A 250584-nucleotide genomic window follows, 5' to 3' on the forward strand; every position below is an offset into this window, starting at 1 on the left:
ATACATTGATTGTAGGAAATTTAGAAAAAAAGAGATGCATGTAAAAGAAAATTAAAAACCATCCACAATTCAACACTTAACCACACTGTTAATATTTTCGTGTCATTTTATATTTTTCTATGTGCATGTATATAAATAAATCATTACAAGTATATATTAACATATTTAATTCATAGTATATATAAATATATAAATCATAGTATATATATTATACTATATACTGCTTTATAACTTATTTTTTTCTTAATAATGTTATGTTGTTATTCCATGTCAATGGACATCGTTCATTTTTACTGCTCCATAGAACAGCAGGCTGGGCTAGGTCCTTCTGTTAGAACGTCCCTCATGCCCTTATACCTCTCCCGACAGCTGTGATTGGATGATTTTATTAAATTCAGTTTTCTCCACAGACTATAAATTCCATGAGATAAAACAATGTGCCTATTTTGCTCAAGTGTATCATCTCCAGAGTTGAATCCAAAGAGGGTGTCCAAGAAATATAATGAATGAATAAATGAATTTAACCAAACCTCTTTTTTCAGCCATTTAGGTTGTTTCCTATTTTATTATTTCTAACGGAGGTCTCTAGCACACAGGAGATTTTCAATAAGTGTTTGCTGAGGACAAAAATCAATAAGCAGTATTTTCAAGAATGGTGAAGGATAGTCATTCAGTAAAGAGTAATTTGATTTAAGTCATGGGGAGGAAGAGAAATAAGTCCTAGTCACATAAACATGAAGAAAATGATCCTCAAAGCAAACTTTTTAGCAAATTATATCTGTACTTTTCTAGTTCTTTTTCTTTTCAAACAGGGACAAATATGCAGTCAACAAGATGTGCTAATTTTAAAAGGTCTTCAAAAGAAGTGTGTTTTACACATTAACTAAAGACAAATGTTCTTCCTAAAACAGATGGTGAAAGGGTGTGGTATGGGCCCAAAAAGCTTGGCAAAGTTCTCATAAGTAATTTAAAAAGTGAACACATTCTCCATATTGGTGTAATATCACAACTAACCCTCTTAATAAGCCTTTTTAAAAGTTAATAAGTAATTAGCAATCACTGGGTAGACTGAACCAGACCTACAGACTAAACCTACAGAGCTCTGAGCTTCAGGGAAGGTAATCAGTGCCACTGAAGTCCTACTTTGTATCCATGTAGAGATAAGGAAAAATAGGGTTTCCTTAAAATAAGACTATTGTCTATTAAACAATCAATTATCTTACTAAAAATTAACATTAACAGTTTAAGCCACATGTTTTCCAGTAAATACTTAAAATATACAAATGGTAAAAATATCCAAATGTGAAACGAGAATTATACCTTTCATCATTAAAATTCATATTCTTTATCTGACAGAGAAAGAAGCAAAGACTGCCTTCAAATTATTTTAAAGCCTTCATAGGTTATATAAGTGCTTTGGCTCAAAACTTCTTTTGTTATAACTTTATTAATTTATATAACCTGCCCCTTCTTCTCTGCATGTGCTACCAAAAACTTCTTTCATCTTGAAATGTTGGGAAGGAGAGGCCCCAACAGTGAAAAAGGTTGGATACTAGATCACGGAGTAGCTTACCAGAGACAGTGCAGTATATAGCGTATCCCCAAAAATAAGACCTAGCCGGACAATCAACTCTAATGTGTCTTTTGGAGCAAAAATTAATATAAGACCCGGTATTATATTATTACATTACATTACATTATTATATTATATTATATTATATTATATTATATTATATTATATTATATTATATTATATTATATTATATTATAAATTAAGACGGGGTCTTATTAATTTTTGCTCCAAAAGGCGCATTAGAACTGATTGTCCAGCTAGGTCTTATTTTTGAAGATACACGGTAATGCAAAGATCACTATACTGAGCGTGGAAAGTAGAGAGCTAGTCCTGATATATGAGTATACTGTCTTCATCATGTCACCCATGTGTCCTAGACCCCAGTTTCTTCACCTGTAAAATGAAAGGACTCAATGATCTCAAAGGCCCTTCAAGCACAAACATTCTAAGCTGTGGATTTCTGGGGAATGAGAAAGTTAAAGAAGTAAAACTTACACTCTTATTTTTACCAGATCCTCTGCTAAAGGGAATAAAGAAAACTGAAAAAAGTCTCAAATAGAATATTCCCTATAGACAATAGTCATGTATGCCATCAACCTCCTCAGACCTCTACTTCCTGTACATCTTGTTAACACTGATTATCCGAAATCTGAGAGGCATTTTAGGACCACAGAGATTTTATCAGTAATTGGGACTTTAACTGGGTTCCTTAGAGAGAAGACAAAAAGATAAAGAAGAAAGTTACATTTGCACAAAAAATATATCTTGAGAACCTTTATGGAAAAATCAATATTCATAGGTGAGATACAAAGGGGAAAATTTTTTAAAGTATCAAAGAAAGTGGACACTAAGCTCTGTGTTAGGATTGTTTGTTGAATGGAGAACAGAGTTCTAATAATTATATAATGCCTTTATCAAAAAAATAAAAAATAAAAGCAGTTCTCTACTTACCCTCACCAGGCTTTACAATAACCTGTGTATCCCAATAGCCACTGCCACCTTGCCATAGCCTTTCCCATCCCAGGCACCCAGGACAAGGGTATGTCCATAGTACAAACACAATACCTTCTCTCCTCTAATCATCTCCCCAAGGGCCAGAAGAGCTAGAAACTTCACCCCAGCATCGTCCCATGTCTACTAATACAGGAATCTTAGAATTAAAAGCACCCCTGCTTTGTCCAAATTGATAGGAATGTTGGGGACTTCCTCTCTGAGAACGAGTTATCATCATTGTCATCATCCTCATCCTCATCCTCATCTGTCTAAAAATTGACCCAGACACTCTAAGGCTGGCTTTATGGTTTGGAAAATTGTAGGCAATCTAGAATGTGGCAGAAGAGATATGTTTTTGGAACTGTCAATCAGAGTTCAAAATATATTATTACCACCCCACTTCCTAGCACCAAAAAAATTGGCTGTAAGTCATACCCATGTCATATGTACCATTACCGCCATCCACCATAGTCAGCTACAAAACTGAGCTATGAAAAGTCATTTTCTTCTCCGGGCCTTAACTGAAACTCACAAAAATTTGATGGGAGGCATTAAGGAGGCTACAAGCTAGGTAATCTTAGAAAGCCCTTTCATCTCTGGCACTTTAAGATTCTAAGTAAGATTAATGAGCTTTTCTAAACTGACCCAGCCTCAGAGCCTTAGTCACAGCATTGTTCCCATGCAGAAAAGATTCATACATCTCAAACAACCAACTTAAAGATCAACTTTGGGAACATAATCGATTTGAAGTTGGGGCCTTCCTATTTCTCATACAATACTGTCTGCCATTGTCCTATACAACCTTATTGCTATAGTAAATATGTGATCAGGTCAAAAATACTATTTGGAGAAAAAGAACACATTAGAATTAGAATTGGAAGAAAATAAAATATTGCCTTTTCTTTACTACTAATAGAATCATTATAGTCATCTTGGCATTTTATTTTCTGGTTATAAGAGGTTAAAAGCATTTCCTTTCCTATTTCTTCTCTGACGTTCCTCCTTCCTACTTTATCATAATTAATAAGCCCTTATGAAGTAACTCAAACCTGAGAAAAAACATGGTGCTCCAGGGACACAGAGCTGGACAGTACGGCAGACAGATTCTAAAATGGCACAATCATCCCTACCTCCTCAAATTCACACCCTTGTTTAACACCCTTTGTTTGCCACCCTTGAGTTTTGGTAGGAACTGAGACTTGCTTCTGAGCAGTAGACTATGGCAAAGGTGACAGGATATCATTTTCATAAATACATTATAGAAGACTGGAACTTCCGTCTTGCTAGCAGACTCTCTACTGATGCTCTCCGCTGCTGGTTTGACGTAAGCTGCCATATGGAGAGGTCCACATAGCATGCACTGAGGGAGTCCTCCAGCTGACAGCCAGTAAAGAGCTAAGGCTCTCAGTCCAGCATCCTCAAGGACTGTATGCTGCCAATAACCACATGAACTTGGAAGGGGAACTTCCAGAGTAGAGCCCAGCCCTGACTAACACCTTGACTGCAGCCTGTGAGAGACTCTGACGCAGGAGACCCAACTAAGCATATCTAGATTCCTTCCTGGCCCACAGAAACTGAGAGATAGTAAATATGTCGGTGTGTTGTTTTAAGCCACTCAGTTTATGGTAACATTGTTATCTAGCAACTGATAATGAATACAGGCAGATGAGAAACGGAATATAATTAGAGAACAACTTAGAGGCAATAGAAAAACCAGTGTGAGATAGGAAAGTTCAGGTAATAAAGGAAAGATCACTATGGGACTAAGAGGTTAGTTATGAGACCCACCTTAAGTCTTTTAAGAATTCAGATTGGCAGAGAGGTAGAGGGAATAGCATGGAGGTAGAATCAACCGAGTATCATGGACACTACGAATACAACAGTGAGAGAATACTGAACAGGTACAGTGGGTCTAAATCACAAAAAGCCTCGGAATGGCAGGGGCTAAGTGGGCTCACCCTCAACACTAAAGGAAACAACACTAAAAGAAAGGCAGGGACATGACAATAAAAAGTGTTTTAAAGAACGTAATCTTATCACAGTAAAACAGACGGAGAAGATCAAGAATAGATATGCTAGCACAATAGTCTTCATAAGAGGCTCACTGAACATGGGGGAGAAAAGGTTCACGTTCATGAATAATCAAAGAAACGCAAATTAAAACTATAAAATACCATTTTTTGGTCGATAAATTAGTAAAAAAATAGAAACCAGTAATACTAGCAAAGATAAAGCAATCTCAGACACTGTTGGTGGGAATGTAAATGGAACCACCTTTACGGAAAGCCATTCAGCAATATGCATTATTAATCTTAAAATACATTAGATGCTCAGGCTCAGTAATTCACTTCTTAGAACATATCATAAGGAAATAAATTTATTTACCATTCAACAAACATTTAATTGAGTGCCTATTGTGTTCTAGGTACTGAGGATATAGCAGTGAACAAAACAGACGTCACCTCTGCTCTTGTAGAACTTAGAAGAGCCAAATATTTAACAAATAATCACAAAATAAATATATAATTACACAAATTATAGGACACAATGAGAGAGTGTTTTTAAATACCTGATTTAAATTGTGAGATCAAAAAAGACCTTCCTTGGAAGTAACATTTATACTGAAAACTGAAGGATGAATAGAATTTGGCCATGTGAAGAATGAGAAAAAAATTTTTTCCCGACAGAGGAAATAATACTCATGAAGGCAAGAAAGCATTAATTGTATTCAGGATTTTACAGGATTCATTCATTAATTTATTCAACAAATATGTACGAAGGGCTTAGTAAGTACCAGGTAATAGGGGCTGAGGATGAGGGACGGCAGAAGGTGATCAAAGTCAAGCTGAGGAAACGGCAGACAACACAGGTATAAAATAATTCCATAGCTACGGAAGGGCCAAGTGTTGATAATAAAGCCCAAGATATACGAGGAAATGAGTGGAAAAGGAGGAAAGCAATGTACTTGGCAGAAAGAAAGAAGAGGATATAGTACAAGTAACAAACACAAAGATTTTCTGCCTCCTTTCAAATCCAAACAGACTTACCTGAGAAAGGAATGTTCAAAAATGTACCATTCATTTTTTTAAGTTACCATTTATAGATAGAAATACTTAGATAGGTGAGCACTAAAATGCTCATATGCAAAGAAGAAGCAAGTAGAGATAAAAAATAAATTTTAAACATGAGTTAGGGCATCACTATACTTAGGAAACTTGCCCCTACAGCTATCCACCTATGCCTCCAACTATGCTAAGCAATCAGGGAAAAGTTAACTCCTGTTTTGGAATAATAAGTAGGCTCTCTTTGCAAGATATCAAAATGTACACTACGTAATCCACTGATTTGAAATTAAAAATTGACCAAATGAACCTCCATGAGGTTAAGTGTGAAGAGTGACATTTACAGAAACCTTATGATGAGAATATGTTTGCAGTCATCAGCGAGTTATAAAGGGAGCCATAAAAATGATTACAGCCTCATTTGAGAAGTAGACCTGAGTGAGTGGAGCCCTTTTCCTCCTAGCTCCTCAAGTATCTAAATGGTAATATTTTATGTTTCACACATGTCAACAGCATTAAAGAGTTAAACAATATTTGACAGCATGAACACTACCTACAAAGGAAAAAGAAAGGTATGTGGAAGTCTGCACTATTTTTGCAACTTCTCTTTGAGTGTAAAATTATTTCAAAATAATGAGTAAAAAAAGGAAATAAAAATATATGGGTAGTCTTGCTACAAGAAATAACACAGGGCTAAAAATTTGTGTTAATTTCATGAGGCAATCAAAAAGGAGAAATGAAACAATCCTCCAAATTACTCTCTAAGAGTTCAACGTTCACTTCTCCTGTCAAGGGATGCAGGTACATACAAGAGAAAAGCTCATGGTCCACACTGGATATTCCACTGCCTGCCAGACTTTTGGGAAAGTCATTTCAGTCTCTCTCATCTGCTACACTCACCTCACAGTGTGGCCTCATATGCTCGTTGACAATGGTGTGATATACAGATATACATTGTTTTTACTTAAGTTTTTATTTATTTGAACTTCATTACTCCTTCATTAAATGGAGGAATATCTCTGTGATATGATTAGCTATTTGGATTTCTTCACGTTTGTGAAATTATCAAATTAATGTTATACTTTCCAGTAGGAACCCAGATTTAACCAAGAGATTTATCTAACAGTAGAGTTACTACATCCTGAGAAATGCTTAATAATAGAAATATAGCCTAAAATTCTTTTTAATGTGCTATGCATTTTCCTATAAAGTTCATTAATTGAACTGGTTAACCTGTTACCTTAAAATTACTTTGGTTAATTCTGAAGACCTACCTTTATTTATTAAACCTGTCTAATAAAGTTTGATGAGGGCATAAATATACAGTGTAAACAAATATACAAACATAAAATATGTCTGATGAAATACATTTTCCCCAGAGATGTTAAAAATGAAATAATAGCTCTTCGGAAGGAAAAAAAGGCAATTAAGTCAGGAATTTCATGAAATCCAAAAGATGAACCTTAGGAATTCAAAACAAAGTTTAAAGTCTGACAAAGGAAATACACCTTCTATAGTTGAATTGATGTGTATTTATAAATGATGCATTACGAAGTGTTTCATTATAACTTTAATGTTTCAAAATCCATTATCATCCCTCTGTCTCCCATCAAGTATAATCTTGGAAGAAAAATATCATGTTATTTTCTGGGTTAAAACTTAGTGTACAACCTAAAAGCTAATGAAAAAACAACAGTAACCCTCTCAAATTAAGCCTTTACCCATTACCATCTCAAAGTAGCCCATTTTTAACAGGGTTGCTAATTTTGTTTCCTGGAAAAAGTATATATAGACCAGGAATGATTCAAGCGGATAGTTAAAGGAAAAAAAAACAACAAAAAACACCAACAGGAGTCATGTAAAAATAACATTCAGTAAGATATTATCTTTGTAACAGTAAGAAAAGCAGGATTTTCTCCCCCCACTTCAAACTTTCCATAGTGTCCATCATTCAGCAACAGTCTACTCACTTCCGATGGGTGTGGTCCATGCCACTGTTTGGTATTGCTTCCAACTTTGCATTTTTCTGCCCACAGATATTTCCATAGCTGTCGTATCCTGACACTAGTCTCGCTGCTGCACCTGTTGCTACTGAAAAGCCACAAATAAATCCCTAGGGAAAAAAAAAAACAGAAAAAACATACAAATAAACCATTTCAATAGCAACAGTCACTACTTGATACGATAATGACCTTCTTTTGTCTGTTGAAGGGAACAAAGAGCTATCTTTCCTTGCTGCAAACACTATTCCACTGTTTTCCTTGGGTTTCACATAAGCAGCACAAATATGTCCACAGGAAACACTATTTACTGCCATAACAAAACACATCTCTAAGCTTTTACATCATAAGATCCTCTTTGCATTCGATAGTAATAAAAGCAGCTTCTCTGTATTGAACATCTGCTCTAAGCCAGGCTCTGTATTGGGTGCTTACCATACATTATCGCTAATCCTCATGATGAAGAAACTGAGGCCCAGGGAGGTTAAAATACGTTTTCCGAGGCCATAGAAGCTAATAAAGATCAGCGCATAGAATCCAGCCCAGCTTTCTTCATTTTTTAGTTCTATTTGATTGTAAAGGAGTCCTATTAAATGAATCACAACGATGGACAAAAGAAAAAAAAAATTCAAAGAACAATAGGTATGTGGGTTTTAAATTATTACCACTTCAGCGCACACAACACTTCTGTTTGCTTCCTGCAGTAAAGCTGTATCCAAGCCAAAGAATTACACCATGAAGCACCACCATGCTCTTAATACTGAAGACTCAGGGAGAGTAAGGCACTGGTTGTAGGGGCTGCGAAGGTCATGTTATTTCATGGGAATATGTTTCCTCACAGCGCCAAAGGCAAGTGGTCGATGCTTCAAACGCGTATCATGCTTGTTGAGTCAAGTACAACCAAAACACAGCAACAAAAGCCTATACTCAAGGCAGGAGAATGGGAAGCCACATGAATCACTACTGATCAGCTGACGAAAATGGCAGAAAAGACTGGGGTTAGGAAATATTCTTGCCGCTTGGTCACTAATAGGTTGAGTATGTGTTATCTTTATTAAAATGGCTCATGCAGGCAGAAGTTATCACTGTTTCACTCATCATATCCAAGTATTATGAGTAGTACTTACCTAAGCAGCCCTGTTACATCTCAGGCCTACAGTGGTGAATACTGTACTCACACGCAATTCCTCAGAGAAAAGTATTTCCCCCTTAAATATACTTTCTTAAAAAGGCAAACAAACTCTTTTCTTTTTTCAAAATAACTCCTCTATTTTTATCATGCAGGTAAGGAAGAGTAGAGAGTGCAGCTCTAGCTAGAAGAAACTTCTTGAAATTACACTCTGTAAGGAAGTAGATTTTGAGTAGAGACTATCCCTGATTTGCTACTCTCTTGCTCTCTGATCCTTGCCAAGTTACTTTAGCTCTCTGTGCCTCAATTTACTCACCTGTGAAATGGAAATAATGGCAGCTCATAAAGTTGCCATAAGGATTAAACAAAATAATCCAGTAAAGTGGTAGGAATCCTGCTTGGCACATAGTAAGAACTCAATAAGTATTAGCTATTATTGTTGGTAAAAATGAGAACAGGCTCTACGGGAAAGACCATGGGCTTTGGGGTCAGATAAACTTGCGTTGCTCAGTGGAACACTGATGACTCCATTTTCTACTTGTGTGATCTTGGACAAACTTGCTTACTTCCCTGTGCCTCAATTTACCCATAAAATGGGGTTGAAACCACTTACCATAAAGGCTGCTGCAAGAAGTCACATGAGATAATAAATGTGAAGTGTCTGTCTCAATAACTTTTAGTACCCTTCTGCCTCAAAACAGCAGCTAATGGCTAGATCTAGGATTAAGCACACGGTGGTCAGGACTCACTCATTCCCTCTCACCCTCTCACCCCTCCCCTTCTCTCCTGACTTCTCCAAGGATACTGCAGGGCAGTTAGTCCATCTCAGAACTTCAAGCCAATACTAACACGTGAGAAAAAAATATTTAATCCCCTACATACATACACATGTGCAAATCAGCATGCCGTTTTGCAAGCATATTTTTGAACCTCAAAAGAGGAATTCCTACAACTGAGCAAAAACTAGACGTGGAGGTCAACATTAGGAGGTTTAATGGCTAACAGTTCCAATACAGTTCTTTAACAAAAAGCATAGAGTAACAGAAAGAGAATCCAGAAAGACCTGGATTCAAACCCTCACTTTACCACTTACTACCTGTGTGACTGACCCATTACTTACTTAGACTGTTTCCTCCTCATCCCTAACAGAGTACTGAGGTTTTGTTTCCCATGGTTTCAGTTACCTGTAGTCACCTGTGGTCTGAAAATATTAAATGGAGAATTCCAGAAAGAAACAATTCGTAAGTTTTAAATTGCATGCCGTTCTGAATGGCATGATGAAATTGCGCTCCACACCCCACCCATCCTTCCTGGGACGTGAATCATCCCTTTGTCCAGCGTATCCATTCCACATATGCTACGTGCCGTTACTCACTTAGTAGCCTACTTGGTTATCAGACCGACAGTGCTTGTGCTCCAGTCATCCTTATTTTGCTTAATAATGGCCCCAAAGCGCAAGAGTAGTGATGCTGGCAATTTGAGTATGCCAAAGAGAAGCCATAAAGTACTTCCTTTAAGTGCACAGTTATGTGTATATAGGAAAAAGCATAGTACATTTGGGTTTGGTACTCTCCACAATTGCAGGTATCCACTGGGGGTCTTGGAAGGTATCCCCTGTGAATAAGGGGGACTAGTGTAATATCATCTACTTCACAGCCTAATGAAGAGGACTAAATGAGATAATGCGTATCTAGCCCCCAGCTGTTCCAATACATGGCAAGTAATCAATATACCGGGGGTGCCAAAAAAATGTACACACATGACTTGTATTCATCTTTTGTTAAGGGTATATATTGAGTATTACAATTTTAACACATTGTTTTCCTTTCTTAAAATGTGTATACATTTTTTTGGTATCCTCTGTCTAGTAGTTATTCACGGTAAATTTGAAAGACAAAGACTAAAGAGGTTGACAACCATAATTGGGGCCTAACCAAAAACCCCTGCAATTCTCTATTTTAGAACAAAAATTTATTGGGGGATAAAAGTGAGAGATATTGTCAGTAATTCTGTTACTACACAGAAACATTGAGACCACAATTATAATCTTCTTTCACTACTAGTCTAAAATAGCAAAGCCCTTATATAATTAAAAAGGTTATGTTCTTCTTTCACTTTTTATAGGAATTTGCTTCTGATGCTTGATTAGTACTTTGTGTTACCAATTCCTTTAAACGGTTTCTGATTTCCCTATTTTTAACAGTACTGTTGGACATGTGGGATTTTTGTGTTTCTTTTTAAGTATAAGCTACTTCCCATCCCTCCGGGATGTAGGCAAAGGATAAATGACAAACATCACAGGTAAGACGGGACATATTTTCATAATAGGCCATGTAAACTTCTTAGTAGCTTCCAAAAGCATTAGAGTAGAGAGGGTGAAAAGCTGCAGGGGAGAAAAGAAGGAGAATAATAAGATAATAAGATAGGAAGAAACCATGACTGTTATCCCAGGGACTTCCCATATGGTAAAAGCACTGACAATGAAGAACTAGGCCAAATATAATTAAAAACACAATTTCCTTAAAAAAAAAATAAAAAAATTCTGAAATCCAAATGCAAGAAGCAATATACCTAGTTTCAGATGAGAAAACATGTGGTCCACGAAATTAAAATAGGATGAGAGAAACTGTACAGAATACACTCAGTAATTTAATGGCTCCATAGAGGGTAGGGGTGGGGTGGGGGGAGGCATTCAACAGAAGGAAATCACATTAATGAAGCAAATGATAAGGGGTATGAGGAGAGCTTTTACAAGCCTAGAGTAGGGAGCAATCACTAGAGAGAAAGGAAGCCTATTAGTAATGAAGAGAACCATGGCTAAAATCTTAAAATGACTGAGCCACTGAAGTGCCTTCAAAACTGCTATTTTAAGAGAGGAGGAGTAGACAAATTGAATCACAAGGAGGCAGTGACTCAAAGCAGATGAAGGCACACGGGGATGGAGGCTCACAGGCAAGATCTGGCGATTAGTCAGTGCCTACTGCCTAAGCGAGGGAAAGACAATTTGCTAATTAATGAACTGTGCTCATTTTGCCTTCACATCACAAAGTTTAGTTTGACTTAATTAAGAGCTTTTGTCAGTTTCATTCACTATTGGTCAAATAGGAGGATAGGATTTTATTTCACAAGCATGTTTGAATTTCACACCTGGAGCCTTACTGAGCAAGGTAGAAAGCCTTACTTTAGTTTTGAGAAAAAAAATAAAAGTCAACAAAACACGAGTGGGAGGAGGAGTATGGAGTATGAATACAGCAAAATGTTTTGAAATAAAAATGTGGGGGAAAAAGTCTTAAGCTTACAGCCCCTCGCCCAGGAATTAATGAAATTATATCCAGATTCTACTTTTTCCTCAAATCCTACTTCCTTTAGCTTTATAAATCTCTCATCTCAATCAATGCTTAGTGTGTCAATCTCTTAATAACCAATTTGTCAAACCTTAGCGTAACATTTGGCTTGTTCCTCCTCTTTGGAGAACCCTGAGACAAGCAAGACTATTAGTCCCAGCTGACAGGGTAGGATGAGAATGCCAGATGCAGAACTATTACTTACGCAAACAACCTGAAAAAATTAAAAAATTCAGCCAATCTGCTAGATTTTTGGATTTCTTTAAAGTTTAACATTTAACAGGATGCATTACTCAAGAAAGAGGAGAAAGGAAGACAGTAATGATTGGAAGTCTAGGAAATATCCACTCAATAAGCATTTATTGATAATATACAAATGCAAAATGCCATGCAAGGTACAAAAGGGTTATAACACATAAAGTTTACCCTAGAAGAACTGAAATATCTCAAAAGAGAAGAAAACAATGCGGCGTGAGGGAGTAAAATCGTGAGGCTCAGTATCACGAGCAGCTTAAGAAATGGAAAAACAACAACAAAAATAACAGACATGGAATACAGGGAATTGAACCCAGCTCTGTCCCAAATGCTCCTTATGACCCTGGGCAAGTCACTTTAAATTCTCTGCTCCTCAGTTTCCTTACCTGTAACAAGGATAAAACTAGACTAATCTCTCTCTAGATTAAGCTCTTTTGGCTTCCAAAATGTTATGATTCTAAGGGATAGTAGATACAACGTAAATTTTTCAGGGTATACTTGCAGAGGGACTATAAACCCATTTGGTCCACTACAGTGACCCAGGGGGAAAAAAACAAAAAAACAAGAGTAAAAGCAAAATGGATTTAACTAAACTGTATTTTGAAAAACAGTTAAAATGGTTCATTTTATGTTACGTATACATGACCACAATTAAAAGTAAAAACAGGATTGAACGGAAAGTAGGGAGTCATTTGGGTCAGGTAACCTTAAGGTAATCTTTGGCATGCTGTTCTTCCTACTTTATGATCCTCGCAAAGCACAGACCCTCACAGAGGTGACAAAATACTGCAGTGAGTCGCTGAGTCTCTCACTTTGTGCTGCTATCAACAATAGTTAATGAGGTAGAAACACTATGTTCTGGGAACTGGGCTAATGTTATAAAATAAAAAAGGTCCTTGAAAGCAGTCTGAAGGGACAAACTATACAATGATGTCTCCTAAATCCAGCTCTAGTCCCTAGCATTCTCCAAATTTCCAACTCTGCATTTCCAATTGCTTACCCTTACCCATACATTCCACATGTCAAAAAGTCATCTCCTCATTTCACACTTTGCCAAATCATTTCCCTTTCCTGAATAGACCCTATGTCCATTTGTAGCATCATTATCTACTAGACTGCACAGATAAGATACAGAGTGAGAGGAAGCTTCAGTCTCCTCTCTCTATGCGTTGGGCCATCACCCCAGCTTCGTAACACTGCACTAGAGAAAGTGGTGATGCTCTGGGATTTGCTCCGAGTCTGAAATATTGACTAGACCACATTTTACTGGCCGGTAAGATTACCGTGTCCTACAGGTCCATGTTCTGAACTTTTTCTTTTATTCCCAGTTCCAGGCAACAAAAAAGGGACTGTTTCTTCAGTCTCAGAGATATAGAGGAAAAACTGAGGGTTGCTAGATGGGAGGGGGGTAGGGATAAGGGAGAAGGTGAGGGGATTAGAAAGCACAATCAGTAACCACAGATTGCTACGAGGATACAAAATACAGTTTGGGGAATATAATCAATAATGTTGTAAAGATTTTATAGGGTATCAGATGGACATTTGTCTTATTAGGGAGACCACTTCATAGATGGTATAGGTACCTGACCACTGCAGTGTATACCTGAAGCTGAAGCTGAATAATAATGAATGTCAACTATAATTTTATATAGATAGATAGATAGATAGATAGATAGATAGATAGATAGATAGATAGATAGAGAAAGAGAGAGAGAGTCACAGGATGTGGAGTACAGCATAAGGAATAGAGTCAATGGAATTGTAACAACTATATACAATGTCTGAAGGGTAGTAGATTGAGGAAAGGGGGTTATCACTTTGTGAGGGGTATAAATGTCTAACTAGTACTTTGTTTTGTACACCTGAAACTAATTAAAAAGAAAAAAAAGGGGGGGGGGACTGTTTCTTGAAGCCTCACCTTCTTCCTCTTCTCTCCTAGGTTCAATGTTGCCACTGTATAATCTAGACAAGTTATTAAACATATATCTATGCCTCAGTTTCCTTATCTGTAAAATGGGAATGCTGATAATGTTTACTTCCTTGAGCAGTTGGGAAAATTAAATGAGTCTCTGTGTCAAATGCAGAGAATAGTACCTAGTACATACGAATAGTAAGCAGCAATAATTATCAGGGGTAAGTTGCAGGGAGTCTCTAGCTTCTATTTTCCATGGTAAACACTCCTGTTAGGGCCATCCAGCCTCCTCTCTTTCTTGCCTTTTTGTGGCAAGCTGATCTGAGCTGATTTGGTCCAGGTGGACCACCTTTCTCTTGCCACCTCCCTTTCCCTCCCCTCCTCATATATTCCTCTCCCTGAGACAGAATGAAGTCAGACCTTACAACACGGGAAGAAACTTGAGCCCACATGGCCCAAGCTTTATTCCACAAGTCATTTTTACAATGGAGTACTCTATTGGGCATAAGCAGGTAACTGTTCAGCTACGAATAAAATGATACTATTTACCCATCCCATTTTTATTCTCTTATGTGTACAGAGGCATGGTTTGGATCCTATGAGGAGATAATGTAGGATGTGAGCTGAAAAACCCTTCCCTGCACCACTAACACAAGAACCTCTTAGTCATCCTTAATCTGTCTCTCACTCGCCAGCAATATTGATGATACCAAATCCTACTTTTAAAGTCTTTCTCCTCCTCCCCTTGTTTCAGGTTTTTCATCTCTTATCTGGACTTACCTGGACGATTGCATCAGCCTCCAAAGTGGTCTGCCTGCATCTCCTCCTCATTTACAGCAGCTTTAACAGCCATCTTGAACACAGACCACCAGGGCTATCCTACTAAACCCAGTCTTATCATTTTTTCTCAAAACTCTAGTGGTTTATCAGTATCCACAAAAGTGGGTCTCAACCCTGCATGAGCGTTAGAATCACAGAGATTGAATCAGAATCACTGAGCGGGGGCCTCGAAATGAATCTTTTATTTAAAGATCCCAGTTGATTCTAATATGCAGCTAGGGTTGCAAACCACATTTTTATTACTTTAATGGAAAATAGAAATTTAGAAGTCCAATGTTACATGTACTTTTTTACAGCAGGGTAAGCATATGTCCGATAATTTCAAAGTATTCATGTAAGTTCATGTGGAAGATGACAGCTCTCAAGAAGGCTGATAGCAATTCACTTTGAAAAATACCCTAAGTTCTAGACAATTCAAGCATGGAAAAACCTTGAAAGTAAGGGAAGAAATAAAAGAGAAATTTAAATATTTATGAAGAGACGAATATGTATAAATAAAAATATTTAATGGTGAAGATGAGTGAAAGATGAAAAGGTCTTAAAATATTTCAGAGCTGGAGCATAGTTATCAAGGAATGAGCAAAGAACGACAAGTAAAGATAGTGAATAAAGATATGGTTTAGGACGCAAGATGACTGAGAAAGAAGACTATAAAAGAAGCAGCCACTGGGCCACAAGAGGCAGCAAGTTCCAGTTCCTAGTCTATCTTTGCCACTTATAGTATCTTCTTAGATAAGCTAATATTTAATCTCGCTATACCTTGTCTATAAAGTGGGGATAAAAACCTATCTCACAGGGTAATGGGGAGAATTCAATGAGATAAATACATACATGAAAGCCTCAAGCATAAGTTAATGTTCAACACATATATGTTGAATGTTTCTCTTTAAAGTACTAACAGAATGAAATCCAAAGGGGGAGAAAAGAACTTTAGAAAACCATATAAAATAAATACCCAGAAGACAAACTTTGAACTACTGTTGTGCCAGTAGGGTGGGCAACAGAACTGTGAGAGCTCTCCAGTTTCCACATTGCAAAAGTTCATGTTAGTTCAACTCCATGAAGGCATTCCAAAACAAATAAAGTTATGCCTGAATTTAAAAGTACACACAGTGGGTCTTAATTATCTGTGCACTAAAATCAACATTATATTAATTACCATTGCATTAAAACATTTCAGAAAACAAATAGCTCCTTACTCTCAAGTCACTCCCAAGTCAGCCTATTAACATTAATGATTGCACTTTCCTGAGCTATTTTAGCACAGAATATCATAAGTGCCTCAGGTGGCAGGGACATGTTTTTATAAATATAATTTTGAAAGGTCAGCTGGTATTCCTCCCAGGATTAAATTCAGGGGGTGGGGAGAGGTTGTGGACGAATTCTGTTAGCAAAGACTCTTTTCCACACTCTCCCTGTATATTAGTGTATGCTGCATTTCAGTTGCCACTCTAATAAACTAAGTGGATTTTTAAACATGATCTTAGAAGTCCTAAGTTAGGAAATGTACCCATTTTGACTTTTCTAATATCATAAGTTTGCTGAAACTGAGCTGTCTATTATCTTTAAAATTAATACTCCTTATTTTACTGGATGTGTTGTATCTCATTAAAATGTACTGCTTTCTTTTCCTTGGTTCAGGGGAAGAAGTGATACCTACAGTTATACCTATTAGCCACGATTAGGGTTGCTCTGTGATTCTCAAATGGCATTTGCAGGTCGGCAGTTGCCTAGAGACCCAGAATAAGATTTTCCTAAAGAACCTCTATAAAAGGCATGGGAAAAGGGGAATTAAAAATACTGACACATAAGTGAAAAAAATGGCTGCTGAGGTAGCATAATTGTGTTTTGAGTTGTAAAGACTATGAAAGAGAGAGTAATACTGTCTGCACAGGCCCTTTGAGAAAGAAGAAACAAAGTGGCAGAAAGAGCCCTGGCCTAGAAGTTACGAGACAGGGGCTCCGTTTCCAGCTCTGCCATTAATTAGGAGTGTGGCCTTGGGAATTGATCTCTGGGTCTGAGGTTTTTAATCTATAAAATGAGGGTGATGGACCAGAAGAGGAGTTGCAAGTCTTTCCTAGCTCTAAACATCAGCTAGTTTGAAAACCGCTGTTTTCATTTTTCCCAGCGCTGCACACAGGCAGTCATTCTGAAGTCCCTGAGATCGGTGTCAGAAACTCCTGCAGGGCAGAGTGGTTACACAGATTGGATGAGGACAGCCCCAACACCTAGCGCCAGGGACTTTGCTCCTCCAACCTCTGTACCCACTGGGAAATCACCAGGTCCCCTGATCTCAACTGAGAGATGCCACTTATACAGTAAACACAATAGGCAGCAGGGGCGCAGTGTGGGTAGAGGAAGAAGCAGTGAGCAACCAGCCTCTTCTCTAAAAAGAACCCCAAAATGTCAATACTGGGAGCATTGTAGGCATCATGTGGCACAACCTCTAATTTTATACAAAGGAACACCAGCCCCTGAGAGGAAACTGACTGATGCAAAAATAACCATTAGGTCTATGTAACCGGATTGGATAAATATTCAGGACTCTTGACTCCATGGCCAACGCCCTCTCTGCTCACCACCCCATAAAGATCAGAGTTCACAGAAATGTATGTCAAATCATCTGGCTTTCTGAAATGATCTAGTCAAAGAGATAGGGTTCCAACTGCTCCGTAAATTTTGATCTATTTTCATGTACAAAAAAAAAAAAATCAAGGGGTACCAAATAGTACCAGTGAATTATATGGTAGAAAAACAACGTGCTTCAGTGGTATCCTATGACCTCCATTTATAAGCAATTCAGGAGGACTTAAAAATAAATTTAAAAATAACAAGCTCCCTCTTTAAGCCAGTTCCCCATCATTCCCGTGGATCATGAGTTCAAGTTCTGATCATCTGGGAGAGTTTCCTTACCATCCCAATGCAGAAGAGGATAAAAAGCAGCAGCCATGGTAAGTCTGTGCAGCTACGTTCCTCCAGTGGCTTCCATTCTCGTTTGGAGCTCTAACAGGAAATATAAAATAAAAGGGTAGTAAATGTTAAATTTAGTTAAAATCCGGAAAGCACAAACATACCATTTATACCTAGATCCCTTCTTTGCTTGACAAGTTTCTATTGAACCTTTAAGATGCAACTTCAATAATTACCACCTTCCTGTGAAGTTTATCCCAACTCCCACCCTACTTCCTGGCCAGGCAGAGTACTGATTCCAGTGCTTTTCTGGTACCACTAGTAGAGCACTTAGCATGTTGAACTGTTATTTGTTGAGCTGTGTCCCCAGTAGATCATGTGCTTTGCAAAGGAAGAGACCACTTCTCTTTTCCCAGCATCTAACATGATGCCTGAGGGCTCATGATAGGTACTCATTATGAACTTTTACAAATGAATAAACAAATGAACAAATTCTTCCAGTTGCAATTTTGGTGCTAGCTTTTTATTGTGTGTCCAGATGCCAGATTTAAAAATTTAGAATCTGCTTTCTATATGTTCTCTTCTAGGAAGGAAGCCCATTAAAATAAATTTCTATTCAGGGGTAGATTTTTCTAAGTCTTATAAAGTTCAGGAAGGAAAAACTAAATTAAGACACTGTTGCAGACAGATCTGGGCAACTCCTACACCACCATCCATAAATTTTCATTCTGTTTCTGGAAGGTGTAAAGAGTTTCTATATCAAACACAGAGTTTCCTGACTAAAGAACAAGAGGCATTCTAAAAGTTAATTTGCAAAGTATTAGGTTAGAATGTAATTACATTTTTTTCTTAAGAGTAACAGTCTTAGGTTCTCAAGTCAGCTCACAAATTCCTTTTAACCAGAATGTAATTGAAACAACACTTCTTAGCTTTCTGATGAACAGAAATCCCTGAGTCTCACACCCTCACCTGGAAAGTAAGAGGGGGGGGGGGGAGAAAGAAGGGAGCCTTGGAAAATCTATGGGAAATGTTTGTTCAAAAAAGAAGGTTGGGGCATCCAGTGGCTTCCATGACAAGGTCCAGGAAGCCATCTTGAGAAGACTTGTTAGTAGGAAGGGCACAAGCAGAAGGGGCTGCGGATAAGGAAGCCCTCTAGTATAGTTAGTAGTTAGAGTGTCAGAGTGGGGAGCTCGTTCTCAATCAAGTTTGCTTAGCTTTCCCTTCCTTTAAAAACAGTAGCTTTTAATTGTGTACCCTTTGATAACTTGATGAAAGCTACAGATTCTTTTCTTAGGAGGTCAGCATATAATTGCATAATTTTCATAAAAGTTTCAGGAATTCAGAGCCCAGGTTAAGAAACTGAACCTTAGAATACCTGCCTATCAACACTGAAGGCAGAAAATTTGAGCTTCAACCACTTCTTCCTGACCCCTTAAATGCTAACTAGATAAATGCATTTTCTGTGTTTAGTGCCTTACTCGGTTCAGTTGTTCACCACCAACAAAAAAACACCACCACCCTTGATCGCTTGCTCCCAGACACCCACACAAGAAAACAAGAACACTAGTTAGTCATGGAAAAAACCTTACCCCAAGATTCTAGCATTAAAAATGAAGAGTGAGGAGGCAGTTTTTTCCAGAGGAATGTAATACTATGGCAAATGGATAAAGGACTCTGCTTTCTCCCTCACTCTGTCATTAGTCAGCTGTATGACTGAAGGTAAATTGCTTCATCTCCCTGGGTGGTAGGAAGAAATTAGACTAGATCTCCTAGGTTCCTTCCAACTCTTAAAAAATTTATTATCAGGAATGCAATTTTGTAAAAATTTTTGTTATGACAAGAAAAAAAACTGCAAAAATAATTTGACATATTCCCTGTGTTATTCAAATAAGAATGCCTGTATTGTGGTCTGTAGTTTGGAAGACAGTTGCTCACAGTATGAATAAAGAATGTTTCTTTGTATTAAATAACTTTAATCTTCAATAATACCCATTACAGTAAAATTACTTAGAAACACAGAATTTGAACAACTCTTTGAAATGCATTATGTTTATTTACTCAAAGGTAATATCCAGATCAACAGCTACTTTAATATACTATATTTGTTTATCTTAACAAACTGTATTGGAGGGTGGGGAAGGACTCTGATTGATTAAGCATTTTATCTACAACTATTTTCTTAGTATTTTTGTCTCAGACCAACATTCAGTTTTCAATGCTTTAATTCTCATCTACAAAGAAAGTGGGATTTCAGTCTTGACCAGAAAAAAAACCAAAGATTCAACATCGCAGCAATTCAATTCAACTCACTGTGGGCCATTTCTGGGCCAAACACATAGAAAACCTTTCAGTGGGGATGAGAAGTGGGAAGCGGATAGGTATTACATACAAAAAATAGGGACAGAGTACAAAGTAGAATGCAAGAACACAAAGAAGGGGTGGTCACCATCACCCAGATACAGAAAGGCTTCTCAGCGGAGAGGCAGCTTCCTTCATAGGTGTTCTGAGGATTAAATGTGAGCATCTGCCACATAGTAGGCACTACTACTTCATCAACACTCAGTTTTCAGTTAACCCTGTCCCTATTGTTAAAATATCCCTTTAGGGGCCCGCCCCGGTGGCTCAGGCGGTTAGAGCTCCATGCTCCTAACTCCGAAGGCTGCCGGTTCAATTCCCACGTGGGCCAGTAGGCTCTCAACCACAAAGTTGCCGGTTCAATTCCTCGAGTCCCGCAAGGGATGGAGGGCTCCGCCCCCTGCAATTAACATTGAACCCAGCACCTTGAGCTGAGCTGCCTCCCAGATGGCTCAGTTGGTTGGAGCGCAGGCTCTCAACCACAAGGTTGCCAGTTTGATTCCTCGACTCCCGCAAGGGATGGTAGGCTGCGCCCCCCCACAACCAGCAACTGGACCTGGAGCTGAGCTGCACCCTCCACAACTAAGACTGAAAGGACAACAACTTGAAGCTGAACGACACCCTCCACAACTAAGATTGAAAGGACAACAACTTGACTTGGAAAAAAGGCCTGGAAGTATACACTGTTCCCCAATAAAGTCCTGTTCCCTCCCCCCCCCACCCCCCGCAAAAAAAATCCCTTTACCAGGTGGACCTTTCCATTGAAAGGAGTAAAAAGAATATTAAACTTGCTTTTCCCCTTCTATTTACTACAAATTTGACTTAGTGTGGCAAAATTCATTTTGGCTACTATTTTAATGCCACCAGTTATTCGTTACTATTAACTAGACAGTATACCCAAAGCTTCACATACATTGTCTTCTATGTTCAAAACAGCTCTCTGATGTAGGCATGATCCCTATTTCACAGATAAGGAAACTCAGGATCAAAAGTTAAACAAGCAGCCCAAGGTTTCATAGCAGTGCAATCAAGATTTGAACACGAGACTGTGACTGCAAAGCCAAATCTGATGAGAATATCATTCATTTGTACTAATCAGTGAAGAGCAAAAACCTCCATTAGTTTTTTCTTACATGCAAAATTTGGGAGTCAACCCAATAATTTAAAATCCTACAGGCACAGAAAAAGAGAGTGAGATGTTTTATGAGCCATGAAATTTCTCAAGTGAGTCAGGAAACCCAATGGTTGAAAATTTTTAATGATTCTCTAACAGATTTAACCAAGTGGTAACTGGATTTAATGCTGCCCATTTCTTCCAATTAAAATCCACATAGACCCGGCAAAAAGTAAAGTGTTTTGCAAAAGCACTTTTTAAATGTGACTTTTGTCTCTTTCTCAAATTCTACATGAGATTAATACAGGCTGTCAATAAATGTTAGGTCCCTTCCCCTTCACAGAATCTTACAATTTAGGAACTAAATAGGACCAAAGTAATCACACAGTCCAAACCTTTCAATGAGAATGATTGAGACCCAGGGAAAAGGAAGAAGGAACTTGCCCAGACGAACTTCTTTGATCCTCAAAACAAATCTGTTGGTTATTATTATATACTGTGTTTCCCTGAAAATAAGACCTAGCCGGATAATCAGCTTTAATGCATCTTTTGAAGCAAAAATTAATATAAGACCCAGTCTTATTTTACTATAAGACCAGGTATAATATAATATAATATAATATAATATAATATAATATAATATAATATAATATAATATAACATAATACCTGGTCGTATATTAATTTTTGCTCCAAAAGACACATTAGAGTTGATAGTCTGGCTAGATCTTATTTTCAGGGAAACAGGGTATTCCCAATTTTCCTACTTTGTAAAAGAGGAAACACAGCTCCAGAGAAAATAGTGGAAAATCTATTTCTGAAACTTGAGTCTTCAAATTCTGAGGACTCTGTAAGAAAGAGTGAAGGAAATGCTGAAAGTAAAAACATAACAGAGATGAAGAATGACTGATCAGGATTATCAGCAGACTAAACACACCCAAGGAAAGAATCAATTCACTCAAGGATAAGTCAGTAGAAATTACCCAAAGTGAAACACAAAGAAAAAGAAAAGTGAAAATTAAAAACCCAGAACATAGCATTCAAGGACTATAGGAAAATGTCGAATGGGCTAACATATGTGTAATTGGAATCCCAGAAGGAGAAGATAGAATGGGGCAGAGGGACTATTAGAAGAAATAATGACTGAGAATTTTCCAAAAACAACAAAACAAATCAAAGCACAGATCCAAGAAGCTCAGAGAATCCTAAACAGGATTAATACAACACACACACGCGTGTATGCATGCATACACATATACCCTCTACACATATTATATTCAAACTGTCAAGATAAAGAGATCATCTTGATGGCAGCAAAAGACAGGAAAAGACACATTACATACAGAAAAACAAAGATTAAGCAAACTTGTCAGAAACTATGCAAAGCAAAAAACCATGAATGACATCTTTAAATTATTGAAAGAAGTTTTAAAAACCAGTATTAACCCAGAATTCTATACCCAGAGAAAATGTCTCTCAGAAATGAAGACTTTTTCAGGCAAAAAGAAAAAAACTAAGAGAATTTATTAGCAGCAAACTGGAATTACAAAAAATGTTAAAGAAAGTTTTACAGACAGGAAGAATATGGTACCAGACAAACTTGGATGTACACAAAGAAATAAAAATTTCCAAAAGTGGGTAAAATGAAGGTTTGAAATTTTCCATAATAAAAAGCTTTTTTAAGAAAATTTAAAAAACAAAGGTGTGAATGTATGTATATATAAACATTCTCATTATATAGTCTTCTTGCATTTTTACAAGGTTAATAATGTAGAAGGCAGAATTAATTTTTAAACTAGTAATAGACCATTAATAAATAATTCTAAGTCAGAACACAGCTGATATCTACTTCATGTTTGTCTTATATTCATATCCTTAAAGTTAAGGAAGAACAATGTTTAATATATTCACATTCCTTCCTACATTTTGTATATTACAGATGAAAAATAAAAAAGCTTCTATAATATCTCTTACAGTAGCCATACTACAGGCAACTATGTCCCGGACTCCACATTCACTATGAGCCTTGATAGCTAAACCCAAGGCCTTCCAGTGAATTTGATACGCTCTACTAGGGGTGTGTATTTTTCAGGAAATAAACCTGTAAAAAGTTTTATCCTGAATTTTCATGTTACTTCTAATGAAGATATAGTTGTTGAGTAAATGTATTTGTAGATAATAATAACACACAAAGGTTCTGACAAGTAATATGTAATAACCATTTGGTCAAATCAGATATCACTGGATGGCATCAGAAGTAACAGGGCGGGAAGGGTGCAAAGGCAGGGGACTAATCGAGTAGGAAAAAGTCTGGCAGATGTGAATCTAGTTTACAGAAGTAGGCAGCCCAGGAAGGATTAGGAAGATTGGAAGTAAGTAGGGTTCAAAATCCAGGAAGTCAGAAGGCACCTAGGTGATATCTAAAGGCAAAGACTTTACTCGGAGCTTTTTCACTGCCCTCTTTTTATACTTACTGTCCATAGTGTATGACTTTCTCCTAATTACGATAGAGGTACAAAGCTTCCCAAAAGATTCTTACAGTAATCTAATAACAGTATTACCTAATGCTATGAATCTTTCCTTGATACACCAGATTTTTTTGTAGACAAGGTTTGAAAATAATGGCAAATGTGCTACAACATGGTTACAGTCAATTAAACTAAGTAGTTACCATACTTTCAGACAATATTCTTCATAAAGAACCAATGGTTTTTCAAATACATACTGAGAACCACACAAAGATTCAAAGCCAGGTAAGAGGAGCCCCTGTGCTTACTGAGCTCTAGTTCAGCAAAAGAGGCAAGCTAAGTACTATGATATCATGAGAAATGCCAAAATAGAGATGTGTAAAAAGTACTGCTGGAATACAGATGGGGAACCATTAAGCAAATATTTGTGAAATCAGTTGAAATTATTTCCTAAATTTCTGAAACAAACACTGAAAAATGACCCTTTGATGTCTAAAATAAAATGTGTTTTATGCCCAAAACATACTAAAAATTCTTACTAGCTATGATGGGGAAATATTGACTGCCAAGTAAGAATTATCCCACTCAGAAATGCTTAGTAGTAAACAAACAGAACATGAAATTGGCTTAAAAAAACAAGTATCATCCATTTCTCACTTTGTATCCATTAAGATTCCTTTATCCTAAAGATGGTATGGTTGTTCCAGTTAGGAAAGGGCCTTCCAGTCTTGGAGAACAGGAAAAATATCTTTCATTTTCTGACACAATTAGCACAGGGCTCTATTTACTAAGCTACTAGAATAACATTTTCATGTTGATGTCACTGGTGAGATTCCTACTACCACTGAGTTAAATACTATCTGGTCACATACAAGGCATGACCAAACAATATGGTGAATGTTTAAATTAAAAAAAAAAAATTATTTCATTAAAAGACACATTGCCATTAATGCCCCTCAAAATACTCCTCCTCGCTTCAACACACTTATCCCATTGTTCTTGCCACTTTCTGAAGCAGTTCTGGATGTCCTCTTTCATGTCTTTCTTTAGTTGCGCTGTCGTGGCTGCCTCTATGTGCTGAATCATTTTGACTTTGGGGAAGAGCCAGAAGTTGTATGGTGCCAGATCTGGTGAATAAGGTAGATGAGGACACACTGTAATGTTTTTATTTGACAGAAACTGTAGTATACTAGAAGCTATGTGTGACACAGTGTTGTCATGATGGACGATGATTTATGGTACACTTTAAAACACCTTCAACTGTAGTTCACACCTGACTGACTGTACTGAACAAGTTGAAATTTGTCACACACTGTTACTAAGGTTCGACACGTTGCTTCCCATATTGAAGACCCCTGCCTTTCCACTGGATGGCACTTGGCAGCAGCATTCACCGTATTTTGTGATCACAACGGAAAGACTCCATGTCACACATTGCTTCTGGTATATGGCAATTTCTGTCCCATAAAACCACTGCAGGGTGTCCTTATCCACCTTATTCACCAGGTCTGGCACTGTGCGACTTCTGGCGCTTCCCCAAAGTCAAAATGACCACGAAAGGTAAACATTTTGAATCGACTCAGGACATTGAGGCAGCCACGATAGGGCAACTAAAGACACTCACAAAAGAGGACTTCCAGAACTGCTTCAGAAAGTGGCGATAATGAGGGGATAAGTGTATTTGAAGTGAGAGGGAGTACTTTGAGGGGGGATTAATGACAAGGTGTCTTTTACTGTAATACATTTTCCCCCCTTTCTTCCGCCTCCCCACACCCCCACCCCCTCCCACCCCAACTCCAGGTCAAGCCGTTGTTTCTCAATCTAATTGTGTAGGACACAGCTCCCTGGCCCATGCTGGTGTTATGAGCCTTGCGCTCCCTCCCGGCTGAGGTAGTCAGTCTATCACCAGTCGTTGGTCGACTGCTCACAGCAACTCGCAGCAGTTCTCACTGGCTGCCAGCCACTCACGCTGGCCACTGCTGCTCATGGTGGCAAACGATAGCCCACAGCAGCCCACAGGCAGCTCACGCCAACCTCTGGCTGCTCATGGCACCCCAGCTCCAGCTGGTTTTCACTATCTTAGATGACCCATGTGGGAATCGAACCAGCGACCTTGGTGTTAGAGGAGCACAGCGCTCCAACCACCTGAGCCACCGGGCCGGCCCTGTAATACATTTTTTGAACTTAAACATTTACCATATTTGTTGATCACACCTTGTACATCTAGAGTTGCTGCGATTTGGAATTTCTGATGGGATAAACGACTACAGGCTCCTTTGTCATTCCCCCAGAGTAAGCCAGAGAATTGCATTCTCCTACATTCAGAGCAACAGTAAGTGGCAACCTGGGAGGCTGGTCCAAAGGAAGAGAACTGATGTAAAGATAGTGTTAACCCTGCAAGAAAAGGACAAACCAGAATTGATTCCAATATCATGTGGGCCAGCAAGTCACAATTACAGCACTGCCCATGCTTCTGTGTTTTTATCAGTTTACTAGTATTCATAACTATCAATTAAGTATTAAAGCTTAGAAATTTAAGCAGAATCAAGATTATCCTCCACACATGCTTACACTTCTATAGGACAGAAATAAAGGAGAGTTAAACTGGTAGGCTAGGAATTGCAGTAACCTGAAACTTACAGCTCACAACAAGCATACAGGTGCCATCCTTCATGTAGATCTCTGCAGCAGATTCATCCTTTCCATCCACGCTGCCTCTCCCAGATTCCAATGCAATACCAACTCTGTGTGAAGGCCAAAGCAAGCTAAGATGTGGCCTCTCACCCAGCACAGGTTCCCAGAATATATCCTTGGGAAATGCTCATTCATTTGTTGAATAAGCAAATCCCTCCCGCCCTAATATTTTTCTTGACCATCGAAGTCTACTTCTTGGGTCAACAGACAACCTCCAAAAGAATGTCAGAGTTCCAGGGGTTCTGCAGTAGTTTTCATTGTCCCAACTATTCCCTGGCACATCCAAAAAGCCTCCTACGTAGTCACTGAATGCATCTCTAAGGTCACTGCTTATATAGACATTTGTGTGATTTAAGTACGTATGTGACAAACACTAACCTATCTGTGAGGACTTTATTTTGGTCGTGTCCATTTGTTTTACACAAAAACCTCAGGTATCAAAGGCAAATACACTCCAAATCTCCAAAGCTCCCTCCAAGGACATACTGCTTCATTAAATTCCCCAATATGCTTTTATTTGTGCAGAGTAGTAACAAAAGAATAAAAGAGCTGATGTGTATCATTTTTGCCACAATTTTCAGTAGAGTGAGCAGACCTGATGAAGTTGGGTAGCAATAAAACATGGAGGCTTTCAGCCTTCTGTTCATAAGCACCTGCAAATAAAATCTTGTAATAGGATTTTGAAAGACATTGCCTGTCCTTTGGGAAAGCTCTGTAAGGATCTGGAGTGCAAAACTACTTACAGTTACTACAAGTAATCCGTTTCATTTGCTAAGCCTGGTGATGGCAATTCATATTTGAAAGGTAAAAATAAAAGCATGATTTTAACAGGAAGTTAAAGGTAATAAGACACATTGAGTGGAAAGATACAGGCATCTGTGTGCAACTGCTTTTCTTAGTTCATGAACTTTATGCTAAATCACAAACATTCATCTGTTTAAGGATAAATGGGGAAATGGCAACTGCGTAGAGCTGTATTATAAGTTATGTATTCATATAGTAATAGAAAGATCACAAGGAAATATTCAGCCAGTGTCTTCGCTCTTCCTCCAACTGCCCCCCAAATAATAATAATGTGGGCCTGTTACAAAGAAGTCCTTACATCAGACTTCTCAGGGACTATCTTCCTTGTACATGAGCACATGATAATTACTGGGCAGAGGTCAAGTTCGTCGTGTTCTGCAACAGAACTAATAGCACCTTTTACCTCCATCATCAATGAAACATGATTAAAATTATACAGACTTGTCTGCAATTCTCAAACAGTATTTCTAAATGTCTTTCTTCTGAATCAGTGAGGAGCAATTTTTAATTTAAATTTATTATTTAATTTTTAAAAATTTTCGTTTTTGTGGGCTTCATTTTCCCTTCCCCCATTACAGCCTACAAATGTCAGAAACTCCAGTACTTGACGATACCAAGGACAGACTGATGGGACAAAAGCTCTACTTTGTACCTCCTACTGCTACAGTCCAGCCATTTTCAGAAAGCTAACAGGTTTACTGACTGTTCTTGCTATACCATAACCATTTTTTAAAAGTAGGAATTGATGGGTACTCAATACAGGATTCTTATTCCAATCTTTCTTCTTTTGAACAGGTAAAAACTGACTTATGAAGACTATAGTGACTTATGGAGGAAGAACATGAATATTACACTGATCATAACATAGCTAATGGATCAATGGAATTCAATAAATTTATGTTTTAAATCAAAATTAGATATTGTCTTTGCCAGTGAAGATGTTTTAGTCCACAGCAATCCTACCCACAAGCAAATGTATGTTCAGTTCTGTGGTGGTACCTAAGAAATCTTAAGTCACCAAATCCCTATTATACCGTGTTTCCCCAAAAATAAGACCTAGCAGGACCATCAGTTCTAACGCATCATTTGGAGGAAAAATTAATATAAGACCAGGTCTTATTTTACTGTAGTTAAAAAAATAATTTAGGGACACCCCAAGTATGGAGTAGAGTCCCTTCTTTTGTGTTCCTAGAGAACAGTATGTATATACCACCATCTCGGTAATTACCATTTTGTGGTCACACGGCAGCCTAGCCGTCTGTCCCCCCAACCTTTCCCTAAGGAAAGAAGAAGTTGTGGGACTGTGCCTCTCTGGGATTGAGTTTATAATATCCTGAGTCTCTCCATCTGGTCTTCAAGAGAAGGGTCTGCAGTCAAAGACGAGTAAGATTCCTCATGGGTGGAACAACTCAAGCCAGACGGGACCCCGTTGAGACCCCAATGAGCTGTAATAAGAAATAATAAAAAGCAGCCTTGCCCCTCCTTCTTGTTCTTGTGGGAAGCTGCTGCTTGCCTCTGCTACTCCCTCTCACCTTATTGTGAGAAAGGCCCATTAGAGCGTTAAGATCAAGCTCTTTCTGCTCAGCTCATGGGACAGTTTCACCCTGAGAGACTCTCTCCCCCAGGGTGGTGCATACTGCACCTTAGTCATCCTGGGACGACATGCTTCGGCTGCTTTGGGACAAATAATTGGGTATGGAAATCATTTTTTTGAATTGGTGTAGGATTTTCACAGGCCCTGCCTCTAATCATGTGATGTTCATTGTTTGTAATCAATAAATACTGTCAGTGACCTGATTCGGGGCTCCAGTCTCTTGAGGCTGCGAGTCCCTTGGTCCTCTGTGATTTAACTGTATATGAGTCTCTGTCTCTTTATTACAGTTTAACCCTCCCTCGCCTCCCTCACCTTCCCACGGCTTGTGTTGTGCAGGTCGCAACACCATTTCACATCATAATTATTTGCTTCCGGAGTAGATTATGAACTTCTTGAGAGTAAGGATAATGTGTCTATGTTTTGCTTAAATCAGGGATCAGCACTGTTTAGAGTAGGCATTTAAAAGTCTTCAAGAGGAAGCCTATTCTACGCAAAACAATGTGTACAGAACCTTCCTCCTATATGGTTGAACATTTGTATGTCCATTCCTTCCACCTTACTACCTACTTGGGGGCAGGGACTTGTTGATTTTATCCACTGCTATACCCCAGTATATGAACAGTGTCTGACACATAGTAGGCTCTCAGTAAATTCATTTAATGAGTGAATGAGCATGGCTAGGTCTCTTACCAGTGGAGTGGCATAATGTGAGAGCAAACATCCTGACTGCCTCTCCTGTACGAGATCATTTCCCTAAAAAGCATCCTATTGTATCATAAGCTAGCTACTTTCCCTACAAGTATTATATAGCATGGCATTTCCCAAAGATGTTTGTTAAGAGGTTCTACAAGGAAAATAAATTCCAGATTTAAGTAAGTTTTAGAAATGCCGATTAACAAAGTCTAATCTTTAGCGCAGGACTTCTCTGAGACCTATTGCGAGACTCTCCAAACTTATTTGGCCATACACCCCTTGGGAGACAAATCTATAGAGACAGAAAGTAGATTGGCACTTGCCAAGGGGTGGATGTGAGTTCAGGGCGAGTGGGGAATAACTGTTAGTAGAAATGGGGCTTCTTTTGGGGATGACGAAAATGTTTTCAAATTGATTGAGGTGATGGTTACGCAACTGTGGGAATATACTAAAAACCACTGAAGAGTACACCCTGTAGATGTGTAAACAGTATGGTATGTGAATTGTATCTCAATAAATTTTATATATAAAAGAAATCACACAAAACACTTAAAAGGGGGCCACACTGTCCACTACACATATGCAGTTCTGCTCATTTCATGAGAGTATATAGTTCTGACTCCATATGAGCCCTTTTAATATAGCCACATTAGGTGTACAACAAAATAAAAGCAGAATAGTTTTAACTAAAGAGCTGGGTAATAATGAAATGTAATCAAAGAAAGCATTTTTCTGAGAAATCAGAAGTTATAAGAATTACTAGATAAAGTGCCGATTTTCATGGAACAGTTTAATTCCTGTATTGAACTGTATAGGCAATAAGAGAAATAAGGTTGCAGAGAACCAAAATAAAAGATCCAATAGATCAAAGTAGAGCTAGAAAATTCAAGAGACCATAGGACACACATGCCGAGGCAAAACTAGACTGTGGTATAAACACAGCTACCGAAAAAATGTACTTGTCAGAAAAAAGGGACTGGAAAGGGCAGTGCACGCATAGTTACTATTTATTTAGCACCTATTAGGTGCCAAGATCTGTACTTGGCCAGTTATACTGAAAAACAACAGTCTGTGAGAGAAAGGTTAATACTGCCCTTTCAAACTGTCTTGGGAAGGGGTGCCAGGGTAGTAGACTCCAGATTGCTGAATAGACAATTCACGATGCTGCTGCTACCGTGGGTCACCTGCCTACTCCCCTTCATCTGATTTCATGTCATTAGGCAACCTTCTGACTGTCCTCTGGCCTCCCACAAGTTAACAAGCAATGCGCATGACATCACTAGAGAGCGACCGAACGGGAAAGCAATAGAGCAAAAGAGGTTATTGCATGTGCAAACAGTCCGGGTGAATACATACAGACTAAGCTCTTGACAATTGTTACCTCATGAGGTGGGACCAGAAAGGACTTTCTACTTCCGCATTTCCATTTTTGAACTGGATTTTTAAAAAATTTAATCATAGTACTGTTGTATTAGAAGTAAATAATTCTTAAATAATAATTTGGCTTTACCTCAATATTAGCTAATCTGACAAAAATGATCTGGCATGTCAGTTTAATACATTAGCCTCCTGAGTTGACATGTGTGTCTTATGACCTTGATTTACATGAATACTATTAATGGAAGGATGCACTTTAAATGTACTAGCAAAATTAAGTTTCTGAGCCTCCAAAGGAAGAGGGCTTGGTGACTTCTAAGATACGTGACACTTGGTAAAGCCCCCTCGCAATCAGCAGCTGGGCTTCCTCAGTTAAACCTGAACCACACCAAGTATTCTGCATTCAAATTCTATAAGCAGAAAATATTAAAGAGCTATAATTTAGAACCCTTCCAGAGAACATTTCCCGGCATTTCAGCATAATTTACAAACAGGCAGCTCCTGGACATACAGACTGGCCTTAGCCAACTAGCTTTGGAAGCAAAGAGGTTGGTTCTACACCATTACCAACCAACCCCCTCTCCCTGCCTGTGACTAGATCAGAACCAGGGAGGAAGCACCAGGAATATGCAAGTCCTGTGTTTAGCTTGGCTCTAGAACCTAGGTCTTAAGTTCAGTTATACTCCCACCCCCCACCCCCGCCCAGCGTTTAAAGTTAGGTGTCAGAGTACCCTGTAGAAGGGGCCACTGAATGGTGTAAACATTCAGCATCAGAGCACCAGCTGGCCCTCACCCACCCCAAAGTATGACCAATTGGTTACCTCCAAATGACTGCTGGGTCTAAGAATGCTATATTATCACGAAGCCCCCGAATTCTACTGCTTGGTAAATCCAGCTACTAAAAATCAAGACATCAATTATTTAAGTATGAAATAGAAAAGAATAATACAGGGGATTTGAGCATCAAATTGACAGTTGGATTAGAAAACTATTACAGCCCCTTCCAACCCTGAGATACAATGGTTCCACAATCAGCAAAGGTTTTCAAGAGAAGCTAAATTAATGAAACCAGCTAAAGATCTAAAGTGATTAGCAAAGACTCACACAAAAAGACAAGAAACACCCAAATAAGTGAGAAGGAACAATGAATCATCAAATTAATAGCCCTGTATATGTATTTGCTCTTAAAAAAAAAAAAGTCAACCAAGAGAAATGAATGTTAATGGACCAACCTTGAATAAATGCTCTGAAAACATGAGCACCTGTAAACCTCCACACCCAATGAATCATTCAAACAGCTCACTCATTAGAAATAATTTCTGTCCCTCTTCAAAGCCAAGTCTCAAGTTCAGACAGACATCGTTTACATCTTGACTGGTCTCTATCCAATTCTGGCAACCTATTTTTCCACTTTGTGTCTGTTAAAGCTACTTTTCTCATATCATAAGATTAGTCTTCATTAACCCCTTAAAAGTACTGTTTTTTTCCTCTCTCCACACCCCCATACAATTGGTTCTTTCTGTATCACCAAAAGTACTGATTCTCAATCACAGGCTTCCAACAACTACACAACTTCCAACAACATCGCTCCCATATTCAGAAAAAGTCTCCATTTCTCTGAAAGCCAATTAAATCCTGCTTCTCTGCACAAAGTTGACCTTATCATAAACCCATCTTGTATTAGAACTACAGCAAAGAAACAACCCATTCTAAGGTGATATGCGTAAGACTGGCTTACCAAATAACCAGCTAGTACCTAGTCCATTGTTAAATAAAAAGTACAAGCCCCTGATGGAATCCCTGTGTTCAACAAACATTGAGATAGGACCCCAATTCTCCACGCTTTGAAGCTTCCCTTCCCAACAATATCGTAAGACATCTCATCCCTGGCCAAGATGAGACATATCTTTGGCCTCCTGGTCTACAAAATATCATTTGGGTCACTTTGTCACTGTCTACACACAAGTGTTCATGCTTTCACACGTCACCATTGCCCCCATGACTGATCTTTCTGGTGACCACACTTATAAAAACGATTGTAGAGAGTAATTTAACAGTAGCAAAAGGAGAAATACAGATATAAGAATATAAATATGCAGACAGAGGAAAATAGCAAAACACATGCACCCCTGCCAAGAGTACCATGGGCTCCAGAAGAAGAAACCAAGGGAGAAACACCCACTGCTCTGGTCTACCTGTTCTGCTAAGCATTTGCCTAGCAACACCTCTCTTCTTAGTCCTCAGCCATTGTATGATTTGGCCCCAAACAGGCTGCTCCCAGGGTAGGCTCCAGACACCCCCTAGGGTTCCTCCATCCTTGAGCCGGTGGACATCCAGTTCAAGGTTCCCTCCATGATACAGCACAGTAGATATTTATTCTCAATTACCTCTATCTTACAAAGTCAGACAATGAAGTTTGCAAACTCATCCTAATAAAAGTGCTACATACCTCATTGCTGAATGTCACTATGGTCACCTTTGAAGTGCTCCCCTTGGGAAGCTATGCACCAACACCAGCGCCGAGCCCACCCTTCAAAGCAATTTTGGAACTCTTTTTCTGGAATGACCATCAGAGCTGTCGTCGCATTACCCCTGATGTCCTGAATGTCATCAAAATGTCTACCTTTCAATATTTTCTTTACCTTTTGGTAAAGAAAAAAGTCACTGGGGGCCAGATCAAGTGAGCAGGGAGGGTGTTCCAATATAGTTATGTGTTTACTGGCTAAAAACTCCCTCACAGACAGTGCCGTGTGAGCTGCTACATTGTCCTGATGCAAGAGCTATGAAAAGTTCAGGTCATCTAACTTTTTCATGGATCCTTTTCAGCAGCTCCAAATAGTAAACTTGGTTAACTGTTTGTCCAGTTGGTACAAATACTCAATGAATAATCCCTCTGGTGTCAAAAAGGGTTAGCAAAATCATTGCAACAAGTTCGTGAACTTGGGGAAGGCAGCTTCAAGCAGGTATGTGCTCTAGCCTCGGGTGATCTTTAGGCGGTTTCTCAGCATGCTCTGCCATGTCTGTGCAGGTGGTGAGCTGCAGTCAGTGATGCACGTCTCTTTCCAACTCTTGCTCGCTTCACCTTGGAAGCCTGAAGTATTATTATCATGAAAATCTGCAAATATGACAAACCTGGGAATTTTCTTTCTTCCCTTGCAGAGCTGGTTGTTGAATATTTACAAATACACCATTACTTGTTCCTCAATTTGTCATTCAATTAGTTTTTCTTTCATACAGAAACAAATTTTTGTATAGCCAAACCAATTTGACTTTGGACCTTTTCTCACTGCTTTTAAAAGCTCTTCAACTACTTGGTAAATATTTTTTTCCTACTTGTTTATGGTTTCATGGAATTTATGTTGATGTATAGTAAGAGTTACCCAAAATTTTTTAAACTAAATATCTAATGAATTCTGTTGCTTTAAAATGGCTCCTTTAATAAACAATACATTCTTACCTATAGTATGGTCTTACGTTCACACTATTCTCTTTCATTGACTTATTTTACTTTTGTGTCAACAACAAAACAATAGTAACCAACATTTTTTGAGTACTTCCCATGTACCAGTAATTTGCTCAGCTCTTTATTTACATTATTTACATTACACAAAACCTCATGCTTTACAGGTGAATAAACTTCGACTTGGGGGGATTAAGTAACAGGATCATGCTCACATCACTGCTACGTGGCAGGCCTGGAATCCAAGAACTCTTACCTTCAGAACCTAAACTCATGACCCCTGTGCTAAACTGCTACACACTGCTACAGCTTTTAAGTTTTATTAGCTGGTATTAGTCTCTCCTTTATGTTTATTGCTTAGAACCATTTTGTCAAGTCTATCGAAAAACATATGTCATTTTTACTAAGACCATGTTAAATTTATAAATTGAAAAACATGGTATCTCAATAGTCCAGTTTTTATACCCAGGAACAAGGTATGTACCTCTGGTTCATTCGTTTAATTTTATAAATCTCAATAAAAGTTTTATAGTATTTTTCATTTCAATCGCACATATTTCTTATAAGGATTACCTCTAGGTATTTTGTGTTTGTTGTTACTATGGTGAATGGGATGTTTTTCCCATGCATGTTTCTAACTTGTTATTGCTGATACTTGGGAAAGTTACTGATTTTTGTATACTTACCATATACAGCCCTCTTTAATAATTTTTTGTTGATGTTGTTGGGTTTTGTATTTTATCTCCTTTTCAATCATTCTACTTAGTTTTGTTTTATGGTTTACTGCATTAGTCAGAACTTCTAGAACAATGTTAATGGCGAAAGAAGCCTTGCTTATATGTTCCCGAAATAAAAAGAAATCCTCTAGTGTGACATTGTCAAGTACGATATTGCCTGCTGGTCAAGACAGTGGATCTTGTTCAAGATATAGTTTTCAGTTCCTAATTCTTAAAATAGCTTTTTAAAGGAATAGACGTTGAATTGTTTTCAAACATTTTTTTTGAAAATCCTACTGAGATCATTTTAGGATTTTCCTTACTAAATACCCATTTTAAACAGAAAACTTTGGACTGTCCAATACAGAGGCAGATCTGAGTTTGGTCCTGGGGTACGTCAGCTGTAAGGAGTCCTAGGTCAGCCTTACAGTCTGGTGTGCCACAATGTGTTCCTTTGAAAGGCATTACCTCATACACAACTGGTGACTAGAGGAACGATGTCAGTATAACGGAGAAGTCACACTGACTCACAGGCGATTTTTCCCAGCATGTTAATGTTTCCAAGTAATCAGACTCAAGTTTCCTCATGATTATTAAAGAGAAAACCTTAGCAATATAAGAACTGAAGGGGGTGGGGAGGCTGAAAAATCTACAGAACTGACGGACTTAAAGGGGGTGACTGATTCAGTGACTTCAAAAACCACTACACTTCCCTTCTTTTAAACTATCTGGGAAAGCTGCAGACATATTGAAACAATGGGTTAACAAGGCTATGTCCTGGATCAGAATTTTAATGTTGATGAAAGGTCTCTATTCGAAGACTGACTTCTCAAAGAGAGCATGAGCTCCAGGGTTTAAAGCTACAAAGAATTTTCTCATTATGACAGCAGGTACAAACACCAGTAAACTGTGCTAGTTTTTTTCTTAGTACTTCTATTAGCATTAGACTTGGTTACAAAGTACCTTAGTTTTTAGTGTTCTGTTCCAACTCTATATTTCCCATCAGCCTGTTATTTTCCATGCCTGATTTTGCACAACATGAGGTTGTTTATTTTTAGATGGTTGTCCAGGTTTTAGTCTTGCTGTTTCTGTTTACTTATATTTTCCAACTTCACTTATATGGGGTGGCAGCAGAAACATCTGTATTCCTCATAGAACCACTGGGTCTAATGAAACCTGTTTATCACAATGTAGCCCACTTGAGATTTGAGATTTTTTTTAACCCAGTCAGCTAATAGGCATGAAGGACCTGCCATCTAGAATTTTAAGATAACTGATTTAAACATTGAGAAGTTGAAATCATTTATCATAGATGGAGTACCTTCAGTGAAGACAGGGGGTGTGCCAATTTCTGAAGTATATTCACACAATGAGGCTGGCCATACCCAGGCCCCACTGTCTTGTTCACAATGCAAGTCTGTCACCAAACTCCTGGTGTTTTGGTCACCAAACACCAAATATGCTCCACCAACAGCCTTCCCCATCTCTGTAAACAGTGATTCCACTTTCTCAGGTGTTCAGACTGAAAACATTATGGCCTCTCTTTCTCACACCATATATCTCAATTATCAAGAAATGCTGGGCCGGCCCGGTGGCTCAGGTGGTTGGAGCACCGTACTCCTAAAGTGGAGGTCACCGGTTCGATTCCCACATGGGCCAGTGAGCTGTGCCCTCCACAGTTAAGACTGTGAACAACAGCTCTCCCTGGAGCTGGGCTGCTGTGGCCGGCAGCCATCGTGATCAGCCAGCAGCCGACTAGAGCTGCCGTGAGCAGCCGACGAATGATTAGCGACCAACTGGAGCGCAAGGCTCCTAACACCAGCATGGGCCAAGGTGCTGTGTCCTACACAACTAGACTGAGAAACAACAGCTTGAACCGGAGTGGGGAGGGGAGGGGGCGGAAGAAAGGGAAAAAAAAAAAGAAACGCTGATATCTCTATCTTCCAAACATGTCCAGAATCTGACCACTTCTCATCACATGTCCACTGCAACCTTCCTGGTTCAAGCCACCATTATCTCTCACCTGAATACTGCAGTACCCTTCTATCTACTTTAATCCTTTCCCCCTTAACATTAGTTTTAATAAAACGAGACCCTTTGCATCGGTAAGCCAGATCACGTTACTTCTCTTTGCAAAAACCCACAATGTCTTCCAAACTCAGGGCAAAAGCCAAAGGTTTTATGATGGCTTACAACACCCTAGGTGCTCTGGCTCCGGCCCTGTTTGCTCTCTTCCCTCCACACACTCCTTTAACCACTCTGGCCTGCTGTCCCTTCACCCTGTCAGCCTTGCTTCCATCTCCCGACTTTTGCACTTTCTGGTCCCTCTGCCTAGAATATACTCCTCTCCTAGCTAATCAAATTGGCATGCCGCCTCACTTCTTTAGGTTTTTGCTCAAATGTCATCATCTCAGTGAGGCTTTTCTTGACCACCACATTGTAAACTTCAATCAATGTCTCTCTCTCTTTTCCCCTCCCCTAACTCACTTTTCTCCATAACAGCATGTTATTTTACTTATTTATGTAGCTGCCTTGTCTAATAGAGAAGAAGATGGGTGCTCTCTGTGGTATCTCCAACACCTACAATAGTTCCTGGAACATAGAAATAAGAGAAATGCTCAACAGCTACTTACAGAATGAATGAATCAGGTTCACTGCAGTATGTGATGAAGGAAGTAACGAATGATGACTCTTGAGGTTATGGCCTTCATCATTTCAAATTCCAGGAATACTTAGAAGAAGGTGAAGCAGTGCACAGAAGTTTATTTTTATGCAGTCATAAGACTAGGTTGTGAAAACTTACTCAAGAGATTTACTGAGCTGCTTCCACAGATCAAGGACACTTGGAATTAAAGGGCTTTGAGTGGCTCATCTTGTCAGCCCCCTGGCGACTCACGAGATTGTTCTTCCATGATGTGACAAGACATCTGAACACACTAAAACTGAAATTGCGGTGGGGGTCGGGGGAGCACTGCTGATGTGACCAAGGAAATACAAGCGTTCTGAATCAAACTGGACATGTGAATCAAGCAACTGGAGACTGCATTCATTTTCCACAACTGACCAGCCTCCACACTCAGTGGAATCACTGAATTACAAAATCAGAGAATTTTATAAATCATTTCCAAAAGAAATTCACAGATGTTTGAAAGAAAGAATCGCACTTTCAGTGTGGTTGCCTTTGAAGTGCATCCCTCTGGGACGGGCCTCAACTGGCATGGTTCACATTTTCATGAACAAAATGCACAGGAGATGAAAGCAAAATTTGAGCAACAAAAAGTCAATATTCATGATACTCTAAAGATGAATTTTAAAAGGTTAAAGCAATCCTAAAACATATGCTCAACTCTGGAACATGTTTACTATCCCTGATGCTGTGAAAACATTCTTTTCTAGGAAAGGGCTGAAATAACACTGGAGCTACCATCTATGACGTAAGCCAAGAGTCATGAGAACTGAAATATGCCTAATATACACTATAGTTGTAGATAGAGTATGGGTATTTCTTAAATGCCACTTTCCTGTCATTACATCAAGAATGCTTATGACTAGCTCCAGGCCTATAACTTTGCACTTTTGGGGTTAAAATGTTTATTATTTTCAAACTGATTTTTGAATCTTAAAACTGTAATATTATAGATCTGTTTATACCACTATTGTTAAGAATTTAAATTTCACATTGGCCCACACATATATAGATTTCAAATTATATAATTCATTTCTTTAAAAGCACAGGTGCTTACTTTTCAATAGGAGCAAGGTAATGAAATACAAGGAATTCCTGAGAAACCATCACAGATTGGAGGAGCTAGCTAAGGAGACATGATGCTAAATGCAATGTGGGATCCTGCACTGGATCCTGGGTTAGAAAAGGGATGATAGTGTAAAAACTGGGAAAACCTGAATAAAGGCTGTAGTGTAGTTGATGGTATTATGCCAGTGTTAATTTCTTAGTTTTGATAAATGGACCATGGACGTGTAAGATGCTAATATTAGGAGAAGCTGGATCAAGGGAATATAGGAACACTCTGTACTCTGCAACTCTTCAGTAAGTTTAAAATTATTTCCAAGTAAAAATTTAAAAGAGGGTGCTAATTCTAGAAACACACAAAAAACTTGAGCCATTTTAGGATGATCGATAAAAAAGCCAATCCCACAAAATTGGTTTTACTTAGTTTACTGATATAGAATAATGAAGCGCTACAAAAACCTAGAAATTCAGTTTGCTTTTCTCAATATGCAAATTGTCAAAAATAGATACCCCGAACCAAAAATAAAATCTGCTGTTAATCTATCACAACAAAATATAAATACCCAAAAACCAACAAAGGAAAACCACCTCAAGGTAATAACAATGTTCACATTTACATAGACTTGAAGTTACGTGAAGATTAGAATAAATTATTCCAACCAATACTGGGTCTGAAGGACATTCTAAATTTGGAAGGGACTTAAAGCAAACAGCAGTTGTTTCTATGTGCTAGAATCATACATGATGACTTTATTCTTTAAACTTTTCTCTACAATGAGCACAAAGATTTTATAATCTGAACAACAAGCAAAATACATATTGGTATTAGTGCCTGTGATCTTGTGCTAAAATAAGAGGTTACTTCTGCTCTCGCGAGCTCTTACACACGCTCTTGCTCCCCTCTTTGTCCCCACCAACCTGCACTGGTTTAGACTCTGATCAATTCCCCCCTAGTCTGTTGTATCATCAGCCAGTCCCCCCCAGACCCCTTCACTCATCTTCAGTTTACTTTTCCCATTCTTATAACTTATTTTCCTAAAATTCAGGTAATAACACGTCACTTAGGTGTTAAAACAGAAACAACAAAACCTCTAATGGCTATGGTTCTACTTATTGTCTAAAGAAGAGGAAATAATATTCTAAGGGTGACATGATTCACCAAGGCCATAATTTCCAACCTACCTTACAAGGCCCCCACGATGTCCCATCAGATTTAGTCCCAAAGAAGCTAAACCGTTTTACAACACCCAGCATGGAGCTTCCTCCAAACCTTTGATCATACCCTTCTCAATAATAAAATTACTTACTTTGGCTACCATTTGCTGAGTGCTTATTATGTGCTAGTAGGTAAAAAGCTGAGATTTACATGTAATTTTTTTCCTGTAGTCTTCTCACCAATCTCCAAGGATAAGTGCTACTAAATGAGAAAAAGCCAGAGCTACTAGCTAATGTTCCCAAGGTTATCTGGCACTAGTGAGTGATGGAGTAAGAACATGAAAACCCCAAGTTCCAAAGTCTAAACTCTGAATATACAATCTTCTTTCCAACTTCCATCCTCCCATCAAGACCGAGAACAAATGCTAACTTCTGGTACCGTCCCTAATTCCTCTAGTTGGAAATGTTAATCTCCATGGACCCAAATGACTACTTCATGCCCTTTTATAGATCTGATTTCATCCTGCCTTTTATGTAGGTAACAACACATATGTCTACATTACCCATTAGACTCAAGACCTTTGAGGATGGGAACAGCTAAATTATGATCCTTCATAGCCTGGACCCAGGATAATGCCATGGGGGCAGCAGTACTAAATAAGTGTCTGTCAAAGAAGAAAACCACGTTCAGAGAGACTAAGACTTCTATTTAATTCTTTCAGTTGTTCACACACACAAATGTTTAAATCAGAGGTACAAAGCATTTTGCATAGTACAAAGAACACAGGTTTTGAAGCCTGGTAAGCCTGTTTACAAATCCTGGCTCTACTACAAAGAAGTTATCTGATCTTGGGGCAACTCACTTAACCAATGTGTCCCTAATTGCTCATCTGTAACACTGTGAGATTAATGATGATATGTGTAGAATACATAGCACTACATATAGCAAACTGAACACTTGATCGTTAGGTGTTATTATTATTAAATTCTGGCCGTGAGAACTTGTTTCATACCCAGAATGACAGAGCCTCATCTGTATGCTTTCAAAAGGTCAATATTTCTATAGGTAAATAACATGAAACACTTAGATAACAATACCCGGGCTGGTATATTATTAAAAGGTAAGTGTTCAGAGAAGGGGCTGATCAGTGTGGACTAAAGAGAAAGGCTCCTTCAAAGGAAGAAGTATGCGCTGGCTCATCAGGACAGGAGTTGGACAGAAGGGAAAAAAAATTGCAAACAAGGAGAAAGAACATCTTAAGTAAAAGCAGTGAGGCAAGAGTAAAGATGCATGTTCACAGACTATGCCTCTACTACAATTCTTGCTCAGTGGGCAAAGGCCAGATGAATAAACTGAGGGCAGAGTCCAGAGGGAACTTTGAATCTAATGCTGACATAAAAGATATACTGCTAAATAGAATAAAAATGGAAAAGGAGAAGCTTCATACTGCTTATAGGAAAACATCCAGTAAAATGAGAATTAGTGGTTTATCTAATAAAGACCTGAATAAGAGTTTACAATAATGAGCATAAGCAAACTCCTTCTGATTTTGTCTTTTATTAGCTTTATTCACCATTTTTATCTCTACATCACAGTCAGTATTCCTACCCTTCCCTGTCCTTTAGCACTGGGAAACATAATTGTATACACAGAGAAATAATAACTTACAGAATGATCACATTCATTCACATGTGACGATGGATGTGGCTAAAACACAGAAGAAGGCAGGGCTGAGGGTTTCTTACAACTTAAAAATGCTGTTTGATCTCTCAAGATCATGGGAGCCAGGAAAAGTCATTCATTATTAATATTACTAAGGACAGAAAAATGAGGCACATTCTGTTGAGGAAAAAAACAAAAACAGCAATTTTAGGGCAAGACAAAACTAGTTAATGAACTATGATATTGAGATGTACAATGGTACAAACTATCACTGTTCTGTGACTGCAGGTAAAGAATCAGGGAACATACACAGAACAGAACAATTTTTAGCAATGGACTCAAATTTTCAAGACTCCTTCCTGTTACCTGAATGAAATTCATTCAGTTGCAATTTTACACAAATCATCCACCATGAAATGGTAGAAGAGCCCAGCATCTTGAGTTTACATATGGAGTTTTCAAATCAATGGGCACCTGTTCAACCAGAACTAGGAAAACAAAAAAGGAAAAACCTGGCTGACAAGTATTAATGAAAGCAAAATGTAGTCCATTCATGCCCATAGTCCCTATTAACTTTGTTGACAATAAGGAATAACACTCCCACCTCTAATTTATCAACACTGTATGTCCTAGAAGTCAATTTTGGTTAACTCTTACTCTAATTAAAATTATCAATCAACAGCAACAGTTTATGCCAAATGGAGAAAGGGCCTTTTGAGAATCACATCATTGTTGAAAATATAAAGAAAATTAAAAATTAAACATATTGAATAAAATTATTTTATCTTAACATACTATTTAATGTGGTATAAAGTAATGTTCATTTCTCTTTTTGTTATCTTTTTCATGCATGTGTCCCATGCATAAATTTGAATTTGCCTATACCACTTAGCAGATGGGGAAAGCTCACTTTCAGCATGTGTTCTAGCCAAGGCTGCACAAATTGCATTTTTTCCATTGGGCCAGTAGGCCATTCATCAGCCTTAAGAGGAATTTGGGATAGCTGAAAAATACAGGGAATAAAATAACGTGAGATCTGTGTTCCAATTCCGGCTTCCTTGCTGACCAGCTAAATAATCTTAGACCCTTAACCTCTACGAATTGGTTTTCCCATCTGTACACAGGATAGTTATATCTAATACATAAGGTTGTTCTCAATGGGGCCTCTGGATTTCCTTCTTTGAGGGACACAGAGGTGGTTTTCTGATTGGAAGGAAGTGTGTGAAGATGCCTCTGCACAGCACTGCACTGGCGATTATGAAAATCTTAACTGTCCTATCAAAGAATGGGGACTCGATGGAGATACTGAGGAAGCTAAGTATCCTCCAGGCCCATCTCCCTGATGCCAGCACTGCCGTTGTGGTGATCACATATTATAAATGAGAAAAGTGATGTGGGAGTTACAAAGAAAACAGAAAATGAATAGCCATAGTGCAAACTCATATAAAGTATGCAATTTAAAAACTTATATACGTCAGGGCAACCAGTTGGCTCAGTGGTTGGAGCACAGTGCTCATAACACCAAGGTCACTGGTTCAATTCCCACATGGTCCAGTGGGAGGCAAGGGCCTGAGCTTGGAGCTTGAGCCTCCGGTGGGTGGCCGGTTGGCTAAGTGGTTAGAGCACAGTGCTCATAACACCAAGGTCGCCGGTTCGAGTCCCACACGTACCAGTGAGCTGCGCCCTCTACAACTAGAATGAAAACAACGATTTGACTTGGAGCTCAGCTGTACCCCCGACAACTAGGTTGAAAAAACTTGACATCCTAGAAAAACACACTGTTCCCCAATATTACCCAATAATAAAAAAAAACAACAACAGAAAAACCCAACTTATATATGTCCTTTCTAAGACTAATTCAATAGGATTTTAAATAAAAAAAGTCTGGCTTTCTAGATTCTTGGGAAAATTAAATCCTCTTATCAGAATTCAACTTAACACTGAACACCTGTTATGCGCAAGGTACTATATTGGGTACTGTTAATGATGGTGAAAAAAATTAAAAGTCCCTCACCTTCAGCTAACAAATATATGAAAAGAACAAAACCATTCTTATACTAGAAATACAAAAATATTATGAGACCAAAATGCAGAACCTCCATCATTCTGAGGCTAACATTTAAGGCTACAATCTGCCTTTTCAGCCAGATCTCGCACTCCAGATAAACACATACTGTAGTTATCCCAAACCACGCTGCCAAACATACGGTGCATTTTACACTTCCGTGCTTTTGCTCATGCCATTCTTGTAGGCTCAAGTTCCTTTACGTATATCCCACTGAAATTAGTATTCACCTGTCAAGACTTAATTCCATTCCTTTTCCTTCACAAAGCATTTCCCATGACCAGTTGGAACAAAGGAAGGTTATTTAAAAAAAAATAATGATACCAGGGAATATAGAGAAAGAAGGATGAAAAATCTGTACCAGAGGAACTATAAGATAAATATGAAACAAAGGATTTTTCAGAACCTTTTAGAAAACCATCAGCTCATGCTACATAGAAAATTAACAAGTCTAACAAGGTCCAACAGGAGGAACCCAAGAGGTGAGAAAAAGCCTGTCAAAATTATGGAACAACAACAATAACAACAACAACAACAAACCACCAGCAGAAATCTGAGAAATGTAACCAGGAATTATGAAACTATAGAACTTAGAGCCACAGTTGGTCTTTTCATCTATTATTCCAACAGGACTAAGAAGCATATGGAAAGTTAATCACCAGTCACAGACAGCATCAAAGAATAGAATGTAGTTTTTTACAGTTTAAGACTCTGCAATGATGAAGCACTTAACTCTACCACAGGGCACTTTATTAAGTCTGGAAAAAGGCCTTTGCCCAGAAACTGGTCTATCTCAACAGATGGGCTTTGAATTAAAAAGGGAGAGGTGGAAGAAATGATGTAAACTGTGCCCATGGAGCTTATGAAGGGAGAAAGCCAATAAACATACATAAACGATTACAGGCGGTGACCAGCTTAAAGAAAAATACAGCCAAGTGAAAAAACAGAAAATGACAGGGTTGGAGCAGCAGGGCTGTTTCAGAACTAAGGGAGCAAGTCTGACAGATCTGAGCGTAGAGCTAGGCAGAGAGAGCAAGGCTCTGACAAGGAAGAATCTTGACATGTTTGAAAACAGTGAACTCAGCCAGAACATAGTGAATGAAAACAATGGTGGGAAGGGAGGAGAAGAGGTAAATACAGCCAGATTAAGGTGGAGAGAAAGTCTAGATGTCATATTTAAGTGTGATGAAAGTTACCGGGAGGCTAGGGCTCTAACCTCAAAGGAGATGGGATCTAATTTAGATTTTTGGTCACTCAGGCTGCTGTGTGAAGAAAAGACACCTAAGCACAAGACAACAGTCACTTTGACTAGGGTGGTGGCATTAAAATTGGTATGTGTCGAGTACGATATGCAAAAAAAGACTAAAGGCGGTCCTAGGAGAAAATTTTTGGAAAAAGGGGAAATATCACATAGACGAGCTTCAATGTCAATACAGCGTGTGCACAGGATGGGTCACACCCAAAACAACACTGTTAGCACTTCTCTAGCCCTCTCCTCCCACTGGTTGGTGAATTCCAAGAGAGCAGGCGCTGTCTTATTCCTTGCTATTATCTCCAAAGCCCAGCGTAATGCTTGGAACAGCAACAGGTATTTTTAAAAGACTTTTTCAATAAGTCTTGACATTTCTACATGTCAGACCAGTGCAGAATGCTGAGACCCCAGACGAAAGTCACTGACTGCCTCTCCCGCCTCCCAAGGAGGAGTTTACACCCTGGTGGTCCCCACAAGTTACATGCCTGAGCACCAAGATGACTTCCACGACCTGCTGAGCAGGTGTCAGTACCTTTGAGTAATACTGTATTTCCCCGAAAATAAGACCGGGTCTTATATCAATTTTTGCTCTAAATGATGCAGTAGGGCGTATTTTCAGGGGATGTCTTATTTTTTCATGTGCAACAATCTACATTTATTCAAATACAATCATGTCATCTTCTGGAACATCGTCATAACATACTAAATGCGTCCGTCTGGCTGATGATCTTAACTGGGGCTTATTTTCGGGGTAGGTCCTATTTTCGGGGAAACACGGTAGCAAAGGACACGAGGAATGCAACAGAGAAAGGACCATATTAGGACCCCCATTTTTAGAAAGGGGAACAAAGTGAATGCCATCAACTTTACAATTGAACATAATTTCAACCCGGAGTAAAATTCTAGAACAGATTATCAAAGGAGAATTTGCGGGCACTTAGAAAAGGAAAAGGTGAAACGTAAGAGCCAGCACTTGTACCTTAGTAAGTGGTCCATACCTGGCAAATGTCATGTTCATCATGTTTGACAGTTAGGAGCATGGAAATTGGAAATATATGATACAGCCGAATTTTACTAAAATTTGTTGATCCCACCTCTAAAACTATCTCTGGAGATAAGATGGGGGAAAACAGATTAAAATAAGGGTCAAGTGTCTTTGGGACTGCTCGAATAGTCTTGAGAAAAGAGCAGACCAACTAAACAGACGTCCTGAAAAGAAATTTAAAAACATATTTTTAACAATAAAGTAAAATGATAAATAATATTAAAGACGAAAGATAATAACACTGGGGGGATTCCAAAGGAAAATGGGCCAGCCAGACCATGCTACAGTGAACCCCCGAATCAACAAGCCCTTCCCCAAACTAATATGAAGACATATTATCAAATAAAAACTTGAGAAAGAAATAGCAAATATACTGGATAATAAAACCAGAATTCCAAAAGCTCACGGCAGTCTACAAAACTGAGGGGGAAAAAAAAAATCAATGGCTTTAAATTTCTGAGAGAAATTCAAGTTTCATACTTCTGTTTTAATGCTACATTATAAGAACATCAGAACAGGAAAAAAAGAGGACTTAGGGCATTTGATGGACTGCAAGCTAATTTAAGTGAAGTTGAAAAGGCTAATTCCACCTTAGGCAACATTCAGAACCCAGAAAAAAAAGGCCTAACTACATTTAGTTTAGTGAGTTCCTTTCTGTGCACCCCACTTTTAAAAAAACTGTTAAACTAGAACTCATACAGATGAAAGAGACTTAGAAAGTACCTCATGAAATACTAACTCAATGAATGCATTTAACTCTGCTATTATAAAATGACAGTAAAGGGATTTAAAATACTTGAAACTAAGAAGCAGGTGGAAGATGGAAAGCTGACCTAGCAGACTCCAAAAAGGTAAATTCTGAGTCAACAGTGGAAAAGGTCAGAAAGCAAACCAATTTACACCACAAAACTCCCCCAAACCCCAGGAATTAATGGTAAAAGCTATCTCTGGAACTGGAGGTGACAGTGGGGCTAAAAGTGGGAGGATTCAGTGAAAGGCTTCTTAAGAGCAGTTAGACCCTGTGCAGTTGGGCAGCTAACTGCTCCTCATCTTCCCAGAAGAGTGTGGGCAGGGGTATCACATGGAAAACAAAAGTGGAAGTTTACAATACTTAGACCAACTCCCACTCCAACCTTCTTTCCCTGCTTGGGTTCCAGAACACTTGCAGCCAGATTAACACCCCACAAGAGACTAGAACAGACTTCTTTAAGAAAATCTGACCAGTCCAAGAGAAAAGACCAAAAGATACTGACAGTAGGCATTTCCCAAGGAAACAGGCCAGCCAGACCACCCTACAGTAAACCCCAGTCAACAATTCCCTTCCCAAATAAATACAATACTTTCAAACAACCTTTTAGAGCTGTACTTAAATAATAAGCAGACAGCTAAGGACTGCCAAAGTTTAAGGAAACCTTTAACATGAATGCAAAGACAGAAGAAAATTGGAAGAAACAGATGATGGAGCTACAGAGAGAAGTGAACTTAAAACATACACACAGAGATCAGAACAGATGATGCAAAAACAAAAAGAGAAATGAAATGCCCTAGAAAATTAAGAACTCATAGCAGAGATAAAATGCAATAGAAACGCTGAAAGGTAAATTGAACAAATCTATGAGAATATGGAGAAGACAAGAAGTTCAGAAATGAAAGATAAGAAAATTAAGGAACAGGGGAAACAGATAAGAAGGAATCAAAGAATCCAGGAAAAATTTTCCCAACTGCAAAACACAAATTTCCAGACTGAAAGATCCCGACAGTGTCCAGTGTAATAGATGAAAACAGATTCACAGAAGTCACATCACTGAAAAATGTCAGCACAGGGGTTACAAGGAAGATTCTAAAAGGTTCCAGAGTACAAAAAAATCAAGAACCAGAATGGCATCAGACTTCAACAGCCACCCTAGAAGCAAGAAGACAAAAGAACAACACATTTGAAATTCTGAGAGAACATAATTTCCAATCTAAAATTCTACATCCAGGCAAATGTTAAATATGTAGGAGATAAGAATACAAACATAAAAAAATTACCTTATGTATCCTTTCTCAAGAAGTTATTAAAGGCAGTATTTTACCAAATCAAGAAAAAAAACAAACACCAGGATAGGAACACTGAAGAAAGATCAAAAGCTTAGAGGACAATCAAGATGGCGCAGCAGGTAAACGCTGTGTTCACCTTCTCTCACAACCACATCAAAATTACAACTATTTACAAAACAACCATTATTAAGACTCACCTAAAATCAAGCTGAAAGGAACCCTTTCAACTAAGGACGTGCAGAAGAAATCACCTCCAGACTGGTAGGAAGGGCAGAGAAGCACAGTGGGCTGATTCCACACCCGTGTGTGACCACTAAAGATCAGAAGGGCCACTTTGGCTGTAGGGATCACTTCCCATTCTCTAGAAGGGCAAGAGATCCCAGCCCCACCCTAGCCCAGGGTTCCAGTGCTGGGGAGAGAAATCTCCATAATTTTTAGTTGTAAGAACCAGCGGAGATTGTGACTGAATGCAGCTGCACTCACAGGCGCTCCTCTTAAGGGGATTGTGTGTGGACTTACCCACCAGTGGAATCACTGGCTCTGAGCTCCAGCGCTGGGGCAGAAGCTGGAAAGGTGGCAGAGTCATATGGGGGGAGAACTGAGTTGTCTGGTTTGGGACGGGGGCTGGAGAGGCAGCTTTCTCCTGGACGGAGGAGCTGGCGAAGGGAATTGTTTCTAGGTTGAGCACTCCCCCTTCCGGGCGTGGGAACACAGGTGGTCACCATTTCTGAGTCTCCACCATTCCTTCACCACACCCTGGTGATTCGAGACCTGGCCCCGCCCAACATTTGACCAAGGCTGCTTCCAGTGGCTTTTTCATGCAGACCACCTGCTTTGGCTCAAGCTGCAGACTTTCCAAGGGTCTCTCAAAGATTCGCAGGACTCAGACAAGCAACATCTGGCTTGAGCATGTCCTGTGCCTCTGGCTGAGCAGCCCTAAGCCAGCACTAGTGGCAGCCAGCTTTGGTTCGTGGTTTGGCCTCTCAAGGTGTTTCCAAGCGCAGCACAGGCAGCAGCCATCTGCGGATTTCTTTCTGGCTCTTATGTGTGGCCTCGGGTAGGGGATGGGCTGTGGCTGAACTTGACATACAGTGGATCCCCTCAAAGGTGGTCCTGGGGCTAGCACCCTAGTGGCCAGCTTCAAAACAAGCTGGAGCATAACCCAGCCACCTCAAAGAACAAATCACCCAAGGGGCGAATTGGGCAGGCACCAGAGTCCCGCTGAGGCAGATCCTGCACCGTAGGATCAGCCCCCGCACAACAACTCTTCCACTGTAGTTAAGGCCAGTCCTCACAATCAGTGACCCCAAGGGTCAGTCCCTCACATTGATACGCAATTATCAACCAAGGCTCAACTACAAGAGGAGGGCACACACGACCCACACAGGGACACACCTGGAGGGCGTGACTCAGGTGACCAGAAAGACTCTGCCACTGAACCCCAGAGCACACCTACTACACAATGCCACTCTACTAAGACCAGAAGACATAGCAGCCCTGCCTAATACATAGAAACACATGGAAGCAGCCAAAATGGGGAGACAAAGAAACATGTCCCAAATGTAAGAACAGAACAAAGCTCCAGAAAAAGAACTAAGCGAATTGGAGATAAGGAATCTATCAGAAACAGAGTTCCAAATGCTGGTTATAAGAATGCTCAAAAGTTCTCAGGGACAACTTCAATAACGAGATAAGAAGCATAAAAATGGAGATGGAAACCGTAAAAAAGAACCAGTCAGAAATAAAGGACAATAATGGAAACAAATAATATATTACAGGGAATCAACAGTAGATTAGATAAAGCAGAGGATCCAGACAGCGATGTAGAAGATAAGGTAGGAAAAAACACCCAATTGGAACAGCAAAAAGAAAAAACAATCCAAAAAATTGAGAAAGAGTTTAAGGGGTCTCAGGGACAATATCAAGCATAACAAAATTCACATTATAGGGGTACCAGAAGGAGGAGGAGTAGAGCAAGGAATTAAAAAACGTTTTGAAGAAATAATGATAGAACACTTCCCTAAGCTAAAGGAAACAGACATACAAGCTCAGAAAACACAGACAGTCCCAAACAAGATAAACCCAAAGAGGCCAACACCAAGACACGTCATAATTAAAATGCCAAAGGTTAAATACAAAGAGAGAATCTTAAAAGCAGCAAGAGAAACGCAGTTAGTTACCTACACGGAAGCCCCCATAAGACTATCGGCTGATTTCTCAACAGAAACTTCGCAGGCAAGAAAGGAGTGGCAGGAAATACTCCAAGTGATGAAAAGCAATGATATACACCAAGATTGCTCTACCCAGCATTCTATCATTTAGAATTGAAGGACAGATAAGGAGCTTCCCAAACAACAAAAAGCTGAAGGAGCTCATCACCACCAAACCAGTATTACAAGGAAATCTTAGAGGGACTTAAGATGGGAGGGGGGTTAAGTATGGGTGAAAGGGGAAGGGATTAAGAAGAACAAATTGGTTGTTATACAGTAGTCATGGGGATGTAGGGTACAGCATGAGGAATATAGTCAGTAATACTGTAATAACTAGGTGTGGTGCCAGATAGGTACTAGATCTATCAGGGTGCTAGATGGGAATGCGGTTGGGGTCAGAGTGAAAAAGGTGAAGGTATTAAGAAATACAAATTGGTAGCTAATACAGTATGGGGAATATAATCAACAATGTTGTAAAGATCATGTAAGATGTGAGATGAGCACTGGCTTTATCAGGGGGATCACATCATAGACTGTGTAGATGCCTGACCAACGTGCTATACACCTGAAGAGCTGAAGTAGAATAATGTTGAATGTCAACTGTAACTAAATACATAGGTATATATAGTTATGGGATGTGGAGTACAATATAGGGAAGATAGTCGATGGTACTGTAACAGCTGTATAAGATGTCAGAGGGGTAGTAGCTTGGGGTGGGTTATCACTTTATGAAGTGTTTAAATGTCTAGTATGTTGCTTTATACACCTGAAATTAATTTTTAAAAAAGAAATAAATCAAAAGCTTAAATAAATGGAGAACTATACCACATTCACAGATTGGTAGACTCAATATTACTTGATAATTTTTCCCTAAATGATCTATAGTTTCAATGCAAGCCAAACCCAAATCCCAGCTGAACTTTTTTTGTAGATATTGACAAGCTGATTCTCTAATGTGTAAGGAAAGGCAAAGGAACTAGAAGAGCCAAAATAGTTTTTCAAAAGGAAGAAAAAAGTTAAAGAACTCACATTACCTGATTTCAATATATATTACAAAGCTACCATAATCAAGACTATGTGATATTAGTATTAAGACAATCAGATCAATGAAACCGAATAGAAAGTTCAGAAATAGATACATGTATATATGGTTGATATTTGAAAAAGGTACAAAGGCAACCCAATGGAAAAAGTATAGCGTTTCAACAAATTGTGCTGAAAAAAATTAGACATCCATATGCAACAAAAACAATGAAAATCCAACCTATACTTCAAAACTTATATAAAAGTGAATTCAAAATGTAACACAGACCTAAGTATAAAATGTAAAAATAACAAATTGTAGGGCAGTGTGTTATCTAAGCTACTTGGTTGGGGAAGTGATCTGAGGGTCTACCTACTGATACAGACCATTAACCAGTTCCGATGTTTTCAGCCTCTCTTCTCACCCACACCCTCAGATATCCCTGGGCCTTAGGTCTCTGGTGATCTGGATCTGTTTCTGCTATGCCAAGGAGTCTGGGGAGTATGTACTTGGGATCGAGGCAAAAAATAGTGTTGGAAGAGAGTTCCATCTTCATCTTCCATAATGCAGGCCAAAATTAATTCCAAACACTGAAGATTTAGGAGACAACAATATATGTATGTTAGAGCTACAAAGGGGAAAAGGCAAGAGATTTAGTCAAACATTTAAACATGATGGTCTTGGGGCAGCAGAAAATGGGGGAGAGGTTTAGAAATAAAAAAGAGAACAATCCTGCTAGAAATGTTTAACTCTTTAAAATATATGCAGGTTTAGCTCTGATAAAAATGAAAAATGACTAAATTTATAAATCAAAGCATAAGAGGTAAAAAAGGGGATTCAGAATAGTACAGGATCTGGAATTATGACATTTAGATATGGCTGTATTAATATAAACTAAGGGCTTTTAAGTTTAAAACACACACACACACACACACACACACACACACACACACACAATACTTGGCACACATTAAAGACTGATTTCAGTTGTTCTATCTCCAGGGGTTTGGTTATTCTATCTGGCTAATGGGTACAGGATAAGAACCAACAATAAAGTCACATAGAAAAAGCTCAGCTGTGCAAAGGAAAAGAGACTTCTATTAACTGCGTGGAAATAGAATGAACTGTCTCAGCAAGTGGTGAGTTCTCTGCTGATGGAGGTATTTGAGCAGAGCCTGGACAAAATACACTTAGTGGACTGTCCACTAAGTGATGTCTTGGTGGGCTGGATGACAGACCTCTTAAATCCCTGCCAGTTTGGAATTCTGTAAAAGGATTCCATGTAATAGTCTCCTTTGAATTAGTACCATTCTAAAGCAGGCCTTGAACACATAGGTAAGGAAGCTCAGGCACTTAGGACACGTGTGCTTCTTACTTCTACTCCATCTCTATTTCCTGTTAGCTTTTGATTTATCATTTCAAAACTCTTAAATATATTTACATTTGATTACAAATCACCTAAAATATTTTTGGAAGCAGATGAGGTATAAATACTTACAGAGCAGAAAAGAAAATGCATGTCTGAGTGGGAGAAGGCTGGAAGAGAAACAAGAAGATGGTCTGATGTGGTAAGAGATGAAGTAAAGAAAGACTCTGGACGCCGGGGGATCGGTGGCCGTAGGACATTACGCAGGCCACAGTACCCAGTTAGGTAGGACACGCTGAGACCATCACCAAAGTGCTTGGGCTTCCAGGCAGGGTGAAAGGGCAGAGATCAGTGACTTAGTGAACAGATGCAGATGACCAACAAGAGAGCCAACAGAGATTAGTGAACAAACAAAAGCACTTTGATTTGTTCCACTTTAAAGTTTCTAGAATTTTGCAGTACCAAAGAACAAAAATCACACCTTAGCTTAATCATTGGTCATTTCAACATGGAAATAAAAATATTAAACATATCTTTTCTGTGGGACTGCCTCAGAATCAATGTGACTTGTCTAAAGGCTCCTGAAGTTTTGTTATTTTCTACTCAAGGACAGTATTTTTTTGTTCACTCTGTGTCATAAAATACTGTCATGCCTCCAGATACAATAAATTTATCTTAAAGTGTGCTGAACTCCATCCTTACCAGTTAAGTACAGACACAGATCATACCTCAAAAATAATGTCTATGTTTCTTTAGGGCACTTTCGTATTTCTAGCTCTTGGTTTTAAAAATGAATTTAGGGACAACCAAGATGGCACAGTAGGTAAACACTGTGTTTACCTTCTCTCATAACCCCATCAAAATTACAACTAATCTACAAAACAACCATTATTGAGAATTGCCTAAAATCAAGCTGAACTGAAGTCTTTCAACTAAGGACGTGCAGAAGCAGCCACCTCCAGACTGGTAGGAAGGGCAGAGACGCGGAATGGGTTGGTTCCACTCCCACGTGTGACCACTGAAGATCAGGAGGACTCTTTCAGCTGTGGGGGACCCCCTCACCCCCTAAAGGCGTGAGGGATCCCAGTCCCATCTTAGCCCAGGGCTCCAATGCTAAGGAGAGAAGTCCTCATAATTTTTGGTTGTGAAAACCAGCAGAGACTGTCACTGAGTAATACTGAGTGCGGCTGCACTCACAGGCCCTTCTCTTAAAGGGATTGTGTGTGGATTTACCCACCAGTGGAATCACTGGCTCTGAGCTTCAGCGCTGGGGCAGAAGATGGAAAGGTGGCAGAGTCATATGGGAGAACTGAGTTGTCTAGCTTGGGATGGGGGCTGGAGAGGCAGCTTTCTCCTGGACGGGGAAGCTGATGGAAGCCATTGTTTCTTTGTTGAGTCCTCCCCCTTCCAAGCGAGCGAACACAGATGGTCATCATTTCTGAGTCTCCACCATTAGTTTGCCATGCCCTGGCGATTTGAGACCTGGCTCCGCCCAATTTTCGGGCACACCCAGGCCACATCCAGTGGCTTTTTTGTGCACAACATCTGCTTTGGCTCAAGCTGCAGACTTTTCTAGGGTCTCTCAAAGACTTGCAGAATCCAGACAAGCAGCATCTGCCTTGAGCGTGTCCTGTACCTCTGGCTGAGCAGCTCCAAACCAGGTGGCCTTGGTTTGCAACTTGGCCTCTCAAGGTGCTTCCAAGCACAGCATGTCGGCAGCCATCTGCATATTTCTTTGTGGCTCCTATGGGTAGCCTGGGTGGGGCATGGGTTGTGGCTGAAGTAGACCTACAGCAGATCCTCTCTGAGGGGGTCCTGGGGCTGGCACCCCTAGTGGCCAGCTTCAAAACGAGCTGGAGCATCAACGAGCAGCCTCCAAGTACAACACACCCAAGGGGCGAATTGGGCAGGCACCAGAGCCCTGCTGAGGCAGATCCTGCTCTGTAGGGTCAGCCCCTGCACAACAACTCTTCCACTGTAGTCACGGCCAGTCCTCACAACCAGTGACCCCAAGGGTCAGTCCCTCACATTGATGTGCACTTATCAACCAAGGCTCAACTACAAGAGGAGGCCACACGCAACCCACACAAGGGATATACCTGGAGCATGACACAGGTGACCAGGAAGACAGCGCCACTGAACCCCCACAGCACACCTACTACATAACGCCACTCTACTAAGATCAGAAGACATGACAGCCCTGCCTAATAAATAGAAACAAACACAGGGAGGAAGACAAAATGGGGAGACAAAGAAACATTTCCCAAATGAAAGAACAGAACAAAGCTCCAGAAAAAGAACTAAGTGCAATGGAGCTAAGCCATCTATCAGAAGCAGAGTTCCAAACACTGGTTTTAAGAATGCTCAGCGATCTCAGGGAGAACCTCTACAGAGCGACAGGGAGCATAAAAATGGAGATGGAAACCATAAAAAAGAACCAGTTAGAAATAAAGGATACAATAATGAAAACAAAGACTATATTACAGGGAATCAACAGTAGATTAGATGAAACAGAGGATCCAGCCAGCGATGTAGAAGGTAAGGTAGGAGAAAACACCCAATTGGAACAGCAAAAAGAAAAAAAACAATCCAAAAAATCAAGGAGAGTTTAAGGGGCCTCAGGGACAATATCAAGCGTACCAACATTTGCATTATAGGGGTACCAGAAAGAGAAGAGGGAGAGCAAGAAATTGAAAATCTATTTGAAGAAACAATGACAGAACACTTCCCTAACCTGGTGAAAGAAATGGACATACAAGCCCAGGAAGCACACAGAGTCCCAAACAAGATAAATCCAAAGAGGCCAACACCAAGACACGTGATAATTAAAATGCCAAAGGTTAAATACAGAGAGAAAATCTTGAAAGCAGCAAGAGAAACGCAGTTAGTTACCTACAACGGAGCCCCCATAGACTGTCAGCTGATCTCTCAACAGAAACTTCGCAGGCAAGAAGGGAGTGGCAGGAAATACTCCAAGTGATGAAAAGCAATGATATACACCAAGATTGCTCTACCCAGCATTCTATCATTTAGAATTGAAGGACAGATAAGGAGCTTCCCAAACAACAAAAAGCTGAAGGAGCTCATCACCACCAAACCAGTATTACAAGGAATCTTAGAGGGACTTTAAGATGGGAGGGGGGTTAAGTATGGGTGAAAGGGGAAGGGATTAAGAAGGACAAATTGGTTGTTACACGGTAGTCATGGGGATGTAGGGTACAGCATGAGGAATATAGTCAGTAATACTATAATAACTAGGTGTGGTGCCAGGTAGGTACTAGATCTATCAGGGTGACAGATGGGAATGGGGTTGGGGCAGGGTGAGAAAGGTGAAGGCATTAAGAAATACAAATTGGTAGCTAATACAGTATGAGGAATATAATCAACAATGTTGTAAAGATCATGTAAGATGTGAGATGAGCACTGGCTTTATCAGGGGGATCACATCATAGACTGTGTAGATGCCTGACCAACGTGCTATACACCTGAAGCTGAAGCAGAATAATATTGAATGTCAACTGTAACTAAATACATAGGTATATATAGTCACGGGATGTGGAGCACAGCATAGGGAAGATAGTCGATGGTACTGTAACAGCTATACACAATGTCAGAGGGGTAGTAGCTTGGGGTGTGTGTTATCACTTTATGAAGGGTTTAAATGTCTAGTATGTTGCTTTGCACACCTGAAAGTAATAAAAAAAATAAATTTAAAAAAATGAATTCAGCATCTACCAAGAAATTACCCATGCTTTATACATTGTAAACCAGTATAACTTTTGGCTATTTATGAAAGAGATCCGGGTATGCAGACAGTCTGTGGAGGGCCCCACATCCCCTGTACTGTCTCACCTAAGAGACTATGTAGACTTCTAGAGCAAAGTCTCATTCTTGGTTGAATCCAGTCCTTAGCAGCCAAAGCGGCACACTAGTCAATGAATGTTGAACTGAACCAAAACATGCGGCTGGCCAGGAATTTTGTTTATTTTACCAACATTCTTTATTTTTACCTTTTTCTTTACACTGCCTTCCCACTGCTCTCAGAGCTTCATCACTCCCACACCCCGGTCACAAGGAGGGGTCATTTTTTGCAGCGGGGCTCTCTACCCTTCAGTCATACTTTGAAAATATGTAGCATCGGTAGCTCTACCCACTCTGCTTCCAGGAAGGCACTGAGATGGTCTAGAAGAGCTTTCATGGTGGGCCAGTAAAAAAGTGGGGGGGAGTGGGTGGGAGGTGTAGCAGAAGGGAAGCCCTCATTCTTATAAATCCACCAGTGCTGATTACCTAGCATCCTTAGGTGTTGACAAGGCCCAGAGGTCTCTAGCTTACGATGTGCTCTTTTTCTTTTTCCTGGCTGGCTGTAGTAACATTTTCACCAATATGTCATTATCCTGTAGGAACACCTACTAATAAGGTCAGGTTCAAAACCACCAGAGTTAACTTAAAAAATTTCAAATAGTGGCTAATTTTAATTTTCGGGTTCACTCCTATTTCTCTCCATTGACAGATTCTATTTGTTTTAATAGTAATTTTGAAAAGTATCATTAACACCATAAGACAAAATATCAGTTCCTGAATAACCTGTCCCCCACCACATTTATTCAATAAACATTTACTGAGGATTTATTATTTGCTTAGCCCATGTAACATCATCTCTGTCCTCAATTCTTCCTCCAACAAAACACTGTCAGTATTCCATCTGCAGGTCCCATCTCGGGGTGGCCACTTGGAGTGCTGAGATAATACAACTGCCCCTAAGTGTCTCTCCCACACATCTGGAGGAAAGGAGAAGAAAACTCCCAACCACAGGTGGCTGGTTCCCTTTCTTGCTGTTGGCCCAGCTGGCCTCACAACAGTCCAGAGTCTGAAGTTTGAAACTTGAAGGATCCTTTTGTAAACCTGTTCCTCTTCCTTACCTTCTTGGAGATCTCAAACAACAATCTGAGAAACAATTCACATGAAAGGCTTTTAAATTATCATAATATACACAAGTGACTGGAAATTCATTTACATTATTTTGCCATAATTTTAACGAACACGTTGAAGTTCTCAGCTGCAGATACGCGGAGAGGGCTGCCTGTCTGCCTACAGGTTACTGATCCAACAACATTCTTGTTGCTGCTACTCTCACTTTTGTTCTCACTTAAGAGAATGGAACTGAGAGGGAATATTTCAAGCACCGTTTCTCAATAAGTGTCGTGCAGAATAGGGCAAGAAATAATGAAAAAAAATTGTGAAGGACAAATCAGTTCAATGAAGGGCTGTTAAGCAAAGTTAAATTGGTTTCCTGGAGGTAAGGATACGGAGCAAAGAGTCCTGAATATGCTACTACACACTGTGACTCTACAGATGGGGAGAGAAGGGGAGGTGAGTGCGAGGTGTTAGGAGGGTGGTATGGCAGAAGCAAGAACTTCTCAAAGTTTTCTAGACCTCAACCCTTTCTTGGAGGACATCCTTGTGTTTGGGGAGCACATACTTGGGGAAAGCCTGATTAAGGTATTCTTGCATGAGAACACTTGTATCCTTAAATGGGATGGCATACAGGGCACCACCCACTGAGTACAGAGCCTGGTAAGAAGCAGGTCACGGGGAAGTGCTCCTTCCTCCCCAGGAGGCTCCCTGCTCTGTTTGCTGCTCACTGCCTCAACAGAAACGGGGGTCCACTTGGTCTTGGCTGACTTTATAAACTTCTAAAACGTATCATCAAAGCTAGACGTGCACTCAATTTTAAAATCAAGAGCCTTATTAAAATATCATTTCCAAACCTTCATTACCGAAGTCTGCTTCAACCACCGGTGTCTATTCCAAAATGTTTTTTCTTGATGTAAAAGTGTGGCTGGTTTCAAAATATATTTAATATGCTATACTTTAAAACTTGATGTCTTCGGAATCATTTTACAACACCTGATGTTTTTAGAATCATGAAAATACAAAATCACATGCAAAAGAGATTTGAAAAAATTTCAGCCTTTGCCCTGGTGGTGCAAAATCCCTGCCTTTGTAATTTGATCCTAATGTGCACGTTAATCATTTGTGCTCGAGTCAACTTCACTGTGGCCATTTCTTCACCCTTTCCTTTCATAGCAGCGCTCCAGAGCTTTGTTGGCACTCAATATTAAATAACGTTAGCATCAATTATATTAACCCTTTCAGAGGCCATGGCTCTCCAAAGACTGACTAAATATATATATGTATATATACATATGTAATGTATATATATATACACACAATATATAATACATAACATATATAATATATATTATATATTATGTGTATATATTATATATATAACGTATATATGTATATTATATTCGTTATTTAAAACTATTCTCAAGAATCTGAGTTATAAGGAAACGACACAACTGTAATTACATGACGGACTTGTTCAGATTTAAGTTCTTACAAGAAAATGCAGAAGAGCCCCAGAGGAAATGAATAGTAGTAGTCAAGGATCCACAGAGTCTGAAGGTTATAACCACCACTTACACAGACTCTGCTCCAAATGGTCACACCTTGACCTCTAGTTTGAGTTGCACTGATTTAACCCCCCCTCCTTACACACACTCTTTAAATTGAGAGAAAATAGTACACACAATCTCTGAATTTCAGTAACAGAAAAAGTGATATCTAAGGTACCTTTAATATGCTACCTAAACGTATAACAGTGGTTCTCAGTACAGCAGAGGGAAGGAAACTGTAGTGCAGCAGGAAACGCACAGGCTTTTACTACTTCTGGCTTTACGCTACTTGGGTGCCCTTGTGCAAGCCACCTAAACTTTCTGAGCTTGTTTCCTAATCTACAAAATGGGGCTTACACTGGTACCCATCTGAGTTGCAAGAACAAAATGAAATTTACTATATGAGAACAACCAGGGAAACGAGCACTGGAAACCCTGTTAATGATTGGTCACCACCATTCCCTGCACTTATTCCCTAGTTGTCTGCTCTCGTATTTCATACCCTTCCTTTCCCCTCAGAGACACCCCATACCCCCCAAAAAACGCATCTCCTCTACGCGCGTGACTTACAGCATTCTCAGAAATCCTGTACTGGGTCTTCAGTTGCCTGTGGGAGATTGCTACATGGAGGTATTAATATCAACATCAACTCAGCCTCCGTCTGTATAAAACTTCATCTTCTCCCCACATACTGGTCTGCATCGCCACTCCCATGTCTATCAATCATAATGCCTTTCTCTAATTATATGGCACTCTAAACTGGTTTTATCCCTCTCCTTCATCCCACATATCCAGATTAAGTTAAGAAAGTCTGTCCTACTTCAACTCTATGTATTTCCTGTTTCCCATTTACACTCTGGGTCGAGTTAGTGAACAACTTCCTGGGTGGCTTCTGTTTCCCCTTCTGCCACTTCAGGCACAGACAATGCTGTCAGATGAATCTTCCTTAAATCATTCTGAAAAATCCTCCATGTCTGTCCACTTCCCTCCCCTTCATATATCATTGCCTTCCTTACATGCAACATCTCTTCTCTCTACTCTGGCCCGGTCTCCTTTTGAAACTGACATGCAGTATTTAAAGGTTTCCTTGCCTTTGCTCAACTCTTCCTTCTTCTGGAATGTCCTCTTGTCTCCTGGGCTTTCTACTAAAATCTGTCTATCTTCCTACTCTTTCTAAGCCCCATTCAAGGTCAGATCAATGGTCCTTGTCAAGAAGCCCACTCTCCAATTAGTCCTTCCTTCTTAGTCTCTCCATTCCCTGAACGCCTAACACCCAACTTAGTCCCATTTTTGCTTCTTATTTCACCCTTAGCACTCATCTTACTGACACAAAATTTTTGGAAGTCAGGATCCCTTTCCCAAATCCCAAACACAGGATATTTTATTTTTTTAAATTTTTTTTAGGGAAGGATTAATGGATATGAAGACACCGAAGAGAGTTAGTTTACATTCACATGGTAATGTCTGAGATATTTTCATGGGTTGTGCACTTTGCTACAAGCCATGAGGTAGGTTTTATTGTTGTTCCCATTTTACAACTAGGGAAATTGAGGCACCCAAGGTTAAAGGATTTGGCCCAAATAACCCAGCTGATGACAGAGCTAAGATTCAAACCCTTATCATCTGGCTACACAGCCCGTACTCCTGCTTGTACACGACGGTGTTCAATTCTCTGGATTCTAGGAGCCCATTAGAGCAGCAGTAGGGAAAGGACTTCTGATTACAGATAGCAGGTCACTCACCCATTAAGGGAGGATCACTTAGCTGGGGATGATGGCAACATGAGACACATCTAATAGACTAATTCAATTGAACATTATTTTAAGAAAAGAAATTTTACTCCAGAAACAATTATGTTTAAAATTAAAATCTTTTGCTATTATAAATAATACCACATGTAAAGATACTTGCACTATACTTTTGGATTACTAAACAAAGAGCGTCAACTTTTTTTATGGCTTTCAGTATATGTTGTCAAACAATGTCCCAACAGGGTCATTTCAATTTATTCAGCAAATCAATAAAATAAACTTGAGTCAAAACCACATGAGCAATTAATTATCATTCTGTTAACTTTTACCAAAGTTACAGATGTAACAGGGTGTCTCTGTGCTTTGAATTGAGTTAATTCGATTATCAGCAAGACTGAATATATTTATATATTAGTTTACTATTTCCCCTCTGTAAATTAGCTATGTGTTGCAGAGATGCAATTTTTATACTGTATTATGGCTCCTTAAATGTATCAGGTAGGGGTAGGAAGAAAAGGAAAAACAACATTTTAGGGGAAAAGAGGAAAAAAATAAGAGAAAAAATGAGCACCAATCAGACAAAGATAAATACACACAGAGGTGAGAAGTCAGAAGAGGTAAAAAAGGAAATTGAGGGAGCTAGAAGGAAAAGGTTACATGTAATAACCCCCCAGGTTCTCTTGGGGCCCAGTGCCTGTGGGAATACTAATTACTATAAATCAGTATTCCAACCTTAAATGTTCCTCTGTATCCTGAAGCTAGCCTTGCCTCAGAATGGAAAAGAGGCAGTAGGCATGGGGAAAAGAGAAAAGGGCTCAGCAGTGGCTGGAGCTGTATCACTATGGGAACAGGAAGATAACTGACTTTCAACTAAGAACTATGACAAGTTTTATAGTGGAACTATAAGCAAAATGTTAGGAAACACTACGGAAGTGTGAATAGGTAGCAGATACCACTGGCTGCCTACCCAGTCACCATTCTCCCTCTGCCTTGCTAGCAGGGTACTAATTTTGTTCCTGTGTTGTTCTGTCCTCCACATGGCTCAAAGGGAAATCCTGGTTAGTCTACGCCAATTTCTGGATCCTTTGTCTCCCCCTTGCTAGAGACTGTTTAAGAATGAGTATGCAGCCCTCCTTAACTCCTTTGAAAGGAAAGCCACTGGGGTTCATCAGCTCAGTAAGAGACAGGCAGGAAGTACTACATCTATCTTGGGACGGCGAGGGGAGCTAAGGGAGGAAAAGCTACCCTTCCTGAAAATGCCAAAGAGGAACAAGAAGAGAACTCAGGTCTTGTTGCCATCGTCAAGCCACTGAACTAACCAACCTGGAAGCCACCCTACCTCTCAACTTACATGAGATAACAAATTTTCCTTAAGGTTTTAGCTGTTTAGTTTAAGAGTTGTTTTGTTTGTTTGTTTTAATTTATTAACAGCGGAATTCATCCTAGGCAATTCATAATGAAAAAAAAAATCTTACAACATCGTTCTCATCATTACATTAGCAAAAATAAAGAGCAAACTTGAACACCAGCATTGCTACTGGAACATCTTAAAATAACTGTCTGTATTCAATTTTTCCGTCGTTTTGCTATTTTCCATTATACAAATGTATCCAGACATCAAACACTTATGTTTCACAATTTTCACAATATCTGTCTGGCAACCTTAAAAATTAGAAGAATAAAAATAACTTTCAAGACATAAATGTCTAAATATTTGGTTGTGGGATATTAAAGAGAGCATCAAAAAATAGTAATAATATGATTATTTTCACAAAAAATAAATTGCAACAGTTTATCAATCAAATGTTTTTTAAGTAAATCCTATTATACAACTGATATAAAATCAGAAAGAAGTCCACTTAGGGGAAAAAACTAACACCCCCTTTTTGAGTACATTAAAACATACTGAAAAATGCAAATCTCTTTCAAAAATCACCTCTTAAAAAGAGCACTAAATTTGATACAATGCATAAATTCAAAATCGGAACATTATGCTATGCTATATTCCAAACAAATGAGAAAACAAAACTACTAAAAGGGAAGAATTATTACTGTGCCAGAAACTTGAACCATTTTCAGAGTGAATTCCCACAGTACAGAGAACAATGCCTCTTTAATGACGGAAGTTTTTCACCAGCTCAAACACTTTTTCTTTATAACTCTACACATAAAGCACCAAGCATTTGCACCTGCTACAAAAACACCAGCACTATAAATCCAACTGGCCTGATATTGGAGTGGACCGATCTTTTTTTCCCCACCCACCTTAACCTGTTAACTGAAACCTCCACAAGCACACCTGCTTCACAAATGAGATGTACAGCTGTAACGGACAAGCCACTTACGATTGCTGCTGAAAATTCGGTTAAGAATCTTCTAAAATATTGATCCTTTAAAAAAGTGTTTGTATTGAATTTAAAAGCATCAGAATTGTTAAGGTAGGAGTTCATCCACATCCATCTGTGGATTTGTTAATTTGTTCATATGTACCAGGTATCAGCCAAGCACAGAAAATACAGCAATGAACAAAGCAGATGTGGAACCTGTCTTCATCAGCTCAGTCTAGACCAGGGGTCAGCAAACATTTTGTGTAAAGGGATACAGAGTAAATAGTTACACTTGGAGGCCATAAGGTCTCTGTCATAACTAACTACTCGACTCTGCCTTTGTAGCTTGAAAGCACCTATAGACAATATGTAAGAGTATAGTTGTGTCCCAATAAAACTTTTTCGGGGGGGGACTTATCTGTGGACAATGAAATACAAATTTCATATAATTTTTATGAAATAAATTTCTTGTTCAATGTTCCTTTGATTTTTTTTCAACTGTTAAAAAAATATAGGTAACATTTTTGGCATTCTTAGCTTGCAAGCCATGCAAAAACACGCAGCTGATCAGATTTGGCCCATGGGTTGTAGTTTTCCCAACTCCTGGTCTAGAAGTTAATACTAATTGTGCAATTACTTTATTGTTCTAAGTGGTCAAGGGGAAAGAAAATATATAAGGCTGTGAGGGGTTAACGAGGAGACGTGACCTGGTTTGAAGGATCAAGGAAGGCTTTCCAAAGAAGTGAGTTTTAGGCTGAAACTTAAGGGATGAGTGGTAGCCAGCCAAAGGCAGGGAGAAAAGCAAAGAGCCTTCTAAGACAAGTGAGCAGCACGTGCAAAAGCTCTAAAACAAGGCACATAATCAACAGAAACATCTGTGAGGATAAAGCACAAACAATAAGGAGAAGAGAGGCATAGGATGATGCTGGAAAGAGATAACAGGCCATGCGGGGTCTTGTCAGGGATTCTAGTCTTTGTCCTACAAGCAACTGGAAACCACTTAAGGGTTTCAAGTAGGAGAGGGACAAAATCAGCTTCCTACTTTTTAAAGATCACCAAGGCTGCAATAGGGAGAAAAATTAGAAGAAAGCATGAACGAATGCAGGGAGATCTGCGAGGAGGGTTCTGGCCAGAGATGACAGAGGCTTGGACTAGAACGCTGGCAGTGGTGTTGAGAAGGGTAAAGAGGTAAGATGTCATGACTAGATGCGAACTAATGAAAGGCAAGTTCCCTACATGATTCAGGTTTCCAGTTTCCACACCAGGATACTGGTATCATTCAGTGAACCAGAGATACTGAAAAAGGTGTGTGTTACACAAATTTTGAGTTCAGTTTTCGACATGCCAAGTTTGACTTGCCTACAAGATACTCTCGTGAAAGAGCTAAGCAATCAGTTGGGTATAAGGATCAGAGGGCGAGGGCAGTTTGTTTCAACTCAGTAATTCAGTTTGAGAATCGTTGGCATACAGACTGCAATTGAAACCACAGAAGATGATATTACCTACAGAAAGGGTATGGAACAGTGGTTTTCAACCTCTGCAACCCAGGAGAATCAACAGGGGAACTTAAAAAAATTTTGACACCCAGGCAGCACCCCTGAACAAACGAAATCAGAATCTCTGGGAGTGGGACCCCAGCATCAGTGTTTTCTAGAGTTCTTAAGTGTTTCCAATGTGCAGCCACGGTTGCAAAGGTAAGGAGATTTAAGACATTAAGAATTAACTGTAGTACAGAAAGATCAAGAGATTAAGAGACTAATTAGGTTTCTAGTCCTAGCTACCTCATAAGATATCTATCTCTCTGCCTCAGACCACTTCATATGTCTAAATTCTAGTTTGGCTCAATAGAAAAGTGAGATAGTAGGGCTAGTTTTTCTCTAATATCCCCCAGGGTCCCAAAAATCTTAGCAAAAGTTACAAAATTAAAATATTTCTTTCTTCTTGGGGGGGGGGAAGGGGGCCATAAAAAACAACTATTAATCAATTAATACAGAATATAGACTATATTTTTACAAATAATTATCTTCCCCAGCCAATAACATTTTTAATGATAGAATTAACACATCAAAGAGTATTTGACACTATTTGTTAAGACTGGGAACATTCTAACTGGATTAGTTTTGCTACATTATATATACTATGTTGCTCCCCAGCTAATAACTGTAGGAAGTCCAAAACGGTGGCATGAATTAACTTGGAAATTCCTTCATTCAAAATGTTATTGAGGGTCTGCCAGATGGCTCAGTTGGTTAGAGCGTGAATTCTGAAGAACAGGGTTGCCGGTTCAATTCCCACATGGGATGGTGGGCTGAGCCCCCTGCAATTAAAGATTGAAAACGGCCACTGGACTTGGAGCTGAGCTGTGCCCTCCACAACTAGATTGAAGCACAGTGACTTGGAGCTGATGGGCCCTGGAGAAACACACTGTTCCCCATATCTCCCAATTTGAAAAAAAAAAAAAAAATGTTATTAAGTGGAACTTTTCTAAAGTGATTTGCAATTTAAGATTGGGAAGCACACATGTTAGCACAGAAAGAGCAGTGTAGGACTCAGATTCGGAAGACCTGGGGTGTGGTTTGCTTCCTTTAGTAGCTCTGCGACTTTGGCCAACTTTCCCAATCTCCAAGTCTCCATTTCCTCAGCTATGAAATGGAAGTAATATCAACTTCAGACATAAAAATGTAGAAATAAAGACATGAAAATGGCTGCGAAACATAGCAATAAATTTGCACATTATTTCCAGCCAATTTTAATGCTATACAATTTTTGAGCAGTTGCTCTTCTTTGCTTATCAGCATAGTGTTCAGAAGAAGAAAACAAAACAAAACAAAACAAAAAAATCCTAAAAACTGTCTTAATGCCAGTTAGACACTTTTTTGTTAGTTAGAGCAAATCTATTTTGCTGGAAATATTTTAATGGAACAACCTAGTCTTTGTTGATAATTCGCACTATACTCTTCAAATTTCATGTTTATCCTGTGACTTCAAATGCCACAAAGCAAATGGAGACTACAGTATTATTAAAATTCTGTTAAGGAACAGTTAACATACTCAAAAGTTAACCAGTATTTGTGGACCACTTGATTGTTTTTCATCACTCCCAAGACAAGATATGAGAGCTAGAAAAAAATACAGTCAAATATGTAACTCTCCACTTGAAGACCATGGGACAAGACAGACGAGTACAATTTATCCCAAAGCCAGACAAAGGAGCAGTTTGTTCAATCAGAAAGACTGTCTGCCATCCCTCCCACAATTTCTAAGGTTAGAACTGAAGGAGAGAGAACTTCAGAGCACTTGGCAATCTCCTGGCCTCCAAAGCACTACTGTGAGAAATAATGATCTAACCATTAACGACAAAGACTTAGGGCAATTTGCTAAGTAATCTTTCAAAAGCCTCCTTCATTCAAACTGGTTTGTCAATGGGAAAGAACATTTAATAAATCTGAAGATTTACAAGTGGACTTTGAAGTTTAACATTATAAGAGTAGAAATTATGTCAGGTTGTAACAGAACAAACGAATTAGGGAGAGCTGGGAATAAATTTTAAGAGTCTTAGAGAGGATTAGTGTTATAAAAAAAAACTCAAGAAGACTATCTCACTTTTATGTTCCCTTCAAAGAGAGTTTTAGGCAAAGGCTATCATCATGTGTTGGCTTGTTTTGAGCAATTACTAATATTAAGATACAACTCGTAATGGTCACTAACAAAAAAACGAAACATAATTAAGAGTTCTGTAAGAGCCCTGGCTCATAAGACATGCTTCACATTCTTAGATGTACGTGCCTGATACAGGACAAATTATTTTGCCAATCATTTGCTCCTTCAGCAATGCAATACAAGTTAGTATAGAATGTGACACTTCTCTTTGATCTAAATCCTAAAACAAGATAATTGTTTTGGTGGCAAACTATGATACCCAGATACTGCCAAGAAAATGAAAATAATTCCAGGACAGACTACAAGAGATAAAACAGTTTAGAAGACCATGAACTCTCTTAGGAGAGTCTACAACATAGCAAGAGACTATAAGGTAAAATAAATTAGATTTTAAAAGTGAATCCCTACTAGAGAAAGAAACACACTTAATCTACATTGCTAAAACCTGCCAGGGCTTTAAAGTTGCTGACAAACCAGAGAAAAGCTAAGCTGAAATGCAGACTACCTCAAAGCACATTGTTTTGATGTGGCACGAAGGTTATCATTAGAGTTTGCAGACAAGCTTTTTTTTAAATATTATAACCACTGCTCTCACTGAAATATAAGCATTAAGCAAAGCGCCCAGAAGAAAAGGAAAAACCTGCTTCATTTTGTAAACTGACACTACCACTGACACAATAGGAAGGAATGTGGGAAAGGCGGGTGAAATTTAACTTCAACAGTTCAAATCTGAGTTTAGAAGAAGATGCCTTGGTAGAATTAGTCAACCAGCCCATGGAAGTGAAACAACACATGGGTCAGGGGTGGATTCATATTCAATGTCACTTGGGAGCCAGATGTTCAAATCTGTGTATATAATCTGTTCATTGACTATTGCTGAACAGCGATTATGTACAAGGTATAGTGAGGCACTGCAGTGGATACAAAGATGAGGAAAACAAAAGTAGTTCCTATACTCAAGAAGCTTACAATCCAGTAGAAGGGATGAAAGAAACATTCTACCTGAAAATATAGTTGAGGCCGTTAGGAGAGGCTCAAAGTGATATGGAGGTTCTTGACTGGACAAGATTTGGTCTTGCATCCCTATTTTGTTTCAACACAACACATACAGATACAGTAATATTTTAATGCTGGTGATGCTCCTAAATGGAATATTAAAATGTCAGCAGATTGGTAACATTTCACAAATGAAGAATGATGCCAAAATCTCAAACAAGGGAAAAAAAAAATGATGAGCTCTTCGGCACAAAATCTGCTCCTCAATGCTCCAGTGAGCACTACAAGTCCCTAAAGCTGAACTAAAAGGCATGTGACAGCTGCTGATTGGTTATAGGAATTCACAGGGAAAAAAAACGCACCCCTTGGGGTGCATGACATACATCTTGTCTGTAGAACATGGCATGAAGGAAACGGTGGCTCCAAGAGGAGGAAAAAGCAAAGAAAATAAAGGTATGTGACAGCATTCTGAAAAGTACTATAGGGAGCTAGAGAAATGCCAAGACTTACTAATACCTGTTATTAAAGCAGAGTTCTGGTGTAGCATCATCCCTCCCAAATTTAATTGTTCATGCACTGAACAAACCATCCATCAACTACCAGTACTTTCCTGACTTAAAAGCATTTCACCACCCAAAGAGGATGTAAAGTTACCCAGTTCTTTAAAAGAAAGGCAATATAAAAGATACCTTTTGGGTGAAAATAATATTTAAGTAAATATTAGATGAATAGCACTCAACTTGATCCCCCCTCCACTCCAAAATCCCCAACTAGTTGAAAGGTGTTGTGTAATTCTACATCTTTATTTGCTAATATGAAAACCCTGGTCTATGAACCTCTCCTTCACAACAGCACCACATAGTTTTTCTTTGCTATTCTAACTAAATAGAAAGGTTTAACTAAACCAACCAGTCTATGATACTAGTAGGGAAAAAAAGCACACAGGTAAGCAAACACTCAAAAAAAAAAAGAACTAGACAAAAAGGATGGATACTTGATAAAACATAAATGTCCTCCATTCATCTGCAATTCTAGTCATTTTTCTAACAGATCTCAGATTTTCAGAACAAGTATGCAGGTTATTTAAAACTGAGTTATATATAGTCATTTAACAGCAGCAAAACACTTCTGGTATTATCACAGATGCTAGATCTCTGGAGGATTTTTTTCTTTTTTCCAAACTAGCATGTTTCTTCACCAAGAGCCCACCAGCCTTTATTTCTAAAAACATGAGCCCTTGTCTTCCCCCCTCCCCAAACAAACAAATCAAAGACCACAGTTAAATTCTACCCTAATGAAACTGTGAGATTACATCCCAGGCGTTGTCAGAGCCTATTTTTCATACACCACCACCAGACAGTTTGATGCAGTATTCCTGATTGCTTCTTATCGTATTTGTAAATACACTCACTAATCCACTAAATTGGGTAATTTACAAACAGGTCCTCTCACTTATTAGTGGCCAGCAGTCAAGTCCTATTACATTTGATCCTTATACAGCTGTCTAAACATTTCCATCCAGGTTAAGGGCTCGGATCCGCAAGAGAGAGCGAGAAGGTTGGCGAAATTTGAATGGGGGCAGGGTAGCAGCTAGGAGAAATCTCTGCATCTCAGCCCTCAGCGACAACATTCAGCCAGTGCCCACAGAAAAACTAAATTCGGCACCTTTCCTCCTGTTACACTGGCAACAAAGAGGGAGTTTCCGTAGCGCTCCCGTCACCCACCAGGTGCCCAATCTCCTTTCCTGCCTAGTCCCCGCGCTCCCGCAGGGGCCTCGGTGTGAGAAGAGGCCGCGGTGCCCGGGGTCAAGGCACAAAAGGGGGATGGGGGGGGGGGGAGACGAGCGGGTGGGATCTGGGAAGTGGGCCGTGGAAGGGCTCCAGGACACACGTAAACACCTGAACCCGGACGGGGGGCGGCAGGCAGGAGAAAAGGGACAGATTGCTAATGGAGCAGAAACTGGAATAAGGTGGAAGACGGGTGAAGAGCCCAAGCTGGAGGGACTCCTCCTGGGAGCACAGAAAATAGTCGGTGATGGGGAGGGAAGAGAGGAGCAAGGCCAGACGACAAGGGAAGGGGGTGCCGCCTGGGGCAGAAAGGAGGCCCCTGTGTGGCCTCTACCTGCAAGCGAGCGGGACGGGCTGCTCAGGTGTGACTGGGAGGAGGAGGCCACGTCGCGAAGGGGCGGAAAAGAGCTGAGCGCCCTGGGGGCCGCGCAGAAGCGCCCGCGGGTCGGCAGCCGGGGAGCCAGCGCGAGGGCATCTGCGGGACAGGCGAGCAGGAGAGGCGGGGGCGGGGGTGGGGGGCTCTGGAGTGCACGGCGGGCTAAGCGGGGGGCGAGGGACGCGGGCAGCGAGAGGCATCGGGCGGCGGGCGCGGGGCACGGGGCGCGGGGAGTGGGGTGCAGGAGAGGCATCCAGGCGGGCGGCCGGGAGGCGGGAGACCCTCACCTGTGCGGCGGAGGAGGCGGAGCTGCAGCAGCCCATGGCGGGGCCGGGGGAGCCCGGAGGCGGCGCCGGGCGCGCAGCTACGCCCCGGAGCCCCTCGGCATGCGAGCCGGCGGGCGCCCGGGGAGGGCGCGGCCTGGCCCCGCACGGCTCGGCGGTGACGGCGGCGGCTCGGACGGCGGCGGGCACTCAGAAGGCGGCGCGGCTCGGGGCAAGCTCCGGCCACATCCCACGGCGGCGGCGGCGGCGGCGGCGGCGGCGGCTGCGCGGCTCCTGCTCGGCTCCTGCTGCTGCAGCTGCTCCCCAGCGGAAAGGGGCGGGCGGCGGCGGCGCCTCCCCCTGTCCCCCGCCTCCCGCCTCCCGCGCCCAGTCCCTCTCCCGCTCCCTCTCCCGGGCCGCCGCCTCCTCAGCGCCGCGCGCGTCTCCCATCAGACTCCCCGCCCCCAGTGCAGCGCCGCGCGGGCGGCGGGGCGGCGGTGGCCAAAACGAGGCCGGGCCCTTTGGCGCGCGTCGGAGCCTGCGCGGTGCCGAGCCCATTTAGCGGTGGCACCGAGGCAGAGCGCTGGCTCGGGGCGCGGGCGCCGGGGCTGAGGCTCCCGAGGGCTGGGCGGGCTCGCAGTCGTTATTGGGCCGGGTTGCTTCCGGACCGGGAGACACGGCCGAGGCGCCCGGAGTTGCTCGCTGTCCCCGCTGGGAGCGCAGCCCAGAGACCCTAATGGCTTCTTACTGCTCCGACGGCAGCTTTTTATCCAGAGGGAACGTACACAATAAACCTTCCCTGGAGAAGGGGTAAGTGATAGGAGACGAAGAGAAACAAGCGTCTGTTGCTACTGGCCTCATTTTGCTGATGTGGAAACAGCCTTGAAAGGGGGCTAAGAAAGTAATGAAACGCACCCAAGGTCAAAATTGTTATAAAGAGCCAAAATAGGGAAAAGGCAAAAAGTTCTCCAGGTCTCCCAACTCAGAGCCATATTGGAGCTGAACTAAACTTTCTTATCCAGACGGAAGACAGTCTAAGTTCCAGTAGCTTAAAGGCGCTGGGAATAAAGAGGTGAACAGAAGACACAAGTTTTTGTTTTCTTACAAGTCCCTGTTGCTCCTGTAGGGTAGCAACAAGTTAGACTAGGTGTTGTCACGACCTTCAAGGAATTTGCAGCCCCAAAAGAGTCGTTGGGAAATAGTGTGAGATGAGAACAGTTACAAGGTGGCAAGAATAAAACTAAAGATCGTGGTTAATGTTAAGAGAACCACGGTACTGGGCACTGTTATAAGCCTTTTATGTTTCATTTCATCCTGTCAAAGAATGTCTCAAAGACAGAATCAGTTAAAAAAAATTTTTGTTTTATTTGCAAAGATGCAAGGGAATGAGACTCGAGAAGGCCTGACCAAATAAAAGACAGCAAGTTTTAACGATTACCCAAAATCCAAGGGGGGGGGGGGGAAATAGCACAGAAGTAAGTAGACTTTAACGAGCTTTGGAAAGGGAATCTAAGCAAAGGAAAGTCAAGATGGGAACCTGGGGACAGCTAAAGAAAAGGCCAGAGAATTCCTAGTTGATGTGTTCCAGTATCATTTCCTAGATGTTACTGGACGAATCCCTTCTCTAAACCTCATTCTCCTCCTCTGTGAAATAATTGGGATGTCCACAGAAGGTTGTTGTCAAGATGAAATAACATGAAAACAGCTAGTAGGTCGGTCAACGCTCAACAAGTACTGCTTGAGATCATTAATTCTTCCTCTGCATTCGCCTCCCTGTGCTCTTCAATTTGATCAGATGATCCACCATACCTCTGGGCTGGTGAATCCTAAGTGTGTTACCAGTAACATTAGGCCATAAAATAGAAGTGAAAAAATAAAATTTAATGGCTGTAGTCCCAATTCTGGTTGTAAACTCCACAATTAGATTGTGAACTCCCTGAGAACAAGGGAGAGCATTTTCTTCTTTGTACCTCCCTCAGCAATCTCAAGTGTTTGTTGAATTATTCAATGCAACCAGGAATAAAAAGCCTTCCCTTGAGACTTTCCCTCACAGCCTCAAAGTACATCTTGTTTTTAACTGAGGGAGGAGGCTGAAAGTAAAATTACAGTCTTAAACAAGAAACCATCTGTCTTCCTTCTTTAGAATCAAGGAAAGGGGAGTTGTATCTCTTAGCAGAGTCAATATAGGAGCCTTTCTCTCAGATTATAAAACTCTTTTTGCCCAGTGTAGTTATTCCATGTAGCAGCTAGTGCTTATTTTGTAATTAGAACGGCAGAAGCAGATAAATACTCGTTTGTAACAGACTGGCAGTGCTTCAGAAAAAATGTATTTCACTTTTTTGGAGGTCTCCTTCCAAGACATGGATGATGAGTGAATATAATTGAAAGGGAGCACATTCCTTTTTGCTTGACTGATCTGAACTCATTTTCCCTTTAAGGGTTAATGGGACTATCAAGTTCTAAGGTTCTGCGAGGTGCTTGTAAATAAACTAATTATGTACATACGCACCACATATGCATATGAATGTGATGTTTTAAAATTATACCTCATCATTAGCATGAGAGAAACTAACAGCTCCTGAATTTATATTCTGTGACTTCTAAGGAGTCTCTTTCCCATCCCCCTCACAACCAAAGAAGCCTCATAAAAGGAGTGATTTAGAAGGGGCCAAATTACTGTTCCTTTACGTTCTTTCTCATAAACAAGCATGCACAGCATTCAATGAAATTAAACTACTGCAAATTCAGAGATCTCGAAAGAGAAGTTTTTTTTTTCTTAGCCCGTGATCGTGGTACTGATATCACCACCAAGAGGTGTCATCAAGGCAAGCCACTGGGAAGGGCTTAGGGGTTTTTGCTTTTGTTTTTTGTTTTGAGAAAAAGAGGATTTTAAAATAAAACTTATGTAAGAACAGCATCTGCCCTAACCAGGATAAAATTATAAGGTCTATCAATCTTGGTGCTGCAGGGTAAAAACAGATCACCAGCTGAGCCAGCCAGAAACGCTTCTCAGTGGTCTTAGTATCGTATAATTGGCCATGTGAATTCCAGGGTTTCCAGCTTCAGATGGAGGGCTTGGTGCTGGCCACTCACCGAGGGAAAACATTGCACTAATAGTCTTTCTGATGCTATAATAAAGCCTGACTCATTGTTCTCATGATTTCAGGGTTTTGCGTAACAGAAATATAAATGCATCTGTATATATCTATAACTGCTCAAAATAGTCCTCTAATTAAAAAATAAAAAAAGAGGCATTTGGTGCTTAGGCTGTGTTATTTACATTTTAGCACATACTGTGCATAGCCGCATCCCACAAGAGCACGTTTGCCTCAGCAGAACCCAAGCTTCCAGATCTGCCTCACAACTACCTCCTGCAAGCGTTCACGTCACCCCTGGGAAATGCTCCAAAAGCGAAAACTAATTGTAACCAAGGGCTGTAACTGTTCATTCATTTCCAGAGAGGAAAGAGCAAGTCTCTATTTCAGAAGATGGAAATGTATCTCAGCCTCCCGGTTAAAACCCTGAAGTTAGCACCCCTGAAAAGAGCTTCCCTGAACTCAGGCATGTGACAGAATAATACAACATTGTTTCCAGCAAGACTCTGGTGAGACTTATAAATCCTTAGCTCTGCAACTTTGTTTCTGTCCACACTTGTAAGTTGATGTTTCTCCAGTGTTAATTAATAACTCTGGCTTTTATTTATGGTTTCACTTGGATTTTTGTTGCAAGATCAGAAAACTTACAAGTTCTCTTAAAAATCGCTTACTGTGAATTGGTGTTTAGTAGAGGATAGCATTTCCCTATACTTTTCTGAATGACATTTTAAATCTGTAGTTCAATAATTTTTTTAATTGACTCCTTCTTAACAACTAAGCCTGTTTGATTAAGTATCACATATGCAAACATCAGTCTTTGGGGATTTGAGCTGTTTCCAACATAAAACTAGTGTTGGTTTTATTTTGGAGTGGTGAGCAAAGGGGGGAAGGGAGGCAGGATTATGAATATTCATTTGAGAAGGAAAGAGGCGATTTATAAAGTACAGAAATCTGTTTGTTTAACAATATAGTTCTTGAGTCATTATAATGAGCCAGATACTTAGCTAGATGCTAGGGATTCAAAGATGAATGAGGTACATTACTTGCCCTTAAGTTGTTTACATTTTAGTGAGGTGAAAAGACATTTAAACCATGAATTAGAGTATAGCTTAAATGTAATGAGAGGAATGAGTCCACATAGTATATAAACTCAGAGGGGGTCCACAGAGATTGATTGATTCATTTTGTTTATAAAAAATCTTAGCTACATTACATTTTTTGTTTGTTAACCATTATATTCTTACTTCCACTACGCAAGTTCCACTGTGTACCAAAAACCTAGAAACAAACTTGATATCCAAGAATGTGTCATAAATATTTTTTCAAAGAATAAATGAATTTTATCAATGAGTTCTTAGGAAATTAGATGTATAAATGCCCAAGAATATCTCAAAGAAAAGGTTATTTGAAATATTTAATGATTACCTTCTTAAAAATGTTTGGCTTTTTTTCTGTAAAACGTTTGGAATAACATTTAATTATATAATATTGGAAATACAGAACTTTTCTTTGGAAGACATTATAGCCTAATACCTTAGCAAAAACAAATTGGATTAACTAATTAAACCTTTTTAAACTAGATGCAAAAGGTACCATAAATAAACACAACCAACAAACAGGTAAGTAATACTTGCAAAGTGATATATAAAAGATTTACTGCAATGGTCTGAATGTATGTGTCACCAAAAATTCATATATTGAAATCCTGACCCCCCAAAGACGATAGTTTTAGGACTTGGGTTTTTGGGAGGTACTTGGGTCATGAGGATGGAGCCTTCATGAATGGGATTAGTGCCTTATAAAAGAGATTCCAGAGAGATCTCAAGCCCCTTTCACCATGTGAGGACACAGCAAGAAGTCGGCAGTCTGCAACCCAGAAAAGGCCCTTCACCAGAACCTGAGCATGCTGGCACCCTGACCTTGGACTTGTGGCCTCCAGAACTGTGAGAAATACATTTCTGGTGTTTATAAGCCACCCAGTCTATGACATTTTGTTAAAGCAACCTAAATAGACTAAGACATTTATTATCTACAGTACTCAAAAATCTATTAAAAACAAAAACTAAAAAACTCTCCATAGAAAAATGGGCAAAGGACATAGCAGACAAAATCCACAGTGAAAGAAATACAAGGACTCATAAAATGTGAAGTGCTGCTCAACCTCACTAACATTAAGACTGAAAAATCAGGCGCTTTCATTACTCACCTATCAAGTTGGCAAAGATTTAATAGCTTGATAGTATCCAGTGTCAGAAAAAGTCACAGTACTATCATATACTCGTGTACTATTGATGGGGATATTATTAACTCTTTCTGAAGAGGAATGTAAGAATTTATAGCAACATTTAAAAAATGCGCTTTTTTTACCTTGGCAATTCTTCTAGTAATGTATGCAACAGCAATACAGTTTGGTTTTCAAGAAGGAAAAAAAAAATGGGGGAAACCTAAATTTCTATAAATAGAATATTGGTTAAATAATAGGAAATACTAGACAGGTATTATAAAGTATAAGGTTGATTGGTATTAACTGATGTAGATAACTACAATGTACCCTTGACTAAAAAAGCACTTTACAAAACAGTATTGCAATGGAATCCTATTTATGTGAAGTGTGTGTGTGTGTGTGTGTGTGTGTGTGTGTGTGTGTGTGTGTGTAGAAGAGGTTGTGAAGAATAAATACCACTCTGTTAGACCAATCACCTTTGGAAAGGAGATGGGGGTAAATGGGGGTGAAATGGAGCAAGACAGATGGGAGACACTTTCTGAATTATAGACTTTGATATTGTTTATAGCATGTGTTGTCTTTAAACTGTATTAAAATACTTTTATTAAATGTCTGTAGAGGGGAAGGAGTCCTCCTAAATGACCTATTAATAGTCGAGAAAGTATGCAGTGTCCATAGTACAGAAAAATAACAGATCACTGTTAAATGTGATAGTCAGGAAAGGCTTCATAGAGGAAGCAGCATTGAGCTGGTTGTTGGACAGGTTGTTTTTTCGATAAGTGAATGGGGGGGAAAGAGTTTCAGGTGTAAAATGACTTAAGCAAAGGTGTAGGCTTAGAAATGAATAAAATCTGTTGGATGCTCCAGTTATCTATTGTATCACAAATCAAACTAAAACTTGGTGACTTGAAACAACGATTATATATTATCATCTCTCAGTTCTAGGGACTGAGTAGGCGCAGGTAGGCTGGCAGTTCTCGCTTGGGGCTCTCATGTGGTTTCATCAGACAGTGGATGAGGAAATAAAGTTTCCTCGCTCGTATGCCTGGTGGTTGATGCTGGCTGTTGGCTGTTAGCCAGAATCTTACAAGGAACCTGGCTGTGTAACCGGGGCTTTCTGGCAGCATGGTGTCTGGGTTCCAAGAGGACCAGGCTGACACCGCCTTACCTTTTATAACCCCGCCTCAGAAAGGAGATACCGTGTTTCCCCTGAAAATAAGACCTACCTAGACCATCAGCTCTAATGCATCTTTTGGAGCAAAAATTAATAAGAACCGGTTGCTGATGGTCCGGCTAGGTCTTATTTTCGGGGAAACACGGTAGCATGACTTTTGCTATAGTCACAGTCCCATTCAGATTCAAGGGACCATAGATGCCACCATCACCCACCTCCAATGGAAGAAATATCAATGTCACATTGCAAGAAGAGCATGTGGGATGGAGATCTTGCCATGAGTTCTCCACTTTGCCACAGTTCCCAACACTCTCTAAAGTCTTTTCTAATGGAAGCCAGCTTCTCCCATCTGCATTATCCCTGGCCTCCTTGGAGTTTGCACCTCATACGCACAAGAAGAACACAGCACTTAGAGCAAATAGGTAACAGAGGGAGATTTTGCTTTAAAACTATCACTATGATGATATCTTAAAAGGAAGTATAAAGGAAGGAGAGATTAAATAATAAAAACAGTAGGTGCTAAAGCTGTTGCCCCTGCTAGTGAACTCTGCTGCTCAATTTAGCAAAATGATGCCTAAGGATGATTGACAGAAGTCCTCCATATTCTGCCCAAAGCATTCAGTCTTCAGGATGCTCTCAATGGGCCTCAATTTGTGTAGGACCATGTGCTCCTATGTCTGGCAGGAAATCACTAGGCCATGGGAGGTAATTGAACTTGTTCAGAATACTAAGGTACCACTTCTGGGTTACTAACAATTTCTCCAAGTGAGCAAAGGACATAAATTTCCTGGGAATTGAGCCCAGACTTGACCGCCAACTTACTCACTTTCCAAGTGCTACTGTAAGTAGTCTGTCTCCTAGTGTGGTGCGGAACAAAATGAAGGCAGAGGTGGGGAGGCTGTGAGGTCTGGCTGGACAAGCAATTTGAAACTGAGCTACAGTCATTCCCTTAAGTCCTGTTAAGAGATTTGTGTCAGGCTATGAAAATTGTAGCATTGGCCTGGTTTTCAAAGTGTCCCCCCAGCTATTATTTTATTGGACAAACTGTCAAAATCCACCTGTTCTTTTTCTCAGAGCTCCTTTCTCATTGGCACTAGACAAAGTCATTTTCCATAATACTATGTAATTTAGAAGAGTCTGTGTCCATTGCATAAAGTATTTCTAATCTCCATAATTAAGATGCTGCTAGTCTGAGACCTTTGCTCTCTTACTCCCCCTCAGCCTATTGCAGGGATGTAGAAAGATATTTAAGATGAGTACTAAAGCAAAAATGACATGTTGTTCCCCTCCTGAAGGGCCATCTCATGGCTATCACCAGCCTTCCTAGACTCCCTCCTGGAGAGTTTCATTTATGGCTTCTTCAAAAGTAGGAAAGAGAAACTAAGCCAAGGTTCTCCAGACTATCCTCTCTCCATTCCCAGAAAATGGGCACCCTGTTTTCAGTTTGGATTTAGAGAAAGTCCAGATTGCTCCTTCTTATGAATTGCCTTTGAAGTCTGCTTCTAATACAGCGTTTGACACAGAAATAATCACCAATGAATTTGAGTCAGACAATTGAATAACCGAATTTAGAAGACAGAAAAATTTAGGGGTGAGAAGTAACAAAACATTGCCGTTAGTGGTGAGGAATCTTGTACATCATGTACTCCACTTTCCTTTACATTTGGGAAAAACAAACAGACAGTGATTCACAAAGATTGTCGTAATATTCAACTCGTTCCTCCTGCCTTATGCTAGTTTGACAATATATTCAGGTGTAGCCTATAGAAATCTCTTTATCCTCACGATGATAATTCTATGAAGTAAAAATTTTTATCACTATTTTAGAGATTAATAAAATGAGATGTAACAATAGTCTTGATAGACTGGATTATGTTGGTACAACAAATTTATCATAAATCTAAGTGGTTTAATACAACAAAGGCTTACTTCTCCTTTACAGTATGTATGACACAGCAGTTGGCCTGGTTGGGGAGAGGTGGGATGGTAGTGTCTGCTCCATATAATCATTCAGGTACCCAGGTTTAGGGAGGATCACAGATACTTTAGCTGTGTGCCGTGCAACGTGAAGTCTCTCAACTTCTTAGAGAGAAGAAATTGGTAATCACCCATGGATTTTTCACTGCTTCAGCACAGAAATGACACACATTCTTTTGGTTGTATTTCTTTTTTTTTTTTTTTTTTTCAATTTTTTAAAAAGATTTTAAATTAAAATATAGCTAACATACAATACTATATTACTTTCAGGTGTACACCATAGTTATTCAACATTTATATACCTAAAGAAGTGATCACCATGATAAGTCCAGCCACCATCTGACACTGTATCATAATATTATTAACTATATTACATATGCCATACATTACATCCCCATGGCTTATTTGTTTTATAACTGGAAATTTGGACCTCTTATTCCCTTTCACTTTTCCCCCCTTTTTAAATTTTTCAGATACAGTTGACATTCAATATTATTTTATATTAATTTCAGGTGTACAGTATAGTGGTTAGACATTTATATAACTTAAGAAATGATCCCTCTGACTATTCTAATACTCACCTGGCACTATACATAGTTATTACCATATTATTGACCCTATTCCCCATGCTTTACATCCCCATAACTATTTTGTAACTACCAGTTTGTACTTCTTAATCCCCTCACATTTTTCACTCTGCCCGCTAACCCCCTTCCATCTATCATCCCCCAAAAATCTAGTACCCATCTGATACCATACAAAGTTATTATATTATTGACTATATTCCTTATGCTGTACCATACATCCCCATGACTACTGTGTAAGAACCAATTTGTACTTCTTCATCCCTTCTGTTTTTTCACTCACTCCCAACCCCCCCTCCCATCTGGAAATGATCAATATGTTTTCTGTCTCTATGAGTTTGTTTCTGTTTTGTTTGTTTATTTTGTTCTTTATATTCCACATATAAGCAAAATCACATTGTGTCTGTCTTTCTCTCTCTTACACTTAACTCAGCATAATTCCCTCCAGGTCCATCCATGCCACTGTGGATGGCAAGAACCCATTCCCTTCCATGGCTGAGAAATATTCCATTGTATATATGTACCACCTCCTCTTTATCCATTCTTCCATCGACAACCACCTAGGCTGCCTCCATATCTTGGCCATTGTAAACAATGCTGCAATGAACATGTGGATGAACATGTCCCCTTGAAGTAGTGTTTAGGTTTCTTCAGATAAATACCCTGAAGTGGGATTACTGGGTCCTCCTTTGTCTCTTGTTATGGCCTTTGTTTTAAAGTCTATTTTGTCTGGTATAAGTATTACTACCCCAGCTTTTTGTTTGTTTCCATTTTCATGAAGTATCTTTTTCTATCCCTTTCAATCTGTGTGTGTCTTTCAAGCTGAAGTGATTTCTCTTATAGGCAACATATGTAAGGGTTTTGTTTTCTAATCCATTCAGTGCTCCTATGTATTTTGAGTGGAGCAATTAATCCACTTACATTGAAAGTTATTCTTGATAGATATGTAGCTATTGCCATTTTATTCATAATTTAGATTTTTTCCTTTTTTTTCTTTTTTTCTTTTTTTTCCCATCTTAAGTCCCTCTAACATTCCTTATAATGCTGGTTTGATGGTGATGAACTCCTTTAGCTTTTTCTTGCCTGGCAAGCTCTTTATCTGTACTTCAATTCTAAATTATAGCTTTGCTGGATAGAGTAATCTTGATTGTAGGTCCTTGGTTTTCAACACATTGAATATTTTGTACCAATCTCTTCTGGCCTGCAAAGTTTCTGATGAGAAATCAGCTGACAGTCTTATGTGAGCTCCCTTATAAGTTACTAGTTGCCTTTCTCTTGCTGCTTTTAGGATTCTCTCTTTGTCTTTAACCTTTGCCGTTCTAATTATAATGTGTCTTGGGTGGGTTTGTTTGGGTTCATCTTGTTTATAAACTTTCTGGACTTGTACGTTTATTTCCTTTACCAGATTAGGAAAGTTTTCAGTCATTATTGCTTCAAATAGATTCTCAGTCCTTGCTTCCTCTCTTCTCCTTCTGGTACGCCCTATGATGTGAATGTTGTTATGCTTGATGTTGTCCCAGATGTCTCTTAAACTATCCTCATTTTCCTTTTTATTCTTTTTTCTTTTCCCTGTTCCCATTGGGTATTTTCTGCTACCTTGTCTTCCAAATCATTGATTCGAACCTCTGCTTCATCTAGTTTGATGGTGATTCCTTCCAGTACATTTTTCATTTCAGTTCTTGCATTCTTCACTTCTGAGTAGTTCTTTCTTATGGTTTCTGTGTCCTTATTTATGCTTGCTGTCTCTCTAAGTTCTTACTAAGTTCCTTGAGCATCCTTATAACCATTGTTTTGAACTCTGTATCTGGTAGGTTGCTTGCCTCTATTTTGTTTAGTTCGTTTTCTGGAGTTTTCTCCTGTCCTTTCATTTGGGATGTATTTCTTTGTTTCCTCATTTTGGCTGCCTCTCTGTTTCTATGCATTAGGTAGATCTGCTCTGTCTCCCAGTCTTGGCTGGGTGGCCTCATGTAGTAGGTGCCCTGTGGGGCCCTGGCACAGTCTCCCTGGTCACCTGCTCTGGGTGCTCCAAGAGTGTCCCTTGTGTTTGTTATGTGCCCTCCTGTTATAGTTGAGCCTTAAATGCTATTGGCACATCAGTGAGTGGGATTGCCCCTCAGGCTGATTAGCTGTGGAGTTTGGCCACATCCACAGGTTACAGGTCACTGTGCAGGGGACTTACACCACTGAGTCGGATTTGCCCCAGCAGATTCTGGTGCCTATTAAGACCGCTTTTTGGGTGTGCCACTTGTGGGGCTAATTGGGTGGTGATTTCTGTGGACTGAAGCCAACCTCCAAGTATGTTGGTTCTGGAACCTCTTGTGAGGGGCTCTGGTGCAGGCCTGGGTCACCCACTGCCTGTGACAGGTCGGGAACTACCTGGTAGGAGCTACAGAGTGACCCGTAGTTGTTTGCTGCCTGTGCTAAACCTGGATATATGTAAGAGAGGCCACACTGCAACCTGAGGATGGCTGCCACCAATACCAGGCCTGGGACAGCTCCACAGAAGCCAGGACACTGCGAGGCCTGCTGCCCCCTGCCGGCTCCCTTAAGGATCAGATCCTGATGAAGCCTCGTGGTGCACATGAGTTGGGTGAGGCAGGGAGTCACTAGGTTTATGTACACTCTGGTTTGGTGCCCGTGCTGAGCCTGGAGCTACTCAGCAAACTTCTCAGAGCATACGAGGCCAGCTATTGTCTGCCTGGGTCCTGTGGACTCTGATAGTTTTTCAAGAAAGAGTGCAATGCAGGTGTGACTAGCTGCTTGCAGAGAAAGTGCCTCTGTTGGGGGAGTTTGGTGGGGCAGGGTCCCAGCAGAGCTCACCAGGCCAATCAGATTCAGATTTGTCCTGTGAGGGAGGGCTCAGCACAGGAAAGATGGCGTCCACCTGCCAACTGCCAGGGAGGAAGACCCCATACAGGGAAAATGCTGACTGTCCTCCAGCCCTCACTTCAAAGCTACACACCTAAGTCTGTCCCCTGCATGCCTCCGATGCCTCCCAAGTCACCATCCCTCCGCTGGAGCCCGAGGTGAGTGCCTGAGAATGAGTGAGTCTGTGCACGGGATATTTAAGAAGATGTCTGGGTTTCCTGCAGCCTTCTGTCCCACATGGATAGCTGAAATCCCCACAGTTTTTCACAGCCAGACATTATGAGGGTTCATTTTTCCAGCACCAGTATTCTGGGCTGGGGAGATCAGTGTGGGACTGGGGTGTCTCGCTACTCAGGGAGGTACCTCCATGACCAAGATATTTCTCCCAGTTCACAATCGCCACACGGAGGTTTGGGGCCAGGCGTTTGGCATCTCCGCCACTCCTACTGGTCTCAACATGGCTTCTTTATATCTTTAGTTATAAAACTTTTGTTGAGCCAGACTTCAGATAGTTCTCCAAGTTGATTGTTCTATAATTTAGTTGTAATTTTAATGTTCTCATGCAAGGAAGCAGGCACAGTATTTACTCTGCCATCTTGAATCTCCTCTCTTTTGGTTGCATTTCATCAGCTAGTACTCATCATATCCTCACATAACTAAGAAGAAGGAACTGTACAATAACTGTAATATATGGTCAGCATTTACTGTCACTGCTTTACAAGGTATAATTTGCCCACCATCATATAGCTATCAAGTGGCTCGATTAGCATCTAGACCCAATCTGCTGAACCCAGAGCCTGTGCTCTTAACCACTGTCTTTTCTTTTCATAACTTCATCATGCCATTTGACGGATAGAAGTGGCCATGTGTGGGAGGCAGTGGTAGCATAGTAGGAAGGTCCCTGAACGTGAGACAGATGTGTTTGCATACCTGTTTTGCCACTCACTAATGGTGAGGCCTTGGGCAAGTCCCAAAGCCTCTGCTAAGGACAAAAGCTTTCCCGTCTGTAAAATAGGGATGAATAAAACTCATTTAGATCATTGTGAAGACGAAAATATGAGAACCTACATAACATACAACACTCCCTTAATGAAGGTTTATGTGTGAATTCTTATCATTTCTTCTTCCTGCCCCTTTCTGTTACACAAGTGCCTTCCTAGGATGTAAATCCTTCCATAGGGAGACCTTTCACTGAAAGTTCTAGTTTAAATTTTGCCAGAGGAAAGCCTTCAGTAACCTGATCCCAAAACTTCCAGCATTAAAATTCTGATTCTATTACCAGTCCTTTACCTGATATCAGCAATTTTCTTCATATGCTGCTAAGCACAACTCATTCATGACTTCAGGTAAAAGGAAAGGAGAATGTCACAGTGGAATTAAAGTTGTGGCCTGAGAGCAGTCTTACATTTTAAAACACTGTAAATGTTGGAACCACTCTAGGAAGTAAATGTCAAGGCATGCTAATATGGAGTGAGCTCAGTACCTTCGGGTACCAACCTATTTGAGAAGGCCCATGTTGCTTACCATTGTAGCCTCTTCTAAACTCTGAAAAAATGGGCCCTCTATATTATTTTATTTTAATGTTATTTAGCAAAAAAGGTCTTATTTAGAAGCTTAATGGGCCTTTTTTTCTTCTGGGAAAGGAAAATAAACTGCTTCCTATGGGAAGGTGCATAAACTCTTTCAGAAGGCCCCTGGGTAATTGTTTAGGAGAGTATTGATAGAGATAATTTACAATCATAGGAGTCAAGGTTCATGGCAAAGGTAATGACCTTCTCTAAAGCAAGGCAAAAGGAGCATCACAACTTCTAGTTCTTACGTTGCCTTTCTCATTAGCATCTCAAACATCCTCACACACTGGGTACAATCTTGGGCTCTGGCATCAGACAAGTGTGTGTTTGATAATCTGCTCAGCAAACTACTAGTAGCTGTGGACCTTGTGCAAGTTACAGAAGCACCTGTGTCCTCATCTGTGATAACTAAATGAAGGGTAACAGTTTGCAAGGTTACAAATGGTGTGTTTGGCATGTTTGACACCTGGAACAGATCATTTTTAACTCATTTAAATGATAAAATTATTTTCATTAATAATCATTTTCTTAATTTATCTTTTAGTTTCAAATTTTTAAGAACTAAATGTATGTTTTGTATTGAAGGGAAGCAGAATTTGTTACCCCAAAATATGCCTCTTTGGCATATAGATTATTTTAAGCCAAATTATTTTTAAAGATATAACAGACACAGGAGAAAGCTCTGAAAACTAGGTAGAAGTTACCCTTGTGTCAGAGACATATGTATAAAGGAAATCTCCATTTGTAAGGGGGTCTTCCTTGCTGTACCAGAAAGAGGGGATGACTAAATTTCTAGAAACTCTTATCAATGAAGAAGGTACCAATAAATCTGCATAACAACCATACCCTTACTTGCTGTTCTTTCCTGGTAATCCCCAAAAGTTGCTCCCCAACCCCCCATCTTTCTTTTGCCTTTAGCTGCAGATGGTATTTAAGGTGGTGTCTTGGGCCATTTCAGAGTTACTCACTTTTCCTGGGAACCTCCCATGTATAGAGGAGGTATGCATGTTATCAAACTTGTTTGTTTTTCTTCTGTTAATCTGTCTTTTTATTACAAGGGTGTCTCAGCCAACAACCTAGAAGGGTAAAGGGAAAGTTATTCTTCTTCCCCCACAGTTTGAACTAAGATATACACTTACTAAACAATTATACCTTGCAGTTCACAGTTTTATCGTTTTAGGTTTTAAATTTTTATTAAAAAAATGTTACATGGAATGATTGAATTAAATTAATCCCATTTCTTCTTTAGAACTACTGTGCTGTAATTCTTTATTTGTATTTACTGTTTAAATTTTGGGATATGTCTTACCACAGGGGTTGGATAAACGAATAATGCCTTAAATGAACTTGAACAATTCCTAACTGTTATAAACTTATTCTTGAAGCAAACTCATGAAGCTGTGTCCACATATGTCAGGGTGGACTGTGTAACTAGGGGTTGTCTGGATTAACTTCCATTAAGAATATACCATATTTATTAAGCAATAAGTAATAAATATTTGCTAATTTGAAGTATTATGCAACAAGTATTACATATTCGTATTATGTAATAAACATATCTATAAGTGTATGTACACTTATTATATAACACAAATATACATTATTAATATTAAAATTCAACAATTTCAAAGGTAGACCAACCAAAGATATTTTCAGAAAGGGCATTTTATCACTGACATTATTTAAAATTGCAGGCAGATGGTAATAATAAAAAGCAGACAGACTGGGCTTGATTGTTTTGTAAAATTCTCTGCAGACAATGCACCTTCTATTGTTGAGCCAGAGCCAGCCACTCCTACCACCCTGCCCTTGGCATACCACTGCAAAGTTCCTGGCATATAGTAAGCACTCAACAGGAATCAATTGTTATTACTTTGCTACAAGTCCTTTAAAACCAGAGAGATTCCTAGGGTCTTACTTTTGTGTTGCAGAAAGAGAAGAAAACAAATCATGGAAATATGACTACTTCCCAATAAAGAAGTATCACTACCTTTTACAAAGAATAATGTTTTTCTGCAACAATAGCAATACGTAAATGCTTTCTAATTTATGAAAATATACAAAAGTATAAAAAAGTATACCTTTTTACTTTTACAAAAGTATACAAAAGACAAAAGTCTTAGTAATCATGTTATCCAAAGTCAACAATAATAATTGATCACTTCCTGTATGTATTCCAGGAACGGTACATTCATTCCATTATTTTAACTTTTAATATGAACCTATGAAGTATGTTAAGCTGAAGTAGGTTCTTTTTTTTTTTCTTACAGAGGAGATGACTGAGACGTAGAGAAGTTTTATAAGTAGGCCAGGGTTATAAGCATGAGCTCATTAGTGGCAAAGTTGGTGTTCAAATACAGCTCTGTTTGACTAAAAGCCCAATCTCTTATCAAATCTATTATTTTATACCTTTATAACCTCACTTCTAGGAATATAGTCAAAGGATATAACCAGAATTGCTTTCAAAAATTTATGAATGAGAATATTTATCACAGTGATAGTTGTAAAAACATATTTAGGTATATGGAAGAAAGATGAGGAAACAGTTGTACATTACCAATGGGTAACTCTTAGTTACTGAATTATTGATGACTTTTATTTTATTGTATATATTTTTTCAATATTTTCTGAAATTTCTATAATAAGAAAGTGAAATTTCTGATATGTGAAGTCTTCTAAAAATTTGAAAAACATTTTATTTAAAAAAATGTTGGTAAATTTTTTGGTTTCTTTAGCTCATCAGTCATTGAGTCCTGATTTTCCAAACACAGTTTGATTGAAATGTTTTGTACAGCTAACACTTTCCAACAACGTTTGGACTAGGCTGGAATTAAATGTCACTTTATTGTCTTCTCTCCTGTCTCCTTTAACCTTCAACTGTTAGTGGCTTTAATTCAACCAGTTCTTTGATTGCTCCGAACCTTCCCGGGCAGAAGGTATTCATTTACTTCTCTGACTGCTTTTTTACAAAGAACATCCAATTCCTTTATCTCATTAGGAAATTAAAGAAAGAAATATTTACACAGATCAACTCTCCAATCAGATGGAACATCTTTTAAATTTTTCTTCCTGTAACCAGCTCTCTTCAGAAATCTGGAACATGGTTAGCAGTTTTCATCACAACCATGAACTTCCTAGATATCAAAACAATGATGTGTTAGCTGTAGGGTCCTCAGCATATCTCTTTACATGGGACTCAGTTTTCTCATCTATAAATGCAGACAAAGAGTCATTGATGTCTGAAGCCCCTGCCTAGAACTAATCCTTCAGTAAAAACAGAAGAGCGAAAGCCTGGGTATTAGTTGTCCGGCCCCGCTGCTGAAGGAGTACATAAATAGATCAGCTCTCTGAATGATACCTGGGCAAGGGGCTTAGAGTATAGGGGCTTAATGTAGTATTAGGGAAAGATGCTGAATTCTGAACTAAATGATCCCAAAAGGAGGCTTGACTGTCATTCATAAGCTGCCTGGCCTTGAGCAAGTAAGGTAATCCCTCCATTGCTTTTCTGATTTTCTCTTTGTCTTGGTATGTTGTGGTTTCTGTAGAACGTATCTAGATGTAGATTTCTTTTTATCTTGCTTGGGAATGGTTGAAATTTTTGAATCTGTATGGATGGTAGCTTTCATTGGTTTGGGAAAATTCTCAGCCATTTGGTATTCAAATATTGCCTCTCAGGCAAAAAATGATATTAGCTCTGGGAATTGCTTTAAAATACACCAAAAAAGACATAAATAGAAAGAGAAAATGAAAAAATTGTGGCAAAATCTTGATATTATGGAATCTGGGTGACGGAGTTTATAGTACTGTATTCTCTCTTTCATGTGTGTTTATTTTTTATTATAAAATTGTTTAAAGAGATATAAGAGACATAACCATTCTTCTGGAGCTTCAATGGAATGTACATTCTCATTCTATCCTCTGTGTATTTTTAATGCTCATATTTTCCATATATTTACCTCTCATGTGACATTCTGGGTAATTTCTCCTGACCTAATTTTAGTTCATTTATTCTGTATTTAATTATATTTAATTTGTTACTGAGTGCTTAATTTTGGTTATTATAATTTTTATTTATAGACATTCTTTCTGTTTCTTTTTCAAATATGTTAGGTTACTTTCTCCAGGAATTTTTTTTTTTTAATACCCCTTCCCCACCTATTAAAACAACAACAGAGTAGGCATAATTGTTTTATAGCTTGGGTCTCATAATTCTGACATCAGATATGTGAAAGTCTGTTGATGTTATCTATTTGTTCTTTCATTTTAAAAGGTTCTTACTCATGGTACCTTGTATGTGTGCTTGATTGTTTTTGACTGTGCTCATATGAATATATTTTAAAAATTATACATGGGATCCTTGTGGTCTAGGATAAAGGTGTTTTGCCCCAGAGAGGATATACATTTCATTCTGCCAGGTGCTCAAAGGCACTGCCAACTTGTGGCCATTTTAAATAAATTCAGAAGTTGCAACTTTTTGGACCAATCAAATTCAATGGTATGAATATAGACTACAAATTTGAGTGTAACTTGCTACTTTTCAGTCTTTCTCTCCCAGACCTGGGACTCAGCAACAAGGTGATTTTCTTGCAGCCCCTGAAGCTGGGGAGAGATATAACCCTTTGATGTCCCAATTTCTTTGATAATGGGGTGATGAAGGGGTCTCTTCTTAGGGAATCAATTTTGGGCTTTTTTTTCCTCCTCCTTGCCTTGGGAGACCAACAACATGGTGGGGTGAGTGGGTGTTGGAGGTAAGCAGTCTTAATGCTTTTACTTTCCTGTAAAAATATGAGCAGTAATCTGAGGTCCAATTTCTTTATATGTAAGGGGATGCTAATATTGCTTCACCCAGAGTTATAAGTGTTAAACAAGACATTAAAATGCCCTTTGTAAATTATAAATCACAATATAAACTTACTCTGGAATTCTGGGCTCTTAAGCTTTAGGGAACCTCCTCAAATTGCATGTGTTAATTTGAGGATACGTGTATTTTGCTGTGTTGTGTTCCATACATAAGATTTTCAAAGGATCCATTGACTTCCAAAATTTGTTTAGTATACAATTGAAAATTGAAATTATTATTAGAAATCAAGCAAGTACAGGAAAAGGGCAGCAGATTTTGCTAGTGTTTTATTCATTTAAATGTTGCTGAGTTTTGAAAATCTCTGCCAGTGACCAAAATAATGATTATTTGTTCAACAAAACCTATTTTCCTTTTTCTAAAATATACTTCCATCTGTGAGAAGTTCAAGGGTAAGGGAGAAACAACATGTATTCCAAATAAATGCATTGGTCCTAGTTCAGGTTTAGCATCTGGTAGGAAGAGCATTTTGTTTCTTTCAAAATTTGTTCCCTGCAGATTTCCATTCATGGGTACACAGACTCTCTCTTAGAATGTTAGAGCTGGCCAGATCTGTACAGATCACATCACTCACCTCATTAATTTACATTTAAGGACACTGAGGAAAGGATGAAGATAAATTTATTAGGATTATCAATGCAGCCAATATTCCACAGGCTTTCTGCTAACTAAAATGTTTCTTTCCTCTAAAAAAAAAAAAGTAGTCAGCAGAGTCTGATATGCCCTGCCTCCCCTGCTTTCCTTTATAGCATTATTAGCATTATCCTTCAAGGGTCTGATCAAATGTTTTCTCTTCTGTAAAACTTTCTTGCCTCAGATGAAATGACCCATCTTAGTATACACAAAGGCTTCTTGATACACTAGAATTCCTACGTAACTTTTCATTCCTTTTCACAAAAGTTTTGCTATATTCTAGAATCAGAGAAAAAGAGACATCAATGATGGGAAGCTTGAAAATGTGTGAATTTAATTCCAAAGCTGAAACTTGACAGTTGTCAATCATTATTTAATTCAGCAAATATTTATTGAGTATCTACTAATGTGTTAGGTGCTGAGGTTGTAATAATGAACAAAAGATAAATGTGGTCCCATCCATTACACCATCTCCACACGACCACTTTAGTTACCATTATGTCTCATTTGGGCAACTCCATTTACCTCCTGATTACATTCTGTTCTCCCTTTGTTCCATTTTCCACACAATAGCCAGAAGAATCTTTTGATCATGTTTAAAAATCCCTCTTTAAAATCCTCAGGACTTCTACTTCTATAACAGTGATACGAAGAGTTCTACGGACTCTTCAAGAGTTCCTCAGAGAAACAGCCATAACTACATATATATGTCTCCCTGGGAAGATTCATTTGATATGAACCCTTGAGAAGGAATTTATCTGCTAAGATGGTCTCTTCATGGTCAACAGAGGATCCAAATTTTATAAATAATAAGAGTCTAGCAGCCATTTGCTGGCAATCTCACGTACTCTGTATACTGGGAAGAACCTCAGATTGAACTCTTGGCTTCCTGCACTATGAATGCTTATTGATGCCACCTTAGTCAACCATTGCAGGGAAGCCCTAATTTTGTCTTTCAACCAATGGACTGAAACCTGCCCCACCAATCAGAACTGCACAATATGTCCTCATTTCCATCAATACTGGCCAATCAGAACTGCTCCGTAATGACAAATGAGAACACATGATATTGACCAATCAGAACTGTATGAATTTTAAACCTCATTTGCATAAAATTGAACCAGTTGGGAACTTGGATGGGAACTTTCCCTATAAAAGGCAGCCTTCCCATTGTCTTGGTGGAGCACACTTTCAGTTTTGTGTTTTCCACGTTTGCAAACTCTTCACTTGAATAAAGTGAACATCTTTTTCTACATCTCTTTGGAAATTTTTGTCAACAATCCCAGCCATTAAAATCTGCAGAAATTGTCCTAAGGGCATATGGCAAATGAAGAAATCTTTATTAAAGAAAATCTGTTAGATCTTAATAAGAACAGTAAGTCTGTGACACAACCTGCTTTCTCATCACCTCCCATCTCAGCCTGATGACAGAAGCTCTGACCTGGAAACGCATTTCCAAGAAAATGGAGCTTTTTCTTCTCTCAGCTCCCAGTCAAGGGATATGGAGGAACAGGTATGGAGAAGAGGGAAAAATTCCCCTTTCCCTCTTCTGGTTCGTTTAGCTGGCCAAATAATCAAATCAACAAGAAAAGGATTGATAAGAGGAAATAAAATGTAATCTCCTGTGCATGGGTACCCCACATATTATACATCAGAGAGTCAGAGAACCCTCATACATGAGAGGTTCAGAGATAAAAAGCAGGGTTGAGGTATACTAGTATAAGACATTCAGAGTTAGGGATGAGGTAATGCACCTTGAGGGCTTCAAAGGGTCATTGCAGGATGGTAAGACAAGTAAATGTTTCGTGTAGAAGATGTTTAGCAAATAGAAGTTTGCCCTGCTCTGTAGGTGGGTCAAAAAGGGATTATTTCTGACAGTGTCTTATTATGGGTGTGGATGGAAAAGAGGCCACATGTTAAACCTGACAAACTCAGGAGACTGGAAGTAACCACATAGGATGGCCTGAACATAAAAATTCCTCACTAAGGTGGGCCAATGGCGGTAAGTCACAACCTTGGCCTGTAGCTACCTTGACAAAAGTCAGTCTTTACCTTAAGTGAGCCTGTCTGTCCTTTTTGCATCTAAGATAACATACCCTTGGAATGTCAGAGTAATCCCCTTTTCCAGAGCCCCCCAGGGGGCACAACCCACCACACCAGAGCAGGAAACTACAAAATTCCTCATTGTTATCTTGTTCCCCAAATACCATCTCTATGTGCTGTAAAATGCTATTAACTATCCTGTACCCACCAGTGTAAAAGAAGTGTGTGTCTCTCCATTTTACTTTTTATCCAATCCCAGAGAGTTCCCCACTTTAGTTTCTCTCACGCCCTTAATCTACAACCAATGGATTTCATGTAACCCTCCTCCTTTGATTCTAATGTATAAAATAAGTGGCAAAATGGCCATTTGCTGGAGCATTTTCTCAATCCATTGAGACTTTGCTTCCCTGCAATTGTCGTCAGTTTGGCTCAAATAAACTCTTATTAAGCTTTCTCTTAGGCTGGATATTTTTTCATTGACATGAGCAAGGCCCCTAATTCAAGCTCTAGGTAGTTAAAGGGAAGGGCAGAAGTTTCTCTTGAGCCTGAAGCTAAAATTGCCTTTAGCTCAGAATCATCTGCATACCACTGAAGCACATCTTGGGGTGGCTCATTCTGAACCCCCCATCTCACCCCTACACACACAGGTCACCAGCATTTCTCATCCTCCGGCTCTGATGACTGGCTGAGAGGTCAGGGGCTCCCTTACTCCACCAGGTCCTGTGTATACGTGGAGGCTCTACCCAAGACATGGCAGGCCGAGAACCCTGGGGACCACATAACTCTTGTTCCAGTTTGTTTGCAGGATGGTTTCATAGAGATTGTAGCTAAGGACTGGATACAGGATCCTGGAACTCAAGAGAACTTGAGAGTGCATATATGCAAAGCCAACCTGGGGAAAGTATAGATACCTCTGGAGAACCCCCTTCTTCACTCCCAGGCCTGAGGTTCCGGAGGAGCAAATGATTCCCACTGCTACTGTCAGTCTCCCAGCTTCCATTCTGCTTTGCCCCAGCCTATCAAAGGCCTGGAATGTTTTTCTCGCATACCCCCACTCCTCAGCTGGTAAATTCCAGCTCATTGTGGAAAACCCTTCTTTCTCTGAGCCCCCCTTCTCCTGCAGTAGGTGTGTGCCCCAGCTCCTGGGGATTCTTTTGTGATGAGCTGGTCCCATGGAGAAAACAATTTCTAAGAGTTAATGAAAAGCTCCTTTTATGTCTCCTACTTTAGTTTGATCCTCTCAGCTTGAATCCCAGAGGAGGTATGTGTGCTGAATTCTGAGGGTGAGGGAGTATTTTTTCTCTCTTAGTTCTCAAAGGTCAGGCTCAAGCTTTAGTCATGCTAATGGAGATCTAACCTTTCGTAAAATCAGAGAGTTTTTTTTAGCTCAAGGGATTTTTCGAAATCTTCCAAATAAGGCCTCTGTCTCCAAAGCACCATGATGATTACTGTCAAAGTCTGAACTTGAACTCAGGTCTTTTGACTAGAAGTCCAGTGCTTTTTCTACCCACACCACTCTCTTGTCATATCTGGTTCTCTTGGTGGCTCTTTCAGCACCAGCCACCACTCCTGGCACAAAGTCATAATTGTTGGATGTATAAACAAATAACAGCTACTCTACTGCCCGATTCTTTCTTCCCCCCACTCCCCCAGAATAATAGAGAGTAAAGAAAGCAAACTGGCAGAATGTGTTTTGGGTTTTAAGGCAGTATTAGCATGAATGAATGCCACTCAAGTGAAGTGGAAATGGAATCTCTGAAGAACTATTGTCCATTCTTAGCACCATACCTAAAGATTATAAAATCCTAAAACCCAGCTGGTAGAAAATACTAAATCTAATCTGTCATATAAGCAATATCATGTATGAAGGTGAAAGACCAGATACATTTCCAAAATAAGCCATTTCCAAAATAGCTACCACATGTATATGCTTAGAAACAGAAGGCTCCCAGGTAGTATTAGGGTGTGTTAGTTGAAATGTGTTGAATTCAGAGGAATTGGATTCACTGTGCTATGATTACTTAAGGTGTCAGAACTTCACTCTTTCAAAGTCCTGGAAGCAGGACTCCAGAGGACATCTGTTGTTTTCTACCACTGTACATGCGTCAATTCATCCTCCCCCTAGATGTACTCTGCTTTACCTCTGGGAAACTCCTCTCCCTCCCCTCCCCCACCCCATTCTCAGCCCCTGTGGCTTGGGCAAGGCTGAGGCAACCCCAGGCTCCAGAGGAGACCTGGCTTTAACACAAGGCTAGTTAGTTGCCCCAGAGACAATGAGCCATAATGAAGGATCTTTATAAGACACATGTGATGGAGATTCTCACTTTTTATCCTGAAGGTAGATTTGAGGGTTTGTAGGGACTCGGCCGGCTGTCAGCATAGTAGAATGCGGAGCCAAGAGATTGGGGGAACCAGATCCAGATGACTTCAACTGAAGCCGGAATCTACTTGGCTGAAGCCAGCATAGGTCTGAGGGTTAAGATAAAACTCATGGTCTCCCTTTTGCCTTAAGGCAGGTTTAGCTTGGGGGTCCTAATTTGTGTAAGAACATTTCCCATCTTGCTTCTTCCCCCCCCCTTCTTCCACCTCCCCCCACTCCACTCCAGTTCAAGCTGTTGTTTCTCAGTCTAGTTGTGTAGGACACAGCTCCCTGGCCCGTGCTGGTATGATGAGCCTCGAGCTGATAGGTGGTAAAGCCAAAACTATGGCCTGGGATTTGGGATTCAAATACTTTGCTGTCCGTTTATCACAGATTTGCTCATATTTGGAGCCACTGTCGACCTCCTTTTCTGGCTATAGCCATACACTTTAGAGCTGCATTGTACAATGTGGTAGCTGCTAGTCTCACGTAGTTACTTAAATTTAGATTAATTGAAATTAAATACAATTTAAAATCAGGTCCTCAGTCATTCTAGTCCCATTTTAACCTTTTCACTGCATTAATAGATTTCAAGTTTGTTCTTCAAAATGTGTGAAAAATCCACAAAAAATAATTACTGTATTTAGATTTGTAAGTAAATACAGTTAAGGTGCTACATTTTATTAAAGTAAATTATTACTTTAAAGTATAAAAAGTTCCTATTGTTATTCATTCCTGAAAACCACAAAAATATAGAAAAATGTACATCTGCTTTCCTAAACCTCCTTTCTGGAACACTGGGCTCGTGGGGTAAAGTCGAACGCTGCAGTCAGCAGCATGGAAATACCATTCGCCTACAGACGAACGTCCCAGCGAAAATGTTAAGTGCGCCCTAGCCACCTGTGGGTAGTGCCTGCCACATTGGACAGTGCAGATAGAGGACATTTCTGTCATTACAAGAAGTTCCAAAGGGCAGCACTGCTCTAGAGACAGATTTTCTTCTTTATCCAAAGTCACTAGGATCAAAAAACCTCATCGAATCTTTCCTCTCTTCAAATGGCGAGTGAAGCCAAAGGACAGATCATGGACTCTGAGCTATTCAGTCATCTATTCCATACTTTGTAAACACTTAGATGGGAGTGATAAGTCCTAGCTACTAGTCTCTGGGACGGGTGAATCTGAAACATGCTGTTTACTGAGGGACGATTAGTTGGTTGCTGTGTCAAGCATCTTGAAATTATTATATAAATAAATATAAATTAAAACATGCATCTCCCTACCCCGCTCTGCTCTAGTGTGTGAATATGTATTTCCTGGGGTTTTGAAGAACATGGTGTTTTATTCTCAGGCTGGTGATTCATTAAGAATACATTTCTCAATGACGTTTTCATAGATCATCATTCTCTAAGCAGGAACGATCTTCCTAGTCTAGGCCCATTTCCCTTTCAGAGTAAAACCCTCTGGGGTAAAAAAGATCTAATCATTTCAATTCAAACAGGAAGTAAAGCTCTCCAATTGAAAATCTGTAGCAGATATTGAAATTGGGAAATGATAACTATGGTGTAAAATAAAACTTTATTGGACAGACTATATACATGAAAGATTATATTGTCACCTGGATACCACAAGCGAGTTATTCTCCCCGGGGGAAAAAAATGCTAGCTTTGATTTGTTGTATGTCAAATGAAAAAAAACCACAAAAACAAAAACGAAAAACTGAATGGGTAACACACAGGACCCAGGGTGATCATTTCTTTTTGGTTTGACATCAAAAGTTTGTATTTGCAAACATTCCCCATTCACTTGAGTGAAATAATTAGGGGGGGAAAGCACAAAGTTTCCACAACATTGGAGAACGAGGGGGTCAGTTTTCAGCCCAAATGCTCCCTTGTTGGGTGGGTAATTTGGTATCAGAAGGTAGCCATGGCGACCATAAAAGTTACTCATGTGACTAATGATGCAACTAATGATGCCCATAATTACTTAATTGCAGGCATGCTTAACTGCGTTTGCCATTTTTTGGAGAGTGCTTATGGCTAATTGTGGCTGCAAGTGGGTAACTACAGGTGCAAACAGATGTGTTCCTCATTTTTACATTTGTGCCGCCAGCGGGAAAATAAACTGCCCCTTCTAAAAAGGGGAGTTATCAAAGGAGGGCTGAAATCACTTCTTTCAAGTCCAGAGAGGATGGAACAGCCTCCAACATGAAAAGAAACACAAATCATGTAATATGTCAGCAGAGGAAAGTTCGGCTTGTCAGCTGACCTTCAATCAGACTCTGCCTCATCTGTGCATCGTCCTCTTTCTCCCGAGCTTCTCCTACTTGGATTCCTCCTACTGCCCCTTCCAAAAGGGGCCTTTTCCTTTCTCCCTATAACCTTGCAACTCCTGTCCCATCAAGGAATAGATACTGTTTTTTAATGTCACGTTGTCTGCATAGTCATTTACTTTACCAATACTTTTTAAACATGGTGTAATATATATGTATAATATATACATACCCTGGGACAGAGTGGCTAGCTTTTAAAATTCTCTCATCAGGAATTAATACTCCAAAGATGGCTATATAACACTTCAAATATCCTTATCAAAATCTCACTTAAATGTTTTTAATTCGTATAAGGTATGTTAGAAATTTTTTCTTTTTTTAAAAGATTTTATTGGGGAAGGGGAACAGGACTTTATTGGGGAACAGTGTGTACTTCCAGGCCTTTTTTCCAAGTCAAGTTGTTGTCCTTTCAATCTTAGTTGTGGAGGGTGCCGTTCAGCTTCAAGTTGTTGTCCTTTCAGTCTTAATTATGGAGGGTGCAGCTCAGCTCCAGGTCCAGTTGCCGTTTTCTAATTGCAGGGGGCACAGCCCACCATCCCTTGTGGGAGTCGAACCGGCAACCTTGTGATTGAGAGGACACATTCCAACCAACTGAGCCATCTGGGAGCTCAGCAGCAGCTCAGCTCAAAGTGCCATGTTCAATCTTATTGCAGGGGGCACAGTCCACCATCCCTTGCGGGACTCGAGGAATTGAACTGGCAACCTTGTGGTTGAGAGCCCACTGGCCCATGTGGGAATCAAACTGGCAGCCTTCGGAGTTAGGAGCATGGAGGTCTAACCGCCTGAGCCACCGGGCCGGCCCATTTAGAAATAGTTTTGAATAGGTAAAATAAACGATGGCCCAAGACATATGGTTGCTTAGAAAGATAGAAGCCCCACTGCTTTTGCATGGATGAGTATAAGGCAGCAACAGCTCAGTGGTTAGACTTCTTGTATAGTGATTGGGCTCTAGTGTTCCCTTTGTCCTGTGTTTCTCTCCTTCATGAAGGCTGTGACTTGATCCTATAAAAGGCTGGCTGGTCTTCTCATCATCTTGTGTCCACCTGAGAACTGTTTTGTTTACGTTACTTGTAGTGCCTAAAGCAGAGAATGGGTCCCCAAAGCCTCAAGAACCCCTTGGAGGATAGTTCTTGTACCTGCTGGCTAGTAAACATTTGTAGCTTTGGCACATTTTGGTCTAAACCTCACTTGGTGTAGACGTTGTAGAGGATGTATGTCACTGCTCACCTATAAGTACAAAAGGTGACTGATGTCTACTCAAAGAGCCTGGCAGCTGTTGAGTGGCCAAATTAGGTTGGGTCATTTCAGAACATCTGGATTTCTCTTAAAATAGCTCCTACAGTCTTGTATTTTCAAAACAAATGAAATAAAAAACAAGGATATAAAGTAAATATATACCAGGGGTGCCAAAATAAAAGTATACAAGTGGACACTTTGGTCAACGTTGCTCAAGCAGTAGTTCGCCGTAATCAGAAGTGTCTGGACACTGATGGTAACCTTTTTGAGCACCTCTTGTGATTGCAGAAGTCAAACGTGACTTGTATTCATCTTTTGTTATTGGTATATATTATTACAATTTTAATAGTTTTCCTTTGCTAAAATGTGTATACATTTTTTTGGCACCTTCTGTATTATAGAAGGCACTAAATGCAGAGACATGGATACATTTTCTAGGTACAGAAAACCACCTTCCACCCAAGGGAGGAAGTGTCAATAATTCCCTTCACCCTATCTTGCTTGGCCTCTGCATCTCATAGGCCCTTCTAAGCCCTGTCTTTCTCTGTTGGTGTTGTGTATCGTCTTTTCCCTGCCTCATAAGAGATGCTGGTTAATCACTCAAGCTACTCTGTATTACACAAACAGTATCAAATAGCCATTGTGTGTGCCAGAGACTGTTCTGGGCGGTGTGGTGACTCAGTGGGATGAATTGACAGGCTCCTTAGCCAAGGGATGCTGTCCCGTGAGGAGGCTCTCTGTCCTATTAATTATCAACTCATCTGGTCTGGGCCTGAGGTACAGCTTTATCCACAGCCAAATAGCAGACCTGTGAGGACTGACAAGCAATGAGGTGAGAAAATGTTGGTCACCAGAACTCTCTTAGAGAGAGCTTTCTATTTGATTAGAAGGAATACTTTGAAATGACATTTGGAGTAGAAGGTGAAGTCTCAAGGGCCTTATCCATCAAGAAAAAATATCTGCTAAACTGCTTTGCATGAGACAAGGAGAGGAATGTTATTGCTCCTAAGAGATGGCAGAGAAGGAAGAGGGCAGGGAGGTGGAGGGAAGAGAGTAAGACCACCAGAGACATGTCTGCTGCACAATGGAACCCAAAGCCTCAAGAACCCCTTGCCTCAAGAACCCCTTGTGGAGAACTTTGTGGAGATGCACAAATATTTGGTACAATATATTAAATGAATGGGATGTTTAGTATGCATGATTGTCTTGTGGAGATTGGTGAAGAGGTTGAGTTTGGTACCTGGACTGAAGCTGAACACTACGTCCCTGTTTTTGGCTTAAGCTAGTCTGGTTTGTTGTCTTTCTCTCTCTCTCTCTCTCTCTCTCTCTCTCTCTCTCTCTCTCTCTCTCTCCCTCTCTCTCTCTCTCTCTCTCTCTCTCACACACACACACACACACACACACACACACACACACATTCACTGTCCTACCCCCTCTCTCCCCCCCCCCAACCCTTGTCATAGAGGAGCATTGGGTGGAGGCAGGGAAAAGGAGAATTATTGTATCACACTGTGACATTACAGGCTGAGGGTACCAGTGGGCTTGGAGAAATGGGCCTGGTGCAGAGGATGATTAGACCATGGAAATCAACAACTTATAATGTTGTTGAATGTACCTGTGATTTTACCCAAGCCAGTGTCCCTTCAGTGGTAGACAATTTAGCCTATTGGTAAAAAGGGTGAAAAATGTGGATTCTGGAATCAGACACTGGTTCCAGTGTTATGGGCTGGATTGTTAGGGGCCAGATGGCAGGAGGCTGGATCCCTAATACCAGGTGTCAATCTTGTTGCATTCTGCTCCCTCCACTCTGGACCTCACCTTGATCCTTCTTAGGGCTGGGAAACCAAAGCTTCCTCACGAACATGTCCTCAGATCCAACATACACCCCCTGCTGAAATAGACTTCATAAGCCTCTTGGTCATTCCTAAAGGTAGTACACTTGCCTAGTGGGTTTTGTTGTTATTTTGTTTTGTATTTTTACCTTTTTATTGTTGAGAATCTCAAATATACACAAAAATAGACAAAATAGCTTAAGAGCCCCAGGTGTCCATCAGCCTATGACCAAGCCTATTTATCTACCTTTATCTCCTTTATTCTTTTTAAAGAATATTCCAGAAAATATGTAATTTCACCACTAATATTTAATTATGTATCTTTAAAAGATAGACTCTTATCTTAAAATAAACATGACCCATGTAATTAACAATATCATAATATTATTCATAATATGATATTCAGTCAGTATTCAAATTTCCTTTCTCATAAACTCATAATTTTTGTTTGTTTGAATAAAGATCGAAATTATCTTTATTATTTAAATAAGATTCACACAATGCAATTAGTTAATATATCTTGTAAGTCTCTCTCTCTCTCTCTCTCTCTTTTTTTTTTTTTTTTTGGTAAGTCTCTTTGAATCTATGGGGTTTCTCTTTATTTGTTGAAGAAACCTGCTTGTTTATTCTATAGAGTTTCCCAGTCTGGATTTTTCATTCATCCCGTAGTGGCATTTAGCATGTTTCTCTGTCCTCTGCATATATTGCACATCGGTAGATAAAGCTAGAGCCTTGATCAAACTCAGGTTCAATTTTTCAGCCAGACTACTTCATAAGTTGTGTTGTGTTCTCCCATCAGGAGGCTATATAATGGTTGCCTCTCTCCTGCTTGTCTTTCCCTTCTTGACTTCCTTCCTGCTTTCTTTTCCGTAGCTCACCTTTCTGATTCCTGGCAGAGAGCTGGAGGTTGGGGGTTTTGGGGGGAGGCATTGCCAGCCTTTCTGCCTCCTCCTGGGACATTGCCCTGCCTTATCCCTTTCCTTCCTGTCTATACCATCAACATGGCTTTTTATTCCTTTGGGAACATCAGGTTTCTGCTAACGCTCTTCTCAGGGCTGGGTGAGGAACAGACATGCTGAGAATACTTTGGAGGATAACTGCTTTTGCTCTTCCATACTAAGGAGTGCTAAGTTTGAGCCCGCCTAACTTTTTTAGTGATGTAGATGGCAAGTAGCTGTCAGGCAGGGGAGGGACCACTAGACAGGGAAGTAGCTGAAGTAAGTACTCCTGCTTGTTTTTCCCTTCTTGACTTCCTTCTTTCCTTTCCGTAGCTCACCTTTCTGATTCCTGACAGGGAACTGGATGGAGGTTGGGTGCCCAGAGTTCAAATTTAATGCTTGAAGCCTGAAGTCCAGCTATAGTTGAATCCCATAAGAATATTCCAAATCCCCTGAATCATGGTCAAAAAGGGGCTGCCATATATAAAAGATTTGCTCAACCATTTATTGCCCACACTAATATAGAACCCTCGTCCAAGTTCCAGGCTATTTTGTTGATTGGAAATCTAGAAAAAAATGAAAAAAATGTTATGTCATCACAGCCAGCCGTTCTACAAAACAACCTTGTGTTAGATACAGCAACATTTACAGATTATCTACTCTTATTTGACTTCAGTTTCTTATCAACTAATTTTACCTTGTTGAATCTGAAGTGTAGCAGTTTCTGTTGATGCCCCACCCATATTCCTTTCGCCCACCTCCAAGTTCACATGCAGCTGGAGGAAGATAGTTCTTGGGCACACATAATTGCAGTTTCCTGCTTCTCTTCCTGAGTGTTTTCTTCTGTCTGCCCAGAAATTACCAGACTGCTAGGGGCACGGTGGAGATGCTGGTTATTTAAGGCTCCCAGGGGCAAGCCTTAACCACCTTGAGATGAGAGTCAATGGGTAAATACCTGAGCTTCCCCATCTCTCGGCAGAATGCTGAGATGTGGTCTACATGGTCCTTCAGAGGGTTCCCAGCAGGATTGATCCATAGTGGATTTTCCTGCTCATTGATGCAATTTTTATTGACTGTTCTCCCTTCCCAATCTTACTTTCTTCACTGTCTCAATTGAGCTTCCTGGTACTACCTTCCAAATAAGCCACCTGTACCCAATACCTTGTGTCAGGAGCTGCTTTGTCAGGAACAGAAACTAAGACAGGAAATAATTATGTAAGCTACCTCAAAACCTTTTGGAACAAGTGAGTATAAATAATTAATATATAAAATATTGAGTATTACGTGCAGAGTACGTTCATGTGTTCGTTATCTCTAATTCTATGAGTGAGCTATTGGTAGTCCCATTTTTCAGATTATAAAACAAGAATAAAAGACATTAAAAGAATTGTCCAAGATCATATAACTAGTAAGAACTGAGATGCAAGTCCATAACTGGCATCAACATTGTCTTGCCTCTTATTCTGCATTTTGGTTCAGGCGAAAGATTTTCTCTAACAGGCAGTAGATTTCTGTCTTTCTTTCTCTTTTGAATTGTTATGTTTGCCTATCTATAATATTTTGAATGGGAGAATTTCCTGCCAGTTGAACTTCAAGTTGTAAGTAAAAAGGCCCATCTTGATGTGATCTCCTAGCAACAATTTATGAAACACTTTAAAGCAATTATTCTTCTCAAGCATGGTTCCAAATGTTGAAGCTTGGTCATTCACTTCGATCATTAAAATCCCCAAGAACATTCATTGTGTAGCGCACAGTTCTGGTAATTATAAGCTTGTCAACAGGTTGCTTAGTGAGCTGAGAGAGAGGGCTGACCACATTCCCCTCACGGAGCTGAGCCCTTTGTTTCCAGCCTAGTGAGGCAGGGCAGACCCACTCCTCCAAAGAAGTCTTAATTGACTTGTGGAGTCAAGATAGGGGGCAGAATATTTAAACCCAAGATAGCCACCTGTAACATGTCAAGCCCATGGCAACACACACAGGTCTAGGGAGGACCTGAATACTGAGAGCTCAAGTCCCATATGCAGTGAGCCTTCTGTTCTGCCTCCTCCGGGTGCTCCCCTGAGCCCAGCCTAGACCTGGACAATCAAAGTCAGGCAGAAAACTCATCTCCTTCCTTAAACTGGTCACTTAAAAATGAAGCTCTGCTCTTCAATTTGTGCTTCTTTCCTTTGTTTTTTTCTAATCATTCTCTTTTCTTTTTATCCTATATCATTGCAGCACATAGTTTAGGTTGCAAAATCTGACCCACCCAGCAAGTTGAGGGAGACTGGTTCAAAGAAGCTGCCTATGTAAACTGTTCAATTCCCCCTGCCCAGGCAGGGTGGGGGAGGAATGGCCACCTAAATTGCCTGGATCCTGAGGTGAGGATGGGTCCAAAAATGAAAATTGTCTCCTCTCTGAGACTTTATGGTAAACTTCCGGATGGAGACTAACAGAATCATGGAAGAGGGTGGAGGCTAAAATCTTCCCTGAACTTGTTAAAAGAGCATAATAGGCCAGAAGTATCATTTACTGAGATGTAGAGACAGATGAGCCTTAAAGACATAGGGAAGGAGGAAAAGTAAGGAAGGGTGGACCAGAAGAAGTAGAGAACGGTGCTTTGGACAAATCTCAGGGACAGTGGTCTACTTGTTTGCCTGAGTTTGTGTGGATTTGTGTGGATGGGTGGGTCACTAAAGGAATTAGAGCTACAATAGTAGAACTCATTATTGTCAGGAATTACTGCACACATGCATGTGCGTGTGTGTGTGAGAGAGAGACAGAGAGAGAAAGAGATTCAAAAGTCAGGTAATATGGATTGGCAGTAGCTGTAATAATTTTCTTTTCCTTTAAAAGTTATTTTAACAAATTCTTACTTTAAGATTTTTTCTGGATTATCCAAGTTGTATATGTTCATTGTAGAAAGATCAGGGAGATAGAGAAAAGTATAAAAAAAGATAAGGTAAAAATCATCCACAATGCTATCACCTAGAAACAACACTATCACCCAGAAGCAACACTTAATATTTTGACTTTTTCTTGTATACATTTTATTCCTGAACTAGAGATCATATTCTCTCTGTAATTTTGTATTTAGTTTTCATACACATTTAACTAGGTCATTTAAAAATTTTAATAAGTATTATTTTAAAATATGGATATATATATATATTTTTTTCTCTTGTTATACATGATCATAAAAAAATTAAATACTCTAGAATTCTATTAAGAAGAAAGAAAAGTCCTCCCAACTATCATTCCTAAACTACTGTTGATATAGTTTATATTTTCCAGATATTTTTATGAAGATAATGCTTGTAAATAGATATTTTGAAATGTTCTGTAATTTATTTCTTAAATACCACTATCATGAACATTTTTCATTGTCAGTGAAAATTACCTCATCCTTTAAAAATATTTTTTTCTAATTACAAAAGTAATAAATCCTTTTTTAAAGTATCATTTTTATGGTTGTATAATATTTCACGATATAGACACCATCATTTATTTAATGGTTACCCTATTTCCACTATTTTGTTATTATGAACAATCCTGTGAGAATTACCTTGATAATCCTTCTCCCTCTGTATTTCTGCTTTTCTTTGGCGCAACCGTAAGAATTAGAATTTCCATGTGAGGCTTTAATAACTATATAATATGTATTTGCTATTGGCTTCCCTCCTCACAATTTCACACACTGTAAAAGCAGTAATAAGACTCATTCAATTAGTTTTTCTTAAAAACACTTATTTAATGAACAAACCACATTATAACCATAATGTAAATGTTAAAAATATGAATAAAAAATCATAATACTTCCACCATAATGAATCAACTTTGTTTTTCCATGTTTTCATTTAATCCTTTTTTACATACATATATTCTTTGAGACTAGGACTGGGCAAAATATTTTTTGGACTAGATAGTGATATTTTAGGATTTGCATGCCACACCGTCTCTGTTGAAACCACTTAACTGCTATTGTGGCATGAAAGCAGCCACAGACAATATATAAATGAATGAGCATGGCTGTGTTCCAATAAAACTTTATTTACAAAAAACAAGGGGCCACCCTATATTTGCTGATCACTCTTTTAGATGGTTTTTCTTATAATTTAGATGAAACTATTTGTTTGGGCATTCATGAACCAACTTTTAACTTTCTGAAGCTGTTTTGAATTTTTAATTATTTAATTTCACTTATTGTTATATTTCCCAGATCTTTTTAACCACTCTAGAATTGTGAAGCTGAGGTTTCCACAATGATTTGTTATTAGTAATACAATAAACTCAATGTATTTACTGATGATAAAAATAGAGTATTTCTTTTCGTTGGGCTTCAAGAATAGCTCTTAAAAGAAAAATATTCATCTGTAACTAAACACCAGAGCAAAAGAGTTATGATTTTTTTCCATCTTGATTTATGAGCTTACTTTATGAGACTATGTTAATGGAAAAGATAATACAGCAAGAGTAATTTTGAAAAAATAAATCACTAACCTAATAGATACATTTCTAGTTCATGTCCACCTGCAAATAGTGTTTTACATGGCTATAGTTATGTACATCTATCCTTTTAAAGTATTTTTTATATTTATTACAATGAACATATAGTCTAAGCTATGTAAGCTTGTCCATAGTTTTGATCTTCTAACGGAATTACAAAATGCTTTGACCTTATTCAGGGAAGCCCCCTCGCCATCATTCTGAGGCAGCTTAATCAAGTTTTTTATTTGTGTATGTTCACTTTACACCATGAAAAATTTATTTATTTATTTATTTATTTAGTTAGTTAGTTAGTTTCAGGTGTACAACCAATGTAATAGTTAGAAATTTATCATTTATATCCCTCACACAGTGATAACCCCCCTCCCCTCATCCACTACCCCTCTGACATCGCACACAGCCATTACATTTCCACTGTCTCTATTCCTAATCCTGTACTCCACTTCTTGTGACTATATATATATATATATATATATAGTGAAAAAAATATATATATATGTACAAAATTGTAGTTGACATTTATTATTGTTCAGCTTCAGCTTCAGGTGTACAGTGCAGTGATCAGGCATCTACATCATCCCTGAGGTGGTCTCCCTAATGAGACAAGTTTCCATCTGATACTCTGCAAAATCTTTACATTATTGATTACATTCCCCAAATTGACTTTCGTATCCCCGTGGCTATACTGTGAAAAATTTAAATGCACAGAAAAGTTAAAAGAATAGTGTAATAATACCTACATACTCACCACCTAGATTCAGCAATTGATAATATTTTACACCTATTTAATTTTTTTCTTAGTCATTTGAAATTAAAGGGCAGACATCATGATGCTTTACTCCTAAGTATTTCAGCACATATCTCCTAAGAATAAGTTTGTTTTCCTGCATAACCACAGTACCATTATCCTACTTAAGATAACTAATAATAATCTCTAAAATCATCTAACATCTAGCCCATATTCACATTTTGTCAATTGCTCCCAAAATTGGAATCAGGGTCCAAGGTTTATATATTGCATTTGTTAATTTGTCCTTTCAATCTCTTCTAATCTAGACGAGTACCCCAACATTTTTCACGATGACATTGGCTTTTCGAAGTGACTGGGATGATTGTCTTTATTCCATAGTCTGGGTTTGTCTGATTGTTTCCTCATGGTGTCATTTAGACTGTTTATCTCCTGTGCTTCCCATACACTACACACTAAATCTAAAAGTGAAACAGATTCAGGTTAAACCTAAAAAGATAAGAATATTTCACCATTTTCTCCTATCAACCTTGATTCATTGGACATTCTCTTATATATAAAAATATATTCCATGTGTTGTGGTAGACAAGATCTGCTTTGGAACCAGAGAGGTTTTACAGATGGAGACCTTGGGAACATTCATTTCTTTGATCCTTAGTGAAAAGGGGAGCGGAAGACACTCAGTAAATGTTTGCTCTCTTCACCTGTAGGTTCTGGATCTCACAAAGCACCACCAAGATAGATATCTCAAGCACATTTGAAGAGCTCACGTTTCCTAAGTAAGACAGCAGTAGCAAGACGGCAATCATTTCTGCGGAGACAGTATCATCATAATGCAATATTAGCTACTGTGATCTTTTATCATTTCCTTCCTGGAGAGTTATGACTGTGGCATTGAGGATTTAAGACCTACAGCCCGAACACTACTTACTACAAATCTCTCACAAAGCTACTGCCATAAATCTCAAAAGAGGAAATTCATTGCATAAAAAAATCCCCAACTCCAGGGAACTAGCCATTTATTTTCCTAGAAAGGAAGGGCTGAGCTGAAAGACATTCCGTGCTCCTTTAACTCCATGGAACAGAACCCAACAAAGAATTCATCATGGAAAACTGAGTGATGGGCCCAATGAGAGAAGCTGGGGAAGGAAGATGGAAAGAGGAGCACCTCCACCCAAGCCCTGCTCGGGGATTTCCTCTTAGCCTGCGAGGATTGGCTCTACATGAAGGTGTAGCTCCTGAAGACAAATTACCTTCGGAGAGATACAACGACAGTGGCCTAAACCTGGGCTCAATCTCCTCCACAGAATTGTTTTGTTTGCATAGTGTTTAACAATGTTTTCATTTAGCTCCCCACTTTTAAAAATGGAAAATTTCATGGAGAAAGATCAAATCCAGATATCTGGTGTCTCTCAACAAATTGGAATAGCTGATGTCAGCCCGTGAGATTCCTGGATTCCTGCCCCCTTTAGACAGTGTCTGCATGCTCCAGGTTGCCACAGTGCTTCCCCTTCTGCCTTACCTGCCCTGTAAGCAATGCAGTTTGCAATTCCCATACTAATTGATCACCCTGGGGTCCATTGTCTTACGCTTCCCTCCTACCTCTGTCCTTCCTTGTATCAGAAGTGTACTCATTGAATAGGAAATGCAACTGACTGATCCCTCTAAATCATGACGTCATATACAAGTGCATTTAGAAGAAAGTTTTAATATGGCAGGGAGGAAGCCTGGGGTAAAGCAGAGAGCATGGGCTTTGCTTAAGAGGCAGAACTCAGCTCAAATCCTATCTCTCCCTTATCCTGAGATCTTGTCCAGCTTGCTCAGCTCCTCTTGAAACTTTGCTCAAAATTTGCTCATCACACAAATGGCTAGAATGGGGTCACCCACTCTTGGTGAGGACTAAGTGTAGTAATATATGTAAAATGCCTGACACCTTGAACGTGTCATCTTCTCCCAGCTTCTAGGACCTCAAGCTCTCTTGGTTCACTCCTTTTCATGGCGTCTTTGCTTTGTCTTTTCTATCTCCTTTGAAGGCACTCCTTCCATGGATGTCAGTGCTCTTTAGGGTACTATTATTCACTTGACCTCCCCTCCACCCTTACTTTTCCCTCAGTCTAACAGTGGTACCCTGTTTCCCCGAAAATAAGACCTAGCCGGACAATCAGCTTTTTTTTTTTTTTTTTAATTTATTGGGGTGACAATTGTAGTAAAATTACATAGATTTCAGGGGTACAATTCTGTATTACATCATCTATAAATCCCATTGTGTGTTCACCACCCAGAGTCAGTTCTCCTTCCATCACCATATATTTGATCCCCCTTACCCTCATCTCCCACCCCCCGCCCCCCTTACCCTCTGGTAACCATTAAACTATTGTCTGTGTCTATGAGTTTTTGTTTCTCATTTGTTTATCTTGTTCTCTTGTTGTTTTTGGTTTATATACCACATATCAGTGAAATCATATGGTTCTCTGCTTTTTCTGTCTGACTTATTTCGCTTAGCATCATACTCTCAAGACGGACAATCAGCTTTAATGCATCTTTTTGAGCAAAAATTAATATAATACTTGGTCTTATAGTAAAACAAGAGCGAGTCTTATATTAATTTTTGCTCCAAAAGACGCATTAGAGCTGATTGTCCAGCTAGGTCTTATTTTCGGGGAAACACGGTACATACACATAAATTGATAAGTAGATTACAGCACAATATAGTTTTGTTTTGCTTTTTTTCACTATCATTCCATAAACTTTTCCTTTGCTGTGACACATTCTTCAAAGTAAACATTTGATGCCTGCACGTTGTATGAATAGATTATACTTTACCTAATCATTCCTCTAATATTGGACATTTAGGTTATTCTAATTTTGAAAGGCAAGACTGTTATCTTATACCTGGCATTCTTATGCTTTGGGATTATTTCTCAGCATAGTCTCACTTTTTTCTAGTATATTCTATCTCCCTTTTGGCCTTTTCTTCTCCCTTCTCTCCGCTCCTCAGGTCTCTCATGGGTCCAGAGGTTTAAAGTGTTTTCTCTGGTGTCAATCTGTAGAAGAGAAACTGTGGTATCAGTAAAGAAAATAGCCATATGCTTTGACAATTTGTTTGTCAGAAAGGCCCTAAATAAGCCCAATGTCCATTTGGAACCGAGGAGCACCAGCTTAATGTGTAACTATTCTTAATGCAGGTTTAGAAAAATGAATGCCTAGGATCTTTACAAGTATGTAACACCAGTTGGGGCAATGTCTTTGAAAGTGGGGATAGTTTATCTTCTTTACTCATATGGCCAGTCCTGGTACAGAGTCAGAGAAAACTGCATCTCAATTGGGGAAGGAAGCCATCCCATCCAGCTGAGAGAAAATGTTAATTTGGAAGTCAAGGAGGACATGTTGGATTCAGCTAATGAATTTTAAGTGCCTGCTATGTGCTAGGCATATTGACTAGACAGTGCCATTGGTCCAGGACAGCCTGGCTGCTGAATGGAAATGTGCTGATAAAAGTGAGAAACACAAAGTCAGCTTTGATAGGGGAGTAGGGTGCACCCTGAGCCGAGGGAAGGCTGCCAAAAAGGAAGCAGTGGGTGAGCGGATTTCTGTGACAATGTGGGCATTGGTGATTCCATGAGCGTGACTCGATGTCTGTGCTGGGACCCGACTTCTCCTTGTGGAGTGATGCCCCACCTGAAGTCACCCGGGTAAATTAATGAAGACACACACAATCTTACACAAAGTATTTTTGGAGGCTTTATGGTCCCTGTGAAGCCAGCTGGCAGAACAGACGTAGGCAATGAAGTGTCTCAAAGTCAACTCAAGTAACAAGCCGTTCCCCACAGAGTTTTCCCTCATTGTAGCATCTTCTGTACTGTCCACCAGATTTAGCATCCCCTTCCTGTTATAGATTAACAACCGTATCTTATTTGCAGGACTGTCAGGGAGAGAAGCAGAAGAAAGAGGAGCATTTGCTATTTTCTTTGAAGAGCCCATTCGCACACTCTTTCTCTTGTGACTGCTTGGCAGCTGGGATCCCAAGGAGTCTGTAGAGGTTTCCAGCATCTCCTCACATCTTGGAACCAAGTATACTACTTAAATGCACATGTTTCTTCACCATATTTGAACAGCAAAACCCTATGTATCTTAAATACCAAGTAAGAAGTAAGTGAAGATTCCTAATTGGTTAACAAAGTTTGTAAAGAAAAAAGAATGTCTCTAGTCAAGAGAGAACACAGACCTGTCTTCAACTGCTTCTATTCTCTAAAATGGAAAATGCAGCGTATTTGAGAAAATAAGAAAACACAGGCTTCAGTTTCTCTGTCTTATACGATGGGACAGTACAGCTAAACCCAGTTCTGCTTTGCGGTTCTCCATTTAGCGTAACATCGATGGGTCTATTGCAACAGCAACAAAAGTGGAGGGAGGATTTTGGTTGATTGTTCATTTTGAAGCCCTGAAAGGTTCATTTCCTCCCAGGGAAACTTGCAAAAGAGAACAGTTAAAGAGCAGCCTGAAGGGGGTCTAGACCTCAGAAGAAAAATTCTAGAGTCAGGAGGGGCTTTTAAATTTGTTTGAGAGTTAGAAAAATTTCAGTATTGTTGAATCGAATACCGTCCCAGCTCTCCTGTCACAGGAAATGAAACTTGGATCTGAAGTCCAATTTCAGGAACACCCAGGGAAGTTTGTAAACCTAGCAGAATCCCGTTTCAGTGGCTCTCGGGTGCTCTTCACAAACCCGGTGAATCCTGTCCTTTTCTTTTCCTGGACTAAAGTGGCTGTAGCCAGAGAAAGTTCACTAGCCAAGTTTATGGCTCAAATGTAAAAGACTTAAGTTTCCTGGATCACACCTCACCACCAGCCACACCTGTTGTTGCCTCCTATCTGTGATTGTGAAAGCAATTGACATCTGACCTACAGAGCTGTGAGCTAATACATGGGTGTTGTAAGCTTGTGGTAATTTGTTACACTAGCAATAGAAAATGAATATACCTCCCTTCCTCTTTCATTACTCAGGAAAACACCAGGAGAATACCCATTACTCAGCTGTACACTCTAGGAACAAAGGGCGTCTCCAAAACAGAGCACCCACACTGCCCTCTGGTGTAGCTCTCTGATAAAACAGGCATGTGCAAGTAGAACTCCCTTTCTTAGAAAGCATCTGGTGGTTTGAATCCTGATGAACAAAACCGTGAAAATGATGATGCCGACCTAACACAGGAGCCTTTTTAGAGGAAAGCAGATCCAATTGAACAGTTCACCACAGCCAAACTTCCTTAAAATGTGCAATGAGAAACCGATTGCACACACAAACACATTAACAATAACAGGATAAGAAAAAGGGACAGATTGTAAGGGACAGCTTATCAAAGTCCCACATCCTCCCAAGCCCAGTTCATGGTCCAGAGAGGCATGCCAGGGAGCACCCCAGCTCTGCCTAGCGGCCTGATCCCTGAGCTCCAGGCCCCATGTGGACTGTGTGACTACCCTATCCAAACAGAAGCTTCTAGGGGAGAAGCTTGGCTCCTCTCTTTAGCTAATCACCCTCCAAAGCCCCTCAGGCTTATTCTGAGGCCAGGCTCCCTTCCCCACATACCACACTCAAGCTTTGTTCTTCTTTGCAAGCCCAGACAAACTCAACCACATTTTCCACACCATCCTTCCTTCTTTGGAGACCAAGAACGCGAGACTGGGAGGGCATTGGAGATGTATTTTTGAAATTGCTGAGGTTACATTTATTTAGCTTTATGCTGGCTGGGCTCATTACCTGGCACTGCGAAAGAGTGTCTCAAGAAGATGCATTGGAGATTGGTTTCCAGGCAAATGAGAGTGCATTACCACCCCACACCTTCCAGGTTCATTCAAGTGCCTTTGAATAGCCCTAAAGTGAAGATGGAGAGAACCAGGTACTTTCGCTTGTCAGCCTTATTACAATCTTGTGAGGCAGGTAATATTATCATCATTTTATGGATGAGACTTAGAAAGGTTAAATGACTTATCGAAGGTTACAGTCAATAAGCTGTGGAATTGGGATTCAATTTGATTTTTTTTTTTTTAAATCTGTATGTGGTGTTATGAAACATCGTGAAACTAATACAGAGATTCTGTATACCCCACAGTTTCTCCTGTTATTAGTATTATCCATTAGTCTGGTACATTTGTCACAATTAAGAGATTTAAGGAGGGGGGAATTATGCTCCCCCCTCCTTAAGGGCAGAGGGTCTATATAAGTTATTTGGGATTTTTCTGCACAGGAGATTTTTCTCTTCTTCCCCACTTACTTATTTCTTCAATCATTTATTTATATCAGTATGAACTCATGGATATTTATTCCATATTTTGGGTTATTATCCAATACTAATTTATGCATTTTGTTGCACATAATTTGATTTTAAACTTCTGCTTTTTACAATATGTCACTTCTGGTCTTGATTCGAAGACATGGAGGGGTATTTGGCCAGAACCTAAGATCCCATACACTGAAATCTATTCTTGCCACAGCCACTCCCCTTTGAGGTTCCCAAGGGACATAAATGCCGGAGGACAAGGCCAGGGAAAGGAATTCTCCTTATCACTGATTGGTCTCCGGTCTCTGTCAAAGTATAAATTCTAATCTATATTTAAAAAGAAATGTCAGAATAAGATCACTGGGTTAGATACAAAGTTGCTTTAATGTCCCACAGGGCAACAAAACCAAAACCTTTGGGTTTATCTTATCTACTTATCAGAAATCATCTGCATCTCTACAAGTCATAAATCTATAAGTTAAAAGGCAATGTTATTGAGTCTGAGTCTTAATTAGTAGTAAATAGCATGTTCATAGAATGGTACCTTCTCATGACACATCAAATAATTCTTGGATAGGCCTGTTAAACAGCAGTTCAGTATGACATTGAAAGGACAGATTGTACTCTCTTGAATTGATCATGTTTTGGATAATTTCTCTTAACGCTCATGTCCTAATGTCATCTGCTATGGAACTGCAAGAAAGCCTTTTGCCAGCTTAGGGAGGCCTTGTGGTCTCCTCCTGGGCTCCACTCTGGTTCCACATCAGGAAACAAAGGTCCTTCCCAAGGAGGCGGTAGCCCCAGGTCTCTCTCACTCCTAGTCCAGGGAGAAAGAAGATTGCAAAGAGTCCAGAGAGAGCCCAGGGGCCTCAGCGCTCAGTCTCTTTGCTTTTATAACCAAAAACATCACTTCTTGGCACTGTGGTCCAAGGAATATTAAACCTGATCAATTCCCATCAACACCGTTTCCTTGATTGTGGGGATAGAATGGAGGCTTGGGGAAGTGGATGGAACCTTGATTTCTCTCTAGAAGCAAAATACCCTACCTGGCTTCCAATTGTTAATATCACGTAACAGTACTGATTTTTATATTTAATGCCCTTGAGACTGAGTGGTGAGGGCAGGGCTGTGCCTTGTATAGCTTTGCATTTTTCCCAGCATCTAGCAGGAGGCCTGGCATGTTGTAGGCATTCTGTGAGTGGCAGCTGTGTGAATAAGGTGTTATGATTTGGGGGTTTTGTTGAAAATGGGATCAAGAAGGAGAAAGGGTTTTGAGAAGGTTACACTAATGACTCGGTATTTGTGAGGCCATGCTGTGAGGGGATGTTTTGAGGACAAAATATTCCAGAAGAAGTAGCTTCCAGAAGCACAAGAAAGCCTTTAATTTTTAAAAATGTGACTCAGATGGCAATACCAAATAATAATTATGATGACACTTTTTTAAAAAAAAAAGACCAGGCCTGACAGCGCTTGGCTTTAGATTATAAATTGGCTCATTATCAGAAAAAAAATATTGAAAGACAGCAATGATCAATGGTTCAACATAAGCCTGTTGTAAAAATCAGGCAGTTATATGTACAGGTGGTATTTGGTGCATAGTCTCTCAATAGCGATAGTTTTGTACCCAGATGAACACGAGGGACAGGAAATCAGACTTTGGGGTCCTGGTCAGATCATCTGGAAAATAGGGCTAATTGGGATGCCTCCCATGGAGGTTTGCTTCATTAAGGTTTGGTCGAGAGCTCAGAAAGGTGGAATCAAAGACTCCTCAGCTCTATGCTCGGCCTTATTATTTAAATACGAAAACCTCAAACTGCTTTGGCTGTTTTACTTATTTTTTTAAGCCTGTTTTCTTTTGTTGTTGTTGTTGTTGTTCTTACATTAAGGCTTTCCAAGGAATTTGCCTAGATTCAGCTTGCCGCCCCTTCCTTCTTCAGAAGCATTTTAATTATTACTTAGCATAGAATATACTGAAAGACTCAGATACCTCCCAGGTCACAGATGATAAAAGAGACCAGCTGGAGCAATGCTTGCTACAATAGCAGCCTGGTGGAAAGGACACAGGCCTTAGTGTCAGGTGGCTCTGAGGTGGGATCAGGAGCCTAAAACATGCGAGGTGTGTGACCTTAGACACCTTTGTGTTATGGGACCGCAATGTCCTCATCAAGAAGAATGGGAATAATTCCTGCTTGGTAGTGTAGCTTTAAGAATTAGAAATCATATTTGTGTGGTTGTTGGAGCATTGCAGATACTAAATAAAGCATAGCAATTATTATCCTTTCCCAGACACCAAAGATGGGAAGCTCGGTGGGGCGAAGTGGAGGTTTAGGAATTCTTTCCTTGAGTGTGTCCTGAGCTGGGAACATGGATGATAGGGTCTCTAGTTATACCCATGATGAGAACATCCGTAAGCAGCTGTGAACGCCTCAGTTTCCTTGTGCTTTACCAGCGTCAGCTGTAAAATAAATATGCCAAACATGTTTAAAGCTATAAAGAAAACAGGCAATGGAATGAGTGAGAACTAGATGAATGAGACTGAAAGAAACAGCATTCATTTGCCTTCATCTACCTTGTTTCCCCGAAAATAAGACCTAACCGGAAAATAAGCCCTAGCATGCTTTTTTCAGGATGCTCGTAATATAAAATAAGCCCTAATGCGTGTTTTGGAGCAAAAATTAATATAAAACCCGGTCTTATTTTCGGGAAAATATGGTAGGGCTTATTTTATATTACGAGCATCCTGAAAAATCATGCTAGGGCTTATTTTCCAGCTAGGTCTTATTTTCGGGGAAACATGGTAGGGTACAGAATAAACCTCATAAACCAGGAATTGAGGTTCATTGAGGTAATACCAACTAGTGGTTAGGCGCTTAGACTCAAGCCAGACTCCTGACACACTCTAAATGTGCCTCAGTTCCCGTATCCGAAAATGAGTATTGTGAGTCAGGAGAGACTAGGTTATGCTGCAGTAACAAACAACTCTGAAAATCTCAATGACAGACGACAAATGTTTCCTTCTTGTTTACACTGCGTGTCCTTCATGAGTCGCTTTGGCTCTGCTCCATGTCGACTGCATCCTCAGACCCAGACTGACAGAGCAGCCACTAACTGGCACACTGCCAGTCATCCTGTCACCGTGAAAAGAAAACACGGTAAGACACACTGGCTTTTAAAGCTTCTTCCTGGAAATGACACGTGACACTTCTGCCCTTATTTTATTGGCTAAAGAAAAATCGCACAGTCACTCCGTAGTCCAACCAGGTGGGGATGTTCAAATCTGCTACAGGCAGGAACACTGCAGGGAGGGAAACCAAAATATTTGGTGAATAGTAATCTAGTTTACCACAGACAAAGATAATGATAATAAAAGTCCCTCCCTCATGGGTTGCCCTGACAACTAAATGAGTTAATTTTAAACACAAAGCATTTAGAAGAGTGAGTGACACACATTAAGCATATCTGATTGCTGAACATCATACGGTGTATTATTGACAGAGCTGAAATAGATCCCAGATGTTATCACTGAAAGGAAAAAATAATTGTGTGTGTGCTGAGATCTATGGATCCACAGACAACCAAGGATCAAAACACATGTAAAAACCAGTGGAAAGCAGGTGTTGTTTTCTTTTTGGCTTAAACAACAGATATTTATTTTCTCATAGTTCTGGAGGCTGGAAATCCAAGATCAAGTTGCTAGTAGGGTTGGTTGCTGGTGAGACTTTTCTTCCTGGCTTTCAGATGGCTGCCTTCCCCCTGGCCAATCCTCTGTGCACACACACTCCTGGTGTCTCTTACTCTTCTTACAAGGCCCCAGCCTATTGGTTTACGGAAGCAGGCTTTGGAGAGAGAGAGATGGAGGGAGGGAGAGAAGGAGAGAAGGAGAGAAGGAGAGAGAGAGAGAGAGAGAGAGAGAGAGAGAGGGAGAGAGAGAGCAGAAGGGATAGAAAGGAGTGAGAAAGCGGGAGAGACAAGGAGGAGAGAGACCCCAAAACTGAAAGCCCAAGGAGAGAAAGCTTCAGGGAGATAGGGAGACTCAACAACTGATGAAATGCCAAGCCATGGAGAGCGAACTGCCTTTGCTGAGCCCCTCCTTTTCCTGGGACTAAAGTTACTCCAGTAGGTTTGTTATGCCTTTCATGAAAATGCTGAGTTTCGTGCTCACTTCGGCAGCACATATACTACAATTGGAACCATACAGAAATTAGTGTGGCCCCTGCACAAGGATGACACGTAAATTCCTGAAGCGGTCCATATTTTTTTCCCACAAATGCTGAGTTCCTTCCGCTGCTAGCGCCTCTTTCACACTCCTTTAACTGTTCTCATCAACCTTGAGTCAGTGCTGGTTGGGTTGGTCAGAGCACTCACGAGAAAGGAAATGTCCGCTGGTTCCAGCCTTAGGTGATAGAGCAAGCCTGGCTCAGAGGTGCCCCATGCTAAGCTGAGATGAAGGTGAAGGCTAGGCTCAGAGAGAGGCTGGAACGCTCTGTCCCCAGGCTGCCGGACCTGTGACACAGGGTGAAGCTGCAGAAGGTAAGGACGCTGACTGGATCTTACTCTGGTAAATGCTCACATCCAGTAACTCATTATATTCACAACAACTCTATGCTCTTATTATCACCTCCATTTTACAGCTGGAGAAACCAAGGCACAGATTTAGTGACTTGCCCGGGCTCATGGCTTGAATAAGCCCCCAAACTGGGATTTGAATCCAGGCAGTTTGTTTCAGAGTCCATGCTCTTGCTGACTATAAATCTAACACCTGCTTTTCTAATGTGTGCTTGGGGCACCTTCAGTTTTTTTGTGGATGAATAAAGCAAGTGAGCCCTGATTTGGGGCTTTGGACATACAAAACCTAGAATTTAGTTTGAGGGGCTCATTTTATCCCCCCTCCCAATAGTAAGGATTCTTTGCTTATAAAATAATACATTTACTGTATTTAGAAAATTGCTGTGGATTGTTACTATTACATTGGCTCCATTCTACGTTAATTTGTCTCCAGAAACACAACCAGCGCAAATGTCAAGAGCTTCCTTCTAGTCTAGCAGGGGAGTGTTGGTCCGGCTCAGTAAAAGGTGCCCTTTTGGGAGGGGCTGCCCCGATAGAGCCTCTGGACTCAGAACCTTCTCTCTGGTCCCCTCAAGCATCATTCCCCCACTGATTGCCTGACCTGGGCTCCCCTTCACAATCATTAGCTGTCACAGCCTAATTTTATTGCTGAGTCAGACAATCAGTCTTAATTGCCTGTTTCCACCTCCAGCTGTGTCTCTTCCTTGCGGGAAGAAAAAAACCTCTCTTAGGGCTTGGTGTCTGCCCATCCCCCTGGCTCAGATGCCCACGTGGCAGTGCAGGCCGCTTAGAGACTCCTGCAACTTCTGTACCCGCAGGTTCCCCATTTTCCTGGCCTGTACTGGAGGAAGATGAGGATTTGTTCGCGTGCTGGGCCTCTTCACTTTGTTCTCTTCTAGTAGCTGGCCAGCGCTGGGCCCAGATCCTCGTTTTGTCCCTCCAGACTCACTGTCACTCTTCCCCACACTGCTACCTGCCCTGGGAGGTGGACCTGTTTGGACCCCATCAGAGGGCTCCTTGGCTTTCTGGCTTCCAGCTGGGTCCAGCAAGTGAGAAAACTGGGCAGGAGACCTGGGGAGGTCCAGACATTTGTTCCGCCGGCACCGCCCTGTGGGATCTCCTCAGGATCCCCGAGATGGAAGGTCCTCTCAAGGGGGTCCTTTTCGCAGGCCTCTTCCTGCGTGCTGCGAAGCACTCTCTCCCTGACCCTTGAGTGTGCGATTGAATTATTGGCTTCAATTCTTCACCCCTCCTGGTATCCATACTCTGCCTGGATGTGACTTTGTAGCTGCTCCTGTAAAAGTAGGGGTGTATTTCCCCTGCCCCTGGGCTTGGCTCTATGACTTGCTTTGGTCAATGGAATGTGGGTGGAACCAATTGTTTTTGCCTGTTTCAAGCCCAGGCCTTTGGAAGCATCCTGTGTTTCTGTGTGCCGTTTCTAGGCATCTGCCATCTCCATGAGAATAGCTCCCCCTGAGCACTGCTGCTTCTTCAGACTGGGCCCCAGGATGAAGCCATCTGCAATAGACCAGAACTTGATCTGCAGAGAGGAGCCCAGCCCAGCTGGACACCAGCTTGAAGCAAAGCCCCATGCTGAGCCAGGTACCTCTAGGCAAGCCACACACCCGCGAGACACACATGCTTACTTCTGCATTCCACCAAGACTGTGATAAAGGGGGGTAACACCCCACTGTTACTAGTACCAGAGTTAGTGAGGTGTTCCTGCGCTCTCCCTACACCCTGCTCTCACACCATAACTATTCCCTTTACTCAACCCTTGGGGAATCATCCTAATGTGAGAGTCATTTGTTTTCTGTAGAGACACTGAATGAATGATAGGGTCCTGTTCCTCCCCAACACGCTCTCACATCACCAGCAAAGTCCAAAACGTGGCATTCGATGCCAGCTGCCCTCTCTTCTTTGTTTCCCATTTGCTACTCCATAGTCATCTGAAACCCTAATCTTAGACGCCAATAATGGCTTTGGATTTTATTCTTTTTATGTAGTAATTTGGTTTTAATTTTTATTTGGAAAAAATTTTCAAACATATACAAGTAGAGACATTATAATAAACACCCTGTGCTCAGGGCTCAGTTTTAACAATGATCAACATTTTGCCAATATTATTTCATTTATTCCTTTCCTATTTTTTTTGTTTTGTTTTTCTTTTTTTCTTTTGTTTTTAGTTCTTCTAGATTTAATGAGCTTTCAATTTTCTGAGGTGATCCAGAGGTCCTGTTTTTGATTCCTGACCTGGCTTTTACATGTCAGTGTCCCTGAGGGCCTCATTTTCACTTGTTTTCCTTCTCTCTATGCTCTCTTCCTGGACAGTCTCATCGACTCGCATGGCTTCATCGATGAGCCTGTGACACATTCCTGGGCTGTGCTTTCTGTCTGCCCTCTACATATCTTCACTTGGATGTTGCATGTACTACACATTGAGCACATCCAGCCTAAACCAAACTCAATGACTTCTTGAATCTTCTCCTTCTCCACCTCTTCTTCTGGCTTTCCTGTCTCGGTTCAGAGCTTCCCTAGTGCCCAGTCACATAGTGAGATAGCTGTACCTCTCTTGAACCCAGACCTCACTATTCCACTTCCGAGTGTCCTTCCAATTCTTCCTGTTTCCATTTCCACCTCCTTGCTTCAGGCCCTCATATCTCTCACTTAGGACATTCTAACATTCCCTCTGACGAGTCTCCCAGTGCCGTTCCTCTCCCAAGTGCTAGTGTGCCTTAATCACGCTAACCTGAGCCCAAATTATACACCTTCTATGGGTCCATTCACAATCTATTCTAAACATCATTGGCTTGATGTTGAGGCCCCCTCACCGCCTTTCCTTCCAGTCTCGCTTCTTGTATCCTGTCCTGCAAGTGTATGGTCCCACTTGTGTCCCCCGTATACACCTTGGTTCATGATCATCACTGTTTTATTTTTCAAGATTAAAGGAAGCGAGGTCCTGGTTCTCAAACACTAGTTTCAAAGTGCCCCTTCCACAGCTCTGGAATCCCCTTTGCCTTTCTGAGATTCTTGCTGGCATTTGAATCTGTTGTTCCTGCCAAAGGAAATTAACATGGTATTTAATTTTTTGAGCAGACGCGTTAGAGTTTTCTTTTCAAAAGGGGCCCATTCAGTATGGCACTGAGTATTGTCTCCATAGAGATACTGGCAGTGTAAAGTTTCTGATTCTTCTGTAGGACTTTGAGTGCCCCCAAGGCAGGAAGAGTGTGTTACTCATCTTTTTATACATATCCCCAGTGCCTGGCATATAGGGAATACTCAGAAAGTGTTTGTTTGAATTGCATCTAAATTAGCACTGGGACCAGAAAGTAAGATCTGGAGAGGGCACAAATGTTGCCAGCCAATTGCAGAGAAAGCTGCCAAACATACAATCTATGAGCTGGGAGGCTGGGGTCACCCCATTCCCTGCAGCGAGGGCCTCCAAGCCTGTCAGATGTCAGTTGCATTTGCAAAGCTAGGAGTTCAGGTGGAAGGTTGGATTTTTCTTCATTAAGCTTGTCATTCCCCAAGGTGGGGCTCTGACAGGAACCCAGTGAGATGTCAAGCTGAGACAGCTGTTGCCAGACCTGGTGGAGGCTGTTCCGACAGCCAGAGATACAGCTGCTGCCTCAGACGTCATGTGCAACATCCTTCTCTTCTTTAAGGAGGTCAAAATGCTTACCGAAGAAATCGCAGTAGTGAAGCAGTCATGGTATGATTAGAGACAAAATGGGATGTGAGCCAGATCATGTGGATTTGAGTCTCTGCTCTGGTTCTGATGAGCTATGTGACTTTGAGCAAGTTATGTCACCTCTTGAGCTTCATTTTTCTCATTCATAATACTGGTTGCCGTGAGCACTGAATCAGATAATATTTACAGGAATATTTTATAAGCTGCAGGCTACTGTTCAAATATTAGATAAAATTAGGATATATTAAAATTATGTTTAGTCTTCATAACACATACACACACAGTTAAGTATATGCGTAGAATGGTCAAGTTGATACATGTTGGCTCACTGTCTATTGTATGTCCAGCTCTCTGCTCCCAACTGTGATAGATGTAGAAGTTTTTATGTCAGTCTTCTGACTTTAAGAAATGTACAATCTAGTTGGGAGACCAAACTAATTTATTCCTCACTCCCCAAGTTTCTATAGAGGGGAAGAAATGTCTCCTCCACAGCCAAGGTAGAACATTTCTCTGTTTCTTTTCTCATTCTTCCTAAGAAAGGAGGAGTTTTTTATATGAGTAGTGAGCTTGGGGAGAGGGACTGAGCAGGGTGGCTCAGCACCTTTTTTCTTCTCTCTTCCTGAATTTGTAGAACATTGGGAATGCATGCTTTCTCTACTCCTTGACACAAAGGAAGCTTTTGGATGGCCAGGGTTAGGGGGATGGCAGTGGTCCAGCTCTCTCAGTCATTTGCTGGGTAGGTTAAGTTCTGGGGGAGAGTTTTAGGAGGTACATTGTATCTCAGTGCCCAACAGTTCTTCCTGCCCTTGATCTCATCCTAATGTATGGGATCTTTAAAACTTCAACATCTAAATTTCCTCCCATGTTGGGGGAAGCACCTCCCATTTACTCACAGGGCTTGGACTTGCCTCAGGATCTAACTATTAATACCTTTCCAAGTTTAGGTTATTTAAATTAGACCAGTGCCTTAGGAATTCTGCAGTCTCTCCAGGTGGGCTTGCCACTCTGGGTCCTATAGAAGAGCTCAGATACACTCTAAATCTGATTCTCTACTATACATCCTACCAATGTGAGTTGATAAGGTGCTTCTTTTTCTTGGTTTTGAACTGTGTTAACTGTGATCTTCTTTTCGTGTATCCTACTTGGGGTTTGTTGACATTCTTGGATCTGTGGCTTAATGTTTTTCACCAAATTTGGGAAATTTTTGGCCTTTATTTTCCAGTATTTTTCCTGCCCTGTTTCAGGTCATTGTTCCACCAGAGGAACAGACCCATAGAATATATAGTAGGATATGTGTCTAGTAGGATATGTGTATGTATGTGTGTATGTAAAAAGATTTGTTGCAAGGAACTGGCTTATATGATCATAACGGTTGGCTAGGCAAGTCTGAAATCTGCAGAGGGAATACATTTTTCCTCACAGAAATCTCAGCTCTGTTCTTAAGGCCTTTCAACTGATTGGATAATACACTCAGATTATGCAGGATAATCTCCTTTATATAAAGTCAACTGATTATAGATATTAATCATATCTACAAAGTACCTTATAGCAATACTAAATTAGTGTTTGATTAACTGGGGACAATTTTTAATCATACAATATTAATACTAACCTTTAAAACTTTTAAAATCAGCATACATATAAAATACCAAATGCATGTGCAGGTTAGAGTGACAGTGGCACGCACCCTCATACACTATCCAGTTGAAGAAACAGATTGTTAGTAATTTGAAGATCTATGAGGCTTTTTCAGTTATATGTAAAGTTTAAAACATGAAAAACAATACCATAGATTGTTATGTAAAAGTATAAAAAAACATGCAAACAATGATAAACTCCAAACTGAAGACAGTGGTTACCTCTGGGAAGGAAGGGAATGGGATTGGATAGAGGTACCCAGTGGTTTCAAATATATTTGTAAGGATTTATTTTTAAAAAATCATGTGAAGCGAAGGGGACAAAATGTTAAGATCTGATTAGGTACTTGCTATATTGTACTCAGAGGGCATAAAGGCAAAATAGCGTAATGGCTTGAGTGCGAGCTTCTGGGGCCACACTGGTTTAAGTTTCAATTTTGGCTACAAGAATTACTAACTGTAGAAGCTGCACAAATTACTTAGCCTCTCTGTGGCTCAATTTTTCTTATCTGTAAAGTGTAGATCATAATGATACTTGATAGTATTGTTGTGAGAATTACATTAATTAGCTTATGGAAAGCACTGGAACAGTGTTTGGTATATAATAAGCACACAATAATTGTTAATTATTATTAAGTTTTACACATTTCATAAACTTTTCTTAAGAAACTGCAAACACCCACACACACCCACACACTCTGACCCAAATCCCGAAACTATAGAGTCACATCATTTGTTTGAAACTCTTGGGTCAGAGATGTTTCATAATTCAGAATTTTTTGTTGTTTGTTATGCAACAGTGCTAGTGGAGTCTGGGGCCACAGTTCCTAGTCAAACACATAATTATTTCTGCAATGAAAATTATGAATATTCACTACATGTGATAAATAAAGGCTCTAAAAAGATTCATGTAAGTTCAGGTCAAGTTTTACCACCAAATGAGTTTGCTGCAAACTTTCCAAAACCTTTCAGTTTTCAGGACGTTTTGGAATCTGGGATTGTGTATAAAGGATTGTGGACCTGTACGATAATGGATCCACCTTATGAGTAGAAGTTTGTCATTGAAAAGAATGAGGCAGAGCTGAACATATTGAAATGGAAAGTTAAGGCATATTGTTAACTAATAATACCATATGTGTTATAGTATTTGACTACTGGGCAAACAATACATATTATATGATTTCTGTTACTTTTATACAAAGAGACGTCCACATTTTTATACATACATGTATATATGATAAAAGTATTGAAAGGGGACTGGAAAGATACCTGCCAAACTGGTGAGAGTGGTCACCTCTGGGGAGGGGAATGGGGGAGGCTAGAAGGTCCCGGGGGGGCTGCCACATTTTTCTCTCTATACACTTCTGAATTTTTTAAGTCTTTTATAAAAAGTGTTCACTTACATTTGGGTAAACAAATGGAAATACTATGTGGAAAAGTAAATTGAAGCAGTATTGTGGAGGACCTGAGAAGTCTGTGTTTAAATCAGTGAAATGTAAGGAGTTATGGATGTTTATGAGCAGAGTAGTAACAGCAGGCCCAGGAGAGAAGTAAGTTAAAACTATAAGGTTTGGATTTAAGTGTGGAGAGAGATCCGAGTATCAGTCTGTGAAAATTTTCCACTTGAGTTCCAGTGTCAGGATCAGAAGAGTAATACTCTGGATTATTGTCTCCTGTGTTTGTAGTTAATGAAGAACCCAGGAGATGACCTGTGGCAACAACAGATATGAACCTAAAGGACTTCTTAGCCACGATCAGAGACCCATGATGTTTCTGTGTCATAGAACACAAGGGAAGAGAGAATTTCATTAAGAAACTGACCAACAGGGTCAAGTGTGCTTCTACTTTTGCTTCTATCCAATTTATTCTCCAAACAACAGCCAGAGCAATCTTTTCGCAACTTCAGTGGTTTTCCTAGGATTTGTCTAAGTAGAGCTGGTGAGGAAGAGCTCTCAGTTCCTTTCTGGTTGTGAGCCTGGAGCTCCCTGGGGTCATATTTCCTCTCTCTTCCCCTGCTTGGAGAAGCCAGCTTGGGAAAGAGATGCTGACAAAGCAGAGAGCAGCAGCGATGAAACACAGAGAGAAGGAGGACTAACAGCATTTAAGCTCCTAAATCCAGTCTCACTTTGAGGCCTCGTATGCCATAGCTCTTTTTGACTTTGGTTACAATATTTTTCCCTGTGCTAGTTTGAGTTGAATTTCTATCTCTTGGAGTCCAAAGAATCCTGTGTAATACACTTCCCTTCAGTGTTGGATTCCTTACAACATTGAAATGGGGCTCAAATTTTACCTTTTGGCAGCACATTTGAATTGTTCTTCTGGTAAGGTTTATGAGGATTTACAGCATCTAAAGTCTCTATGTCTGCCTTACACATACAAAGAATTCTATACAACTGAAAAGGGGAAGTAGTGGGAAGTAACTCGAGGAGTCCTTACGTTTATATCTTAAAAGATGTCCTGTCACTGTGGTAGTCATTAGGGCTGCTTAGCATTATTTCAGTTCCCTTTTCTGTCTGCACTCTCCTTGACATTGGATATAGCCATGTGCTTTGCTTCAACAAATGCAATGCAAGTGGAAGTGACATGTGATGGAATCTTCAAGAGGTTGTGTGCAATTTGCATGTTCCTTTCCTTCCTGCTACTCTGGAGATGGTGGAGGCACAAGTTGAGATGAAACCTCCATCATCCGAGTGATGATGATGGGCTAAAACCCCCTGCTAATTCACTTTGGTCATATGGTTGAGAAATAAATGTTTGTTAAGTGACTGAAATGTTGAGGTTGTTTCTCACCACCATAAAACCTATCCTATCCTGATGGATATAACCATTTTGTAAACATAAATATTATAAATTCTGGAAGACATTGAATTTGGACTTGAGTATTTATAATGAAAATAATTATGGAAACAGTGGAAGTAAAGATTTCAACTGATGTCTAGAAGCATCACTTCTCTCAGCTACTTCAGATCTTGTAGACCTTATGTTAAGTTACGTTTTTGGTAGGGTCTGCTAATTACTTCTCTCAAATCCATCTTGAAGCTCTAGATAATTATTTTATTTTGCTGTATTTTTTCAAAGTCTGTTATTTTTGGTGACTTCTGATTTTTATCACACATGTTTCATTATTAACTCCTCAAGTACAATTCAATTCGGGTACACTCAAAACCGAAGCCACTTAGTATTTTTTAAAGGTAAGCCTTCTAGCCCTTAAGATTACATTTTTATTTACAGTAGTTTGCTGAGTTTTCCTTCAATCTTTGCTCCAGCCTCATTCTTAAGAAACTGATTGTTTGGTTTGCCAGGACAGAAATTTATATGCAGAGCCAATGGGTTTAAGGCATATTTACTACATTATTTATTGGAGGTAAGCTATACAAGGTGATTTCTAGTGGATTTGGGGTGCATCGTATGCATCCAGCTTAAAGGGCAGAGGTCACAATCATATCCTAGCCTACAGTGTGCATGTATAGCTCTTAAATCCTATGTGTGTATATAAAATCACTCTATAAGCTCACTTAATGATAATTAGAATTTCTTTATTTTTTGCAGTTGTACTGTGTAATTCAAGTTGGGATTCTTCAATTTCCCTAAATTTGGTATATACATTGGGCTATATATCTTATTTATTGTTGCTTGCTATAGGAGAGGACAAACATATTTAAGTAATACATCGATGCCAAGGTGTTGGGTGTACCTAGAGCCACCTAGGTACTTTTTTGATGCTGTGAACTTGTGTTAACAATATATCACAAGATGCTAAGATCCTGCAAGAAGGTGAAATAATCAGCTGACACCCTCACAAAGTAGTAGTTACAGCTTGGTGGTAAAGTTCAACTTTGTAGTGGTTCTATGTGTGTGTGTGTGTGTGTGTGTGTGTGTGTGTGTGTGATCTTGAATTTAGAGATGGGTTTGATTGGTTACATTGTCAATCACATGATACCAGGAGCTATCACAAAGCTGATAACATTCTTATGATTCTACAAGCCATCTGCCTTTGGTCTCTTTAATAATCTAGAGAATCCAGGGAGGCCACAGCTAGGATGGGAAAGGAAATCCCAGAAGTGGTAACATTGATCACTGTATAGAATGATCTTGTGCAGAAATCTGGGCAGTATAATATAACTGTAGCCTCTATTGACCTTCCATTCGTCTGCCACACTAAGTACCGTGTGCTCAATACAAGCACTGGCTTATTGACAATTCTACAAAATCTACATTTTAATAACCCTCAAGAACTCGGGATCAATAGAAATAGCCTTATTCCTAAGGATCTGAAACTGCAGATAAAAATTGATGCCTGCCCTCCCAGAACAGGAGGGTAAGTGTCCTCTTGGGTGCTGAGGATATGGTTTTAATGTCATGGCCTAAGAGTGACCTCAATAATTGGTTTTGAGTAATTAACAATTCTTGGTGCTTTTGATACAACGAATTCCAGAGCTAATGTCATTATCATTGGCAGACATTTCCCCAAATTCAATTGATTTAAATAAATAATAAAACAAAACAAAAACACCAATCACAACAAAACAGAACCCAAATCCATATAACAAGTACAGCCATTCAGTTTTCTTGGGGCTAATTCATCCTGCCAAATCCACTGGGAAGCCATGTGATTTACTAATATATTATTGAGAGTTTTTAAATAACCATTGGAGGTGACTGTTAACATCTGCTTTGGATATTTTCTAGTTCAGAATAATCTCAACCATGCTTTGTGGAACATAATTTTGTGTGGAGTGATCCAAGCCATTTCCTGAAGAAAAAAAAACAAACACAAAAAACCAATTTTGCCAGTAGGTTCATCTCTGTGGAGAAGTGGTAACTTTTGATTCATGTGGAGATCCTGGCTAGGTACCTCAGCTTTTAAAATAGGGCACCAACATTCCTATCTGTGCAAGTATGATCTCGTGCAGTCGTATGTTGGCGATGGTTCTCTCTGGCTTGTGAGACTGAGACATCTTTTCTCACATCCATGGTCAGTGATGTCAAATTGATGATGGCAGGAGTATTTACCCCAGCAGTTCTCAATGAGGGTGATTTTGCCCCCTCGGGGACATCTGTCAATCTCTGGAGACATATTTTGTCACAACTGAGGGTTTACTACTGACATCTAGTGGGTAGAAGCCAGAGGTGCTGCTCAATATCCTACAGTGCAAAGGACAGCACCCTATAACAGAATTATCCAGCCCGGAATCCAGCTTAGGTTGAGAAACCCTGATTTATACCATGGATTTGGCGAGTATAACAAGTCGGGACTTTTTTTTTTTGAGTGCCAGTTTACCAACCACTAATCCCCAAAATGAATTCTTATACCTTCATCACTGTACAATCTCTAATTCCTATCAGAAGCCCACTGGGAGAAGTGATGTTCATGGAGACTGAAAGCCAGGCTTTCCCTGGGTAATTTGTATAGAGCATGGGTTGACAAATGTTTTCTGTAAAAGGGCAGGTATAAATATTTTAGCCTTTGCAGACCATATGGTATCTGTTGCAACCACTTATAGACAATTATAGAATGAAAGTCTGCCATTATAGAATGAAAGCATCCATAGACAATATGCAAATGAATGAGCAAGGCTGTGCTCAATAAAACTTTATTTGCAAAGCAGTAATTTGCTGACCCCTGATTTCTATGCCATTAGCTTAGCCCCATCTATTCTGACACTAAACGTCTAGCTTTTATTAAAGATATAAGAAATTTACCAAATTATGTTTGCTGCAACATTTGGTACAAAAAAAAAAAAGTCAGAACATTTCCACTGGGTCATTATGTAAGCTTCATTTTTAAGGTCCCACAAGAAAATTTATTAAAATGCTTGGCTTGCCACTGAGGAACTAATTCTGCTTATTTTTTTCTGATTTTACTTTGTATACTAGGAAGCCCCAAACTATATTTGATATTCACCTATAGTAATATTTCTTAAGTTGCTTAATAAGAATCAGCTGTGGATGCTTAAAAAAAATACAGGCTCCTGAATCTCAGTCTCCATGCGGGGATGGATAAATCGGGGAGGACTAAATCAGTGCTTCTCAAACTTTATGTACACAAGTCACCTGGGAATCTTGTTAAAAGGCAGATTCTGATTCAGTAGGTCTGGGTAGGGCTTGAAATCCTGCATTTCTGAAAAGCTCCCAGGTGATGTTGATGTTGGTCTTGAAACCACAATTTGAGTAAAAGATCCTAGAATATTAATATTTTGGTAAGAAATTCTCCCTGGATGATTCTTATCACTGAACTATATCTCAGCTCTGTTTTTCCGTATAACTATTATGTTTGTGTTCTGCATTTTCATGCTTTTGGTTTCTGCTTTAATTTATAATTCAAAATTTCACTATGTACGTTCTTTGTTTTTCAGTCCCTTTGTCATGCAGGGTGTCATGTGGGGTCTCTGGTCCTGCTCCCCACATAAGAACGCAGGATATGGTGAGGCCAAAAAGGAACACCCACAGAGCCACAGATCGGGAGTCATACCACTATAGTTTTGCTGGTGGCTGGGTTGGAGACACAGGGAACAGTAGCCACACTATCCACAACCTGCCGTCCACTTCTCTGCAATCCGCAACCCACACTCTGTCATGCTAACTGCAATCCATGCTTGCTAGCTCAGCCACCATCTTCTTGCTAGCCTCCATTTGCTGCTAGCGTAGCCATAGCAGTTATATTAGTAGCCAATGGCTCACTGGTTACAGCTGACAGCCAACTAGCCACAGCTGATGGCCATCCGATCACAGTTGATGGCCATTTACTACCTGAGTGAGCACCTTTCCACGTGAGGCCGAGAACCTGGAAACTGTACTCCTGTCCCCACACCCTTAAATCCTTTGCAGGGGGTGACATGAGAGAGAGAAATAAATCTAAGATGAATAACTATGAATATCTTTCCACTTTTTTTTACACTTGTGAAATATAAGTTTAGTCTGATGCTAATTAGTTGTACAAATAATCCAGGCATAACAGAAAAACCAGGTTAATTTTATTTCTTTAGAACTAGCTTTTTTCAGTGCTTTCAAGTTTGGGGTCCTCAAATTTGAAGTTACAGAATGTATTTATGTCTGGCTTAACGTACATCTGTTCAAGCTTAAAAACCTCCCACTCCAGCTCCTGATGATCCTCTGGGCCAATATAAAATGGTCCTCAAGATGCCAAGGGCTTAGATTTACACTCTTTAATCTTGTCCATGAAGAGTTTCTGTATAGGATCAAGTTTCTTCTGAAATGCCACTGTTGTAACACCAGTGGTCTGTAAATGAACGGAGGAGGCTGACAAAATGAAATGGGGGAACCTGAAGACCTCTGAGGAATCACACCGACTCTGGTACATACATAGAAACCTTATAATCTGGAGTGCGAGGGGGCCACAGTTCTCCCTCCAGCCCTGGCCCTGCCTCCACCGCCTGCAGCCTCCAATGCATTATGCGTCGCCCCTTTAGTCAGACGAAGCTCACTGGACAAGAAAGGCCTCAGAGTCCATGTGCAGTTGGTCCTGAGTGTACCTTTAAAACATACACTCCTTCAATTTATATTTGGAAATTAATAGGAGTTTTTGTGCCCCTCATATTGTGTGATCTCAAAGATTTGTGAGTCAAAGTTACCCCATTTCACTGAAGGAGATATTAGTATTTACTGTTCCTTCCCACAGTGGAACTTCAGGGTGAAAATGTCCAGCTTCCTCACACCTTTCAGTCTCGCTGTCTGTTTCCCCTTGAAGCCCTTAGCAGCGGACAGGAGATAGCAAAGGGGCCAGTGGGCTGTGTTGAGTGGCGGAAGGTGGACCTTCTGGCTCCAGGGGAAGTCTGTCCTTTGGCTGTTGACCACATTTACAGTGTCTCCCAGAGCTGTGAACAGAAGCAGAGAGAGGACATCGTGTGCCAAACTCTTGTGGGGTCAGGCTTGCCTCGGAGGGGTCAGGCTATATGCTTTGGTGTCCAGGTGGTGGAGGGCAGCCCTCTCTGCTCTTGGAGCCTGGCTAAGCAACGATGTTAAATTTCCTTTGTCACTAGGTGGCAGAATATAATTAAGATGTCAGAATTTTTTCCTAACGTCGGAAGGTGTTTCTAGTTCCTTCCTAATGACCTCTTTCATTACTTTGCAATATTTGCTAATGTCACTGAGGGCTGAGGCAATGAAATAAAATTACCTTCTGCAAACATTTCCTATACTTATCCAGGCTTTTGCTTCTTTTATTTAACTGGCTTGCCTTTTAGGGGGAAGCAGCCTCAACATAAAGTGCGTTCTCTTAGTAAGGGCTACTGTTTGGAAGATCCAAACTTCTTATTGTTACATATTATTTTTTTATTCTTTTGAAGCAAATCTTAGACATTGCCTCACTTCACTTAGACCTAGTCCAGTGTGTGTCTTATTTTATTGTTCTTTTTTCTTTTTTTAAATTTATCTTGCATTTTTAAAATGTGTGTGTGTGTGTGTGTGTGTGTGTGTGTGTGTGTGTGTTATTTTAAAATAAGGACTATTGAATCTGTGCAGTTTTGATGATTATTAACACAATCTAATACTGAAATATATTCTTGTGGATCATAGTATGAGGATATACACAATTATCCACAGAAGCCCAGTTTTACAGTAGGTGGGGTGGTGGTGGTGTGTGTGGTCAGACTGGAGTGAGCCAGTTCCCTTGCCTTTGGAATCTGACATTTATTCTGCCAGGGAAAATATATCCCTGACCCAATATAGATCTCCCTTCAGCCCTCAGATGACTGTATGCAGGGTTTAAATGAACAGAACGCAACAGATCAGGTGTGTTGGCATATACAAGTTGAGAGTTTCCTCCAGTATCAATCTTTCACATGCCCTCTGCCCCATATTCAGTCATCAGAGGGGTGCAGAGTTTTCAACTGAATCTCTGGTGGCTGGGAGTCCTCCCTTCTGGGTCTCAGTCTTGCTTCTGTGGTCTCAGTCTTATGTTCCATTTCTTGCTCTTCCAGGGTCAGTCTCAAGTCTCACCTCTTCTTCAGCTAGGGGTTCTGCTTCCTCATTAGCATGGGCTCACAGTGCCCTTCTTACCCCTTTGCCTGAGCTGTGTTGGGTACACCTTTTCTGCAAGGGGTGCTGTAGTTTCCTCTCTCCTTACTTCCTCTTCAAATTCCCATTGTTACACGAAGGCCCCAGTTGATTCCCCTTTCCACAGGGCTAGTACCACAAACGTGGCCGGTCTGCCCCACTTCTCTTTTCACAGTTCCACTTCCCCATATACTGGCTATTCACTACACATCAGGGACTGCACTATGTGTGGGGATACAAGAATGAAAGGAACAGAACCCTACCTTTAAAGAGCTCACAGTGTGGCGGGGGGAGAGGTGAGCAGGGGAGTGGAGGATAAATTAGGGCAGTGCGACATGATCTGTGCCAGAAAAAAATGTAGGCACTGGTGAGAAGGGAACTTGGAAGAAGCGTGGGCTTACTGTGCTTGGGGAGGAGGAAGGGGTCAGAAAAGGCTTGCCCAGGGTGAGTGTTTTCCTTCTGTCTCAACATTTAATTTTGGATCAGGTTATATATTTATATAGTTCAAATACATATGTATGTATATGTTTTAAGATCAATTTATAAATACATTTCCCCCATTACTTATAGATATGTTCCCCAAGCCCCTTTACTCTTCTGCCCATCCTCATGCTCTCCAAAGGTAACTGCTGCTCTTAGTTTCTTATGAGTCCTTCTAGAACTTCTGTAGGCATAGATGGGCAAACATAAATAAGTATTTTTCTTTTCTCTTTTTACCCCACAGGTAGTGTATTATACTTATTGGTCTGCACTTTGCTTTTTTTTTTTTTAACTCAATATTAACATTTAGCGGTTAATAAAAAGGACTCTGGAATCAGAAGGCCTGCATTCTAATCCCAGTTGTATAATTTACTAGCTGGGTGAGTTTGCCAAGTTACTTAACTTCTCATTGCTTTAGTTTCTACATCTGTAGCTGAGGTTTTCAAAATCTTGCAACTTTATCAGAAACTTTATGCATATACAGATGTGACTTTATCATACACTAAAATTTCTTATGGGCATTCTATTCTGTTCAATTGGTCTGTCTATTCATGTACCATTTCCACACTGTTTTAGTGTTTGAGGTTTTATATTATGTTTATTATCGGGTAGGGCTAGTCCCCAGATGGGGACTTGAAGGATGAATGGACTTTTCCAGGCAGAGATGGTGACAGCAGCAGTGACGACTAACGTTATTAATATAAACTATTATCACCACCACCGGCATTTTGTATTATGTCTACTGTGTGTGAGATGCTCTAATTCACTCCTTGTTTATTTTTTATTATGCTTGTTTTCCCTTTGCTCTGAAATTTTTACCTCTTCATTTTAAATTTATTTACTTCACTGTAGGTAACTTTTTAAACCACTTTAAATCCCTTTGGAAATAAGGAGAGGCACAAATAGAAAAAGAACCAGGAACTGTATTAGTTGCTTTACATAATAAATCCTTAATCCTCATAACAACTCTCCAAAGTACATTTTATTGTCTTCTTTTTTTTTTTTTAAGATTTTATTGGGGGAGGGGAACAGGACTTTATTGGGGAACAGTGTGTACTTCCAGGCCTTTTTCCAAGTCAAGTTGTTGTCCTTTCAGTCTTAGTTGTGGAGGGCACAGCTCATCTCCAGGTCCAGTTCCCGTTTCTAGTTGCAGGGGGCACAGCCCACCATCCCTTGTGGGAGTCGAGGAATCGAACTAGCAACCTTGTGGTTGAGAGGACGCGCTCCAACCAACTGAGCCATCTGGGAGCTCAGCGGCAGCTCAGCTCAAGGTGCCTTGTTCAATCTTAGTTGCAGGGGGCGGAGCCCACCATCCCTTGCAGGACTCGAGGAGTTGAACTGGCAACCTTGTGGTTGAGAGCCGACTGGCCTATGTGGGAACCGAACTGGCAGCCTTCGGAGCTGGAAGCATGGAGCTCTAACTGCCTGAGCCACCGGGCCAGCCCCAACTGTCTTCTTTTTAACTGAAGACACTGAAGACCAGAGAGATCAAGCAGTTTTCTCCAAGTTATATAACAAATAAGTATAGATTCTGAATTCAAACCAAGGTCTGTTGGTAGTTCCTGGTGCTTCTTTATATCATACTGGATAAGATCCTTTATTAGGGACCTTGTAAAGATAGCAGAAATAATAGCTCAGAAGGACACTGAACTCATAGTAGGGAACAATTAGATATATTTTTCCTAATGGCTAATATATATGATTACATATAAATTCCAGTATAAATTATGTATATGTTACAGTAACGATGGGCTATGTAAAATCATCACTACCATGTGATTTTGGTGTTAGCTCATTAATTCACCAAACATATCCAGAGTCTACAATGTCAGGCACTGTGCTAGGTGCTGAGGATACGAAGGCAAATGGGTCCTGGTCCCCAGCCCTTAGCGCCTCCTGTGATAATTAGCTGGCAGGTCTTCTGGGTCTGGATCCTCTTCAATGACTGCACCTGAGGAATATCTAACCTATTTCTTCACCTTGTGCTGGTTTATGCCCAACTTTTTCATTTCAAATCTGATAATGCATTTATGACTAACTCGTAGCAGCTTCTTGGAGAGTTGTTTTACGGATTGTGAAGCTATATCTGAAATCAGCGGCAAAGAGTGCAGTGAGTAATTAGTCATGCCTGTCACCGGGGCAGGAGTGAGAAACGAAGGCAAACAAGCCAGGTACTTGTCATGTATGAACTAGTTGTCCAGAATGATCAGTTTCTCTATGCAGTTGTTATAAATGACCTCAACTATATTTTTATTGCTCGAATTCACCATTTCTTAAATTGCTGATAAGGTGTTCATCTCTTAGGAAGTCCTGGAGTAAAGAAATCCATTTAACTTGGTCGAGGCAGTTTCTCAAACAGGGGATCTCGTCTGTTCTCCATTGCTAATTGCATAAGTCATATCAATGCTGGATGTATCACTTTGCCCCAGTTCTGTAAATATATTCACCATCACTGCACATGAGTGCCTTTGATTTCCCAGTCTTGTTGTAGTGACTTTTATTGGAAAGGAAAACTCCTGGGCTGAATGCTATTCTCTTCTCTGGAAACCCTTTATTCATTAATTTCTTCTGTCTTGCTATCTAAAATTCCACTTGCTGCCACAGCTGGAGTTAAAAATGGTAACTGGTTGCCTGTCTGGTGTTTTATTGATTAACTTTTCCAAGTCCACACACAAATGAGTTCTTGTATCTCTGGGGTGTGTTAGAAGGTAGTTCTGTTCATTCTGTTTGTTGGCTGAAAGCCATGTTAATTAATAAAAACTTCCTCTAAGAAGTTAATTCTCAAATGGCTGTTGCCTCATGGGGAATGCATTTGAATTGCTGAGCAGGTTTCTCTCTGATCTCTCTGGTCACGGAGGGGAGGGAGGTGGTGGCAGCTGTGCTACAGCGTGGTGTAGTCATGGAAAGAGTATTGCACTTGGAGTCACTAGCTCTGGGTACAAGTCCTGGTACTGTTGCTTGTTTGCTATGTAAACTTGAGCCAATCACTTAAACTGAACATCAGTTGACTCAACTATAAAATGATGATTATAATAATAATTCTGATCTCTCTACTTTAGGGAGTTGTTGAGAGGGCTAAATGAGATGATATATGGAAAGCACCTTTGCAAAAGTATGTTTTTATTATTAGATGTCTGGGTTTACATTTTCTCAAGTTGGTTTTTCCATTAACCAGATGCAATATGTGAAATATAGTCTTTCTTGTGGCTTTTCCAGCTGTGCTGTTTATGAAAAGCTAGTAGACCAAGCACCTGATACTAAGTCCAAATTGGTTTGGTGTTGACGTCTCGCCCTTTTTCTTTTACCACTCCTCTTGTTCATCATTGTTCGTAGAATTTAAGCTTAGTGTTTAACTTAATTCATAAATTATACCTCAGTGTTAATGTCTTTTAATAAGTCTGCGAAGAGGAGGTAAAAGAGATGTTCTCCTGTCCTACACAACTTGTGAAGAAGTTTAATTGAATAACTGCTTCAGCCAGCTGAGGCTCTGGGAGAAATGAGAGCCTAAGCGCAGAAATCATTGAGTGTTAGAATAGAATTTCTTATTTGACAAAATGTTAAGGGTCTATGTCCTGGGCCTTACCTTGACAAAGATGTGAGCGGTTACAAAGTGGGGCCCCGTTGCATACCGCACAGCTTTCTGCCATCTCACTGCCCCGTTTCACTCACTCCTTTTTCTTTTGTCAACTTCTCTTTTCTTTCTGGAACAACTGTCACATTTCTTCCTTACTGGCCTGCAGGGTGTTTACACCCAGACCCCCTTCCGAGAGGAACTTGCTGCCCAGCTCCAAGGAGTGAGTCAGCGGACAGCGTCCCACTGTCAGCTCCTTCACAGAGTGTGGCTGCAGCCCGAGGTCATGCCCTTCCCAGGATGACCCGCATCCAGGCACTGAGGGAAGTGGAAGTGCAGAGCCTGGGCCATTTCAGTCTCATGTGAGACACTGATGGCACTACCTGCTCTGGAGCTCCCAGACTGGTTAGCTGGGCTTGCATCACAGGTCAGGTCCTTCCTGTGACCAATCCTGCTTCCTCCTCCTTCCTTTCGCAGATGTTGATCTCTAATAAATACCTTTTTAAAAATGTTTAAAAAAAAAAACTTTACTGAGATATAATTTACATACCATAAAGTCCACCCTTTTACAATGTACAACTCATTGGTTTTCAGTATTTTCATAAAGTTGTGCAACCACCACAACTCTCTAATTCCAGAACATTTTTATGACCCCCCCCCAAAAGAAACTCCATACCTCTTAGCAGTCACTTCCTATTAACCCCTCCTTCAACCTCTGGCTATAATTAATGTACTTTCTATCTCTATAGAGTTGACTATTCTGGAACTTTCATATAAATGGAATCATACAATACGTGGCCTTTTGTGACTGGTTTCTTTCACTTAGCATCATGGTTTCAAGGTTTATCCATGTTGCAGCATGGCTCTGTCCTTCATTCCTACAAAAAGGCAAATAATATTCCGGAATGTAGTATGTGGATATACTGTATTTTGCTCACCCATTCATCAGTTGATGTGTATTTGTGTTATCCTGATAAACATCTTGCTCCTCCAACTCCATCTCAGCATCTGCTTCTCAAGAGCCCAGCTTGAAAACTACCCACACTTGGAATCCTAGGACCTCAGCTTCTGCACAAATGAGGGTTATTAAGAAATTCTTCCAGTAAAGGTGGCTCTGCCCAAAGGGAAATTCTAGTACCAGATACCAAGACAATAAAAAGGTCTCCATCTTATTGCAATAAATATTGTAGGCCAACCTGTTGGCTACTTGGTCTTAGAGTAGGCTTGTTTGGGGAGGAGATTTAGTGTAGTTGAAATATGATAAAAAAAAATAAAAAAGAAGACAGAAGGGCCAGGTGAGAGATGAGGTCCGAGAGCTTGGTAGGCACTACATTGTGACTGGCATTTATGCCATGATGAGATATTTGGACCCTTCCTGTGGGGAAGTGGGGACTCATGGAAGGCAGGTGAGATGTAATCAGATGTGCCCTCACTTCATTTATGGATTACAAATGGTGGGTAGCTCTTCTATCAGAAGACACAGTGAGCTGGGCAGAGTCTGAGTGGGGGAAGTTGCTGGAGATGAAGAGATGAATTGTAAGTTGATGAAAGGTGTCAGAATGAATGTAAGGGGTGGGAAACATGCAAATGGTACACTAAGAAAGATGCAAAGGAAGCACGGGAAAAGAGGCAGTGTGGCATATTAGAAAGAATGTGGCCTTGGAGTCTCATATATCTGGGTTGTTTTTTTTCCATTAGTTTCAGGTGTACAAAGTAGCGTAATAGTTAGACATTTAATCCCCTCATAAAGTGATAACCCATCCCCCAAGCTACTACCCCTCTGAGATTGTATACAGCTGTTACAATACCATCAACTATCTTCCCTATGCTGTGCTCCACATCCCATGACTATATATACCTATATATTTAGTTATAGTTGACATTCAGTATTATTCTACTTCAGCTCTTCAGCTGTATAGCACATTGGTCAGGCATCTACACAGTCTATGACGTGATCCCCCTGGTAACTCCAGTGCTCATATGGCACCTTACATCATCTTTGCAACATTGTTGATTGTATTCCCCATATTGTACTAATTATCAATTTACATTTCTTAATGCCTTCACCTTTTTTATCCTGACCCCAACCCCATTCCCATCTAGCACCCCAATAGATATAGTATCTATCTGGCACCATACCTAGTTAGTACAATATTGTTGACTATATTCCTTATGCTGTACCCTACATCCCCATGACTGTGTAACACCCAATTTGTTCTTCTTAATCCCTTCCCCTTTCACCCATACTTAACCCCCCTCCCATCTTAAAGTCCCTCTAAGAGTCCTTGCAATACTGATTTTGTGGTGATGAACTCCTTCAGCTCTTTCTTATCTGGGAAGCTCCTTATCTGTCCTTCAATTCTAAATGACAGCCTTGCTGGGTACAGCAATCTTGGTTGTATGTCGTTGCTTTTCATCACTTGGAGTATTTCCTGCCACTCCCTTCTTGCCTGCAAAGTTTCTGTTGAGAAATCAGCTGACAGTTTTATGGGGGCTTCCGTGTAGGTAACTAACTGCTTTTCTCTTGCTGCTTTTAAGATTCTCTCTTTGTATTTCATCTTTGGCATTTTAATTATGATGTATATTGGCGTTGGCCTCTTTGGATTTATTTTGTTTGGGACTCTCTGTGCTTCCTGGGATTGTATGTCCATTTCCTTCAGCAGGTCAGGGAAGTGTTCTGTCATTATTTCTTCAAATAGTTCTTCAATTCCTTGTTCTGTCTTCTCCTTCTGGTACCCCTATAATGCGAATGTTGGTATGCTTGATATTGTCCTAGAGGCCCCTTAAACTCTTCTCAGCTTTTGGATTCTCTTTTCTTTTTGCTATTCTGGTTGCGTGTTTTCTGCTACACTGTCTTTTACATTGCTGGTTGGATCCTCTGCTTCATCTACTCTACTGTTGATTCCCTGTAATATATTATTCGTTTCCATTATTGTATCCTTTATTTCTGACTGGTTCTTTTTTATGGTCTCCATCTCCATTTTTATGAGATCACTGAGCATTCTTATAACCAGTGTTTGGAACTCTATGTCTGATAGATTGCTTATCTCCGTTTCGCTTAGTTCTTTTTCTGGAGTTTTGTTCTGTTCTTTCATTTAGGACATGTGTCTTTGTCTCCCCATTTTGGCTGCATCCCTGTGTTTGTTTCTATGTGTTAGGCAGGGCTGCTATATCTTCTGGTCTTAGTAGAGTGGCATTATTTAGTAGGTGTGCTGTGGGGTTCAGTGGTGCGGTCTTTCTGGTCACATGAGTCACATGCTCCAGGTGTGTCCCTTGTGTGGGTTGTGTGTACCCTCCTCTTATAGTTGAGCCTTGGTTGATAATTGCATATCAATGGGAGAGACTGACCCTTGGGCTCACTGGTTGTGAGGATTGGCCTTAACTACAGTGGAAGAGTTGTTGTGCAGGGGCTGATCCTATGGAGCAGGACCTGCCTCAGCAGGACTCTGGTGCCTGCCCGATCTGCCCCTTGGGTGTGTCGTACTTGGAGATGGCTGGGTGATGCTCCAGCTCGTTTTGAAGCTGGTCACGGGACGCCAGCCCCAGGACCACGTTGGAGGGGATCTGCTGTAGATCTACTCAGCCACAGCCCTTACCCCACCCAGGGCCACCTAGTGGGAGCCAGAAAGAAATCCACAGTTGTCTGCCACCCGTGCTGTGCTTGGAAGTGCCTTGAGAGGCCAAGATCGAACCAAGGCTGGTTGCCACGAGTGCCAGCTTAGGGCTTCTCAGCCAGAGGTACAGGACACGCTCAAGCAAGATGCTGTTTGTCTGGGTTTGATGAACGTTTGAGATACCCTAGGAAAGTTTATAGTTTGAGCCAAGACAAGTGGTCTGGATGACAAAGCCACTGGATACGGCCTGGGTGTGCCTGATTTGGGCCAGGTCTCAAATCACCAGGGCAGGGAAAACTAATGGAAGAGACTCAGACATGGCAGCTGCCTATGTTCGCAGGCCATGAAGGGGGAGGGCTCAACAAAGAAACAGTGGCTTCTACCAGCTCCCCCGTGCAGGAGAAAGCCGCCTTTCCAGCCCGTCCCAAGCCAGACAACTCAGTTCCCCTCTATTTGTCCCTTCTGCCTTTCCAGCTGATACCCAGCACTGGAGCTCAGAGCCAGCGATTCCACTAGGGGTTAAGTCCGCTCACTCCCTTAAGAGGAGCACCTGTGAGAGCAGCCGTACTCAGCATCAGTAAATCACAGTTTCCGCTGTTTTTCACAACCAAAAATTATGCGGACTTCTCTCCCCGGCACTGGAACCCTGGGCTGGGGTGGGGCTGGTATGTCTTGCTCCTTTAGGGGATGGGGAGGGGACCCCCACAGTCGAAATAGCCCTCCTGATCTTTAATGGTCACATACGGGTGTGGGACTAGCCCGTTCTGTGTCTCTGCCCTTCCTACCAGTCTGGAGGTGGCTGCTTCTGCACGTCCTTTGTTGAAAGGCTTCGGTTCAGCTTGATTTTAGGTGAGTTTCAATAATGTTTGTTTTGTAGATTAGTTGTAATTTTTATGGGTTGTGAGAGAAGGTAAACACAGTGTTTACCTAATGTACCATCTTGGTTGTCTCCCCATCTTGGTTTTGATTCCTCTCATTCTTTAGCAGCTCCGTGACTTTAAAAAAAATTACAGGTATAATTTAATATGAGCACATTGTAAATCAGTCCCTGTTATCAAAGATAAATTCAGAGTTTAAATCCTTTCCTAGGTTCAGTGCTGTGCAAGGTCATAACTCTAAACATTTATGATTCCCCACCTTTTCTAACAGAGGAAATGCTTCCTATTAAAATTTGATTAACTTCCTGTCATTTTACCCTTGGTCTCAGTCTTGTATTTTGAAGAGAGAAAGGCTATTTTCACTATTTTTTTCAAATGTACTTAAATACTCTTAGATCACTCAAATAATTACAGTGACTGATTTTAGACCTCTAAGTTTCAAAAAAGCAGATTACCTAACTTCTCTTTATCTTTAAAAGAAGGCTAATAATCCTTACCTCTCAGCATTGTGTTGTGAATTTGAAGTGACATAGCCCATATAAGGCAACCAGCTCCCCTTAGCTCACTTTTCCTGTCCTCATAACCAGAGTGGGCCTGAGAGGCAGGGCCCAGGGTAGAGGCCCAGAGTTGGGTCAGCAAGTAATGAGAGCGGAGGGCAGGGATGGTCAGGAGGAGCTGGGGACCAAGGAACAGGAAGGGGGAAGAACGGAGGGGCAGAACCCAGGGAATCGCAGGGCTGGATCCAGAGAGGAGCACAGCTGCAAAAATAACAGTGCTGTGAAGCTTTGTCCTTTTGGAGGGTTCAGAAAAACCTCTCCAGGACCCACCAACTTGGGCTTCTCTGCCACATCAAATGGTGGCCACTGGGGTCCATTTGCATGGTCGAGCCTGACAAATCTCACAGTTTTAAACCTCCTACAGCTGAAGTGAAGCCGAAGCCTGTGATTGGCAGACGCACTTGCCCAAGTGCTAGAGTGTACCAGCTACCTCCTTCCTTTCTTGCTTTCCTTTTGTTTTTTTTTTTAAACTCCCTTTCACTGACACTTGTCTTGATTTTTAAAAAACGTTGGTTTGCATCTGCTAATTTTCAGTTCCCGGTGAGGCATGGTTGAGATCCGTGACCTCTGAGGCTTCTTGCTATCCCACAATGCTGGGACGGAAAGTCAAGTGGAGTTCGGCGGCTGCTTTCGGAGCCGTCTTGGACACTGGCCATCTAAGAAGTTAATCTCATCCATCTTGCATTCTGCCACTTATCAGCTATTTGGCGATACTGCCAACCTCCAAAAACACTATAATGTACAGAAAACTGTGCATTTGACCCCTTAGAGGATCACTCATATCCTGTGTGGAGACACTTCCAGGCTCCAAACATGTGAACATGGTACAAAATCTGTGCGTGTGACCTGCTGAAGATCACTCATTGGCACCCCCACATCCGAGAGGGCAAAGATGACTGAGGTATGTAATAAGGAGACTGAAGCCTCACACAAACCAAGTGCTTGCTTTCTTTGATGCTTGACCAGAGTTTGTGGGTATTTGGTTGTTCTGTGTTCCTTTATTTGGTGAACATTTGAGCAGCACCTCCTAATACTCTGAAATTTATGAAATTACAATCTTTTTGTGGATCAAAGATGATACAATAGCAGTGATTTCACACGATCTGACCTAATATATGATAGAAGCCATGCCAGGAACTGGAGATGCCAAAAAATGAAACAGCTTCTGGCCTGAAAGGGCTTAGAGAGTGCAGGGAGGAGGTAGACGCAAATAGTGGGAACACAAGTGATACAGGCTCTATTACAGAGGTGTACAGAAGGTGGCATGTGGTATACCCCCAAGAAGGAGGGATTAAAGGAAAGGCTTCCCAGAGAGGCCTCCCGGAAGGAGAGTTTTTTGGTGAAGTTCTCAAAATTGACCCGCCATTTTAGGAATACACAGTGTGGTAGCTTTGCAGTATGCCAATTTAGCTTAAGGTCTAACCACTATATAATAAATCCTTTATTCTTTATCACTCGTCATGGTTCCGCTTCTCTGATCATCTACTGACCAACGCACTTAGTGTTTCAGTTCACCTTGTGATGACCATGTTAAGTAGCAAAGAGTAATGTATTTACAAATGCCAACATCTATGAAGACGACCCTTTGGGTCAACTTGGAGACTGGCTGCCACACTCTAGCTCCCCATCCAGCAAGTCATGTTTCCACCTCCCACATTAGGACAAAGACAATTGTCGAATTCAAGGCAGTGCTTTCTAGGGAGCTTGTGGTAGGCTCTGGGCACTGTCCAAAGAGCTTCGCATGCCTTAATTCATGAATCCCTACAACCTATGAGGTTGGGACAAGGGTTTTCCCTATTGTGTGGTTTAGGAAACCAAGGCACAAAATCTTTAAGTAACCAATACTCCACGGTGTATCTCAGAATGAAAGAGATGTTACTCAAGACTTCTCTCTCTCTGTCTCTCTTTTTTTCTTACATTTTGCTAACTCTTCATTTTGAAATAGAGATCCTTGATCCACCTCCGTGTTACTGCTGGCTGTCTCCTCTGCCTTCCCTGTCAGACTCAGTTCCGTAAGCCAGAGACACAGGGTTCTGACCCTTCAAATGTCCCTGGGGAGAAGAGCTTACACCTGAACACAGCCTTAGGGGAAGGTTTTCCTGGGCCTGCTGTACCCCTCTCAGCTCACAACATGGGAGTCCAGCTGCTGCCAGACTAGGCCTGGGGTCGGGGTAGGGGGCGTTGCTCTAGTTTTCAGAAAATAAAACAGTTTAGTAGCTGACTGAGCCTTGAGAGAAAAGAGAGCAGGGAAGATACAGGGCTGGTGTTTCAGTGTGATGGTCAAGGGCTTCCATAACCTCTCCCTTAACCTGCCTTCCCAGGTTATTTCCCATCCCTCACACTCAGAAACAACAAAAGACTCCTGTGAATGAACACACTGCCATCTTCTGTGCCTTTGTGTCCTTGTTTTCTGGTGCCTTCTGCCGACTCACTCCTAATGACTTCAAGACCCAGCTAACAGTCACCCTCTGAGACATCTTTCTCTGGGCCAGTGTACCTCAGACTTTCACGGGCCCTGTGCCAGATCACACTGGGAGGTCTTGCTAAACAGCAGATATTAATTCAATAGGTTGGAGGCAGGGCCTGAGACTGTGTTTGTAATAAGCTCTAGTGGGTGTACATGCTGCTGATCTGTGAACCACACGCTTTGACTAACAAGGCTCTAGATCTCATGTTACCTTTAGTCCTTTTTGGAGATTTAAACCTGTAGAAGCTATTTTAAGGGAAACGGTGTTTTCCACCAACTCAAGCTAATTTGGCCTTTAGCAGTTGGTAAATTCATTTGGTAGTTATGTAGGGTGACAAGTGTCCTGGTTTGCCTGGCACTGTGGGGTTTCCTGGGACATAGGACTAATAGTGCTAAAACGAGGAAAGTCCTGGCCAAACCAGGCTGAGTTTGTCTCCCTACCTCTGGTGGTTACGGCTGGTTGGAGGGTCTATACATCCTCTTCCTTACAACCGCCCCACCAGGTAAGTCTTACACCAAATTCTGTCAAAACTTCACAGTGGTCACTAGTTAGCAGATACAAGAATAATCCTTCAACTGGTTCTCCAGGCTTTGGGGAAGATCCATTCTCTGCCGTAGGCAATAGAAGTAGCACTAGCATGATGATAAGCTCTCTACAGCCGACAGAAGGATATTGTGGTGATGGGACCAGCACACCTTGCAGTAGGTTCAATGACAGCCTCAACAGAGAGAGCTATAGGACCAAAGAAACGTGAGACCTCAGGCACTGCACCAAAAGTATTACACTGCTTGTTGAATTTGTCTACTTTGTTCAACTGCCAGCTTGGGTCGTGGTTCTGTAGCCGGTGAGGAGCCTCCAGGGTTTCAGAGCAGAGGGCCCGTCTTCTGGGATGTTGGGTTCAACCAGGAAATCAGCTGTGTGCCTTTCTCAGACTTAGATTTAGGCTTCATTGGTTTTGGTGATACTTTGCCTAGAGGATACGTGGGAGGTCACTTCAAGAAGTGACCAGCGCTCAAAGATACCTTATTCCACACTGGTAAGTATCCCAGATACAATCCCCTGTAGCTTCCCCTCGTTCTGCACCAGGAAGAAGGGGGCATGGAATTGGTTTCAACACCCCACTGGGGCTGCAGAGAAGCCAAATGGTGGGGCCCTGGGGCTGCTTTGGAACAGCTGAAAGTTTTTTCTAAGGACGAAGGCTGATCTCTTTCTGATTGAGCTTCAGTTTAAAATTTTTTAAAATTTCTATTTCTTTTCCTGGAAATGGAAAAAAAAAAGCAAGACTTTCCTTGTCTCTAGGCCTAACCAGCTGGGGGACGGGAGGCTGCGCTGCTGGGATGGAAGTTCTGTGAACAATTTTTCAGAGCAAGTGTTCACTTTAGTGGTGCCCTCAACCTCCCTGTAGATTTGTACTCAGACCTCTGACACCAATTCAGCCAAACAACTTCACCTTTCACCTACTTTCGGTGTTTTTCTGCTGTTTGGTTTGTGCTTTGTGTGTACACACAAGCAACCCTTGATTTTTTGTTTGCTTCTACCATTTCTTCCTCAACAAAGAATAGAGGTTCTCAGTGATGCTGTGGAAGTTAGGAGACCAAGAGACCAGGGGGGTGTGAGTATGTCACTGTGGGAAGGCACCTCCAGGGGATACAGAGATTGTAGCCCAGAGTTGGAAAGATCTTTTCATTTCATGGATGAAGAAACTGAGACTCAGAGAGGAGAAATGGCTTGCTGGAGTGATTATACCTAAAAGAAGGTTTTTTTTCTTCTTTTTAATGCTCTCAGTTATAATTCATGGAGTCTTAACAATTCCGTATCCATATTCAAGCAGATGCTTGAATTCTGGTCTCTATGTCCTTGTGAGTGGTCATAGGACCACTGCTGGCCTCTACTGGCCTCATCTGGTGATGAGACAATCATTGCTCTTCCAGAAAGTGAGGCTTTATTTGATGATTTACTTGGGTGTACGGTATTTTGACCAGGATTGTGTTTTGAACGCTCTCTTTCTGAATACATTAATTTCAATTAGAATTACACCAATATTGATGAGCTTTCATTGAGAAGGTATTTCCTGGAGCAAACTTCATTTAGCTTTGATCATTTTGTTGCAGGACACCTAAGAACCTTTAATTTCCACAAGGGGTGTGAGCTCTCCTAAACATAACCCCCTTATTTGGGGCAGAATCTCTTGTAGCTCTGTTTTATAAAACAAATTTAGAAAAATGATGATCTGAGCAATGGAATAAAATTCTTAAAAAGGTATATGTAAATTTATTTTTTGTGAATCAAATAATATTTTAAATATAATGGAATTTACCACTCAAAAGCAACCAATGGGAAATATGTTGCTAAGTGAGAAGAGCCATATTTATATAACATAAATCAATTCTTAATTAGTGTATATATGTTATAAATCATTCTGGGAGGATGTATATACATATCTTATTTTGCTTATTTTGTGTGTGAAGTTTTTGGAGAAATTTAGTTTTTTATTTTGCTTGTCTGTATTTTCTAAATTTTTATATTGTACAGTACCCCAACAACAAAAAGTCTCAAAGTGACCCATGATGAATCCTTTAGGAAAATGAAGAATGCTTTTGGTAGAGAGAATAAGCATTATGTCCTCTTTCACCTTATTTGTAAATCAGGGAGATTCTCTGTCATTCTCTATGAGAAATACATAGTTAAGATATCATTTTTCTCCTTTCTCTGATCAAAAACCTCCCATGATGCCTACCCACATATCAAGTCTAGCCTCCTATGCCTTATTTTTAAGACCCTGTATAATCTGACCCCATTTTATCTCTCAGATTTACCTAATGCTTGTCTCTTTCTGTTAATACTATTTTCTGTCAGGCTCGTTTCTTGTTTCCAGTCTTTTTGTCCCCAATCTCTTTTCTGATTCAGGTGTATCTTTGTTTAGTTTTGTCCAGATTGCAATATCCTTTCTATCTCTCCAAATTCAAGGCCATTTATTCTACAAGAGCCCACATTGATTTTTCCACTTTCTCACCTCCTGTGGCAGTTCTAGTCTATAATGTACCATTTAGGATTTACTGATTGTGCTTACCTATACTCGGCCCTTGATGCTGAGTGGCAGAGGCAAATTTAGATTGCTGGCTGGAGGGTTTGAATATTTGGAAGACATGCTACAAGGGGAGAAATAACCAGGAATGAAGCAGTGAGTTGGAATCCAGAGAAACAGACTGAGTAGATATTGGTTGGAGTGGCTGAGCAAATGAGCAGCAAGAGAGATGCTAGAACAACAAGAGGGACAGTGAGGTACAGATAAGTGTAGACAGGGGTGGCTGCCTTGGTCCTCCCATGGTGGACTTGGTGTGGTCTGCCTGGGCTGGGGACTGATTGCCACGACTCCCTGGCAAACTCTCTTTAAGAGGGCAAAGCCAGGAATTCTCTGGGGGCTTTCTGGAAAACTCTGCTTTTTCTCTGCCACCATACAGTCAGTGCCACCAGGCGTCCAGGTTGATTCAGACACTATTTATAAAATCAAATAGAAGAAACTCAAGCTGGAAGTAGCTTAGGCAAAATTGCAAATTTACTTTCTCATGGAATCTAATAACCATTCTGCTGACGAAACTGCAGAAAGCAGGGCTGCAACTTGGCCTCAGGAACCACGGGGTGCCTAGACTTGGATGCCGCCAAGACTCTTTTTTATCTCCCTAACTGCTGCTTCTCCCTGCATTTTAATCTTCTCTCCCGTAGACAGCCCTCCTCCACACGATTATACATATAGGTACTACAAGTTCCTAAAGTTTCCATCTTTCAGCTTCTACCACTCAAAACAGACCAATTCCCTTATTCCGGTTGGAAGAATACCAAGGAAGGACTCTGATTGGCCCAGCTTGGGTTAAGTGCCCACCCCTAATTTATCAAACCTGTAGGGGAAGACAAGGTCTCATAGGAAGATGCCATGTGGATAGAGGTGTGTGAGAGGTTCCCAGGAGCAGCAGCTCTGGGCAAACAATCCCACGTGTGTCCAATGTAACAGCATGGCAGCAATTGTGTGCCCAGTAATGTTGCCCAGGCATGTTGATCAGTATCCTGGAAACCAGGAAGGAAAGCCTAGGGTTGAGCACACCCCCTTTCCTATTGTTAGAGCAATGTTAACAAGTCTTTATGGAGAGTTGCTCCCTGGTGACTTGATAATTGTTGGACTAGCCTGCAGCTCTTTCCACTGTCATATTTTTCCTGCTGCATTAACCCCAGGAACTCTGGCTCCATTCAGGCACTGGACAATCCTGACATTTCTCTGCCCTGCGAAGAACTGCTGACAGCTTGTACTGTTATCTTGGTCTTAATGACTGCTGAGTCACTTCATTTCCCAGAGGAAGAATGGTGCTGTCACCAACACTGCCAGGTCACCAGCAGCCTTAAGCTCTGGATGGGACGTTTCTGGGGAGAAATGTCTAAGAAAAGGAGCCTGACACTATTCCTTTCAGAGGAAGGCCTGTAGCTCATCCTGGGAAGGTCAGCTGGGTGTCAGGGAGCAGGAGGAGCGCCTGCCTTCCCCAGAACTGGGGGTACTAAAGTCAGTAATTGCCCATCCATATGGCTGTTGGAGAGTCCGCTGTTAGGAAATAAGATAAGGGATAAGGCTATGAGGCAGGGAAGGCAGCATGATATGGAGACCCAGACAAGCCTAAGTCCCCCTGTTCCATCTCTGCTTCCTCCGTTCTGGCTTTGATCTGGGCTCCTCCCACCCCAACTCCATTTCTAATAGCCACTGGCTCCAGGAATTATGCCTCATTTCTCTCTGGCACATCGATATTTGTTGGGCTCTCCAGTGGTCCCTTGACTTGTCCTTGAATCCCCTCCCGCCCCGTCCTTTTTTGTGACTTGTTCTGGAGGTGGTTCATCCAGGTGACATGAGGTAGCGCAAGCTCTCCATCCGTCTCTGGCACCTGGCTCCATGCTTACTGGTGCAGCTGCCACTGGGGTGGAGCTTCTTTCTCTGCGGGACCCTGAGTCTGCTCTATAGGATGTAATCCTGCCTGTTTCCTGGTGACTGCCTCCCCCTAGACCAAGGTCGAACTCACCTCTGGGCCCTCCTGAAGTAGCACAGAGCCTGGCACGTTGAGAGCTCAGCCACGAATGTCAAGGGATTGGGGAACTGCTCACTTGTGTTGCCTCTGACCGTGGCCTGGACCTGCTTTTCCTTGCTCATCCTTTGGGTTCGAGTGCCGCTTACCACCACACTCTTTCCCATTGTCCTTTTCCACCTGCTTTCCTTCCTTCCCCCACTAGTCGGTTTGAGAGAGAGTGTAGTGTAGTGCTTAAGAATGTAGATGCTAAAATCAGATCACCTGGTTTTAAATCCTGGCTTTATTACTTATTACCTGTCCAACTGTTGGCAAGTTGCCTTACCTCTCTATGCTTCTGCTTCTTCCTCTGTCAAATGGGAATAATTATAGGACCCACCTCATAGGGCCGTTGGGAGGATGAAATGTGGGGATATGAGTAATGTGCTTGGAACAGCATGTGGTAGAGAGCAGCCGCTGCAGAAGGGTTAGCTGTTGTTATTGTTCTCTACTTCCCCTATTCACTCCAATAAAGGTATCTGACTGTCCCTCCCTGTGTTCTTGGGCTAACCCCGAACCTGTCCTCTCCTTGCACGCAACTTTCGTGCCTTAGTCTCAGGCCCTGGCCCACCCAGCCACATATTCGCAAATATACACTTCTCATTGGCTGACAATGAGATGTGGCCCAGGAGACATCCAGCCTCAGTCCTTACAACTGTCAACATCGCCTCCACTATTCGTGGTTCTTTCCTCAGGCTGCGTCCTGGCTCAAACCTTGCCCTTTTCATGGTTGATTAAGGGAGCTGTAAAGGAGTAAGGTTTAGCTCAGCTTCCAGAAGAAGCGTTGGCAACCTGTGTTGGTAAAGGGCCAGGCAGTAAATATTTAGGCTTTGCAGGCCACACCTGGTGTCTTGTCCTCCTGCTCCTCTTCCCCCATCTTCTTCTGATAACCCTTTAAAAACATGAAAACCATGCTTCACTTGAATTAAGAATGGTGGTATGAAAAGAGGTCACAAGACACATTTTTGTCCTCAGGCCATAATTTGTGGACTCCTGTGCTAGATAATCAGTTCCATGAGGGCAGGAATGAATCTGCCTTGTACCCTCTGTGGTCTAGTGCTAGCCTGGCACATGGTAGGTCCTCTATTAGTACTTGTTCAATGAACGAATAAATGAATAAACGCATTCAAATGAATCACTCGTGGCTTTCAAATTTAAGAGAAAGAATCCCCGTGTGAGTTCTATGGTGAATACCTTGTTTCTCTGAAAATAAGACCTAGCTGGACAATCAGCTCTAATGCGTTTTTTGGAGCAAAAATTAATATAAGACCTGGTCTTATTTTGCTATAATATAAGATCGGGTCTTTCATATAATATAATATAATATAATATAATATAATATAATATAATATAATATAATATAATATAATATAATATAATTAATATAATTAATATAATATAATATAATACGGGGTCTTATATTAATTTTTGCTCCAAAAGACGCTTTAGAGCTGATTGTCCGGTTCGGTCTTATTTTCGGGGAAACAGGGTAGGAAGACCCTAGGGAAGGGTTCTATTAAGTCGGCTTCTTGTTCTATCTAGTTACCCAAGGGCACAAGGAATATGCCTTAACGTAAGTCTCTACATGCAGTTCCACCCACTTCTTCCAGCCAAGAACAGAGCCTCCCTGCAGCTTCAGTTCCATAATAAACTACACCAGGGGTGGGCTGGTAAATGTTTAACAATCAGCTACCCAACAAACATGCCAACAATCCCTAATTTACAGCATTTGTCAACTTCTATGGTGTTAATACTTCAACCATGGCCAATTTCATGCAACAAGCCACTAAACTTGAACTTGGAAAGAGATACGCGCAATCAGCTCTTGCTACTTGTAGCATACCATTAAATCCTACCCCCTTCTCTGCTCACTCCTGTAGCCCTGAAACCACACTCCTCCTGGGAGAAAACTTGAAAGAAACCTTGGCTCCCACCACCCTTGCCTCAGGATTAGGATCGTCTCTGTGTTTTGATGGATGGGTATCTTGCCTTCCCAGACTTCCTGGATGTCAGCTTTTGTCTGCTTTGATCCCCAACCCCTGACTGCTCATCTGACCCCTGAGCCCGTGACTCCCTGGGTTCTTGCAGAACACAGATGGCCATTCACTTCCTGATCCACCCTGGCTTCCTGGCTGTCAGATACCAGATGTGCTTCTGAGCACAGTGAAGCCCAGCCATGCTACTTCCTGCCAGCTCTTCTGGTTCCCAGGCTAGAGGCCACTCCTGTCCAGTTCTGGCAGCACACCTCTCTTGACTGCCAGGAGGTTAACTCTCAGCCTACCTACTGGGAACTTAGTTCCCAGCTCTATTCTTTCCCTGTCATGGCTCTTGCCTAGTTAACACCCTCTGTCTGCAAAACCTGTACATAGTCTTCACCTTCATTGATTCACACAAAAAAGCCTTACTGGGTACTTTCTCTGTGCCAAGCTGTCTAGGGACTGGGGATACCTCAATGGTAAGGATTCTTTGCCCTTGGGGAACTTATATTAGAGTATGAGAAAATATACCGAACACTAGACATAATAAGTAATATATTATAAAAGGTGGTAAGTATGATGAGAAAAGTGAGTAAGGGAAGATGGGTTGACGGTGCTCATAGGAGCAAATGGTTAGAGTGGTTTCATTGAGGATGCGCCATTTGAGCAAAGCCTTAGAAAAAGTTCCATTTTTTTTTTTTTTAAGATTTTTTATTGGGTAAGGGGAACAGGACTTTATTGGGGAACAGTGTGTACTTCCAGGCCTTTTTTTTTTTTTTTCCCCAAGTCAAGTTGTTGTCCTTTCAATCTTAGTTGTGGAAGGTGCTGTTCAGCTTCAAGTTGTTGTCCTTTCAGTCTTAGTTGTGGAGGACACAGCTCAGCTCCAGTTGCTAGTTGCAGGGGGCGCTGCCCACCATCCCTTGCAGGACTCGAGGAATTGAACTGGCAACCTTGTGGTTGAGAGCCCACTGGCCCATGTGGGAATTGAACCGGCAGCCTTCTGAGTTAGGAGCATGGAGCTCCAACCGCCTGAGCCACCGGGCTGGCCCAGTTTTGTGATTTTTGATAAGTGTACAGAGTCATATAACTACTAACGCAATCAGAATATAAAGTTTTCTCCCCAAAATTCTCTGAACATTTTCCAGAATGATATAACAATGTCTTTAACAGAGCAAGAATTTTAAATTTTTAGTCCAATTTATCAATATTTTAATTTTATATATTGTAGTTCGTTGTCCTACTAAGAACTCTGTGCCTAACCTGAGGTCACAAATTTTTTCTCCTATGTTTTCTTCTAAAAGTTTTTTAATATTACATTTTACATTTATGTCTACAATCTGTTTTGTTAAAGTTTGTGGAAGGTATGAGGTGTTGGTCAGGAGCATGTTTTTGTATATTGATATCCAATTGTTTTGGCATCGTTTGTTAAAAAGTCTACCCTTTTTCTATTTAATTGCCTTTGTACTTCTGTAAGAAATAAGTTAAACATATGTGTTTTTGTTTTTTTCTGACCTCCCTATTCTGTTCCATTGATCTAGCTAGCTATCCTATCCCTACCATATGGTCTTGATTATATCAAGTTCCTATGTTTTTGCCTCTTCCAGAATGACATATAAATGGAATCATACAGGATATAACATTTGAGTCTATCTTGTTTCACTTAGAATAATGAATACCTTTGGGATTCATCCAAGTTGTTGTGTACTTCAATTTTTCATTCATTTGTATTAATAGTATTTAATTGTATGAATGTACTAGAAATTGTTTAAATACTCATTTGCTGTTCTTTTTCAAAGTTGGTTTGGCTATTTTAATTCCTTTGCTATTTTAAGAATCAGCTTATAAATATCAGCCTATAAAACTTGCTCCCTTGACTGGGATAATGTTGGGATTTCCATTAATCTAGAGATCAGTTTGGGTAGAACTGACATATTAACAATATGGCGTCTTCCAATCTATCAACATGGTATATCTTTCCATGTATTTAACCCTTTTTCAAATTTCTTACATTAGTGTTTTCTACTCTTCAGCTTATACTTAAGTATTACATGTGTAGGAATTGTCAATGGTACTATTTAAAAAATTTTAGTGTCCAATTTTAAACAAAGAACTGAGGTATTCCAGAAGAAAGCCAGCACCCACTGCTAGACATGTGAATGAAACCATTTTTGGTGTTGTAGCCCCACGTGAGTTCTTAGCTGAATGTAGCCACACGAGTGAACCCAGCTGACACTACATAGAGTGGAAGAACTGCCCATCTGAGCCCAGCCAACCCACAAAACGGTGAGACATAATACATCTTTGTCGCTTTAAAAAGTTTTGGGGAGGTTTGTCACACAGCAATAGACCACTGATAAAGGGCTTAGCAACAGTTCCCTTACCCAGCCCTGGGCTCCATGGCCCGGCGGCGAGTGTTGGGCATTGATATTTCTTCCTGAGTCTCCTTGTTGTCAGTCAGACTCAGGTCTGTGTCCCCAGGGAGAGCTGCTGGCTGCCAAGTCACAGCATTCCCTCTTGCATACTTCCTCCACAGTGGTGTAGACCAAATGGCCTGCATTTCTGCTTAAACTTGTGTCTGACCGCTGAGTGGCCTCTGCCAGCCTAACTGTGCTGACCTTGGCACCGACTGCTTGCTCAATTGGCTGATAACTGCCTGTCTGCCTGGCTCCCTGGGTCTCCACCACAATGCCCTCCCTCTGGCCTGATTGAAAGCCCCAGGAATAGCTCTCTGCAATGCCTCCTTCCCACCTCCTGATATAAGATTCTCTCTCTGTGGGGCCTGTTTCATACTGCTACAAGTATGAAACCCCAGCTACAGTTCCAAGAATTGGCAGCTGTTTAAACCTGACCTAGAACCTGCAGAGTGGTAAGATTTTATTACCTTTCCGTAAAAGGACTTGGAACCCTGGAGAAACAATCATTAGTTTAAAAAAGTAAGTCAGGGCAAACACTTCCTGGCCTGTCCCTTCCTAGCTGTGCAATCTGGGAGAAATTCCTAAACTCCTATAAACCATACTTTCTTTACTCATATAATAGGGATAATAATCCTGATAAGATAATGGATATGCATTGTTGAACAACATGCCTGGCACATAGCAATGATAGTGCTTAATGATAGTAGTTATTATAGTTAATATTGAAAGTCAGAGATAGAAATGGCCCTTAAAGATGTTTTAATCCAAGACCCACATTCTTCAGCGGGAGGAAGTGAGGCCCAGAGAGACTGAGTGACTTGTGCAACGTCACCACAGCTCATTAGTAGTGGAATAAGGACTAGAAGACGGGTTTTCCGACCTCTAATGTCATGCTTTTCCAACAGCACCACAATTCTCTGGCTTAGGAGGCCCTAGAGGACAAAAGGAAAAGGAAGAAACTACCAACAACTAAGTGCCTACTTTATTGGCACTTTTATATATATCATGTCATTCTATCCCCATAATAATTCTATAAATTATTATCTCCACTTTATAGATGAATACACTGGGGCTTGGAGAAATTAAAACATCTTGCCTAAGGGCCTCATGGAAAGTCGAATGGGGGCTCCAACCCAGGCCTGTCTGACTCTGAAGCCAGCCCATGCTTCTCCACCACCTCATGCCCTTCCTCAGGCTGGGAAGAAGTGTTTCTGCTGGGTCTGGCACCTCAGTGGCTGCCTTTCTTCTCAGTCCTCAGATGGAATAGCTGCTCTGCACGCAAGAGCCTTTATCCTTCCTTCCACACAATCCTTTTAACTGAAACCAAGTGGCCAAAGCTTCACTGTAATTCTGCAGAATAGGCGGCGCGAGGTCTTGCTGGGTCTTGGGCTGCTCACCCCAAACGTGATGTGCACAGAGAGTGGGGCTGACATTGTTGAGCTCTCTGCTCAGCGGTGCCCAGCCAAGCCTCCCGGTCTAAATTGAGCCCTTAATCGTTTTCCTGGCATTTGCTCAGACAGGATTTTATTTTCTAGCAATAAAAGCTGCTACACTGTAGGGGAGGAAAAAAAAAATCTGCCTTTTTTTCTAGCTTTTGTGAATGCTTTGCCACCTGTCCTTTTTCCCCCCTTTGTGTTGGTGCTTGGGGCAGAGCCAGGTTGTTTTATGCCTGCTGTCAGGTTTTGGGGAGCTCTGTGTGGGTAGAGAAATGCACTTGCATTGACTGTGCTCTGCTCATGACCGGCCCCTCCCATCGCAGACTGAGAGATTCAGTCCTACAGGCTTGACTCCTGAGTCTGCAGGTGGCACAAGGAAGATCGTCCCCAGGCAAGAGGAGCGAGGGGAGTCACCGAGGGACTCCCACCTAAGGCACCTTTGATGGCTCGCATCTGGCTACCTCAGTCTTTCCTGTAAGAATTTTCAGTGGTTCCCCAGTGCCGGCAGAATCGAGGGCACAGTTTCTATGATGGTATTCCGACACACCCACCTTGCCAGCCTCCTTTCTTTTTGTTGGTGAAAAGGAAAAGAAAGGACAAGAACTTATAGATACCTAAAAAAGTAAAAATGAAACTCCCCGGAATCTTCACCACCATAACCAATGTTAACATATTGGCATATATCTTTTCAGGGCTGTGTGCGCACGCGTGTGTGTAATATATATAAATACATTATTTATATAAATAATATATATATAAACATGCTATTTGTATATAAATATATATATAAATACGTATATTTTTTAATTTTTGAAGACTTTTCAGTTCCAATTTGCCTTCCTAGCCTTATCTTTTGACAACTCCCACAATGCACTGAACATTATCTATACAGAATTCACCTTCTGTAAATATATCATGCACTGTCACATTTCCAAGACTTTGCACCTGCTGTTCTGTCTGCTCCAAATGCTCTTTACCCATTGGCTAGCACATAGTAAGATCAAAGAAAGTTAGTTATTTCCATTTCACTTCCTTTCCTGCCTGGTCATCTCCTACTTACTATTTAAAACTCTGCTGAAATAACTCCACCTCTATGAAACCCCACTCTTTCCCCAAACCCACACTTGTCCACTCAGCAATTAGCCACTCACTTCCCATTTTGGAACCCATGGGTTGGCCACCTCCCACCCCAACCTGTCCTAAGACTGAGCGCTTCCAAGGCAGTCAGGGACCATGTCTCCTTTACTCAGAACCATGATTGGCATCCAGGCTGGGTGGGAAATGGGCATCAGCTCGGTCACAGGCAGCGATTTGCTGGATGAAGCTGAGCCGAGGCATTCTGGACTGCCAGACACTGCCGGACTCGTCAGGGTGGCCTGTGAGCTGGCGTTTAGGCAGAGATCCCAAATTGCTAAGGAGACCTGTGTTATTGGCTGAGCTCCTCCCTGTCTGGCAAGAGGCAGCCTTCAACCTCAGAGAGTATTATAGTGCTGAGAGTTGCCTTAGTGGACATTGGATGAATTATTTACTCTCTCCTTGTGGAGTGAATGCAGCCGTCTGTGTGATGTATCCAATGCTGGCCACATCTGAGGTGCCTCTCAAGATGTGTGGGCCAGAATTCTAGAGTTAATGGCAGTGGGCGGGGGAAGAAGAACAGCGAGTGTACTTACCCTAGGCCAGACCGCCTGCTGTATCTTTAGATGGGATGCATTTGTTTTCTCCAGGCGACATTTGCCCCAGCTCCCTGCACTGCTGTCCCACCCCCATCTCCACTTAAAAGGGAAAGTTTACATTTTCTTGTTGGTGTACAGTTGTTGCTCTTCTCTTTTTGCCACCCGCCCTCTGCAGCTCCTGTGTCATAATCTTATATGGCCTTCCACCTGCCTTTCCCTCCTCTTCTGGACTTGGGAACACTGAGAAAAGAGCCAGGAGAAATGATTTCCTGGATGCTGCAGCTGATTGGAGCAGCATTTGTTGAAAGCATGATCAGGTGTTTTCCAGCACCTTAGCTCACTTCTGGGTGGTCTTCATCAAGAGAAGGGGCTGCTGGCCTCGCTGGGTAACACATCTCTGTTCTCAGGCTCCCTGAAAAAACGAAGTGCTAATAGAAGCGACTGCAAACAGTAGCTATTGGTCCCTGAATTTCTATTGCATCGAACACTCATCCTGACTTAGTAATCATGTGACTTGAGTTTCTCCAGGCCTCACCAGCCCGTGAGTGTCACTGTTAGAGTCATATTAGGGGCAATGACTGCCATTTTGCTGCCTTTTCCCCTGAGACTTCATCCCCCAGGAGCAGTCCAAGGCCACTCACAAGTGCTCTTTTCATTTTGGAAGGATCTCTGATCACCTGGTAGCCTGGGAGTGAGGTGTGGTGTGTGCCTTATGCACTGGTGTTTACACCAACAACACTTTCCCCTTGTGTGGAAACTCTTTCTGTAACTAGCAGCCTCGAATGCTCTGGAGCCCAATCTGTCCTGGGAAGAGCCCCCCTCATTCCTCTTTGTCTTCCTCCCACCCTCCTACCCCTACCTCATTTTGCATCTTAGTTTGTCATCAAGACCTAAAATGGCAGCAATAATGTCCCCTTCTGGAAACAGCTTCCTCAGCTTTGCATGGAGCTGCTCTCTCTGCTGAGTTCTGACTCCTTGCTGTGGGCCCAGGCAGGGCATAGACGTCTGAAGCTACCCACGTGCTGCCCACCCATCTTTGTCTCTTTTCCTGGCATGTGAGCAAAACCACTTCCTCATCCTCACTTGGAGTGACTCCCAGATGCTCCACATACCAGTTCATCGAACATTCCCAGGCAGGGCTGAAACCCAGGTTAGGCTCCAGTTGGGACGCCATTAAAATGATAAACATATTTCCAGTTCTTTTCAGTTTACAAAACTTTTTCCCATACATTATTTTCCTTAATCCTTAAAATAGCCCTTTGAAGTAAGTGTTGTCTTTATTCACACTTTATGGAGAATAAAACTGATGTTCCGGCAGGTTAGGAAATGTGGATATAGCTACTTACTCAGTAAGTGACAGAATCAGGAATTCAGTGCTAGGTTACAGAATCCTAGGCTCCTTCTGTCATAGGATGCAAATGCCCAAGACTTAGGCAGTTGAGGGAGATGCACGTAAAGTCAAAATGGCTGTGACTTCAGACCTGGAGTTAGATGCAGCTGCCACCCAGAGGTGACTGAAGTCTCTGATAGAGCAACAACTAGAATTGTGCTGTCCAGGCAAAAAGGGCCATGGTCTCTTCTCAAGAAGCTCACAGGACTTTTTTATTCTTTTCTGGTTTTCATGTCTCATCTGTGCTCCACAGCATAAGGCTAGGACTTATTGTATAGTACTTATTTTGGGGGGTCTGTTATCATGCTTGCTGTCCTATAGGATACTTGAGGGCAGACACCACGTCTGTGGCATCTTTGCATGCTCCAAAGCAAGAGCTATGAATATAGTAAGTGCTTGATAAATGTTGGTGGAATGAATATTTCTTAATGTCATCTCCTTAGATTTCCAAGTGGATAGTTCAGTTGTAGCCATCCTTTCCCATTAGTACCTCTATCAGAAGGTGGGCAGGGTACGTGATCAAGCAGAATAACTTAAACCTGTTGGTCTCCTGCCTCCATTTCCATGTCTTTGTGTTGCCCAGCTGCTCTCTTTTGGGTCCATTGATGCGTTTCATTCGAGTTGCCCTCCCTTCTTGCCACACTCTGCCCCCACCATTTCTGAGTCTAAACCAATTCAGGTAGGAAGTAGATCAACCACCTCAGTTCTATTGGTAGGTCTTGGTGGCTAGTCATCCACCTGCATTTGGGGTTTGATGGTCTAAACATGTTTTCCCAAGTCACATCTGTCTTCTTCCCTGTCCATTGCTGGTCCAAGCCCCAGATCTGGTTTATTCCTGACCTCTAGTTCTCCTGCCCGAAGGCACTATCTCCTTTTAGGATTGGACATTGGCCCTGAACTCAGCCTCCAACTGGGCCCTGATAGCCTATGTGGCACTTGCCACGCCTTCTGCCTGGGACAGAAACCTGGACCAGTCTCTTGCTGCCGTGGACAACTTGTTTACAAATAACCTCCCACCTGTCTATCTGCCTGACTGGGGAGGGCAGCCAAGCTGTTGGGGTTCTTCTCTGTTGTGTTCCACTCATTTGATTGGACTTGTTGCCTCAGTCGTGCTTGGGCTTGCTGTGTCCTTTGGCCAGTGTGCCTCACCCATCTGGCTGCCAGTCTGGTATTTGCCTTTGTAGTTGGGCCTATTCCTCCTGCTAAACATCTGTGTACATCCCAGACCAGGATTTTGCTTTGTCCTCTCTGCCCATAATGTCTTATGCATACCCAAGCTAAAAATCCATCTGGTTTCATCTTATTGTTTAAGAGATTTGGTATGGAAGAGAGTTTGACTGTCATTGGATAAACTAAGGGTTGATGATTGAAGTGAACTTTTATTGATTTATCCTTTCTCTATTATTACTAATTTTCTTGCCCACATTCAGTCAGATGCCAAATATTGCCTCCAAGAAAACTAATGTAGTTGGTCTCACTCATGTCAGCTATATCCCAGTCATAAAGGTCCAGGTTCCTTTTGGGAGGTGTCACAATTCACTGGGCTAGATCCCCTACACAGTCTGGGAAAATACACCTTGGCAGTCACTATTTGTGGACTCTTTTACCGTAATTGTTGTAAAAGATTTCGTCATAGCTTTTATAAAATAGCAGTAAGTTGCAGTAGCATCTTTTTAGAAAGAGTGATAGACATTGGCTCAAATAAATTTATGTTCCCATCTAGAAAAACAGGCAAGGGGTTACAAAGGGAGAGAAGTATGGAAAAACCATGTTTCAATTTGGTAATAGGTCAGGGTGAGGACTTCACTCTGTAGGGAAAAAGAAAGTGTAAGATATATGGGTTTGACTGGTAGCACCATAATGAAATCTTACTGCTTTGGAAGGAGGCTGACAGTCTGGATATCTCAAGACTTTCACAAGCCACCTCGATTGTATGAGATATCTACACTTGGTTTCTATTAGACGTGTTCCAAACTGAGCTTCCGGTTATCACTCCTGCCCCGTCCCAGCTCACTTCTCAGACCTCTGTCAAACCTGCTTCACTCAACGTCAATTGTAGTGCATGGCAGCTCCTCATTCCAGTTGTTTAAGTCCTAGACCTTGAGCTCCTCCTTGACTCTTCTCTTTCACACTTCATATCCAATCTATCTGAAATTCTGTGAGCTCCATTTTAAAAATAAATTGAGAATCTGACCATTTACCACCATCATCATTGTTACTTCCCTGGTTATAACTATCATTGTCTTTCACTTGGGATACAGAAATGGCCTCCTAATAAGTCTTTCTGATTCCACCATTGCCCCCTCTTCCTCCCTCCCTCCTGTTTACTCTCAACACAGTCTTTGGTTTCAGCCATGGCTTCCAAAGTCTACTGTTGCTCCTCAATTAACCCCGAGTAAACACCAAAGTCATTCTCATGTCCTCATGGGCTTCAGGCTGAGTTACTTCTGTGATCTCATCTCTTATCACTCCCCTTTTGTTTATTCCATTCTAGCTCTGCTGACGTTGCTGTTTCTTGGACATGTGAGGCATGTCTCTGCCTCAAGTCTTCGTGCTGGCTGTTACATCTTCCTGGAATGTTCTTCCTCCAGAAATCTGATATCAGCTTGACCAACTCCCTTTCATTCTTTGAGTCTTTTCTTAAATATTACCTTCTCATTGCGGCCTACCAGGACCACCCTTTTTAATACCGCCTCCACCTCTCTGTCTATTCTAATCCTTCTTACCCTATTCTCCTTCTTTCCTCACAGTACCTATCACCTTCTAACATACTATAATATTTTATTTTTTTGTGTCTACTGTTTACTGGAAAGCTTTTAGCATGTGGTCTTGCCGAGAGTAGGTTCTCAACAAAGGTTAGTTCACGTTTTTATCAGAGATGGTGACATTTAAAAATCTTTTAATTTTGGTTTGCTTTGAAAAATGTAAAACTTTCTTAAACACTATGTTTTAAACATTTATTGAGGTGAGATTTACATAGTAGAAAATTAACCATTTTAAATTGAACAATTCAACAACATTTAGTACATTCACAATGTTGTGCAACAGCTATTTTTTGTCATACATTTATGCACTGTGTAGCGACTTCCAAAATATAATGGACTTAACACTACCATTTAAATATGGTCTTCCAGTGATGTCTTTTGCCCCTCAAATTTAAAGACAAAAATGAAACCACAGTGATAGCATAGATTGCCTAACTTCTTGACGATTTTGTAGGACAAAAATCTCAAACCAGGCAGCAGAGATATGGAGTTAAAAATAAATCTCTCTATTCTTAGAGGCCTTAAAAAAGCAAACCAACTTTCTGTGAAGTTCAGTGGTTTTCTTAATTGTTTCAAGATGTTGGGTGTTTTAAAGTCTGTTGCAAAAACCCTGTATGATGACAAAACAAAACTCGTTAGCTGGTATTTCCCTGTTGGGATTTTACTTAAAAATATGAGATGTAAAAGTTCATGGTAAGATAATCTTACAATTGCAAATTTAAACCCATTGTAATCAGAAAAAGGAAAAACAAACAAACATAATATTGATACATCTCTGCTTTTTGAGCTAGATGTGGGAGCCATACATCTCACGCCCTTCATTCTCTCCTGGTCCCTTTAGAGTGCTAAAAAGTTAATTCACGAAAATTCCTAGAAGGATACACAAGAAATTGTTAACAGTTTTTGCCTCTGCAGAGGGGCTCTGGGGTTTGTAGGGGGAAGACTTATTTCATAATTTTGTAATATACCTTTGTGTACTGTTCGAATTTTTACCCTAGGCATGTATTACAATTTCAGTTAAAAAAAAACAACAACAACAAAAACCCCTAAACTTTTGTTTGATCATTTCTCTGAGTACCAAATAGCTCTGGGCATTTATTAGTCAAGACTCTTTGAAGTGTTGGAAATCAAATTTAAACTAGCATCCACAGATGGGCGAGGTGGTTTACCGGATTACAGAGTCAGGATGGAGTAGTTCACAGAACTGAAGGAAGAACTGCCAGAATCAGGGCCTCAGCGACTAGAACTAAGGCCTCCGTTCAACCAGGAATTCTTTCTCCTGCTCTCGTTTTCACCTCTACTTGTGTTCTCTCCTCTTTGCACGTTGGCATCATTCTCTCCTACTTTTCCATATGGACACGACTGCTGGAGTCATAGTTTAGGAACCCCAGGAAAAAGAAAAAAAAAAAACACACGTTTCTCCCAGGTCTCTGTTTCAGTCTTGATGAAGGATTCTACTTGGTTTTGCTTGCATCACATGCTGCACCGTGAGCCATTGCTATTGTCAGGGGAACTGGCCAGACCTAGATCATTTGCCCAGCACAGGGCCAGGGTAGTGGAATCTCTTAACAGAAAAAACAATGTGAAAACTTTCTGTGAGGAAAAAGAAGTCACCACAGTCTACTGCAATCTACCCTTGATTGCCCAGGCTAATACAAACTCTCCTCCCATCAGTGGTATTCTAGGCCAAAATAACACGGCCGTCATACACATCTCTAAAATATACTCACTCCCTCCCCAAAGCAAACCAGTTTATAGTCTCTACCGGCTGATTTAGCTCCAACTCCAAATCTCTGGGGAATTTTCCTTCTTAGGCAGCTTTGAATGCGATTTCTCTTGGTTCAGTGGTCCATGTCTAATTGAGGAATATATTACCCACAATGAAAAACTCCAATGTGGAATAGGGAAAAAAGGGAACATAATATGCAGCGGTAATTTTTCTATCATAAATATCACCTCCTGTTGAACAGGGATATCAAAGATTCACCTCTCCAGCAAAGGCATGAGTTTCTGAGACGCACACTGTGACAGCTTCAGGTTCTCCCTACCAGAAGGAATCTCACTCAAGAGAAGTACTTAACTCAGGGCCCAGAGGTCAAGCTTTTTCAGTCCCTCTGGTTCTTCTCAAATACTCCCATTCCAATACTTAGAATTCCAGTCTTTTTCAATAGAAGCATTTGTTAGTGGAACATAAAGCACTGTCTACAGGCAGAAAGGGGTTTCCAATAAGTTTACATATATTTATTTTTTTAATGTTTAATTTGTATTGAAATGGAAACGAGTCTTTCTTGTCTTTACTATTTTGAATTAGGAGAAATAATTCAACTCATTTTTGAGTGTATACATATATAGTGTGTGTGAGTGTGTGTGTATACATTTTTTTTCATTTTTTTTCCCTTCGTCTCCAGGAACTAGAAGGAGCTAGAGATTTAGGTAATACTATTTTGAAGACTATTGTTTCAAAAGTGCTTTCAGGCTTTTGAGGAAGAGGGGGGTGCTATTTGTTCTTGGTTTCTTACCTTTCTCACCTTGCTTGGACTTTTGATTGGCCATAAAAGTTCTTTCTGATGATCCTGAATCCAGTCATTAAGGACTTTAGTGAGGGGCTTGGGGGGAGGGGGGAATAGCCTTCAGGTGTGAAAAGATGAGAGGATGTGGTGAGAAAGTAAGAAGGGCCATTGACCCAGAGTAAGAAATATGGTTCAAGAGTGGGGCTCCCATCTGAAAAATGTGGATAAGTGAGTTGAGAGAACTTCTGTAATATCTCGTCTTTGTGTCCTGGAATCATACTGGATCAGAAACCTTGCCAGCTGACTGCTGTCGTAGGATTGAAAACCTTGCATTACCTCTTCATTCCCAGGACTTCTAAAGATCAAATGTTCACTCTTCATGAACCCTTGATCATTTTACATCAGGCATCCTCAAAAGCTTTCCTTTGAGCAGAAGCAATGTCTAGCTTACTAGGTTATACTGTAAGTCTATTTCTGCCACTGGCTAGCTACCCCTTATATTGTTCCTACTAAAATTATTTGACTAAAGGGGAGCCCTAGGCCTTCAGAAAAATGAAAGGGAGGAGTTTCCACACCAGAGCCTCCAAGCTGGGATAGAAATAAGTGGATCGTTTCCCCAGTCTATTTCAAGTCAGGCAACCTGGAACTAAGATTTTTCTTTCCTCTTTCTAATGTTAGTTTGCTTAAGAGACTCATGATAAAAGTAACTAGCTGATTCTCCACTGCTTATCTCAGAGCTTTAGCTCCTTAGCTAGGGTGGAGAGTGGTGATGGCAAAGAGAAGAGTGTCATCGTTCGTCTACAATGATCATATTTAATTCCCTCTTAGTGTTTGTTGTTTGCAGCTCCTCTTCCTGGGACCAAATTATTCTCAGTTAAGGACTGTGAGGATACAAGGAATAGGAACACTCCAATTAGCTCATGTAAAATGGTATGTTTATTCTATGGTTACAACACCCCATGTCTTGGACGGTGAGGCAATGTTACAGATGTCTATAGAGAGGAAATGAAGACTAGGTGGGCCTTAGAGGGTCTGGAAAGGGGAAAGAGAGAGTAAGGGATAAAGCTGTTCCTCCCCTGAGATGCTTTGGTCTCTCTTTTCTGCCCCTGTCCCCTCTGGCCTCCTCGTTGCAGAGCCTGTGCTTCTCCTTATTCATGGTGTCTTCGAGCCTACATTTTCAGCTTAGTTCAGTGTCTCACAATGGGGAGAGGTAGTTACCCCAAAGGAAATTGGAAAGGAAGGAAAAATAAATTCTGGGCAGCCAAATTAATGAAACATTTCCATGATAATGACCAATCTAGTCAAGCTAACTCAAGTTGGCTGAATGGTTGGCAATGTCTGAAGGGAAAGGCACCATGCCACCGAACCCTGGTGCCGAGCCCCATCCCTGGAACTGGAAGACATCCAGTAAATGTTTGCTGCGTGGATGAATAAAGGAATGACAGGAGATGAGGGCAGGATCCATATCTGTTTTATTTTGATTCTTCTTTGTAACACTCATATAGTGCCGATAGACTGTTTTTGTTTGTTTGTTTGTTTGTTTTTGTACATGGTAGGTGCTCACTAAGTATTAACAGAATAACTCACTTCCCTTGTTCTGAGTATTTTACTTTTTAACATGGCAGAATCACTATATAGTACAGTAGTCTGTACAAGTCGGTTTTTCATTAATATTGGTTTTCAGGATACTGCGATATATAACAGTTTACATGGGTCTATGTGTATTCCAAGAATGGTATATTATGTAGTTTTTACTAAAGTAACACTCACAAAATAAATAAAAGGCTTAAAAATATTAGTAGAGAAATTGTGAGTTGAAGATAATATCTATAATGGAAGCACAGGAAACAATGAAATAAATGGCCAAGTAGACACTTCTGCTCCTGTTGTGAGTTCTTTATCGGCCATGTTAAGAGATAAAATGCCCAGGGGCACAAGGATGTTTCAACATATGCAAATCCATCAATGTAATACATCACATAAACAAAATAAAGGACAAAAATCATATGATTATATCAATTGATGCAGAAAAAGCATTTGACAAGATACAGCATCCATTTATGATTAAAACACTTAATAAAATAGGTATAGAAGGAAAATACCTTAACATAATAAAGGCCATATATGACAAACCCTCAGCCAATCTCATGATTAACGGTGAAAAACTGAACCCTTTGCTCTATGTTCAGGAACATGACAGAGCTGTCCCCTATCACCTCTGCTTTTCAACATAGTGTTAGAAGTCCTTGCCAGAGCAATCAGGCAAGAGAAAGAAATAAAAGGCATCCAAATTGGGAATGAAGAAGTTAAATTGCCACTCTTTGCAGATTATATGATGCTATATATATAGAAAACCCTAAAGATTCCACCAAAAAGCTATTAGAAACAATCAACGAATACAGTAATGTGGCCGGCTACAAAATCAATGTACAAAAGTCCATTGCATTCCTATATACTAACAATGAAATCTCAGAAAGAGAAATTTAAAAAAAACCCGATTCCTTTTACAATTGCAACAAAAAGAATAAAATACCTAGTAATAAACTTAACCAAGGATGTGAAAGACCTATATGCTGAAAACTATAAGACATTTTTAAAAGAAATTGAAGAAGACACAAAGAAACGGAAAAACGTTCCGTGCTTATGGATTGGAAGAATCAACATAGTTAAAATGGCCATATTAGCCAAAGCAATATACAGATTTAATGCAATCCCCATCAAAATCCCACTGGCATTTTTAAAAGAAATAGAACAAAAAATCATCAGATTTGTTTGGAACCACAAAAGACCCCGAATAGCCAAAGCAATCTTAAGAAAAAAGAACAATGCTGGAGGTATCACACTCCCTGACTTTAGCTTGTACTACAGGGCTACAATAATCAAAACAGCATGGTATTGGCAGAAAATCAGACACATAGACCAATAGCATAGAATTGAGAACTCAGAAATAAAACCACATAAATATGGACAGATAATTTTTGACAAAGAAGCAAAAAACATACAATGTAGAAAAGACAGCCTCTTCAATAAATGGTGCTGGGAGAATTGGATAGCCACGTGCAAAAGAATGAAACTGGACTGCTATTTGTCACCATGTACCAAAATTAATTCAAAATGGATCAAAGACTTAAGCATAAGACCTGAAACAATAAACTGCATAGAAGAAAACAGGTACTAAACTTATGGACCTTGGGTTCAAAGAGCATTTTATGAATTTGACTCCAAAGGCAAGGGAAGTAAAAGCTAAAATAAATGAATGGGACTATATCAAACTTAAAAACTTCTGCACAGCAAAAGAAACCATCGACAAAATAAAGAGGCAACCAACTGAATGGGAGATTTTTGCAAACAGTGCCTCCGATAAGGGGCTAATATCCAAAATATACAAGGAACTCATGCAACTCAACAACAAAAAAACAAACAACCCAATTGAAAAATGGGCAGAGGACCTGAAGAGACATTTCAGACATATGGAAAAATGCTCAACATCACTAATCATCAGAGAAATGCAAATAAAAACCACAATGAGATATCACCTCACCCCAGTTAGAATGGCTATCGTCAACAAGACAAATAGTAACAAGTGTTGGAGAGGCTGTGGAGAAAAAGGAACCCTCATACATTGTTGGTGGGAATGCAGACTGGTGCAGCCGTTATGGAAGGCAGTGTAGAGGTTCCTCAAAAAATTAGGAATAGAATTACTGTATGACCCAGCAATCCCTCTCCTCGGTATCCACCCCAAAAAATCTGAAAACATTTATACATAAAGACACATGTGCTCCAATGTTCATTGCAGCTTTATTTATAATGGCCAAGACATGGAAACAACCAAAATGTCCTTCGATAGCTGAATGGATAAAGAAGTTGTGGTGTATATACACAATGAAATACTATTTGGCAGTAAGAAAAGATGAACTAGGACCATTTGTGACAACACGGATGGATCTTGAGATTATAATGCTAAGTGAAATAAGTCAGACAGAAAAAAGCAGAGAACCATATGATTTCACTGATATGTGGTACATAAACCAAAAACAACAAAAGAACAAGACAAACAAATGAGAAACAAAAACTCATAGACACAGACAATAGTTCAGTGGTTACCAGAGGATAAGGGGGGTGGGGGGTGGGAGATGAGGGTAAAGGGGAAGAAATATATGGTGATGAAAGGAGAACTGACTCTGGTTGGTGAACACACAATGGGATTTATAGATGATGTAATACAGAATTGTACACCTGAAATCTATGTAACTTTACTAACAATTGTCACCCCAATAAACTTTAATTAAAAAAGGAAGAAAAAAAAGATAAAACAATGATCTAGTACAACTCAACAAGAAGTAGTCCAAAAAATTAGAAATTGTAACGGGGCCTCTTTGAGCTGTAGATTTAAATCTAATATCATTAACAATAGGCATTGACCCAAAGTGTACTTTGTGCTCTTTTATCCATGAACCTATCATGATTATCATGACATTTAGAAACAAAGTATCCAAAGTATGAAGGTCAGATTTTGTACAGTGCTATTTTAGTCAGGCTATGCTCAAATTCACTTAATATAATTTCACTAACTACCGTTTTTCCTAATAATAGAAGTTAAAAAGCTACATCCTGTTAAGGAAGCACTTTTACTTCTGCTATGATAAAAATCATCTGAAACAATAAGCAAAAATGTGTTCCTTCGTCAGCAAATATCATTGGAAGATGCATAGAAAGCATTGCTAAAGATCTGAAGAAACAGGCATTAGGATCGATTTGACAGTGTGGAAAATTTCTGATATGGCCGGATCAAAGTACAGATGTTTCTAACTTGTCTCAGTTTACGATATTTGCTAGATTCTGTTTCAATAATGAAATAGATAAAACACTCTTCTCTCTCTCTCTCTCTGTCTTCTGAGGAAAAGATATTCTGGAAAGAATTTATTAATTATAAATACATTAATGACTTCTTTAATAAAAGAAGGGGTAACGCCAGAGGGAAAGAACCACAAGAGAAATTGAATCACTGCATCGTTCATAGGCAGATACTGCAGCAAAGAATTCAAAGCCCTTGTGTTTAAAATTCCAGGAATATAGGTACAGTGAATCTTGTGAAACAGAACCTTTAATATTAAAAATTTTATAATGATCGATAGCAGAGCTTGGCAAGCTTTTTCTGTAAAGAGGAAGAGAGTGTTTTAGGCTTTGCAGGCCACATGGTCTCTGTCACAACTATTCACTCTGCCATGGTAGTGTAAAAGCAGCCACAGACAATATGTAAATGAATGAGTGTGACTGTGTTCCAGTCAATTTTATTTTTAAAAACAGGGTTGGGTTGGTTCTGATTCGAGGGCTGTAGTTTGCTGACACCTACTTTATAATGAGCAAGGAATAGTCACGAATGTAGAGGTTCACTGTTTATCTTGTGTCAGAGTATTTAACAAGGTTGTTGAAGTTAGAAACAAATCTCCAATTTATCAACCTTTTATGTGATAACAAGCAGTTGTCAGTAATGTGCAATCTAGCAGATGGATTAAAAGAAAAATAAGCACACATTACATACGTCAGCTTGTCTCTTCAAGGTAAAAATGACGTTTAATAATGAGAAACAAACTGCTTTTGAAAAGAAATCCAGAGGGCATTTTTGAAAATGGCTCTTGGGGAATGTTTCTATTGTTCTATTGTTTAGTTGTAGAAATTATATATGTTTGGCACCTGCATATGTAATAAACTTGGAAACAGAATTTTCCAATCTGTTTAATGATCTCCCAAAGTGTTTTAGTGGGTTTTGAATCTATTTTTTAAAAATATAAACATACAATCCCTTCTCATTTGTTTGCAGGAATAATTTTTTTTTAGCATCAAGAATGATGGAAATTCATTAGCGAAACTTAAAAACCTCTGTATAACTAACTGGTGGCTATAACTGCAAAATGAGTACTATGATTTAGTAAGTGCAGTCAGTGAGAGATTTCTTCCGTTTCGTTCTGTTTGGAACCTCCATGTGAAGTTCTTTTTCCAGCTATGACAACACTTACAATTAAGTGTTGATATAAACTGAACTTACACACGGACCTTCACAGTGATGGGACTCAAAATATGAAACCAAGATGCTGAAAATAATAAGGCATATTCAAACACATTAATCCTTTCCTCGATTTTTAAATGTTTATCTTGTGGAAGTTTTAACATGTAAAGCAGCACGTGTGTATTATGTAAATAAATAAATACATATGTATTGGAGTATGTATGCTAAACCTTTTTTTTAAAAAAAAACATTCACAGTGAGATGTGACCCACAACGTCCAGATAGCGTTGTGCTGGTGTGGGGTCGGTGTGGCAGAGCAAACACTTGTAGACTTGGGCACCACACAGATCAGCTCTGATTCATAATAGGAGCTCCTATTTCATAAGTTGCTCACAGGGCTAGGCATCGTGTCTGATGTGTTGCAGAAGCCACGTGATTTTGTGGTTGCATGGCCGCCTCTCCTTTTATGTCTCCCCAGCACATTTCCCCAAATACTTTGGGGGCAGGCTGAGTCTTCCGCTTATATGAGCACCTTGGCCCTCAGTTTCTTTTCAACTCTACAAGTGCTGGTTGAGCCCTAGTTTCTTAGGCTCTAAAAATCATTCAAGGAGATTTCTGTGGCATCCACCAAACAAAAGGAAAATAACCCATAAAATCACCGTTTAATATATTATAGTTAATTCTCAATTTGTGGGAGTACTGGCAGATTGGGATGGAATAGCAGGTTCAGAAAAACAAAATTATAGTCAACTCTCCATTATTTAGACATGATTAACTATAATTGTAATGTTGGCTGGACTTGGGACAGGTTCTTTCTCCCGGTGGGGCGGCTGGGCTTGCCAGAGTAAATCCATTCTTCTAGGGAAGCCGAGAAGGCAGCTGGTCCCCTCTCATCTAATCGGAACTCATTATTTGCTTCCTAATTAGTAACCCTGCAGGCTAGGGAGGTCTGCCACTCTCAGAACACTCTGCTGCACTTTGACCACCATTGACCTACCTTGAATAATAAGACTGTAAACTAAACATTACCATTTTACAGATAAGAAAACAGAGGCTCAGACAGATTAAGTAACATGCCCACTGACAGAAAGCTGGTGTCAGAGTTGGGATTAGAGCCCAGGTCTGGCTGACACCAAAGCCTCTATGTCTTTTTCTACTACTGTCCTACCATTTTAACTTGTGGGTTTTTGTCCTTCTGCAACAGAGATATTTTTGGATAGAGGCTCTTCCTTCTTGGCTCTCAAAACATATCATGTTGGTAGATGCCAGTTCCGCTTATTCCAAATGATACCCCATGCCTCTCCTTTTCTGTGACTTTGCTGAGAGGCATAAGGGACTTTGAAAATCACTCATTTCAATGCTCTCATTTTGCGATGAACAAAATTTATACCCAGAAAGATAAAGTACCTTACCCAAGGTCCCCATGGTAATTAGTGATGGCTATAAACCTGCTCTGTTCAAACTTTTGAACTCTTCACATTTTGGGAAAATAGATCCCAGGGTATAAATGTGTGTGATTTGGCTTAAGTTTTTGAACACTCATAACTGAGCAACGGAGTTATAATTTTCTTAAACATTAGGCCAAATTATGGTTTTCCATCAAACTTGTTTGAAACTTTGAGCCTCCTTGGGGTGGCACTTATAGTCTACTAACCCTGGGTTTGTTCTTATTCTTGTTTACCTTGACCTGAAAAGATGAGCCACGTGATTCCCAAAGAGTTTGGAAACGTTTCTCATGTTTTCAATAAAATAGCATGTAGAGCTGGAACTCTTCTATTTTAGAATTTTTTTTTTTTCTGGTCACAAGGCAGTGAGTAACCATCATTAAAATATTTCCCATTTCTATCTGAGATTGAATTTCTAAAAAAACCCCTCTGATTTGGCTTTTTTAAGCTTGCACCTGAGCCTGTAGAATTATACAAGGCCTCTACCTTGCCCGTTCTTCTTATAAATAATGAGTGAATTTACTAAATAGCAGCTAAAAGCAGAAGAATTATTTTTTGTTATTCACTTATTCAAGCAATAAGAAATATACTGAACACTTACCATGGGCCAGGCCCTGTGCTCATCCTACTCCTTGAAAGCCTGCGTGACCTGGTGGAGGAGACATCTCCATAAAGATATGTGGTATTTGAAGTGACACATAATGAACATTGTCATAGAAGTGTGTGGCACTGGGGAGCTTCAATTGGCCCAGAGCAGGTAGGGGAGACCCTGGAAGAAGTGACATTTGATCTGGACATTAAAGGATGATGAGGAGTTTATTAGGTGGAGAAGAAGGGAAGGTTATTCCAGAAGAAAGAGTGACACAAAGATAAAGAGGAGTGCATTCCCATTGTGTGGTAAAATCTTGGCGTCTGATAATGTAATTGTGAAAGACTGGTATTCCAACGTATCAGTCCATGAACACTGACTTCAAGCTTTTAAAATCCATTTAAAAAAAATAAATTTTAAAGTAAGTTGTAATTATTGTTTGGCATTGCTGGCTACCATTGCGCTTCACTGTGTTACGTGCTTTAAATATTTAATCGTCACAACAATTCTATGATGTAGCTACTGAGGAGGAAATTGAGCCTCAGGGAGCTTAAATGCTTTGCCAAAGTCGCTTAGATGGAAAGAGGCACAGCAAGATTTTTACTCTTCAAATATACTGTACTCACTAAAGTTTTTATTTTTAACCAAAATAATGTGTCTCTACTCTAAAGTACAAAATAGATCTTTAAGAATGGTTTATTAGATGAACTTTAAAGTATTATATAAGAGAATTTAAAAAGAGCTCATCTAATCCAAGGACTTAAGGTATAGATGAAGCACTAGTCATCCAGAGAGACTAGGTGACATGCTATGACATGGCCTGTTAGACACTTCCTTGGACATTGCTCTGCTCCTTTGACACTGGATGTCAATAATGTACCTGGAATATATAAAGATGAATGACAAAGTGCCTGCAGAAAAGTCCAGTAACTTTCCCAAAGCTCATAAGGAATAGGGCCAACATAGAACCCAAGTGATCTGGCTTCATTCAGATTCCACGCTCTTAACTTTGCTCTTGGTGGAGATGGAAGTGGGATGGGCAGTCTCACTTTAATTCTGCCATTATTCGCTCAGAGACACACTAAAGAAGTTTCTTAAATAGTTAGTGCCTCAGTGTCCCCATCTGTAGTCACATTTGCCTAACATGTCATCATTTATAAAGTACATTAATAAGCTTGACTTTGACAGCACTTTACAACAACCCCAGGAGGTACAGGCAGGGCAGGTTTTGTTATGCTTATTTTACAGATGAGGAACAAGGCTCAGCGAGGCTGAAGGAATTGTTCAACGTCATGAAGCTCTATGCAGAAATGAGGCTGGAACCGATAAAAAAGTAATTACTGTCCCTAAGATGCTTATAATATAGACTGAAGCAAAGTCATGTCCGCAAATGAAAAGCAAAATATGATACGTTCTCTAACAGGTATAGGGCAGGATGATTAAAGGTTCAGAGGAGAAGTAAATCATGTTCTGTTGGATTTCTGTTAGAGAGTGATATGAGTTAGGTTATAAATATAGAAAAGATATGAACAGGCATTTCAGGGGGAGCATGAATAGAGACCTAATGGTAAGCTTCTATTTCATTCTCAGCTCCTGACAGCTGACTCAATCATCAGTGTATTTAAAGGCTCAGACTGTCCAAGCCAGTCTGAACAAGAGGCAGGTAGCTTGACTTCCCCTATTTCAGACCTGAAAGCTTCTATGATGTTCCCTGGGCTCCCACAATACTCATGAAGCCATGGTCCTGTAGCTTTGGTTTTTCGTGTCCTGGTTATTTGACCATCCATTAGGCTGCCTGCTCCTTAGTATAACACCTGTGACCTGGCTGTTCCATGAATACACAAATGGATGATGTTTCCTGCCCTCACCATTGGACACCATTCATTATCCACTCAGTTGACCCTATGCAGTTAATTACTTAGGCAGCTCCGAGCTCTAGCCAATCTTCCCATCCTGTCCTCTTCTCAGAATGCTTTAAGCACCTGATCTCATCTGTCTGAGAGCTTGACAAGGAGAAGGGATTTCCTAATGCCTAGAGTACTGGACATACTTTCTGAACCTCAGCTTTCTGAGAGTAGAACTATGTCTTATCCCTCCCTGACTCCTCTAAGCTAATCAACCCAGTGTGAGTAATATAAATACTCACTGTGCTTGAATAAATGAAAGGAATCGTAGGACATAATGCTAGAAGAGTAGGTTAAGTGTGAAGAAGAAATATTTAAGATGTGTCGTAAAAATGAGAGAACTTCTTCACAACTGGGGTTAACAGTTTCACTATTGGGAAGGAAGGAAATTAATAAAGAAGAAAAATAAATGGACTTTACTAATAACCCTTGTTAAGAGGTTTAATTTGTTATTTATTTTGATCCCTGACATTATATACTAAGAAACCAAGACCCAGATGTATTGATTTGTTGAAAATTTTATAGTTAGTCAGTGGTAGAGTAGAGCCAAGATTTTGACTGAGACTGTTCGATTCTACTAGTTTTTGTTCCCATCAGCCAGAGTAGAAAACACCATAATTTGGGGGCTTCAAATAGAATAGTGAGAATGGTTTGCCTCAGTAATGGAGAAAAATCAGCCCTAGGGTAAACATTGCGTTGGTCCAGATCAACAAATACTAGAAGTAAACTCCAAAAGGATTAAACTGCTTCCAAGTAATTTAACAACACCCAGAACAAAGCTCAAGGATAGTTATAGGACTGCAAAAATATCCATTATTCAACAAAGTAAAACTCACAATGTCTGGCATCCAGTCAGAATATACCAAACATGCAAAGAAGCAGGAAATATTACCCATAATGAAGAGAAAAATCGACCAATAAAAATTGACCCAGAAATGACATAGGTGATAGGATTAGTAGACAAGGATATTGAAACAGTTATTATAACTGTATTCCATATGTTAAAGAAGGTGAAGTAAAAATTCATGGTACTAAGTAGGGATATTGAAGATATACAAAATATGCAAGTGTAGCTTTTAGAGATGAAAACTATAATAATAGTTGAGATGAAAAATGCACTGGATGGAATTAACAACAGATTAGACACTACATAAGACTTGATTAGTGAATTTGAAGACCTAGGAAAAGAAAAACATTCAAAATGACATAAATATTCAGAGAGAAGTAAGCTGCAAAATGAACAAACCAAGCATCTGTGAGCTGTGGGACAACTTTATTTATTTGTTTTTTATTAGGGCTTTACTTTTTTTTAGAGAAGTTTTAGGTTCACAGTAAAATTGAGGTGAAGTTACAGAGACTTCTCATATACTGCTTGACTCTGCACGTTCAAAGCTTCCCCCCTTATCAACATCCCTCACCAGAGTGGTACATTTGTTACAATTGATGAACCTACATTGACACATCATAGTCACCCAAAGTGCATTACAGTTCTCTCTTAGTGTACATTTTATAGGTTTGGACAAATATGTAATGACATGTATCCATTGTTATGGATGTGCTCCAACCTATTCATTCCTCCTGCTCACCCCAATCCCTGGCAATCACTCATTATTTTACTGTCTCAATATTTTTGTCTTATGTCAATGTCATATAGTTGGAATCATATAGTATGTAGACTTTTCAGCTAGGCTTCTTTCACTCAGTAGTAGCATTTAAGTTTCCTCCACAGAATAGCTTGGCAGCTCATTTTATTTTAACACTGAATAACATTCCATTATCTGGATGTACCACAGTGTATTTTCTTCTTTCTCAATATGTACATCTTCTATTTTCTTTTCTTGTCTTATTGCATTAGCTAGAACTTCCAGTATATGCTGGAAAGGAGTGGTGAGAGAAGTGGGAAAGCTTCAAGTTTCTTATCATTAAATATGATGTTAGCTGTGGGGTTTTTTGTAGGTAATTCTTTATCAAATTGAGGAAGTTCCTCCCTGTTTCCAGTTTATTGAGACTTTTTTTTTTTTAAATCATGAATGGGTGCTGGATTTTGTCAAATACTTTTTCTGAATTTATTGGTAAGATTATCTGATTTTTTTAAAGCCTGTTGATGGATTACATTAATTGATTTTCAAATGTTGAATCAGCCTTGCATATCTAGAATAAATCTCACCTGGCCATGGTGTATAATTCTTTTTATACATTGCTGGATTCAATTTACCAATATTTTGTTGAGGATTTTTACATCTGTGTTCATGAGAGATATTGGTTTGTAGTTTTCTTTTCTTGTAATATCTTTGTCTGGTTTTGGTATTAGGGTAATGCTGGCCTTCTAGAATGAGTTAGGAAGAATTCCTGCTCTATTATTTGAAAGACATTGTGGCATATTGGTATAATTTCTTTCTTAAATTGTTTTGTAGAATTCATCAGTGAACCTATATGGGCCTGGTGCTTTATGGTTTGGAAGGTTATTAATTACTGATTCAATTTCTTTAAGATATAGACCTATTCAGATTGTCTATTTCTTCCTGTGTGAGTTTAGGCAAATTGTGTCTTTCAAGGAATTTGTCCATTTTATCTAGGTTATCAAATTTGTGGGATTAGAGTTGTTGATAGTATTCCCTTATTTTCCTTTTAATGTCTATAAATTTTGCTACTTATTGATGTCACCTATTTTATTTCTGGTATTACTGTTTCCCCCCGAAAATAAGACCTAGCTGGAAAATCAGCTCTAATGTGTCTTTTGGAACAAAAATTAATATAAGACCTGGTATTATATTATACTATACCATACCATACCATACCATACCATACTATATTATATTATATTATATTATATTATATTATATTATATTATATTATATTATATTATATTATATTACAGGGTCTTATATTATAGTAAAATAAGACTGGGTCTTATGTTAATTTTTGCTACAAAAGACGCTAGGTCTTATTTTCAGGGAAACATGGTAGCAAATTGTGTACTCTGTTTTTAATTAGCCTGTCCTAGAGGCTTATTGATTTTCTTGATCCTTTCAAAGAACCAGCTTTTCACTGCATTGACTTTCTCTACTGATTTCCTGTTTTCAGTTTCATTGATTTCTTCTTTAATTCTCCTTATTTCTGTTCTTCTGCTTACTTTGGATTTAATTTGCTCTTCTTTTTCTAATTTCCTAAGGTGGAAACTTAGATTACTGATTTTAGATCTTTCTTCCTTTGTAAGATATGCATTCAATACTATGCATTTCTCTATAAGCACTGCTTTCACTGCATCCCACAAATTTTGATGTTACATTTTTATTTTTCTTTAGTTTAGAATATTTAAAAATTTATCTTGAGATTTCTTTTTTGAAATAAATGAGTTATTTAATATCCATATTTTGGGATTTTCTGGTTATCTTTCTGTTATTAACTTCTAGTTTAAGTCCATTGTGATTTAAGAGAAGACACTGTATGATTTCCATTCTTTTAAAATTGTTAAGGTGTGTCTTATGTCCTAGAATGTGTTTTGTTTTGGTGAATATTTCATGTGAGCTTGAGGAAAAATGTATATTCTGCAGTTGTTAGATGAAGTAGTCTATAAGTGTCAAGTATATCTTGTTCAATGATGGCGTTATTGAGTTCAACTATGTTACTGATTCTCTGCTGCTAGATCTGTCCATTTCTGAGAGGGGTGTGAAGTCTCCAACTGTGAGGGTAGATTCATCTACTTCTCTTTGCAGTTCTCAATTCTATTAGTTTTTGGCTCATGTAATTTGATTCCAATAAACTTGATAACCTAGAAGTAAAATATATGACAATAATAGCCAAAAATCTATGAGGGAATACATGGATATATATTGTTTTAAGAGTCTAATATGTGAAATGTTGTATCACTTGAAGGTAGATTGTGATAAATTAAAGATGTACACTATAGACCCTAGATAACCAATAAAATAGCATAGTAAGTTGTAGCTAATAAGCCAATAAAAGAGATACATGGGAATCATAAAAAAAAAATAAAAATCAATGAATCCAAATGAATGTAGAAAAGGAGGGAAAAGTAAACAAAGAACCAAAGAGGAAATTTGAAAAAAAAAAATAGCAAGATGGTAGATTTAAACCATGTCAGATCAGTAATCACATTAAATATAAATGGTCTAAACACTGAGCTAAAAGTCCAAGATTGGCAGATTTGATAAAAGCAAATCCCAACTATGTGCTGTCTAAAAGAAACCCATTTTAAATATGAAGACATAAATATGTTAAAAGTAAGAGCATGGAAATAGTTATGCCATTTTAACACTATTAAAAGAGAGAAGCTGAGTGGCTAAATTAATATCAAACAAAGTAGATTTTAGAGCAAATAATATTACCAGGGATAAACTCTGTAATAACCTTTGAGGGTCTGAGAGCAGATAGCATCTGTGATGGTGGTGGCACACTGAACAAACTCCAGCAGTTTTGCAATGGCATTGAGCAGGAAAGTATCAATGGCCACTGAAGTGGATCTATGCAGAATAAATGGTTTCTAGTAAAGTAACAAGCAAAGGAAACTTCTAGGAGCTAAATTTTTTACGTTCATTACTTTTTGTTTTTTTAATTGAAAGACATTCCATTGGAAAGAACTTCCAGAAGATTGAGAGAGAATTTTTTTGATAAAAGGGGTTAAGAAGGTAATTATGTCTTGGAGTATCAGGTTTGCTGAACTGGGTGTCACTCTTGTACCACTTTGAAGGAGGTGTCACTTCCCTGACTGGCATTTCTCTTTGACCCTCTGGTCTTGCCTCCTTGCTCTGCCCTTCTTCAGGACCACAGAAATTCCACTAGTGGTCTGCTTTCCCTTGATCCTCTTCTTTGAAGTTTACATAGCTAAGCCCTTCTCCATGGCCTCTGTTCTAGAACTATAAACTCATTTTGAGCAAAATGTGTATTCCTAAAATGTTGTGAGTAAAGCAAAGGATTTATGAAAAGCAATCAGAAAAACCTCTCTTTTTTCTTTTTGCCCCCCGCCCCCACCAGGTTTAAGCCCTTGTTTCTCAGTCTAGTTGTAGGGCACAGCTCCCTGGCCCATGCTGGTATTATAAGCCTTTGCGCTCCACCCAGCTGAGGCAGTTGGTCACTGGTCGCCGGTCGTTGGTCGTCCGCTCACAGCAGCTCACAGCAGCTCTTGTTGGCTGCCAGCTGCTTGCAATGGCTTCTGGCCACATGCTGGCTACTGACCACTCACGGCTGCCGGCCAGCGCAGCTACCGGCCGCTCACGGTAGCACACAGCAGCCCACGGCAGCTCATGGCAGCACATAGCAGCTCACACCAACCTCCGGCTGTTCACGGCATCCCAGCTCTGGGGAGAGACATTGTTCGCAGTCTAAGTTGTAGAGGATGCAGCTCACTGGCCCATGTGGGAATCGAACCAGTGGCCTTCGGCGTTAGGAGCATGGCGCTCCTATCACCTGAGTCACTGGGCCACCCTCAAACCTATCTTTCTGCAAAGTGAAAACTATGTGTAAAGAATTCTGCCCTGATGTATTTGTCTTGCAATTTCTGCTTTTCTTATGTCTGACTTGTTTAAAGCTAAAAATATAATTTCCAACATTACTCCTTTAACACAGGATAGATTCCCACTTGAAGATCTTAAATAAGAGGTTGCAGGTTTTCATTGTGCTTAACATCCTGTCTCTGGCCCCCACTATAGCCCTGTGAAATGGAGGTTCTTCTAAAGATTATGAATAGAATTACCATATGACCCAGCAATCCCTCTCCTGGGTATATAACCCCAAAATCTGAAAACATTTATCTGTAAATATATTTGTACCCCTATATTCATTGTCACATTATTCACGGTGGCCAAGACATAGAAACAACTGAAATGTCCTTTGACAGATGATTGGATAAAGAAGATGTGGTACATATATACAATAGAATATTACCCAACCATAAGAAAACATGAAAGACTGCCATATGAGACAACATGGATGGATCTTGAGATTGTCATGCTAAATGGAATAAGTCAGACATAAAACGTTGAGAACCATATGACTTCACTCATATGTGGGATATAAAACTGAAAGCAACAAAGGAACAAGACAAACAAACAAGCAAAAACTCAGAGAAACAGACAACAGTTTAGTGGTTACCAGAGGGTAAGGGGGGACGAGAGGGGGTAGAGCAGGGAAACGGGGTACAATGTATGGTGACAGAGGGAGATTTGACTTTGGGTGAACACAAAATTGGTGATGTCTTATGGAATTGTACTCTTGAAACTTATATAATTTTATTGACCAATGTCACCCCGATAAATTTAATAAAAGAAAACAAGTGAACTGAGACTCAGAAGGATAAAAACAAGCCTATGACTTTGACGTATTACAAAAAAAGTTTCTGAGATTTGTTTTTCTTACATTGTAGAAGCAATATGATTTAAGTGAATTTATTTCTTGTCTGACTTGGGGGACCTGCTGTCTGCAGGTACACAAAGGTTATTGGCAGGTTTTTGTTGTCACACTTCTTTCTGAATTTGTTGGAAGACATGGTTTTGTTCACACGATTAAAGACAATGTGATTTAGTGCCAAGCACATTGAACTTGAATCTAGAAACCTGAAATCAAATCTGAGCCCTTACTGTGATTTTGGGCAAGTTACTTAAAGATGAGAAGGAGTAAAAGAAAAATGTCATTTATTGTGCACTTGCTACGTGCCCAGCAGTGAATTATTTATCATCCCACTTAATTCTCTTCTGTGACATGGGTATTATAATTTTCATTTTACTTTAATTGTAAGTAATTCAGGGTCACGTCAAAAACATTTTTTTTTAAACAGAACAAAAGTGACAATTAGATGTCCCTTTCTACCCCAAACCTATTATAACAGCAATAATTAGTTTTTTGGATAGCCTTCCAGAAATGTTCTGTTGCTTAAAGCTTCCAGAGAGGGTATCAGGGAAAGAGAAATGATAGAAGGTTTAAAATTTCTAGAAAGGGGGGTGGAAAAACTGTATAAGGAACCCAGGGGCCTTGGGGAGGGAAAGGATTCAGAACCCTTCTTATCTAAGAGCCAAAATTATTGAAAGCTATTGTATTGCATCTGATTGGCAGGGAGAGACATTGGGACTCCTAGGATAAAATCTTCATCAGGACAGAAAGAGTTGGCTTGCTATACTGAGGGTGGTAGTTAATGATAATTCCGGGTCTATGGACCAGATATCTTCCATTTGCCGCTTTCCACCCTTATCTCAGCCCCAGAATGCTGACCTATATAGACTAATAAAATACATCAATGCGCTTTGTTGCCTTGTAGCTTCTGCTTGATTTTGGCCAATGAGAAACTCCAGCAGGAAATGAGGAGGAGGGGATGGGAAGGAGGTCTTAAATAACTATTCTTCAGTTCATTCCCTGAAGAGTTTCTTGGGGCTGGCTACCTCTCTAGACCAGAGGACACAGTTCCTCTCAAGGCGGCCTTCAGTGCCTGACTCTATTCAGGTTCCGTTCACTGCTTCTTCCTCTCATCCCTATGGACATAGACGTAGTAACATTCTGCTGGGGTTACTAGTCTGGGGTTACTCAACTATTCCTTATGGGTCCTCTACACCCACTTGGAAAAAGTTTATTTTTGTGACCCCAGTTTTTTCTCATTTGAAAGCCCCATGTATTTCCTGTTGTGATCCTGCTTGATACAGTCAGTTTGCCAGTCAATTCTAGAACCTGTTCTAACCCAGCCATCCTGGTGACGGGCTTATGTCCAGGGGAAGCAGGTGGAGGAATGGTTTGCAGGATTTATAACATTGGAAGCCCAAGGCAATTTTGTCATGGGGCAGCCTTGTCCAAGCATAATGCACAGAGAAGCGTCATCCTCCTTTGCCTTTCAAGGAACAGTGTCTTCTAGGCAGGGATTTCCACCAGCGATGAAAGAAGCAACGGGAAGCAGAAGTTTGGTCTCAGCCACGTGGCGTCACATGTGCCAGGCAGCAGTAGTCTGTACAAGCCTGTACTTGTTATCTATTGCTGTGTATCAAATCTCCTCTAAACACTGTAGCTTAAAGTAATAGCCATTGTATTACCTCATTGTTCTGGGCTCCATAGGAACGTTGTCACTTGTGGTCTGTTATTACGCAGTCGCAGTCAGTGGGTGGTTGAAGTGAAGTCATCTGAAGGCTTGAGTGAGCTGAATGTCCAAATGGCTTCTCCTCCTGCCTGGCAAGTTGGTGCTGACTATTGAATCCGAGCATATCTGGAGCTGCCTACCAGGGGCTTGATTTTCTTCCGCAGGGCATATTCACACAGGTAGATTGGACTTCCTCACAGTATGGTTGTTTCAGAGTAGTTGGAATTTTAACGTGTAGGTTGGCTTCTCCCAGAATGTGTTTTCCAAGGGGGTCAGATGGAAACCGCATCATTTCTTATAACAGCCTTGGAAGACATGCAACGTCACTTTGGCCACGTCTATTAGTCACAAGTTAGCTTCAGGCCTGCCCAAATTTAAGGGAAGAGAGTGAATATGCAGAGTGCTGACCACTGGGCAGATATGTCTGGCGAATAACTACCATAAGCTGCAGGGTTATTCTGGTACCAGTGGCGGCAGCAGCAAGGATTGGAGGCATCTCTTTGGAACGCCGAGCTTCCTGTTGTAGACAAGACCACCATCTGGAGAACAAACAGAAGTGGCTCTTCATTTCTTTCACCCATCTGCAGGCTGGGGGCCCTTTAGAAAATCAGGAAAGGTACTAGACTGGGAATATGGCCATCTGGGGGCTTAAGTGTTCTACTTTAGGGCACATGGCAATAGGGAGGCAAAAACAGCCCCGTTTCATATAAATGAAGAAAGTGAAGCTCGGAGAGATTAAATAAGTGGTGGTGTCAAGATTCAAATCTTGGTCTAGCTGCTGCCATCAACTCTTTAACATGAAGCCAGGGGTATAGAACTCAAAATGTCTCCAGGGGCCAGGCAGGTTCAATAAATGCATCAAGCTAGAGTTAGACACCTGGCAAAAAGTGGCTTATATTGCAACCAAGCTGAACACCTACCTAAAGAAACTGCCTTTTAACATACTTGTGGACAAAACTGAACTAACCAGTCAAACAAAACTCAGCCCAAGGGCAGTAGTGTAGGTGGTGTAAGCAGTGCCTGTGGACAGTTGAGATGTTCGTACCTTTTCTTTCTATGGATGGAGCTAGAATTTGCAGACGGGTGTTTTTTGTCACCTTCCTGAGGCATGGCACATGAAGATTCAAGTACTCTGCATGAAGCCGTTCCCCGCAGTCCTGGCCAATTTACTGCTTGTGGACTAAATTCTACTACTCTGTCCCCAGTATGTTATTTCATGTAATCTTCATGTGTGGGGCAAATATTATTATCTCCATCTTACCGATAAGGAGCTGATTGCAGAGAGGTTACACAGTGTACGCGAGGTCACGCAATGTGGGAGCCAGAAGTCAAAGCCAGGGCTACATGATCCAAAGTCACTGATTTTCTTTTTTCTCTTCCAATGCTGTCTTCATTGCTTAACCTCTTTTCTTTATTTGCGAAATAAGGGTAATAATACCAGCTTAGCCTACCTGGAAGGGTGATTGTGAAAACTGAACAAAAATGGATATTAAAATGTGTGTCAAAGACTCTGGTCATTTGTAAAGTGCTAAACACAAGCATGCAATTGTGTTACTTTAATTTGTTAAACAAAAATGTATTGAGACTTTACTATGGGTCAGGCACTCATGCTGGAGTATTGCCATAAGCAAACCAGATGAAAAACCCAGCATGTATGGAGGTTACACTCTATTAAAGCATCCAGACACGAAACTAATTGAATATGTAAAATATATAACATTTTAGAAAGTGATAAATACCAAAGAGAAAAATCAAGCACGAAAGGAGCTTGGGAGGGGTTAGGAGTAGGTGCACTCATAAATAAGGTAGTTGGGGAAGGCCCCTCTACCAGGAGAAGCCCCATGTCCTCTTGGGCAGGAGGTGGCAAGGTACAGCCTACTAGTCAAATCTGCTGGTGGCCTGTCTTCATAAGCACAGAAGCACAGAAGCTAAGATTTTTTTTTTTTTTAAAGATTGTAAATTGAGACAAATATGTGACACAGACCACATGTAGCCTGAAAAGTTTAAAATATTTACTTTCTGGCCCTTTACAGAAAAAATTTGGCTGACTGTTTATTCCATTACCTGTGGCAATCAGCTTTGCACAGGTGGAAGCTGACAGCATCTGGCCTCAGTTGCCGTGAGTGACCAGTGCTTTCTGCTGCCTCTGCCTCCCCATTCCCCATGGGAATCTGCCTGGCACTCACACATGAGCGGCCTGAAGGTGTAAAGTCCGTAACCCCCTGTGGGGCAACCCTTGCCAATGGGGAATGGGAGCTGATGGATCAATGCTCCACGGCCCATTCCTCTCTTGGGAAACTTTTCTCTTTTGTGTCACATTCTGTATTCCTCCTCAGAAGGTTCTGGTAGAATTAAGCTCTGGCTACTCAAAGTGATGTAACACTTTGGCTTTTCAATAACACTTTGGCTTTTCTTTTCTCTGTTTCATTCCCTCCAGTTCCTCACTCTTGCTCCCTGACAGCTCTTGTTCTGCTTTGGAGCAGGGAAACCTAGACTAACATAGTTGGTACCACGCATGGCCCTAGAAAGCTGGCTGTCAGGCTGGGACTCTGGAACTGAACTTTGGTTCATCTTCTGTGTGAAATGAGGAACCACTGACACATTCTGAGCAGGGGCGTCACCCGACCTGAGAAATATTGTAAAGGCTCACTCTAGCTGTTGTATGGAAACTGGATGCTAGGGAAGATGTTGGCCCTGGCAGTGATGGTAGCAGGGAAGGTGGTGAGGAATGATTGCATTCTGGATATAACTTGAATCCACTGGATTTCCTGATAGATCGGATGTGAATTATTAGAGAAAGAGAGGCATCAGGAGAACTACGCGTATATGTTTGGCCCGAGCAACCGGAAAGGATGAGTTGCTATTAATTGTAATAGGAAATACAATGAGAATAACAGGTTCAGAGAATCAGTGTGACAAGTCATTATTTTTAAAATGTATTCGTTTCTTCAATTTGTCAAATATTAAATGAGTAGCTACCCTACACCAGGCGTTGTGCTTGGCTCTGGGAATTAAATGGTGAATAACAAAAATATAGCTCAATCTTCCTAGGCAGGCAACGTCTAGTGAACTTGGTGTTTATAATTCAGCGTGATAAATGCTATAGTGATTAGAGGAAGGGCCCTAAGATCAGAATGAAGAAAGAGGGCGAGAATGAAGGGAGGAGGAGAAGGAGGAAGCAGAGAAAGATGAAGTTCTTTGATATTAAGCTTCTACTGTATGCCTGGCTCTGTATGAGCAGCTTTATCCCGTTTAGTTTTATTTTGTCCTCTCTGTACTTCCGGGAGGTAGGTATGGGAGGGAGTAATGGAGCGGTTTAATGGATTAAGGTGACGTTGTCTCATATTTTGTAACAAGTACGTCTTGATTCTATAATATGAAGAAAATATCTAGGCTTGTGTCGAACATCTACTGCAAATCCCGCTGATGTAGGTAAGGTGAGGTCTTTGATGTCTTTTTTCCTCTCCCTAAATTTAAACCCAACTCTTAGGCTGTCACCACTGTGACCACAGGAAGTCAGAGGAATGAGTGCAAGCTGGTTGTTCCTCCATCCACATGGGAGAGGGACCTGCTCCTCTGGCCACTCCTACCCCAGTCACCATCCACAGTTCAGATTAGTGTTAGGTCCTCTTGAGAGAGGAGAGAGGGAAGTGGGCAGATGAATGGGTTATTTCTTCTTCCCCCAAAGGTAGGGTCACCTCCCTTTTATACATGAGACGTTTAGTAACGGTCCAAACTCAGCTCAGCAGCAGAGCCCATGTCCCACCCTGGTCTGTCTGACTTTTTCAGCTCTGCAGAACCAATGTCTGTGGCCTTTGAAAAGAGAACCTATGGCCAAATGGAGAAAAAAAGTCTGTGGCAGCTTAGCGGCTGCTTTTAAAGGCCTGGAGGGCACAGGAGTTCTCCGAGGAGCAGAGAATGCCAGGACAAATGCAATTTATGGGCCATGTGGCTGAACATGCCATAAAAATATTTGACTTGACAGATTTCAGCTCTTTCTCGGAAGAGCTTAGGTCAAGAAAACAAACTGAGATTGGCTAATTGTTACCCAGATTTCTGACCCTGCTGAAATGTTTCCCATGTGATTCATCCTGGGTTTCAACCTGCCATGATTCTGATTATTTCTTTTAACAATTTTTGAAATACGAAAATGGCTTATTTTTTCTGATTACAAAAGCAATGCCTGCCCATAACAAATCATAAAATATGAAAATTTATAGCAAAAATTTTAAAAATTATCCATCTTCTCACAACTCAGAGATATTACAGTGAGTTTACTGGTACACATCCTTCCAGATTTCTAAACTATATCTGTGTTTGCAAATGTGACATGATGTTCTTTTTTCCTCTTCCTAGTATATTACAAGCTTTGGGTAACTGAGAATGGTCTCAGGCAATGCAACTCCAGGAAGAGAATGAATCAGATCCACCATGAGAACTTCTTTTCCCTTTGTCTCTTCCTATAGTGCCTGGAGTAGCCTCATGGGGCAACCTGAGAGTCTAGAATGAAGATTCTGAGCCTGTTGGGAAGTGGGAGAATGATTAAATAGAGAAGAGGTGCCAATTCTGGAATCTCCAGGCCTGTGGACTCTGGTTCAGAATACAGGACTTCGAACCCATACTAAAATTTTGATCATTGTCTGGTCTCCGTGTGTGCTCTCAGTGCAGTAAAGCATGAGTAAGCAAACTTTTTCTGTAAAGAGCCAGGTGGTAACTATTTTAGGCTTTCTGGACAGTGCCATGTCTGTTGCAACTACTCAACTCTGCTATTGTAGTGCAAACACAACCGTAGATAATATGTAACTGATGGTTAAGACTGTGTTCTGATAAAACTTTATTTACAAAAACACATGGGAGGCTGAATTTGGCTGGAGGGCCATGGTTTGCTGGTCCTAATAGTAGTTAAGGAAGAGCATTTGGGAAGAAACTATAGCACATTTCGCCATTACCAAAGGCTGAACAACTAGGCCCATACACACATACACACACTCACTCACTCACTCACACATTTGAGATGATACTATAGGTTCAATTTTTAAAATTCTCATAAAATATGTAATGAAATTTACCATTTTAACCACGTTTAATTGTTTAGTGGCATTAATTACACTCACATTGTTGTGTAACCATCACCACTATCCATCTCCAGAACTTTTATCATCTCACAAAATTGAAACTCTTGACCCATTAAGCAACAATTGCTCCCTAGCCTCTGGCAAACACCATTTTACCTTCTGTCTATGATTTGGACTACGCTAGTTACCTCATATGAGTAGAATTATACATTATTAGTCTTTTTGTGAATGGCTTATTTCACTATGCATAATGTTTTCAAAGTTTATCCATGTTGTAGCATGTGTCAGACTATGGATTCAATTTTATAATGTTTTTAAACTTTACAGTATTTCCCCCATATCTTTAAAAACCTTTGGTAAAGACCATTTTTACATACCATTGAGTCAGACAGACTGAAGGGGATAATTAGAGACCAGAACAACCTTCTCTCCTTGGGTGGAGAGCTACATCCCCCCTTAAACATAGCTGATTGGATTGGAGACAAATGACTGGCAAAGGTTATCCAACCAGGTATAGGCTGTCCAACAGAGATGCTTCCTATAGAATTGATCCAAAATTAGTCAATAAAGTCCAGTTGGAAAAAGTATAATTGCAGGGCAAACAAAATGAAAGCAGGTCACATTATGACCCACAGTGACAGGGAAGCTCCCAGTTAACTCTATCACAAGAAATAATCTGAATTTTTTTTTTCCTTTTACCCTGATGAACTCAACAGGCAGAACCAGTATATCTATCAGTGGATGATTCATATTTATAAACATTCCCCTTTGCTGGACATTTAGGTTATTCCCAATGTTTTGATATTATAAAACAATGCTTCAGGAAGCATCTTTGTATGTAATCCTTTTCTGCATATCTGATCACTTCCTTAGGACAGCTAAGTGACTGTATTTTCAGCAGTAAATTTATTGTGACTGTGGATTGTTTGATGCTTCGGTCCCCTCAAGAAGCTTGAAGATTCAAGATGACTCCCCTGCTAAAAAACTGACTGGTTTCAAAGAGACCTAGCAAAAGCTGGATAAGACATGAAGCTTCCAGTCCTACAGGTTTCTTCTCAGGGCAGGGCTCATACTTGAAGGTGAAGGCCAGAAAATCAGGCAGGACAGAAGGGCAAGACTGAGCAGGGAGAAGGGCCCTGGACATAATCCCAGGCTGGTGAACTGAACCAGTTCATTGTGGAAAGCACTGAGGGTGAGAGACAAGTGGGGGAGTCCTCTGGTGTATGTTATGTAAGCCATAGGGTCCTACCTTAGCTTAATGGATACTTCGTCTGTTGGACCTGCAGCAACCTTGAAGAAAGAAAGTAATCTCACGGTAGTGTCACACACTGTGATACTGGCTGTTATAGAATTATTCAACCATATCCAGTTCTCTCCACTTCCTGGGCATGTAGAAGGGGTATGCTTTCTTGTCCCTTGCAGGTTGTCAGGGCCATGTGACTGGTTCTAGCCAATAGACCACAAAGAGAAGTGTCATTTCCAGTATGAGATGGTGAAAAACTTGACCCTTTAGCCTTCTATCCACCCTCTTAGTATCCTAAAGACCATGTGTTGTGATGGTGACATTACAAGATAGAAGCTGCTTCAGCCTGGGTCCTTGAGTGACTATATGGAGTGCTGCTTTCCACTAACCTATGCTGGACATGTATTGTGATGAGAAATAAATTTTCTTATTTTAAGTCGCTAAGTTCTTAGCACTGTTGCCTGTTCCATATTGACTAATACAATGTTCCTGTACAAGGTCAAGTGGCAGATTGGAATTTAACTCTAAGTCTCTCTAACTTAATAGCCTGCAGTATTATTCCTCAATCATGTAGATTAGTGGGATCTTGGGAGCCTAGTAGTTTTGAGGCTAGGACACCAGATTTTGGATCTGGGAGTATTCCTAAACTCATAGGATTGAGGAAGGGGAACACATACTAGTAATTGCTCCTGTTCCTGTCACAAGTAGGAATTGATTTGGGAGGTTGACCCCACAGGCAGAGATAACAGTAGACTGAGTGTTAGGTCACTGAGTAAGGCAAAGGGAAGAAAAATGACAGGGGGATGAGAGTTGGTGATGTTACCACTGAAAATCAAGTCATCTCATCTCCAGAATGACAATGAACATTCATTTAATTTTTTTTTCAAACTTCCGTCCTGGCTTATACTGGTAGTATGTGGGCAGGCAAGGCATCAGGAAGTCATGGGTATATTGATGTCAAAGAGTTATTCATCTGATGCAGAATAGAGTGACAGCTCACTGAGAATTAGCACTGTTGGATTGAGTCACCTTGTCTGCGTGTCTTGCAGGCTCAGCATCTAACCATTCCTCTCCGGCCTAGGTTTCAAGTGGGTCCTGGGTGATAGGTCTCTGTACTCTCCACAGTCTCTGGGGGATTTCTCACCTCTGCCTAGATTCATCAGACCAAATGAACTGACAGAAGAGGGAAGAATATTGTTGAGTAGTTCCCCACATTTTTTATTACATATGAGAGCTTCAGATGAAAACTAGACCTCAAAGAGAATCACAGTGGAATTTCAACATTTCCCCAAAGGGAAAGCAGAAACACACACAAAAAATCACTTTCCTGAAAGCTCCATTTCTGTGGTATAAATACCCTATGGCTGATATCAAATTAAAATGTACTATCACTGAACATGGACTTGGGAAGAGAGATGTGCAGTAGCACACTGTGATAGAATATTTTTTGTACAGGTATCACTTATGTAAATAACCTCATGAGCATAGACGGGAGTAAAATATAGCAAAACAATTAGGAAATGATGAGTTCTGAATATTATCATTACTTTTAATATATGTTACTTAAGTGTAAGTTTTTATAATTTTTAATAATGTTGAACAACCGTGTTTAACAACCAGTTTGCGAAAGTTCTGAACGCATAACAATTGGCTCTTGTGAGCAGACACATGGCAGCCCCAGCACAGCACTGCCCCTGGTCTTTGCCCGCACATGCCCGCTCCTTGACGAACCAGCTCAGGCCATGAATACTTGGGTATCAAATGTAATCACGGCTCCTTTGCTTCCTTGTCACCTTGTTGTTCACATCTCCCCATGGCTGCCCTTCTGTGCCTTCTGCCACATAGCTTCTCTGCCTTTTGTGATAAGTAGGGTTTTGTGAAGTCTGAGGAAAGTGCCACCTGCATTGGGCACACGCATTTTTGCTACAGTGGAGTTTGGGGTCTCACATCCTCTTATTCTCCAAGTCATGGTGTTCATGCTCCCTTTACTGTGTGCCACCTCGGTGCTCTGCACGGTCAGATTTCAGCTGTTCGGTGAGCATTTGTCATGTGTGGACTGTGTGCTAACTCTCCTCCTGCTTGTGCTATGGGTGCCAGGGCCTGTGCTCCTATACCCATTCTCTCACTCGGTCCTTACTGAGTGAGGGCCTCAGGATTTCAATATTACGGATGAGGAAACTATGGCCTAGAGAAGGGAAATGACTTGCCAACAGTCCAGAAGTCATGTCTTCAGTGACACACTGCCTTTGAGATGTAACATGGAGGCAAACACCTGTCACCCTCAGCTGGCTGCTGCTGGTTGTGGACTGATTTCAGTGCATTTAGGGAGGACTCGGAGCTCTTCTCCTGTGGGCTCCACCACAGAATCTGAGCAGAGGGACATTTGGGTCAAAGGACGGAGCTGGCGTCGGGGTCAGGGCTGCTTCCTGGGAATGTCCATGACCCCATCTCATTCCCTGCCACATGTCTGTGCCTGCTGGAGCCTGGCTTCTGGCTCCTGAAAGGGAAAGGCCACCAGGAGGCACGCTCAGCCCTTCCCAGTGCCGGTGCTGGTGGCAGCTGTATGCAGAGCAGCCCTCGTCCCTTCCAACTGAGCAGCACCTGTATCCTCTGGCAGCTTTCTTGAAGTGAAGCCAGTTTTAGCTACAGAGCAAATGTTGAGGACCAAGGCAGGAGGAGCGGTGAGGATTGTAGGACTGCGGAAATCGATTTCCCAGAAGACCTGCATTCAAGTCAAAGTGCTCCTGTTTGGGGGCTTTGTAGCCCTGGGCAAGTCATTAAACCTCTGAGCACTTTGTTCCTCTGTAGAGTGGGGACGAAGGTGAATCATGACAGTAGTTCTCTGCGTGTTAGGTACTGCACTCAACATTATCCACAAGGTAATTCCTATGAAAGTCTCAGCCTAGTGCCCAAAATGTGGTTCCTATGCAACAAATGCCAGTTGTTATTATTTTACCAATCCTCATAGTAACCCTATGATTCATAATAACAGAGGAATAGTAAGAGTTGCAAGCATTTACTGAGCACTGCCTATGGAGTCAGCCATTGTTTTAACTTCTTTAACTAATTAACTGAATAGCATTTAATTTCTCCAACTATCCTATGAGGTTTGTTCTATTTTTAACCCCATTTGACACATGAGAAAAATGGAAGCGCAATTCAGTTAAGCACATTGTCAAGGACTCATAGCTCGAAAGTGACATATGTGCCTTTCTCCTTCCCACTTGACAAAGATGGTAACTGAGGCATGATGAGACTGAGTGGCATGCCCAGGGTCAGAGCTGGCAGAAATCTCCTCTGGGTTGTTAGGCAGGTAAAATGACATCATGGAATGGGAACTGCTTTGTGAACTGTTGTTTTGTCGGCTTCAGCCAGGGGTGAGTAAGCTTCACGTGTTCTGTTGTTTCCAGCCCAGACACAACAGCTGGCCTGAGACCCCGGGACCTTTAGGAAGTCCTGCTCGGACTTAGCTTGTTATCTAGGTGTGTGTTAGAAGGCAGTGTGGTGTGTAGGCCCTGGACTCACCATCCCCTTGAGACAGCCCAGGAGCCACTGGCTGTCTGACTTCAGAGCTGCTAGCAGCTGGAAGCCTCCAGGAGGAAGCCAGCTGGCAGCAAGCCACTATCACATGCAGCGGGGTTACTCGCGGTTATTCCGTGGGCTTGCTCCAGCCACACTCACTGTCTCCAGTGGCTGCGCCTCCACTGCAAGCAGCCTGGCATGGGAGGAGGGCTTGAGGCCCCGAATGGAGTGGAGATCCTCGGGGCATCAGGGAGCCTGCTCCCTCTCCCCCTAGTGCTCCCCACATGGCCCCTCTGCCACCTGGGGACATTCCCTCTTCTCAGGTACCCACTTCCCAGGATGGAGTGGGGAGGACTGTTGGGTCTTTGCAGAGGGCTTCCAGAACCCTAGAACTGAAAGGGCATGTCACTGTCACATGCCTCTAGGACTGTCTTCACATCACACTGAGAACTCCTGTGGGCAGGGGCAGCTCAGGGTCTCCCCCTCCCTGAGCCAGCACAGGGCCAGGGCTGGGGATGGTGTTCGGTATAGCCATGTGTCCAGTTAATGGGTTGGAACTTGTTCTTATGGGTGAGAGTGGTGGTGGCAGCAGCAGTGTGTGTGTGTGTGTGTGTGTGTGTGTGTGTGTGTGTGTGTTGGGGGTGGGGTGGGGATGGAGTTTTAGGGGAAAGGGAACCAGAGTCAGCTCCATCAGGAAAGGGGCAAACGAGCCAGGGCTGGCTCTCCAGCTTAGCAGATGTGTACACTGCTGGCGTGGCAGGAAGCACTTGGGCTTTGTACACAGAGGGACTTTGTACACAGATGGTGCTGACTTCTTGCTCCCTCTCGTACTGTCTGGATGAGATGGTGCTCATGCAAACTCTTCCTCTGAGCCTCTTCATCGCTCAAGGGAGGGCAGCATTCCTCAGTGTGCCAACTGTCCTGGGTAGACAAGGTGAGACTCTTCCTATCTGTCCCATTGTGAATGTCCTTTACCAACCCAGGGGAAAAGGCAGTAGCAGAATAAGAGACTGGTCCAGTATCTCCTGGCTGGGACTGGCATTTGCTACTCCTTAATCCTCTCTGCCTGGAAATACCCAAGAGTAGCAGGGCAGCTTCTGCCAGGAGATGAGGTAGAGGTGAGGCCCAGCTTCCTGAAACAGAGTCCTCACTGAGCTCTGCTGGAGGTTTGAGCTGTTCTCTACTAAAGGGCATACAGATCCCTGTAAAGAGCGTCAGGATGAAAGACTGAAATGCGGGCTCTGGCTAAGTCATCCCTTCAGCTGTACTGAGGGGAGGGTAGGGTGGAGAATAGTTTCACTGTTTGGCCATTTGAAGGAGGTCCCACTTGGGTGCTCTCTTGTTCCCCCAATTTTGTATCCCCAACCTTCACTTGTCCTCCTCCCTCCTTTGTAAGATGTCCCCTGTGTGCTGTCTACATGCTCCTCCTTCCAGACACTCTATTCCTCGCTACAGAATGGAGTCCCAGTGTCTTGCACTCTGCACTGCAGCCTGCAGCTGTATGTGAAGACAGGTTTTATTTCTGCCCAGGCTCCTGCTCATGCTAAAGGGTGGGCGATGGGCTAGGCTTGGGGGGCGGCCTGGGGGCGGGTGAGGACTGGACTTCAGTTTGGTTTCTCTCTGACAAAAACAACTGAGCCCACTTTCCTCCTGATTAATCTCAAGGCAAATGTCTGTACGAGAATTATTTTCTTATGAAGCTCATACAGTTTGGCATAACATGAAATTCCTCCAATTCAAGTGACTATGACCCTAAATGTTGTGAAATATTAACCTTGACAGCATCGTGATAATGGTACATTCTCCTCCTTCCAGGGCCTATTTTCATTACAAAGGGACTCTGAGTCAAGGGCAGTGGATTGAAACTTCTACAAATTCCATCTCCATGAACCCCCAGATCTTTCCTGAGAGGAGTTGGGGGTGGGTGGAAAATTTCAGTTCATAGAGCTATAAATTTTAGTTCCCTTCACTCCCCTTAGAGGATTTTACAATTTACAGAATCACTTTCATGTGCCTGATGTGAAATCCTAAAAACACAAGTCTAAAGTAAAGATTCTGCCCATCGCTAAGTTGTAGATAGGGAATCTAGAACTGAGAGGGTCATGAAATTACTCAGAGGTCACACAGCCAGTAAACCACTCAAAGCTCCCCACAGTGCTTTCTTCCCTGCGCTCAGCTGCTCCAGCCTTCCCTTTCTGTGTGTGTGTGGGTGGGGGCGAGGCCGCAAATCACCAGCCACCAGCCAGCACAGGAAATGCTCAAAGATGTCCAGCTGTGGCTGGCACAGAGCTGCAGCTGACAGAGATGGGAGCCTATCCAGTCACCAAGCACAGGAAGACTAGAGAGAATCAATCCATCAGCTGCCCCCAAACTTGTTTGGGGTCCTGTCTGAGCCCCAGCTCCCAGAGGAAGGCCGCACCAGCCACCAGCTGCCTAGCTGGACACCTGCTGTGATCCTGACCCTCGCATCCTCACTATGACCCCTGTGCCCTCACTGGCCAGTCAGTCACCAGCCTGTGTCAAGTCCACCTGTTACACAGCTAATAGTCCCCACTTCTCCATCTCCATGGCCAGCACTCTGGCACTGTGTCCCTTCCCCAATCCACAGGCACTCTCTCTCCAGGGTCTCTCCCCTCTATCCATTCTCAATGGGGTCCTTGCAGTGATTCTTAGAAAGAGAAAACAGTTCAAATCTATTTGTGTTATCCTTCAGAATCCTTCCCTGGCTCCATGTCGCTTGCTGAATGCAATTAGAACCCTTTAGCTGAGGCGCTAAACATGTTGGGTTGGCCCCTGCTAACTACCTCTCTAGGTTCACCTCCCCACACGCAGGTACTGCTCTACAAATGCTAAGTGTGCCGGGCGCCGTCAGATGTGTCATCTCCCTTCACCTTCTCACCCCTATACCTCCTGCAGATGTCACCTCCTCTGCAAAGTCATCCTGTCAGCACCCCCTCCCTGACTGGCTTGGTACCCTCCGCCACTGTGTTTATTCCCACAGTGGAACTGGTACTGGGATTCCCCAGTATAACAAAGTGAAAAGATGAACCAAACAGCTGATACTATGAGCTTGCGCCTGGGCGACACTTTTCTAGTTTGCCTTGAGAATCTGCCTGGGTGGAATGTGAAGTCCAGAGAGTAGGAAACAAGGTAGTAAAAGATGCTGGCCCAACTGCTCTGCATGAGACAAGAAGAAGAAATTGTTCTTTGCTCCTAAGAGTGAAGAGGCATGAGGGAGGAGGAGGTGAGGACCAGAGAAAGCAGGGGGTGGGCTGAGGTCGGGGGAGGGACTGAGAGAAGCTGGGAAGATGGTGTAAAGGACTTTGTGGGGTGATGGGCCAATAGAGAGTCCCCTACAGTCGGATGCCCAAAAGTCATTTTCAATAGAGAGTCCACATATTAAGTCAATTAATATTCACGAATCATTGTGTGAGTGGGTTTGTGCGTGTGTGTGACTCTGGGGAAGGCAGCATCGTGGAAAGGACTTTGTTAAACACCTAGATCAAATTGGAGACCACAGGTGTGGAAATGAGATCCAAGAGAGACCTCAGAGTGCCGGGAGCTATGGAATCTGAGCGGGGCCATGGAACTGCCACAGGGCATGGAGTGGGGATTTTGAGACCACCTTAATGGCAGAAGGAACATCAACCTCCCCCTGGTATGTGAGTTATGTTAGAAATTAAAGTAAATCACCAAGGGGAGCCGTGGAAGTGAGAAGAGATGCACTTTGTGTCCTAATAATTTAGCTGTTAGGGCAGTGGTTGGGGGTGGGGAGCTGGACACTCTTCTTCCGGACCCTCGTGGCTCCCTCTGTCACATCATTCAGGTGGTTGCTCATGTGTAGTCTCCTCAGAGAGGCCTTCCCTGACCAGCAGAACTGCTAAAGCCACCCTTCTTTTCCTAACAAATGTCGGGCCTTTATACGGTCACTCATTCAACAGATATTTGTTGAAGGTCTACATACCAGACACTGTTCTAAGCCCCTGCGCTACGTGTGTGAACGAAACAGGCAAAAATCCCTGCTCCTGTGAGTCCTGAGCGTTAAGGCAAACACAGTCTTAATTCTCATCGTCCTAACCGTCCCCACCAGGAAGTTTTCCTCTCAGAACTCAAAGCACGTGGCAAGTCTTCTTAGGTAGGTTGCTTCCTGGTCATGGGCACACGTCCAGCTGCTGACACAATGAAGTATTAAAAGTATCAGCGAACACAACATGTTTTCTAAAATGTTAAGGTTATGGATGTTGTGCTTGGATAAAAGGAGTGAGTTAAGAAATCAAATTTGAAAAGCCTCTATCTGAAAACTATAATATTCTGAAAGGTATCATTTTATTTATCTGTTGATGTATCGAGCATCTATCTCTAATGGGCCATTTAATTCGAGTAATATCAGACCTAGCTAATTTATTTATTACAATTAACCGCCCCCGACCAAAGAAAACCCCACAAAAACCTAGAATACTGTATGAAAGAAATCGGATCAAATCTAAGTTGCTACCTGTTTGGTTACGCGCTGAACCCATCGTCCCTGCAGCCAGGCAGTCAGGGCTCAGTGAATGCTGACATAGGACCCATGCCTCTGCTCAGATGCTCCTGAGCTAGAGAAGGAACATCAGGGGTTCCAGCAGGAGCACACCGCGAGATGGCTGTCACAGGAGACGTCTATGCAAAATGCTACCAATGCATAGAGAACGGGGTTCCACATTCTCTCCAGAAACAGAGGAGGTGACACTTAACCTGGCCATAAGTAAAAAGGAGGATTTCACAGATAGACATAGGGCAGAACTCCAGGCAAATGAAACAAAAGGAAAGCCATGTGAACAAAAACATTCAGAATGGTTCTGCTAAGTTGCCTGTGACTAGGGAATGTGCCCTCTACACTAGGGGGTATATGGGATATGGCAGAAGATGAAGTTGGAAAGGTGGGCAGGGTCCAGTAATGAACAGCTTTCCATACTCTTCTGTGAACAATGGGAACTATTAAACTCTTTAAGTAGGGGAGTGACATGATCAGACTCGTGTTTTACAAACATTCTTGGAGCAAGGTGAGGAATCAGACTAGAGGTGGGGAGACCAGTTAGGTGGCTGTTTCAGAAGTCCAGGTGAGAACTGATGTGGGCCTAAACCAGGGCAGAGGGGATGGAGAGGGAGAGCAGACACTAGAGAGAGTTGAAGAGTAGAACTATCAAGATTTAACGTGGGAGGTAAGAGGAGACCAGGTGGCAAGGAGTTTTCTTGTTTGTGAAACTAGGTAAAGGGTGAAGCTCCCAAATGACATCCCCCTCTCCCTTTCTTCCTGATAGCATTAGGATGGTGATTAAACTAATTTTATTCTTTAAAAGTCTAGACATCTTTAACTTACAGATGTATACAGTTGGAGAATTCTTCACCTTTTAGGTCCATGCCAACCCAAGGGAAAGGCCAGAAACTTGCCTTCCTTAGCCTTCCTTGCAGTCAGGATCCAGACCGAGTAATCTAGCTTCACTGATCAGAGACACTGAAATATTTTTGGAGGCCTGTGACATGAAGAAGCGATGCCACAAAATCCACTTTGGTGATGGTGGTCACAAATGGATGCAATTCTTTGCGGGGTCAGGGGCAGAGGTGTCAGAGATAACCCTCAGACCCTGCCTGTGCTGGTGAGGTGAGCTGGGTGTCTCTGCCCAGTGGTGCAGCAGTTATGGCTCTCTGGGGCAACTCTGTGTTGTGATGTGGGGGTTATTCCTGGAGACATCATAACCTTTAGCCCCCTCAGGCCTTCTGTGAGTTTCCTAATAGCCTTTACTACATCTGTTTTCCGCGTAAACTAGGTCAAATGGTTTTGTTTACAACTAAAATTCACCCTGATTGATATACTTCTCTCTGAAAACAACAGAAACCTCCTTCCATTTTAAACAGATACCTAGTTACCTCAAAGTAAAGGTTACATAATGGCATCACAATCATTGTTCATGGTAACTACCCTAAACTATTTTGGTGTTAGAGAAGCTCCTTGTTTGTACAGCATTGTAGTTCATCCAGTCCAAATTGTATCCCATACCTAATGTCCTCTATTGTACCCTCAATGAATGGAGAATAATGGACTCTCACTAGTGGAAGTGGGGTTAACTTCCAAGCTGAAATTCAAAAGATTAAATGGAGCATGAAGACATCCTTGAAATCACTCTAGTACCAGGTGGCAGGTACCAGGCTGTTCTGGTTAGGATGGTTTCAGTGTACAACACTGTAATTTGATATCTCTATATACTGTAGTGTGTTCACCACCAAAAGTCTAGTTTCCATCCATCACTGGCCATATAGCTATGTTATGGGTCCTCCCGTAAACCAGTTGTTGACAAATAGGAATGATATTACCATGACTAGGTTAGATGATTCATCACCTAGAAAAGGGTGAACTCTACCTTCCCTGAGCACGTTGTTATCTGACCAACCCCTGAACAGAATCTGGGTTATGCATCAAGGAAGGGAGTGTGTGCAAGTGGCTGTTGGGTAGGCAATGGACAGGGTCTGCCACAGTGGACTGTGCATCAGGAGACCGGTCTGGGCTGATTTGTTTATTTGTTTAAGAAATAATTTTTTAATTAGTGTTGAGTGTTTGCTGTGTGACCTTTGGACCTGTCCATTACGTGCTGTGTGTTTTTGGCAAGTCACTTGATCTCTTTGCTCTTTGGTTCTTTATCTGTAAAATGAAATGGCCAAAGTAGATGACTTTGAGGTTTTTCCTCATATTTCACTCATTTATCTCTTCTCTCTTTCATCACACTTTTACATTCAGAACTATAATTTTTTTCTGGCTAAGGCCTTCAAGAGATGGCTAGTTTTGCCAATAGACAATTTATTCCCTCTTACTACCTAAAGAAATGCTTTTCAAGATGGGACTCCCACACTCATGGCATATGAGTGGTGAGTGAGTGGATCTGTGAAGCCATAGGATAAGCATGGCATGTCTTCTAGGATTTTATCCAAAGATTTGGGAGGAGAGCCTTTGAAATGTTTGTATTCTGTTACACAATTGTGGGCATATTATGGAATATAGTGCGACATACTCAGACGTGGACAATGGACACGTCCCTTTTGGGAATATTTTCATTCTTCTCTGTGGCTGGCGGTCTTTGTATAGAAAACTTTGTGTATAGCAATGACTAATATTTTCTGAATTCAAAAAGTGACTTAGATTATTTGCATACCACTTGGGTCTGCTATATAGATTAGGATTTCACACCCTCGGTACATTGACATTTTGGGCCAGATAATTCCTTGTTGTGGGGGTTGTCTGTGCATTGTAGGAAACGTAGAAGCATCTCTGGCCTCTACTTACTAGGTGCCAGTAACAATTTCCTAGGTGTGACCACCAAAAAATGTCTCCAGATATTGCCAAATTTCCCCTAGGGGGCAAATCACCCCAGCCGAGAATCAATAATGTAGACAGATTAGTATTTGAATTCTTACTCTGTCCCTTACTTAGGATTAATAGTTGTGTTATCTTGGGCAAGGTGCATAATATCTGTAAACTTTAGCTTCCTGTCTGCCAAATAGGGCCAGCTCATGAGATTGTTGTCTACATTAAATGAGGTGGTAAGAGGCTAGCACAATGCCCCGTCTGTAATAGGCCTTCCATGAATTTTAGTTCTTCCTTCAGTTTTCTGGGGCTGTGAAACTTTCCAACTGGAAGGGACCTTAGAAGTCATCTTACCAGAATTCTTCATTTTATAAATTAAGAGACTGAGGTTCATAGAGATAATCCGTCTTCTCACCGCTAAATCTATCTTTATTCTCAAGTAATGCAAAAGAGACATACTGAAATGGAATTGTACAGAAGTGGATGAGTTCAAAGACTCTCTCCTGTCAAGGCTGATTTGCAAGACTCTTGCTCCTGTATATGTCCTTATGATGTATGACTTCTGAGAGAATTCCTGAAGCACTAAATCCCTTGTGTGACTCAGACTCAGTTCAAATGTTTGGTTTTAGGGACCATCACTTATCTCTTTGGAAGCACTTGTCCTGTGCACTTTGGATGTTGGGGAATGTTAAACGCTGAAACAAAATGCATGGAATATGAGAGTTAATGCTCTGAGCCAGCCAAAGTTTAAAAAAGAAATTTACACCCACTGAGAACACCTAACAGCTAGTCAAGAACCAGAAAGATTAATGGGTGACTCCAATTTTGCTGTTTCTTCTCTGTCAGGGACAAGGCGGTTCCTACTAAGAAGACTGAGCCTGGCTGATAAAAGCCCCTGAGATGGGTGAAGTTGGGTAGGAGCGATACTAAATGAGTCCATGTCTCCTGGACTAAACAAATCACTGTACAAACTACTGGGAGATTTGCTGGTGAGACCACAGTACCACTATTGATAACCTGAGGGACTCAGAAAATAGGAACCCAACTGAAGGACTAAGGATGGGCCAATGTCCTGATTTTTAGGAAACACAATTTTTTCCTCTCCCCCACACCTACCAACTATGAATTCATGAGTTTGTCACCAGTCTTAGGTAAAATTCCATAAAAGATTATTCCGCTAATGGCTTATGAGTGCTTATAAATTAAGCAGCAGTCCCACTAAGCCAGTAGCGTTTCAGTAAAACAGGTCATGCCTGAGTAATCTAATTTCCCTTTTTGATTAAGGCCATTAGAAAGGCTGAGCAGGAATGGAGTGAGCACAGTATATCCAGATGACAGCAAGGTGTGTCTCTTCTGACATCATTGAAGGCAAGATGTGGAAAGATGGGCTGACTACAGATATCATGTGATGGCTGCATAGCTGTACCCAGTGGATACCAATCAGTGGATGGGCAGCGATAAGGAAGCAGATCCCCAGTGGCTCCCACGGGGCTTTGGCCCTAGGCCTGTGCCCATCCACACTTTATTAGCATATTAACCAGGTCAAACAGTAAATGTACCATAGGCTTAGCTCTTTGGGGGATCTGCTTGGCCCATAGGCCTTACAGAAGGGGTAGATGTAGGCAGCGATGGTTTGTGTCAAGTAACCCCAACTTCTAGGATACAGCTTATTGTACTCATGGTCATGGTGTTGGAGGTCCCTGTGGATCTGGTCTCTGACTACCTCTCTAGGCTCGTTTTTGCTGCCCCCGGCTCCATGCTCCCAATCTTGAGCTGTACTGAACTCTTGTACCCTGTGTACACCATGTTGTTTTACACCCCCTCTATTTTGTACCTTTTCCTGTATCTGACTTGAGTGCCTTTCTTTTTTTTTCCCCTGCCTACTTCTTCATCTGCCTGACAAGTTCCTACTCATATTCAAAACAGATAAACCTTTCCGTCCTCTGTAAAGGCTTTCCTTTCCTTCCCACCCTTTTCTGGCACCAGTGCTAGTAAATTTTCCCCCATCTGAATGTTGGTACTTGTACCCACCACCGTTTAATAATTATCACAGTGCATTAATAACCTGTCTGCTTGTCTCCCCTGCCCTTAGCTCTGTACCCTTACCAACCACTTCTCATACAAATACTTTCAGCTCATCAAGGTGGGACTGTATTCTACCCAGAGCCTGGTACATAACAGAGGCACTCAGTAACGGAAATAATGAATAAAAGAAAGGAAGAAAGAAAGAATGAGTGAATGGCTTGTATAAAACCCGCTGCTCTGGCTCCCTGTGACTGAGTCTCAACCTGCTGAGAGTCACAATTACATTTCTATGCAGCCTGGCTCCTTAGATCCTTCTTTCCAAAGGATTTAAAGAAAATACACCAAACAGGATTCCTTTCCCCTCTAGTCACCTGCTGTCTCAACAAGGGCGTATAAATGCATTGAAGCAGCAACAGAACCCTTTATCGTGACACACACAAACCACACTGTCACAACCTTATAGAGCGTCCCAGGGCTGTTAGTGCCTTGATTCACTTGGAAGCACACACCGAAAGTCCAATTTTCCAAGGCTCCCTTCCTGTGGTGCCCAAGGAGGTGTTTCTGTACCACCTAGGCAGGAGGAGGCATTTTTAGCATTGATGTCTGCACTGCAGAACAGGGAGTTGAGCCTCACTCACTTCACCTCTTTTCTTCTAATTGACTCAGAAAGCAAGTGCCCCCTTATTTAAATACAATCAACTCAGGGAGGCACAAAGAATAAGTCAACCTTCCTCGTGCCTTAGGAAGAGTCTAATTATTGTGGGAAGATCTGGGCCTCTAGAAAGGATGCTCTGTGGTATAATGAAAGAATTCAAATTCAAATGGGGGCACCAAATGCAAGTCAGCAGGCATGTATGTCCGAGCCGATTATTCAGTTCTGAATAGCTAAGACCAGGCCGCATTTGCTGCAGGTTGGCTGAGTTGCCTGACTGGAAGATGGGCAGCCTGGCGTGCTATCGACGTCCCTGAGTCCATTCTGGTGCCCATGTAATGGGAGCTGGCATTCGGGAAGCTGCAAAGTGCAAGGGATGGTGCTCCATTGGTTATCCTTCACACTCCCAGCTAGGACGGGCCTCCCAGACAAATTCCTGCCAAGCCAGCAGGACGAAAGCCTGGGGTTCTGGAGCCCACAGAGCAGGGTGTGTATCTTCAATGTGATCACAGAGTCACAAGAAAGGAAGCTCAGACCTGCTTAAGTACCTTTAAAGGGGCATCTGATTTATTAATATTGTATGTATGTAAAGACTTGTCTGTTTTGATCACAAAGCAAGTGTGAGGCACTTCGAAGCTTATCATCCTTATTATATAACACTCTGGCATGTTTGCGAAACTTTCGTCTGAAGCTCTCAAAGTACTTAATGGCTGGTATTTTTTAATAGTAATAATGTTGTATGTTTCGGCAGAACTTTTCACTGGGGCTCCATGTCGTCCTCACAAGGTCCTGATGTAGAGCTCCTGGATTCTGCTGTGTAGTTGAGAACAAAGTCTCTCTAGAGTGTGAGGATAAGTAGAAAAGTAAGGTGTCGTGGCTGTTTCTAAAGGGGCAGCATCAGGGGCAAAGATCCCCGCAGCGATCAGGATGGGGCCTGCCTTTTGTCTGCTGTGGTCCGAGCTCCCCACTTTTGGAGATAAGAGGACACTGCATCCCACCCATTGCTTGCCCCAGTTTGTCTTTTGAGGTCTAGGGGCCTGAAAAGACTCCAGTAGGATTAGAGACAGGAAGGTTGAGCTCAGAGAGAGAAAGACATTTGTTGAACACCTCCATTTAGACCCCTCAGAAGAACAACAGAAGAGAATATGAAGGAGTCAGGGCTTCATGGGCTCCTCTTTCAGAAAGGTGAGGGCAAAGTTAAAGTTAGATCCCTGACTCACACTATGATGGTTCATTTCATGTGTCAACTTGGCTGGGCCACGTTGTCAACCACCAGCCTCGATGTCTGTGTGAAGGTATTTTTGAATTGAGATTAACATTTAAATCAATAGACTGGGAGTAAAGTAGACTACGCTCCATAATGGGGGTGGGCCTTCTCCAATCAACTAAAAGCCTTAGGAGAAAAAAAGACTGAGGTTCCCTGAGAAAGAGGGAATTTGGCCAGCAGATGGCCATGGGGCACAAGCTGCTATCTATGTCAACTCTTCCGTGGGTCTTTTCTCTCTCTCTCTCTCTCTCTCTCTCTCTCTCTCTCTCTCTCTCTGTCTCTCTCTCTCTCTCTCTCTTTTCTCTCTCACACACACCTTACTGGTTCTATTTCTCTGAAGAGCATTGACTAATACACATGCCATATACTAGTATAAATTCAGATGGAGTAAAGACTTAAATATAAACAAACAAAAGGGTAAAACTACTAGAAGGAAATGTTGGTAAATATTTTAGCAGGCATGGGAGGAAGTGCAGGCCTTTTTAGAAAACGCACAAGGAAAATGCACCCAGACACCATAAAGGGAAATATGGACAGACGTGACCAGGAGGTCTGTATTTTCTAACTGTCCAGAAGTACCATCAGCCTATAACAAGGCAAATGATAAACTGGGGGAAAATTAGCAATGTATGTGTCAGACTGAAAATTACTATATTTAGCACACAAAGAACTGTTACAAAGGAGTGAAATAAGCTGATCATCCTAATAGAAAAATGGGCAAGAACAAGCAAGTCATGAAAGAAAACAAGTGACAAGTAAAGATGTGGAAGAAAATGTATTCAATATCAAAGAAATGCAAAGACAAAGACAAACAAAATGTAGTTTTTGCCTAATAGGCGATCAAACACTTAAAAGGATGCCCATATGCAGTGTTAGCAATGATGTAGCAAAAGAGGCCTCTGCTAGTGGGGTGTAAATTAGGAAACCTTGTCTCAGACCTCCCTAGATTTCATAGCTAAGATTAGCGTCAGGTGGCTGTGCAGGCATTTGTGAAAGCATGCTGACCCCTGCAATATTTATAACAGCACACAACTGAAAACAACCTCAATGTCCATCAATGTGGTAATAGTTAAATAAATTATGGCACATCCATATAAAGTAAATAATTAAAATGGGCTTGTGAATTATATTTACTTACCTACGCAGATGCCTGTTATTTATTAAATAAAAAAGGGCAGTTACAAAAAATATGCACAATACAATCCCTATCTTGAAAATCAGTATTATAATGTGGGTAAATCAACATTCTTGAATAGAAGAAATCCTGGAAAGAATAGACCAACATGTTAATAGTGGGTGGAGGGATTATGAATGACTTAAATTTCCATTTGAGTATGTGTATGTGTGGGGAATGGGGAATGTGACCTGTACTTTTTCTACTATAACCCTAGATTACTTGTGCAATAAGAAAAGAAAAACGTCGATTTTCTTATTTTTATTTATTTATTTTTACAGTACCGTCGTATGGGCTGGAGGCCGTGGCAAGGTGGGAGCTGGGCCAGTAGCATTAGGAACCAAAAATAAGGGCAACAATGTCTAGAACTTTGTAAGCATTCAGAAACCTCTGCCCTGATCTCACATTTGCCATGCTTTTGTTTCCCTGACTTGGTTAGTAGTATACTTATGAAAAACAGAGCTTATTTGGGGGAAGCAGAAAACGAGGGAAGCAAAGGAGACTGCGTCCTGTTCCATAACCTGTCTGACGGGGGTGAGAATAGGAGGCGGCCCTAGAGAGGGGGCAGATAGCCTATGAACAGAGTCGAAAGTAGGCAATCCTGAGGGCCCCAAGAAGGAGATAGAGGTCTGTGCCAAACAGAGGTGGAATGGCCACCCGGGAGGAAGCAGGAGAGGTACCGCATGGGAGCTGGGAGTTTGGGGGCAGATACTGTATTTCCCCAAAAATAAGATCGAGCTGGACCATCAGCTCTAATGCGTCTTTTGGAGCAAAAATTAATATAAGACCCGGTATTATTATATTATATTATATTATATTATATTATATTATATTATATTATATTATATTATATTATATTATAGACCTGGTCTCATATTATATTAAAATAAGACTGAGTCTTATATTAATTTTTGCTCCAAAATACACATTAGAGCTGATAGTCCGGCTAGGTATTATTTTCGGGGAAACACAGTACATATGGGCTGGGCCCGCCCCAAATACTTGTTGGCCCAGACCCAGAGCCCCATATACATATCTCCAGATGTGCACTAAAGTTTGAAAACCACTGCCTAGTCTATTCACAAAATTACAGCAGCCCCGCATGCACTTCACAGGGAGAAAATGAAAGGACTCTTCTCTGTAGAAACTGTTTCCAGGTCAAAGACTTGTATATACTGACATCCCCTGTGAAGAATGCCAGCTCACCCAACGATCAAGCCCACCACTTAACGAGCCTTTGCCATGCAAACACAGCCTCCATCAGCTTTTTCGTTCCCTATCATTAGCCATCAATGGACAATCAGGTATCATGAAATATTTAAGGAAAGCCTCCCACATTAAAAAGAGAGACCAAACTAAGCAGAGGGGAAGAAAGACAATATATGGAGCAAAAGCTACAATGTTTAGAATTAAAATTCTCCAAGAGAGAAGAGAAGATATTTGATCCCTTAAACAAGAGCAGCGTGCTATGTTTTTTTAAAAAGAGGTACAATCAAACAACAAAACAGAACACATAGAAATTTAAAAAATATGGTAGCTGAAAGTCTTGGGGGTTCCCATGACTACCCATATGTTCAGTGATTTTCTAGGACTCAGACTCAGGGGTAGTTGTAATCATGGCTGTTGTTTATTACAGCAAAAGGATCGCAGCAGGATCAGCAAGGGGAAGACACATTAGACAGAGTCTGGGGGAGTTTACTGCCGGCTTCCAGAGTTTCCTCTCTGGGTAGTGTGGGGCTATTGCACAAAACCTGCGTTGGCCTTCAGCAATGAAATGTAGGGGCACGTGTGGTGCTTTTGCCCAGATAAGCCCTCTTAAGACTCAGAGTTTTTATTGCTGGTCATTCAGGCACTGTCTTGCCTATGCAACCAGCCACAATTACTGAAGTTTCAGACTCTCAGAAGGAAAGCAGGTGTTCATCCTAAATCACAGTGTTTGCACAAACAATGTAGACAAGCTGATAGAACAGAATTCAGTGCCCCAGGCACATGAAACAACCTTATCTCTTAGTAGCCTGGGGAACACACCAGAGGCCAGGTTCAAGGAGTTATTCTCAAAACCTCATAGAGATAGCAACATCAGGCCTGCTCTGTTAACTCTTTCCTGCAGACTGAAATTGAAAATTCAATGGAAAACATGAAAAGACAAAATTGAAAAGAAAAAAAAGTCTTTCGAGTGTAAATGGAAAAGAAGGTAAAGAAATACAAAATAGAAAATGATAAAATTAGGAAATCAGTTCAGAAAACCTGACATTCAGGGTGAGCAAACAGAAAACGGATGGAAGGAAAATATGAAAGACATAATAGAAGAAAAATTTCCAGAACTGGAGAACAAGTTTCCAGATTGAAAGAGCTCATTAACAACACAATTTGATAGTTGTGACTACTAACTCCCTTTGTGCCTGGGACTTCCAACTTTCCTAAGCTGACATGCCATTTGACAATCAATTAACATTTTAGTTGATGTCTTTTTACCTGCTTATGTGGTGACCACCACTACTTTTCTTTCTCTGCCCAAAGCAAAAGGTTTATGTGTCTTATTTCTTCTGGGAGGAGTTTGTTTGCAATTCATGTTACTCAGTTCTGACCTGAGTTCTTCAGACCTGAGTTCAGACCTGAGTTCTTTGATGTACTCAAAAATGTTATCTTTTTAAAAAGAATATCTTGCTTTAAAAAAAAGGGGGTGGGAAATCTCTTAAAGAGGTGGGAAATCTACATCATCAGAAGAAGTAGAAGGTGCATATAGAGTTAGAACCAATCCCGACTGCAGTGCCTGGTGTTTCCAACTCCTGAGGCTTTCCTGGGAAAAAACTTATTAGAAAAATCAGCTCACGTGTTAGCAACATCCCCCTCTTCAGCAACTTTGTTTGCAACTTCCTCTGGTTTGTAAGTCACTGAGGAAAAAGCGTCTCTACTTATTTTTTATCTTCCCCAAATTTCGTAGTCTCATTCACCCTTATCTTTCCTACAGTCTTTATTCTCATAGTTTTTTTAAAAAAACTTTTTTGTTCCTTTAATACAGTTTATTTGGGTTTGTGAAGCTAAATATACACTTCCATTCTGTCATATTTATACTGGATCATTGAATGCAAGTTTTATGTAGAAACTGGGGCATGAGGTGACTTAGTTTTGTGTAGGTTACATACAATTACTTACTTTATTTTTTTTAAGGAAAGAAATAATTTTCAAGCATTGGTATCTTAATTTTTAATAACAATGAGGCATCTCTAACCAATCTCTACACCTTAGTATTCTGGGACACTACTGCTGAGAATTATTGGGCAAATCAAACAGCTCAGGAATTTTGTCTAAATTTTCCATTTTGTCTTCCTATGTAACTCTTTCTTTTGTTATCTTGAATCATTGAGGTAGTTTTCTTAGCTCTTCACTTGGCTCATAAGCTTTTTATTTTCTGACTAACCATTGATGTGGAAGTTGTTCAAGGGGTGTGATTGGTCTCTTTTTGGTCAATACCATTTAGGGACTAGCGATACTCATCATCTGGAAGACCAAAGACCTCAGGGTCCTTTTGTGAAGGTCCCAAAAGGAAGGTGTCACTTATGTTGTAAGTGGGCATGTTTTTCCCTCTTCTTGAGGAACTGTGATTTCTCTCCTTTGTTCTGGAGTTCAAGTGGTTTTACAGCTGATTCTTAAAGAGAAAGTTATTCAGATATTTCCTGTTTAAGACATCTTCCAGCAGTCTGGGGATCAAGACAACCTTAATAAGGCAGTCATATCTTACAATTTTATTCACAAAGATTTGTTAAGATACAGTGGATTTCTGTGAATCTCTGTAGAAAATGAAGAAATATAATTCACATAGCTATATAATTCAGCCCCTTAAACTGTACAATTCAATTGTTTTTGGTATATTTCATTGTTGAATCTTTAGTTGTGGTAATATAGTTAACATAACATTTGTCATGTTAACCATTTAAGTATATAATTCAATGGCATTAATTACATTCACAATGTTGTGAAACTATCACAACTATTTCTAAAAAAAATTTTATTTTTCTTTTCCCCAGTCTGTACCATTAAGCAATCTGTTTTGCTGTTTTGCTTTTGGTGGTGGGGGATTGAAAAGGATTATGAAGAAGTTTCCTTCAAATTCTGAAATTCTATGACATGGTGAGCAGCCCTGCATAGTGGTAAGAACTGGGACTTAATCAGACCTGGATTCAAATCCTGGTTCCTTTACTTACCTAGTTCTGTAGCTTCATGCGCATTATTTAACCTATTCTAACACTCAGTATCTTCATCAGTAAAAGTAAGTAATTAATGAGGAAATACTTAGAATAAGTGTTTCACAGTTTCATATATACTTAGTAAGTGTTAAGTATTATTATGATTTTTATAAAGATATTAAGAGCCACAGTTTTTGCAAAATAATTGAAAAAGGCTCTGCTTATATATATAGCTATAGCTCTGTTTCTCAATATCTGTATGACTTTGCACAAATCACTTAACCTATTTGGACCTTGGTTTCCTGATCATAGATGTGTTTACATGCCCTTTCTTTCTTCAAGAGTCTTTCCCCCCCCCCCTTTCTTTCCTCTAATCAAACGACTCTTTTAAGATAACTTATGGGATGGTAGTTGCTTAGGAACACTGAAGAATGAAGTGCAGCCTGGCCTAGTGAGCAACGTAATGAACCAGGTGTTCAGCCTCTGATTCAAGCTCTGAGATATTAATTGTGTGCTGTGATAGGCGACCTTAGACCACTGTTTGATAACTCTGTGGCTAGATTGTGCAACAAAATTAGAACCACTTATTCTGTCTCTTTGTCAGCAAGGGATGGTTTGAGGCACAGTGGAATACATTTATTAAAGCAATTTGATTTTTGCTGAAATAAAATGGCCTCTGCTAAATGTAAGGTCGTATTATTTTTATGAGCTAGGGAATTACATGGGAACCTATAATTGACAAGGTTAAATTGTCCCACTTTTTATATCAAAGTTGTGATCTCTGAGAGAGCTTGAAGTGGGAGGCTAATTTTTTTTCTTTTTCAGGGAGAATGGAGTAGTGGGCAATTGATGACCTGTTACCCTTTTATTGTTATTGCTATTTGTTAAATATCAGTTTTCCTACCTCTGTAAAGGAAGTCTTAGAGTTATATTTTGCTTCTCTGAACAAGTTGTGATTTTTACTCCTGAGAAACTGGGCTTCTCAGATCTCTTGATTATGTTACCCTTTGTGAGTTTCTTAATCAAGCTGGAAAACTTTGGGGGTGCAAGCAGGAAACCTGGTGGAGGGGATGGATGTAACTCTTTTATGATGTCTAGGCTTTATAAGGACTGGATCATGAGCAAGAAGAGGGACTTACAGAAGCCTTGAAGGACCACCTGGGTGATTTCCCTGCGACCACAAGAAGAATTTGAGGCTGCTGGCATCCAGGGAGGGTTGAGCTGGTACCCTGCTGGATACTGGACCATAGAAGGAGAGATCCAGATGATTGCGATATGGCCCTGAATATAATACGCAGCTCAGTTCAGCCAAAGAAACAAACAGGCAAACACAATACAGTCATATACAAATCCTTTTGTTTTGTCCTGTAAACGATTCTTGAATTCATTTTCCCCTCTCCATTCCCATTGCCAATACTTAAGTTCAGACCTTTTATTTGGCCCGGATTGTTGCAGTCATCTGGTATAGTACCTTCTTTCTGCTCCTGTTCTAGAAATACCCTAATACCCACAGTCATTATTTTAGAGATACAATATGCCTCAGTGCACACTCCTTTACTTCCCAGCATTCCACAGGTCACTGTCTATGCTACCCCATACCCTATTTTAGTCACTAGAGCTTTTGTGGCCTTAAGAATACTATTTCTCTGCCTAGAGTTCCCTTCTCTATATAGTGAATCCCTATTTATCCTCAAAGGGGCAGTTTAATGCCCCTTGCTCCATGAGACCTTTCTCAAATAGTCAGGCAGGATTTAATGCTCCCAGAGTACACTTAATACCCCCATTTACATTATTGATCATGCTGTATTTGGGGAGGTTGTGTTATTTATTTCTTTTCGTCCTTATTGTTTCTTGCTGTTTTCCAGTGTTCCCTCACTGGCCTATAACTTCATTAAAGGAATGTATCTTATTCCTATTTTAATCCCAAGAAACCAGATTAGTGATTGGAATAAAGTGCTCAGAAATGTTAGAAAGAGGAATGGCTCTTCAGGAAGCATGCGTGTGAACCAATCATGGTTCTACACTAAGATTTAGAGCCAGGAAATACGGCCCTTTTGGGCATTGGGCTCTGGACTTGGCTTGTGGCAGAGGTGGGGCCACCATTACTCTGAACTTCCATCTGCCCTCCCACAGATGGAAATAGCAGACCCCAGTTTTCAATAGGAAAATGAAAACACGTATCAGGCAATAAAGCTGGTGCCTTATAAATGTCATTTAATGTAATCAAAACAGCCCTTTGAGGGAGACATTCTCCCTCTTTTTCTCATTCTACAGGAAACAGAAGCTCATGGCATTAAGGGAGTTTCCCAACATCTTATCGCAACTAAGGGTTGAGCTGGGTTTTGAACCCAAGTCTAGCTGACATCAAGGCTGCATTCTTGGCATCATTCTGTACTGCTACAAGTTACAGGTTATAGTCTGAGTATTTGGTAATTGTTACTACAATGGGGGTAATAAGATTATCAAGTAATGTCACCAATAAGAATTGGCAATTATTAGGTTGGTGCAAAAGTAATTGTGGTTTTTGCAGTTACTTTTAACCTTTTAGACCACAATTACTTTTGCACCAAGCTAATATTTGGTGAATTACTATCCTGCAGAGTATCAACCTGGAAAATTTACGATTTCTGAATTTGGGTGTCTAAACTACACAGACAGTTATTTGAGCTCATGCTCTAGATTCCAAACATGAATTTTGGATTAGAAAGTGTTAGGGTGGTAGAGTAATGCCTGGTTTGCTATGTTTCTAGACCCCAGTTGGGTTCCTCCACCATCAGATAGACTATCAGTGATTATTTCACGAAGTTGAGCAATGCAGATAAGCTGTTGTTATTCCAATAGTCCCCCCTTATCTACGGGGATACATTCCAAGACCCCAGGTGGATGCCTAAAACTGTGAACAGGACCAAGTCCGATGTATATTATGTTGTTCCTATATCTACACACCTATTATGCAGTTTAATTTATAAATTAGGTACAGTAAGAGATTAACAGTAATAACTAATAATAAGATAGAACAGTTATAAAACTACACTGGAATAAAAGTTATGTGAACGTGGTGGTCTCTCTCTCTCTCCCTCTGAAAATATCTTATTGTACTGTACTTACCTTTTCACTTTAAGGAAGCACTTTCTCCTTTCTCTTTGGCATAACCGAATTGCCAGCATCACTACCCTTGCACTTTGGGGCCACTGTGAAGTAAAGTAGGGGTGAGTTGGACACAAGCACTGCAATACCACCACAGTCGATCTGGTGACTGACACAGCTAAGTGACTAATGGCGGGGAGCATATATAGTACGAACACCCTGGACAAAGGGATGATTCTCCTCCCAGGAGAAATGAAATGGGACATCACGAGATTTCATCACGCTACCCAGACATCACACAATTTAAAGCTTATGAATTGTTTATTTCCAAAATTTTACGTTTAGTATTTTTGGACTGCTGTTGACTGCAGGGAACTGAAACTGCAGAAAGCTAAGAGGTGGGTGAGGAGGGACGAGTGTCATTAGGAAATGATGGTTGACAATGAGGGCTGTGACTAGCAAAGGAAGTGTTCAGGTCTCACTAGAATCAGCAGAACATCAGGGATCATCTAGTCCAAGCCTTTCATTTGACAAAACGAGGCTGAGAGAGATGCAGAGTCAAGTAGCTACTTAATGCCAGAGTCAGCATGAGAGAGGCCAGCCCTTGGTTCTTAGAATAGTGCTCGTTTTACGGAAGCTCCCTTTGTAAATCTGAAGGGAGTTCACAGCCAATCTGGACACATCAGTGCAAAAGTACACTTGTTGCTTTCTTAAAGTAAATTCAAGTGTTTATTGTCAAGGTTCCTCTTTTCCTTATGCCTTGGTGATTTCATTTATAGATGTCAAAAACTAACGGTTTTTATACCCCAATGTATTCAGGGACATAATTCCATTGTATGGATGTACTGTACTTAGTTAGCCACTCTCCTATTGATTGACATTTAAATTGTATTCCATTTTTAAAATTGTAAACAATGCACATGGTGAATTTTTAAAGGATAGAATTGTAAAGTTTTTAGCTTACAATTGATTTATTGATCAGACATTTATCAAGCATCCTTTCTGTGCCAGACACTATACCTTTTTCAGGACATCACCAATTAGAAGAACAAACTCTGCCTATCAGTTTACAAGACAAAAATGGGATGTCGCTATGAACTGCTCACCCCATAATAACGTTCATCATGAGAGCTATAATTTCAGGAGGGCCTGCTCCGTGCAGCTACTGTGTCAGACATTTTACAAACTTTTATGCATAACTATGTATTTTATGGTAACTAGCATTCTCATTGTGCAGATGAAGAAACTGAGTCCTAGACAGGTTCAGTAAACTATGCTAGGACACATAATGAATAAGCAGTGGAACTGAGTGAATTCATTCATTCAACAGTTTTTTTTTGTTTTTGTTTTTTTGGTTTCCAGGAGGACCTACCAAGTGCCAGGCATTCTTCTAGAATCACAAAGGGAAGTAATACAATGGTAAGTAAACCAGACATGGGGCTTATACTCTGGCTGTTAGATAATAAACAAGTAAACAAAGATAGAAATGTACACAGTCATGGGCCGCATAACGACATATCGGTCAACAATGGACCGCACATATGACAGTGGTCCCCGTAAGATGATAATGGAGCTGAAAAATTCTTATTTCCCAGTGACATGGTAGCCATCATAACATCATGGCACAATGTATTACTTATGTATTTGTGGCCATGCTGGTGTAAAGAAACCCACTACACTGCCAGTCGTATAAAAGTATAGCATAATTATTGCAGTACAAACACTTGATAATAATAATAAGCAACTATAGTACTGGTTTATGTATGTACTGTACTATATTTTTTAATTGTTACTTTAGAGTGTACTCTTTCTACTTATTTATATATATAAAAAGGTTTACTGTAAAACAGTGTGCCGGGTTGTGCCGGCAGCAGCCTCATACATTTCATGTTTACTGAGTCTCCTAATGGCACTGTTTTCTCTTGTGCCTGATTTAATCTCGTGCTGTTTTGTACAGTAACATGCTGCACAGGTTTCTATCCTAGGGTCAGTAGGCTCTACCATACAGCCGAGGTGAGTAGCAGGCTACACCATCTAGGGTTGTGTTAGTACAACGATGAAATTGCCTTACGACGCATTTCTCAGAACGTAGCCCTGTAATGAAGTGATGCATGGCTGTAATTACACATTGTGACAAGTGCTCTGAAGGAAATGATTGGGTGAGAATATTGGGAGCAGAGTCAGGAGAAGGATTGATGCTTAGATTGGATGGTCAGAAAGGCCTGTAGGAGGGGCTGATGTTTAGTTGAAATCATGAAAAGAGAAGTCAGAGTTCTTCCAGCAGAGGCCACAGCTAACCTGGAAAACTCAGTGGGCAAAAGCTTGGCATGCTTGAAGAACTGAAAGGACTCTGATGTGGCTGCAGGGAAGTTGGTGAGGTCCAGGTGGTCCAGGATGAGGGTGGAGAGAAGGCAGTTCTGACCCTGTGGGATTTCCTAGACCATGGACAGGAATATGCATTTTATTTGCCATGGAATGGAACAGTCATCAAAGGCTTAAGCAGGAGGGGAAATGGGCTTACGTAAGTTTTTATATCATCACATTGACTTTTATGTGAAGAGGTTAGAAAGAGGAAAGAGTGGAAGTGGTGAGACAAGTTAGGAGGACATCACAATTATCCAGGAGCGAGGTAACCAGGAATCGGACTAAGGTGGTCTTATTGAGGAGGTTAGGGAGGAGGAAGACCTACGTGTTTCTTGGTGGTATAAATGACAAGATTGTGTGACCCCAGGATCTGCCCTTTCATGTGCCCCAGAGACTGACCCTCACTGGCTGGGAATTGGGGGGAGCTTATGGAAGATTCTTATTTCTGGAATCCTTTAAATCCTCTTTGTTGGCTTCTGAAAGTTGAACACTCTTCTCTTTCAAAAGACTTGAAGATTTCTTTGTCCTCAGTTACACCCACATTTGTGAAACACTGGTCAAACATTTCTGCAGACCGGGGCTATGGCTCATACTGACTCCTGACTTCATGCATTTTGCAAACGCACAGCTCAGTGCATGTGGCTTCCTGCTGTTTGTGGCTTACAGCGCTGCAAGATATGACTTTCTATGAGGCAAACAATGATAATGGTCTATTATTGTAAGTTACAAAGAAGGGGTGGCAAAAGGGGTGCGGAAGGAAGCCCTAAATGCTTTGAATGAATTATTGGACTTAGAGTTAAAGTGATTCTTCTTTCTTCTTTTTTTTATTTTAAAAATATGCTTTTTTTAACATTATTTTTCTTTTCTCAAAAACAATACGTATTTAATACCAGAAAATAAGGACTGTAAATGACAAACAAAGAAGAACAAAACCCACAATTTCATTCATCCAGAAATATCCACTGTAACACTTTAGTGTATGTGAAGTTAACTTTTAAATAATCAATTTGTTTTATTTTTACTAGTATTAAAAATCAATCATGCTCATTATGGACAGTATACAGAATATAGAAAAGTACAAAGAAGCAGGTAATTCACCATCCAGCCATAAACCCAAAGTGTGAGACTCAGTTCCAATCTGAGTAATGCCCTGATGTGGAGACAGCTGGGTTTTCCCATGCTTTATACCTGGACAGACAGACATGTGGAAACATTTTATTATACTTATAAACAATCTTATATCCAATATCTCAAGTGTCCTCCCAACAATATTATATTATCCCTATATTTCCCCAAAGAAACAGTCAGAGAGGGGAAGATCACTTGTTTGAGGTCATCCTGGCAATAAAGAGCAGCTTGAACCCAGCCCTCTAACTCCAAACTATATATTATTCCACACTATGATTTCTTTTGTAAAAAATGTTATCTTATTAATTTTTTGAATAGGTAAATCATACACAGGGTAAAATTGCAAAGGTGCAGTGAGTAACAAGTAAAGTAAGTCCCCACCCCTGCCCTAATCTGCTTTGTCCAATTTTCTCTAGAGATACCACTGTGACCTGTTTCTGGTGTGTGCTTTCAGAAATTATCTATGCCTTCTGAAATGCATACATACGTATTTCCTCACCCCCACCCTCATAAATAGTAGCTTAGTATTCATACATAGCACCTTCATATTTTTTAACAATACATTTTGGAGATCTTTCCACCTTGGTATACATAGAGCTGCCTCATTCTTGTTAAATGTTGCATAGAATTCATTGTCTGGATGTGTCATATATTATTTGCCCAGTTTAAGTTTGGCTGACATCTATGTTATTTACAAGCTTTTGGTATTACAAACAATGCTACAATAAATATCCTTGTACTGTACATATATCATATCAACATGTGGGAGTATATATGTAAGCTAAATTACTAGAAATCAACTTGTCAGTAAAAGGATATGTACACTTAAAGTTTTGATAGATCTTGTCAAATTACCCAACGCAGAAGCTGTGCTGTTTTACTGCCTACAGCAATATATGTGGTTTTTTTCCCCTTATATTTGTTCTACACTCTTGGCTACAATGTGTTATTAGTCTTTTGATCTTTGCCAATCCCATAGGTGAAAAAAATAGTAGCTCACTAGAATTTTTTTTTTTTTAATTTTCATTATAGTTGACATACAGCATTCTATTAGTTTCAGGTGTACTCAAATTTTAATTTGCACAAAGGAACTTTTAAACTTAAAAAACTTTAGGGAATTGGACTACTGGGTAAGTATGAAATTTAGAGCGCTTGAGCACTTGCTTCCATTTTGGGGAAGCAGTTAATACAGTCCTTTTCCTTAAGCTTTAGAATGATATCTCGAGTTTAGCATCTTACAACCATAGCATGTTTCTCAGAGTGGGTTAATTCTAAAGGGAATTATAATTATTGAATAGGTATTAGTAGAATAGCATTGTGGGTACATAAAAGACCCTGCCCACACTGGGAGTTTCAAGAAGTAGCTGAGGAGTAGAGCGATTTCTAATGTATTGGAAATTCTACTTGAGTAGAAATGACTTTGGAGCTGGTAAAAATCAGGTATGAATGATAATGTGACCAAATTTGAACACATAGGTTGATGTCCTTGGACCTTTGCTTTCTTCTACTACAATGGGTGGCTTTTTGACTTGGACTTTTAACATTGGCACCTAAAAATGGCCTCACATGTAGGACCACAAAATCTGCAATTCTGAAATCCCCAAAGCTTGGAAAATTAAAAAAAAATTTTTTTTTTTATTTGGCAGCAAGATTAGGCATGAAATTACATGAAACGATTTATTGTCTTTGTCTCTCACTTGATATAAATATGTATACACTTCACTGCAGCAATAGTAATGTGGTTGATTATGGGGTGTTGCTCCAGACCTTCCTGGGTATTACGTAATATATCGTGTATACATGATATTTCTTGCCTAAAATCTAAATAAATCTAAAATCATTTAGTCCCAAGAGTTCAGATAAGGGGTTATGGATTTGCAAAGAGGGAAAACCATTTGCTAGGCACACTGGATTGAATAGTGTCTCCCACAGAATTCATGTCTACGTGGCAACTCAGAACATGACAAAACATGACTGTATTTAGAAATAGGGTCTTTTGCAGATATAACTAGTTAAATTAGATAAAGTCGTACTGGATTTGAGTTGGCCCTAAAACCAATGACTTGTATCCTTATACGTGAAGACAGGTAGAGAAGAAGGCACACAGAAGAGACTCCATGATGATGGAGTCAGAGATTGGAGTGATGCAACCTCTCAAGGAAGGCCAAAGGTTGTCAGCACCCCAGGTGCTAAGGAGAGAGGCGTGGGGCAGTTTCTCCCTCAGAGCCTCCAGAAGGAACCAACTCTGCCAACACCTTGACTTCAGATTTCTGACCTCCTGAACCGAGAGAGAATAAATTTCTAGTGTTTTAAGCCACCTAGTTTGTGGTAACGTGATACAGTGGTCCTAGGAAATTAATACACTGGGCCAGAACCAATTTAGTTGTAGGAATAACAGTTGAAAAATCTTAAAATCTTGGAAGTTTGACTAATCCATTCAACAGAATATCTCTTTTAGTAAAACATAACTATAGCTTATGTAGTGATATTACATTCTTTTAGCAGTGCTAATAGGATATTTATTGCAGCACTGCTTTTAATAGAAAACACTGAAAACTGATGCTCTAATTATCAGGAATGGTAAAATCAATTATAGTACTGGGTTTCCCCGAAAATAAGACCAGGTCTTATATTAATTTTTGCTCCAAAAGACACATTAGGGCTTATGTTCAGGGGATGTCATCCTGAAAAATCATACTAGGGCTTATTTTCCGGTTAGGTCTTATTTTTTTGGGGAAACACAGTGCATCTGTACTATAGAATAATAACCGGCTTTTAAAAATCCACATTTTTGAAAAAGCCTTTAATGAGCTGAGAAATTGCTCATATTGGGTTGAAAAGAGGATACAGGTATTGTCAGAACTCATCACATTATACATACAAGATTTATGCATTTAACTATCTATGTTACACATTGAATGTATCTAAGAAAAAGAACAATATAAACAAATATTGAGCTCTAGTCAATAGATTTGTTTTTTGTAGTGGTGTGAGTTAGCGATTCTGAAACTACTTTCTGTGTATTGTAGGCTTAAGCAAGTGCATAGATATACTAAGGATAATGGAAGACAATTTTTTCAGTGTTGAAGATGGGAGTTAGAAACGTGAATGTTGAAGTTGAGAGTGTACTCTGAAATGCTAGGTTGGAACTGGAGGTATTAGTTAGTATTCATGTTTTTTTAAAAATACGTATTTAACGTATACTTTCTAGCTCTGTCTGCTGAGAGGGCCTAGAAAACATGATTGTAGTAACAATGAACACACCTGGCATCCAGAACTTGGCTTGTAAACACCACTTTCTAATAAAAGGAATTAAGCTCCTTGGAGAAAGAGCAGATTCTAAGATTGTGTCAGGGAAGCACAAGATGAATCTGGATCATCTTGTATCAAAAGTAAGAAATTTCTTTACAACAGTGAAAACGTGAAAGGACACAGTAGCAAACTTGAAGAGTTCCCATTGTCCCAAATGCTGGACAATGTGTGTATCAAAATAAATAATGATTGTAATGGATTATAACCCATTAACTAAAATTAAAATCTAGAAGGTCATACTTATGTCAATAAATGTGTAAATAAATAAATAATGAGAAAGGAAGAAAGTTCTTCTTTTAGTAGGACACGTAACAATTATAAAAGGAATGATGGAGATAGAAAAATCATTAATAGATGCTAAAACTAGTGGGTAGAGGTGTAATGAATGAGGCATATTTATGTAGTCTCAAAGTATCTCCTCATAAATCAGTTACTAATTTTAAGGGAAAAATAGTGACATTAGAATGGAGAAAACAGGCAGACTCCACTTTAACAAAGTGGTCAAAGTTAACAAACCAACATCATTTGTCTCATGGTGAGAAGCACTGAGAATACAGCATGACTTTGGTGCTATAGCTGCCAAAAAGGCAAAACCTGAATCTGATCAGATAAATCCAAATCAAAAGACATTGTGCAAAATAACCAGCTTGTACTCTTCAAAAATGTCAAGGTCAATACACACACACACGCACACACAGTGAGGAACTGTTCCAAATTAAAGGAGATTAAGAGTTGTGAGAATTAAGTGCACCTAAGATTTATCTTAGACCAAGAAAAAAAATCAATCTATAAAGGACATTTATGGGACAACTGATGAAATTTGACTATAGATTGTAGACTGTGAATTGCATCAAAGTTAAATTTCCTGATTCTGATCGTTGTATTGCGGTTACATAAGAGAATCAACGTCCTTATTCTTAGGAAATATACATTGGTGTCTCTGACTTACTCTCAAATGGTTCATACTAAATAATATGCATAAATATATATATATAGAATCATAAAACAGATGGGGCAAAATGTACTGGTTCATCTGGGAAAAGGGTATATGAGGGTTCTTTGTACTATTCCTACAAATTTTCTGTAGGAAACATTTGAAATTAGATGGAAAAAAAAAGTTATAAAAATAGGGCACAAATCCCTGTACAGTATGATCATAAATTTGAAAGAGTGAAACATTAAGTACGTGTTTATTTACCTTGTTTTATATACAAAGGAGAAAACTGGAAGGAAATACAACAAAATATTACCAGTGGTTATGCCCCCATTTAAGTTTTAGGAGTTATTATGAATTTACATATTTATATTTTCAAAATGTTCTGGCTTCTTACCATACTCGGAATAAAGCATAATGGCTTTAAATGCCCAATGACTTCTTTAGAGGGAGGTCTTGTTCATCACTACATTTAGATGGCCACCTCCTTGCTCTTCCCATCACTTCTTATCCCCTTTTTCTGTGTTAGAGGTGTCAGCTCCTTTTGATGGCAAACCTTTGGAAACAGTTAAGCATCCAATCTCAAGGAATGATTTTATATATATAGATTATATAGATGTAGATACAGCTGTATTCTAGACCATTAGGTGGTCTAGACTCTGTAAAACCTGTATTGTGTGTTATTCCCCCCAAAAAAACCTTGGCTGTCCTGTTTTCTGGCTTGTGACCAAGCTATTAGAACAAATATTTTTCTTCTAGCTTTCTTTCCTTTTCTTTTGGGCAACTGGAGATGGGCCACAGCACCCAGAGTTTAATTTCCACTGCTTCTTTGCTTACTAGCTGTACAACTTTAGGCAACTTCAACTTATTGAAACTCTAAGCTGTAGTTTTTCCATCCATAAAGTAGGGAAAATAATAAGTGCCTTGATGGTCAAATGTTGGTTCTCTTATGAACTCTTATTTACTCCTTTTTGTGACATTGTCCCAGGGTCCCCAGAAAGAAGTAGCTGCTTAATCCTCTGTGTTCCACAGGCTTATTTTTCTTTTTCCTAAAAGACCATTTGTCAGGATGGGTGAGATTTTTCTTTTTACACATTTCTCTTCCGTGGCTAGGCTGAGAGCTTTTCCATGAGCATGGATGTGCCACCTTTATCTCTGAATCCCCAGTACCTGGCACAGAGTCTGGCGAACAGCAGAGCTCAGTAAATGCTTATATAAAGTGGGGAATTCCATCTCTAACAACATTTCTCTCATAAAACCTTTGGATCCTCTAACTAGAAATGATTTTTTCGCTTTGGTGGGAACTAAGTGCTCTAATCACATTCTGCCTTGAGTCATAGTTATTTCTGTTTTGTTTTTTTTTCTTTTTAATTTACTCTCCCACTCCCACATGCCGTGCCTGTCATATGATTGCTGGAACTGTATCTTATTCATCTCTGAAACCCAAGCTTTGTCTGGCCAATGCATTCCATCATTTGTTTAAGATACAATTCTTCTTGAGCAAGGAGCAAGGGATATGACTCACACATTTAATGTACAATAATACAGTTTTTGCCCTTTTGTGTAGGCCTGCTCAGCAAACCACTTCCCTGTTGCACAATGAATTGGAGGGTGGGGCTGCTCCCAGTGTTAAAATCAGTCAGGGTTACCAGAAGTCGTTTACCTATCTCTGAAAAAAACATTAATTCACAACCTGATTTCAACTTGGCTTCTTTATTTTATCAAGAATGTCAGGATAAGAATCTGAATCATTATCTATGGTGCAAAATACATATACTGCAAATTCTGAGCAGGATGAGGATTATTAGAACTGATGAGAAAATAAAGTAAAATAGGAATGCAATGATAGGAATATTGTTCCTATGGCCACAGAGTTTTTAAAAAGTTGTCTAACCATAGCAGCGATTACATTGCACTACTACTCATGGCTTCTTAAGATCAATTGCATTGGTTGGCGTTACATTGTATTAAACCTACATTATGGATAGAAGGCAACTGAATAGAGATTTCGCCAGGGCCCAGCAGCAACTTAGGAAAATTTTCATCCATTGAACGAATAAGTGTTTATTGAGCTTTTATCAGCTCTCTGCTAGGTAATGGCTGATAGGTCAATAAGACAAACCCTGCCATAGCGCTCATTTTTATTTTCTTTTTTCCTATTAAATAATCCAAGTTGATTGCATTTATCCTGGTCACCAAACTTGCAGAATTGCTATGAGGAATGAAGAGAATGTTTATAAAGCAGTTCAGATGTTTTGCTAGGCACTACATAAGAACTCACAAGTAGGTGATTATTCTCCAGCACAATAAGAATGTGTTAAAAATCAACCATGAAATTTCATATCTAAGGCCCTTTTGCATTTGACTTTAAGGTTTCTTAATAGTCAAGTCCACTGATTCTCATTTGATTCTCGACTTTTAAAATTAAAATCGTTTGCACCATGTAACAAAGAAATAGTGCTTTGATTACTCTTGGAATGTAAAGGCACCACTCTGAATGATATTTCATGCTGTTGTCTTTTTTTCTTTTTTTAAATTGCGGTAACATTGGTTAATAACATAAATTTCAGGTGTACAACATTATAATCCAATATCTGTGTACTCTATTGTGTTTTTCTTTAATACCTACATTTCCTCCTCAGTCTCACAGAACATTAGAACTAGAAGAGAACTTGGGTGTCATCTAGTCCAATGTTGGTCAAATATTTCCACTTTTTTCATAGCATTTGAAAATGTTTGCATGGCAAACAAACCGTATTTAATTATTAATTACTAATATTTCATTTTCTCATTTTCATTAAAGACATATTATTGCCAATTAGAGCTTCCAATTAGTATGGGGTAAGTAGAATTAGCAGTAGGCGGTGTGGCTATTTATTCTGGAATCAAATTACCTGGGTTTGAATCTCCCTCCCACCATGAACTAGCTGTGCAACATTGAGCAAATTTCTTAACTCTCTGTGCCTCTGTTTCCTCATCTCTAAGGTAATAACTATAGCACATACCTCAGAGACTTGTCAGGACTCCTGCATTATCACAACCCAAACAAAAAAAAATGGCCCCCTTTGTTACCCTGTCAAACCTAAAGGGTTTCTTATAATATTAGGTTTCTAATAAAATATTAAACATACTTTAGCCTTTGAATACTTATCACTATCTTTCAAGACTCCAAATGAGGTTCTAGGATCCCAGGTTGGGAACTGCTATTTGCGAATAAATTTCTCTTTTAAAGAGGAGGAACTTGAAACCCAGAGAAGTGAGTTGCTTGAAGAGTCCCAGCTCGTCAGGGCCAGAACCAGCACTAGCACCGGCGAATTCCATATTGTAGGATTGTACATTTATCAGGCTAATTTGAACCTTGTTCCCAAAGGTCACAGGTGCAGCCAGATCATGTGGATGGGAAACAGATATGGGATGGGGACATTCGAAGCACTTACTGTCATGGGTTCTGTGTACACTGAAAGCAATCAAGCATTGAAATTCCATTTCATTTGGAATAACAGAAACCCCTTGACATCTCCAGAATTTGGAGATTCTAAATTGTCAAATTGTACTGAAGCACATAACTTCCTCCAGAAAATGCATTAAAGAAGAACTGAGAAATTGAAGTAACCCCAGAAGACCCCTAATACAGTCTATAAATATTGGACAAAAGTAACTGGTAAGGCTTTTAAAATAAATCAGCCACAGAAATAAATCTGATACTATATTATGATGCTACATCGTTACTGAAATGAAGCAAACCCTCAGCTTGCCTGAATGTGCAAAAGTTCGGTGATGATGATGCGTGCCAATGATGCTGCTGCCCAGTAAAGTGCTGACGGATGAAGGCAGCGATGACAAGTGGTCAGACCACAGGATGAGTCAGCAAGGCCCCGCTGCAGAGCTCCCCCCTGGACTGCACGCTCTGGGCCCTCAGCTAGACTTCCTGGGTGCTCAGTGACCTTCTCGGCCTCTCCTGGAAGTTTCCCAGCCCTGTCATGACTACATGTCATGAGCTGTCTGGGAAGCTCCTGAGGAGTGGACATTTGAGAATGATAACCCCAAGAATGCCAAGGGTCTACTGTACTCAGTACTGGTGAGGGCTCATTAATTCTTATATATACAGTTGGGGGAACTGTGAGTGGATACAAGCTGTGGGGAGGGCAATTTAATATCTCATTATTACAACTTAAAAAAAATTTCCATTTCCTTTGACCTGTAACTCCACATCTAGAAATCTATTTTAAGAGAACAATTAGAGACACATGCATAAAAAGATATCTAACAGGTATCTAGCAGCATTATACAACAGCAAAATATAGGAAAAGGATTTTAAAATTATTGCTTGTTCGTACAGTAGAAACTAAACAGCCATTACAAATGATATTTTAGAATAAAATTCATTGATATGGGAAAATACGTAGGATATAAAACCGAGTCAAAAAATCAGAAAACAAATCTATACATGAACATTATTATCTCATTTATACCCTCAAATAGAAGGAAGACAGAAAGGAAATACACCAAAATATAAACAATGATATATTTTAGAGGTGAGACTATAAGTGATTTTTCTTTTTCTTTATGTTATATGATTTCCACACTAAGTATGTAATACTTTTTAATTAACTGGTTTATTAAGTAATACATGCATATATTTACAAAATTAAATCTGGAATGAAAAGGAAATCCAGCCACCTATTACTTCCTAATAGTTCCTCTTCACAGAAACACCATTAAGTTTCTCGTGTATCCTTTCAGAGATCTATGGCATAGAAGTTATTTGTGTACATGTCTATGTTTGTATTCACCTTCTTTCCTTCACAAATGGAAGAATACTGCAAACGCTGTTCTATACCTTTTTCACTTGGAAATTATCCTACATTAGCAAATATACAGGTCCTTCATTCTTTTTTCATTTCTGTTCATTTCACCCCCACTTAAAAAAAATTTTTTTTCAATTACAGTTGATATTCAATATTATTTTATATTAGTTCCCGGTGTGTAGCATAGTGTTTGCTACTTCATTCTTTTTAATGACTGCATAGTGTTTCCTAGTATGGCTGGAACACAACTGATACAGCTATATTCTGTATCGGAGGATTTAATCAATCCTCTATTGATGGACATTTAAGTTGTTTCCTATCTTCTGCCATTATAAACAATGTTACAATAAACAGCCTTGCATATATGTCTTTAAGAATAGGAACAGGTATATCTGTGCAGTGAATTCCTTGATATGCAGTCATTGAGTCCAAGGCTTATACAACAGAAAAAATGCATACTTGAATTTTAAATGTTTATTTAATGATCATAGCACACGATCCAGAGACACAGTTCAAAAAAACCCTAAATATAAGAATCCTAAATATCTTGTTCAGTTTTTTGTTTACTATGATTATTTTGTCTGTTTTGTTTATCACAATGTATCTCCCCACATCAAATAAACCGCATTTATTGTTGTTTATTGAGGAGGCAGTGTCTATCTTGCCCATTATAAGTATCTCCAGTATCTGAAAGTATCTGATTCATGCTAGGTAGGTAATTCGTTAAGTGTTGGTGGAATAAATGAAGGAATGGAAAAAATTCAAATGTTTTCATTACTGGCCACTCATTACAACAGCACATTCTTATCTTAAGTGTCTTAGATGCAGAGCCTGAGACAGGGATTTGGGTGTAAGTGATTTACTGAGGGAGTGCTCACCAAAGAAATCTGTAAGAGAATGGATGAGGATGCATGATGGGAAGGGCAAGGAGTCAGGTAAAAATGTTGATTCAGGTAAAGTGTAGCCTTGGCCTGAGCTAAGGGGAGCTCTGGAGCATAAATCACACCACAGAGTTGGTCCCACCCTGAAGTGAGGTGTCAGATATTTTAACCCCATATCAACCAATATTTGGCTGCAGGCTGAGGGTGAGGAGAGCTTAACCTCTTGGGAGGGTCAGCTCCCGGTCTGCGGAGGGCAATTTCTGTGACGTTTGGCAGTGAACACTCATAGCAACTGGTGGATAGACAAGTGCTAACAGGGCGCCAAGTGTTCACCACACCAATTCAACCATTTCCTAGTTCTAGTCATTAAAAAAGTTAATTCATAAATATACTCACTGTTATTCCTAACTATTGACACTAAAGTTCCTTATTCCCTATCTAACATTCGTATTATGTGCGGAAAGGTAAGCAAAAATTTCATTGCTTTCCCTGACTAATAAAAGTTGGCACAGTATTGTCTTTTAATAAAACGCTTCCTTTAAAAAATATATTCAACACATAGCAAAATAAATAAAACACATTTAGCAAAAAAAAAAAAAAAGAAAAAAAAAAAGAAAGAAAGAGAGTTAAATTTAGTTTAACTTTTGGCGAAGAACTGAGTAATACTTTCATTGTTCTCAAGTACATATTTTCCTGAATTGGATTTTGTTATTTGATTATGGTTGGTGCTTGTGCTTGAATTTCAGTAAATGTCAGTGTTCCACAGGTATTTTTTCTCTACGTTTTCTGAAGCAAAACTCCAAATATACACCAGAGGTGATTGCTAATTAGGAAGAAACATAAAGATCCACTAAACCAGACCTCTAAGTTTACAGGTGCAGAAACAGAAACTGAGGCTTAGAGAAAGGAAATGATTTAGCTAAGGCTGCATATCATGTTAGAGGTAGAAACAGAGTTAGGACCCCCATCACCTGATTCCCCTTCTAAGCTCTCGAAATGACTGACTGCTGGTTGCCCCCCAAGAACCACTGAGATGGGGTTAGCTGAATTCAAACTTCTTGTTTCTTTTTATAGCCTTGACAGTTTTTTCCCAATGACAATTAACTCTGGAAAAAATATACCTATGGGAATTAAATTTTTCCTCATACCCACTACAGTGTATTTAAGAGTGAAGTGGGACAAAGAACAGCACGGTTTAACTTGGATGCTGTGTGGGGGAAATTCCTTGACACTTGAGCATTTTGGATTTTTCAGGAAATGCCTCAGAAACTTGGCTGTCCTCTGTGTTGTTGTCCTTGAAATTGCCATGAAGCTAGGCAGACAAATGGGGCTCACACTAATTATTTACAACTGCTTTCCATGGGGATCAGAGTTTGTCCTCTGTGGAAGGATTTTAAGATCCCAGCCCTCAGGCATCTTCACCCTAAGGAGGCTGGGCTCTGAGAGGTTACCTGGGGGACTCGGGGAAATCTCAAGGCAAGACATCTACACAGAAGGTAATTACAGTCTTCAGACAGAATAAGGCTATGCTTAATTAACAGAGCTGCTTTTTTTCCCCCAAGGGGTCGACATTTGTACAAGTTTTTCTATGGGTAAGAGGGAAGAAAGCAGACATTTCTGAGTCTAGGAAGATGTTCTAAAATCTTTCTTGGGCCTATAATTTTAAAAGAGGCTATGAGGTAATGCAAAAGAATGAGCTCAGCCCTGTTGAGCAGACACTCCATATGGCAGGAAAGGAGAAAGAAGCCACCATTTCTCTAGAGTTTATTGCATCCCTGATATTATGGTGAATACTTTACCTTCGTCATATCATCTATTCCCCACAACAATGCTGTGAGTTAGGTATGAGAGTACTTATTTTATAGACAAGGAAACAGGCATACAGAGAAGGTGAGTAGCCAAAGTCTCAGAGCTGGTAAACAAGTAAAACCTCGGCTGTAAAGCCTTAGTGCTCACTTTTCTCCCAAGATGAGCAAGATGTGTTTCTCAGTGTTTTCTTTCTTTCCATCCCTCAAAAATCTCTGGGTAAATCAAAGAAAGCATGTGGGATGGCCAAAGTGGGATTCTACTTTTTTTTTGCCAAAAGGTGTAAACCCATTTTGCTTTCTATCTCAATCAAATTAGGCTCCATCCTTCACATCACAGCCAAAGGCCACCTCCTTGGGAATTTCCCATTACCCTGTGTGCTCGCTCAGTTTCTCCCTCCTTAAATCTTCAGGTCATTTTATGTTTCTACATTCTATATTTGTATCAGGCCTGCTCTGTATTTTTAGGGTCTGGCATCCAGCAAAGGCTCCATAAATGCTGGCTGAGGTGAATTTAGGCTGACCTGAGCAGGGCAGTGGCGCGGTGCACACCGTGAGGCAGCAGAGGTTTCATGGTTTCAGCTGCTCCAGGATGCTCCTTCCTCCTGCAGCCACCGAATTCAAGTGATACATCCGTATCTCAGGAGGGAAGAGCTAGACAAGTCCCAGGCTCAGGCCCAAGGCCCAAGAGGCACTTGCTGAGCTCCTACTCCCCGGCAATACCACTCTGCTCCTCCAGGCTCCATGCTGCCTGGAAACCCTCCAGCCCAGAATCCTTCTCTGGGCTCAAGTGTACAGCTGTCCCATCCCCCTCCCTGGAGAGGGCTAGGCTTGGTGCCTGGGACAACACTCCTCATACTTGCTCTGAGCAAAATTAAACTAATAGCACTTGCAACTTATCAACCCCTTCCTCTTATATATTTATATATTAAATTACTAATTTTATATATTATTAAGTCATTAAAATGACCCCGTGAGGTCATTCCATACCCATTTTACATAGGGGAAAGCCAAGGAAGTATACACCCTAAAAGAGCAGGGACTCAAACCTCAGACGTTTGACTCCAAATCTCATGTTTTCCCCACTTGGGAACAAGGACCATATCTTATGTACTTTGTAACCTGTGTCATGCTTCATAAAGAGTACTGTCTCCTATTAAATGGAATGAAAGGCCTTTCCTATGGATAAAAGGCCAGCAGCATACATCACACCCCAGACACACCATGACAGGCAATTCATCGGGAAAGGGGTGTGGACTAGGGCTTAACTGCATTTACTTTCTGTGTATCTGATAACCTCCTGGCACCAGTAAACCTTTCACCAATAATTCCAAAAGAAGAATTTCAAATTCCAACAGGACTATAAACTTTATCTGTGAACTTAAGTTTGGGCAATTGTTTCCCGAAAGTATTTGCACCTCACGTTGAAATTCTTTCATACCTTGTACTTTGGTTTATTCTTCCTCCTTTATTAATTCAGTTGGTATATATTTACTGAGTGCCTGCCATGTGCCAGGCAGGAGTCTAGGTGGTTGCCGCATCTCATTCTCTACCTTCCTTCGTCCATTCATTCATTCATTCCTCTAAGTCACTTATCATTTACCTGTATGTAAGGCATGGAATTTCACTTGTTCTACGTTTTCATTGCAATGTCTCTGGGATAATTAGGGTAGAAAGAAAGAAACCTAGGGAGAGTTTTCCCAACCAGTCCAGATACAGGGCCCACTGGAGGTATTGGATCTAAATGTAGAGGGCAGTGAAAGGAGTTGAGTTTCCGTCATGCCTTTTACTGGCTGTGTGATGTGGGGAAGTCACTTACCCCTTCAGAGCCTCAGTTTTTAACCTGGGGATCACACCTTACTACACAGGGCTGTGGAGGATGTATGGGAATTCAAGTGAAAGTGTCTAGCAAAGGGCCCAGCGTGGCTCAAGTTCTCAGCACACGAGACTCTCCACAGGGTGATGATATAAGTCTCCAAGCAGCTTTCTTCCTGCCAATACCATCAGGCAGGCTGCTCACAGTGGCATCTTGAAAGCATTGGGTAGCACATGATCCCCCCTGGTCATCTCAGGGAGGCTGCAGGGCAGGGTTACATTAGGGCAAAAAGCAGTCCAATTGCAGCCTTTGTCTTTATCAGCCTGAGTAGCAACACAGTCTTAGGGAACAAGGCGGTGAAATTCCAGTTCCCTGACTGGACACTCAAGGGAGGGGATTCTTGTTAAGAGATGGGGGTGGGAGGGGGCTGATGGTTGCTCTGTAGTTTTTTCTGCTTCCCTTGCATTTTCCTTTTTGTAGTTGCCTGTTTCCAAGGCTTCCTCAGGAGAGGAGCAGACCTGCTTCCTTGTTTGTGATTCTGAGGAACAGCCAGGGCAATGAGGGGCAAGTGGGCATGGGAGGGGTGTGATTTGATCCTACACCTCTCCATGGGTGATGACTTCTTGCCTATAGGAAACCCTATGGCTTCTCTGTGTATGAAGGGGCACACACCCCAGATGTGTAGGACTCAGAATTTTCAGGAGAAGCAAGGCATTCCTGCCCTTTGAAGCTACCCTGTTGTTTTCCAGCTGTGTGCTAAGTATGTTTGCTGAATGAATGCAAGAGCCCTAATCCAGGGAAAGTCACACAAAAAGCTGTCATTTCAGCCACTGCCACACACACTTGCAGCTTCTTTCTGGGTTAGTCTGGGATTGAAAATGTGTTGTTCACTCAGTTATAAACTTATCCAACAAACACCAAGTTGAACGAACCTTAATCAGTGCATTCTGTCCCTAATGTCAATGAGCCAACAACCCAACTATCTCCTACAAGGGGTGGTCACTGTAGAATTCTGTCATGGAACCTCCAACAATGAGAACTTATTGGTTTTCTTCATGGCCTATCCCACTCATCCCTTAGAGCTTGAAGCTCTCCTATTCTCAAAGGTCTGTGGGATAGGGGGTGGGGGAACTGATCTTGAGCTTTAAGCTTTTAAATCCCTCTAAAGTGAGGCACAAAATCTCAACTCTGCTCGTTTCTGTGTGATCCCAGAACAATTTTCTTGAGTCTCAGTTTCCCCCTATGCAAAAGGGAAATATTAATAGTACCCACCTCATAGGTTTCAGGTAAGGACAGAACGAGTAATGGATGGGAGGGTGTACTGTAAAAGGTGCTACACTCGTCAGTTATTAATACTAGGCGGGAAAAAACACCCTGAAAACAAACACCTTGAATCAGGGACCATTTGTAGAAATTGCGTTTTATTGATCGGATGATCTCCACAAGTCACAGGAACTCTCTGCGCCTCAGTTTCCTCTTTCGTAAATGGGAGGCGACTTTGCCTTGTTCGAAGGGTTGTGAGAATTAATGCAGGGACGCGCCCAGCTGCCTGTCAAGCAAACCAATGGCGCTCAATGGCGCTCAGTAAGTGGTCTCCCCCCCTCCTCCCCCGAATCATTCCTGGGTTTAATTTCTCCATTGAGGATTCAGTGACAAACATTTTCCCTGTCTGCTCGGTGCCCCCCGCCCCCAATCTCCATCGCCTCATGCTTGGCCCCTGCCACAACCACAGCTCAATGAAATGCAGACTTGGAGAAATTTGGGGAGGATTGACCAAGCTGCTCCAGCCCGCGCACGCGCGCCTTGGCTGTCGACCGGAGCAGCGCCTGCTAGTTACCTTTCACCTAGTTCTCCCGGCCCGCAGCGCGGGGTAACTCGAGGGCAGACATGGAACCTTGCGCGCCTGCGCATAGCTCGTTCCCCTTCGCGGTGGACAGTTGAGAGGGTTTGTTTTCTGGTGGTTTCCGTTTCTCTCTTAAATAAAGGGTGTGGGCTTTGCGGATGTGCCCTAATTTCTGGCGCTGGCGGGACAGGGCACAATCTCAGGCCCAACAGGCGACCTGGCTTCCTGAGCCGTCACCCCCACACGTTCTCCAGCCCCAGACACCTCATTACTTCTCATTCCGCCTTCCCCCATCTGTTGTCTTTACATTGCTTGCTTGCCCCTTCACGCATGGCAGACCCCTATTCAGTTCTGTCATCTCCTCACATCTCCTTTTCCCCAAAAAGACAGTTAAGGGAAGGAGCCTCTGGCTTCCGAACAGAGCACACGCCCGCAGAAAAGCCACGTGGGCGCAAAGTTAATGCTCCCATTTCTGCCAGGGAGGGGCCCCAACCTAACGATTGGGTTTGAAGTGAAAAGGAGCACATTCTCTGTTTTTCTCTTCCCAAATGGCTACGTTGAAGATAGCCGAGGCTTCAGGGCGCCTTGGGGTTACTGCCGGGCACGGGGCGGGGCCAGCGCTGGGGTAGGGCAAGGCTTCCTTGCCCTCAGAAACCACATTTACAGAAATTCTTTTAATCCTCTGGCTAGGTTTTGAGTTCCCAACCACACAACCCCCAGTGACGGTTTTCAGGTGTCCTTGTTATCTCTTCTGCTCCAGTGGTCGTCCCTCTCCGGACATCCGACCAATTTAGGGGCAGGGAACACGGTCTAGGATGAAGAATAAGAACTAGATGTGTGCAAAATGTGCCTCTTGTTCCTCTGATCTGTCCACCCCTCTCTTCCTACCTCTGATTCCTGCAGTCCACTAACAACCCAAACGAATGAAGGCTGACCTGGGTTCCTCTGGGCTCTGCTACCTACTGGATTGATTTGGGATAAATCCTTTTCTCTCTCTAGGGTCAGCATCTTCACCTGTAAAATGTAGAGCTTAATATGGATGGTACCCCAGGCCCTTCAGCATTAATGTTAGGTGACGAATCCTAAGATTTTCAATTCCATAATGTCATGTCTCCTGCATTTCAGACAGGCCCAGCAAGGAATGCTGTTAAAGAGAATTACCATCAAAGTTGCAAGTTTGTTCCATGATTGGACATTTTGAGGTTTTCTAGGTTTCTTTGAAAGGTTGCATAACTGTCTCAAGACAGTAACATTTAAGGTTAGGTATGTAGGTCATTTTCCCGAAGTACGACGTGAGGGCACCCAACCCGAATTGTATTTCTTTGACTCTGCCATTGCCCCAACCAAGTATATAATGCAGCCAATGGGTGCAGATTCATTCTTAATAAAAGAAAATTTGTGACTAGTGGGGGATAGTGTTCCAGTGCTTTCATTTTATTAAGAGACTTTTAAAACTCATGAGCAAATAAAAAGTATCACGTGAAAAAAATATGTGAAGGCTGATATAGAGAAAGCATTTAGAACCATGTTAGTTTGATAAATCCTAAATGAGTCTATATGTTTTAACAGAGATTATAAGTATACATTCCTGCACTTAGTTAAAAAAAATCTAACATACTTTTATTAGGGGAATGGAAATATGATTCCAGTAAATATGGAGCTTCTTTACATTTCTACCTTATGTAATTCTTATGATAATGCTGTGAGTTAAGAGAGTACAAAATTATAATTTCTGTTTTGCAGAGGAAGAAATTGTGGCTAAAAGAGTTTGAAGCTCTGGCCCAAGGTCACTAGATAGCTATATAAAACCAAATCCACGGTTTCTAAGGCCAAACCTTCTGCTTGAAGAGAGCGCCTTCCAATAATGGGTTTGTGCGTATGTACAGACATGTGCAGGCTCATGTGGGGAAAACAGGGAAGAGGAGAGATCATATTTGTCTGGAGGTGGGGGAGAGGATGGACATTTATAATTAATATTAATACAGCTAATATTTATTGAACTTTACAATGTTCCAGGTACTGGGTTAGCATCTTGCATTAATTCATTTAATTTTTCTAATGATCTATAAGATAATAATAACATCACCTCTTTTAGAGCATCCAAGGAAACGGGGGTCTAAAAAAGAGGTGAGTTGTCCAAGTTTCACAGGAAGTAGTGAAGCAGGAATTCCTGGGACTGACTCCAGAGTTCAAGGAGTACTTTTGTTTTAGAGGTTTCCATTGGCTGGAAACCCAGGATGAATCAGCAATGAAATGTGGGTTCAAGGAGCCAAAGTGATCTCAGGTTGTGTGACTAGAAATCCAGGGTAAAGAATAAAATGAAGGGTCCTGCTCTCCTGTGCGCTGTTCAGATCCCACCTGGAAGGCTGGGCTAAGGGCTGGGCCCCATGTATGAAGACATGGACACTTACCATAAGATGGCAGCCAGGGGCACAGCTGAGGGTTGGCCAAGATGAAGGGCCCAAAGGAGGAGCTGCATTTAGCTCCTGATCTCTCCCATCACCTTGGGACACTTTAGATTCTCAAAGCCAAGCACAATGGATTAGGCACTGGGGTGTAGAGAAAATAGTGAGGGATTCTGAGGCAGATGCACATGGTCTTAACTCTGTTCATCCCTTCCCAGCTAGATGATTTGGGGTATATTCCTTAACTTTTCTGAGCCGCAGTTTTCCGAGTTATAAAATGGGGAAAATCACACCTACCTTGCAGCATTGCTGTGAGAACTAATTGAAATAATGTACATTTAGTAACCATCCTCTCCCTGTTTCCCACCCCTCAAACAAAGAGAACAGGGATGAGTTTAATCTTGGGCCAAAAATGTAATGAACGATAATTAAAAAGGATAATTTCAAATTTTCACCAAGGTCTTTGTGTGCCTGAAACGGTGACCTTTAAGGGTTTACCCGTTTTTTGTTTTTTTTTTTAGTAGTGGGCTGGAGAGAGCTTAAATGGATTTGTCTGCATAATGGAACCAGGGGAATCTGGAGTCTCAGGCAATCTGGGGGTGAAGGCTTGAAGAGACATAGTAGGAAAAGGGGTGAGAGTGGGGAATGAAGGAACCTGGCAGGAGGCTAGATCCTAAGATGTGGACATGGTCAGAAGCCTAGTAAAGAACAGGAATGATTGATGTTGAACTTAAAATGGATTGGGTTATTGCAACGTCAACCATTTCTTTCTCAAAAGGCTCGGGAACGCTTGCTATGCACGTGAACACTGATAAATGTTGTGTGGATATTGAGTTAAACATTTGTGGAACACAATGTGCAGAACAACAAAACAGAATAATTCTGAAGATGCTGGTGCTTAGAGCCTGACCTCATCAAGAAATGTAAAGTACACTTGGGAATTCAACGAATTCTTGGGGAGATGATTAGGTTTTTTTTTTTTTTTTTTCAAAATCCATGGAAAGGGAGATGAAACCACTTATCTGCACCTGAAGGGGCAGGATAATTCCAGCCAAAATCTGAATTTCAGATGTAAATATCCTAATGCGGAGCAGATACTTTTAAAAGTAGGTAATTTTAAAAATTCAGTTTATCTAATCCTTATATAGCTTTTCTGTGTGCTAGGAACTGATCTAAACGCTTTACCTATGTAGCCCTTTTAATCCTCGTTACCATTCCATGTGTACTATTATTACCATGCTTGAAGATGCGTACACTAAGCCACAGAGAAGATAAGTAATTTGACCAAGGTACCACAGCTAGCGAGTGATGCTGCCTGGATTCAAAAACAGGCAAATCTGTACACTAGCTGGGAACTATTATGGTCTACCTAGCTGTAATTTGCGTAGCTTTGCACTGCCAACCTGAGGCAAGGCAGCTCTCTTTTCAGTGTGTAGTCACAATTCTAAGCTACTTGACCACTGATGATAGAAGACGTTACCCCAGACCAGGAAGTTATCAGAGGGGGAGGCAGTGGAGGCTTTCTGCCCAAGAGGATGAAAACCTCTTGGTGTGGTTAAGGCAGCCCCTTCTCCAGGCTGTTTGTTCCTCATGTTGGAAATTCTCTCAAGGAGATAGTCATTTGCAATAAGCGATTGCTCTCCTAACTGGTGGCTGAGGTATCTAGATGGAGATAGAGTAGGTGGGCCTTTTGAGGGATGGGATGCATAGGATGGCTGGAGGGCAGCCCAGAGGTTCCAGGGAGGCATGTGAGAGGGTGTTGCAGAAAGTGTGAGCTGCAGGGGAAAAGGGAGGCACCAATGTCACAGGGTCCTCAGAAGCCCAGGGAAGCTGTAGCTTAGTTTCTGGTAGGACTGCACTGTCCTGCCTCACTCCTAGTCCCCACCCTCATTCCAGGTCCTCCAAACAACCTCAAGTGGACTCTTAAGGCCTTTGAGAGATGTCAAAGCCCATGGAGTTGCCTGGAGGTAAAAACACTATTGAAACCTAGGGTATGCTTGGCAAAGATGCCACCCCCCAAAAAAAAAGTACTTTGTGGGAACTATAGCCATAGATTGATATTTGTTGAGGAGCCGAAGAAAGGTAGTGTGGTAAGATGCACCTGGGTGTGGATAAATCTCAGTTTTCTCAAGTACAAAATGTGGATAATGATACTGAGCTCACAGGATTATTTGTAAGATAAAATGAGATGATGCAGTTGAGCCTACTTTGAAACTACAAATACATTCCATAAATGTTATTTCTATTGCTGAGAAAAGTGGTGTTGGGGACATTGTTCATAATTAGTCAACTCAATTTCTAGCGATTTTGGTAGTGAAGCTACAACATCAGCCCTACAGAGAAATCAGTAGCCCCTCATCAGAACAGAAAAGAACACTTGGATTTGCTGTTAGTTTGCATCAGCTGGTTCACTGTTATACACATATTCCATCATTTGTTACACTGAGTCGTTCCACTGTGCTACCAGCCAACAAGAGAGATGAGGTGAGCCAGCTGGCCACTGGAGAAAGTGCTTTCTCATCTATTCAAGTGCCTTCCTCATCCATCAAAGGGTTTACCTGTGATTGGATGCTTTTTCATTTGTTCCCTGTGTTCTTCCTTCGGCAAGTCTCTGTCCTTCAGTCAAACCGTCAATAATGTCCCAGATATAGACTGCCATCTTCTCTCCAGTTCTTTTCCACCCATTCCATAACTTTTCTTTAAATACTGATGCCTTTTCCCTCTCACATTCTGGCATCCCCTCGCTCCCAAATAAAGATATTTAATAGCTACTCTGCTCTATAACAAGAAATCAATATACTAAAGGAAAATATAGATTTTGGGGGTGGAACAAAAAGGTTCTAGGAAGCAGAACATCTGTCACCTTCAGAACCTGTGCCAACGCTTCTCATAAGTGAGACAACAAGCGTTTGTTGGCATTTTCCCTTGACTTCTTTCACTTCATGAACATTTAAGGTAAGGAGCTCTGACTATTTGTTTTGTATTCATTTGTTAGATTCAGAGTTACCACATACATTTGTGAGAATGCAGCATCATCTGAAGGCAAATTAATTGTAATTAGTGTGTAAAGTCTGTGAGCCTGGGGAACAGGGAATTTTTTTTTTTTTTTTGAAATTTAAAGTTATATAAAATCTATGAACTGATAAACATCCAAAGCAGTTAACATGGGTTATTTTATTCTTCATCTTAGTGACCACCTGAACCGACTACTGCTTTAAATCCCACCTCATTTTACTCTTCCATCCATAACCAGATTTAATAATAGCTATAGTTATTGAATATTTATTTTCTTCAGAGCCCTGGGCTTATCATCCTAGTCTCATTTAACCCTCATGATATTACCCAATAAAGTACTATTTATCTCAACTTTGAAGAAAGAGGAAGGGAAAGCAAGGGCATGTTAGGTAATTTATCCAACATCACCATTTTAATAAGTTAGCAGTGGGGCCAGGCGGACTAAGCTTGTCTGGCTCCGGTGCTCATTTACACAGTGTTTAGAATCCCTTCCCTTGCTGCTGACACAGTACCTTCAATCCCCCCACCCCCCACCCCATATCTGGCTTCTGTGCTCCTCATTCCAATAAACTACTTTTGTAATATTACCTTCCTCTTGAATAAAACCAATTGTTGTAATTATACCATCAGTCACATTAAAGGGCCTACCTACTGTGTGCCTGCTCCAGGGCTAGACTCTCACACAGTTGAGTTCAGGTTCAGTGAACCTCACACTCTTATCCCGTCTTCATTATCATCATGTGTCAGGAAATCAGGAAACAAAAATGGAAAAAAAAAAATGGACAGGGAAGCAAAATCCTGGAACTCCTTAGGTGCAAAATTAAAATAGCCACTTTCTGTTTACTTCAAAGTTACTGTGAGGATTACATTCGATGATGAATATAATAGTGCTTTGAAAACTGGCCAGATCTCTACACAGTATCCTTGTAAGCTATGTTACTACCCAGCTGTGTGACCTTGGCAAGTGAACATCTCTGAAGCTCAGCTTCAACACCTCCAATGAGAACGTAGTTCCTGCCACTCCGGGGTGTTGTAAGGATTAAGTGTTGCTTAGTCCACGGTACAGGCCGGTTAAATCTGTATTTCATTGACACTCTGTTAAAGTGTGTTTTCATGGCCATGTTCTTTCCCAGTTTCTGTGTCTCTTTCTTCTCTGTCTAGTTCCTTGCTGCCAGTCTCTTCCACTCACCTCCCCTCAGCTCTCTGGCCTGTCTCTGCCTTTGCTTCCAGGGAGCTCGCTGGCTCACAGGAGCCCAAGCAGCGCTGTGCCAGAACACGCTCTCCTCTAGTCCCTGTCCTGTGCTAGAAGCCTCCCCAGCTTCTATTCTGTCTCTCCTCTGAGGCCTTCTAGCCCAGTTCTGGGGGTCGTGTTAAAATGTAGATTCTGATTCAGGAGACGTGTGTTTGGGGGGTCGGGTGAGGGGGAGGGGGCTGAATTGGCATTTCTAACAGGCTCCCAGGTGATGTAGAAACTGCTGGCCCCATACCACACTTTGCAACTTGCTACCCCAGAAATCACCTGACCAGTATGGCTCTGATCCTGGAGTCCTCACGGCAGCTTCCTGGGCCTTTGCTGCTGAGCTTCCATAGGCTCTGAGCCCCCAGCCCCTATGACAGAGGCTCCTGCATCCATTTCCTCCTTTCTCCATGGGGATGGAACCTCCCCTGCCCATCTTTAGCTGGGTGCCTGACCCCCTGAAATAAAGACAACATGTCCTAGCTTCCCTTCCAGCTAGGTATGGCCACGAGAAGTGAGCAGACGTGGTTTGTACTGCTTTCGGGAAGCATCCTTAACGGGAGCGGTGCCCTTTTCTCCTTTCCTCCTTCCTGTTGGTTGCAGTGTCATCATGGTGGCTCAAGCTCAACAACCCTCCTAGGCCACGAGGCAGGCGTGGCGTGCAGAGCACGGGCAGAGCAACAGCGTCGACTAAGCCTGGATTCCTGACATCGTGGAGAACTGACCATCTCCAGACTTCTTCCACATGACAAGGCAATGCAAGACTTGCTTGGTTAAGCCACTGATATTTGGGTTCTCCATTTCTTACAGTTTAATCCTAACGACTAGGTCCTGCTCACCACTAAACTGCCCCCTTTGCCAGTATCAAGGGGTGGCAGCTCCTGTGCTCCACCCCAGCGTCTGGGATACGTGATAGTTTCAGCCCTCCTTCAGGCTCTATATGACTCATTTATCCAGCCCAGAGGTCGTCACAATTTCTGTTTTCCGTCCAATTCTTTTCCCCACCCAGACACTGTGTCAGTAGTCCTCTAGAAATCACTGAGTGGCCTTGTTTGAAACACAGACTACTGGGCTTAGGCCTGGAGGTTCTAGTACTGGGCCTGGGAGGGGCCCCAGGAATCTGCATTTTAATATATATCGTCAGTGATTTTGATGCAGGTGGTTTGTAGATCAAATAGTGGGAAACACTGCCCGAGTTTTGTTTTGTTTTATTTTGCTAATTTATAAAATTATGAAATATTCAATCACATAGAAAAAACAAAATGAATAATATAACAAATACCTTAGTGCCTACCACCTAGCTTTGTCAAATTTTACTTATTTTAACGGTTGTAAAGTATTCCACACTTTATGAATAACCCAAAATTTATCTATTCTTTTGTTGATGGACATTTAGGATTTTTCCCCAAATTTTGGCTGTTACAAATAATTCTGGAATGAACATTCTTGGATTATAGCTCCTGGCGCACATTGGGGGAAATGAAAAATGTACTCTACATAAAGTTTACCACCTTCATCACAATTATACAGGGAACTTGACATATGTGGTTCCACCTTGAAATCTTAAAACAACACCAAGAGGTGACTTGAAGGGCTGGAAACCTCCATGAAACCTTTTCAGACCCAGCTCTTCTTCCTTCAATTGTTCCGGTTACTTCTCATCATGTTCTTTCTTTGCACCACATATTCGTATGTCCCTCTAGGTTCACACTTAAAACAGCCGGTCTGGTAATATTGCTCGTTCCTATTTCAAGTCACATCCATTCGTCCTGTTTTCATTATTACCAGACCGTCAGTTCTGTTTGGGATGGCTATGTGCCCAAACAAACACATTACTCTGTTCTCCTATCTCCCACGCCGGTGGGTGGAGGGCAGGGGTTGGTGAGGGTGGGGAACTCTCATCAGTGAGGCTACATGGCTGCTGGGGAGTCTGTGGGGCAGTTTCTGAAAAGTCTTCCTGTTGCCTGTGTTGTTCCCTTCTTCCTCCTCCCTTTCTTTTTCTTCCTCCTCCTCTTTCTCCTTCTTTTTGCCTGAAACAAGGGGAAGAGCCTGGAGATAGAGCCCCCACATTGAACCATGAGATGGAGGCCACATGTGACTTTGGTGAAGCAAAAGGACCGGGGAACCTGAGTGTGTTTGCCCTATCTTTCTTTGACTCTTATGGACTGGGGCTCTCTCTTCTATTAGAATAGGTTCTTAGAGTGTACTGGTCTGAGATAGGTGAATATTTTTGGGCTAATTAACTACAATTAGATCTTTAAAATGATAAATTCTGGGCAATTTGAGGTGATCCCAAATCCACATAATTGAATAATTCAGATTCTCTGCCACAAGAGCATTTAATTTTTACTTTAATCTGAGTGTTAAAAAAAATTGCTCCTGCCAAGAATGCAAATGAGTTCTGTGAAATGCAGATTTAAACATTGCCTTCATAAGCTTAGACGTCTGTGTAGTTAAGTTTTAAATAGTAACATAAACTAACATTTAAAGTAAGATCTAATACAATAATCACTTATTTCCCTCAAAATTAGGATTCATTTTTGAGTTGGAAATCCAAATGCTATGGAAAGAGTTTTCTTAGTTCCACTGAAATGTATCTAGAGAAACTATAACATTCCGAATATTGTGCATTAGTGTTCATTGACATTTCATTTGGACCCTATCAGCAACTTTCCGATAAGTGCACACTTATTTTTATGCTTGGCTTCAGTAATGCTGACCTACCACACAGGAGCTTTAAAGAAATACTAATGAATATGATTTTCCTGCACTTTGCAAATATAAAGTGCTACCAAAATGCACAAAACAGTAATGACACCATCTAGACGGAAACACGCTGTTCAGTGCAACCCTAGAAGAGGCACTGAAGTATTAGAAAACGGCCATCTAGCTATGTCCAGCCAAAGCTGAAAATCTGGATTGGTGTTTTAGAGGTACCATGGGATAATGGTTTTGGTTTTTCCTTTTTAATTGTTACTTTTTAGTGGTATTTTGGTGTCACTGCACCTCTAACCCAAGCAATAATTCATTTGAGAGATCAGGTTCATACTTATGTTAGTCATTCATATAGAATGAACCATACTATTATAAATGAATTAACAGTTTACAATTGGTAATAGGTGATAGATGAGCTGTTATTTATGAAAATTTAAGAAAACATTAAAATTCCTCTTAAAAAAACAGAAACAGGCCTGATCCCCCTTCAAATAAGGCATCCTTTGCTTTCCCAGCAACACAGTTCATTCACTAATTCAACAAATATTTGGATGACGACGATAGGCCAGGTGTGGGGAAAGGAACCAGGGGGAGGTGTTGTGGGATTGAATGGCACAACACACATGAAAATATCCCATACGCTCCTGGTTACTATTAAAGAGAAGCAGTGACAGAAGGGCCCCAGAGAAATAGAGGAGGCAGATTAGAATAAAGAGAAGATGGAAATGATGTCATAGTCTGTTCTGATAAGGGCTTTGATATGGAAGGTGAGAATTTGGGGTTTGTTTCCTATAACAGTGGGCACACCACTGCAGTGCTTCAGGAAGGGAAGTGAGACCAGGGAGGTAACGCTCCATGGGATGGAGCATCTGGGATAATGGATCAAAGATGAACCTCTGCTACGTATGGCTTGAGAACACGTTTGCCCAGTGACCTGCCCTGATCAAGACGACTTTAAACTGACCATGGAGGGGGAGGGGAAAGATGTCTAAATAAACCTATTAAACAAGTTACCATGAGTAGGTATAGTATTGAGAGAAGGAAAATAAAAAGGCGTGGAAGTTGCCCAGTGAGTCACATGAGAAAATAATTGGGAAGGGAGTTGGAGACAATGCTTCGAGCTTCAGATAACTGTATGCCAATGAGCTGTGCATAGGAAACAAACAATGTGCACTTGAAATGATAGCAGAGGACAGTAAATACAGTCCCTTAAGGTTCATTGAGCTGTGGCAGTATGGGAATCAACCCGTTGCTAGTTCCTATGACATCAGATAAAAGTACTTCTGTGATGCTGAGTGTGAATCACCTAGCACGGAACCTAGCACAGGGTAATTATTTGGAATAGACAAAATAGTTATAAAGCCCTTGTAAATTCCTGATCTTCTCTTCACCCCTTCTTCCATCTCAGTAAATGCACCAGAATCTATCCAGTTTTACAAGCCAAGAAACACAGCTCTGCCCTATCTTTTCAAAGCAAACACCAAATCTTGTTGATTCCATCTCATGAAGATGGCACCTGTCCATTTCTCTGTCTCTCCACTTTACCATCATCTCTGCGTCGATTCCAATAGTTTGCTACCAGCAAGTCTCCTCAGTTCCACTCCTATCCATTTCTCACAATGCAGTCAGGGTCTTCGTTTTAAAATAAAGTCCATTCATGGCACCTCCTGTGTAAAACCCATCCACTGTTTCCCATCACGCAGGGTAAAGACCAATTAACATGGCGCCCACATGTTCTGGCTTCCGCCTGACTTTCCAGCCGCATCTCTGTCTTTGTCCACCAACTTTCAGCTCCTAAAATATGCCAGGCTCCTTCTTGCCTTAAGATCTCTGCAGGCCGTTACTCTGCTTGCCTAAAATGCTTTCCCTGTCATCTTTGCTTCTCTTTCAGATCTCAGTTTACCTGTTGATTTTCTCTGGGAAAGCCTTTCCTGACCACCTGTACTGAAGGAATTCTCCTAGTATACAGTTGTAGCATCTTCTGGTTCTCCTCATCACATTTTGTACCTAAGTTTTTTCTGTAAAATTACTTCTTCAATGGATCTCCCACTAGACTATAAACAACATACGGGCAGGGACTATGCCTATTTAGCAAAGACCTAGCAAAATGCAAAGCAAATGGTGAAATGCTCACTATATAATTGATAAATAAGCAAAGCATCTATAATATATATCTGATTTAAAGACTAGATTAATAAAACCCATTGTAGTGGAGGATGTTTGTTGACAGTGGCAGGGGCTATGTACAGGTGTGGGGGCGGGGAGTGTATGGGAACTCGGCACTTTCAACTCAACTTTGCTGTGAACCTAAAACTGCTCTAAAAATATAGTCTATTAAAAAGTTTTTTTTTTTAGTCTTATGGAAAACACTGACAGGGAGAAAATTCTGAGATGTTCTAGATTACAATTACAGCAACTGGAGAGTGACAAAAAGAGACGGAACAGCCTGTGAACAGCTGTGGACCAACTCTGACAAAAGACTGCTCACATTCCTGTATATCTGTTGCATCTGCAGACAAATTTTCAGGTTGCTGCCTTGGCAGATTATTTTAGCCGGCCACCATCGAACTCCAGGAGCCTCTCCTCCTTGTTTACACAACAGCTTGAGGGACTCTGCTGTGGAATGTGCTGCAGACTCTGGTTTATCCCAGAACTAGCCCAGCTTCAGCTTCTCCCATCCCCTTTGTCTACAGCTAATGTAAATCCTTTCAGAACAGCTTACATTCCCCCTCCTCGCATTTGATGCATAAAAATGCTTGCAAAACTCAGGGCCTATGGACATGTTGTCTTTCCTACCCAGCCATGTTGCTAGTGGATTAGACTCCATTCCCCAGACCTGTCTTTCTCCTTCTCCTCCTCTTCCTCCTCCTCCTCCTCCTCCTCCTCCTCCTCCTCCCTCTTCCTCTTCTTCTTCCTTTTTTCCCTAGCAATGGCCTAATAAACCCTTTCTTTTAAAAAGACTTTCAGCTATGAAAGTTAAAATTTTTTGTTCAACAACATCAAAAATATACAAAATTAGAGAGAATAGTATAATGGATCCCACGGACCCACCACCTTAGATCTTAATTTGAGTGTTTGGAGTGACTAGCGAAATCATTTCACAACAGACATAAGAATAAAATGATTTACATTTTTATATCCTGTGGAAATGATAAAGGATAATTCCTTTTTTAAAAAGCATACTATGAGCCTTCCCATTTTGGACTTTTCCTGAAGTATCAGTGTACTTTCATAGCTATCTGATTTCACTGGACAGCAAGGCCATGGCATTGGCCACTTCACTATGTCATCTGGACATCAGAATGCACTGGTCCCCTGGAGAGCATTTGAAATCAACATGAAAACCTTAATTCATTTCAATGACCCACTCACCTTTACATTTCAGCGTTTTCTGACAAAGCAAAGACAATTAGCCACTGTGAGTTATGACACACACACACACACACACACACACACACACACACACACACACACACACACAAAAGCTTTGAAAACAAAATGACTAAAACATTTACCTTTCTCGCGCCCTGGCAACACTTACCGTGTTTCCCTGAAAATGAGACTTAACCGGAAAATAAGCCCTAGCATGATTTTTCAGGATGACATCCCCTGAGCATAAGGCCTAATGCATCTTTTGGAGCAAAAGTTAATATAACACCTGGTCTTATCTTCGGGGAAACATGGTACATTCAGTTCCTTGCACATGTTGGGTGGCTTCTCACCCCCGGCCTTTGTACTTGCTGTACCTCCTCCACATGGTGTCCCTGGCTTGATCTAGCAACTCCCACTTAGTCTTGAGATCTCAATTCAAGGGACCCCTTCCCTGGGAGCCATTGCTGACCCTCCTGCTCTCCTCCATCCCGACATAGATGACCTTCTCTGTGTTCCAGTATTACCCTTTGCTAACCTGTGACCCTGTACTTGGTTTACTTTTACTGTCTTTCTAGTTGTAAGCTATGTGAGACTAGAACCATTGGCTGGTACAGAGAGGCATTATAATGTAGGAATTCAGCAACAACATATAAGCTTCAGTGTTTATGAGACCTCGGTTTAAATTAGGATCCTCGTATTTACTGCCTGTGAGGCCTTAGGCAACTTCTTGAATCTGAGCCCCAATTTTATCACATTTTAAGTGGAGATACTAAGACCTACATCACAGAGTCGTTATGAGTGTGATGAGAAAATATGAGTATAAAGCTCTTAGAAGAATGAGTACCTAGAACATAGTTAATGCTCAGCAAAGATATGTTGAAAGGAAGAAAAAGAAGAGAAAAGAGAGGAAGAGAAGCGAATGCCCACACAAAAAGCAAACAGAGGAAAAAGTCCCACCACAGCTAACAAATTCTAATTTTGAGGATTGCTCTTCTCTATTTAGCTATGGCAGAATTAGGGGGACTTTTTAACATTTTGAAGTTCAAATGCATATATGGCACTCCGTCTTTTATGGAGAAAAACATGCTTTTCAATTCTTTCGACACTGTTACCCTGAGAGACAGTCCACTGACCCGCCTTTCCATTTCTTATTAGCTGATGGGATTTTCATCTTTCAGCAGCTCTTTTGTAGCTTTGGGCTCATTCATTCTTGATGGGCTTCGTGTCCTTTATTAATATGAAAATTACATTTACTGGGCACCTACTAGTACAGGGTATTGCAGAGAACACAAATGTGAAACAATATGGTCTTTTCAGCTTTGCCATCCTCTCACCCAGCAGTTGGCAACACTGAGCACCCATAAGGCAAAGGAGTGGGTTTGGAGATTTACTATGTGAACGTAATTCACGTACTTGGGCATTTCATTGCTGGAACAGGGGCTCTGAATGACAGGTACTTTCATTGTTCCCAGAAAAGCTCAAAGGTGAGCCCTTGTTATATGCCCAGCAATGCAGTGGGCACTGCAGGGGACACCAAGGGAAGTAAGGCTCAATTTCTACCCTCAAGGAACTGACCACCAAGTAGGGGGGATTAGATGCTGAGAAAAGTACAAGCTAAAGAAAATGCCACTGGATAAACACAAGGAAAGTGTTCCAGGTTTTAAAGGAGGGAAAGGCTATATCAGGTTGGAGATATTACAAAAGACTATAAATTCATCCATTCATTCATTCATTCAGTGAAAAGAATTTATTGGGCGCCTATTATATGACAGGCAAAAACTAGCTATTAAGAACAAAAGATAAATGAGCCAATATTAGTAACCTCAAAGACTTAATAATAAAGTGGGAGGGACACTTATGTAAACAAACTGTATCATTCAACCATCCATTCATTTATTTATTCAACATTTATTGAGTGTCTGTTAAATTTCAAGCTCAAGGATGAAATAAACATGGTCCATGTGGTAAAAGAACCCATTGTATAGTTCAGGAGATAGGTGTATAAACAAAAATTTTCAATACAGTGTGTTAGGTGCCACGATAGGTTTGTTAAACAGTACAGTCACAAGGTGCAGGGTAAATGGGCAATTAATTCTTTCTGGGATCAGGAAAGGCTTCTGACGGGAACACAATGTACTACATGGCTGGACTAGGAAACAAAAGTGGAGATGTGTTGAAGATCGTGGCCAGATTGTGGAGGGCTTTTGAATCGTGCAGCTGAAAGAATGGAATGTCAATAACTGCTCAGAGGACCAGGTGAATAACAGCCCAGGAGGGCCTGTGGGGAATGTCAGGGAAAGGGTCACAGTGGAACAGGTGTCTAAGAGTCTGAAACGATGTGTAGGAACTTGTTAGGAGACCAGAAAAATAAAAGCATTCAGTTAGGAAGAAACAGCATTCTTCAGGAAGCAGTTCCTTCTTCTTGGATTTTGATAGATGCAAAAATATGGAGAAAAAGAATCCCAGAAAGAGAAAACAGCTTGAGTCAAAGGCAGAAAGCTCACACACATATATAGAACTGAACAACAGAGAAAGCCTATGGAAGCAGCATTTCCTGTGTTTATAATTTTAGGTCACTCTACGTGTATGCCCCTGACTCTGACCATTGTAGAAATTAATATAGCAGGGATGTCTTCCATGTACTCCTTTTTCTTCAAGGTGGGTCTTGGGTATTCAGAGGGTTTTTTTGAAGTTAGGAGACAAAACTTGTTAAGGCATCCAGATCAACAGCAACTGCTATGTGGCTTGAGGAACCTGTGACAAAAACGGTCCTGAAGCTTCAGTCCAAAAGTGACCATGGAGCCCAGCTCTTCCCCCCACCCACTTCCAGTTCTACCTTCCACTTTATATGTGGAGACACGGAGGCTCTGGAAGCTCTGGAATCCACTGAGACAACACATCAAATGATAAGCTGAAACCTCTGTTGTCCTGCCACATGACTGTCCTTCAGAGCTAGCTTACAAGAAGAAATGATTTCATAACTCTATAGTAGTGGCTGTTAATCTCTTTTGAATCATGGAGTCCTTGAGCAATCTGATAAAAGCTAAAGACATGATCCATTAGGAAACTGTACATACACTTGAAACTTCACACACTCCAGAATGAGAACCTTTGCCCTATATAAACTAACAAACACCTTCCCCCAAATTTCAACTATTATGCTACGTAATTGTCTTCCTCATCTTCTAGACCTGCATCCAAAATGACTTCTTGCTGTTCCCGAATATCAACTCTCTAATGGAACAACATATTCCACTTGCTGAGAGATTACAAAAAAATGTGCTGTAAGCTCAAAAGGCAGTTCCACAAAGACCATTCCAAAGATGTCTGAAGAAAGCCTGGGTCTCTGGAAAGTACAGCTTCTGCAGATGACCACCTGGAAGAGGGTAGCATTTGTGTTCCTGTCTTGGCCAGTTCTTAAGTAACCAGCCCCTTTCCATCTCAGACAAAGCTCACATGGAGGCTTTGGTGTGCTAACTTCCTACCTGCTAACTCAAAGAGGGACAATTCCAAACCTTAGCAGGTACTGCCTCTTCCACGCAGGCTTCAGGGACCTCTCCAGGCAGTTATGTGCTTCTTCCTTCCTGTCCCAAAGCTTTGTATAGACCTGCATTTCTATTTTCATTTTTACCTCTCCCAACAGATTTTGGGTACAGACCTGAAGGGCAGACACTAGATTCATGCATTTCGTCACCTGACATACACCAAGAGACCACCATGTGTTAGCACTGCAGACACAATGGTGAACAAAACAGTATGACAGAGTCTCAAGAAAGGCAGACAAGCAAGAAATGCACAACAAACTGTGCCTGATGCTATCCTTTGGGAAATAGAGGGTGTTTTACATTCGTTAAGTTCTTTGGCCATTCACTGTCCTTTCATATACTGAGGCCACCTCCCAGAGCAAAGGAAGCTATGAGAGCCCTTTGCAAATTTAAGGATGTAATCTAACTATCCATCCACCTTATTTATCGTCTAGCTAGTCCCGGCTTTGTAGGGGAAGAGGAGGACATAAATTTAAGAGAACCAAAGAGGGCATTGCTTTGTAGGGCCTGTGCCTCAAGCCTTTTGCTGCCTCGAATGACCTGGATTTGGCAGGGAGGGGGCAGTTTGAATTCCAGGCGGGCTAAAAGGCCTTGGCTAAAAGGCTCTAGCGGATTTCACAACACAGCTGGGAAAGGCTTCCCACGGAGAGACGGGGGGGGGGGGGGGGGGGAGGGTTGTGTGTGTGGAGGAGCGATGGAGGAGTCGGGGAAGGGTGGGGAAGCTGCAATTCTGCAAATTGGAAAAGGGTAGGGGGTGGGAGAATCCGGAAAGGCTTGGTGGGGCAGGGTGAAAACTGTCCTCCGATTATCAGACAGCTCCCCCCATCTCCCCGCTAACAACTGCAATGCGCAAGCAAGCCGTAAGACCTCAAACTTGCCTTGTGCCCTCCCGCTGTCCCACTAGCACTGGAGAAACTCAGGTGGAGTAGGGACCGCTCGGCCAGCCGCGCATGCGCGCAGCTTGCGTTGCCACCACACTCTAGACACTCATCAACGGAGCCCCAATGCTCTCCTCTTATCTCCTCCGGTTGTGTCTCGTGCTCAGTACACAGCAGCTTCACAGTCCGTGGGCAGCCATGGGGCGGTGGGGGAAGAAGAAACGAGTCAAAAAGCGCTCGGGCCTGAAACTACAACTTCCAGCAGACACCGCGCCGGCCCCGCCTTCCTGTGGGCGGGCCCGAGGGCTCTCCGAGATTTAAAGCGGCGAGATCGCTCTGTCTGCCGGACTGGTGGGTGCTGAGTTCGCTCTTGGTGTTTCCAGCGGGGCTGAGTGGGAAAGCGGTGGTATCTTTCCCTTTGCTCTTTTGTACTTGAACTAGCAAGTGGCACAAAACAAGAAAACAATAGTTACGCTCCTTTACAGGCTTCTCTAGGTTCAACTGCATGTCGCTCCCACTTCGCAAATTCTGAATAGTTGATTTAGCAAATGGAAAGCTGAAAAATAGCTTAAATTTCTGTAGCATGAATTAATTTTCCCTATTATATCAGAGCAACTTTATTTTTTTTTCTAGTTTGTAGGTGGCAGTGGCTGATGTTTAGTCTCACTTATTTTCTCTACACTATGAATAAGAGGGAAGTCCGTTTAAAGAAATCCTGCAGTACATCATACTGAAAACGTAAAAGCTTAATTTGCTGATCTGATAAATTTTTCTCTAATTTTCTATATTTTAACTTTTGTAATGAAGTGTCTTTAGAATGTAGCACACTTGCAAACTGTTTTAAGGTGCAGATTTTAAGACCTACTTTTAATGGTAACCTAATCTTTGAATAGGATGTAGAAGGATGCAGTTTAAAACTGCTACTCCTCTTGCTGTAGGGTAGCAAAAAGTGACGATTCTTAGCTGGCTGGAGGAATAGCTACCAGACTAGTGCCATTAGAGTCTTAGGTCCTCCCGACTAGAGTGGGTTTCTTGAACAGAGTAGTTACAGTGGTAAGAACGGACTTAAAACTTTTATTGGCTTAAGGCACTAAAACTGAAGAACTTCCATACTGTCTTCTTAACTGTAGTCCTCACTCTGATTTCTTAGAGTCACTAATAAGCCACCCCCACATGTTAACAAAGAAGTCCTTTTGTTTCTTGCAAACAAATACATTTAAAGGCCTCAAAGGGAATCAATTCAGAACTTGAATGCAGAATAGTTTTAGAGTTGGGATTTTTTTTCATTTGTTTTTGGACGTCTCAAGCTTCAGCCTGCTGAGTTTTATAACTGTGTATGCACCCTGTTTAGGGTGGCATTTGTAGATATTATGAAATTGGGCAACTTTGTCAAAAATTAACAAGACGTATACTTTTTCATTTGTTCTTTCTGTGGGGGAGCCCAGCAATAGGCTGAAAATAATAGTTAATATGTAGTGATTTTTAAGATGACTAGAGCAGCGGTTGTGCTCTGAACAAACCCTCCATACATTCTGGAACATTAAATAAGGGAGAAAGCAATACTCATGATATTTGGTAATATTTAAAATTCTCCAAGTTCTCAAGTGTTCTCTTTATAATCATGAACAGAACAAGTTTTCTGGCTATCAACTCGTCTACTAAACATTCAGTTTATCAAGTCCTAGCCCGCAGAATAAGACAAGAAAGCAAACAAGAAAGAGAAGCTATAAGACAATGCTATTGTATACAAGAAAATTAAAAGAGAAACTACAGACAAATTATTAACACTTTTAAGAGAGGATAGCTGGAAATAAGTGCAATGTACAGTAATCAAATTTATCCCTATCACCATCAACAAAGAACAAACATCAATTTGACAAAAGATACCACTTACAGTGGCAACAAAAAAATCAGGAACCTAGAATAAATGTAAAAATAGATGTGCAGAATTTTAATGGAGGGAAGTATAAAACTTTATTGAAAAACATTAAGAAAGCATTTAAATAAATGGAGGGATACATTGTGTTCATGGATGAAAGGACTCTATATATAGCTTTTATAAAGCTATCAATTCTCAAATTTATAAATTTAATGAAATCTGAATCAACTACTCACATGTTTTTAGTGTATGTATATTTACACACACAAAATAAATATTTAGTGTATTTAGAGATTAGGTGTGTGTCAAGCTTATTAAATAAAATTTAGGTGGATTATCAAGGGTTCATGAATAACATATTTTTTAAAGAATAAGGTAGGGGCCTTACTAGATATCAAGGGTTTCCCCTACTAGATATCAAGACATCTTATAAAACTGTAATAATAAGACAATGCGATGGTGTTGCTGGAATAGACAAATAAGGGACAGAACAAGGCTGTGCACACGGGAACTTACATCATAGATCATCGGGAGAAGAACTGTTCAATCACTAGTTCTTGGAATAATTGGTTAACCGCACACACAAAAGAGATCTCTATCTCTGAACGTACAAAAATAAATAAATTTAGGTGAATTAGAGAATTAAATATGAAAAGAAGAACTTTAAAACTTTTAGATGTTTCTTATATATCTTTATGAATTTGGTCTAGGAAAGGATTTCTTAAACAAGTCATATAAAGTTTAAACCATGAAGGAAAAGATAGGTAAATGTGACTACATTAAAAATGAGCAAGCAAGCAAACAAACAAAACATCTGTACATTAGAAAACAAAGGTCAAGGCACACAACTGGAAAGACATTTTTTTTTGTTTTGTTTTGTTTTGTTTTGTTTTGTTTGTATTTTTTTTTCTTTTTTTTTTTTTATTAAATTTATTGAGGTGACAGTTGTTAGTAAAATTACATAGATTTCAGGTGTACAATTCTGTATTACATCATCTATAAAAAGACATTTATTAAGGTGGTGCAAAAGTAATTGCGGTTTAAAAGGTTAAAAATAATTGCAAAAACTGCAGTTACTTTTGCACCGACCTAATACAACTCAAAGAGATACAAAAGATTAGTATTCAGAACATTTAACTAACACAATCAATAAAACAAAGGCAAATGATACAGTGTAATGATACAATATAATAACGAACAAAGATGGTTTGGCAATTCTGACAAGAGAAAAACTGTATGGCTGATAGTGAGAAGATGCTCAACCTCTCTGGTAACCAGGGAAATACCAATTAAAACAACAAGAAGATATCATTTCACATTTATCTGTTTGGAAAGTTTAATAAGACCAATAATAATCAGTCTAAGATGATGAGCAACAGAAACTCTCATCTGCTTCTGATGTTAGTATAAATCGGTAAATTGGTTAAGTTTGGCAATATCTTGACAAAAGTCAAGATTACAAAACAAGTCCACTTTGCATGCTTGTACACATGCATAAAGTGAAATGGTGGAAAATATTCATAGTGCACTGATGATAGCTAAAAATAGAAAACAATGAAAATGTCCCTCAAGAGAAGAGTGGGTAAGTAAATCAATTTATTCAATGGAATACTGTCAGGCAGTGAGAATGAATGAATTAGAACTGCATTACCAACATACATACATCTCAAAAACATAATTTGTGCAAGAAAACAAGTTACAAAATGATGTGTACAATGCTGGTATGATACCACTTACATAACGTTTGGAACATACGAAATATATTAGTTATTGATTATGGACACTTTCGTGTGTAGAGAAAGTAGAAAAACATATATAGGATGAATAAACACCAAACTCTAGGGGAAGGAAGAAAATAAAATTGGAGGGAGTTTCAAATGTGTCTGTAACATTTTGTTTCTTTACTTCATGAACTTGCCCATTAAAAGAACAAAAAGAAAAAGACTGACTGACCTGTTTGGTGAACTGAAGTTACACTTACATTTTCATACAACTTTCTGAGTTTCCCTTATATTTCAACCCACTCTCTGTAAGATCCCTTGGCATTGAGAACCAAGGCATGTAGGGATCTTGCTGACGGCCATCTGCCCAGCTTTCTGTCTCCACATCCCTACAGCACAGTGGGACTAGTGGAGATAGGGTGAGCTGGCCCTGCAGAGCTTAAATCTGGCTGAGAATACTAATTTTAGGAGCAGGGCAGGTGCAGGCTAAGAGCATGGCTCTCTGCTACTAACTAATTTGTGGTCGATGCAGTGAGAAGCTGCAGCTTTAAGCAGGAAAACTCCTCATCTTTTCACAGGCATCTTCCCATCAAAATGGGCAAATTAACCTGTTGGAATCCCAGATTCTAGTGGAATGGCAACTGAGCTAAATTCTTCTCCCTCTCTGCAACTGGTTTATAGTTTTAGAAAAAGTGCTTTTGGGGGTGGATGAAATGGGTGAAGGTAGCCAAAAGGTACAAAACAAAATAAACACTCGAGTTGATAATACTATATTGTATATTCGAAAGTTGCTAAGAGAGTAGATCTTAAAACGTCTCACGACAGGAAAAAAAAAATTTGTAACTATGTATGGCGACGGATGTTAGCTAGACTTATTGTGGTGATCATTTTGGAATATATACATACATGGAGTCACCATGTTGTACACCTGAACTAATATAATGTTATATATCAATTAGAGATATAAAAAGGTGCTTTTTATATCATTTTTTTAAAGGACTGAAATGGCAAGTCATCCACCTACAGACAACATATTATACCTTGTTTTACTAAAGATACTTAATTGTGAAAATTCAATTTGGCTGAAATGTTTTAATCTTTGTTTCCTCATTTTGGTAGCACAGAGTCACGGTCGTAATTGCCTATTGAAAAAAGTGTATCCAGTCTTTTTTACCCCCAAAACCAGAGCCTTGCAATGAACACATCATAGACTTACTGGCTCTTTACCACCTTCACCTTTGTACCTTGAAGCACAGGTCCTCCTGGATTCCCAGGTGGTGCATATAGCCTTGGAAGGCTTTTCCACTTATCAGCAAAGTTTTGTTAATTAGGCACCCACGTTTACACAGTACTCTATTGAGCACCTAATAAATAAGTTTTAAAGACACACTGTCTTTGCCCCATGCAGCTTATAAACTAAAGTAATACCAGTGGTACAGGCTGTTCAGGCTTCCTCTTTGGCCACCGGCCATTGCTCACTCCTTTATAACCTCCAGATTGTTGGAACCACTTGAGCTCAGGACTGCAGGGTACCCATCCACCCCCACCCCCAGGCATGCAGTGGGAATTCACTACACTTTGGCTAAAGGTGATAGGAAAGAGTTTCTTTATCTTTAGGGAAAATCTGCTAAGCTTTTGCCATGGGCAATTGGCTTTTTACCTTCTCAGCTGGTTTTAAGCCCTTGGTTTTCTGTGGGCAAAAAGCCAGATATAGCTTATTTCAATAGAGTTACACCCAAGGAAGGGAAAGTAGTCCATGTTTAAACCACAGTATAGAGCTCCACCAAGCAAAAGTCACCAAGGTGGTACCCGAAGCTAATAACACCCACCCACATGCACACTTGAATTCATTTTATGGGGCTTTTTCCCATAAGTAGTAAAGCCAACAA

General features: G+C 40.7%; 1 protein-coding gene, 1 long non-coding RNA gene, 1 other non-coding gene and 1 pseudogene across 6 annotated transcripts in view; 3 read left to right on the forward strand and 1 right to left on the reverse strand.

Moving 5' to 3' along the window:
• The window catches only part of SLC44A1 (solute carrier family 44 member 1), a 177762-nt gene extending 107120 nt beyond the window's left edge, over positions 1-70642 (reverse strand). For all 3 annotated transcript variants that reach the window (XM_074330783.2, XM_074330782.2, XM_074330784.2), the window contains exons 1-3: positions 70509-70642; positions 18022-18111; positions 7599-7741 (exon numbers count right to left, since the gene is read on the reverse strand). In XM_074330783.2, coding sequence (XP_074186884.2) covers positions 7599-7741; positions 18022-18111; positions 70509-70544 — 269 coding nt within the window. In that variant the 5' untranslated portion in view covers positions 70545-70642. The remainder of the gene's footprint in view (positions 1-7598; positions 7742-18021; positions 18112-70508) is intronic.
• Positions 70608-107828, forward strand: LOC109448655 (uncharacterized; annotated as a pseudogene). Its single transcript, XR_016019484.1, has 3 exons — positions 70608-71294; positions 73943-74088; positions 106149-107828. The product of XR_016019484.1 is annotated as an uncharacterized LOC109448655 (transcript).
• An 8036-nt stretch (positions 107829-115864) lies between these two features.
• On the forward strand, positions 115865-115968 carry LOC141571479 (U6 spliceosomal RNA). Its single transcript, XR_012496207.2, has one exon. It is a non-coding gene; the product is annotated as a U6 spliceosomal RNA (small nuclear RNA).
• Positions 115969-117742: 1774 nt separating this feature from the next.
• Positions 117743-239794, forward strand: LOC141571162 (uncharacterized). The gene is made up of 3 exons (XR_012495871.2): positions 117743-117878; positions 210400-210456; positions 239656-239794. It is a non-coding gene; the product is annotated as an uncharacterized LOC141571162 (long non-coding RNA).
• The last annotated feature ends 10790 nt before the right edge of the window (positions 239795-250584 follow it).

The sequence above is a fragment of the Rhinolophus sinicus genome, chromosome 16 (genome assembly GCF_057876585.1).
Source record: "Rhinolophus sinicus isolate RSI-liver-muscle chromosome 16, RSI-T2T, whole genome shotgun sequence".
Classification (NCBI taxonomy): domain Eukaryota; kingdom Metazoa; phylum Chordata; class Mammalia; order Chiroptera; family Rhinolophidae; genus Rhinolophus; species Rhinolophus sinicus.